Source organism: Peromyscus eremicus, chromosome 12, assembly GCF_949786415.1.
Source record: "Peromyscus eremicus chromosome 12, PerEre_H2_v1, whole genome shotgun sequence".
Taxonomy (NCBI): domain Eukaryota; kingdom Metazoa; phylum Chordata; class Mammalia; order Rodentia; family Cricetidae; genus Peromyscus; species Peromyscus eremicus.
In genome coordinates this window covers 48,983,626-49,264,548 of record NC_081428.1, presented here as the reverse complement: position 1 = coordinate 49,264,548, position 280,923 = coordinate 48,983,626, and the positions used below count along the sequence as shown (strand labels likewise).

The 280,923-nt window shown below is 42.3% G+C and overlaps 5 protein-coding genes and 1 long non-coding RNA gene across 17 annotated transcripts; 1 reads left to right on the top strand and 5 right to left on the bottom strand.

Annotated features, from left to right (window-relative positions):
- Positions 1 to 6,329: 6,329 nt before the first annotated feature.
- C12H3orf52 (chromosome 12 C3orf52 homolog) lies at positions 6,330 to 37,720 on the bottom strand. Its single transcript, XM_059277008.1, has 6 exons — positions 37,586 to 37,720; positions 32,057 to 32,186; positions 19,214 to 19,341; positions 11,948 to 12,018; positions 7,418 to 7,599; positions 6,330 to 6,352 (listed from the first exon to the last, which is right to left on the bottom strand). Exons 1-6 carry the CDS (start codon positions 37,718 to 37,720, stop codon positions 6,330 to 6,332), a joined length of 669 nt encoding a protein of 222 aa, XP_059132991.1.
- Positions 37,721 to 40,095: 2,375 nt separating this feature from the next.
- Tmprss7 (transmembrane serine protease 7) lies at positions 40,096 to 75,099 on the bottom strand. 2 transcript variants are annotated; one of them, XM_059277401.1, is made up of 18 exons: positions 75,052 to 75,099; positions 72,644 to 72,851; positions 68,774 to 68,904; positions 66,662 to 66,729; positions 65,321 to 65,514; positions 63,539 to 63,577; positions 62,455 to 62,683; positions 61,119 to 61,249; positions 59,666 to 59,778; positions 55,365 to 55,471; positions 53,762 to 53,898; positions 52,050 to 52,157; positions 48,581 to 48,691; positions 47,670 to 47,786; positions 46,626 to 46,797; positions 44,588 to 44,856; positions 42,508 to 42,644; positions 40,096 to 40,266 (listed from the first exon to the last, which is right to left on the bottom strand). In XM_059277401.1, the coding sequence occupies exons 1-18, from the start codon at positions 75,097 to 75,099 to the stop codon at positions 40,096 to 40,098; spliced, it is 2,490 nt and encodes an 829-aa protein (XP_059133384.1). The 2 variants fall into 2 exon arrangements, with proteins under 2 accessions (XP_059133384.1, XP_059133385.1); XM_059277402.1 differs by lacking the exons at positions 63,539 to 63,577; positions 72,644 to 72,851; positions 75,052 to 75,099 and having other exon boundaries at positions 65,321 to 65,511; positions 68,774 to 68,866.
- Positions 75,100 to 94,535: 19,436 nt separating this feature from the next.
- Positions 94,536 to 107,741, bottom strand: Tagln3 (transgelin 3). 2 transcript variants are annotated; one of them, XM_059277876.1, is made up of 5 exons: positions 107,229 to 107,724; positions 106,729 to 106,910; positions 105,504 to 105,678; positions 96,169 to 96,271; positions 94,536 to 94,844 (listed from the first exon to the last, which is right to left on the bottom strand). In XM_059277876.1, exons 2-5 carry the CDS (start codon positions 106,906 to 106,908, stop codon positions 94,703 to 94,705), a joined length of 600 nt encoding a protein of 199 aa, XP_059133859.1. In that variant the 5' UTR covers positions 106,909 to 106,910; positions 107,229 to 107,724; the 3' UTR covers positions 94,536 to 94,702. The 2 variants fall into 2 exon arrangements, with proteins under 2 accessions (XP_059133859.1, XP_059133860.1); XM_059277877.1 differs by lacking the exon at positions 94,536 to 94,844 and adding an exon at positions 102,612 to 102,754 and having other exon boundaries at positions 96,164 to 96,271; positions 107,229 to 107,741.
- Positions 107,185 to 125,507, top strand: LOC131922987 (uncharacterized). Of its 2 annotated transcripts, none has more exons than XR_009382451.1 (3): positions 107,185 to 107,329; positions 122,077 to 122,258; positions 125,053 to 125,507. It is a non-coding gene; the product is annotated as an uncharacterized LOC131922987 (long non-coding RNA). The 2 variants fall into 2 exon arrangements; XR_009382452.1 differs by lacking the exon at positions 107,185 to 107,329 and adding an exon at positions 107,708 to 108,075.
- Positions 117,982 to 132,396, bottom strand: Abhd10 (abhydrolase domain containing 10, depalmitoylase). The gene is made up of 5 exons (XM_059277875.1): positions 132,235 to 132,396; positions 129,356 to 129,539; positions 125,923 to 126,034; positions 125,299 to 125,436; positions 117,982 to 118,809 (listed from the first exon to the last, which is right to left on the bottom strand). The coding sequence occupies exons 1-5, from the start codon at positions 132,347 to 132,349 to the stop codon at positions 118,465 to 118,467; spliced, it is 894 nt and encodes a 297-aa protein (XP_059133858.1). The 5' UTR covers positions 132,350 to 132,396; the 3' UTR covers positions 117,982 to 118,464.
- Positions 132,397 to 135,169: 2,773 nt separating this feature from the next.
- Phldb2 (pleckstrin homology like domain family B member 2) lies at positions 135,170 to 237,407 on the bottom strand. Of its 9 annotated transcripts, none has more exons than XM_059277740.1 (20): positions 237,279 to 237,407; positions 217,719 to 219,055; positions 198,501 to 198,884; positions 190,800 to 190,943; positions 189,397 to 189,534; positions 177,049 to 177,177; positions 170,161 to 170,316; positions 169,114 to 169,224; positions 165,382 to 165,471; positions 162,230 to 162,373; positions 159,336 to 159,476; positions 157,989 to 158,088; positions 153,884 to 153,904; positions 151,975 to 152,010; positions 149,727 to 149,931; positions 144,885 to 144,975; positions 143,815 to 143,961; positions 141,473 to 141,692; positions 137,659 to 137,744; positions 135,170 to 136,869 (listed from the first exon to the last, which is right to left on the bottom strand). In XM_059277740.1, the coding sequence occupies exons 2-20, from the start codon at positions 219,039 to 219,041 to the stop codon at positions 136,729 to 136,731; spliced, it is 3,807 nt and encodes a 1,268-aa protein (XP_059133723.1). In that variant the 5' UTR covers positions 219,042 to 219,055; positions 237,279 to 237,407; the 3' UTR covers positions 135,170 to 136,728. The 9 variants fall into 9 exon arrangements, with proteins under 9 accessions (XP_059133723.1, XP_059133727.1, XP_059133725.1 ...); XM_059277744.1 differs by having other exon boundaries at positions 162,230 to 162,304; XM_059277742.1 differs by lacking the exon at positions 151,975 to 152,010.
- Positions 237,408 to 280,923: the final 43,516 nt, after the last annotated feature.

Genomic DNA, 280,923 nt, shown 5'->3' with positions numbered 1-280,923 from the left:
TTTCTGAAAGTTGTCCTCTCACCTACACACACACACACACACACACACACACACACACACACACACACACAAGAACTCACAAATAATAAATGGAATTTCATATTTAAATCTACTATGATGTGTACAATATTATTTATCAAACCACAGATATCAATAAATTAAAAGAAGCAAAACTGAGAAAACATTCTGTGAACTGTGTTGTGGTTGGAATGTGAAATGTCCCCACAGTCCCCATGCTTAACCACTTGGTCTCCTGCTGTGAGAGCTTAGGGAGGATGTAAAACTTTGGAACTATGACCTAGCTAACAGAAGTGGTTCTCTGAGGGGAGGCTGGGAACTCGAAGGTGATACCTGCTCCAGTTCTGGCTGGAACCCTGCGTCCTAATCTGCCAGGGTGTGAATGCCCACGCCACAAGGTCCACCACCACAGACTCAGTGGCTCCAACCACCATGCTGTCCTGCCAGAATGGACTGTGTCCCTTGGAACTCTGAGTCAAAACAAACTTTGTGACACTTGTGGCTTCCTTCAGGTTTTCTGTCACAGTAATGAGAAATATGACTAATGTACTGATAAAATAAGAAATGCCTCCAATTTTACAGCAAGTGATGCTTTGTGTCCAAACATTCCCACTGTGCCCAAACTTGGTCCTCTGGTACAGATGGGGTGGATGAGATTCGGCATCACACTTACTGAGGAGCTGTTGCTAGCGGGTAGTTGCAGGGATGTGATGTCTGGTAGGTTACCCATGCTTCAGTGGATGCCTACACAAGGATAGCTCTAAAGGGACTTACTGAATTATCAAAAAAAAAAAAAAAGGCATAAAGTGGGATGGGGATATGTTGGGAGAAGAGTTGAAGGAGAAAATGGGGGGAAGGGTTTTATCATATGTATGTTTTAAATTCTCAAAAATAAAGAAAAATACTAGTGGCTACCACAGGCTGATGCTGATCCCCCTTTCCACACATTTCAAGATTTCTAATGATATTGTGTAGTCTTGCAGAAAGTACACATCAACACAGATGTATATGTCTGTGCGCGCGCGCACCCACGTGCATAGGTGTGCACCCATGCACACAGTTCCAGAGGTTAGTAATACAGCCCCTTAAAGAATCTCTGTTCTTGAGAAAGAAACTGAGGCTGAGTTTCTAATTTAGTCTTTCAAGTCACAAATATAACGAAAAATGTCCCTCCCCCGCACTGGGCTCCAAACAGTGCACAGAAAATGGAGAGAGAGGTCCACTGTACAAGCCACGGCCGACTCTGCGGTTTCCGCTCACACTCTTAGCATCCATAAATACACTCCTAGCCTGTGAATAAATTCTTATCTAAAGCAGAAGAAAGAAATAGGAAAGGGGTGAAGACAAGGCAGGAAAATGTACCAGTGACAAGTTCAAATGCTAGCAGGATTAGGACAGGCTCTTAAGTATCTCAGGATGGAGGGCATGGGGGTAAGGGACAGGATGGAGGGCGTGGGGGGAACAGGATGGAAGCCATGGGGGTAAGGGACAGGATGGAGGGCATGGAGGGAACAGGATGGAAGCCATGGGGGTAAGGGACAGGATGGAGGGCGTGGGTAGGGGCAGGATGGAAGGCATGGGGGTAAGAGATAGGATGGAGGGTGTGGGTAGGGGCAGGATGGAAGGCATGGGGGTAAGAGATAGGATGGAGGGTGTGGGTAGGGGCAGGATGGAAGCCATGGGGGTAAGAGATAGGATGGAGGGTGTGGGTAGGGGCAGGATGGAAGCCATGGGGGTAAGAGATAGGATGGAGGGTGTGGGTAGGGGCAGGATGGAAGGCATGGGGGTAAGGGACAGGATGGAGGGCGTGGGGGGAACAGGATGGAAGGCATGGGGGTAAGGGACAGGATGGAGGGCATGGGGGGAACAAGATGGAAGGCATGGGGGTAAGGGACAGGATGGAGGGTGTGGGGGGAGGACAGGATGGAAGGGCATAGAGAAGAACAAGATGGAAAGGATTGGGGGATGAGGGCGGACAGGATGGAAGGCTACAAAGGGAACAGTTGCATTTCCAGGTCGTGAGAGGAGCCTAAAGAGGAAAAGAGGTTCTCTTTTGTTACATGTGACTGGCTCTTTCCCAAACCTAGCCTCTGAAGTTCACAAATTTGACTAAATGTGAAGATATATTGGTTCTGCCAACTATTAAACAGATCAATATAAATCTGTCCTGTTTTTCTAGAGTCTTTTTTTTTTCAATGTCTGGAGAAATGCCAGAGAGTCATTTTCCTGACTCTCTCAATTCATCTCTTCCCCTACCACATGTGTTCCTTGCAGATGCTCTGATGCCAATCAAAGCTGAACTGAGTATGCCCTCAGGACACCCACCAGGATGGGTGGCCACTCATGGGTGGTTACCCAGTGGCCTAGGCTTTGTCTCCCACAAACTGTGGGGCTGTAGATGATCTCCCTCCCTCCCCCTCCTCTCTCCTTCCCTCCCCCTCCTCCCTCTCTCTCTCTCTCTCTCTCTCTCTCTCTCTCTCTCTCTCTCTCTCTCTCTCTCTCTCTCTCATCTCTCTCTCCAGGCTCTGGCTCCCAGCTATAAAATGTGAAGCTGCCTTCTGATATTGCGGATCAATAAACACAGAAAAGACATTAAAGACTGCACAGACTAAGGAGAGCGGCAACAGTGGCATGTACTTTATTTAATACTGGGAGAGAAGGGAAGACTGGGATACTGCTCCCAGTCTTTGCGTTAATCACACTCTGGGTTCCTGTCAAGAATCCTCATCTAAAAAGAAACAGAGTTGGAGGTACAGTTCAGCGGTTCATGTATGAGGTCCTAGGTTCAATCCCCAGTATAGCAAAAAACAAACAAAAACAGTGTTAACTTTATCATACGAGACTAATGGGCAAGCCAGGAATGGTTGTGCATACCTTTAATCCCAGCACTTGGGAGGCAGAAGCAGGCAGATCTCTGTGAGTTCGAGGCTAGCCTGGTTGACAGAGTGAGTTCTAGGACTCTTTTTTTTTTTTTTTTTTTTTTTTTTTGGTTTTTCGAGACAGGGTTTCTCTGTGTAGCTTTGCACCTTTTCATGGAACTCACTTGTTAGCCCAGGCTGGCCTCGAACTCACAGAGATCCGCCTGGCTCTGCCTCCCGAGTGCTGGGATTAAAGGCGTGCGCCACCACCGCCCGGCTGAGTTCTAGGACTCTTACACAGAGAACCCTGTCTTGACAAGAAAGAAAGAAAGAAAGAAAGAGAGAGAGAGAGAGAGAGAGAGAGGGAGGGAGGGAGGGAGGGAGGGAGGGAGGGAGGAAGGGAGGGAGGGAGGGAGAGAACAAATGGGCAAGGACAAATCTGCTTGTTCCTATCTCACTAGCCCTTCAGGGTCAGCTCCTACTTCTCACGCAAAGTCTTCAAGTAGACTCCAGTAGACTCCACTGACCATTCTTTTCTCTGACTGCCCCCAACCCTACAGTTTGTCTACAGTGTTTACAGTTAAACCTGGCTATTTTTTCTCTGCTGTTTCCTGTTTCATACGTGCAGATCCTGTTTGTCTAATAACATTAGCAACTTCTTTGACTGTCTTCTTCATGGGCATTGCCTACGCATGCACAAAATCAAACGACTCACATCTACAGGTGGCTAGAGAGATGGCTCAGTGATTAAAAATGCTTGCTGCTTTTGCAGGGGACCTAGGGTCCCGGCACCACTGTGACACTCATAGCTGCCTACAATTCCAGTTCCAGGAGATCTGATGCCCTCTTCTGATCTCCTTGGACTCATACACACACGTGGGGCACATTCATACACTCAAGCACAGACACATGAATAAAACTAAATAAATAAACATTTTTAAAACATAAAAAACGTCTTTAGAAAAAAATTAAATTGCCAAGCTAAAAATTTGGACACATGGCTAGAAATTTTGTTGACAACAGGACAAGTGTTCTATCCATAGCTAAATGACTTCCTGAAAGCAACAGTTTTTTCATCCTAAGTCCTCCAATTATTTCTCAGGTACTTGTTGAACCTTATGATGCGCCAGGCATTATTCCTGTCATTAAGAGGTGTGGTGACCACACAACTTGCCTTCTACAACAAAACAAGTATATGTGCATGGGATTATTTTTACCAAACATCTCAGTACGCTTTAGTTACCCATAATGTATTGCACCCAAAAGTCAAAGCTTGGAAAGTCTTCTCTGTGGTCAAGTGGTCAAAAAATCAAAACTACGGTATTTACATTTTAGTGTCCCCCCCCAAAAAAAAAAAGAAAAAAAAGAAAGAAAGCAAACCTCATCTCCAAACACCAACAGACCCATCCTTCCAGCCCTACCCAATGGGGAAAAGATTTATTTTAGCTCATAGTTTCAGTCCATCGTGACAGGAAAGCGTAATTAACGGCAGCAAGAGCACCTGGAGGAGGATTCCACGTTATGGTGGACGGGGAAGCAGAAAACGGAGCTTGGACAAAGTGGACTGGGCTACAACCTTCAAATGATTGCCTCTAGCAGTCTCCTTTGGCCAGTGAGCCGAGCCTCCTGAAGGTTTTACAGAACCTTTTACAGAACTTCCGGAAACAGTATGGCTTGCTGTGAAACAAGTGTTTGTCACATAAGCCTGTGGGGTCAATGCAGATTGATACTGTAACACTCAGCCTAAGAAGAACTACCGAGAAGCGGGGAGGGGGCAAACTCCTCCCACTCGCCCTGGAAATGAGAGGGCCCAGCCAATCCCAGCCCAAGATGGCCTTCATCTTTTTCGCACAGAAGAGGAAGCTGCCTCGGTGCACACAGTCACTTCTATCCCTGTTTTCTGCAAAATGCCCACCTAACACATGGCCTTAGACACATGGCCTTAGGGACGGAAGACCTGAGAGGCAGATGATAAACCAACACAGTTGCAAAAATAATTTATTGTACATGTTTTAAAATCATTATATATTAAAATTCCCCATTGCTTTCAAAAGAGTACACGCATAGGGAGGTTCACATTTGATGTGTAAAAAATAAAAGGGGAAGAAGAAACATCCACCTGCTTCAGTAGTTTAAGGAACTATACTGAAAATGAAACAATAAATTACAATATAGCAATTATTATTACTATAGTATATAGTAGTTAAATAAGAAAGCAAATTCACATTGTCCAGAAGCTTACACTTGACACAGGCTCACATAGCTGCCTGCCGCACTGACCTGCATCCATGGCTAATCCATCTGAGGTATCAGGCTGGGAGATTTCTTATTATACAACAATGAAAAAACCTCTGTCCCAGAAAATATCCAGGAAGACAATTTCCCCAACAAAACAAATATTCTATTCCCTCATGATAGGCATTCTCTATGTATGGAGGACTGATACAGTCACTAACTTCCTCCTGGCCTTCCAAGGATGGACATGTCTCTTTTGACAGTTTCAAAAGGTCAGCGATCCTCTGCTTAGCGACCATCTGCCATAAGACACACACGCAACAACTCAAGAAACTGTGTCCTACAGGAAGGCTGGTGGCACCAGGCGATGCAAAGCCAGTGTGTGGTATCAGCAGCAGGAAATAAGTAGTCCTAATGATCCTTTGATGACTTTTACAATAATAATAATAAACACTCTTAAAGGACAGCGCATGTTCAAAACTCACAGACTTATGTTAAAAAAAAAGATACTGAGGCATCTCAGGAACAATAAAGAAAAGAGAAACAAGACGCATTGAACATATTTCCAAATGTAACACTCACTGATATGCCTGAGCTCAGCTGTTCATACACCTATACAGGTGGAGGTAGTGGAGGTAGATGAAGAGCTATGCTCCTTAGGTCTTGGAAGTATCTTTCTCTTCCTCCCACCCTTAGCTTAGGGGTCCATCAAATATAATTGGGGGGGGGGGCGGGCTCCAGCTTGAATGACCAACTGACTCGGTTCCGCATCCTTCCCCTGACTACTTGCTCTCGCCTTGCCACATCAGCCCACGCTAACAGAACCTGCCAAAAAAAAAAAAAAAAAAAAAAAAAACCAGCCAGGTACTATCCTTGCTCTACAGGAATAGCATCCATGTGTGAGTAGAGGCAGGCAGTGCTTCAAAGGCAGCAGGAAGCTCATGCTGTGGGATCTTTGATCCATCCCAGACCTCATCTAGCACCTGAACCCCACTGTTACAGCTCTCAGGAACAGCTTTCACGAATTCTGGATATGGAGCCAGACTTCCTATCTGTGCAGAATCAGTGGGAAGACCATCTCCTCCTTCTGGCCACTACTAGATAGGTTTCTGAATTCTCTTCGCTCTGAAACTGCAGAGCGCTGCTTTCCGACACAGACCAACCTCCACCACTTCATTCTAGAAAGAAGACAAAGACAAACCAAAGTTACTGCCAGGCTTAGTTTTCATTGTCCACATGACCTGAAATAGAATCACCGGGGAAAACAGTCTCAATGAGGGTTTGACTTGGTTAGCTTGCCTGTGTGTCTGGGGGTGGGGAGCAGCTGGCAGGGGGGAGATGCTGGATTGATTGCCTTAATCAATGTGAGAGGGCTCAGTCTGAAAGTGGGCAGTGCCATTCCCCAGTCTGGAGCTCTGGATTCTACAAGAGTAGAGAAAATAAGTGTGAATATGTTCATTCCCCTCTGCTCTTGACGGTGGCTCTGATGTGACTAGAAACTGGAAGTTCCTGCTGCCCTGAGCTCCCTGCAGTCATGAACTGGAACCTGAAATCGGGTTTTATCCCAGCCACAGAAGTGAAACTAGGCCAGTCACTAATTTCCAAAAACCAAAATGGCTTTGAACATTTGTGTTTTTGTATATGGTTTTATTGAGTCTGAGTATAAAAATCTTAGGCCAAATTGGGATCGCCGTCAATTCTGAATAGAGAAACTTTACTCTCTGTATGCCTGCACAAATGCACACAGGTATATATGTAGACATGCATGCATGCTAAATACTCTTCAAAAGGCTCACTTACTTGCAAAATAATTCATATTTTATTTGCAAAGTAAATGGATGCTCATTTATTTTGGTACGATCAGTGATAAATATGCTGGAGCCTTTTGGATAGTGAAGGCATTTTGACATTTGGCACTTCTTTGTGATGTAACTGCAACAATACCTAAAATTTGAGCACCTCCAACCACCTTCAGTGTGCCAGGAGAAACTGACAAGGAACGTGGTGTTGGGTGGCTGGCTTAGGTGGTACTCACATCGGCCCTGGTGGACACTACATGGAGAGAGGCTGCTCTTCTGCAGTGGGTTTTTCAGTAACCATGGTTGATTCTTTCCTACGGTGCCTTCTCACTACTCTGTCTGCTTATGAGTTGTAAGTTCCAGAGCAAGAGAGTGGTTTGAGGAAGAGTGAATGGATAAATGATTGGACACAATGCAAGGCACCAACACTGCCAAACCAGGCCAACTGTCCTAGTCTGTTCACTTGCTCATCATTCCAAGTCCCGCTTCTTGGCTTTCTCCACTTACCGTAGAGCAAGAGAGATTCCGGATCAAGCCCGAGACTCTCACAACTGGATATATTCTTATCATGAAGGTTCTGTCTCATAATGCCAAGCACCAGCTCTTCACTCATCATGTACTCCATGAAGCCATCATCTTCAACTGGAACTCCGAACTGCAAGTGATAGGTTACCGTGGCGTTTTCAACACTGGAAGCCAAACCGGTAAAACAGACAGACAGACATTATAATGAATAAATGGAATCACAGTGAGGCTGAGGCTCAGAAACCACTTTTAGCATTAACACTTCATTAGCTCCACATCTTCCCGTAACCAGCTTCCGAGGGTACACTAGCCTAGGAGAATGCTCTGCCTAGAGCCCTCCTCCTCCGGCCATCACACAACCACCACCAACTGCTCACACTTTAGGGGTCCACTGAGAGTGGCCTTTGGAAGGGCAGGACACAGCCCAGCTATCATAAACAAAGACTGAGAGTTGGCATAGCACCCATACAACACCAGCCTTTCATGCTGCAGGGCAAGGAGGGAGGCTGACCTTTCTCCCCTTCCTCTATCCCTATTCCCCTGTTCTCAGTGCTGCCACCATGTGGACACAACAGAGCTAGTCAGTTTAATGAGTTCTTTAATGTTTATTTATTCTTTCGTAAGTTTTCGCACAGACACACACACACACACACACACACACACACACACACACACACACACTTTGATCATATGCTTTCCCAAGTTTAACCAGTTAACCTATAAAAATGATTATGGTCTGACCCAAGGCTCATTACCCTGAGCTAGCTCCAGACCTCTTGATCTCCCAGAAAATGCCCTGTGCACCAGCAGTGAGACATACCTCCTGTGTTTGGGGGGTGGGGTGGGGATGCTTCCCATGTCCACTTCCAGAGTCCTCTAAGTCATGATGACCAAATTTATCTTTTAGTAATGAGGCCTAAGGAATTTTCAACCCTGAGGAGGCCCTAACCCTTTCATCTTTCAGGATACATTTTTTTTTCCAATTTTTTTATAGTGAAAGTAATTATAGTTCTATCCTTAATTAGTAGCTTGAGCTGCCCTTTAGACACTACCTCACAGTTATTCTATTTCTATGGTCAAAGTGACCCAGATTAGGCTCAGCAATAAAAAAAAAATTAACAAGCAGTCACATCAGAGAGATTCTTCCAGGCGGAGTTTTATAGATGCTTCAGTCTCTTAATCAGGCCACTGCCCTTCTAAGGATAGGCAAAGAGCGCCCTCTTGAGGCCAGACATCACATAGGCTAATGACTGTACATTTTATTTTATTTTTTTTTTTAATTTTTATTTTGCAATACAATTCAGTTCTACATATCAGCCACAGATTCCCTTGTTCTCCCCCCTCCCGCCCCCCTCACCTTCCCCCCAGCCCGCCCCCCATTCCAATCTCCTCCAGGGCAAAGCCTTCCCCACAGACTGAGATCAACCTGGTGGACTCAGTCCAGGTAGGTCCAGTCCCCTCCTCCCAGGCTGAGCCAAGCGACCCTGCATAGGCCCCAGGTTTCAAACAGCCGACTCATGCAATGAGCACAGGACCCGGTGCCACTGCCTGGATGCCTCCCAAACAGATCAGGCCAATCAACTGTCTCACCCACTCAGAGGGCCTGATCCAGTTGGTGACCCCTCAGCCATTGGTTCATATTTCATGTGTTTCCGTTTGTTTGGCTATTTGTCTCTGTGCTTTATCCGACCTTGGTCTCAACAATTCTCTCTCATATAAACCCTCCAGGATACTAGATGTGGGACTGTACATTTTAAAATGCAGGGGATGACTCAGTTTGTTAACTTTCCCAAACAGCAAAGAAGTGTGCCAAGCTCTGTGAACCAAATAAATAATGAAGTTTAGACTCTAACAAAGCCCAGGTACCAGTATTCCACTAAAGGTGGGCTTAAAAGCTCATTTTCTGACTCCATTCCAGCTACCTGAGGTTGTGGGTGTCCTTAATTATCCCTGAGCGGTGTGATTTATCACTAAGGAGGATGGCCAGGAGGACAAGAAGCAACCCTTCATGCTCACTGCTAAAGATCTGGGCTAGCTAATGAAAGGGGCCTGAGGTAGACTTTCAGAAGATCAAGTTGGAAGCAAGTAAGAGTATCAAGCTACCCGACCCAGTCTTCGAACTCCATCCCTGTCCTCCTGCCTCCCCAATCCCAACTCCCCAGGTGGATTTACAAAGGGCAGAAATTTGAGAGATGTTTTTCTGTGGGCTTTCCCACAGCTGCCCACCACTGCAGTGGGTCCAGCAACTGATACAGCAAACAGTACTTTCAGGTTTCTCCTGAGCCAATCCTGGTCCAAGGTCAAGAACTCTCTGTAGACACAAATGCATGAGCCAGGGACAAGGGTATCTTTTCCCACATGCAAGGGCAATCTTTTAGATGTGGTGTTCTTTGTTTCTCAGGTCAATATTTTCAAAACGTTAAGTAAGCTTTTAAAATACAACAAAAATGTGGGCTGGGGTATGGCTTGGTTGGTGGATTGTTTGCGTAGCATGTATGAAACCCTTTAAACCCCAGTACTACATAAAACCTGGCGTCATGACACATTCCTGTCATCCCAGCATGCAGAGGCAGGAGACTCTAAAGCTTAAGGTCAACCTTAGTTACATGAGTTTGAGGTCAGCTGGACTACATCAGACCCTTTCTCAAAAAAAAAAAAAAAGGGGAGGGAGGGGTTATACCAGGCAGTGGTAGCACACACTTTTAATCCCAGCACTTGGGAGACAGAGGCAGGTGGATCTCTGGTTTCAAGTTCAATCTGGTCTACAGAGCAAGTTCCAGGACAGCCAAGGCTACACAGAGAGAAACCCTATCTAGAAAAAAATATATATTTATTTATTTATTGTAGAATTTCTTTATCAGAAATACTAAAGTCCTTGGATTTTTCTTTCAAAAAAACTTTTTTTAAGATCTGTGTGTGTGTGTACATGGGTGCATGTGTGCATGCATGTGTGTGTGTGTGTGTGTGTGTGTGTGGTGTGTGTGTGTATGTGTGGTGTGTGTGTGTGTGTGTGTGTGTGTGTGTGTGTGTGTGTGTGTATCCATAGGGATGTTAGATCCCCTGGAACTGGAGTCAGGTGGTTGTGAGCTACCAAACATGGGTGCTGGGAACTGAACTCAGGTTCCCTGGAAGAGCAGAAAGTGCTCTCAACAGCTGAGCCATCTCTTCAGCCCCCAAATAACTTGTAAAAACAAATTCTGTAGGGGTTTGGGGATTTAGCTCAGTAATAGAGTGCTTGCCTAGCAAGCAAGCTTAAGGCCCTGAGTTTAGGCCTCAGCTGGGAGTGGGGGGTGGAGAGTTCTCTAATATTACATCTTGGCCTGATTTCTAGAGCTGTTTTGCTCAGTTTTCTGGTGTGTTTCCACAGTGTCTACTAACCCCAGATCCTTAATATCCATAGTATAAGGACAGCCTCTTAGAAAGACCCAAAGGCTCTGGGGTGGGGGAATTATCCTCCCTCAGAAAGTTGGGTCAATCAAAGCATGTGAAGTCTGGCTGTGCACTTCTTCCTTTCCTACTTCCATTTTTGTGCTGGTGATCTACGATGAAAGGCAGCAGGGTCAGAATTGGGCAGCATGTGCCTACAGAGACTTATGGAGAAGAAGGACAGTGGCCCCAGACTTCAGATCCTTTCTAGTCCTACCCCATCAGGTCAGCATTGGTGTCATGGGCTCCCATCAGTTCTACTGACACTCTGGCTTGAGTAGGGGTGTCTCAACACATAACATGGACTTGGGTGGCTACCTCCCAGTGACACCTGAGGACCAATGGACAATAAGGCTTTGTCACGGAAATCTTGTTTAAAATACTTCCAGTCATGTCTGTGATACAAAATGATAATTAATTAAATGACTACACACACACACACACACACACACACACACACACACTTTGGTCTATATCCTCAAACTATTAAAAAATACATGGAATTAAAAAGAAAAAAGTATGTGTATAGACACATACACTGTATATAGTAAATATGTTCACAGGAAAAAACCAAGGCAAACAGTGAGGGATGTTAATTTTGTAGGGGTGAGAGTAATTAGTCATCAGTGGTAGCACATAAAGGAGGCAGAAGATAGATGTAGCTGACAGGTGTGTCTGTATATTCTTAATATTACGTGAGGAGAATATAGTCCTAAATCACTTTTGTGCCATATAGATCATGTCACTTCCAGTACATCACTCTCTGAGATTTATGTCTATTTCTGCCTTTAATTTATTTGCGTATCTTTTGTTAAACAAGAATGTTTCCCTTGGACAGACTTTTCTTCTCTGTGTGTGGCCTTAGTTGAATCACATAGTTAGTCTGTGATTTCCCTTTTTTCTGCATTGTGAGATACCAACTGAGCCAGGCAGTTTCCAGAAACCATCCCAGCATGACACTGTGATTCTATTATCCGCCCCTTTCCTGCACCAAGGCTCAAGGAAATCATTGTGGGGAAATAATGATGGGTTGGGAAGGTGGGTGGGTATTCTTCTGAGAAAGATAGTAAAGTTCTGTGCTCTTACCTGAAGTCCACGATGTCAGCAGAAGTGAAATAACGGCTCAGAGATGGGGACTCTTTATACGTGTCCGTGAGCTAAACACACAGCAAGAAAAAAAAAAACATACAAGTCACTTGTGACCATCTTACACATCACCTACAAAAGCATACGACTACAGAACAAAGAGGAATTCACTGCTAGGAATTCACTTGTCTGGGAGCTCTGGACTAAGAGGTGTAAGCTGACCACAGATCAAAGCTCAAGTTAACACTCAGTGAGTTCTCAATGTTCTAACTAGTAGAGTCTCATTGAGAGCCAGGCACATGCCTATAATCCCAGCATTTGGAAAGCTGAGGAAGCCAGACTGCCCAGGAGTTCAAGGTAAGCCTGGTCTTCATAGTGAGTTCTAGGTCAGCCAGGGCTACATAATGAGACTGTCAAGAAAAAAAAAAATCAAAATGGTTCATTGCTAAGGTCCAAGTGACTGGCTGGGAGTTCTCAGCATCGTTTATGAGTTGAGCTGGCACCTGGTATCCTTAGTGGTACTATGGTCAACGATCCTTAGCAGAAGCTCACAGAAGCACCACTAAACACTGGGGGCGGTGGGGCCAGGGGAAGGGATCAATTCAGCACAAGCCACCCAGCATCAGGGACATCACTGTTCATGGGCTTCTTTCTCCCTTCTGCAGAACTTCATTGTTAGGTGAAATAGCTATCCTGAGTGTCAGGTCCAATACTTGCCCAGGCAAGGCAACAAAATGATGAAGTTCCAAAGATATGGAGGCTTTGCAGTAAAAGTTACATGCATCCTAAAACGTGACAACACCCATGTTTCCACCACCTACTCTTCATGCCTTCACATTTTGCTATGCAGTAGCTCCATAGTCTGTGACAGAGTTATTTTCTGATAAAACAAATTCAGATTGAAATTATCGAAAGTCAAAAGTATACAAATGAGGGGGCAAGGATAGGTAGAGGCCGCAAAACCAAAGGGCAAATGAGATTGGGCAAATGAATCTTTAAGAGAGAGGGCAGGGAGACTAATAGAACCCATGTGCTATGAAAGAGGAAGAGGGAATTCCTAGGGCAGATGAGTATAGCAAGGATAGGGCCTAGGAGACAGGGGAGAGGAGCCGACAGGAGAAACAGACAAAACTGTGGGTGTATGAAAATACCATAAGGAAACCTGTTACTTGGTATGCAAATTAAAAATGATAGAAATGCATTTAATACATCTAACATACTCAACATTGTGGCTTAGCCTGGTCTACTTTCAACATGCCCCCAAACACTTTCTTTTATTATCCTATAATTGGGCAGACCAATCTAACACAAGCCTGTTTTATAGTAAGGTGCTGTACTCATGCAAATTGTCTAAATATTGTCATTAAAGCCAAAACCAGAAAAGCTGTATATGTGTTCTTTTACACCACCAAAAGTCTTGAAACCGTAAGTTAAGAATTGAGGACATTCTTTCTCCCTTCCAGGGTACTAACCATCATCCTGACATTGGTATCTAGCTTTTCTTCTATGTTTCGGAATCACTACTTCTTTATAGAATCATAACAACATGTGATTTATATTTTTATTCAAATAAAATGTATTCTATACAATCTTCTAAGAGCTGCTTTTTTTGTTTGTGTTTGTTTTTTGTTTTTTTTTCTTTAGATACATTCTCAATATCTTACTCAAGCTGGTCTCAAACTCCTGACTCTGTATCTTCCTGCCTCAGATTCCCAAGTAGCTAAGACCACAGATGTGTATCATTGTGAGCAATTTAAGATTTGCTTTTTTTAACTGAAAATTACATTTGAGATTTATGCCTAAGAAACATCTCAGTGAAGGCCCTTCAGTCCATCTCCCACATAACTGCATTAAGTCATTACCCCAGCTCATCCATTTCCCCACTGATGACCATATGACTTCCTTCTATGTTGTCTCTGTCATAAACTGTGCTGATGCAATCATCCCCAGACATCTCTGTGCACCTCTTTATTCACGTGAGAATCTCCCCGAAGTATACAGCCAGAAATGGAATTATTGGTCCAAAAGCAGTTGCATCTTCAACTCAACTCATTCTTGCTGAATGTCCCCCATTTTCTCTCCTTCTTGCACTCATACCCATTCAGTTCCCCATATTCTTACTAGACTTAAAACCTTTTTCCAATCTGGGGGATGTAGGATCATGTCTCACATTGTGTACTGCCTTTCCTACTAGAGGGGGAGCACCTTTCCATGTGTTCAACTCTTTAGGACCTCTTACCTCTGAATCATCTGTTATTTCATTTTTTTAACTTTTTCCTATCTATTTGGAGTGATTGGTTTTATTTTCAAACAGTAGTTGTTGGTATTATATGACATCATCTTTTTCCGATCTTTAAAAATTATTTTTATTTCTCTGCATTTTGTCTGCATATCTGTACATGTACTGCACATGTACTTGGTGCCTATGGTGGCAGGAGAAGGAATTGGATTCCCTGGAACTAGAATTACAGATTTTGTGTGTAAGCAGAATTTTCTGTCTTGCCAGCAACTTCCAAATACCCAGCAGCTGCTTCCCAAATTACCACACAGAGGCTTCTATTAATTATAAATGCTTGGCCAATAGCTCAGGCTTATTACTAATTAGCTCTTACACTTAAATTAGCCCATAATTCTTATCTATGTTTAGCCATGTGAATACTGGAAACCAAACCTGTGTCCTCTGCAAAAGCAAAAAGTGTTCTTAATAGCTGAGCCATCTCCTAGTCTGATTTTCTAGGCATTGATTAGTCCTTCCATCAAGTTTCAGAGATACAAACACTAACTGCTTTGTAAGGGAACACATGGCTGATGGAATTTACACTATGTTCCTTCCGCATTTACATTGGAAAGTTAAAACCTTTTTTTCCAACACACTAGTTCTAGAGTAAGTCAGGACTGGGATCTGGCACCACTCTCAGCATGGGAAGAGCTCTGGCATTAGTAACAGCTACATCAAAAGCAAGGCTGGATCCACTCCTACCCAGCCAGCAGCCTCCACCCAGACACTGCTCTGGGCCTCTCACTTTACTGGTGGTTACCTTGAGATGAGCTAGCCATTCCCAGGTATACCAGAAAGGCTTGGTGAGCCATGAATTTATAAAATAGTAAGCACTGTTAAATACAACACCTAATAGAACCTTATGACGGTGCACACCTTCCTTCCTACCTAATCTCAAGAAGGCTGCACAACCAAGCACTCCCACCTAACTCTATGGAAACTCAGTGATACCAGAGAAGATCAAGCAATGGTGGGACGTGTCTTCCACTGAATTATCAGGAAAGGAAAAAAACATAATGTAATAAGAGCTTTGTGGCCGGGGGCAAGCAGGGAGAAAGAAATCATCTCAGTTCTTGAACTCTAGTATGAAGAAGATGGATGATGGACAAGAGGGGACATTCAGGTTCTGGAAGGCAACTTTCACTGCTCAGCATGAAGGGAAGGTGGTAGCAGGTGGATAATGCTGCAAAGGATGTTTTCCCAGCACTAAAAACACTGATAATAAATAATAACCATATGCCTCCCTTCTTGTAGATTGTGCCAATCATTCTTTGTAAAAACTTATGTGTGTGTTTAATATATTTGTGTGTGTATATATATATACCTGTTATACCAGAAGTCCTCTTTCCCTGTTGGTCTCCACCACACCTTTTAAGCTAGTCTCCCTCCCTGAATCCAGAGCTCATCAAATAGCTAGACTAGGTGGCCAGCAAGCTCTAGGGACCTTCCAGTCTCCCATTCCCGACTCTCTCAACACCCATAGGATTATAGATTCAGGCATCCACGCCTGACTGCTTCACATGGGTTTTGGGGATCCAAACTCAGGTCTTCATGCTTCCACAGCCATCTCCCCAACACCTACCATTATTCCCAACCTGCTCTTTCCCCACACTCCTTCCTAAGTCCATCCTAGGATCTAGAACTCTGTTTGCACATAGCAGACTCTCAGCAAAATGGTCGAAGCTAAAATTGCAAATTAAAAGATGGAATTCATGGCTGGTGCACAGTTAGTGCACACTCTAAGGGTCTTTTTGTTGTTGGATTTGGGACATATCAGCATTTCCTAAGAGATCTCTCGATAACTTCAGTAACACCCTTGATGGCAATGTTCAAAATCTCACTGATAATCTCGTTCACAGAGATTGCACTCTTGGCTTTAACTGACTCATTCCTCAGAATGACAGAAATGCTGCCTACTAAATAATCAAGGAGGGATCATTGCCCTGGCTGGCACTTCTCATTGCACACATAGCTATACTGGTATTACAAAAATTCAGTTATAAAAATTAACAAAAACACTACTTGGTGAGATAGAGATATCTCATGCTTTGGTCTACTTGATTTTGCATTGGGTTCATAGGACTCCTAGTCACAGAGCATATTCCAAGCTCTAGACACTGTCCACTTGATAGTTCTAATAGCAAAGTTTATGGTGTACAACATCCTCTGAAAATTGTTTTTGTTCCTACAATCCTTCCTCCCCCTCCTCAGCGGGATTCCCGAGTTCTGCCTAATGCTTGAGTATGAGTCTCTGCATCTGCTCCCATCAGTTGCCAGATGATGCTGCTCTGATGACAATTGAGTTGGCACCAATCTATGAGTACAGTAGAAGGGACATCATAAGAACAGGGCTCATATGGGCTCACAGAGGCTGAAGTGACAAACATGGACCCTGTATGGGTCTGATCTAGGTCTTGTGCATACACCTTATAGTCGCATAGCTTAGTGTTCTTGTAGGACTTCCAACAATGGGAGTGGGGGTGTCTCTGACTCTTTAGCCTGTGCTTGGGACCCCTTTTCCTCTTGCTGTGGGTTGCCTCATCCAACCTTGATATGAGGGTTTGTGCCTAGTCTTATTGTATCTTGTTAGGCCATGTTCTGTGGATACCCCTGGGAGGCCTGCTCTTTTTTTTTTTTAAGGGAAACAAGGAAGAGTTGATCTGGGAGAGAGGGGAAGGGTAGCTCTGATGAACTGTGTTTTCATCACACTTTAACCAGAGTGGAAACCCAACTGAAAGATGAGAACTGTTAAATAAAAATTATAGGAGGGTAGCTTGAGAGAGTGGTTAGGGGTATTTCCTGTTCTTGTACAGGACCCAGGTTCCCAGCACCCATATCAGGTGACTCACAACCCATCTGTCTCCAGTTCTGGTGGATCTGAAACCCTCTAGCCTCCATGGACACTGGCCATGGGATGCATACAAACTCACAAAGGCACACATACATACTCATAAATAAACTATTTGAAATCATTTAAAAAATACGGGAAGTCTTTGCTGTTGTTGTTGTTGTTACACTCCTGTACAGACCGAAGCTAAAACATCAAGACAAGGTCACAAAAGCTGGATTTCCATCTTACCAGGCTGAAGCTAAAATGTGTATCCAACTGTCTGGGAAATCAGGATTGCAGTGACAGCCAGATTTCCCAAACAGGCCAGTTTCAACTTGTTTGATAATGAAGTTCCCACAAGGCTTTATCTTTTCTTGTAAAAAAGCCAATAACCTGAATCAATCTATGCTTCACAAACCAGTTATTTTCTTGCCATTCCATCTCCCTGTCTCTACTTTACAAGGAAGCCATTTTGAATGACCTACCCACTCTTGTTTCATTATTCCTTTCTTCAAGCCTTTCTAGTTCTATAAAACCAAACTTCTGTGCTCAGACCACCAGAGGATTTATTCTTTTTATGGAGTAAGGTGTTCCACATGTCTAGGAGCGGAAGAAAGCCAATCAATCACTGCATGGTACATTACTGTAACTCACACTGGTGAGGTTAAAACAGGAGCCTGGAGACTAAGAAGACAGCATGGGCTGCATAGTGAGACCCTGCCTCAGAATATTCCTGGATCTGGCATGAACTCCCATCTTTAATAGCGAAGACTGACCCATGAAATCTGCAATCTGTCTGCAGAGCCTTCATCTTGCAGAAGACTCTCTACATTTCCTATCCCACAGATCATGCACCTAGCCTTCCAACCAGTAAGCTGGAGTTCTACTCTCCTTCTCCGCTTTCCAAACACTAAGTTCCTCTCAGTAAAGATGCCTGTTAAATTGGAGCTCTTCCTTACTGCCCCCAAGGCTGCCCCAATTCAAACGGCCTTCATTTCTCAGATGCACTGCTGCATTACCTCAACACTAGTCTCTTCAAGTACTGTCCAATACCACACAGAAAGAAGAAAATGAAAATCTAACCACATCAGTCTACAACTTAAAATCTTTACATGGTCAACCCAAAAGTGGGGAGATTTCCATGACCTGCTCCCTACTTTCCTATCTAGTTTAACCCCCTGCGTGTCCTCAATACAGCATACTCAAGCTCAGTATACCACTGCACAGACTCCTGAAATGATACATATAGATACATATCGTGTTGTTCCATCTCCCGGTCCCCACTTTACAAGAATATATATATAATGTTTATATATATATATATATATATATATATATATATATATCCTATAACATCCCGACCCTTATTTTATAACTATCCTGAGTACCAGCTCCTTCATCTACTTCCACCCCCAACTCACATAGGTTAGATGTACCTCCTTTATGGATGTATGAGTATGATGGACTGGAGAGATGACTCATTCGGTAAAGCATTTGCAGCATAAGCGTGAGGATTTGAGTCCAATCTCCAGAACTCACATAAAAAGTCAAGCATAGTAGCACCTGCCTGTAATCACAGTGCTGGGCAGGCAGGGACAGCAGAAGCCCTAGGGCACACTGGTCATCCAACCTAGTCAAACTGGATGCTCTCTGGGTCCCAGTGAAAAATGCTATCTCAAAAAAATAATAATGAAGTGGAAAGCAATCGAAGAAAACACCTAATGTCAGCCTCTGTCCTCCACATGTGCACATGTGCATGTACACACATAAATGACATATACACGTTTGCACACAAACACACGCAGAATGCCAACAACATTGTATGTAACTCAGCATTAGGACATAACTGTACTGTTTTTTTAATTTTGATTGCTTCTCCTACTTGGACTTCCTCCTAAGAAAGGACTATGTGGCATTATCAAGTCACCAGTGAGTACAGACCAGGTGAAATACAGGACTAGCATGTGTGAAGGATGCTGTCTTCTGGGATGCACACAGCTGGAGGCCAGGCCAGACTCATTCCAGTTGCCGGCTTTGCCGCCTGAAGACGCATTTATCAGCATCTTCTGCTGTTCCCTCTAGAGCTTTGCTGATTGCTCTAACAGAACTCATAATCCAACGTTCGGAGCTCCGTAAACAATACATAAGGCATAATCACCCTTTTAGTGAGCGAGCGATGCAATTCCTCTTCATTAACACACTCCTCTGGAATCTTGAACACGATGAAGAAGGTTTTGTTTGATGATAATTCAGGTATTTCATTTTCATCTTCATCGATGTAAGTTACTAAAGAGATTCAGGGGGTAAAAATAAAGGTAAGGACATGCATAAAATAGTGAATTTAGTAAAGACAGATGTGGTGTGCACACCTCTAATCTCAAAACACAGAGGCAGGGGAACCACTTCAAGTTCCAGGCCAGCTTGATCTACATAGCTAGCTCCAGGACACCCATGACTTCATGGTGAGACTGGATCTCAAAATACACAAAGCAAAGAGAAAAAAAAAGGCATTCATTCTGTTGGCTTCTCTAACTAAACCTAACCTAACTATCCACACTCCTGGAAGCTAAAGCCTGGACACAGTCAGTAAGTATAAGCAGGAATACTTCCTTTGATCAGCAAAACAGAATAAAAGAGAGACATTTGTTTTCATTGTGATCAACGTTTTGTTGGTTTTAAGGCAAAGGGGTCTCTGACATCACTGAATATAGGTCATGGGAAGTACCAGGAGGAAAGAACTGGAAAACCACAAACTTGTTTGCAACACTGAACCTGAAGGTTGTGTGGGTACTCAGGTGTGGGGACAAGCACCAGAAGACGGCATGGACACCTACAGGGAGTGACCACAAACAGCTTCCGTGAACCAGCTTCCAGTTCAGCGCTGTCAACAACCATGAAGAGAAAGTGATGTCATGGACAAGAATGGAGGTAAGACTAGAAAATGAGGATATGAGTCTATGTCTCCAAGCGTTCCAAGAGACAGAGCATGGCCATGAAGTCGTCACTCCAGCCTGGGTCCCACAGGAGAGGGCTGCGGACGTACTCTATTTGCAGAAGGGAAACCAAACTTCACTTGGAGCCCCAGGGCCTGCAGAGCAACTCAAAGGACAATGAGCTCTGTGTTGCTTGTGTTCTAATGACTAGAGCTAATTGATTTTTAAGCAGTTAGAGCTGGAGGAATGAAGGAACACCACACAAAGCCAGGAGCCAGGAGCCAGAAGCTGGCACCGGCGTGCTTATGACTGCTTTCCTGGCTCAACTCCAGCCTCACAGGCTTGCTCCACACAGGGGGCCACCTCATCTGCCCTGTGAAAAGCGTGGGCTGCTGAGGAACGAGGTGCTCTCAGACTTCCCCCTCAAATTCTATGCATCTTACGTAACCAACTCTGCGTCTTTTACTGGACTTCGAAAGGCCATCCTGGAATGATGTTTCCATCAGTGTTGGTGATAGAAACGCAGATAAAATGCAGGGCTGTACTGTCTCAAAAATCCAGGTGGAGAGCAATTGAAGATGACAGCTGATGTCAACCTGTGACCTCCACATATGCATGCACACACACAAATGAACATGTACAACAGTCTTACCCAGCTGTGACCCCTGTGAACTACAATAACGACCAGTGTAGCAAAATACACCCATGGATGCAATAGACACAAAAATGTTACAGGAATAACCAACTGCTCTCTGATTAGATTAAAGGTCCAGTCCACTAGAGAAAACTCATAAGAAAACTTGTAAAATCTGTCCAGGAGCCCATAATTGGGGATTTCACAGGCCACAGGAATAACCATACTGCTGTTATTCTGCTAAATGGACATAATAACAGCAAACTGCCGCTAAATTCCTACCTCTATATTCATAGATTAGTGATGCTCTCAGACTTCATCAGAGAAGTTTTTTTGTGTGATGGGTAGTGGTGAACACAGAAATTCAAACCTGATCAAAGGGCAGAGACTAGGTCTCGGCGGAGTGTTCAGCCATGGCTGGAACATCTGCATCACTCTGCCCACCACCAAAGCTCAGAGGCAATTGTTGACGAAGGGTCAAAAAGATTGTAAGAACTCGGAGTTAGGAAGACAAGAATGAAACGATGTCTTCTAGACATGAGGGACAGCTGCACTCGTGACCTCATAGCAGCTGTGGTAGTCTGCAGAAGGCCCGCCCGCACGAGATCAGGCTGATCAACATCCTAACATGGAGGAAGGCGGGGCCCACGAGCCTCCACCTCCTAGGAGCTATTGGCAGTTAATGGCTTCTAGGGAAGGGAGAGACAGTTTTTTTTTTAACTTTTTATTGATTCTTTGTGGATTTCACATCACGCACCCCAATCCCATTCATCTCCCCCATCCCCTCATATCTGCCCTCTGCCCTTGCAAGCTGACCACCAAAAAAGAAAAGAAAAAAAAATTTAAAAGAAAAAAAAAACCTCTCGTCTTGGAGGCTGTAGTGTGTCACAGTGAGTCACACAGTTTACCCTTTAGTCCATACATCCTTACTTGCGAGTACTCATTGCAATGAGTCATTGGTTTGGCTCAAGGCCTCTGGCTTCTGCTTCACTATCAGTGCTAGGCCCTCACTTGGACTCCTTTTGAGTATCCTGCTGTTGCCCTGTGTCATGGAGATCCTGCAGCTTTGGACTGCAGGACCAGCCCCTTCACATGCTCCAGTAGGTCATAGATGGGGTGGTCGTTAGGGTGATCCATCTCATAGCCCTGGTTCTGGGCTTAGGTGGTAGCTGGGGTGATCAGTCTGCCAGCACTGCCTTGTCCTCACCAGGAGGCTAAGCTCTCCAGCACTGCCTGGCTAGCTCACCCAATGTTGCAGACAACAAAGGGTGGGGCCAGTTCTCCTGCTCACACTCTCAGAGCCGGCCCACCTGCACCCACACACACCACCAGGGCCAGCTCCATATGCTGCCCAGGTGAGGTGCAGCTCCCACTCTCCTGAGTTCTGCAGCTGGAGAGGGGCAGGACCAGCACAGCTCAGTCATGCTTCAGGAGATGTTCCTACTCCTAGTCTGCACAAATTAGATTGGTAGATTATTAAAACAAAAACAAAAAACAAAAAAACAAGGACATGAAGTTGGGAAGGAGCAAAGAGACAGGGGTGGATCTAGGAGGAGTTAGGGGGAAGAGTAGGGGTGAATATACTCAAAATGTATTGTATAAAATTGATAGAAATATTAAAATTAAAAAAAAACTATCACTAACTCGCGAACTTCTGTTCACTAACCCACCCAAAAAGGGAATGTCTTTTCTGACTTCAGTAATCATAGATTAGTTTTGCGTATTTTGAACTTTAAATAAACAGAACTATCCTAGAAAAGAAAACAAACAAAAAAGCCAAGTATGATGGTATGTACTTCTAATTTCCGTTCTGGGAGGGGACAGGCAGAGCGGCAGGGCTCATTGGGCACCCAGCCTAGCTTACTTGGTGAGTTCAAGGCCAACATGAAATACCATCTGTAAAACAAGACGGATGGCCCCTGAGGAACAGTCAAAGTTATCCTCTGGTTTTCATACATGAACACACACACACACACACACACACACACACACACACACACACACGCGCGCGCACACGCACACACACGCGCACACGCACACACGCAGGCATGCACACGCACAAAGTAAGAATTCTGATACTTGCCAGTTGGCGGTGGCTCACACCTTTAATCCTAGTACTCAGGAGGCAGAAGCTGGTGGATCTCTGTGAGTTCCAGGCCATCCTAGGCTACTCAGAGAAACCCTGTCTTGAAAAACCAGGAGGAGGAGGAGTGGGAGGGGGAGGAAGAATTCTGACACTTATTCCCAAGGAGATAGTACTATGAGGAACTGGGGGCAAAGAATGCACCCTAAAGAGTTAGCAAAGTTGGCCTGAGATTGCCAGCCTTGGAAAGCCGGCTCAGGGTGACCTCTGTCTAGCAACTGGAGCTTGGATTTGAAAAAGATTCCCATCAGCCCCTGACTTACAAGGGTGACCCACTGTGCCTCATCTCCTTGGATAAATAAGATGGTTGGTCAACATTTCCTTTCCTTGTGAGAGTCTGTCAATGTGGTATACTCAAGACAGAGGCTGTGTAACCAACACCCAAGGAAAACCTTGGCACAAAATGTCTAGCAGGCATCCAGAAGAGCTTTTGCACATGTCTAGTCACAACTTACTGCTGTAAAACTTGAATCCTAAGTACCTACGCTGGGAAAGAACTCAAAAACCTGATCCCAAATTCCTGTGGATTCTGTTATAATAATAAATGCCTTTATTTAATGGCTATTCATAATTTTAAATATTCCGTGAGGACTGCGTGCAGTCTTAAAAATTCACGGACTCATTTTAGGGAATCCCATACAGAGGGTTAGCCCTGAATTCTTATTTGCTGTAAATCATTGAATATTTTTTGTCTGACCATAAAAGTATGCCATCTTACCCAAAAATTTGAAAAATACAAAAAATTGTAATCCAACCAAAAAATAGTACTCTTCATAATCATTTGTTATGGTTTAGAACTTAGGTGCCCTCCAAAGGCTCATGTGTTGATAGTTTGTCCCTCAGCGTAAGGTGCCACTGGGAAGCTTTCAGTGGTGAAGAGCAGTGCAAAGAAGTTATGTCACTGAGGACACGCCCTTAAAGGCAATACCCAGGGCCCTACCCCTGCCCCATCCCCGCCCCAGCCCTGCCCGACCACCAGGGAATAAGCAGCTTTGCCCCACCATGCACTCCCCACATGATGCTACACTTTCCCACTCAAAATGACAGAGTCAAGTGGCCCCATGGAGTGGAGTCATAAGTCAAAATCAACCTTCCTTCCTTTTGGGTTGTTTATCACAGATACTTACTTGGTTGTGGCAAAGGAAAACTGACTAATAAGTCCTTTCATTAAATGCTTCTTCCCTCCCCACCGCCTTTATTTTACTTTTCCTTTATCTGTCTATCTATCTATCTATCTATCTATCTATCTATCTATCTATCTATCTAATTTATCTAATCTATCTAATATACATATACATACAATAATATACATATTATACTATATACTATCTATTATATATATATATAATATATATATATATGTATACATTAGTGCTGGAGATTGGAATCAGGTCCTCACATACATCATATGTTGGAAGCCTTATCAAGTAGATTTTTTTTTTCAAGACAGGATTTCTCTGTGCAGTTTTGGTGCCTGTCCTGGATCTCACTCTATAGACCAGGCTGGCCTCGAACTCACAGAGATCTGCCTGGCTCTGCCTCCCGAGTATTGGGATTAAAGGCGTGTACCACAACCACCCGGCTGTATCCCATTTTTTTGATGTTACTGCTGTATGTCTTGATCCTTTCATCATTATTTCAATGTCAAAGTCCTTGCTCATACATGTGAAATTCATTTTTTAAAAAGCCTTCATGTTTATGATTGGGTCATTTCTCAACTCTTAGGCTACAATCAAGTGCATAATGTTCATCAGAGACTCGTCCTCTTTGATCACATGACATTCAGGATTTCAGGATTCTACTTCTGAGAGGGATGCTGCAATAGATGTCTGTGAGCTCCCTACCCACCACATAGTCTTCTCTCAATGACTCAGAAAGGAACAGGGATGCTGCCAGATGTGTTAGAGATTCCAACAACTAAGTATTAATAACTAATAACTAAGTCAATTCCAATAACTCAAGATGTTGCAAAGAGACAGCAAGTTCAAAATGAGGACTCTAGTACCATCTATGATGACGTGTGCTTAACCTGTAACCTAGAAATAATTCAATCTCTACGGAGACATGGCTTTTAAGTGTGTTCATTAAAACAAAAATAATAACAGACTTGGCCAGTCAGAATAGTTTTTATGCAACTAATGACAGTTGATACAAACAATGCTTTCCATGGAGAGGATATGAAATGGCTTTTTTTAAAAAATCACAGACACATTCCCAGTATGTAGGAGGAACATGATAGATCTTCAGCTGGACTGTGAGATCTGAAGCTGGAGAGGGAGCTATTAAACGCTTGATGATGTCAGGAGGTTAATAGAGCACTGCCAAGAGTCTCTCGAGAAGAAGGTAGAGGATGTGTTTGAACTACAACTCACACTTCGGATCAGTTGGAACCAGAAGAGGCTGGAGGCATCAAGGCTCCTGGGTACAATACTGGGAAACTTATTTTCCCTGTCAGTGGAGGAAAGAAGGAAGGAGGGAGGGAAAAGGGGGCAGAGAGCAGAGCTGGTGTCCGGTTAACCAGACTTAGTTTTGACACCAGGCTATCTCCTTATTAGCCATGTGATCTCGAGGAGGTCACCTAAATCTTTGAAGCTAGCCCATCAACAGAAATATTAGCACCAATGTTGCAAGTGAAGGTAAAGATGAAAAGGAATGGAAATAAATTATACAGCACAGAATTGCACAGGGTCGGGGACAGTCACTATTAAGGAATGATTGGAAAGATTTGATTACTACCTAGAGAAAGGAGAGAAGAAATCAAAGTGGTTCTATGGTCTCAAGCCTGTCCAAGAAAAAGAACAGCTCTTCAGTATTCACTACATACAAACAGCCTGCTACCATTTTATAGGTTTTATCTCACATCATTACCATGAGTTCAATGTCATGTTTTCATCTTAAAAAGCTTAAAGAAAATGTTTTTTTTTTCAGGTCAATAAGTTAATATGTATTAGGGTCAAGGTACATTAATAGATTCAGAAATCATTTTTATTTTACCAGTAGGCCAAGAGGACTGAGGTAGAATACAAACGCATTCTAGTTTCACATATGTAATGATGGAAATGGTAATAGTTTGTTCTAAGTGGAGAAATCTTATAAAGACTGTCTCTAAAACTCAGTAGCCTGTGTAGTTGTAAACCAAATTTCTCTCCTACAGGATAGGCTGCTTGCTGCCCAGCGTATCAAGGAGCTTTCCCAAGGGAGGAAAATTAAGACTATGAAAGGTGAGAGAGTTAAAGGAAAGCCTCATGGACCACAGTGCAGACGTTAAAAGCAAGGGTAACAGAAACAGCCCACCTCCAATCAAGTGGCACAGCCTAGAATCTCAGTTTTCAGAAGGCTGAGGCAAAGGACCATGTGTCTGGGCAACTTGATAAGACCCTGTCTCAGAATTAAAAGGTAACAAGCTGGCTGTGGTGGTACACACCTTTAGTCCTAACACTTGGGAGGCAGAGGCAAGCAGATCTCTGAGTTTGAAACCAGCCTGGTCTGCATAGTGAGCTCCAGGCCAGCAAGAGCTACAGATCCTGTGTTAGAGAGAGACAGAGAGACAAAGACAGAGAGAGACAGATAGACAGAGAAACAGAGACAGAAAGACAGACAGAGACAAACAGACAGAGAACTAAGAGGGCTTGGAGATGTAGCTCTCTGGTGGAACATTTACCCAATGTATATGGCTGTACATTCTCTAGTGCATATGTGTGTGTCTGCACATATGTACATTTGGTCATGGAGTTCTGTAGACTCAGGGAGTACAATGTTAACTGACAGAGATGACAGCTACAAATAGGAACAAAGGAGAACAAAGGTCAGACTTCACAATCAAATAACTGCTAGTCACCTTGGTAAGATAAAACTGTGGTCAATAGACGCAAGAGGTTTAGAAGTATTCAGAGAGCAAGATCCAAATGCAGACCCACCTCTTAGTTCTCCAGTAAAAGAAGAGAGAGAAAGCAACCCCTCCATGACATGGCAAGTCCCATGAAGGGGAGATGAGGTTACTATACTTAGAAGAACCTTTGGATGCATATGATGTTTTGTAGGGAACATGAGAACTGAGTCTTGGGAAAGTGGAAAATCACCACAGATTTGGTGGAAAACCTGACAGGCAAAAATGTGAAGTAACTTTAAGAAAGTGGATCTAGGGAATAGCAATTAAGTTCCTGCCCTGAAGTACCTTGGTAGGTTACAGCTGTTCATTGTATCTGCCAAGGATTTCCCCATGAGTCACCCAAACCAGGAAGTATCTCCCTGTGAAAACAGTGTGCCAGGTTCATGTGACATGGAAAGATGAAAGTCCCATCCTCTACTGAAGAACGGAGCCATCCACTTAATGCTGCTTCACTTAGAAAGTCCCTGCTTCAAGCGTGTCCTCACGTTCCTTCCTACAACAGGCACCATGAACTAAGAGGATGCTGGGGGAGGTCATGTGGGGGTCACTCAGAGTGCTCTAACTTTACAGCACGTCCAAGCATTCACCTGTTTGTCACAAGGCACATCTCTCTGTGGTATTACTCTGTTCTAACCAAGGTACCTGAGTGAAAGGAAACCCTTGAAGGTGCCTCATTGGCTCTCCAAATTATCTACAAAGAAAATGACAGGGAGGAAAAAAGGAAGATGCCCTGCCCAAGCAACATGGTGTGGTAGTTTGAATGAGAATGGGCCCCATAGGCTTATATATGTGCATGCTTAGCACCCAGTTGATGAACCATTTGGAAGGAGTAAGAGGTGTGGCCTTTTGGAATGGGTGTGGTCTTGGAGGGGGTGTGCCCGTGGGGGTGGGATTTGAGTTTTCAAAAGCCCCTGTCAGGCACAGTCTCCAGTCTCTCTCCACCTCTGTCTGTCTCTGTCTGTCTCTGTCTCTCTCTCTGTCTCTCTCTCTCTCTCTCTCTCTCTGTCTCTCTCTCTCTCTCTCTCTGCCAGCAGATCAGGATATAGCTTTCAACTACTCCTCCAGCAACATGCCAGCCTGTATGTGCCATGATTCCCAACATGATGATAATGGACTAAACTTTGAAGCTGTAAGCAGCTCCCAATTAAATGTTTTCTCTTGTAAGAGTTGCCTTGGTCATGGTGTCTCTTCACAGCGATAGAACAGTGCTTAAGATACCCCCTTTACCCTTCACACCAAAAATTATATAGTTTTTCAAGAAGGAGGAAATTGTCCATTAATAGAATTCTCTGCAGAGCTGAAACAAAAATCAGTTCTCCAAAGTCAACAAGTTTCACTAGACTCCACCCATAAAATTGTCAATTAAAAAAAAATGTCAATGTCAATTGAATCTTGTGGGGTGATGGCCTCACGTCCTATTGTGTACAAAGTCAGTACACCAAGCGTCAAGGTGAGTCGCGACAGTCACTTCGGTACACAGCAGAGCAGAGGAGGAGGTGAGCCCACCCCAAATGTTAAACAATCACAAATGTTCAGTCTTTAGAGGACTAAGAGCAAAACTAAGACCAACCATCTTGCCTTAAATACCACTACATACAGGCCAGATGAGTCTTAACAATGGCAGTTACAACCTATTCACGGACACCCTGCCGTGGGTCCCTTATTGCTCAGCTTAGTTACCTTTGTTGTGCAGGATGCACTCACTGTCTTGTTCTGCATCTATTTCAAGTGCATAGTTAGTTCCTGCTCAATGCTCAACTTGTCAGGGAACTAAAGAGCCTTAAGATCGGAGGTTCGGAGATTTGAGAAAGGAAAGATGGGAGGGGAATGGGCAATATGGATCCTGAGGAACAGTTTTGTCTCAGTAAATCTTGACCCTGGTTCTCCCAACACCACCTATTTCCCAAACAGTACCTTAAGTTCTGCAAATATGTGATTCATATCAGTGGGCTTGGCAATTGGGCAGGGCTGATGATTGCCATCTGTCATCCCAGAACTACTAGCAGAGCTGCTCTAGGTGTGGCTAGCACGATCACACAGGGTAGCCTGCTGGCTTGCTCTTTTTTAATCTATTGTGGTCTACATTACTCCACTCAGATTCTTCCCTGAATTTTTAGTGATTTAACAAAATGATGTCAAAATGATCGTAAGACCTTCAAGGAAAGCTACTATCTTGAAAATTGGTCTCAAATTATTTTAAAATGCAAATCAGAGAAAGAAAGAAAGAAAGAAAGTATTACAAACTATTAATGATATATGTTACTCTGTTCATTAGGGTTACTACTGCTGTGATGAAATACCATCACCAAAAGTAAAAAAACAAAAAAAGTGTTTTTGGCTTATGCCTTCACATCACTGTTTTTCATTGAAGGAAGTCAAGACAGGAACTCAGGCAGGGCAGGAACCTGGACACAGGAGCAGAGGCCATGGAGGAATGCTGCTTACTGGTTTGCTCCTCATGTCGTGCTTAGCCTGCTTTCTTCTGGGCCCTCTCCCATCAATTTCTAATTAAGAAAATGTGCTGCAAGCTTGCGTACAGCCTAATCTTATGGAGGCATTTTTTTCAAATTGAGGCTCGCTCCTCTCCAGTGACTCTTGCTTGTGTCAAGTTGACATAAAACTAGCTGGTACATTAACTGAACATGTATTATTTCTTTTTTTTTTTTTCTTTTTTTTTTTTCCGAGACAGGGTTTCTCTGTGTAGCTTTGCGCCTTTCCTGGAACTCACTTGGTAGCCCAGGCTGAACATGTATCTCGAACTCACAGAGATCTGCCTGGCTCTGCCTCCCAAGTGCTGGGATTAAAGGCGTGCGCCACCACCGCCCGGCTGAACATGTATTATTTCAAAATTAAAGTCATTTAATTAGTTTCCATTTCTTTAGTCTATCATGATTCTCCCTGCAAGCCCTAGAGCCTGATAGGCAAGATTCCAAATAAAATAATTCCTTCCCAGGGAGGAAAAAAGTTATTTTGTAGATTTCTCTTATAACATTAACATATGTTAAAATGCAAATTTGCAATCATATTAAAGTTATTTTTGGAATTTTACAGTATGGCTTTTCACATCTCCTGAAAAAAACCTTTCAAGGTAACTGAATAACTCTCTGCAGATAGCTTTTTGTGGTTAAAGTCCAGTGATCTCTAGAGATGAGACAGACATCCAGTCTTGTGTTTCAAATCCTGAATATTAAACCACCTGCTTTATGATTAGCTCTTTGGCTGCTACCAGGCAAATCAGTCAGCTTTCAGGATTGCACCAGGGACCTGAGACTGGAGGAGACTCTGTGACTCAACTTTGGTTTCAGCATCCACCTGTGGCAGCTGATGTGAAGACAGTGTCAATGATCATAACAAAGCCATTGTCCTCGGTGTGGTGGAGGAGGTGCAACATACCTCAGAGATGCTCCCTACTTAAAACAAGCTCACAGCCTCAAGGAATTACCCATCCCACCTAAACAACATCAGGTAAGTAGACAGGCTGCTTATCTGAGATTCAAGGCTGTGAAAAGCTCCCAGGGACTATCACACTTGAAGGAAGGAACAGGCAAATTGGCTTTCTGAAAAAGAAGAAGTGCCCAAGAATCCCTCCAGAGAGACTCAGAGTTCCCTGTCCTTGTGACATTCTGTGACTGTTTGCGCCTGAGAACCTAACTCAGACCTCTTGGAGGTCACACCACCTTAGGAGAACCCCACCTCTGGATGAACACCCCTCCCCCCAACCACGGCTGTGCACCAGTAAAACAATAATTTTTTCCTCAATTTTGATGTAAAAACTCTTTATGCATCTTAAAACTTTGAAAAATGCAGAAAATAATTCTTAAAATAGTAGCAACCTAAAAGACTTTTTAAATGCTGTAGAAGACTATATACACTGTAATCATCATATAGAAGACTATATACCATATATATGTGTGTGTGTGTGTGTGTATACATATTTCACAAAATTTTTAATGACCTGGTAAAATTATCTCAATATAACATTAGAATCATGAAGATGGGCTAGAATATAAAAATCTGATCTCAAATTAAAAATTCAAATAAGAAAAAGAGAAGAAGAACATGTGATAAACTATTAATAATATGGAAGGAGATGACTAAAACTGTGTTGCTTCTAATTCAAAACACGCAGCCATAAAGTGAGATAATATATATATATATATATATATATATATATATATAAAGTATATTGTTAGTGTCATGCAAATGCTTGTTTCACAGACATATTCAATACAAATGAAATCGTTATTTCTAAAATAAGTTAAAATAGTGACAGCTTATTCAATAAGTGGTTCTCAACCTTCCTAAAGCTACAACACTTTAACCCAGTTCCTCATGTTGTGATGAGCCTCAACCATAAAATTATTTTGTTTCTACTTCATAACTGTGATTTTGCTACTGTTATGAATCATAATGTAGCTATCTGATATACAGGATATCTGATATGCAACCTCCAAAGGGGCCATAATCCACAGGTTGAAAACCACTGGCTTATTGCCACATACCTCAGTAAAGTTTTTTTTTTAACTCTCTCAAATATATTACTTATTATTTTATCATTTAGTACCAAATGTACTAAATGATTTTCCTTAAACAAATGGTAAGAAAATTCAAAGAGGCAGGTATTAAAATGTAATAAAATGTAGATTAGTGTTCAAGTTCAAATTTGAAGCAGCAGAAAGGTGGCCGAGAGATAGAGTGCTTCAGGTTCTTTCAAGGACACATGTTCAGTTCTCAGCACCCACAAAGGGCAGCTCACAGCTTGTCTCTACAGTTCCAAAGCTCCAGTGCCCTCTTCTGGACTACTGCAGCACCAGCACTCATGTGCACATATGGACATATCACACACACACACACACACACACACACACACACACACATCTAGATACAGAATTTTAAAGTAATAAATATTATATCTTTTTTTAATTTAAGGAACTTCTTTGGAAACCAATGAGAAAATTTTAAAGAAAAATAATAGTCTTCATACTTCTTCCATTTTAAAACAAGCAAGAGAGAGAGAGAGAGAGAGAGAGAGAGAGAGAGAGAGAGAGAGAGAGAGAGATTTGTGTATCTCTCACACTCACACAACATATTCCAAGCCAGTTTTGTTCTATTTGATTTGTTTGTCTGTTTGTTTGTTTGTTTGAGACAAGGTCTCACTTTGTACCCCCTGGTTGGCCTCAAGCTCACAATATAGGCCAAGATGGTCTTTAACTAGAGATGCCTTCTCAGCCTCTCAAGGACTAGGATTACAGGTGTAAATCATCATGACCAGCTGCCCAAGCCATATTTCAATTCATGTTACAAATAGTAAAATAGCAGTGAGTACATGTTCCATTTCAGTGTAAGCCACAAGCATTCAATAAGGTCTTCAAATGTGTCAACATAGTTAATGGAATCCTTACCTCCTACAAGGCATAAACTTATAATGATCACTATAGCGAAACACACAAAAATGGTGACAATGACCATCCACAGTTTACATCTTCCAACCACGATCTTGTTACAGGGACTCCAGGGACTTTCCTTGTCCGTCTAGAAAACAAAGGGAAGTTGTGAGGTAGTCATTGGGTTTTAACAAATAGTCTCAAAGTCCTACTAGAGACTGATGCAGAATTAAGGTCATCAGCTCCTTAACCTCAAGGGGATACAATACACTAAATCAAACTTACAACAGGACAGAATGGAACCTCAAAAGGAAGTTAGCCAAAGGCCCTTTGGGAGTTTTGAAGTGGAGACAGGAGGCAGGATTTTTATTCTTAGAGTTTTAAAAACTTGTATTTCTTTTATTTCATTTTCTTCCTTTTTTATTATTTTATTTTATTTTATTTTATTTTATTTTATTTTATTTTATTTTATTTTATTTTATTTTATTTTGAGACAAGGTTTTTCTGTGTGATAGCCCTGGCTGTCCTGGAACTCAGTTTGTAGACCAGACTGGCCTCAAACTCACAGAACTCCACTTACCTCTGCCTCCCAAAGTGCTGGGATTAAAGGTGTGAATTACCACTGCCTGGCTTGTATTTATTTCTAACTCACGTGAAAACTGTATATATTTATGGAGTTCACTGAGATATTTCCAAACCCATGTGTCAGGTATAACGGTAGACCCATCATCTCCAATGTTTATCATTTCTAGTTGCTTTTAAAGGTACAATTCACTGTCAATCGTCATTTCTCTACTGTGCTACAGAGCATTGTGAGGCGTTCCCCTGTCTGACCGTACCTCTGTACCTATTGGCCACCTGCTGCCCATCCCTCCGTTCCCTATTCCCTTCCCTGGCTGTGATATCGATGCTTCTGCTCTCTGCTTTTGCAAGATCAACATTTTAAACTTCAGCATATAAGTGAGAACTTGATCTTTGTCATTGTACATGGAAGGCAGGGTTTTTGAAGGTATTAAAAAACCAGGAACCAGCATTTGCTAATTCGTAACAGAATTGGCCGACAGCATAATCTAAGGATTGGGATGTAGTGTCATAAAGAGTCACGAAATTGAAACTAGAGAGTGAAAAACTAGAGCCTACTGCAAAGCATGTGTGTGTTAGCTTCCCCTTGCTATAACAAAATACCTGAGAAAACCAACTCAAAGATTTATTTGGACTATGGTGTAACAGGTGGTTTTCATGGTTTGGGTCCATGGTCAGCTAACTCCATGGCAGAACACCACAGCAGTGGGAGTGTGAGACCATTCACCTCATAATCAGAAAGCAAAGAGAAAATGTCGAAGGAGTTGGGCACAAATCAGAGCCTTCCAGGACATACCCCAGAGAATACTCTCTTCAAGTAGGCTCTACCTCCTAAAGTATCCAGTATTTTCCAATCCCGCCATCAAATTATGAATCTAGCAACATAAGTGGAGTCAAAGCCCTCGGGATTCAATTACCTTCGAAAGCCCCATTGTTGTACATTGCGGCATTTGGAAACCAAACCTTCAACACATGAGCCTTGAGTAATTGCTCAGGTCCAACAACTCAGGGTTTTATTGCTGCTAAGGTTAGTTGGATCTAATTTGGTGTGTACCAGCGATCTGTTGAAAGGCCCCAGGCAGGTTCTTTCACAAGGTGCTTGCAAACTCCACCTTGCATTCGATGATTGCATTAGACAGCTGTGGAATTTTCAAGGCTTTTCTCCGAACACTCTAGAAGAGATCCACCACCTCCCCAGTTAAACTACCAAATACATGACATTAATACAGGATTGGGACACGTTGGCATTTGATCAAAACACACCTTTCATCCAAAACACAAAAGAGTCAGTTGATTCCTTTTCAAGACTGAATGACGCACAGCAATAGGGCTAATTTGTTAGCTCAAATAAGCCTTGGTTACCACAGAACACTAAATTTACTCATTTATTGTTAATACAATGATGATGTCATCGCCTAAGATGTCTCTGGGCTGCTGAGTCAGGTCCCTCCAGTCTCACCTTATCACCTACAATTTCTTTTGTAATTTTTTGCCCAAGGGTATTAACCTGTGATAACAGTAGACAAAGTGGAGTTCCATGGCTTATATTCCTTTTCCCCTACATTCCAAATCGAGATTAAGAAAGGGAGAAAAAATTCCTCACATACTCGCCTAGCTCAACTTTTCCAAACAGGAAGACACCTACACTAAAGGGATGCTTATGATCTCAGTACTATTCCCTGCCCATCATCCATTCACCCATCCACCTGAAATTTCCTCAGCAGCTAGATCTGCCACTCTGGTCCTCATGTGTCATTTAAAAACAAATATATTACCTAACTGTATATATTTATTAGTAATACATAATTTGTAGTTGAGGCAACTATAAGTGAAATGGTATAAATCATGTCATATGTATTTATCTATGCATGATAGTATCAATTAGCAGGGGCCAGCAAGATGGTACAGCAGGTAAAGGTCCTTGCAGCCAAGCCTGACACCCTGAATTTGATCCCTGGGTCACACATGGTTGCTGTGGAAAATCCTTTTGTAACTGTGAAGATTCTTCGCTGTGATTGGTTTAGTAAACAAGCTGACTGGCCAATAGCTGAACAGGATAAAGTTAAGCAGGAAAGCCAAACTGAGAATGATGGGATGAAGAAGGGCAGAGTCAGAGGAGATGCCAGCCAGCCACAGAGGAAGAAGGATGTATAAAAAATGAGGTAACAAGCCATGAGCCATGTGGCAAAGCATAGATAAGAAACATGGGTTAATTTAAGTATAAGAGTTACCTAGTAACAAGCCTGAGCTATCAGCCAATTATTTACAAATAATATCAAGCCTCTGTGTGGTAATTTGGGAAGCAGCTGCCGGATATTTGGGAGCAGGTAGTCAGGACAGGAAAACATCTGTCTACACATGTTAGAAGGAAAAAAAATTGACTCAAGAAAGTCATCCTCTGATTCCTTATGTGCACCATGGCACATATACACACACATACACACAGAGGAAATAAATGTAATATTTTCTTAAAACTGATTAACAGCATAGATCTGAGACCCTGCAGCTCTGAGTCCAAATGTTAGGGAGCTCCACTGAGTGAACTTGAGCAGTTTGGTTGCATCTCTGAGCCTAAGTTTCTTCACTCAGCTCTTTCATCTGTGAAACCAGAAAACTAGTACTCTCCCTGCTCTGGTTACATTTCTGTCGCTGTGATTAAAAAAAAAAACACCCTGAGTAAAACAACTTAGGAGAAGACAGAAAGGGCTTGTTTGGTTTACCCTTCCAGGCCACAGGCCATCACTGAGGGAAGCCAGGACAGGAGCTCAAGCAAGAATTTGAAGCAGAATCCATGGAAGAATGCTGTTGGCTGGCTCCCACACTGGCTCATGATTAATCAGTTTTCTTACAGCCCAGGGCTACCTCCCTAGGAATGGTATCCCCCACAGTGACCTGGACCCTCTTGTACCCATTGATAATCAAGACAATCCCTCACAAACATATCACATACCAACCCGATACACATACCAACCCGATACAATTACCCAGTCGAGACTCTCTTGTCAGGTGATTCTAGGCTGTCTCAAGTTGATGGTTTATGCTAAACTAGCACAGCTCCTTCTACGCTGATAATAATTAACTACATTTATGTGTCACCATATTTCACATAAGATAGGCACAAAATGTAGAGCATGGAAAGTATATGGACTTAAACAAGCATCAAAGTCAGAACTAGTATCACACAACTGAAGACATTGACACAAAAACCTTAAGCATCGAAAACCTGTGCTTATGCAAGCCAGTCCTTACTGAACCCCAATAACTGACCTTTCATGTTCTATAGAATCATTTTCACCTGTTCTATAGAATCAGGATGATTAACACACTAGGGGAAGGTTTTGAGGGTTTTTTGTCCATTCTCTCCTAATAAAAATGTCACCATTCAAGTATTTCTAGAAGGCCCTTCGGGTTCTCATGGATCCCTTCACCCTCACTCCATTCCACCAGTCACTGAAACTTTACTATTTAGTGACGTACAAGGCTATATTACCAGGAAGTCTGGCATCTCTGTGTACATCTGACTAACAAAGAAGTCACTAGGACATGAAAGCATAATCTCCACAAGGCAAGTGCTAAGCAATTATAGAATTCTGATACTCAGCATGGATTTGGCATTTTCTCAATTGTTGTCCACAGGTGGTCCAGGGCTCCCAGAAGCCTAAATGGAGCATATGATATTACATCATTTCACAGCCTTGTCTGATCTCACACCTTTTTTTTTTTTTTTTCTAGAGAATACCTGAATCTTTGGGGATGTGGTGGGCCTAACTGACTTGAAGCAATTATTTCTAATTCCCCATGCCCAGCTCCTGCCCTGGAGGATCATACAGAAAGTTCCTAGCTATGGCTACCTGCACTAGCCTTCAGTCATATTTTCCAAATTTAATTCATCTGTGGTCCCATTTCATACAAACCTAAGGTGCCAACTTATTCTCCAAGGTACTTATGAAATAAGGTATTGCCACACCGTTTCCAGGAGTTGCTGCGGACCAAGAGTAATGTTTTCAAGCTTTAGATTTTCTACTAAAATCATCACTTGGGCACAAGAGGGATGGAGGTGGAGTGGGGTAAGGGTGAGAAACACCACGCTAAAACGATGCGTCCAGAGAGTTGAGTGTGCCCAGTAAAACTCAAGCTAACCTCAGGGGTTAATCGGAAGACAGGTGGCTCAGAACTCAAGCTCTCTGATGTTTTACGAGTATTTGATCTGTGGATAAAGTTCAGCCACTGCCATGGCTGAATCAGAAAAGAGTTTGAACCTACACAACCCCAAGGACTTCCTCAGAGATGAAAAGACAGCAAGGCTAGTTCTTAGGTAGACCTTTGATGTTATTTCTCTTCTTCTCTGAGCCGGTGTGTTGACTAGGTCCAACTGTATGTCTGGCCACAGTTCTTTCCTCCTTGTGTTCTCTGCCTATCTCTCTTCCGGAGGAAGTAATGACCAAAGAAGGAGAAACAGAGTGTATTTGAAGATGGGGAAGGGCAGAGGACATAGAACTGGGTAGAGATAGGAGGTAGTGGACTGTATACTCCCAGTGTTGGTGGTGGTGGAGTGCTGAGGGGGAAGAGGAAGAGAGAGCGACTATGATTCAACTCATCGTTCTCTTCTTACTTGAGAAAGAAAAAAAGAAAGAAAGAAAGAAAGAAACAAAGAAACAAAGAAAAGAAAGAAAGAAAGAAAAGAAAGAAAGGAAAACCAAATTAAAAATTATATAACTTTCAAACTCCACCTCTACCTCTTAGGTGTCTGTCTCCATTGAAAGGAGCAGCCACTCCCCTCTCCAGGGCTCCTGAAGTGTCTCTAGGCTAGGTCTCCGTAGTGGAGGGATCCAGCCAAAGGCATTCTTGCCTTCTTTCGCCTGGCACCCTCTTTGCGCGTCCCGGACGCTGAAAGGGAGCCCTAACGCCCTTGAACGGTGTGGGGCCCGTTTCCTGCTGTCACACGCCAGAGCTCCAAGTCCTTACCTGGGCTGGGCTAGAGCTCTCTGCGGAGGAAGGCTGGATCTGGAGGCTGTTGAGAGGCGTCTGCTCTTCCTGCTGCTCTTCCAGGATCGAGAGCTCCAGCTGCTCCCCGGGCGATGGGGTTCTGGCCGCTTCCATGGCAGCGCAGAGAACAGACGCTCTGACGAGAGGCAAGACCCAGGCACCTAAGGGTGCAGAGTCCAGGACAGGGAGAGTCCTCAGCTCACACTCCACCCATCTGGCGCGGCAGGTAGTCCTCGGGCGGCGCCAGATCTACCTGTAGCGGCTGGCCTGAAGGGGAGGGGCGGAAGCCAGCGAGTGGAAGCTCTCTGGCCTTTGATAGCTGACCTTGCTCCGCAAAGGTAGATGCGGGTGGGACCCTGCTGCCTTGGGCTCCACAGTAGAGGAGGGCTGTTTTTCTGGTTTGTTCAGGGTGCTGCCTGCCATGCGTTTCCCTGTGGATGGAGACCCAGACCTGCTCACATGGTGTGTTTGCAAGCTGGACTGTGGCAGGCTTGGCTGGGGAGATGCAGTCCCCAGTGTGCCTTCTCCCCGGACCAGTGTGACGCTGAAGCTTACTCCAGTCCTCACTGTCTAGCGAGGGTGTTCATCTACCGAATCAACAAATAGCTATGAATAATCTTCCGTGTGTCAGGCAGCTTGTTGGGTTATGAGAACATGAAGATGAATGATACCCAGCCGCATAATTCCCCTTCCAAGCTGATTGAGGCATAAGGGCAGTATCAGTATCGCTGATAGTAGTTAGGACAGCCTATTTGGGAAGTCTGCAACGCACGCGTTAGGTCCCCACGCACAGAGTGTTACTCAGAACAGAAGAAAGCAGCCGGCAGAAGCAAGAACTCATAAAACGTTACTGGTTTGCTCATTACTGTTTACCTTTGAGAGAAGGGGCCATAAACACCCCACCTGAGGAAAAAGCACAGTGCTTGTGTCGGTAAGCCCGCGCATGCATGCAATGCCCTCCACACCCTATGCATAGCTTAGAACTGGCTTAGTGAGCCTGGAATTACGTTTGCAAAGCAAAGTGTGGGTTGGGTGTTGGTCCCAAGATCTTGCCTCTCAACCTTCTGCTCAGAGCCACTGCACTTCCCCCTATACACGCAGTTATTAAGACCAACGTGGGGACTCCAGATATCTTGGAAACAAATTTAGAAGTGTATCTTTTCTTTACAGTACTGTGGGCCATCCCAGGTAAATGGTCTATCTCTGGGTTACATCCGCAGCCACCAGAGAGATGCTGTAATTGTGATGTTTGTCCCTATTCCCAAGGAAAGTCTTTTAGAAAATCAAAATATGTTCCATTAACTGGGAATACTCATTATCTCGGGGTAGTGAGAATTTTTCAGTCATTTTTACTAATTCGGAAAATAACACTTTCTGTTCTCTCCTTTCACTTTTCAATTTTCTCTGCAGTTCTATGCAGTATTCTGAGCCCCATTTAATAATAGTATTGTTATTTTTCCTTTGACTTTGTTTCAGGGAAAATAAATAATATTCTTTTTTCTTCCATTCTAGTTGTTTGGTGCCATGGTTAACTCGGGACTCTGACAGTGAAAATGTTATTCTTAGACGTAGTGAGAAACTCTCTAAATTAAGATAAATCAAGAACTGGAATATGTTGAGCGGGCCCTGTAGACTTACAGCTACTCAAAGCATTACAAGGCTTTGAAAATAAAAGAAAATCTTGACAATTTAAATTTTACAAAAAGAACAAAAAGCCAGGAGATAACGTACCTGAAAAGTTTAACTTTCAGAACACTCACCAAAAATGCCTCTGGCCCTTCACTGTGGGCCACCTTTATCAAGATGAGGATCCCACGGGTGTGCTTCAGGCCAACTCTTACATACTGCTTTCCATCACTTCTCTGAAGATTGCAAACCCTTAGTTTGGTGTGGGAGTGGATCCACTCTCAGTTTTGTGTCGAGGTGGATCTGTTTCTCTGTATGCAACATGGCCCCCGTGCATCCATGGTCCAACATGACTCGGGTAGAACAGATCGGATTGAATAACAACACTGACCCTCCCTCCTCGGCTGTTACCAAGTTTTGCTTTATGTCTGTTTGTGAGGGACCGTTGTTTTGTGCGTGGAGTTTTGTGAGAATGATAATGGTCAGGTATGGCTTCCCTGAAATTTCTTAGCTGTGTGGCATGTTTGTCTCAATCCTTGGAAGCATCTCTGCTTGCATTGGAACACAGAGGCAAGTTATCTCTCTCTCTCTCTTAGTTCTCATTTTAGAGGCTTGGTTTGTGAGATTGCATTTGTTTTCTTCCATCCATGAGTCAATAACATTTTGATACCTTGGAATGAATATCATTATATCCTTGGGGAACTTTTATGGAATATATATTAATTTGTCTACTTTGCAATGAATATCAGATGTGCTCAATCTGACATTTCCATTTGAAAAAAGATAAATTTTATTGATCATAATTACATGCTTTTTTCAAGAATCTATCATGTAAGTCACAGTTTAAAATCCAACAGGTACAGTTACAAAAGAGAAGGGACATACTTATGAATCCAGGGAACAAAATTTGACACCCTTGTGTAAACACCAGGAAAATTTGGTCTTCCACATCCATGTCCCCAACTAACAATGCCAGTCAGAATCCATTTTCCATCGCTCTTTCTTCGACAAGACAAAGGCCCACCTGAGTCTCCCTACACAAAAAGATAATGTAAACATGAAGGCATGTGTCTCATGAGCACCAACTCCATCATTTTTGTGTCTAATAGGCTGTGTTCATTCTGACATGGTTTGGCTTGTGTGACCACTATGCAGGAGAAAACAATTCCCACCAATCCCCAGAGAATTAACTGTTAGTAGTCATTGCAGCAGCAAAAGTAGTAGCAATCGGAGGAGCTGATGTCTAATTAGTGTTGGCTATAGGCCGAGCATTGCCTGGGCTCACTTCATCATCATAAAGACATCGCAGGTGTCTTGGAAGACTGACTTCCATTTGTGGACCATTCAGCTTCAGCAGTTGGCTCGCTGACCCAAGGTGAAAGGAGAAAAGACTTAAGTCAGCCAGGTCCACTGAAGCGACCCGAAGAGCTGCTGGCTGCCACCTGCTTTTGTCTGAGAAAGCCTCTGACAGATCAGCTCCACACAGTAGAAGCTGTAAGAATTGAAGGGTTAAACAACCCCTACAGCATGGGTCTTCAAGTGTAATATCTGGCTTTTTCTGTTTCTGTTTTAGAGGTGAAGCGAAGAACGTGCTGCAGATGTCCCCCTGTATCTCAGTTCAGTAATTTCACAACTCGTTAGGTAGATTCTGACTAGTAGGGAAACCGGGTCTTCATTATTGTTGCTGGCTCTATAAGTCTGATGTAATGCCCAAGCCTTTGTGCTTGTGTAGAACACAGCTATGTAGTTGACCAGCCACAATAAGCACCTAAAGTACACTAACATTAGCATTAAGAAATGAAAGGGTTCCCATCCCATCCAGACACTCACAACTACTGGCTGTGTGACTGGGGGGAGGAGGGCTCTATTTACCCTTTCCTATAGAATAAAGATGATAGGGTGATGTGAATGAATTCATATATAGGACCTTGCCTAGTACTTGCTACCAAATAAGATCTCAGAGGATAGAAGTCATCAGTATAATAAGATGAGGTGCTAGCATTGTAACTAAAGTTGGCAAAAATGTGGAAAAGGCCCCCATTGCTCCTTATGATCTGAATCATCTATTTGCTCCTTGTAGATCAGAGAGGGGTCTGCACAGATTGGAATTAAAGGCTCAGGGTAGTGAACTCCAGAACACTAGCTCCCAGGACAACTGTGGAGCCTACATGAGTGTGTTCTGCCTTGGCCTCCTTCCTCTTCCCTTCCCCAGACTATGCATCAGAGTAACAGGTAAATGAACCCTGTAGTTCTGCTGCTAAGGGAACAAATAGCAACCCTGGGGCACTCTGTATGTGTCTATGTGTCAGTGGAAATTTCTTCTGTCTACTCCTTATTTTTTAATAAATTTATTTATTTATTCATTTATTTTACATCTTGGCCATAGTTCGTCTTTCCTTCCCTCCTCCCAGTCCCTCCCAACCCCCTTCTGTCTCCCACCTCATCCACTCCTCCTCTGTTTATGTTTAGGAAAGGGCAGGTGTCCCATAAGTATCAACAAAACATGGCATATCAAGTCTTCCCCGTGTATTAAGGCTGGGCAAGTCAACCTGGTATAAGAAGTAGGGTCCCAAAAGCCAGTTAAAGAGTTGGAGACAGCACCTGTTCCTTCTGTTCAGAGTCCTGCAAGAGGACCAATCTACAGCTCATGCTGGAGAGGATGTGGAGCAAGGGGAACACTCCCCCATTGCTGGTGGGAGTGCATAACTTGTATAACCACTTTGGAAGTCAGAGTGGAGGTTTCTCAGAAAACTGAGAATCAATCTACCACAAGACCCAGCTATACCACTATTAGGCATATATGCAAAGGATGCTCAATCATACCACAAGGACACTTTCTCAACTATGTTCACAGCACCTTTATTTATAATAGCCAGAACCTAGAAACAACCTAGGTGCCCCTCAGCAGAGGAATGGATAAAGAAAATGTGGTACATTTACACAATGGAGTATTACTCAGCTGTTAAAAACAAGGACACCGGGAAATCTGAAGGCAAATGGATGGAACTAGAAAAAAATCATCCTGAGTGAGGTAACCCAGACTCAGAAAGACAAACATGATATGTACTCACTCATAAGTGGATGGTAATTTTTTAAACCCATTCTTTCTCCATGCTTCCCTGGTCTTAGGCAATGGAATCATAATTAGTATCTGGGCAACTCAGATGAAGGAAGGGCAAGGCTTGCCCTAGATAGTGCCAGTATTGTGTAGCTGAAATGTGAATGCATTTATGGAAAGCATGGCATGTTAGGTAAGGGGAAGGAGGAAGACTTACTTTGCAGGCATCGCTCTTTCCAGACATAACCCCTGCACAGAGCATCCGGGAGGTGATGATCCCGTAAGTGGAAACACAGACAGTTTGGTCTATGAGCTCTACCTCCGCTTGCTGCAAAACAGGGGAGCCTTTCTTATCTGCAAGATACATTGGGGATAGATATCATGGTGACGGTAAGGATTACACTTCTTCCAGGTTTCACTTGAGCAATCAGCTCAGATGATCTCCTTTCAGCCTTGGAGCAATTCTATTGAGGTGAATTCTATTAGCCCCATTTTGCTTCCAAAGAAATGAAGCCTTGAAAGATTAAGGCCTTACCCAATGGTACGCAACCAGCAAGGAACAGCAGGACACAGCCAAAGGTTTGGCTTCAGCACCTTATCCACAGAGTCACTGTGTCCTGTGGGCTGTGGACCTGTAACTGTTAGCACCAGTGTTTACAGTTCAGGAGGGATCCTCAAAAGGAGATACATAACTGACTTATGGGAATCTCCAAGGAGCCATTAAAACTGACTTATTTTTCTACAGCTTCTTCGTTTCTAACTTGCCTGGCAATAATGAGTCAAAAAGCATATATTATAATGAATCAAAAAACATACATATACACTCATGCTTATGAAGAAAACATCTCGAGTGAGTTGGGTAGTCTCTTCCTCTAGTGACAGATGATGAAAGTGTTGCTTAGTTTTTTTATAAACTTGACAAAAGCTGGAGTCATCTGAAAAGAGAGAATCTCAATTGAGAAATTGTCCCCATCAGATTGACTCACAGGCAAGCATGTGGGCCATTTTCTTAATTAATGATTGATGGGAGAGGGCTTAGATACTGTGGGCAGTATCATCCCTGGGCAGGTGGTCCCGGGAGGTATAAGAAAGGTAGCTGAACATAAGCCTGAGCAGCAAGCCAGTAAGTCTCATCCCTCCAATGTCTCTGTTTCAGTTTCTGCCTCCAGGTTCCTGCCTTGAGTTCTTGCTCTGACTTCCCTTTATGATGAACTGTAAGCAGTGCAGGGAAATAAAAACCCTTTCCTCCTCAAGTTGCTTTTGATTATAGTGTTTCTCACAACAATAGAAAAGAAAACCAAGACAAAATAATAAAATCACTAAGCATAAGAAGATATAAGCAGAGTGAGAAGTGTTCGAACAGCTGCTGTTCCTCCTTGAGATTATTAGTCTTCAGAAAACTCCATTTTGGTAGTGAATACCATTACTTCTATAAGTTCATAAGGGTGGTGAGAATCTGAGAAACCACCACAGTGGATCTTTATAGTATGACACCAAAGCTGTGGGGTAAACTGAAAAATTACATGTACTGTATCTGCCCTTTCCCCTTGTTTCTGAGATCCCAGGAGCAATATCCATCTGGACGCTAACTCTTGGGGAAACTCTTCCTCACTGTGTATTTATATTCAGCAACAAATCATGAGCCAGGAGACACCTGGGCAAACTGGGTAGAGAAGCTTCCCAAGCATACAATCTGACCTTTACACACCAAAGATTCCTTTTCTGGGTATGTAAAGGAATTGCAAAAAGTAATCCCCAGTGGGTGGATTGATTCTAGGATGCTGTAATGCCTGGGTTAGAATTTTCAGTCTGAGAAGTTAGGTCTTGGATGGATTTCTTTCTCACTCCCATCCCTTGGTCAACAGTCGAGGTGTGAGACACACTTACATAACCTTCCAGACAGTTGTCTGAGTTGGCACAGTAGGGTATGCATATGTGTGCTCTCTCTTTTACAAAAATGAACCACTTCTTTAGATGAAAAGAAAGCCTAAAAATAAAAAGGAATTGCCCTCCTATAGTGGAGTCTCTAGCACCACTCCAGAGTTTGAAAAGGGCCCATAGTGGCCAGTCCTGCCTTGCTCATACAATTCCTCTCTCCCTGTATCAATTGAGTCCTGCTTGTTTCAGGGCAGGTAAAAACACAGATCACAAAACACAGATAATAATACCCCCTTCACTTGGCCTTTCCCTTCACTGACACGGTATAGTCAGATCATCTCTGGGAATGCCAAAGTACTATGTCAGCCCAGATATCTTTCCATTGCAGAGCAGGGGCATGACCATTCACTCATACCCACCTGCTTCATGCCTTCGCCCCCAGCCAGTCACCCAGCATTTCTCCCCACTGCGAACTTTCTGGCCAGCTGGGGGAATACATATTGGCTGAATGAGCTGTTTCAGGGTCTCGGGCCAGGCTGTACTGAGCTGTAGCAAAGCAATATCGTAGTCAAAGGTTTGACTGTTGTAGTATTCGTGGACCACAATCCTTCTCACTGGAGAAACGAACTTGGCATTCCCCTGTACATACATGCCAAGATGAGCAGTCCATGGAGTGGGGTCAGACAGCCTGGTAGAACAGGAATGAAGCACAGAGTTAGTAAATTGTTTGAAAACAAGTAATTACAGAGCCGTGAGGATGCGAAGAGGAAGGCCTTATGGCCAGGCCCTATCTTAACCCCTGACTCTGTTCAGGGACATAGAAAGAACCACAGCCTCCCCTGTCTCCTTGCTAGACACAGCAACGAAGTAAGCTGTAGGGGTAGCAAGTAATAGCTGTATCAGAAAATTCTCTCAACGGTATTTTGAGGAAATACCTCAAAAGTTTCTTGCCCTCTGATGTCTCATGAACCACACACAGATCAAAAATATGGATGGCTACAATTAATTTGTTACTCTTTTTATTTATGCTAATATCATAGACACACAATGACAATAGGTATTGTTTGGGGGCCCTGTTACCACGTTCAAATGAAATGGCTATCAACAGATTAGATATTGAAGTGCTTTAAGCCTCAGAGTATTTTTTTTTTTTTTTGGTTTTTCGAGACAGGGTTTCTCTGTGTAGCTTTGCGCCTCTCCTGGAACTCACTTGGTAGCCCAGGCTGGCCTCGAACTCACAGAGATCCGCCTGGCTCTGCCTCCCGAGTGCTAGGATTAAAGGCGTGCGCCACCACCACCCAGCAAGCCTCAGAGTATTGATGAAATACTTTCTTGCCAGCTATCAGAATTTTTACAGATCAGTATAGTGGTTGCTCAGGCCGTAGCCAGTTCACCAGAGAAGGGCCTGGAGCTCCCTCATAAGGTTTGGTCTCCCACAGAATTGATGTAGCAACCAGGGAGAATATGATGCTTTGGAAGAAAGCTAAGGACACAGAATGCTTACATTAATCTGCTGAGGAGACATCTCATGAGTGCACCAGAGACTCAAAGAATCTAAGGCTAACATATTATTTGGAGCAACTATTTTACTTGTTGATGAAGCTACTTTAGTAATAAGCATGAATCCTGAAAATTCCAGGAAAAACAAAGACTCAAATTCTGTAACTTCACTGTAATACTCTATTTAAATTTTTGGAATAATTGGTGTTTTGTTTAATTTAAGATCCAGCAGATACCAAATAGGTTGAAGGGGTTTGTTTGTTTTTGTTTGTCTTTTGGTTTTGTTTGTTTGTTTGTTTGGTTGGTTGGTTTTTAGATTTACTTATTTTTCTATGCACTGGTGTCTTGCCTGCAATGTATGTCTGTGTGAGGGTGCCAGATGCCCTGGAACTGGAGTTACAGATAGCTGTAAGCCATGCAGATGCTGGGAAATGAACCCTGGTCCTCTAGAAGAACACCCAGTGCTCTTAATTGCTGAGCCATCTCTCCAGCCTAGGTATAAACTTTAAGTGAGACTATTTTTTTTTAAGTTTTGCTTTTATCCTTAGTTAAAAGAGAACCTGTCCCATAATGACCCCGTTGGCAAAGGCAGACAGAGCCTTTCTGATGACAATTCTAGTTTCTGCTATTCCTGCATCTTCCAAAAGGGATCCCTGCTCTCTAACCATCCTCAATACTGCCCTTCTCTACACTCCATACACTTGGGTTTGCCCCTATGGTTTGAAAGCCAGTTTCCACTTCCTCAGCCTAATGAAAACATATCTAGCCTTGACGTTTTCCTTGTGTTCTTTTTCTTTATGTCAATGACACCTAAAAACAAAAATTAGTATACAGCTGGTTGCCCTCACCCAGAGACATAAATGAGCCCAACTAAATCGATCATTTCTAACAGGAAGCTTTTTCCCCAAACCAGAGGTCCAATGTATGGTTTTGAGGGTGAAGATTGAGATGTTCTACCTGTTTCCATGGAAACAATGGGCTGCAGAGAGAAGCCACTCCCTGGAGATGACTGAGGCACCACAGTAGGCTGATCCAACAAAGTGGAGGCTGACCTGCCATGGCCAGGTCCCCTCTTGGGAGTCAGAACCCCCAACGATGCGGTGGAGGGAGGAAGAACTCCTGCTACAGCCTTTAGGAGAGGAAGGGTCATATGACTGAAAGGCAGACAGAAACAAGAACATACACAGATAACCGGAAATTCGATCACATTTATGGCTGGGTTGGGAAGTGACTCATCAAGCCATCAGTTGGAAATCTCCTGCTTATCTAGCAGAGAGGAAACCTATAGGTCTATCCGGAAGCAGCGCCAACACAGCACCACTCCTTTGCTTCTGAGAGCATGCCCTGACTTGGAGTCTACACACGGATGCATGCGGGGGAGGAAGGCCCTGTAGTCACAGCTGACATAAACAGCAGCTCATGGAGTTAGTTTACTGTGTGACAAAGAAACAGTAAGTTCCAAACACAAAAAAACAGAGGATGTCTTTAAAGTTGTTCTGACTAGAGAGAAGTCATTTGGAAAAGAATTTGTAAGTTCAAGACATGGACATCAACTAAAACCTTAGTTATCAGACCATTGCTTTTTGGTGTAAATGGCATTGATAAGGATGTAGCATGAAACTGTTGCCTCATGATTAATGAAATGTCACATGACTAAGGAGGACATATGGCATAAAGAATCTTGGTATTGTTCTTATGGAGAGTCATAACTAAAAGTCATCCACCCGGCTCTACTGCTTTTCACACAAGTGATTTCTTCCTTGACTGAGATTACTAGAAAACACCCTGTGTGTTAGCTCTATTATCAAGAAGGAAGATGGAACAATCCTCACAGGCTTTTGTCTCTTTGGAACCATGTCAGATACAGTTCACCAACAAGTACTGTTATTTCCTAGATCCCGAGCAACCTCTGTTTGAGGAAGGACACTCAGAGGCAATGAAAGTGGACAGTGGATAAAGGAAGAGGGAATACATGAATCAAAAGAAACCGTGTCTACGCACTGCAGCCCTCTTCATCACTTCCGTCGGGACAATCCACTATCCCATCACACTGGGCATTTTGTTTCCGGAAGCAAATGTCATTGCCACATCTAAAGGTCCTGTTGGTGCACGGGATGCCTGAAAATGAGCAAAAAGGAGGAAGAATTTTGTTGTTGTTATTGTTGCTGTTGTAGTTGTTGTTTCTAGTCAGAAACAGATTTGAGGGGATGACGTGGAACCTGCAAAAGGAGTGGTAGTCACAGCATCACTGCCTTCTGCTCTGGAGACCCTGGCAGAGGAAACGGGACCACCCCACAGGGACCTTTTCCTTCACTTAAGCAGATCCATTGGAAGGCAGGCAAGCAGCACGTGAGAATCACGCCAACTGTCTCTCCATATCCATGGAGAACACAAGGTAAAAAAAAAGTTGGCCATATCAATGGCCTTGGGTCATGGTCTCTTAGCTATTGCCTAGTCTTACTCTCCAAGAAGAAAAAGAAGTCATACCATGCCACAAGCAGTCCTTTTAGGTTGTTAGGAGGAAACAATGAAAAGATACTATGAATTACAATGCATTTGTTCACAATCTATAGGGTTCACTTTCTGCGGTGGAATTAGCAGGTGTCCTCACAGTGTCTGGCAGGCTCCTCTATGACAGGCTTTCATTGTCTAGCCTACAGCTAGCATGAAAAACAAGTAAAACCATGAAAACATGCCAATATTTGCCCAGGAGCACATCCAATTCCACCCCACCTACTGTGAGCAAGTATGTCATTGTTTTCTGGAATGGGTAGGATTCCCAGAACAAGAGATATCAGGGCTAAAACTGAGAATGGTTTGGGGAAACTGGGGCAAGATGATCTCTCTGAATGCGGCAGAGCTGTTTGGCTCATTGAGGTCTACAGAAAGAAAAGAGCCCTGTGTGTCCTCACTCCGAGTGCAGTTCTGCTCATCCTGGCCATCCTCGCAGTCCCAGAAGCCATCACAGACCAGAGGGTCACGCTGCCGGAAGATGCTGGCGTTGCAGGCAGGTTTGGCAGTCACTGTTGTGAAAGACAGAAAAGTCATGAACACAGGACATCAGCTGTGCTCTCTGATGACCAACAGTGCCCCTCTAAAGCTGTGACTTAACATCACAAACACAACAGAGTCTGTTTTCTTGAAATGACACATCCCTGGAAGAAAGCAGATGTTTAGTATAACTCCTTACTTTGGTATAATTCCTTGGATAAGGGTTATTTAGATCTTGTTTTTGCTATCATGTAAGTGTGTTTAAATTGGATGGTTTATGTAACTTCAACCCATTACATCATAAAGAAACACATTTTGTTTTACTTTTGAGACAAGATCTCACTGTGTATCCCTAGCTAACCTGGAACTCACTATGCAGACCAGGCTGACCCCTGAACTCAATGAGATCCACCTGCCTCTGTCTCCTGAGTGCTGCAATTAAAGATGTGTTCCACCATGCCTGGCATAAATAACCTTTTTTTAAGAAAAAGAATTCTCATCAACTATTATCTGAGTTGAACTTGCCTACCCTCTTGAAGAAGGTGCAATGGACTGAAATGGGAGATTCTGTCCTATTCATCTCTCTCTTTCTTTTTTTTTTGGGGGGGGGGGTTCGAGACAGGGTTTCTCTGTATAGTTTTGGTGCCTGTCCTGGATCTCACTTTGTAGAACTGGCTAGCCTCAAACTCACAGAGATCCACCTGCCTCTGCCTCTTGAGGATTAAAGGTGTGTGCCACCACCACCCAGCCCTATTCACCTCTTTACCTTAGGTCCCTGACTAAAAATAATAGGTGTTCACAAAAAGCTCGGTGAATGAATTAATGAATGTGAGATCTTAAAGGACATCAGACTTGTGGTCCACATGTGAAACCACTTTAAAGTTGTTTTATTCTGATGGCTCTACATCCTAAACACCACTGTTTCTTCTTTGACGTACATCTTGAATTACCTTCACAGCCATGACAGGCACAGTGTACCAGCAAGCCCCCTTTAGAAGGAATGTTTTCTTAGTGGTTTCTGGATTGTGAAATTTAGCAGTTTTACTGTCTTTGCCTGAATCACCAGAGTGTTTCTTGTCTTAGCCCCTCTGAGGGGTGAGGAAAGTCCACTGCTGGCTTGAAATAGTTGGCTGTCTCCAACAGTGCCTAGCTGATATCCAGAGGACAGCTTCAAAATGGATGCAGTGAAATATAATGACAAAAAACAGTAGTCCTTCTAAAGTAATGGCGTTGACTTTCATCTGGAGCATCAGAGCAAAAACAGTAATAAAAAGAAGAAACCTTCAAGCACTAAAATTGCCAGTATCTATTTTCTTAGGAAATAGAAGCCAGGCTGTGATGGTGCATGCCTTTATACCAGCACTCAGGAGAGGGAGTTGGGCAGATCTCTTGTGAGTTTGAGGCCAGTCTGGAATTCCTGTCCCAAAAAGGAGGAGGAGGAGGAGGAGGAGGAGGAGGAGGAGGAGGAGGAGGAGGAGGAAAGGAAGGAAGGAAGGAAGGAAGGAAGGAAGGAAGGAAGGAAGGAAGGAAGAAAGAAAGAAAAAGAAAGGAAGAAAGAAAAGTAGAAGATCTTATAGATTTAGGCTGCTAATAAGCCATAACTTAAGAAGATTTTGTTTTGTCAGTTTAAAAGTATATAAAGGAGTTAGGGATGTAGTTCAGCATTAGAGTACTTGCCTAGCATATTCAAGGCACTATGCTTGATCTCAATACCACAGTAACACACACACACACACACACACACACACACACACACACACACAAAGTTATAGAGGCAAGGGTTATTTTTAATGAACATAGTTGTAGCATAATAAATGTAATGTCTGTCCAAAGACATGGAAAGATCATATACCATCACTGTTACAAGAGTATTTAAACACTGAAAAAAATGTTGCTAAGAACTTTATATTCTCTTATAAAATATCTTCTAATATCATTCCCTGAAATTATAAATTCAGTAATAGATTGCAAATAACAATGAAAAATTAAGATATAAATTCTCCATCTAGACTAGGAATATCATGTATTCATCCCTTAGCCATTACCAGCATGATATCAATGAATATGTGGAAGAGGAGGAAGAAAGGCTGTAAGAGCCAGAGGGCTCTAAAGAAGCAGTGTCTTCCAGACACAACAGGACTGACGCACATGTGAGCTCACAGAGACTGTGGCAGCATGCACAGGGCCTCCATAGGTTCAAGCCAGACCAGATCCCAGCACTGAGAAGGGGAAGTAGACACGAGCTAACCAAGAAGCTGTCTCCAATTGACATCTGCTTGCAAAGGAAAAATTATTTTTCTCCAGGGCGTTCTCACCGGGTATATTAACTATGCTTATGGGCTGGTCCCACGCCAAATAGTAGATGGCCAACACCAAACAAATTCAGTGGTATTTTTGTAGATTTTTTTTTCTCCTATTGCTCTGTTTGGCATTTTTCTTTTTTTTTTTTTAACCTCACCAGCTTTTTGATTGTATATTATGGTTTCCAATTTTGTATTTTTATGGGTTTTGTTTTTGTGTATGTGTGTCTGTCTATGTGTGTGTATGTGTTTCTTGTGGGGGGAGGGGGTTCCCATTGTTTTTTTTTTTTTTTTAATTCTGTTTTCTTTGCTTGTTTGTTTGTAAAGACACAGAAAGAGGGTAGAATTGGGCAGGTGGAGAGGTGGGGAGGATTTGAGAGGAATTGGGAGAGGGGAAGCCCTAATCAATATATTGCATGAAAAAACTTTTTTAATAAAAAAATAAGTAACTGTAACAGAAATAATAAATACACTAAGTTGAGCTATCCAGTGTGTTCACCATGTCTGTGTTCCATAAGCAACCACATTGAACTTACCTCTTGCAGATTCTGAGCTCAAGGTGAAGGATCTGTGCTTTCACATAGGCTTCTGGTGGATGAGGTTATTAGCCACAACACATTAGTCCCTGTGGTTGGAGTATATCATCCTCGCCACGACCCCAAGGTATGCAAAGTACGTTTCCTTCCCTCTTGACTATGGACTCAGCTGTGTGACTTCTTCTGAGCAATGGAATGTGATATAAGCCTTTCAAGACTGGGCCCTATGGGGAGCCACGTGTTTCTGTTCACTTTTCCTTACTTTTGTTACTACTATTTCCTTGGCTCAATGAAAGAAAGTCCATAAAGAGCAGCCATGATCCCAACCTGGAAGGACTCACCATGGAATGGCCCAGTGCTTGAACCTGAGCTACTCAGCTAGGCTGAGCCTCTCAAGCCACGGATGCATGATCAAGAATAAATGATTGGGTTAATTAAGCCATTGAGTTTGGGGAGATCTAGTGACCTACAGCAACTACAGAAACTGGCATCAGCCAGCAGCAGCAAAGATCCCAAGAAGTTATTTATTCATAACAAAGTCGCATTACACCTACCACAGAAAAGTTCATCACTTTCATCAAAACAGTCATTTACTCCATCACAGCGCTGGGCCTGGGAGACGCACAAACCGGACGAGCATCTAAAAGATCCGGCAGGACAAGCTACAGGCAATTAAAAAAAGAAGAAGAAGAAAGAAAGAGAAAAGAAACAGAACATCTTGACTGGGTTCCTAAAAGTCATCAGACTACCTTAGCATAGAATTACAAAGTATTAGTTGGTTAGAGATTTGGTAGAAAAATAGAAGCAATGATACAATTTCTTCATCCAACTAAGACTATGGGTAATTTTTGATGCATAATTTCAAAAAGCAAAGAATAAAAGAAATTAATGCTACAGAAGTTTAGCATAGTGAGACTAATGTCTGGTCTCAAAGCCCAGAGCTCCTGCCACCCCCCTCACTGCCCCTCGTTTCTTCCAACTTAACCAGGCTACTCATCAGAGATCAAACCATTAAGCCTGAGCTTGTGGATGAGTATTACAGAAATAATAAAACCTTTCTCCTCTCACGTGAAAGAACAGAGGGAAACATGTGTCAGGCCAGCTACTGTCTCAGTGGCAGTGGGAAGAGAGGATGGCCTGCTAGACCATCATCAGGGTGTGTGAAACCATTAGCAATCAAGACGCTCTGCTTCTTCTGTGCCCTCACTGGAAATCCAAACACTCTGAATATCAGAATGCAACACTGAATCCAGAAGCAGGTGTGTTTGGAGTTGGCAGAGTAGAACAAGGCAGAAAGAAGTTTCTTTCGCGTCATACCCTCATGGAATCTCCACTGTGTAGCTTTTGTTTGTTTCCTTTCAAACCGTCTAAAATAGCTCCAAGTCAATATCTACACTCTGCAGCTTCAACAACTTCCCTCAAACGTTGCCTTTCCCAGGACCACTTCCTGTCTGTGTTTTGCGGTTTCTTATACAAATTTCAACTTTCTGAAAGCTTACCTTTGAGCCATCTCAACTAACTAGCTCTCCCCAGTCACTGTCAGCCAAAGAGAATTCCCAATGCCACTCCCAGACCCACTGTATGTTGGTATAAGCACTATGATCAATCACAAGAAGTTATGGCTAGCATAAAAAAATAATCAAGATGAGTATGGTGTCTTATACCTGCAATCCCAATCCTGTGAAAGCTGAGACAAGAGGATTGCCATAAGTTTAACACCAGCCTGGTCTATATAGGCTAAAAGGGCTACATAGTTAGAATTTGTCTCAAAGGAAAAAAATGAAAAAGAAAGAAAGGAATGAAGGAAAGAAGAAAGGAAGAGAAGAAGAGGGTGAGGGAAGGAAACCAAGAAAGGAAGAAAGGAAGGAAGGAAGGAAGGAAGAAAGAAAGAAAGAAAGAAAGAAAGAAAGAAAGAAAGAAAGGAGGAAGGAAGGAAAGAAAGAAAGAAAGAAAGAAAGAAAGAAAGAAAGAAAGAAAGACCAAAATACAGGTTTTTCCTATATTTTAAAAGTCATATGAAAAATTGTATTTCAACTCTAAGTCAGTAATATCAAAAGGTTATTTTTTCTATAATTTGAAATATATCACCAATACATAATTTGATATATATTTTATTATTTTGTGATGTATAAGATAAATATATAATATCAAATAACAAAAAACGAGGCAGCATTAGTTCCTTGAATTCTCAAGGCCTGAAGTAAAGGATTGGCCTTACTTTACTATTAAGGGCTCATTAGATTTTCTAAACTGATTCCAAACTTACGTTGACTGATGTTGTAACTGCCATATTCTACCAAAAGAGGTCTGTCTGACAGTCTGGAACTGCCCTGGAGCTGGATGTGTACCAAGGGGCTGGGCACTCGGAAAATGGTCTCATGATCCATGTAAGAGCCACAGTACCTGAGAAGACAAGAGCCAGGAAGGACATGTGGCTTGAGGTCTCCTAGACTGAGTTCCATTGCCAGTGGACATCACTGATGCTTTAGACATTCAGGCTCCCTGAGGAGAGATGCCTCTGGTAGAGCTAAGAATAACAGCTACTTTGTTTGTGGGACTGTGATGTGGTAAGAGCTCTCTCCTTTGCTAAACAGAGCAAACACAGTACTGTTGACCTGCTGCTTTCTTTACTAACACTGCAAATTAACAGAACAATGGATCAAATTCTCCCAGTTTTCATATTTTTTATTGTCAAAAATAGGTAACAAGAACGGCCTGCTTATATCCAAAAACACCTCTGTAAAGCAGAATAAAATCTCTGAGCTCAGGCTGAAAATATGCAAATAATCCCACCCACAGTTGAGACAAAAGACAACAACATTAATTCAATCTTAATTGAAATCTGATATGTACCTCGGGGCTTGTCCTTGGCAACATTTCAAAGAAGTAACAATTATCCACAGTATTCCCTACCTTGACTTCTTCTCTACTTCCCATCATCATTTCACGTGAGCAAGGTTCCCAGTGTCCTCTTGAGTAAATGTCACTCTGGTTAATAATTCTCACTATGTGAGCATTGTAGTTAATGGAGCATAGAATATTACTTTGCAGCAAGATAAGTTAGTTTACTGTTCTGTGTAGGTGAGGCTGTTCTACTGTGAAACCTGTCAAGTCTCTATGGGAAACAGCTGATATAAGAATTGAGGGGATGATCACTTAGTACCTGTGAATGCCAAGCACTCTAGGCTCCCCAAGGCTTTGGGGAACTGCTTATGTTCTCAAGGCTGGCATTCAGGAGCACTATCTATGACTTTGAAGGCTTGAAGGGGGAAAAAGGCACACATGTCTTATTCAGAAGTCTTTGGCAGTTGGCTGAAATTCAGAAAGTGAGAGGATATAGCTACTTTGCCAAGACAGATCACAGTTGTATTTTTGAATACAGTTTTATAGTTTTAGGAACAAATCAACAACAATAATATCTAAGGAACAAGTTAAGAGACAGGATGATAGGACCTACGTGATGGATTCAGGTATCCCAGGCTCCTATATGCCTGAGATTCTTTCTGGTCAGCCATTTCCCAGTGTTAGGATATAGCCAGGTCATCTAGGCCTCTTCTACAATGCAAAACTGGCTGATAGTCTCACATTCTTGTACCTCCAGAGCAATTCCTTGTTATTTTTTCCAGTGGCTCCAGGATTTGAACACTTCAACAATACCTTTGTGAGATGTAGAATACGCTCATGAATAGCCCAGCAGCATAGAGAAGATGTGAGACTGAGGATCGGAATTCTGCTATAACCACAAGTGCTAACTGGCCATGTGTATGTTTCTGAACTCCTTTATCCTTCACTTCCTTCTCTCATAAACCGAAGACTCCGAGAGGACAAGGGACTTTCCATATAATCCCTCACGTCGGAAATTCACTTACATGTGCTCATTAATTTCCCACCATCCATGCTCACAGCCTTTCATACTCTTCTTAGTTATTGAATAGTTGTAGAATTTCAGGGCTATGCCAAGAGTTGTTAAGGGAGTCTGCATAAAGCAAAAATCAAATCAGAAAAATGCCCCAGTAGAATAACACGTTTCAAGTTAAAATGCCCTTGCCTTGCTCAGTACTCCTTCTTTGGGCTTATTGTTTTAAAGATATTCTCCTCTTTGTGTTATGCAGCCCTTGGTGAGATACACCATGGTGGGAGGGGGAGAAGGGACCCTAGAGAGGGTTTTGTAGGAAACGGGTGCTATGAAGTGGACAGTGGGGAAAATGGGGGTGGGAGAAAGCATAATGCGGCGGGGGGGGGGGGGGATAAGGACATTCGGAAGAGTCATAGGGAAACATTTTATCAGTTCACTCAAAAATACTGATGTGTGTGCACACATGTGTGTGTATGTGTATGTGTGTGTGTGTGTGTGTGTGTGTGTGTGTGTGTGTTTTAATGGAGTTGCATTACATGGGGTGACAGTGCTCCTCCCAAGGGCCATGCACTATATAACAAAAGCTCCAGTGCCAGACATGGAAAATTTCCTTTGTAGTTGCTGGTCAAAGGAATACCAGTCTCCCAAAACAATATGGGCTGTTTCCTTTGGCCTTGGTTCCCTTCCAGAACTTGAAGGTAAGACCCTATTATTGCGGAAGACACATTCACCAGACACAGAGCTTGGAGGGGTTGAGTTGGAACTGACTTGGAAGGCTCCTCCCTGAGAACTGTTGCTCATGGTATTGGAAAGGTCTGGGCATGCTGCCAAGGGAGAGAAACAATCAGTAGTTCTACCCAGGTATAAAGCCTATAAACCATAAGGAATGACTAGCCAAGCAAGTTGTCCTCCTTGGTGTAGCAGGGGCACTTTTATCTTTGAGGTAAACAACAGCTGTCTAATTTGACTGAGGCCTGATGGATAGCAGGGAAATCACGCCTGATACTGTAAACCTAGAAAACTACCCATGATTGGTGAGGCCGGGGGCCCTAGAGGAGAATCTACTGCCATCGTTTTTCTCCATCTGTGTGATTTCTAACTGTGTTCTAAATATTTATCCTTACAGACAAGTATAGCTCTCAGTCCTCATCAAATAAGCTTGTTTTGTAAAGATGAAGACTAGTACATAGGCACAAACTGTTAAAATGCAAACTGTGGGGTGCCCTACTACAACTGATAGGTCTGCAACATGACCCCTATACCTAAGGCTCAGGGAAAACTGCTGAAGGTTGGCAAAAAGGTTTGAAGAGGCAGAGAGAGGCCCAGTAAGTTTGCTACTAGATAATGTCCCCTAAAGTTACACTATGCACCCACAAAATATCAACATATGGCTGCCTGAACAAGACCAGCATAATGACAATACCAGGTGACAGGCTGTTGTGGATAATGGAAATTCCACATGGTCCTGCCCCTACATGAAGAGCTACAAGTAGTCGGTAGCTTCTGAGACAGGGAAGACCAGTTTCTTCCCCTGCATAGACTGTCCAATTCAAAATGATTAGCCCTGACTTAGCCTCATATCTATATATGAGCAGCAGTAAATGAACTCAGTAATTGGATACACACATGAAAACCATAATTTCAGAGAGGATCATGAATCTGGCTGGGGGCAGGAAAACACAAGAGGAATTGATGTGGGGAGGGCGGAATGGAAGTGATGTAGATGAAGAATCTGTGTATGAGGTTGACAAAAAAATGAAATTACTTATAAAAGTTGTGGGAAATATTTTATAATTCATTCCTATCATGTTTTTCTTTAGATTGATTTTATCCATTGACATATATATTGTTCTGACAGATATTTTATTGTGGCTATGTGCTCTAAGTACATGATGTATACACTTGCTTCTTTCTAATGTGAATATAGGTAGTCATCCATGGTTACCCACTTTTGAGAGATTAGATCAGACATTTTACAGTTCTCATTTTAACACCATAATAAACCTGTTAGGTCAATAATATGATTTTCATTTTATAGAAGGAAAAAAAAAAGCACAGCTAACAGAAATGATGAACTTTCTGAGGTTAGGAAATGCAGACCAGAGATTTAACCTCATCTTTTACTGCAGCCATTTTCTGCCCAATGTTTCATATGGTTATTGTAAACCATATGAGGGACTCACATAGAATAGGAAACTATCTCAAATAGGCATTGGAAATTTCTATGGCAAAGATGCCTTCACATTTCCTTCACAGAGGCAGGAAACACATGACTCCCTTCCAAGCCACCCCATCATTTTCCTCCGTGATATGGGGAGGGGACCTCCATGGCTCACAGTAACCCTACTGAAGGCTAGGAGACCCTTGGCTCATGTCCCTTCAATGTCCCTTCCTGTATTCACCACTCCCTTACTAGTATGACATGCCCTTTCCCTTATAAAGATTTTTTTTCTTCAACACTCAACCCTCAACCTCTAGCAAAATAGAAAGTAAGCCAATATTCTTATTTCCAGTCTGACTGAAATAACAACAACAGTGTTTATGGGTAAGTCTCTGGATTATTATAGAATCAACATTTACTTTACATCAAAAGCATTTCAAACACTTGGCAGAATTTTAGGGAAAGGTGTACTCTTTATTCTGGTCATTGAACGAGTTTAAGAAGCTACATCTTTGTTTGGGAGGGTTGGAGAAGGAGAAAATGGTATTTTCCCCTCCTCTTTCCTTAGTCCTTTTATTTATTGTCTCTTACCCTCTTAGCTCCCCAACCCCCTGGTCATCTGAGACACTAAGTCCTGAAAACCTGGCAGAGGACAGGATCTGGCTACTTATTTGTAGATGACCATACTATTGACATCAAATAACTTAACGATACTCGTCACCAGGACATGAAGTCAGTCATCAGATTTGGTTAAAATCGCAAAATCATTTGAAATATTAAATTTGCATGACGATGTACAAATGATCACGTGTGGAATTCCCTCCTGCCACAGGGTCCTCACCAACTGTTCCCTTGACTACCGCACTCTCATTCTAGACATCTGTAAGGTAGGTCCCTCTTTCCTCTCAGCATCTCTGCGAATGTTCCCCTTGGTAATGAGGCTTCTCTGACTTCCTATTTAGCGACCCCTGGACGTGCTTCCCTTCACACTTCCGGCTTCCCTCCCAAGCTGTCACACTTCCCTCCCAAGCTGTCACACCTCCTCAACTTCTTCATTTTCCCCTGTAGCACTGTGTCACATGTGACAAGCTGCACACAGTTGCCCCTCAGTATCTTGGGAGGATTGGTTTATGGGCCCCACTCCCATATCTCCAAATCCATAGGTACTCAAGTCCCTTCCATAAAATGCATAGTATCTGTAGAACCCACACAGATCCTTTCACATACTCTAAATATCCATTTTGTTCATAATAGCAAGTATCATGCAATAATTTTGTAAAATGCAGTTACACTCTGTTGTTTAGGAAATAATATCAATAATATGGTCCATGTATGTTCAATACAGGTACACACTTAATGGAGTCATTAACTGAATCCACAGATGTGAAACGTACAAATAGGGAGGACTCATTGTCTGTGTAGCTTGTTAGCATATCACCTGTCTCCCCCTACTGGAAGGAACATTCCACAAAAGTCGAACTTCCTTTCTTTTTCAATTTCAGATTTTTCTGTCTCTTTTAGTACTTGAGTTCCAGGTCCACAGTTATCATTCAATGGCATATTGATGAATTCAAACTGTATGTATTTGTCATTTACATCCAACCCAATTATGAGGCTATCCACTAATGATTTTATACATATGCACTAAGTGATATTTTCCATTTCCATGTGCTATTATAGTAGGAGAAAGAAAAATAGCTTCAAGACCAAGATTTAAACAGTGAGCAATGCCTTGACAAGCAGCAGAGGGAGATGCGTGCGTTTCATATAAACTTACATTTTGTTTTACTCACATACGGACTATAAATAATCTAATCAAATTTATTTTTTATTAGTCTCCATTCTGAAATAGCACTATCTGTAATAAAATAGTTATATGATCCTGCAACAATACCTTTAGGTTTTAAAAAAAATAAATAAAAACAAAATAAATTGGAGAAATAAGATCAAATCAGCTGAGAGTAGTAGGTAGCGTGACAGCAGAGGATGTAGACAATGGAAAATTTCACTTTCCAGACAATGTATTTCAATAAGGTTTATATCTCCAAACATTAAGTGGTATTATTCTTAGAATTTTAAAAACAAAATGACTTAACCATATTTTGCTAAAATAGAACAATTTTCCCCCGAGATACTGAGAAGATCTAGGCTACCTGAAATTTCCACATGCACTTGCACTTCGGAGGATAGTAGCTTGGGTAATACGGACTTGAAATTTTCCCTTCAAAGCTGTTGATTTCCTTGACCAATATCGTGTTTTCACATTCTGAAAGAAGGTATCCACACACAAGGACCCGGCATGATGAGATGAGAACATGGCTGCATGCTTTCTCTACACACGCATATTTACTCCACTAATGAACTGGCATAGTTTATCTCTTCAAAGAAAGAACACTCCATAGATATTTAGCTAATGTCAGGTCCAAAGGAAACTCCAGCTCCCCAAACTCCAAAAGGTAGTCCAGATATCCAGAAACGGGCTCAGCCTGGACTAGGGGGCGCTTTCTGGAGGTTAGATAAAAGCCAGCATTCCTCAGGAACTTGTAAAGCCAGTTCCCCTCTATCAAAAGAAGTTATGTGCCTTTATCACAGGCCGAGGGGCAAATGGCTACCTGTGGTGCATTCCAAAGCTGGTGCTGGCCTGCAGGCTCCCTTTTTACCGCAAGTACCTGTTACACATTTCAAAGGGATGCTAGCATCCTAGCTCTTCTTACCTTCTACCCTACCCTAAACTGCTCCCAATTCACTGGTTTCCCTTCCCCTAGGTATTCCTTCCCCTCATAACCTTGCTATTTCCCCTCTGTGTCTCCCTTTCACATCCTCTCTCTCTCTCTCTCTCTCTCTCTCTCTCTCTCTCTCTCTCTCTCTCTCTCTCTCTCTCTCTCTCTCCTGCCCTTCCCTCTCCCTCTCTCTATCTCCCTACTCTGGTCCTGTTTCTCTTGTGGCCAGATCCAGACTGCTGGCCATGTTCCATCCACTACTTCCTTTCTCTGCTCTGAACTCTTCCAGATGCCTCTGACTGTTCTCTATCTATCATCTATCTATCTATCTATCTATCTATCTATCTATCTATCTATCTATCTCTATCCTATAATAATAATAAAAAAAACTTCCCTTTAACCATACCATGGGGTGGTCATGCCATCAGTTTATACAGCTAACATATTTTTCTCACATTCTATATTTGTTTTCCAATCCTCCTTTTTGCTACAGACCTGTAGGATGTGGCCGATTTCTTTACAGCATGGTTCTGGATTCAGAGACACACCAGAAGCAGGTAAGTGGTGGCATCTGCTAAGAGGCCAAAGCTTCAGCCACAGACCTCTTCCTCCAAACTCTCAATCACATTAGTTCCCTTCTTCTCTTCGCTCTTCCACGCACACACTTTCAATTCTCCTTTGCCCTTTTGAGTTAACCTAATCAACATCTTTATGCTAACAGTTCTTTACTGAATTTACTATGATGCCTGTCTTCTGAGTCAGGGTTCATGTCCAGTACAACTTCTTTGACTGACACAACTAATATCACAATATAGCCTCAGGATAGAAAGATTACAGCATCTTCACAAGCACTGCAAGTGACTTGTTTAAATTGGAGAAGACTTACTTTGTTCTGGAATGACTTCAAAATACGCCCGGATCCCTGACAGCCTCCGTACATAAGGAGACTTGAGTGTCACCAACATGAGATTATTTGTAGAAACAAATGACATTAGGGTTCTTGTGGGTTCACAGATTCTGCAACCAGATAACAACAAGTGAATAGTGGCTTGTTTCATCCATGGGTCTCCATACTACACCATCTCACACATTTCCAGAGCCATCACTCAGTTCTTCTGAGTTGGTCTCTGCTAGTTAGACCTTCATCGGTGGGTAGTCATAAAGTTCTGCAGCTAGAATGGAGCTGGAAGAGATGCAGAAGCATTCATCTAGAAATGACTACCAAGGATTTTCTCAGATGGCCACCCTTGGGCTCTCCTTGAGGGAAAACAGGATATAAAGATGATGTGCGCTTGGCTCCATGGATCAGCTGGATGAAAGATGCTAGACAGTCAAGCAATTACATTTATGTAAATTCCAGTGTTCTTTCTGTGAAATGGTAAGATTTGTAGGGTAAGATGTTGCCCTATTGCTCTGTAGTAAGGATCAAAATGAGATAATAGCTCCATATATCTGGAAGGACGAGAAGAAGCCAACTATCACTGAAGGGAGACAGGGATGAACTTACTTTTCATTGCACAGTATATATTGTATTTGGACTTCTAATATGTATATTCCTCACCAAAATATAAATGCATATGCACACATATAAAGCATTGTGATAGTGTAAATATTATTAAAAATAAGATAATTCACATACCCTAAGTAAAGCTTGATTGCCATCATTAGCTTATTGAATATTAAGCACCCATGATAGAAATTTACTATTAAATTTTAAAATTATGACACAGGTAAGTCTTGTATATTTAATAAATATATATGAATGAATAGAATAAATATATATGAAAATATAACAGGAAGTTGCTGGAGAATGAAATTGTGAAATAATTGCTATTATTTTTTCTGGCCTCATTGTTCTCTATTAACACCTTTGCAATTAAAGAAATTTTTAATCATTTAATGTGATCTAATCATCATAGGGTATTTATTCTCATGCTTTATTGATACAATAGACTTTACTGTATTCATAACAAAAGTCAAATTACACAAAATATCTGACAAATTCATGTCTCTTTTGCCCAAAGTCTTTGCTATGTAGACTTTATGAGTCTTGTGTACTAAAGTGAACAGCAAACAGAAAACCTGACAGACACTTAAAGTATCAGGGGTGTCAGGGTCAGTATTTGACACAGTGGATACCCTTAGTCTTTTTAAGTAAAGGAACTGTAAATAGAGAACAGGAAAACCTTTTTCTCCAAGCAGCTAGAAAACCTGCATCTTACCTGTACAGGGTGGCACTCCGGATTGGCAAGAGGGAGTCGTAAACAGTCAGGGAGTCAGTGATGCAGCTGTCGGCTTCCAATTGGATGGACTCAATTGAGAGACGAATCAGATAACCCACTATGGCCACTAGCTTGAAGTGACACATTAGCTGTCCTGAGGTTGCAGAAATTTCCAGAGGGTAGCGGAGGGTCAGATGGTCTGCATAGAAGTATTGGGAGCAACCTTTGTCTGTGGAGAAAGAGCTTTCCTTAGTCTGTCCACCCTTCTCTCTCTCTCTCTCTCTCTCTCTCTCTCTCTCTCTCTCTCTCTCTCTCTCTCTCTCTCTTTCTCTCTCTCTCTTTCTCTCTCTCTCTCTTTCTCTCTCTCTCTCTCTCTCTCTCTCTCTCTCTCTCTCTCTCTCTCTCTCTCTCTCTCTCTCAACCCCCTTGCTCTCAAAGCATGACTTCTCTAGAAATCTCTACAAAAGAGTAGCGGGCAAAAACTGTCATCCAGAGGATGACGTTTGTTTTCCTTACCAGTCTAGACTCCATACTCCTCTCTTTTGGTGACCAATTACTTTGAGAAACTGCCCCCACTGAACCCATACTTTAGTTGCGTTTAAATACACTTCTGATTCCATAAGGGGACACATGACCAGACTGGCCAGTCAAAGAAGTTGGTTCAGGAAGGGGCACATCTGCCAATCTGTATAATGGGATTCAGCTCAGAATTCTATGGGAACTTTCATCTGTGTACTGGAGTCTTCCGCTAGACTGAGAAAAATGGTCAAGCCTAAGTTTTGACTTGATACCACAATGGAACCTACGCTTGAGAGCGAAGCCTCAACGTAAGACGGTAGAGATATAGTCTTGCCAGCATTTCATTTTAGAACTTGGTTTCCATCACGCCTAAAGCCACCTTATTCCATATTTGTCTCAACTGTGTAATACGTCAGCCTATCAAGGTTCTTTTGTGCTAAAGTCACTTATATTGCTGTCACTTGCAACTAAAAAAAACATAAATGGATCATATCATTAGGAAGAGCAAGTATAGCCAGTACATATACACTCTAGTGAGGGGTAAAGAAGAAATTCATGAACTTACCAGATCCTATGGTGGAAGAGTAGTCTGACCGGAGCCCAGCTGCATTGAAACGGGATAGAAAGAAGATCATTAGTTCCAGAGATTCGTTTGTTTGGAAAATTGTTCTCAGTCCTTCTTTAAAATAATCAGACACATTGGTTATGGGTTATACGTCCCAATAGTCCAGTGAGGAGCGGAGTTATCTAGGTATTTAAAGATAAACAGTGACAGCCACTGAAGCTAAAGATCCATGAAAAACATTCTATTTTATTTGCTTCCAAGCATTCAGAGTTACAAATTTTAAATAATTTGAGGGTAAGAAAACAACTATATAAATAATAATAATTATTTCAGTCCTAAACATAGTGTGGAATTTTCCACTAGAGATTTTTCATTTGTTCAAACCAAATATCAGCTACCTACTATACATCTAGTATAGGTGTGTTCATATAATTGGTACTTATACGTGCAAAACTTATATCAAAAGACAAAGCTGCAGAAATTTTAAATAGTACCATGTTTTGCTGTCAAGACAAATGGTGCCATTGTGTTTCCATGGAGCTGAGGCACAGCCTGATTGGGAGCATTGGTGTAGGCAAGGTGACAAGGAGTAGACTGGGGGTGGGCAGATTTTAAATACTGGCCTTTCGTGAGATAGTAAGAAACCTCAAGCCAGCTTCTAACTAACCACAGAGATTTAAAAAAAAAGATAATGATGGCAATGCAATGCATTTACATATTTTCCTCCTTAGTTCAATAAGGCAATGAAGATAATAAAGTGTGGTTAGTTATTTTCACGCTATCCAAATACACATCTTAATTCTTAGGCCACATCCGTTTCCTGATACATTACTGCAACATGATCTTCAACAAAGGGCACTAGACCTATATAGGCAAAAGGCAGGCATCTGGCCCATTCACTTGCACATGGCGCAGGTGTACATAAGATGCAACCGTTATGGCTGTATTTCCCACCCTAAATACAGATGTGCAAAAGCCTCAAAAGATGGAGTCTGATTTTCACATATGTGGGCTCATTTTCACACACAAAAGTCTGTGTCACCTCAACCCCACCTTAACCTCAAAAGCCTCAATAAGTGACAACTCAGGAGCCAGCAAAATGACTTAGCACGTAAAGGCTCCTGATGCCAATGCTGGTGACCTGACCTTGATCCTCACAGGATGGAAGGAGAGAATCAGCTTCCACAAGTTGAACTCTGGCATACACACATGTGCCATGGTATGTACAGACACACATACAGTTTAAAATGTAATTTTAATAAAGACTCAGGACAGCCAGTGTTCCTTTTCCCTCCCTGCATGCTCGCCTCACCCTTCCATGCTCTGCCCAGTTTCCCCACATTGATCGCTCACGTGACCTTTCTTCTATTCTCCCCCTTTACTTTGCCTAGGAAAGCTTTCTTTCTAACTTTTGCCACTCATCCAGGCACCAAACTAAGCTTTCCGTTCCCAGCAACAACACTCATAAAATAGGACAAAGGAAAAGATCAGATAAACTTCAGTGATATTCTTCTATTCTAGAACTTCCTTCCTTAGGGACTTAGTCTGAAGGTGCTTAAGAAACATACCTTAATAAATATAATTGTGTTCACAATTCTACTTTTCAATCATACCGTGTATAACATTTAAGAATTTCCCTCACCAACGATAGCTACAACGTTCAGCTTGTCCGCTGCTCCTAGGATTGTGGAAGAGTCTATACTACAATGTTACCTCTCATAATGGTGAATACCAGAAGTGATATTGGAAGGAATGTTTAAAGGAGAATTACCCAACAATCACCATTTAGTACCACAGAGTCCATGTCCACAGCCAGGCCCTGCAAGCTCCCCACAGAGGTGCGGTTTATGATGCTGGTTTGGATGGAGTCCTTCAAGATGGCCGCCACGCACTCCTCACAGAAGATGTGGCCCTTGGCGTGTGGCATGACAAACACAATCCAGAAGTGGACCAAAAGACCACCTTTGTTGTTACTACTACAGTGGGGAGAGAGAGAGAGAGAGAGAGAGAGAGAGAGAGAGAGAGAGAGAGAGAGAGAGAGAGAGGTGTTCAAGTGTGCTTCTTAGAAAGTGAACATTCCCAGGAAGGTAGAAACTGATGGATTCAAGCCCACTGAGAACACCCTTCAAATGAATTAATACCCTTCCGTAGGTTGTCTTTGGTCCTGCTATAAGAATTGGAAAGAGAAATTGTCACTCTGTGTGTTCTGATCACTGTATTGGATGTGTGTTCTAATCACTGTGTTGGATTCGAGTCTGGAAGCATTACTCAATAGCTCCATCTCCACAGAGATCCCTTTAAGGGTATCAACCAGTAGTCACTTCGAATAATGACAATTCAGTTCTGCATCTCAACATGTCTCCACACAGTATGACATCTGCTTTGTCCAATTCACCTGCTACTTTTCCAGTTCTGCAGATGTGAAAACTGGGGACAAATGTAGTTCAAAATCACACAGCGAATCACAGCTAATATGTAGCAAAGCTAGAAGCAGAGTTTGGTTTTCTTTTGAAACTGACCACAGAGTCTGCATTCCTAGTTGTACAAATACAACATGCTTTGATTGTAGAAACGTATGATGGTGCTCTGTACTAGAAAACTGGGAAATGGAAGTTAAGGAAAACAAACAAGTTGATTCCCTCCAAGGCTTCTCCAAACCTTGACTCCGTTCTTGGGGTTATGAGTCTCTGCAACTATATGAAGGGTAACAGAAATGTGATTACAGTATACGGAGCAAAGTTTTTTGAAAAAATTATCATTTTTTTCATGAGAGTCTTTTTTTTTTCTCAGATAATCTCTAGTGGTCAGTTTGTCACTGAACATATTTGGGAAAGTAGTGGTTGTGTCTTGTTCTTTCTCCACCATCCACCCACCGTGGTGACCATGTGTGTGTGACCATTTTCTCCAGATGTGCTGATTCCATCTGGGTGGAGGGAGGCAGACTTGGTAGATAAAAAACAGACCTGGTGTGGCAGCCTGGCAGATGGGTGGGTCATTGGTTTCGCTAATGGGGTGTTTACCAACATCAATAGTCTCTGAATGGGGAATCTCCATCCTTCCAGGGAAGTCTGCAGGGTACATAGCGAGGATGGTAAGAATCCCAGAACGAGGGACATGCGTTACCTGACGTCTGCAACCACAGACTGCTTATAAAATTTGGAGAAAGCAGATGTTGTATAAACCAGGTTTACCTGAAAATAAAAAGATTAAATAATCGTAATTCTTTCAAACTCAGTTTCCTTAGGGCCGCATTCCAACAGCTAGTAGTGGGGAAAGCAGGCCTCAAACCAAAGGCTTCTAACTCCAACCCAGACATTATCTCCTGAACTTAACTTGGTCCTTGTTTCTGAAGCAATTCTTAGAATGCTTTTATTCTGATGTGAAGAATCGTCAGTTACTCTGACCCGTTTATTATGTCTTTAAAGTCTGTCATCAAGTTTCCCTTCCGAGTTCTTCCCATTCCTAATATTAGTTTTTCCCATAGTTAACAAGTGTATTTATCGCCTGTTTCAGACCTGGTTATTCCCAAGGACAAATTCCAGTATTAGCCACAAGGCGGCGCGTGGTGCCCATAGTCAGGCCAGCCAAGTCAGCTGGTCCAAAACTTCTTAATTGGCTCTCAAAACCTTTTTCAACCAATACACCTTCTTGGTCTTTGCTTAGCTTTCCTAATGCTAAATTCATTCTCCTCTCCAACTCTAACAAAAAAAAAAAAAAAAAAAAAAACACCCACCTAAATGTCCAAATCTTAAAAATTCTATAATATTGTGAGAAAGAATATGAATAATATGACGTTTAAAATAACCATTCAGTGGGGCTGGAGAGATGGCTGAGTGAGCAAGAGCACTGGCTGCTCTTCCAGAGGACCTGGCTTCAATTCCCAGCACCCACACATTGGCTCACAACTTCTCTGTAACTCCAGTTCCAGGAGATCAAGCATCCCCACTTGCAGGCAAAACACCAGTGCACAGAAAATAATAATAATAATTTTTTCATTATTAAAAAAAAACATGCAGCACAAAAAATACTGCCTAAACCTACTGAGCTACATTGGTTTGGTTTCACCCTCCCTACCTAGTAGGCATCATTTGAGGCATAATTGGTGCACCTGTATTTGAGGTGAAGGATTTACTGCTGTAGCTATTGGCTGTCAGTATGATGCCATCTGAACACTGCTGTAATTCTCAGAACCCCTCCTCATTTCTCACTGCAGTGAGGTCCCTGGCAACCCTCTACATTGCTGCAGAAATCCAAATTAGCAGAACTCTTCCCATTCTCGCTCTGTGCCAGGAGCCCTGAATGGATTGTTTTCTTCTAGATGCTTTTAGGGAATTGTCTGAGGAAGTAATCAGAAATATGCATAATTCATGGCAGTTTTGATTTTGTATTATGTATAATGTAAAAAAAAACCTGGGGAACAGCTTAAGCATCCATTAAAAAAGGATTTGTTAACTTTGAGACTATTAACACTTGCTTTTAAAAGAATATTTGCTTGCAAAGGAAACATGAGATGCAATGTTAACAGAAAAACATCACACTATAAAGATAACTGCTAATACTCCAATATTGCAATGCCCTCATGTCCTTGCAGGCCAGAATCAGAGCTTTGTCTCTGGAAATGACATTGAAAAACTGATGATCTTTTTTTAAAATATATTTTTCTGAATTTTACTAATTTTTATGGTATTTATTATTTGAATAAAACGGACATATTGGTTTGGTTTTTGAGTTTTGGTTTTTTGTTTTGTCGTGAAGAGATGGCCACTATAAGGCTGGAATAAATGTGTAGAAATCACAAAATCAATCAGTATGTTTGAACTTCAGAACTGGAGGATATTTTAAAGATCACATGATAGTCTCTATTTTATAGAGGAGAAAAACAGAAGTTGAAAGAGCTGTCTCCTTTTAACATTATGATAGAAAGAATGTTACAGTGAACATGGATGAAATGGAGGGTGGAAACGCAACTATATTTTAAAACGCAGATGAACTCAATTCCCTGGTTTCCTCTGACAGCTTTCTTTTATGTGCCCCACCTGCTATTTCCTAAACTCAATGAGCTAGGACACTTAGGAAACCCACCCATACTCCACCCTCTTGCTTCTGCAGGCTCCACCCTCCTGCTCCTGCAGGCTCCACCCCCTGCTCCTGCAGGCTCCACTCCCTTGCTCCTGCAGGCTCCACCCCCCTGCTCCTGCAGGCTCCACCCTCCTGATCCCGCACCCCCAGCCTCACCACTTGCTGTACCGACTTCGCCATGGAGAGAAATTCCCGGGACTCCTTCTGCCGGTACTCAGGAAGAAACTCAATGTTGGTGATGCGGAACATCCCAACAAAATAAAAGGCGTCTTTGCTCTCTGTCTTACCTGCAAAACAGGAGAGAAGGCAATGAGGAGATTGGGGCAGCTAAGCAACTCCTAATGCGTGCTGGCAGGAGTTTCCTAAAATGGTTTCATCTTAGGCACATACATACTTTGGTGCATCATAACCTGTGGAAGTCAAAACAGACTTAGTGACATCTCTTCCATTATTGTGGCTCTTGACACAGTCTACCCTTCCTGTCTGCTACTGGCAAATACTTAAAAGCAAGGTTTAAAGGTAAAAACTAGACTTCTTGGACTTTGCTCTACTGTCTCTAGAGAGTTAAGAGCATACATAGTTTTCATGAGTTCCATGTCTGCAAGCTGTAAGGTGGTAAAACATGTACCATCACAGTCTGGGAAACAGTTAGCATGATGAGGAAAGAAAAAAAAAAAATCCCCTGACTCTTGGGAGCTTCCATTGAGCTGACTTGGGTGCCTAATATTCAGTAGTGAGCCCACGCTTCTGCTCTGTTCAACATATGGAGCACTTATCCTTACCAGCATGACCTTCGACTCAGCATGGTGTCACTCCTACTCAAATCTGCTCTGGGAACTGTAAGACTAGGTTTCTTGGCATGAATTTTGCTGACAGATGGACAGAGACAAGGCTGGCCGCATCTGCATGGACTCAGGATCCATGAGAATGAGGAAATGGCTGGGAGAATTGAAGTTTAGTCCTCTTGCACCCCATTCACAATATTAGGGGTTGAACACGTGCTAGGCAAGCACTATAGCACCAGACCACAGTCACCTCTTCGTTTCCAAGGTCTCTCTCCTCTTTCACAGCTACTCATGGATTATTTTAATATGTATTTATTCATGCATGCCTTTACTGCAATGCTCAAACTCAGGGCCTAGCACATGGAGTCAAAGGATTGCCACTGAGCTGTATTCCCATCTATTGGTCTTTCAAGATAATCTCACAAGAATAGCCCAGACTGTCCTTGAATTCCAAGTCTCCCTGCCTCTGACTCTTAGGTGTTAAAATTACAGTCATGTGCTGCCACTCCAGGCTTCTCACAGGGCTTTGCAACCCCGTTCTCTGTGACGGTCACCCCTGGGCAGCCCTTTCAAGCTCTCGGAGGGAGGGAATGCACAGTAAACCATTGTTTTACCTCAGCCCCCAACATAGTAAGTTCTGAGCTTACCTTTAGACCTCAAGACGTTTGGTGGGGAAGAAAAAGATGGAGGGGCGTGGAAATGAGAAAGAGAATATCCTCGTGCTAGCACAAGGCCCACCATCAGGTGAGTCTGAGCAAAAGACGGTTGGATTTCAAAGATGAAATCCACGGGAGTGACAGAAATCAGCCCTCTTCTAGAGTCTATTTGGGGTCACTTGGGCCAAAGCAAGTGAGTGAGGCTGTGAAAGGATGGGGAACACTGGGTAAAGGCAGGAAGTATGTTTTGGGGGGACACATTTTGGTCTTCTGTTTGTTGGGCTTTGATCATTATTACGTTCCTGACTTTGGCTCTCGCCTCACCCCATGGTGCCTCACCATTATATTTACTTAATACTTTTAGCTCGGACCAGTGCACAAGACCCTTGCCGGTTTCCCTGATTAACTGTCTACCTCAGTTCTCACTGCCACCTTCTATGAACAAATTGGATATGTCAAAAATAACCCGTTTTCTATTGAATAATTCTTACTTATTCAAACAAGTTTTCTTTTGTTTCCTATTGCTATTCTGTCTCCACCAAATGACCCTCTCTTTTTTATAGCAATAAGCTACTTCTATATAGTGTTATTTAATTATAGGGTACTGCAAACATGTCAGTTGGCGTGCCAGGAAACTATGGGTTATATATGCTCTGTGTTCATATGAAGTGTGTTGTCTTCATTGCTCATTGTCTTAACTTGCCCTGTCGGTCTATAATCTCCATGGACTCAGAAATGGTATCTGGCTTACCAGTCTGTCTCATGCCTATCACAGAGGTCAACTCACCTTGGCACTCCCACAATGTATCCAATAAACTTTCAGGAGACCGTTCTGGAGGCCTTCCATCTCTAGACCCATTGGGTGTCCCTCTCCAATAATGACAAAGTAATCCCTTCAGAATGAAAACATAACCCACATCCTTTCTTGAGTACCAACTTGTGGTCTTTTCAAAAGTAGAAAACGCATCAGTAAGCTTCCTGAAGATTGCCTGGGTACTTAGATTATGCCACATTATTGAGGATCAATTTATAAGGATAAGCAAGTGACCTACACTGCTCAAGAACATTCATGAATTCTTTGCCCAGAGTTCTCCTGCCTTACAATCACATTTCAATATCTTTGACAACAGATATAGGCAAACTGATTCTCAACTCAGCATTTCTGACACCAGTTGTGTGGGTTTTGTCTCTGCATCAAGCAACTCTCCAATTCTCTGCAGATCGCAATGGGTATCCAATGACTGTGTAACTTACGCTGACTACACAGTTGCTGCCTCATTCCCATAATAATGTTCTGGCCTTAGATTTCAACTACAAGTAGTATACCCCTAAGCAATCCATGTTACTTCTATGAATCAGGGGTTCCCACAACCCTCTCAGCTGCGATCATTTGTTAAGACATTTTGTTGTTATTTACTCATTATTTATGGCTTATTACATATGATCCTATGAAGAACACAAATGAACCATTAGGTGTGCAGCCTGGGCAAGCCTGAGCCAAGAAGCTCCTCTCCATGCGGGGCTAGAATACAGCGCCTCCCATCAAATTCACCAACTCAGAAATGTTCAGAGACATGGTTTGTAGGTGTTTTTATGTATGTCCTATTTTGAAGGTGTAATTGATTAAATCATTAACCATTGATGATCAAATTTAGTCTCTAACTTCTCTCCCCTTTCCAGTATGGTCTAGAATTGAAAGATACAGCCTGGTAATGACATGTTTCCTTCTGTCTTCCTGGGCACTTTCAGGTACCAGTCATCTCATCAATATTAGAAAAGCAAAATAAAGAAGCAATGTTCTTAGAAGTTCTGTATTTGCAACTAGGAACTAGACCATGATGAGAAACTGTAACAAAAGACACTCCCATCTACTATCACTTAGGAAGTTATAAGAATGTCAGACGCCCTGTATCAGAATCCATGGGCTGAGACTATATATATATATATATATATATATATATATATATATATATATATATTTCACTTATGTGCTATTAAGTGTACTTTATGTCAAATGCATTACACACAATGGGAACACCAATGCAAATCAACCAATGCTGTAGTTACCAGGATGAATTAGTAAGTACTCAGAAAGAAAGAGCCTAGTTGTCACATCTTCCCCCAAAGGATCAATCAGATTGACAAAAGCCTAGTTACAGAGGTAAAAACAGAACTGGGAGACAAAGGTGTTTACATGAAAGGGGGAGCCGGAAATTTAAGGTTGCCTAGTAACAGGCTGTAGGCGGAATGAGGGAATGAAACAGCTTAGTGTTCCATTCATTTTTTTCAAAAGCTACAAATGCATCGCATTTATGAGTGAGCCAGCTCCCCCTGGGCATCCTCCACAGCTCCCTTCCCATCCCTCATCCCTCCTCCTTTCCCCCCCCCCATGGGAAGGAAGTGGTGGTGATGAAGAAGAAATGGCGCACTGCTCTAGCGGCTTTCCCCTTGAAGTCTCAACTCCATTCTTGAGAGCTGTGTGTGTGTGTCTGGGAAAGAGGAAAATTCTACCGGAAGTACCCAGAGACGGAATAAGCCTGCTAAGAACTCACCCTGCCCCCAAAGAAACTTAAATTTTAACTTACTGATATAGAGCCACAGAAGTGTCCAGGCTGTGACTGCCAGGATGAATAAAAACACCGTGAAGAGAATGATCTTGTTTTGAACATTCCAAAGGGGAACCTTCTTCTTGGGTTGCTTGCGAGGCCTGGGTTTGCCAATGGGTTTTCGAGGTAGTCTTCTCCCTGGTAGCTTCCCTGGGACACTGACCACCTGAATGGAGATGTTGGATATCTTTCAAAGAAAAGACGAATTATCGATTAGAGGTCATCTCAAACGTAAGTGGGGCGACTCATGCAGGAGAAATTGGTGCTAAAAGGCCCATCAGTCAAGCTGTGTGAGTGAAGTCAGTGGTTTTCAGGCAGTTACAAAACGGAGCGCAGAAAAGCTGGACATTAGAGCTCAGTGAGTAAAAGTGCTTGCTAGCAAACCTGATTCCTCTACACGAGTGGTTCTCCACCTTCCTAATGCTGTGACCCTTTCATTAAGTCCCTCATGTTGTGGTGACCCCCAAGCATAAAGTTACTTTCGTTGCTACTTCATAACTGTCATTTTGCTACTGTTATGGATCATAATATAAACATCTGTGTTTTCTGATGGTCTGAGGCAACCTTTGTGAAAGGGTCACTGGACCCCAAAGGGGTTGTGACCGACAGGTTGAGAACCACTGCCCTAAACCCACAAAGGCAGAAGGAGAGAACAATTCCTGCAAGTTATTCTCTGACCACACATACACACGCACTCATGCACTTTCTTTTGAAAGAAGAAACTAGACGTTGTACCAACCATAGAGTGTACCTTCCAGATCCTCACCAACCCTATTGAATGAAGCCCTGGAGCTGAGGCCTGACTGTGTAGAGTCCAGCAGACAAAGGGGTCTAAAGGTTGGGAAGAGGGGAAAGGACTGTGGTGTGAGGTGCCTGGGTTGACACTGCCTTCCCTGTGTATTTTTTTAGGGTGTTCGTTTGTTTTTAATTCGAGTTTCAGAAAGGATTGGGTACCGGGGGCATTCATTTTATGAGACAAGATCTTACTAAGTAGCTCTAGCTGCCTGTGAATTCACAATTCTCCTGCCTGTGTCCTAGGTGTTGGGATTCCATGAACGGATTATCATGCTCAAATGTTTTTTACGGTTTTAGATGCTGGTATTATTCCGCTTTTCTCTTGTACTCTTATTATTTCTGTCTGGTGGCGAGATTGGAAATAAGAATACAAGTGAGTTTCTCACAGAAATATATTGATTTTCTCTCTGTTGCTCTCTGAGCGTGGGTTAGGGAGAAAACCTAAAGAGGCGTGGTGATTTGTGCAGGCCTGGAGGATGGGACGACAACACGATTGTTTTGTCCCTGACGGCCGCTGAACTGATTGGTGACTCAGTTTCTCGATCATAAATAAGAGAAGAATTTTAAACTAAAGCAAGAAGGAATGAAGCCGATGACTCATTGGCTGGTCAAATTGCTGGGTTGTGTGCATCCTGTTGCTTGAAAGGGGGAAAACTACATTATTGCACTGTTTCCTCCTCCTCCTCTTTTATTCCCTTCTCTGCCTTCTGTCATCCGATGCTGTGAATTCTTTAATAATGCATCCGAGAGTTTAGCTTCTTAGACAAAGAGATTTATGCATGTCAGGGTAACTAAACGCCAGTGATGAAATAACTTTTAAACACACATTCTTTTAAAGGGAGCAATCCAGGAAAGAAAAAAAAAAAAAGATAATGAAGAAGGAACCTCCCAATAGCTGTGTCATCGTCTTCTCATCTGTCACCCTCTTTCTCTCTCCTTCAGAGTGCCATGTCTTCCAGTCTTTAATCCTGCCAGTTAATGGGCTAATCTGGGGCCAAGTACACTTTGCATTATTCATGATGCCCTCATTCTTTTTTGGCAAACATCCTTGTCAACCCTTGGAATGACATGTTGCCCATATCTCTCACGGTGACCCTGAACTAGACAGACTTCACTTAATGTGGTTTCTTGAAGGGGCCAGTTTGTTCTTCTGGAAAGAAAATAAACCACTGTCAGATGAGTTAAATGTGGTGCCAAGCTACTTTTAAGCATAGCATAACTCCAAAGGAGTAAAAAAAAAAAAAATGAGCAGAAATGCCAACACATGTAGATCACCAAGGCTCAAGCTGGATCTTTAAGAACCAGAACACATTATAGGCAGTCTCAGTTAGCACTACTGATTAAAGTTTAAAGTGGAATTTACGTAGAGATCAGTACAATTTCCTTGGAGTTTTCTAAAAACAGGTACTAATTAATTACCAACTACAGTCTTTCAAAACAAGCTCACATTCAACAAAATCCATTAAGTACTGCAAAAAAAAGTATTTGTTTTTGTCCTCTTTGTTTTTACAGCCACCTGAAGCCATTTCACTAATAGGGTCAACAGTACACAGTGTTCAAGTAAGAGTGAGGACTTCCCACATTGCACTTACTTTCAGGTCTGAGGATTTGCAGGAAGCATCACTGTTTTCTTTGTCCATGTTCAGGCTTCTGTGTGTCCATCCAGTGTTCACTCACTTCCCTACATGCTCGCTTGAAAAGAACTGAGAGACAGTCACTGTGTTCCGCTAGCTTACAGAGGCCTGGAGTCAGCTTACCTCCCCGGGTCCAGTTCAGAAACTGAAGCTGTCTCTCTGCTTCCCTGTAAAGTTAAAGGGACCTAGCACTCAGCGTTTCCCCCACTATGAAAGGTTTCTGAATGTAACTCTGTGATGAACCAAGGGCTCAGTCCCCTACCAGAAACTCAATCCAGCAGTCTAAACACATTGATAATTGTCATTCAGGTTGAGATTAACAAAACACACATTTTCCTATTGTCGTCTGTGTGTCCTCATCTTAAAAGTAATTTCAGAACGGTCATCCTGCTCTTGCTTTTCCTATCTGCCTTCTTCAAAGTCTATAGACCAACCTCATTTGCTCAGACTATCAGAGGGGGGTTATTCTATTGTTGTTAAGATGGTCTTTACTGATTGTCCAACAGAAAAATCAAGCAATTAAGTTGGATGAGGTAACACACTCCTTAATCCTAGAACTTGAGAGATAGAAACTGAAGGACCAAAGTTGGAGGACATCCTCAACTATATATGGAGACCTTGTTCCCCCCAAAAAAGGCAAAAAGTCATTAAGTTTCTGCTTGGTTAGTATGTCTTGCATGCTCCTCAGGGAACCCTCTCCAATCCTGCCCTCAGTGCTTGAGCCCTTAGAAACCTGCTTCCTACCAAGATTTCTTCTCTCTCCTTTTAGTCTTGGAGCCTAAGAAAACCCAGGAACCTTTCTGATGTAAATCCCTTATCCCCATCTCTTCCATAGAAATCTGAATATTATTTATATTATTTATTAATAATATTAATAATAAATAAATAAATTTTCCAAGGATGGAAAGAGTAATCCTGGAAGATAAGGTCAGAATTCTGCTTGTTGCTGAGGAAACACACACAAGTTAAACATCTTTCTCTGAGACATCTGGGCATCAAAAGGATGCTTTAGGCTTTATAATTTAAAGGATCTAGAAGGTTTAAAATTAGGCCTTTTTAATGGTTCACTCTGATGTATTCTACCTTTTTTTTTTTTTTCTAGAACAAAACCATACTCCATTAATATAGGTAAAATATCCATACTACGCAGTGGTCCCTAAGCAGTGGTGCCTAGTGAAGACTCTGTCTTGGACCCAAGTTTAGTCAGGCTCCTCTGAGCTCTCTTTTTAACGAGACTTCGCCCTTGGACCCCGTTATTCACTTGTCTATCCCAGTTGAAAGAGACCTGCTAAGGTGATTCTGAGGAAATCCCCACATGCTTGGTGTATGATGATGCTTTATACTTAGCCACATTCATTCTCTGTGCTTCTGTATGTCTTGGCCTGCCTTGAGCAAGGACCCTCTTAGGCTAGTCATCGAGCATGCCCGCTACTGTTGGTGAACTCTCATACGTATTTGCTATCTTCTTAACTCTCACTCTGCTCATTGGCTCTAACTACTCAACTGTCTTTCCTACGTTTGCAGTTGAACTCAGTTCTCTTCTGGTCCCTTTCCCTTGTTGCAATCCTGCCCAATAAGACCAGTCTTTGTAGCCTGCAATGTGTTTGTGCTTGCAGTGGTGGTTTGAAGGAGAAATGGTCCCCATAGGCTTACGTATTTGGACACTTGGTCCCTGGTTGTGGTACTGTTTGAGGAGGTAGGGAACCTTTAGGAGTTAGAGCCTTACTGGAGGAATTATGTCACTGGCTTTGAGAGTGTACAGCCTTGCCTCGCTTCCACTTGGCTCATTCTGCTTCATGTTTGTCAGGGCAGATGTGGCCTCTTGGTTTCCTGCTCTAGCCACACAGGCTACCATGCCTTTCCTGCCTTTATGGACTCTCTCCCTCTGGAACTGTAAACTAAAATAAACTGGTTTTTTTTTCCCCCCACAAGACACTCGTGGTCTTAGTGTTTTAGCACAGCAATGGGAAAGTACTGGATACACTGCCCTTGCTTTTTGACATGACTAAGAGGGAGAAGTAGCAACCAGATAACAAGATGCTGCACTGTATGAGCCAAATGTAAAAACTATGCAGCCGACCATGGGCTGCTTTTCAGTCATTACTCCAACAATTGTAAGTGATAAAAACGTCCCATCCTGGAAATTTTTTTTTGATTAATTTAAAAGCTAAACAATCACTACTATCACAATTGAGTTTTCATAATTCATATCTAAATATCAAATGGTCACATTAATACTCATGTTTTAATAAGTAATGAGTGAATGGAGAAGTTAATTTGGAGAATGCTCAGTTGTATTTAACAAGAAGTCTGCGACACGTGTTCATTTGAAGAGAAAGTTTTCCTCCGTTCTTCCCTCCTCTCTCCCTCCTTCCCTCCTTCCTTGTGTAGCCTAAACTCTGGAGTACAGGTGTGCACCATCAAGCCCAGACCGAGGATAAGTTCCTCAGCTGCTGAAATCATTTCAGCTCACATGGGGCTGAGTGCTTGTCTCCATCTACTCCTGAAGGACTGCACAGTCCCGCATTTAAGCAGAAGATTCAGAACAATCGTAAATCATTGTGACTGGACAGACAAGAGAATGGAATTTAAATGATTTCATTTCTATCTCCCATGTGACCACTCAGTGTTAATTTGAATTTAAACTTCAATAAAGCTACGTAGAGATTGAGCAGTAAGGTATTATGCTTTTATGTGTAATAGTTTGTAAGCAATATTTATTTTGTTAACTTTATTTTTACTAATATGGTAATACATACAAAGCTGGATAAAATTTTCCCACTTCCCATAGCCATTACTGGTTCATTGTGTTGTGTGATTTTTTTTTCACAAAAGATCATTTCAAAGTATAGAGAAAGAAGTTGTTAAAACACAATCCGCCTGGCGGTGGTGGCGCACGCCTTTAATCCCAGCACTCAGGAGGCAGAGCCAGGCGGATCTCTGTGAGTTCGAGGCCAACCTGGTCTAAAAAGCGAGTTCCAGGAAAGGCGCAAAGCTACACAGAGAAACCCTGTCTCGAAAAACCTAAATAAATAAATAAATAAATAAATAAATAAATAAATAAATAAATCACAATCCAGTCCCAGTGGATACATCTATAAAACACTCCTACCCCTAAGGCTCTGGGATCATTTATTCAGGAACAGGCACCTGAGTAAAGTTGGGAGAGGGAGAGGTGATCCTCCCCAGGAAAGAGCACACTAATTGGTTGTCCAGTGCTAAACAGCCCTGAAAACATACATACATGTAACATTATATGGATTCAACAGGTTATATTTAGTAATATACAAATTCATATATGCATACAATAACAATTGATAAAAAAAAAAAAAAAAAAGAGACCATGAATTTGAAGGAGAGCTGGCGTGGGGAAGAGCGGGGGCTTTGGAAGGAGAAAGGGGAAGAGAGAAATGTTGGAATTAAAATACAATCTCAGCCAGGCAGTGGTGGCGCACGCCTATAATCCTAGCACTCAGGAGGCAGAGCCAGGAAGATCTCTGTGAGTTCCAGACCAGCCTGGTCTACAGAGAGAGTTCTAGCACAGCGGGGGCAACACAGAGCCTGTCTCAAAAAAACAAAATATAAAAATAAAAATAAACAGGTAAAATAAAATGCAATCTCACAAGCAAACAAATGAACAAAATGTAACCCAGTTTGAGTGAACAGATACACAGCAAAACAAGTGTGTCTAAATGTGAAGGGTAAAACTCCAAGTGTGGGGAGGTTCACCGGTGCTGTTAAGTTCTTCCAATGCAAAGTTGGAAATTTTTCTCACTAAGATGTTGCTGAGGAAATGATCGTCTCTGAGAGTGGAATCCACTAGACCGCCACAGAGCTGAAGAGATGTGAAGAAAGCGGGGGTGTGAGGCAGACAAGCTTGGGAGCAGTTTGGAGGGCAAGCAGTCTTTGACCTCCTTATTGTTTTTGCTGAAGTTCTGACAGAGTCCCTTAAATTCCAGAACCTTTCATCAAAGACAACACAAGGACCACATGCAGGCTAGTGTTCCCATTATAAGTAGCTCAACAGACAGTCCTTGTCAGCAGTAAAGGCCCTGTTCAGGGGGAAGCAGTCCCTGTCAGGCAGGCAGGCAGATAGCACACAGTGACCTGGATCCACGGAGAACTATCACTCCATTGGAGTCAGCAGTGGTCATGGAGAACACAAACTTAACCTCGATGTAAATTTAACCTATGAAAACCTTGCAAGCGTTTTGACTTTCTCCACCAAAGCGACTGCATAGTGAGGACTCAGAAACAGCTCTGAGTCATTCATCCAGCCTAAGTAAGGTTCTGAGACCTTGGCGTAGAGGCTCCCAGCAGTGGGAGGTGACTGGCCCATCTTCGCCCGACTGCAGGAGAGGCCAGCTTTTCAGCATCTGAGACGGGCTTATTCACTGCTCAAGCTCCACTTCCCCCTGCTATGACAAATGCACACACAGAGAGCTGCCATCTGATCTCCACTCACTGCTGAGCCCTTGGGGGCGGGGCGGGGGGGGGCCGGGGTGGAAATCTCAAGGTTACTCGGGTCATCCTTCATGCTCTGTAATAAACTGCTGGCTTCCTTTTCCTTCCTACAAGAGAGACAGTGATCTTAATGCGTTGTGTCACATCCCATGGATCTTTTCTAAAAAGCAAAGCATCTTTGATCTGGATTATTCTTGTCTCTTTAGCTGGATCTCCTCCTCCAGGCCCCACCCATGCTGAAACTGACCCATATGCTCAATAGTGAAAAATAAAGCTTCCTAAAATGACTCCAGTGTCACCTCATTCCTTCACAAACAGTAGCCCCTCTTGTCTGTCCCCCTAGCCTGCTATTCGAGATCTTTCTTAGTGTGACACCTAAGCTCCTATCTGACTAACAGACCAGCCAAGTTCTGCATTTTCAGTGCGCTCCTGTGCATTTTCGATGCGCTCCCCCATCCATCTGCTTATACATTTATTGCATGGCATGTGGTGACACGGGTCAAATACTTTTAAATCATAAAATATATCACTGTTCTAAAATAGCTCTCAGTGGAAGGAAAGGCATGTAAGCTGTTGATTCCATCCTGAGGCAATGTGTACAATCCCCAAGACGTGAAGATTAGCCTGGACCACAGAGGAGGCCGACATCAGCAGCCCTCCCTCCTGGCCTTTCCTCTGGCCCGCTCTGCTTTCCTCGTTTTAGCCATGTTCTGCTTTCTGCTTATATCACTCCCGCAAATTTTTACATCCCAACCTACAACCTCTTGTTTTTTTCTGCCTCAAAAGCTCTGCGGTGCATTCTATTGTTTGCGACCTCCATTATAACAATTCATCAAGCGGTACTCTGTGGAATCCCTCACATTGTCTTGTTCACGAATTATCATGTCCTGTGTCTATTCAATCTCCAACCATACTTCTGGTCCCTTCGGGGCAAATCTCTCCCTTGTTATCTCCCATACAATAGCTTGATGGGAAGGCAAGGACAGGGAGCCTTGACAGAATTTTGTTGGGTCTAGGATTTGGTTTCACCCTATTTACAAGCTAATAAGTTAACCTCTTACTGCTGCGTAGGTGCTGCCAGAGACATGGAAGCTGGACTTAGAAAGCAGCATTGGCATCAACTCCTTTGTGTTGCTTCCCTTTGCCCCTTAAGTCTCATGGGAGTGTGTCACAACACGGTCCAGGCAGATGCTGTTTTCACCCTATGTTCACACCGTGACTGAAGGAATCTGAACCTGGGGAATAGATGACTTTTCTGGGAAACAGTGAACATAGGGCTGAAGATGAAGGTAGCATCGAATTCCCTGAGTTTCACAGAAAACATGCCCTGAGACGGGAACGAGATGGAAGTCAAGACATTAAGTGCTTGGCACTCACAGTGCATTGCCGTCTCTAAACTTCCATAACACACCACCACACATTGAGAGATTTAAAAAGCCACAGCAGAACCATACTGTCCCACAGTCCTTGAGGCCAGAAATCTGACATTAAGGTGTTGGCAGGGCCATGCTTCCTCTGAAACCTTGGAATTTCTTTTCCTTGCTTCTGGTGGTTTTCCAGCACTCAGTGATGTTTATTGGATTGCCACTGCACTGTCCCCATGTGGATTTTGCTGCTTCAGGAAAAACCATCCATGGTGAGTCATATTAATCCTTGGAGAAAGGGGAAATAAAAGTGCAGAGAGTAAAAATAAGCTCTGTGTTATAATAAATAAAAGTGCTGGTAGCACTTTCATTCTGGTTTAATTGCCCCACTACAAAGCTCTGTGTTTCTTTTGCACTTGTTTTGGATGAGAAATGCTCAATTCAATCTACACACGTGGTTGGATGAAGGTGCACTGGGCTTTCTCTTATTGACCTTCCAGCTAAGATTAAGTGACAGGCATTGGGGTGGACAGATTCACAGCCACTCTGACTCGGAGGCTTAACCAAACAACTGGAGGTCCAGACTGGTCCATAGGAAGCAACAATCTCCCAGAAAGCCATTGCTCTCATGAGCTACATACAACTCCTGGCTCACAGTAGGAGCTGAGCAGGCTTAATGCTTGGCAGAGGAACATACCTGCTGCATCAGAGAGTATTGATTTTGGAAATCACAAAAAGGCCATAATATTAAAAAAGGAATGGCAGGAAATGACTCTAAGAAAATGCAAAACTGATGGAAGATGGGAATAATTATGGCACAAGGAACGAAATGAAACATGAATGCAATTATGCTGGGCACAGAGAAAGGTCGAGAACATGAGTAAAAATGTTCCCCCAGGACATTGTAGATGTGTGGTCTGTGGCAGATACTAGCCAGGAGAGTAACAACACTATCAGTGAGGAGTCAAGTCCTGCTCAACCTTGCAGTTGGCACTGCCAGCAAGTTCATGTCCATCATGCTGCTCCACACTCCCAGCTTCAGTGTGGTTGTCAGGACAACCATTCCATGGACTGTGTGCAGAAGCTGGAATCTGAACAATGCCTGGTTCAACTGCTTGCTCCTCACCCCAAATTGCACCAGTTAATGACCTCAACAGCCTTGATGCAATTTACAAATAGAAAGTAAGAGAAACATCCCAGTATATGTTCTACTCATTCCTTCCAAAGTCCAGATGCTGGGATTGAAATCCAAATACCAGTGTCAGTGATGTGTGGAACAGAAATCGTACTTATCCTGACCTCTCTTCCCAAGAGATGAACTATTTCAGAATTAAATTAGACCTTTTCACTGGGCGGCGGTGGCGCACACCTTTAATCCCAGCACTTGGGAGGCAGAGCCAGGTGGATCTCTGAGTTCGAGGCCAGCCTGGGCTACAGAGTGAGTTCCAGGACAGATACCAAAAATACATGAAGAAACACTGTCTCCAAAAAAAAGAACAGAACAAAACAAAAAATTAGACCCTTTCTATCATAAACAGCTTTGGCTTTGGCATTCACACACACACACACACACACACACACACACACACACACACACACACACATATTGCCTGCCTTAATTAAGGAGTTACATAGAACTTGGTAGGTTTTTTTGTTTTATCTTTGAAGTCATAGATTCAATGTTGTTCCAGCCAACAGAAACAACATCTCTGTGGGGTTTGCATTATAGCTACTAAATTACTTTTTATTCATCCCTCTAATGGCTCCTTCTAGTCTTGCCTAAACACTAAAATATCCAGATAAGTGTTGACTTACAGAGGGTCTCCTGGTTGTCTCATGTTTGTTGTTGTTAGGAGAATGGTAAAATACAGTTGATTAAGTTCATGGGCCTGCCACCACGAAGAAGCCTCCAACGGCGTCTTGCTGCTTCTTCAGCAGGCTTCTGGCTCTTGGAGGTGTTTGCTGGCATCCTTCTGCTTCCTCTTCCGGCACGAAGGGCATGTGAGTAGATGTCTCTGCTAACTGACCTCTCACTGGGTCAACAAGACCAGAAGGAATTCTGACGTAAGTGATAGTTTTCCACTTTCACAAGTTGAATTTCACTAGAAGGCTCTGGTAGCATCCACCCACAGTCACCCGCAGCTGCCAAGTCCCTTCACTCTGAGCTAAGCCTCCTCAGACTCACTCATCTGCCTTAGTGTTTTAGCAAAACTGCGGAGGAGGGAACCTGTCTACGCAGCTGGTGTCAAACCTTGAGAGTCATTCTCGAAAATCATAAATCATCCAGTCAGGAGGAGAGACTGTACAGCAGGGGGGGTTTTGCTGCCTGACTCTTCCCATGTTAAATCTATACCAGCTAAGGGACTCCGTGTTCCTTATGCTAGCTGAAGGGTAGCACAGAATCGGATGCATACTGGGTGCTTAGAAAATTTTGGTTGCTGTATTAATTATTAATTAATCACTTGGTTATTTTATACAAAGTTGTCAAAGATCTAATTTCATGATCCTTGCTTCTTTTGCTATATAGAGAAGTGTTGCAGACATTTGCTTCTCAGAATTAAATGCTGTACCCAAGGAGAATGTCTCACTTATCTCACCCCAATCTTCCCCTCTGCAAGAGATCCCAAAAGCAAAGATTTATGTCATATCCATGTAGCTTTGTGGGAATAATTCTGATCTAAAACCATATGCTAGAATTTTCTGATGTATTACAAGCTACATTAAATATTGGCTATCTATATTCACACAGTAAAGTACTAAGTACGTCCCTTGAGCTGGGTCCAGAGACATGGACACATCTGTGCTTTACTGGGCTACAGCTGGAAGAATTCTCCACGGTGAGTTTATCCTGGGGAAAGACCATGTGCTGTGTGGGTGCAAAGACCATGTTTTTACCCATGCGCTCCCCAAAACCCAGCCCTGGGTCTAGGATGCAGAAGGCATCATTACATAGTGAAGCTCATAAGGCTTGGGAATCACAGTGTTCGCAATTCAAAATTTTGGGGTTTTTGTCATTGTTGTTTGTTTTTGTCTGTTTGTTTGTCTAAGACAGGGCCTCCTTCCATAGCCTTAGCGGGCCTAAAACTCTCCGACTAGCCTCTAACTCACAGAGATCTATCTACTTCTGCTTCTTAAATGCTGGAATTAAAGATATGTGCCACCATATCTAGCTCTCAAGTTCACATTTATTCTCCTTTTTTAAAAACCAAATTATGTAAGTATGTTGTAAGATTGCCGTAATTATTAAAGGATATAGATTATGTAGAAAAAGGTTGCTATTTAGCACATGCTAAGTAAATATCTTCTACAGTTTGAATGTGTGTGTCACATTTAATACTTACAAGCCTACCACCCGCCACAAAAAAAAAAAATCCCCAAATGACCTTAAGAATGGGGCTTTCACCAACAGGGGAGGTGTTGGACAAGCCCCAGCTCCTACTGAAGAGCCACTGGCAGTTGATGGCTGTTGGGGAGGAAGAATAATTCTTCTTGAGGGTGTTCCCACTGGTAGGTTTTCCGTGCCCCACCCCCATGCACATAAAGGCAATACTAATTTGAATTAATAAGTTACCAAAAAAAATGAAGAGATGAAGTTGGGAGAGCAATGTATGTGGAGGAATACAGGGAAAGCTGAAGAAAGAAAATGGGGGATCAATATAGTTATATTTCATAGTGTACATGCATGAAATTCTCACGAATAAAGAAATCTCACGAATAAAAATCAATGCTGTTCATCAATGCTTATTTTTTCCTGTAATGAAAGTATATAAAAACAGCAAAAATTGGAAATAAAAGAAAAGATGGGACCTCTGAGATCTGGGAGGATGGTGTGGGCTGGTTAAGTTTGCATTTTGGAAATATGGACACGTGAGCTGAATTCCCAGCACCTTCATAGAAATATTATTGTGGCACACATTTGCAATCCTAGCACCAGGAGCACCAGAAAGATCTCTGGAGCGTGCTGGCCACCAAGCTAGCCTAACTGAGCTCCCAGCCAGTGAGATACCCTGTCTCAAATGAGGTGGACAGTATTCCTGAGGATGGCTTTAAGGTTAGCTTTTGGCCTCCACAAACATGGAGAGAGAGAGAGAGAGAGAGAGAGAGAGAGAGAGAGAGAGAGAGAGAGAGAGAAAGAAAGAGAGAGAGGGAGGAGAGAGAGAGAATGGGCCTTCATCAGATCATAAGTGCTCTTCCCCCGTGATGGCATTAATATCTACATAAAAGAGACTTCAAACAGTTCCCCAGTCCCCTCCATCTCTTCCACTATGTAAGGACAAAGGTTTGATCCCCTTCTGGGGGACACAGCAGTAAGGCTCCATCTTTGAAGCTAAGACCAAAGCATGAAAACTTCTAGTACCTTCATTTGGGAGGCCCAACCTCTACACCTGTAAGAAATACGTTTCCATCATTACAGCCTACCTAGGCTAAGGCATTTTGTGAGAACAGGTTAATCAGACCTATTGTATCTTTCAAGTGAAAGTCCCACAGCCTATACCTTCTTAGTTTGTTCTGAAACAGGATCTCTTCACAGACCATTTGTCATTTTTGAATCTGTGTGGTCCAAGACCATTCCATTACAAGACTGATGTAATGCTCTCTCAAAGAAGTATTGATCCAAGAATATGGAGCAGAATGGATCTTTAACTTTATCCTACAGAAGGCCATTCAATATGTGTTTCATTAAAATAAAGGTCAGCAGGACAATATTTGCTCTAGACAAATGTGCACTCTGTGAGATTTATCTTTGCCCTTCAAACTGGCTTTACCTTCATAGCTCAAGGCTATAAAAGTTGTCATATTTATCTTGAGAATATATTACACGCTGGTGGCCACATCAGAGCATTGGATTGTGCTGGGACATGATAAATCAATTAACCACATTTCACTTGGACTCTTTCGCCTGAAGCATTCAAGTGGAATTCTGGAAACAATAATTTCTTTTCTGGTGCCATGCTTTGTGGTTATTCTCACCAATCAGCTTTTTTTTTTTTTTTTTTTTTTTTTTTTTTTTTTTTTTTTTTTTTTTTTTTTTTTTTTTTTAACCAACCCTGTCTTCTTCACGGGGTCCTGATAAGCATGAATTGCTCATGGATTTAATGTACTATGAGGCAGACATAAAAAACACTGGAATTTGCGACAGGGCAGGGAACCTCTGTCAACTCCTTTGCAGTTGCTGTGGACCTTGGATTCCACCAATGCCCTAACATGATGAAATATTCACTAACTTCTAAAGAATGATAGTTCTAATGAGAGTTAGAGGTAGACTTTGTGGGAGACCCTGGAAGTGTGGATGGTAATTTGGTAATATTAGTCAAAAATGGATAAACACAGGTTTCCACAAGAATATTTCTTATGGTTTGATTTTTCAAGAGTGAAATCCAACAATTTGGGGATTAAATAAGAGATGACATATCCATTCAATGGGTTTTCTTTTCTGTTTGTATGTTGTTTTATTTAAATGTACTTTTGGAGACAAGGTCTTACTATCAGCCCAGGTTGGCTTCAAGCTCATGGCATCCTCCTTCTGGGCAGCTATGGGATTACAGATGTGTAACACTATGCCCAGCCTATCCAGTGGGCTTTCAGTAACACATTGTTCAGTAGTTTCCATGTAGAAGTACTCTTCATGAGGAAAGGATCAGCTTCCTCATCTGATCTTGCTGGGACATGGCACAAGTCGCACACACGTTAAGAACATGTCTGTGGTCCTTGTTCTTAAGAAGGCTTCATGCTGGGCAGGTTGCAACTGAAGGACACATACTACCAAGAGATTATGAGGAGAGAGAGAGTCAAGAGATGGTGCACATGTCAGCTTACGGCTATTAAAGTTTGGGAATTTATTTTGAGAATACATTATAGGCTCAGAGCCAAACAGAGCTTTGGTTTTGCTGAGTTATAACCCAGTTAACCATATTTCACATAAGGTCTTTCACTTGAAATATTCAAGCGGGATTATGGAAAACACCATCTACACACATGCAAGCTAGCATAGGTGAATTGCATGTGCAGGTTTTCCCAGAAGTAGAATTAGTCTTCCATCAACCACAAATAACTAGACTGTTTTACAAAGTTCTAAGGCAATGAGCACAAAGTGGCTTCTAGAAGCAGGTATGCTTTTTAAGGACAATTAGTTCAGATTCTCGTCTGTTGCATGCTATATGATAGGTCGTTCTGAGCTGGTCATATGCCAAAGAAAAGATAAACGTTAAAAATATCCACCTCTTTTTCTTTTGTTTGTTGCACGTGCTAGCATGGCCCTGTGTTGTTGTGAAAATTCCTATTTCTACAATTAACAGCCTGTTGACATCACACAGAGAAAAGCTGGGCACTCACCCCTCTTCTAATGTGTGGTTTTAGTGGCCACAGGAGAGGTATTACTGAGGACACTTGAGGTTTGCATAATGGCTCTATAGAATTTACTTTACTATAATCACTACCACTTACAATTAGAAAGGATGCATAGCGTGCCAAATAAGTCTACAATTTAAGAGGGGAGAAAGACTGCTCTTTTAAAACATGGCCTCAAATCTGGATCTGGTAGTACAAGTCTGTATTACAGCTATTCAGAAGCCTAAGGGAAGAGGCCTCCAAGCTCAAGGACTGACGGGGCTTGGAGAAAGTCAAGGATATTCTAGGCAACTGAGTGTGACCCTGTCTCAAAATAAAAAGTAAAAAGAGGGCTTGGGATATAGGTCACAGTAGAGTACTTGCTTAGTGTGCTAGAGGCCTCAGCACTACAAAAACAAAAGGCTTACCAAGCATAGTGCCTATCATAGTCCGTGTTCTATTGCTGTGAAGGGACACCATGCTTAAGGCAACTCTTTATAGAAGAAAATATTTAAATGGGACTGGCTTACTGTTTCAGGGGTTTAGTCCATTATCATCATGGTTGGAAGCATGGCAGCACACACACAGAAATGGTGCTGGAGAAGTAGCTGGGTGCTGTGGGATGGTCTGTATGTCAAATGTGTTGCTGATTGGTCAATAAATAAATCACTGATTGGCCAGTGGCCAGGCAGGAAGTATAGGCGGGACTAACAGAGAGGAGAATTGAGAGAACAGGAAGCTGGGTGAGAGAGACACTGCCAGCCGCCACCATGACAAGCCGCATGTGAAGATGCCGGTAAGCCACAAGCCATGTGGCAAGGTATAGATTAATAGAAATGGATTAATTTAAGCTGTAAGAACAGTTAGCAAGAAGCCTGCCACGGCCATACAGTTTGTAACCAATACAAGTCTCTGTGTTTACTTGGTTGGGTCTGAGTGGCTGAGGGACTGGTGGGTGAGAGAGATTTGTCCTGACTGTGGGCCAGGCAGGAAAACTTTAACTACAGCTGGGAGCTACATCCTGATCTCCTGGCCAAGAGATTCTGGGCTTGGCATGGGCTTTTGAAACCTCAAAGCCCATCCCCAGTGATACACTTCCTCCAACAAGACCACACTGTAGCATGAATCCTAATTGGTCTTATTAATAAAAACTCAGAGTCAGATATTAGGGTGAAAGCTGAAAGATCAGAAAAGCAGAGCAGCCAGCCACTAGCTCTTACCTGCACAAAATCCTCACCTAAAAAGACCTGAGCTCCTGTCTCCTCCCACCTTGTATTCCTTTCTCTGTCCAGCCATATCACTTTCTGTCTCAACTTCTCTAATGCTGGGATTAAAGGCGTGTGTGCCTCCCAAGTACTGGGAGCAAAGGCATGGGATCCCAAGTGCTGGAATTAAAGGTGTGTGCCACCACTGCCTGGCTTTGTTTCTCTTTTAAACTGGCTCAATCTTGTGTAGCCCAGGGTGGCCTTGAACTCACAGAGATCTGTCTGCCTCTATGGCTAACTAGTGGCTGGCTTTGCCCTCTGAACTTCAGGCAAGCTTTATTTGTTAGATCATACATGAAATATCACCTCACAACACCTCCTAATCCTTCAAATACTGACACTCCCTGGTGGCCAAGCATTCAAATCTATGGGCCTATGGGGCCATTCTTATTTAAACCACCACAATGCCATAGACCTATAATCCCAGCACTTGGCAGGTGGGTGGAGGCAGAAAGATCAAGAGTTCAAGTTTGGCCTAGGCTACATGAGAACTTGTCTCAAAAAAGCAAAATCAATCAATCAATCAAAGGATTGAAATATACTTTGAAATCCAGTCAAACAGCTGTTCTTTCAAACTGAAATGAATAAATAGTCTTCCAAGAGCTGGAGTCTGTCATTTGAAGAGCCTCCTAATGCTTGGGCACAGAGAATCTTGGGTGAGGGGTGGTAGTGACCATTGCTTCACTCATTGTTTGCACAATATGAAGGCTCTCCGAAAGAGGACCCAGCATCTACAGCATTTCAGAAGTTGACCTTGGCCCATTTAATAGGAAAATCAGCCTCCAAAATATCCAGAGAAAATAGACATAAAACACACACTAATGATGTGATCATTTCTGGGAAAAAAAATATACAGCCATGCTTCAAACCTTCATTTTCCGCTTTACAGTAACCATAGCAACAAAAGGATCTGAAGTCTGTAGAACTATTCCAGTCTCAAGGACTGAATGAACAGTTTTACCAGTTTGAGGTCATGGAAACTAAATGTATGAACAATAGCCCTGAATAGATTAGGCCACCAAAGCTTTCTGTGGATGGTAACTAAAGTGATGGAATGTAGTGGGCAAGTAGAAAGAAAAACCTTATGAAAAGCGAGCTCTGTATTTTCATTGGCATGAGACAGCTTCAGTGTCACTTGCTGGTAGTTGGGGTGACTTGAAAGAGGAGAACCCTTGTCTAGTTTGTCAGGGTGGTGCTAGATTTTTTTTCCATTTATCCTTCTGTCTGACTTACCAACACAACAAGAAATAGGCCATGCCTTCCCACTACAGTCTCGTGCAGCCCACAGATGACACCAGTTGTAAGCACGTATTTCTGTATCTAGAATCTAAAGGAACTTTGACCATGGCCCCTGGGCTGAGGAGTGACGTATAAAGCTGAGAGTCATAGTGTGGCCTGTGTAAGTCTCTGGTGGATCTACATACACCACAACCAAAAGTCTCACACATTGAATATCTCATGCTGCGCACCAACCGGGCTTCTGGCACAAAGGCTGGTAGCGTTCAGACTCTAAAAATCACTTAATGCGGGCTGGAGATGTAGTGTGGTTGGGAGAATGTTTGCCTAGCATAGAGAAAGTCCCAGGTTAGATTCTCAGCATAATATAAATACAGGTGGTAACACACAGCTATAATCCCAACACCATAGAGGTGGAGTCTGGAGGAAGGGAGATCAGAAATTCCAGGTCTACCTCCTCCACGTCGTGAATTCAAGGCCAGGCTGGGCTACATAAACCCTGTCTCATAAAGCCAAAACCATAAATAAATAGTTACTTAAAAGCAGGTAGCTTTTCTATTTGCTTCAAGATTCTGGCTTTTAATCCTCCCTTTAGGAAGTCTAAGATGAAATGAGACCTAAGCACAGGTGTCACAGGTATTTCACAAATTAACTCCTTGCTCAAGTCCACTTTTCCAATTCTATTACACCTACTTGGTCCAGGCAGATTAGGAAGAATAGTAATGAAGTCATACACCCTAATCAACACAAGATGAAAATCCAACCTGGACTCTCTGTGTGCTAGGCAAACACTACCAACCACGCTATATCTCCAGCCCAGTTGCTTTTTTTGACAGTCCAAATTCTACCAGCATTTGTACCAGAAGCTTGGTTAGAGCACAGCATGATGTGAGAGCACTTCATCATGATTCTCGTAGGTCTACCGTAGAACCATGCCATGACTATCAGCTTTGAACACATCTTAAAAATATATTGTTTGATGCCAGGCAGTGGTGGTGCACACCTTTAATCCCACCATACAGGAGGCAGATGCAGGCGGATCTCTGACTTTGAGGTCAGCCTGGTCTACAGAGTGAGTTCCAGAACAGCCAGGGCTACACAGAGAAACGCTCCAAAAAACAATATGTATATATTGTTGGGATTGGTTAGCTACTATGTAATTTTATCTTTGTCTCTTTTCCATGTATTCACTGATTTGCTGATACTAATACAGATTAATATATTTATTTTATAGTTTAATTTCTAATCTAACATGGTTATTTATTTTGTAGCCCAAATAGTATCAGTTTGGGGGAATGGATACTCTTTTTCTCTCTCTCTTCTTCCAAACAAGATGATTCTCTTAGAACATGTACCTTTCTCTGTATTTCTCCTTCTATGTCACACATGCCACATTAATATTTCTAGAATCTTAGTGTTTTTGCCACCTTTCTCTGCTTATTTGTCAGGACTTTTATATTTAAACAAGAATGGATTTTTCAGATTTATGCATTCACCCACACTTCCCACATTAAAAGGCATATTCCTGGTAATATATTTTTCTTAATGAAATAATTAATTATGTTCTCAAGGTGGGTCTTTATTAACATGTGCTTCATTCTTGAGCTTACAAATTAGTGAGCAGGCCAGGGATTGCTCTGTGGGTAAAAGTGTTTGCCACAAAAGCCCGACAACTTGAGTGCCACCTTCAAAACCCATGGTGGAAGAAGAGAACACATTTCTGAAAGCTGTTCTCCAAACTCCACACAAATGCCTTGGCATGCACAGAGTTCTTTATCTCACAATACTAAACAATATAATTTTTAAGGTGGTTTTCCAGATTTAAAGTATCCAGATCAGTGGTTCTCAATCTCTAGGTTGGAACCCTTCTGGGGGTCAAACAACCCTTTCACGGGGGTCACATATCAGATACTTACATTACAATTCATAACAGTAGCAAAAATACAGTTAGGAAGTAGCAGTGAAAATAATTTTATGGGTGGGAGTCACCACAACATGAGTTACTATATTAAAAGGTTGTAGTATTAGGAAGGTTGAGAACCGCTGGTCTAGATAGAAAATTCTTTGTTGAAACTATTACATTATGTATGCAAGGTTATGTTGAGAACTCTAAAGATGAACATGACTGTCTTTTCTTACATGTGATGGCTTTTACTCTTTAAAAGCTTTAGGCTAGAGAGATAGTTCAGTTGGCCAAACATTTTCTGTGCAAGCATGAGGACTTGAGTTTGATTGCCAGGGGCTGGATTTAAAAAGGTGGATGTGGTGGTGCACATATAATCCCCGTCCTGGGGAGGCCGAGACATGCAGATCCCTGGTGCTTGCTGGCCAAGCAGCCCAGCCAACTTGATGAGTTCAAGGCTGGTGATAAATCCTCTAACAATCCTTCTTGCTCCGCACATGTGTGCACCCATAACATACACACACATAGACACAGACTCACAGACAATCAGACAGACACACAGACACATACACACACACAGAGACAAATAGACATAGACACACACATACAAACACACAGACACATACATACACACACACAAATACACATACACATACACACACACAGACACACACAGACACACTCACAAGCTTTAAGAGTTTTCTACTTTCAGTGGTAAAATATTTTATTACAATGATACCCATTAAGGGTTCTTAATCATGTTTTTTTTCCCCAGCATTTACAAGTTTTTTAAAACAGTTCTTGTCTTGTAAAAAAAATCGCTCTGGTAAAGCCATAATATTATTTATTCAAAAATTTCCCTCTAGCATGCCCGTGGTATGCAGACATTCATGTAGGGAAAACACCTGTACACGAAATAAATGAATTAGTTATATTTCCTTCCCTAATTGACTTTTCTCTTTTCTGAGATTCTAAATCCATGACTATTGTCTGCTATTTTTAATATTTATTTTGTACTTACCATCTATCTGACAATTTTCATGAGGTGCATTTGCTTGGTATTCTAATTTACTAATTTGTTCTTGGCTCCCAGCCTCACAAGCCTCATTTTATTCATTTTATTTTTAGTTTTGTTCTATAATGGAGACTGGAGGTTTTTTTCTTCATAATTGATTACCATTTTATGTTTCCAGGGTTTCCCCTTGTCACTGTCGGTATATTTATTTAGCTTACTCTAAACGATTCTCTCTCAGCACGAAGTAATGCATCTATCCCTCGGGGGTCTCTACTTGCTTCAAGGAGTTGTTCCCTGAGGTCATATATTACCTTGACTGTGAGTGCAAATTAGGAAGAGCAGAAAATTGTCTCTCCACAGATTCCAGGCTTTCTTCCAACTGCCTCTCCCCGATGGAGGGTGTTTCCCAGGCCTCCTATACCCACACCCACACTGGGACCTAACGAACTTTCTCTCAGGAATCGCCCCCCAGGTTTATATCACGTTAGCAGAACTTTCGCTTTCCCTCCTCTCTCATCTGGCAACTCCAAGACAGGGTTTGAGGAAGGATTTGCCCCATTCAGATGGAACCATGGACAATTCAACAGTAGCTATGAAAGGACCACAGGGGTTCCCTGGGTAGTTGAGAAGGAGCTCATAGAAACCTCTGGGAGAGCCTAGAACTGCAAAGGTCTCAGTCTGAAGACCTTTCACCTGAGTATTTAGAGTGGTATAGATAGTCTCATTTCTTTCTTACCTTTTCTTATTAGTTAGTGGTTCATTATATCAGTAAAGATGCCTCGTTTCTCTTACCAACTACATTTCTTTTTGCTTTTTTTTGGGGGGGGGGAACAGGATTTCTCTGGGTAGCTTTGGCTGTCCTGGAACCCGCTCTGTAGACTAGGCTGGCCTCAAACTCACAGAGATCCGCCTGCCTCTGCTTCCCAAGTGCTAGGATTAAAGGCATGTGCCACCACTGCCTGGCTACTGACTACATTTTAAAAAATAGGATGAATTGATAGTCTCCAGACTTATTTTCCCTGTTAATTTTTTCTTCCATGAAAAAAAATCTGAAAATTCATTCATGTTAGACAGATATCAATCTTGAGGAATCTTCAAGAGTTTTAGGGGTTTGGGTCCTATAAACGATGTGTAGAGAGTGATACTACATATTGTGTCATTCCTGGCCACTGGATTGGGGGAAACTGTATAAATGTCAGCTTAGATCTGAGATCCATCCTGTATAAAGAAAATTCATGGAATAGAAGAGAAAAAAAAACCTCTCACCTTAAAAAATAAAATAAAACTGTTGTTTGAGAAAACCATCTATCCATCCATCCATCCATCCATTCATCCATCCATCCATCCATCCATCCATCCATCCATTTATCCATCATATCCTGGGTACCCATACAAGAACTCCTGATGCTTTGTCTTATTTACAAAGTCTAACATTATAAGCACAAAGTAGGCACTTAAAGAAACATGGGTAGGTCAAAGACAGTGCTTGTGAACTCTTAACTTTAAGATCTCTAGTGGGAAAAACTATTTCTAATTTTTTTATTGAAATTACCAAGATAAACACGACGATATTGCAAAAGTTTCCTCATAGTTAATCCATTTTCTGTAGTCTACACTAATTTCATCTTGTCCACTACCTTTTGAGTGAAACAGGAAGGAACCATGCCAGTCGGCAAAGTCCCCGACCGAAAATGAAGTGACGCTCTGGAACCCAGACTAAGTTGTTTATTAGGTACGTTCTGTGAGTCGAGGAGAGACATTTTTGGCAAATAAATAAATAAATACTCAAACAACCGGAGGTCTCGGGGCGCAGGAGGTCAGAAAGAGGGAGCGGAGTCTTTGCATAGTTCTAAATGAACAAGAGGTGGCAGCATTAGGCAGCGTGGATTCTCAGCAGAAAGGCAGCACTTGCAGAAACGGGGGACAGAAGGCTTTGAGGAAGAGGAGAAGGTGAGAAGGTGACTACCTATTTCTTTGTCACAGACTGTGGCGCGGAACATTCGTCCTCTCTACCAGGGGGACAAGATGTGGCCTCTTACATGATCTGCCTGGGCATCCCGTACCCCGTCATGCCCGCCTGGGAGGCACCCTTGTTGCTGCCCATCTGCAGGCCTATGACGTTCTGTCCCTGGCGAAGCTGCTCCTCTGAAAATCCTCTCCGGTTCTGCTGGGCTTTCCTGGATGGAAAGAGTGAGATGGACTTATGTCATGTGATAGTTCCAAATCTTTCTCAAGATATGGTTACACAGCTTCTAGGTGAGGCAATCAAACACACCACCAGACTCTTCCTTGGCCTACAGCTCTACTATGAGCTATGATCCACCTTGAGCTATGGCCTACCCTGAGCTGTGGTCTACTGAGTTGTGACCCACTATGAGTCGTGATTATCCTGAGCTGTGGTCTACTGAGTTGTAGCTCACCATGAGCTATGGCTTATCCTGACCTGCGGCTGACAAGTACATACAAGTTTCCTATCCATTAGGAATCAAGATGATTCTTAGAATTTCTAGCAAAAAAAAAAAAAAAGAAAGGAGAACCCATAGCTGCCCTTCTGGAAAACTCAGTCTCAGCTTCTCTCTTTCCCTTCATCTTCCTCTTTAGGCCACCCCTGTCTTTACCTTCTCACCCTCTCAGGTACCTCCACTCACAAAACTAACTTCTTTTACAAAACATGTCATGAGTCCCATTCCACCCTTCCCACATAGGACCAAAGATTAATCTCTGTTTCGCTGCCCAATCAATCTAGGAGTTTTCAAGGAGCGATTTATATTTCCTGACCAGAGGCTGCCATATTTTGGTAAAGAGCTAGATTGCAAATAAATTTAGATTTGCAGCCATACCGGCCATGGTGGATCATCAATAATTCTGAGACTAAGACCAGGATTTCAATATGTTTCTAGGAGGAGTTTAGGTCAAAGTCATCTAAAGGACATAGGCTAGTTCCTTTTATACTTCTCCAGGAGGAAAAAAAAAGGATTAAGAAAATGAACAAAACGAATTACCAGGTGGCAGCTACAAGCATCTCTTTCATCTGCCAGCAAACTCCTCCGATTGCACAACTCTGTCTCTACTCTCACTGCCAAAAAGATCACTTAAGGAAAAGGTCCTGAAAGGCCCTTTCAGTAGACTGAAATAATCACATAATTTGTCACCCAGATCAGGACACTTTCGAGAGTCAAAGAGGGAGCTATTAGTCAACCTGCTGGGTAACAGTTACACACTGTGATGGTACTTGGCAAAGGGACATATTTAATCTTTATTAGGTGCATCCAAGAGAATTAAAAAGATAAAAGGAGGGAAGGAACAAGGGAGAGGGGCGTGCTAGGAGCTAACAAGAACACCCAAGCACCTCGGCCCTGGTTTGATGTTGGCTAGAATGGCAGCATCAGTCTTCCTTACCCAGTGGGCCCTGTTGTGGGGCCAGAAGTGTTGGCTTCTTAGGAGACAAACAGTGTCGGGCAGCTCTGGGTGTCTCTCTGCGGGAGGCAGGAAGCGACTTACCTGTGAAACCAGGAGGGCTCTCCTCGGTAGCAGCCATCATCCTTGGTGACTGCCACGCTGCCTAGGGCCATCAGAGTCCTCTGCACAGCTGCCATGTCCTTCCCTGGAACCCAACGAAGAAATGAAAGCCAAGTGTGTCAGGGCCAGGGATGTTGGAAGGAGATGATGTCTACACCCGGGAAGAGCTCTAGAGGAGGCTATGGATGACTACGATCTAGGGAGAAGTACTAAATAACACTTCTCAGAGTGGCTCTGACATAAAACCCACTCCAATCCTGTCGACTATTGTATTTACACAAGAAGGCTCTTTCTAATTCATTCAAGTGCATGTATAATAAACACTCCAAACGTTTGCAGCTCACATACAGATCCACCCCTGGCCTTGGGCCTGGCCTTCGTGGCTTCAGTAAGCTATGTGATCTGATCAGGAGGTCCTAGGTGACGGCCTGCAGGAGAGCACTTTCCTCATGAGTGGACAGAGAAGGGAAAACTGCGGATAAATTGGTTGCTTACAGTAATTCTGCTCCAGACCCCAGGGGGCTCCTCTCTTTTACTTTATCTGGGTTAGCAGGGTCTAAAATCATCCACATTCATCAAATTGAGTATGCACTCGGTGCTCTGGTCCACGGGCAAATGGAGAAAGAAATCAACACAAAGAGCACTCAAGACACAAGTGACAGCCCTCTATTATGCGATGCATGAAAGGAACTAATGGAGACAATAAATCACTGGCCCATGTGTGAGAGAGAACAGAGCCGGGGAGGGGGGCAAGGGGTAGTCTCACATAAGGAGTGGGGACGTGGTCTCAGGATTGCCCATAGAGAAGCCAACGGCTTCAAGTCAGCCAGCTCCTTCCTTCCTCCTTTTAGATAACTGGCAAGTCTCTAACTAGAGAAGGTGCTCCCTGTGTAGGTGGGCTGCACCTTGGAAACACAACAAAGGTCTGCACAAAGCAGGAATAAGGGTTGCAGATGTGAAAAGGCGCGGAGTTAAAAGAGAGAGGGGGGCTTGTGGGGGCCTGAGGAAGGGAAGAGCAAATATTCAAAGCTCTTATCTGACCCAGTGAACCATCTGTGATCTCCTTGGTCTGCTTCCTGCTGCTCAGCCACCAGGGAATACAGAGTTACAGGGGAAAGGCAGATGGAGTGAGAGAAGGGAGCGGGAACTGTAATGAAGTCAACAATCATGGCCTTTAGCAAGTCCTGCTCAGGATGTTCCTGTATTTCAAAGAGAGAGGAAAGAGTCTCCTTCCCTTGCATGGTTTCCTCCATCCATAACTCCGACACTCACTACAGGGTAATTGCCTGGAGTCTGAGGCCTGTGAGGATGGCTGATAGGTACAGGGAGGAAATTCTGTCAGTGGAGACTCTCTTAGACTCAACTACTGGGGTGGTGGTGAATGGAGTAATAGTTGGAAGGGGAAGGCTACAAAAAATACTAAGAATTTGGAGAGAAGAAACACTGAGACGGCTATTAGGAAAACTTTTCTCTCTCATAGATGAAATACCTTTCAGAAATTGTCACTGTATAATAGGCTGCTTTAAAAGATACGCCTGTAGACATAACGTTCTGGAAAGAGATTTGGCTGGGTGTACTCATACACAGCAAAGCTATTAAGGAGAGCCTAGAACAAAATGAGTAAGTACAGGAAGTATTAGCTAGAATCTGCCAATCAGCTCAGCTCTTACACAGAGCAGCAGGAACATAGTTCTGAGAGTTGGAAGCACTCCGTCTGACATGTACAGGACCTGGGACAATGTGGAAGGGCACTCAGCAAGTCAGCCATTGACATTAGATGAGCAATAGGTGGAACACAAACTTTGTTCCAGCTTGGTGTGGGCTTCCTTCCCAAGTAGCTGGCTAATGTGCACATATATAAACTCAGAAAGGACTGAGCCACAGGCAAGGGTTAGAGATTTAGGAACCTAGAAACATAAAACCAACACCATCCACCCTCTTCTCAGTACAGGGGTCAAGGAAGTGAGCGTATGCCTGAGCTAGACACATTTAAGGAAAGGAGGCATTATTTCACAAGAACAAACTAGAAATTAAAAAAAAAAAGCATGCAAACCAAGAGATTTAATGTAAATACAGGTTAGCTGTTTTATCACGTGAGATCTTAGCATTATAAAGTGGAGGTTACTCCTCCCCATCTGTAGACAGCAAAACTAATTCAAGGGGATTTGCCACCACCCTCAGAGTCACCCAACAAATAAACCCGAGTCCAGCTCTAGCTCCTGTGGACTGAATTCAAACTCCACAGTAGGTGAATTCCACTTCACTGCTATCCCCCATGCTCCTCCCTTTCGTGAAATGAGTGGGGAAATCATGTTCCTGGGCTGAAACCAGTGATCAGAGATAACCGAAGGGATCAGGCCATTGGTAACACAGGGAATCCAAATCTGGGCTTTGATCCTGGGTACCATAGGATTAAGGACACCAACCCCGAAATGGTCATAAGCTACTGGATATTTTTTGTCTGGAATAATTTTGCTATGAAAAAAAATGGAGCCTATATACTGACTTGTTAGTTACCAAGATTCTAAATAATTCAATGGCTAGAAATCTTCTGTCTTAGTCAGTGCACAGCTAGTCCATTTTATTGTGTTATGTTTTCTAGTAGAGACTTCTGTGACAAATGCCAAAATTCTTGGACTGATGACATGGGAAAGAGAGTTCTTGTCCAAACTGGCCTCTTTCCAGATTAGAAACAGAGATCTAGTGAGTAGTGTGAGATGGAAGGGGCAGGTGGTCCTCATAGAACCCGATTTCTGTCCACAGGGGGTCAAATATGTAAATGTGTCAAGAAACAGCAAGGTCAAGGAAAATCTGTACAGAGTGCTGGGTATAAAAAACAAAAGCTAAACTGCTATTCCAAAGCCACGTGTAATATCTGCCTTCTTAGGAAGTTTTCAGAAGGATGCAAGTGCAAAAAATCGCCATGTCCAGCTTGCTTCAGAGTGCATTCCCATGCTTTGTTATTTATTTAAGGAAGCACAGGAAGGATGTCTCTCCAAATGTAGTGTATGAATTTTGAATACTAAAGCTTTTTTTTTCCATGAGAAGTTGACTTGGAAAGTCCCAAGAATCTACATTAATCTCAGTAAATAATACACAAGTGACTCAAACCATCAGTCCAAGAAACACAGGCTTTAATCTGGTGACTGCAGCACTAGCCTGACCATCAGAATAGCCTAAGCACCTTAAATATGCAGATTCTGGAGCAATCTCCCAAGACAATCCTTACGTGGTCAGATGGACACGTAAGCCTCACTCTAAAATTTTTGGTTTTATTTTTTTTAACATCATAGTATCTGACAAGTACTAAGAATTACATAAAATTTGTTAAACAGTAATGTCTCCCTTCAGAGACATCTTCCACAAAGTCAAAGTAGTAAAACTGATCATTTGAAGTACTTTGATCCAAGCTGGAAGTTTGCCTGCTTAGCATCACTTCAATTCCTGAAAGCCATCCTGGACACCTTGGCAAATGCTTACGACTCTTCCAGTCAGCTTGATTACTTCCACTCAATACCATTCTCCCAAGAAAATAAAGAAATAGAGTCCTAAAAGACAGACTATCCAGATTTGTTAATTTTCCACATGCAAGCACAGCGTGAAGGAGACAGTCCTAGTAATGACGTAAGAATCTGCCACTGGCCACGAGAAGCAAAGTGACCCAGGGAGACAGAAAGCTTGCACCAGTAGGCTGTCGGGGTTCTTCTGTTTCTTTATCATGAGAAGTTAATATCAGACTTGAGGTTTTAAAGGCTCCCAAGTGTCACCATTCCCACTGTGTTCTGTATTATCACAAAATAGTACCTCAAAATAGCCATAAACCCCAAACTACTAATCTATAAGCCTTGGGGAATGAAGCCTGGAGTTCTGCCTTGTAATGGCCCAACTCAATGCTTATAAAGTTTGAGTGTTAGATAAAGATACTCTAATGAATTTATTCTCTTAAATTTACATTCAAGAAATCCTATGCTTGTCTTCCATGGGTCTACAACAGGTCCTGTGTGTATATACATATATAGATACTAGCTTAGTATTTTTATGGGACTTCTGATTATGAGAGCAAGTGGGTCTCTGACTCTTATGCCTGCTCTTGGGACTCTTTTCCTCCTGTTGGGTTGCCATGTCCAACTAAGATATGAAAGTTTTTACTTCATCTTACTATGTTTGGTTGTCTCCTAGATGCCTGTTCGTCTCTAATGAGAGACAGAAAGGGAGTGGACCCAGAGAGGAGGGAAAGTGGGGAAGAACTGAGAAGAAGAGTGGAGGGAGGGGAAACTACAATCGGATATATTGTTCGAGAAAAAAAATCTATTTTCAATAAAAAAAAAGAAGAAGAAAACAAATGAGAAGAAAAGGGGGGGATAAAGGCAATGTGGAAGTCACTTGAGTTGGAAAAGTGAGGTTTGGCACTATTTTCTATTTCTGTCTTTAACACTAAATGTCAGTCTTGTCTGAAACAAACTAAATGTTTCAGAAGTGCTATTTATTAGTCTCTACCAGTCTATCCTTCTGGTAACTCTTAGAAACTGATTTTTAATATATACATCACAGAGAAAACAAGCTGTGAATGAAAAATCATTTACCGTCTCCCTGAGAAAATACTGCTACAGTCCAGGGAGAAATATCAGAAGGTAGGCTGGGTTTTCTCTCTGGATTTTATGGATTTTTGTTGCTTCTATTCTGGCCAGCAGGAAGAGACACTGTAAGGTAGTTGTTCTCAAAGCGGGGCTCCCCAGAGAGCAGAGGCAGACAATTGCCAGCAGCCCTTTCCAGTCAATGCAGCCGAGGATGCTGCACTGGAAAAGGAAGGTGGAGGAGTGGGCGTTTGTGGTATCTCAGGTCACTGTGGGGACCTTGCAGTATCCCCCAAACCATCTCAGGCTAGGTGAAATGTGTCTTCAGCTTCTGCTGTTGAGGAAAAGCACACGTAGTGACACCTCCTGAGACAGTACATGTGAACCTTCCAGGCTCTACATTTCCGTGTAAACAACACCTCCCCAACTCCCATCATCAGGAGAAAAAACAGCCAACACAAAACCATGCATCCATTATCCTCCATCACTGCTGCTGAGAAGAATGATCAAGTTGATTGCTCTTTGGGTATTGTCTGCTCTGACATTTTAGAATTCTTAACATTCGACACTAAGTGGTTATACAAATAGGCCCCAAAGGTCACTGCTGATGAGCTTACAGTAGCAGAAGAAAAGTCAACATGTATTAGGCAAATAAGAATCATATAGCATGCTAGAGACTTAACGTGTTTGTTCCATACGATACCTCTAGGGGATGGGGGTGCTAGACCAATACACAGAAGAGAGCCAAGACTCTTGGCAACTGAACACTTTAAACAGAGTCACACAGCTAGGGTGCATTGGAAGAAGGACTTCAACATATCTACTCTAAAACTCATGCTACTTTCATTTTACCAAGGTCTCCTGGGTCTGAAATTGACAATGCGATACATCATAGGGAAAGATGACAGATTCAATGACTACTAAGTGAAAAAGTCAATAAAGTAACCTGCACAAATGGTCATCCAGGCAATCCTATCAGCTTGTAAGTGTGGTTATTAATCATCTTTTATAAATCCATCTTTTAAAGAGGAATCTATGACTCTCCAGTCCCTGCCCTTCCTATTAGTCCCGGAAAGAGCAGGCCAGTGACAATACTTATACTACAACTTATCAGGCACCCTCTGAGCATTTCTAACACATCCCTTCCTTTGTTCTCTAGATCAATTCCTGTGAAATAGGTTTTATTAGCCCCACTTGGCACAGGAGAAATTCAGGGCTTAGACGTTTGAACTGATCATCAATAGCACACAGGTGTGGTCCAGGCTGTCTAGCTTCTGAACTCCACCCCACCTCACAGGACAGTCCCATTGCGGTTTTTCTGACCAGACCGCAGACCAGCATACTTGCTTTCTCTTGTGTGTTTTTTCTCTCATACACATAGAGACTCGGTGTAGTGTTGCTCCCTTTCTCCGTCTCCCCTTTAGCATTCACAGGAAAGATGCTGCAGACTTGCCCGCACTGTCCTCTCCTCTGAGTCATAGCTGAAACAGCCCCACCCCATCCTTGCCCTTCACAGTCATCTGTGCCAAATCTAAAAGGAACCTGCCAGACCATTTACCTTTTCTCCTCATGGAGGAAAGCTTCCCCAGTACGCTTCTATTCTTTGCCTTTCCCCATCACCAACAATGATGGTCACTCTGGCTCTTCCCCAGGGAAGGCTTTGGTAAGTTTGTCTGTAATATCTCCATGATCAAGCTGTCACCTGGGTTTCTTTTTGAAGACGCTTGTGTCCTTATTAGCCCCAGGTCTCTTCCCAACAATGTACCTAAAGGGGGTTCAAGAATGATGGGCGCTTCTGGTGCCCCACCTACATGAGTAAGTAAAGCTTAAACAAGAAGGTATTTGGCAAGCCTGGGCTCCTGCAGCTTTACTGGTCTGTAACACAGAAGCAGCTTGGAAAGGCACTGGACAACTGTAAGCAAGCAGAGCCATACTTAGGGAACAGGTGCCAAGCAAAGGAAATAGGGTACTGAGAGCAGCCAAGCATAAAGCACCTGCAGAGGAGGAAGAGAAGTGTCTAGGAAAGGCGGGGGGAGTGGACCCACAGCAGCCACAGCCACCACAACTGTGATGCAGGGAATCATTAATTAGCAGGAGTTATTGAAATGTGAGGGCAGGATTGCCATCTCGGTCAGGGAGTAGACTTGTAAATGTGATGAGCTTTGCAAATGGCTAGTCTGATGTCTGATATCTATGAGATAGAGTGTGTACATCCTCACACAGACATGTCACATAAACACACGCCAACCCTGCTCTTTGATTACGGTTTAGTCATCACCCCAATCGTGCATTACAAGCAGCTTCTGCAGAAAGGACCAGAGCCTCACATGCTCGGTCCACGGTCTGTGTCACCAATGCCGTCCCACCCACTTCTCTGTTCAAAGCAACCTGCTTTCTACTCCTACGCTCCTCAGTATGAGAAACAGTTCTGGTCTGAGCTTCAGACAGGAATCCTGGGAAATATCAAGTCTCTTGTCCATGACATCATTTTCAATCTCAGCCTTCCTTGGGGCTTCCAGCAAGTCATCTGGAAACTCCTAAGTATCCTGTTTGCTTGCTGTCAGCTCTCTTGCATATCCCTACCTTTTGGGAAGTTCAGCTAGCCTTTCGGTGAGCTGTCAATCATAGTACCTTTAGAAAGATTCTCCTTCTTTCACTTAAAGTCCTGTCCTTCTGCATGGGGGCAGGAAGGGGTCGGGGCATGGAGAATGATAACTTTCATCATCTGTCTTGCTTTCTTTATCTAGAAGCACTATCATACTCTAGAACTACATCTCGGGTTGCCCCAGTCACACTTACGCCTCCTAGCTTTCTTCTTTCTCCAGGAGTGTCTAACACACAGGCTATGGCAGGTGCGTAGAGCACCACATATTCTGCTCACCCAGAATTACTGCTCCATCTCTCCCCTTTTGTTTTGATTATCCCCTCCCAAGTATAAAGCTCCTCTCCATGGTGTTTGGACAAAGAGAGAAAGGCAGTAAAGCTAGCTCTTGAATAATGTAGATGGGAAGGCTCCCTTTAGACCCTACCCCCCCCCCCAAGTACCTCCAGTGCCCTTCCTCTTACACACTTCCTGCACTTGGGTGCTCACCAGGGTTTCTCTCATTTGCTCTAACACTCTATCTTTTGGTTTCACACAGCTTTGATTCATCCCCCTCCATGCTTCTCTGCCTCCCTGGTATCCATCCACAGCTCATCACTGCAGTGTCTCAGCAGCACACTCATGGTAGAGATGAAGGAAGCTAAGCCCCCTGGCTAAAGAGCGCTGTGGCCTGTTGAGTAAGGTCTTGTGTTTTGGGTCAGAGTCTAGGGCGGAATCTCAGGTCTGCGATCTATGAACTCTCTGATGGACACACATAACCAGGGGCAGGCAGGTGTCGTTATCTGTGCAATGGGGAGGTTGAAAACATTTCCTTCATAGTTCCGTGAGAAGAGCTGTGTGTCAGTGTCCAGAAAAGCTCTTATCTGTGTGCTTCTAGTGAGGAAGGACGAATATCAGTGAGAAGAAACTGTATTAATGGTGGAGAATCACCGAAATTTTGACTTTGGGGTCAGGCCAGTGTCCTCAGTGAGGACAACCGTGGAGAACGGGAGGCAGATGTCCATGAGGTCTGGTGGCCTAGCCAGCACTTCACATATCTGAAGTGATAGAAAATCTAAGTTCAGTCCCCTGGCCTCTTCAGGGTTGAACTACTCACCCATGGAAGAAGCATGAAATGGGAGCTCTGTGTGAGTGGAGGCTTGAGGTCATTGTGAGGATGGAGGAGGCGATTTTTTTTCTTTATGATTTTCTGGGTAGAATGTCCTCTGCTGGGAATCTATTTTAACCTTTAGAATACCCATGACTCTGGATCAAAGTAGCATTATTCTACTCTCACCGTCAGCAGGCCATTCGGGTCACCACCCAGGAGTCCTGTTGGTGGCACTGTGATGACAGCCAGTGACAATGAGTGTGTCAATCAGTCTGGGCAGTTAGGCAGTCTCTCTGTGCCACAGGCAGGCCGAGTTGTGGCTGTGTGGGCTAACATGTACATTTTCACTCAAAGGGACAGGAAGCCATATGGCTATTGGTCCCTCAAATTCTCCAGCCATATCGTCATTCCACATCATTTTCTCCAATAGTGGCGGATTGCTAAATATGTCCATAGCTACGATTCGATCTAGATAGCTTTGTGAGACTTTTATCACCAAGTCAATTCACAAAGGTGAATGAAAAAAAAAATCATCTGGTCATTTCCCCAAGCAGAATACCCACCTAGAAGATGCAGTCACTGTTCTCTGGGTAATTGTTTAACAGAAAGACGGAGCGCTAGTTCTTGCTCAGATTCAATGGCAGAGATGCACAGATGGCTTTGTCTGTAAGCCCCACTGCTGGTGAGTCAGAAGAGCACTCACTCACTCCTGCCTCCCTTCTCTTCCACTAAATGTGATGGTTATGAAAGGCTAACAAGAGGAAAAGACATCCTTGCAACAGCCCACTTCTCCTCTGTGGACACTTCTAGTTTGCTGAGGTCCTTGCCATATCCTCAGCACGTGTAGGACGGGACCCCTATCCATAAAGCGTCACAAACAGGAAGGACAACACTGTTCATGGGGTGACAGCTGAGAATGCACTTCCCCTCCCCCAAGCAGCACAGGGAAGCCCTATGTAAGAGGCTTTTTACAAATAGATGATAGAGAAAAGAGGAGGTATGGGACCGGGAGTCCAGGGGAAACAGACCCAAAGACAGAAGGGTTGTTTACCTTCCCATAGATCCACTGTCTGAAAAATGTCAGTGGTCCTGACACCATAGACCTCGGCCGCTTTCAGGAACTGGGAGATTTGCTCCATCTGCTTAAAAGCCATCTTTGACTCTGAGATCTTGGGGATAGGTTCTTGTCCTGGTGGATATAAACTGTTTATCAGCTTGCACAGGACCTGAAGGGAGCGTGGGGACAGAGAGTCAGTGTTTCCCTTTGCAGTAAATGTCACAAGTCAGAAGTGAATGGTGCATCTACACACACACACACACACACACACACACACACACACACACACACACACACGCTCCCACATTAAACACAGAAGAAGACCCCAGGGAACCCATTCGCAGGCTGCAGCTGACCACAATCCTGCAGCTGCCGGAACTCAATTCCCTCCTTGGGAATGATGCTGGGTGATGAGGACATGATCTCAGATTCTTAATGGAGGATGCATTGGAGGCTCGTGGGGAAATGGGAGGATTCTGACCTGCTCTCTGGGATCTGCTGTCTTCACTAACTCATCCTATATGAGTTTATGATGTGTAAAAGAACGGAGCTGGGTCTTCTCACAGACTCCGAGAAGCCAAGCCTTGGTCTACCCAACACATGGGTGGGAGAGCAGTTATGTAACAGTAAATCACAACATGCCAGGAAAGATGGGCTTGCTCGACTCCGCTGAGCTGTCCTCCTGGAATCCAAACACACAGCATCTGGACAGAACTGCACTTATCAAATAAGGATTCCCTTTCCAATCACAGGAACTCATCCGCTTCAGAGACCCTGAGCATCTCCAAGGGGCTCCGCATCCCTGGAGGATGACAAGTTGGCTATCCTGACTCCTTTCCTTTGTTCCACCGTGTAACCAGCTGGTTCCCCTGGGGGTAAGAAAAGCCCCAGAAAGGCCGATGTACCAAGAAGGCAGAGGAGATCACACGGCAGCACTTAGCTCTATTCTCAATGGAAATATCAGAAGGGCTTCAGTGTTGCTTACAGCTCAGCAGGAAGCTTGATGCTCAGATGGGTGGAGAATCCTTTAAACTAGCTAGGGAATTGTGCAGGGAGCCCTCATCTTACAGCCCTAGAGAAATAAAGACATTCCCATTCCTCTCGGTGAGATCCAGTCCTTGGCAACAGAAGATCTCCTGGGGCCTCCCATAGAAAGAAAGGGCCCCAGGAGGGCTTCCCTGCCCACCACCCCAGCAACCAATATCCCTGCCCCGCTTACCGTCCCGTCCATCAACCATTTCTGAAAATGGGCCCTGCCCGGGGGCGGGTGCTCTATATCTTCAGCACACTGCAGGATGATCCAGTCCACCAGCTTGTTCTCCAGGTCCGCGTCATATTTCTGCTCGATCTTCTCCTGCACCTCTCGGCTTAAGCCATAGCTCGGGCCCCTGTTAGCCATCTCTGGAAGAGAAGAGAGGACACGCGCGGCATCCACACAATAGCAGCCACAGCAGCCCCCGGGCTTCCTGAGAACCCGGCTGGGATGTGGCAGGGAGGCCGAGCCCAGCAGCAGGAAAGCGGGCAGAAAGCCGGGCGTGGTTTAAATCAAGGAGCCAATGAAGCCAATGGGGTTTCACCTACAAATGGGAAAGAACAGCGCAGACACGCGCCATAGACTCTAGAATAAAGCCCCAGCCGGCCCGGGGGGGGGGGGGGGGGGCTGGAACCCCCCTCTCAGTCCTGCCTGTCAAGCAGACGGGATGATGTACGCGGACTCACTCGCCAGCCTGAACCCCCAGGCAGTCGGCGTGGGGGTGGGGGTGGGCGCAGGTTGCTTGCTCCCGGTCTCAGCAGCACTTTGCGTGAGAGTCCCAGAGCAGGTAATTAACAGGCGGGAGAAAGGATGTCTCGACAATCGGCTGTTGATGGTGCGTGGAGCCTGGAAGCAAGGCGCTCCGATTCGATTTTCTCACGGCTGAGGCGGGTCAAACCAGGGCTGTTGCTAAGAGCCCTCCAGAGCCAGCCCTCTCCTTGTCAGGCAAGCCCGCATGCCTCCCGCTGGGAGCCTCTTTCTTCTGCAGCGTGCGTGATCCTTTCTCCTCCTCTGGGGAACCCAGCATTGTATCCAAAGGCCCCACACAGCTGCCCGAGGGGACCTGGGTCTCGGGGAGGGTCCATTCTGTTAAGTGCCCATCTGCCAGGAATAAGCCACTTTAACCGTGCGCTGAAGTGACAGTTGTTACCGGACAGGATGGGGTGGGGGTGGGGGACCCTGGAGGCTGCAACCATTTACTTCTTAAGCTGTCAACCCCGTTTCATCCAGAAACTTCCAACCGGTGGAAAACCTCCGTGGCTTGGTTTGGCTCTACTCAAGGAATAAACCTTTTAAGTGTTACTTTAAACTGAAATATATAGGACAAATTTTGTAATTAAATACAGGTCAGTCAGTGTTCTAAAAGTTTTGGTAGGTTGCAAAGTCTTCATCTATTTTAGTTAAGAACTTCGGAGGTGCCAGGGACATGCATTTAAGAGTCACTTCGCATTGAAATGTTTAAGGTGGCCTGAGAATGTCTCAGGAGCTGAAGAGATTGGCATTTTGTTCCCGTACAGTACAAGTTGTTTGAAGGTAAAGATGACTTCTCACTTTAGCTGTTTCATCTAAGTCTCTGGGGGTACTTCCATTTCAAATGTTTGTTTTTTTGGTTTACACCTTCATTCAACAAATATTTATCAAGTGTTTAAGTTGTGTCAAATGTTGGACCTGAAGAAAATAATTTTTACAATGTGCTGATAAATTGGCTCAAGACAGTAGATTAGTCAGTTCTAATGGGAAGATGATCATTGTCTTTGTGAGGACTGATTAGAGCCAAGCATGAAGTTATTCTCAGACAACACATGTATTGAGAAACATCTCCTGCTAGCTGAGGCCTGGACTAGGGAAATCATCCCTCCTTAGAAGGTAAGTGACTGGTTAGCTTGAGGAGATTTTGGGGTGAGTAGTTAATTGCCCAGAGAGAAAGAACTCAGAGGTGAGAAAGCAGGCCTGCTTTGAGTAGTGGAGGGAGACAAAGCAAGCTAAGGAATGGAGGCTTTGGTGCTTCCTGGACTCTCAGGTGAAGAAGTCCCGAAGACACGGAGCTGTCTCAGAGACTTGGAGCTTGTGAGGAGAAGGCAATGCTTTAAGGTAATACTGCTGGAAGATCACCTGCAGAACTATGGAAGTCACCAGTCTGCATCACGGGTGGCAACAATAACGGTAGTTCCAACCTGGAACTCAGTGGCAGAAGCTCACAGAGAAAGCATGCTTCTTTTCTCCACTGCTAGATGCCATTCCAAAGAGAATAGTCTTTTTCTTCTTCCTCCTCCTTCTCCTCCTCCTGCTCCAACTGCTCCTCCTGCGCCTCTTCCTCCTTTTCTTTTGGAACTTTTGTGCCCCCAAGATTCTTTTATATTATAACCGAATAGTTGGTATGCTTTACATTAAAGGTTGAGCCCATGGTTCTAGAAAGGATCCTATGCAATGAGGAGCCGCAGCAGGATATAAGTGTCCAGAATCCTAGAGGACACCTTCAGAGAAAAAAATGTTTGGTGCCCTGGAAATGACAATGGGAGTTAGTTCAACCTTGCATTTGCTTGATGCCTATTGGCATTATAGTAATTTGCTTCAATAAATTATTTTTTTAAGACAGGTCCTCCCAATTTAGCTCAGGCTAACTTAGACTTTTGATCATCTGCCAGTCCCCTGCACACTGGGATTACAGGTATGAACCACCAGGCTCAGCTTTAACATTTTTTTAAAGGCTTATATGTGTATGTGAGATACAAAAAAAATAAATGAAACTTGCTAAGTTGGTCTAGTACCAAAGTTAACCTTGTCAGCAATAGACGTCAGCCAGATGTCATGCTATGCTTAAGGAAGGGAATAGAGAATTAGGGAAAATGTCTATCAGTAAGATGACTTTGAGCACTGCATGATAAATAGGTATTTGTCAGATGAGTGTATGAGGCAGAAGAGCTGTGGATTGTTGCTGGTAAAGGCAACTTATCTATAAAGGTAGAAAGGGGGTGCTGCAGAGATGGTTCAGTGGTTAAGATCACTGGCTGTTCTTCCAGAGGACCCAGGTTTGATTCCCAGCTCCCACATGACAGTTAACAACTGCCTGTAACTCCAGTTCCCCTGCTGGCCTCTGTAGGCATTGCATGCATGCAGTGCATAGATACACATGTAGCCAAAACACTGCACAGATATACATGCAGGCAAAACACTCATGCACATAAAATATATATTTAAAGTTAATATTTATTTTTTAAATGGGTGAAAAAGTCTTAGCATCAGCAAATCAGGGGGCTAAATGGAATACACAGAAAACTGGGGCTGGAACGTCAGACAGACTCCAGATGATAAAGTGATGTGCTTACAAGGATCCACAGTTAAATTTTCAGGAATTTTGAGGGTCTGTTACTAAACTTTTGCATTATTAGTTATCAGATCACATAAATAAATTATATTACAAAAATGAATTACTCGAGATGAATTGTTCTTACTTTTGCTACATTACCCAATAACCTATGTTCTTGAGGATAATTGTGTTTATGTTTCTATAGGAGGTAAACACTATGCAATTGTGTGTTCCTGGACATTTCTTCTCAGCTTTGCTTTCAAAGATGCCGTAGAGGCAGTTTGAAAATGGTCTTAACGGGAATACATACAAACGCCAGGGATGGTGGCCAGGGCCCACAGTAAAGAACCAGTTGTTAAGCCCTTACTAACCTTACATTGACTTGTCATGCAAGGGAGTTTGAGCTTTTTCAGGAGAAAGAAAACCACCAGATCTCAGTTGGGTAAAAGGAAAGAAACACATCTGTCTGATGTAGCAGAGCAAGTAGTGCTGCTATCTACTGCAAAAGGACACACAGGTAGGGTGCACTACCAAGGAGAGAGAGATGATAAAATTTGGCCCTGCTACTTTGAGAGGCCTATGATCCGTCTGAGTTCATTGGGCAGTTGTTTTATGAGTCTGGCTCTCCAGAGAAACATCTAGATGGTAGAGAGCTGCTTGAGTCATCTGCTTGCAGGTAGTGGTTAAAACCATAAAGCTGGGTGATACTGCTGAAGGAAGTAACATGAAAAGAGCGCCAAGGGCAGAACTAAAGGGAAATCAACATTACAGGCTGGGCAAGGAGCGGGGAGAGGCCCAGGGGAGTTCAGGTGCCTTGTCAGCGATGTTCGAGGATAATGATGCCAAAGTAAGTCCAACCTCAATAGTGCTCTGGAAGAAAGAGGCTGGCATGGCTGCTGAGAATTTCAAGGCAGGAAATCCTATCCCCAAGGCACAGGTGCAGAACTGTCATGACCGAGAACCTAGGAACCAACATCCTAGAACAAGAGGGATGGGGCTGAGTCGAGGGCTTCCTAGAGAAACTGGCTGGCCCTAGAGGTCTCAGACCTTGTGTTGCGGAAGGCAGCTATGAATGAAGACCCAGTGAGCTTCTTTAATTAGTTGAAGAAAGTTAACTATCGGTAATCCCCTGAAAATCCAGTATAACCAAGATAAAATGAGAAATAGTACGTCCCCCTACAATATATATTTAGTTTAAAAATTTGTCTGCCTTTTCCTAGATATAGTCTTTACATTGTATTTTTGTCATAAATCAAGGAACTTTAGTTCCTGAGAATTCAACACCGTCTTCTGGCCTCTTCAGGCAATTGTATGCATGCTTTGCACATCAATTCATGCAGGTACACACACATAAACATGAAAAATACCTTCTTAAGAAAAGAGATCTTTAAAATAGATAGTTGGTCCTCTGTTTCTAAAGATTCTACATTGAAGATCCACTAAAAATATCAAAAACAAACAAACAAAACCCCCCAAAAAAACAAAAAACCCAAAAGATTCAAACCAAACCAAACCAAACCAAACCAAAAACTTGTTGGGAGCTTGGCACAGCAGTGCAGCACATGCCTGTATAATTCCAGGATTAGAAGGTTGAAGCAGAGTTTGAGGCCATCCTAGGTTGAGGCAGGGGAGAGAAAGAAGAAAAAGATAGATATTATATCTTGAAAACATACATTTCCTTATTATCCTTTAAGAAATACAGCACAAGAAACACTTGTCTTTGTATTGTATTATTCTAAGTACTCTAGAAATGATGAAGTGTTCTAGGTGATGCACATGTGTTCTAGGCTCTATGCAAATATTCTGTTCTATCTGAGGGACTTCAGCATTTTGCAATTTTGATAGCCTCAGAGGGTGCTCGAGCTAATCTCTGAAATAGCAAGGGATGGCTGTATTGAACGTTAACTCACTCTTTTTCCTTCTAGAAAATGAGTTTTTGCTCTTTTTTCATTCTTTCTTTTCTTCTTTTCTTTTGAGACAGTGTTTCTCTGTGTAGTCCTGGCTGTCTTAGAACTCGCACTGTAGACCAAGTTAGCCTTGAACTCAGAGATCCACCTGCTTTGGCCTCTCAAGTGCACAACCACACCCAATGTCCTTTTTCAACTCTTCTGAATCTTCCATTTGGCATCCTCACTTCAGGGATTGTCCTGGAATGGTAACGCTCTTCTATCTCTATCACCATGCTTATAAAACTCAACCTTGCTCAGAGCTCTTTCTTCTCCAGACTCTTCATTGGCTGCTTAGAGACTTACATATTGTATAGATTTGTATCAGGAAATGTTTTGAAAGCACAGCAAAGGCAAAGAATATTATACATCTTTGATTAACTGTTCTTGGTGATTTGCCACAACATCCCTTCTTGTTGCACATGTTCAAATTGTTCAGTAGGTGCATGTCACTTTGAAAATCAAATTAAAATTCCAGATGCTAAGGCACGTGGAGCTGCTGTCTGTTCATGTATTTTACATATCATTGAATACACAGCATAGAGCAGTTTCAGAAAAAGATGGCCTGAGTATAAAACACAAACACATACACAGAATCAATAATGGACTACAGCACACTGAACCCTATTAAATTTTTTATTGAAAATATTTTTTTCATACAATATATTCTGATCATAGTTTCTCCTCCCCCATCACCTCTTAGATACACATCCAACTCCATTCTCTCTCTCTCTCTCTCTCTCTCTCTCTCTCTCTCTCTCTCTCTCTCAAACAGGCAAATTAAAAGAAACAAATAAAAAATAAAATAAACAAAGAATAAAAAACCAAAATAAATAGCACAAGAAACACACACATCACACACAGACATACAAAAATAAAACCATAAATTGGAAACCACAATTTAAAGACCAGCAAGATTTAAAAAAAAAATGCCAACCAAAGTAATAGGAAACAACAATAACAACAAAACCCTACAAAAATATCATCGAGCTTGTTTTGTGTTGGACATCCATGCTGGGCATGGGACCTATACTTAAGTGTGGTTCACATACCTAGTGAGATTCCATGGGAGAAAACAGATTTTTTGCCTTTGCAAGCAGTTGTCAATTGGAGACAGTTTCTTGGTTAGGGATGAGAGCTCATGTCCACTCCTCCTCCCATCCACCCAGTGCTGGGACCCTGTACATGCCACCATGGTTTCTGAGTCAATCCTGTTGTGTCTGGAAGACACTGTTTCCTTGGTGTTATCTACCCCCTCTGGCTCTTAAAATCTCTCTACCTCCTCCTCCAAATAATAGCCCGAGGCCTGAAGAGAGGGTCTGATGAAGACACCCATTTATGACTAAGTGTTCCAAAATCTCTTACCCTCTGTACATTGTCTGGGTGTGGGTTTCTGTTATTTTGTCTTTTTTTCTTTTTTTTTTTCCAGAGCTGAGGACCGAACCCAGGGCCTTGCACTTGCTAGGCAAGCACTCTACCACTGAGCTAAATCCCCAGCCCCAGGTCTCTGTCTTAGTTCTTATTTACTGCAAGTGGAAGCTTCTCTGATGATGGCTGAGCACTTACCAGTGGCAATGGCAAAATGTCATTAGGAGTCATTCTGTTGCTAGGAGCCTTTAGCAGAGCAACGGTTCGGTTTCCCCTAGGCACATGGCCTGTCTAGTCTCAGGCTCTTGGCCATTTGAACAGTGTTAGGCATTGGTTCCATCTCTTGGGTTGGGCTTTACATCCAATCAGATAGTGGTTGGTTACTCCCACATTCGTGCCACTATTGTCCCAGTGTATCATGCAAACGGGTCACTGTTGTAGATCACAGGGTTTGTAGCTGGGCTGGAGTACCTTTTTCCTCTGGTAGTGTGAAGAGTGGCTCCCGGTATCACAGACACTAGTCGGTAGAGGTGAAGGCTCTAGTTAGAAACCAGCTCAACTTCTCCATGTTCAATGAGCTACACAGGTGCTGTCTCCAGCAATAGGGCTTTACCATGAGTTGTGGTATAGCATTGGCAATAGCCTGAGTTGTCTCGGGGTTTCCATGAGGCTCCTTTGATCAATAATTCAATTAGCTATGTCCCATTCCTGGCACTGGGCACTGGAAGTTCCCCTTGCTGGTGAAAATATCAAGCTAATCTCATTTGAATTCTGTAATGTCAACTTCTGTTAAACTAAATTTTAAGAGATTTTCCTTCTGTAAAAAAATTTTTGGTGGGGGGGTAGGTCATTGATCATTTGAATAAACATAATAAAAACACCATTCCACTTTAGGAAATCACATTGTCTTTTGGCGTTAGAGGAGCCCTGCTTCCTTGCTTCCTCTTTCCTTCTGTAGCATTATGGGTTGATGTCCATCTGTTCCTCACTGGACCATGTTCCATGCAGAAGACAAAATAAGGAATACGGCACCTCTTGCACATCACTGTTCTAAATGTGTTATGCTTCTTTACTAGTTGTATCTATTACCTAGGTTTATACCATTTTGCAGACGAGGCCACAGAACCACAAAAGGCCAATCTGCTATTAGACTGAGGACGTGTGCTGGGATTCAGCCTGCCTTAGTTTGGGTTTTTATTGCTGTGAAGAGACAGCTTGACCACGGCTTGCGTAGTTTCAAAGGTTCAGTCCATTATCATCACGATGGGGATGCAAGCAGATATGGTGCTGGAGTAGCTGAGAGTACTACATCTTGCAGGCAACAGGAAGTTGACTGAGACACTAGTCAATATCCTGAGCATAGGAAACCTCAAAGCCCTCCCCCCGCAAAGTGATACACTGCCTCCAACAAGGCCATTGTCACTCCAACAAAGCCATACCTCCGGAATAGTGTCACTCCCTGTGAGATTATGGGGGCCAGTTACATTCAGATTACCACACAGGCCCAAGCTCCACTTTGTACCTTAACTTCTTCCATACTGCATAGACACATGCTATGGATCTCTCACCTCAGGGGATGCAGCTCCAAGCTCCAGTTCCTACCTTAACTGCTATACTGCATTGACACATGCTGACTCTTCCACCTCATTACATTTTGTTTAACTCCAGAAAACTCTAATGGGCAGGGACCTTGTCCTCTTCATTTTTCTAATACTCTTCATGCCTAGTGATATCTAGCCAGAGGGGCCCCCAAATAGCCCCATTCTAGCTCAAGGAAACAAGGCTCACAGGATTTATGTTTTGCTTTTGTTTTAAATTTCTGATTTTCTCTAAGTGATAATCATGGGTTAGTTGAATTGTATGTATATTAGAAGTTCCCAAGACCACCCCAGGTGTGCAGACTTGCTAGAATGCCCACAACTCACCATACAGTTCCTCTTGTTACTGATTTATTAGAGGGAAAGGATCCAAAGCAGAGTTACCAAAGGAAAAAGGCCCATGGGCGAAGTCCAGGGAAACTGGGGGAAAGCTTCCAAGAATCCATGCTGGAGTCACAGGCTGAAACTGGGTCTCCAGCAAAGAGCTGTGACAGCTCATGACATGTTGTCCACAAGGAAGCTTGTTAAGAGTCAGTGACAAGGTGTTTTATGGAACAACTCAGAGGTAGTTCCTGCTCTATGTATAGCAATATTCTGGGCACCTGGGAAGAAAGCAGGGTTCAGCACAAACCAGTGTTTGCAGAGAGTTAATGTAAGCAGAGTGAGCTACTGTGATCAGTGCTGGCCATAGTGGGAGCCCCTGAAATCCAAGTTCCTAGACAGCCAAAAGCCAACTCATAAAGTACGTCTCTCAGGACGATCTGTCAACCAGCTGTAACACTTTCCTGCATATGAATTTTATCACAACCTTTTTCTTCGATGGTTATAAACACACCATTTCTTAAACTGTCCTTTGACTCTCGTTTATAAGTCTTTGACACATACTCATTTTATGAGTCATGTTTTCAATTTAATAACTTAGATATAACTCATGAAGACTAAAGTCTAGCCAAATTAAAAACTAAAAAACAAACCACAACTTCATATAAAGGCTAATATGTAGCTAGAGTTTTCCTGCCTGGCCCACAGTCAGGACAAATCTCTAGCTACAAATGGCGTCCAACGTGGTGGCAAGAGTTTCCACCTGAAAACTGAGAAAAAAGATTCTAAAACGGAGCTAAAAACAGCTTCCTAATTGTCTCTCTCAAATGAGCAGCAGCTGCCGGTTTGAGCTACTTGTGGGTTCCTAGCGTGCGCACTCGACCTGCAGTATGGCAGGAATGAGGCCTCTGCAAGTGGCACATTAAGCTGCATGGTAGATTTAGCCTTTGCTAGTACAAAACAAAAAAAAAGAGGTTTCTGGGCTACACACTGCTTGGTTAAAAGCATAGACCCACGATAGCTCCCAGAGCTGGCTGTAAACCACCGCCATGTTGGGAAGCTGAGGTGGGAGGAGCCAGCAGCCACAGCTGCTGCAGTTTAAAGCAACAGATTCACAATAAGACAGATTCAGATGTAATAGTTTAAATGTGTGTAAAATATACATAGGCTTGAAAGAGACAAAAAAGGTGATATATACAGTTATATAAACAAATACATAGTTTTAAAAAATAAAGTCTTTAAAGAGACAGTAAAATTAAAATAAGCCATGTAAAGATGAATATTACACAGAGAATCTGGATTGTGTTGTCTTTGGGATTCTTAACTGCAGAGATATTTGATTGGAAAGGAAGCTGAGTTAAATCAATATGCATATTTTAAAGATATCTTGACTTCAAAATTTGAATGTAAGGATATGTTACTTTGGAAAGGAGACTCTTCTTTTGTTCCCACAGAAAGCCAGAGGCTATGCATTTGTTCAAGATTAAGATACATCAGGTTTGACCAGCCAAGACCCCCTGAAAGGTCTCCGATGATACCATGGCCCAGATGATCCAACATCCAGAACCGTTTGAAGGCAACTGGCTCAGATGATACAGCCTCACGGACTACTCCATGATCCTAAAATTTTCTTTGTGTCCCCATAAGATACAGCGCCCCCCTCCAGCAGGAAGTAAGAGAAGCTACGCCCAAATTCCCAAATTATATGTAATTTTACTTTGTTAAGCTTAAAACCTTCCTTTTTGAAAAAAAAAAAAAAGGGGGAAGTGCTGTGGGATGTTCTGTATGGCAAATGTGTTGCTAATTAGTCAATAAATAAAACACTGATTGGCCATTGGCTAGGCAGGAAGTGTAGGCGGGACAAGGAGGAGAATAAAGCTGGGAAGTGGAAGGCTGAGTCAGAGAGACACTGCCAGCCACCACCATGACAAACAGCATGTGAAGATGCCGGTAAGCCACGAGCCATGTGGCAAGGTATAGATTAATGGAAATGGATTAATTTAAGCTGTAAGAACAGTTAGCAAAAAGCCTGCCACGGCCATACAGTTTGTAACCAATATAAGTCTCTGTGTTTACTTGGTCAGGTCTGAGCGTCTGTGGGACTGGCAGGTGAGAGAGATTTGTCCTAACTGTGGGCCAGGCAGGAAAACTCTAGCTACACTAATATATATTAGTATCCCAGTAGTTATTAAAAAGCATGCTTTATACTAGCATTTCCTATATCCTTACAGACTACACTTCTGCCTAAGGTGGTAATCACCTATTTACACTTAAGGCAGACTAGTAGAAAGTATTCTCGATAGCAGAGCTAATACACAAAGATCATTTTTCTCCTGTCGTACCAATCATTATATATAAAAAAAAAAAGATACATCATTAGATGGAAACCATTTAAATACAAGGCATGTTTGCAAGAAAATGGGTAGACCTGAGAGTCTGTAAAGTGAAATACTTTAGATATGGAAGTGTTTTCTCTCATATGTAGAATGGAGATCTAAATACACATATGATATGGCTGGAGAAAGCAGACTGTGTGCAGAGAAGGGTCTATAGGGGAAGAGGAGCACGAAAGGGTAATGGTGAGAGAGCAAAAGAAGAGTCTCTTACGTTGTCTCTCAGAGACAGGACTTGAAGGCAGAAGGGAGACTGAGGAGAGGAAGGGAGTGGGAAGAGCAGAGAAAGTGGGCCAAGGCAGAGCAGTGGGATGTGTATGAGGTACAATGACATGACAGGTGTTAGAAATTGTAATACCCATTCTTTTATATACAAACTAAAAAAATGTAAAAACCGGAAGACTCCCATAAAAATGACAACTCAAAATTCAGAAATACCTTTTCCATCACTATAAAAGTTAACCTTAAAAAAACTGAATAATTTTATTTTCAAATATAGCAAGGAATCCTCATTTTTTCAACTTTATTATGCTTCAGACATTTTTTTAGAATCATTCAAATTTAGTGCAATAAACATCTTCCTCTATTTTGTGAATTGCACTTTAAAATCAGAATTTTACAAACTTCCAATATAATGGTACCAAACAAAAACCAAAATATTCAAGCTTTATTGTAGACGGGAAGACAATTAAGAGCTGGAACAGCTAAAGTATGCATATGAAAGGTAAATATCTCTTGAATAAAAATATAGGTACTATTTTAATGGAAAAAATATCAAAGATAAAAGAAAGGACAAAATTTTCCAAACAGCAGCTAATACTTTTGTCACAATTTGTGTATTTGTGCAAAGACATCATTAAATAAATACTTATCGGCTATTTACAAAATAAAAGTGAGAGGGAAAACCCTAATGTATCTGGGTCTGTGATTTAATACCATTCTTTCAATCTTCTGGATGCGTTAGAGTGTATACCAATCACAATGGGATTCTAGTGAACCATAGTTGAAAGCTTGTCAATCAAGTCATCAATAGTGCAAGTAAGCAGCTGAATATCTGCTTTTTCCTTCATCCTGTGGTCACTGTGCTTCCGGAGGATGACATCTACATCTAGGCTGACTACTCGGTCAGCAACCAGAAGAGACGTGTGCCAAGGAATTATGTCGTCCTTCATGCCATGGAGCAACCGCACAGGGCAGGTCACAGGAATGGGGCTATGTAACAAGCAGTGGTGTTCCGCTTCTTTAATGAAACTGTATGGAATGCTGTAAAATCCTTCTTTGTTATATTTAGATGGTAAGGACCAATCCCCTTTCACTTCTATCTCCTTCTGCACCTAGTAGGAAGAATAAAAGCACGAACATAAATAACCCCAGTAGCAGACTTGAAGAGTCTGAGAAAGGCAGTCCTCAAGTGAGGACAGAAGCAACACAGGAGCAACAAGAGCGATCACCAAAAACTGGGCCAGGTGGGGTGCATACCTTTAATCCCAGCACCCCCCAGGCAGAGGCAGGAGGATCTGTCACTTTAAGGCCAGCCTGGTCTACACAACCAGTTCAAGTTCCAGGCCAGCCAGAGCAACATAAGGAGAATCCATCAAAAGAAAGCAAAAATTAATTACTACATGCAAGGCACCTTATACATATTATTTCATGCGATCCTGGTAATAATTCTGTAATTACTCTACTTTTACAAAAGAAAGTATCAAGGCTTACAGTTAAATATCATAGTCAAAGTCTAAAGACAGAAACTGTTTCAGCAAGCAATCACTCAGATTTTCTTATCATACAAGTTCTTATAGCATGTTCTGCTTTACCCCAACTAAAGGGGAAGCTAGGAGGAGAGAAAAGTACAGCAATTTCTGGGAACTGGTCCCAAGACAGTGATGTTTATATAAACCACATCTTAGAATTGTTTTTCAAATTTCAAAACAATCACTCACTTATGTAATGTAGGTGGAAAGAAAGTTTTTCAAGTGCATAGATAGCTTCTACCTCTCAGCATTCTAGGGATGAGGATTTGGGTAACATAGAAGCCTTAGAAATGCTTCTGAAAGCTAAACATCTAGATTCTGATGAAATGAAACATTAACATATCCTTCGAGGATCATTTTTTCAGATTTAATTTATTTGTGTTCAATAATTTTTCTAATTACAAATTAGAATTTTCTGGCTGGAAGGATGGCTCAGCAATTAAAAGTTCTTCCAGCTCTTGCACAGGACCCAGCTGGGTTCCCAGAACCTACATTGGGCACCTTATGGTCTGTAACTCCAGCTCCAGAAACCTGACACCCTCTTTAGGCCTTCGTGGGCACCAGACTAACTGCACATACCTGCACACACATGCACTGGCATGCGTGCGCACACAGAGTTAAGAATGTTTTTCAAAAATTCGAATTATCTATGCAAAACATAGAAAATACATAAAAGTACATTAAAAATCACTATAATCCTACCTTACGGCTGTATCATTATTATTCTGATTTATTTTCTTCCCATAGTTTTCCATGTGTTTTGTTTTTAAGTTTATAACAAAACATTATTAATTACATATTTACATAATTTTCTATGCTTTTTACTTATTTTGTACATGTATTTGTTTTTCAAATTTCCATAAAAAGATTTTAAATGCTTATAAATTTCTATTTCCATATTACTGAAAAATCAATGAAACTTTAGAAATCTGAAAAATATATGAATCTGTGTTAGTATCACAAATGCAAAACAAATTTTTAAAGAAAAAATGATAATTATCCTCAAGCAACACTGTACTCCATTACTGTACTCCAGTAATGAAAACTTTGTTCCACCTATGTTAATTACGAACATACTGAGTTATAGCAAGTTTCGTTTTAAGCATCCCTGATCCCCACTTGTCATCTGTTCTCAAACAGAAGGAATACAGTTCATTTGAAAACAAAACTTTTCTAACTAAACTCTAAAAAAGTTTGGCAATAAGAAAGAAAGTATTACCCAGAGAAACTACAGGATACATGCATGAGTCATACTCTAAGAAGAAACTTTACCAAGGCAACATGTTTTAGCTGCTAAAATCCCCTATGCCTATGAACTGTGTCTGCGATCCTCTAAGATACAATGTAGACAATGATCCTGGTTCTTTCTAGATAATAATGAGAAAGGCTGTACACACAGCCCAAAGCGTTGGGAAGTTCAGAGCTTTCCACTGTGGCTAGAGGTTAATGGGAGGCAGTGCTCCCTGTGTCCCTCTGATTTCCTCTGGTGCTCTTTAGTTCCTGACAGCTTGACAAAAGCTAGTTGGGAAGAGGGTCTCTCAACTGAGAAAACGCCTCTCTAATACTGGCCTACGGGCAGGTCTGGGGGCTTTGTATTGATTAACCCTGATGTGGGAAGGCCCAGCTCACTGTGGGTGGTGTCAACCCCTAAGCAGGTGGTCCTGAACTGTGTACTAAAGCAGGGGGAGCAAACCAAGAGCCAACAAGTAAGAAGTGTGTCTCCATGGCTTTTGCTTCAGTTCCTACCTTCAAGTTCCTGTCCTGACTTTTCTCCGTGACAGAGTGTTGTAAGATGCAATAAACCCTTTCTTTCCTCCCTAAGTTGCTTTTGGTCATGGAGTTTTATCACAGCAGTACTAACCCTACCTAAGACACCTTGCATTTCATTTTTCATGTCCACCTAATCTACACACTGAACAATCTAGTTAAATACATGCAAAAAGAATGTGCACAGATCTTATAATTTACAATAAGCCAAGAAGTGTTTAAGGAACTCCTTTTCAAGCTATAATAGCCTTGAGAAAATTTCCTATCATGAAAAGCACTGTATTGGTTGAGTTAAGAGGTGTTGTGGAATAATCTTTTTGTACACTGTGAAGAAATGTCACTTGGATTGGTTTAATAAAAAGCTAAATGGCCAATAGCTAGGCAGGATTTTCAGGGCAGAGACAATGCTGGGAGAAAGGCAGAATCACCAGCAGAAGCAGAGGAAACAGACATGTAAGAAGAGGTAAAAGCCAGAGTCATGTGGCAACACGTAGATGAATAAAAATGGGTTAATTTAAGTTATAAGAGCTAGTTAGAAACAAGCCTAAGCTATCAGCCAAGCTTTCATAATTAATAAGAAGTCTCTATGTTGTTTATTTGGGAGCTGGCTAGTGGGACAGAGAAAGACTAGCAACAAAGGGCAGGAAGCAAAGGGTCAGTTTCAGATTCACAAAGAAGAAATAGGAAAAACCTCAAGCACTGAGGAGCTATGTTTGAGAAAAAAAGAGTGAAAAAAACCCAGATATCAGCGATGAGTACAGGGAATAGCAACTTTGTAATTTTAGCTGTGACAGAAAATAGACTCTCAGGAGATAAATTTGTATGTGAGAGTGCATCTCAGGGGGTATTCCTCAGGAACACTGTCCACTGTTGGTTTACTTTTCAAAAACAAGAACCATTGTGTGTGTTGCTTATGTATGTGCCTATGATACTGAATGCACACTTACTTGAGGGTGTGGGCATCAGTATGCATGCACATGAAGGCCAAGAGGAGAGGGGCAGGGGTGGTCCTCTATCATTTTCTACTCTTAGTCCTTTTGCAGCAAAGGCTCACCTCTGAACTTGATGCTTATGATTTCTCAGGTACACTAGCGGCAAGCCTTAGTGATCCTCCTGTTTCCTCCTTTTGGAACTGGGCCTGAAGATGTCTGTGGGAACACCTGGCTTGTTACATGGGAGCTGGGATCTTAACTCCAGTCCTCATGATAACAGAGAAAATGATCTTAACTGCTGAGCCATTTCTCCAGCCCTCCTATCTTGTTTTTGTAAGTATTTTAAACATTTATTATTTATGTGTGTGTGCATGCCATAACGTGTGTTTAGAGGTCAGGAGTTGATATTCTCATTCTACCATATGGGCTCTGGGGATCACACTCAGGCTATCAGGCTTGGCAACAAGTACCTTCATAGCTCAGCCCTCTTGCCTGTCTCCACCCTGTATTTTGAAGCTGGATCTCTCATTAGCCTGGGATTTACCCAGTAGGCTATAAAGGCTGGTCAGGAAACTCCAGGAATCTACCTGTCTGCCATATCAGTACTGGGATTACAAGGGCACACTACTATACCTAGTATTATTATTATTTTTTTTTAAATTACATTTGTTTTGTGGGGGAGGGTGAGGATGCATGTGTGTGCCACAGTGCATATGTGGAAGTCAGAGGACTACCTGCATGAGCTGGTTTTCTTTCTATCACGTCAGTCCCAGGGACAGAACTCAGTTGTCAGGCTCACTGTCAAGTGTTTTTATCTGTTGTGCCATTTTCCCAGCCTATCAGCTTTAAAAGGCAAAACAAAACAAAAAGCGTGGGTCTGGGGTTACCTCAGATCCTCGTGCTCACATGACAAGCATTTTAACAACTGACCTATCTCCCCAGCTCCAACAATGCTATGTCTTAAGAAGCGAGAAGAACAATAGGAACTAAGGACAAACTCAGATGCTCTATGGCATTGATCGAAAAACCCGAGACCAGTGACACTCACTATTCAATGTTGCACACTTTCTTTCTTTTTTTTCTTTTTGGTTTTTTGAGACAGGGTTTCTCTGTGTAGTTTTGATGCTTGTCCTGGAACTAGCTCTGTAGACCAAGCTGGCCTCGACTGCACTACCACCTCCTGGTTCACACTTTATTTTTATTGTTTACCTCCCTGCTTCTTCCTGAACACTTTCCAAAACTGGTTTTCAGACTCTACTGTGGGGAGGAACTTGCTGAGCACATTTCTGACTCAGGATGAAGTTCAAGGTTGATCACCAGGTCTGGAAACCCATCTTGAAACATTGTTTCCTTTTTAAATTTCTACGTCTTGGGCCTACCAGGAACTTAGTTCCACAGAGAAGGAAACAAAACCAATGTACAAAAAGGCACAGATGTTACTGTTCCACTATCTTTGCAGAGAACTAAACTGCCTGTGTTAGATAGTTTTATTTCAACTTGACACAAGCTAAAGTCATCTGACAGAAGGGAACCTCAATTAAGAAAATGCTTCCATAAGACAGGGCTGTAGAGAAGCCTATAGGACGTTTTCTTGATTATAGTGATTGACGGCGGAAGGGCATCCTGGGCAGGAGGTCCTGGGTTCTATAAGAAAGCAGGCTGAACAAGCCATGAGGAGCAAGTCAGTAAGCAGCATCCCTCAATGGCTTCTGCATCAGCTCCTGCCTCCAGGTTCCTGCCCTGTTTGAGTTCCTGTCCTGTGGAAGTATAAGCCAAATAAACTCTTTTGCCCTCAGCTTACTTTTGATCATGGTATTTCATCACAGTGATAGAAACACTAACTAGGACACTGCCCAAATACATATCCCATCAGAGCTTAAGAAAAGTTATCTTCCCAGTTAGTTCAGAAACTTCCTCTCTACAATGAATCAATCACTGAAGAACACTGATGAAAAGTCCTGTTTCTCTTTGGCTGTAAGACATGAATTAGTAGAAAAGAATGCTGACCAAGCAACTGAGCCAGAAAAAAATAAGCTCTACCTCTTGTGTGCTAACTCTGACTAACTGATAATGGCTGCCTAGAGATATAAGGCTGTTTTCAGGCTAAAAAAAGTAGTTTCACACTTCTTTAGTCCAGTCTTATACAATGTAAGAAGAGGTACTACCCACACACCAGAAACTGAGACCAAGAGGATAAAAAAGGAGACAGTGATATGGAATCCCATTAGGTAAATGAAATAAAGAAAATATAGCTAAAAAAGAAAGGAGGCAGTATGACACTCTTGGGGGCCAAAAGAATATATCATAGACTCAGCTGTGTATTAAAGCTGAACTTTGACTGGCCAGGGGTCTGTCAAAAGGCGAAGCCATTTATTATGAATATTTGGTGTTACCCAGCCTTTAATATTCGTGCTGTTTTCTGCTATGAAATCCTTGTGTGCCCAGACCAATTGGTAAACAATTCAGCTCCGGAGACCTGTTGAATCTACTAAGTTACTAACTGCCCTGCTGAGCTTAGGAGACAAGCTGGCAAAGACACATAGCATAGCTTTGTTTCTTGTGCTAATGAAGCTCAGACTACCCTTACCCTCGCCTTGAGGAAGCCTATTGGTTCTCCAAAGCATTTTGACTGAGAACAAGAGGTTTTTATATATCAAGGTGAGAGATGAAACAACATTCCCAAGGAGGCAGGGAATCATGTGCCCAGGGAAAGAAAGGGCAGGCATTTTCTGTAGAGAAGGACAGAACAGCATGGCGAAGAGAGAAGAGAGGACAACAGAGGTTTCGTAGAGGGTAAGCAGATCTCGGGTAGAGCTTTCTGAGTGCCAGGAGTAGAGAGCAGCAGAGATAGAGAGAGAAAATACAGAGGACGAAGATGAGTCTGAAAGCATAGGAGTTAGTCGTTAGCAGGGCTATGAGCTAGGGAGCTGGACAGAACTGTAGTTATGGAGACAGGATTTCATCCCAGAGAAATAAAGTAGACGGATATAGAGCTTGATATGTCTAGAGTTATTCCTGCCTCGAATGCCTGGTGGAGCTAAAGCTGATTTGATAGAATTTTGTCTTAGAGGAATAAAATTAACAGACATAAGAACATAGTGTATGTAGATTTTTTTTTTTCCCTCAGATCCCACGCCGGACTTAGCTGAGCACCTGGACCCTGGGAACTCCATAACTCCATTGCCGTGGTTCATGTATTTGGCAGGATGTATACAAGCAGCCATGAGAAAAGGAAACCTTAAAACAAGAGACTGCACAAAAAGGCAGCAAAGACAAGATGGGCCACTCTAATCAGTCAGAGGCAGTGGGTGCACAAGGACAGGGAGAATGCTGGGAAGCATTCACTGGGGTTGCCAAATGGAATGTGACTCACCTCAAGAGGAAGTGAATGGAACTGTGTCACCAGGTCATCTGCAGCAGTAGCTATACCAATAAGAGCTACGACCTTTTCAGGCCGTGCAATTGCAGCATGCAGCATGAGCCATCCTCCAAAGCTAGATCCAACCAGTATCTACAAACAAACACGTATGGCTTTAAAGAGGATTCGCATACTTGTCTATAAAGAAAATGCTTTAAGAGAAACGTATGGACTTTGCATTTTTTATATCCATGTGGATCCTAGACTCCTAGACTTTTAACACGTAACACAAAGTCAAATTCAATTATAACTTGTTTTTTTCCCCTCTGTTTCTGGCTGTGCTAGAACTTGCTTTGTAATCCAGGCTAGGCTCGAACTCAGAGATCCACCTGCCTCTGCCTCCCAATACAACTTTCTCAAAGCCATTATGTCTATAATATAGAGCTATGAAAACAAACTTTGTTCAATGAGGAGTGCTTACTGTTTATTAGAAAGTAAAAGTAGAACAATTTAAATCAAAATTGTTCATCAAAATCAAAATGATCAAAATTGACAAAATATCATCAATTGACATACCTAAAGAAATAAATCAAATATTGCTTGAGTCAAAAATCATTCTACTTAACAAAAAACAGTTACCTGTGGTCCTTCCGCTACATCATCAAGTATAGAAAGTACATCCTTCCTCCATTTCCCCACTGTGCATTCTGCTAAGTTACCATCTGAATTTCCAATTCCTGAGTAGTCAAACCTGGAAGAAGGGAAATACATATTTATACCTAAATGCTTGTATGTGGAAATATGTCCATGCTTGCTTCTTTTATTTTCAAAGCAAAGCAGGACATTCTTCATTACTACAATGCCTAACCTATAGTAAAACATCACTGAACATGTATTTTAGTAAATCCTACTGGCTTAACTTCCAAGTACCTCTCATGTCAATCACTTTCTTACATGTTCCACTGCTACCCTTGGTCCAAGTTACCATCTCAACTAGACCAACTCAGGAGTCTTCTAAGTCTCTTGTTATTTCTGTATTTTATCCTCACAGTCTATTCCCAGAGTAGTCAGAATGATCCTTTCAAATGAAATACCATATCATACATGCTTTGTATATTTAATAAAACTCAAAGCCCTTACCATACTTCCCTACCATTCTGACTTCATTTATTAGAGATCTCTTTCCCTCTCCAACTGAATTCTCACTTTCATTCTTGAAGTTAAAGGTACGCACCATCCTTATTCCTGCATCTCCAGATATCCATTAGCTACACCTCACCTCATTCAGTCCTTTAGCTCACACACTGGATCTCATGAAGAGCTGGCTGACCATTCACATGCTAAGACTGTGCTTCTTTCGCAGCTCTGTGCTATTACTGTTTTATTTTCTTCATAGCACTTACGGCTTTTAAGGACTAGAATCAGCTTCATCATGAACTCCTCTTTCTAAATTTTCCTAGAGATCCAAGCTCAAAGTCTGTCTAATCTCTGAATTTTACCTTTTTTTCAAGGTTCCAATTCAATAAATTATGAAGTATCCTATCATATCCACAAATTATCAAAATCCCCGGTCATTCTGAACTACTCCCAATCCTGGCCAACCCCCTTTATAACTATGAGCTTTTGCATGCTATTCCACTGTGTAGAAAATTTCTCATTGAACTTCTAGTCATTCTTTAATCATATCACTTTATTTGGTGAACTTTCTCATTTAGTACTGTGCTGGAAAGGCAGAGACAGGTGGATCCCAAGGGCTCTCTGGTCAGCTAGTCTAGCCTACTTGACAAGCTTTAAACCAATGAGAGAAACCTTGTTTCTCAAAAAGTGGATGACTCCTGAAAACTCACAACCAAGGTTGTCTCCTGGCTTCCACATGCATGCACCCATGCATGCACGGTCATGCTCACACATGATCCTGTACACACACTGAACTGGGAAGGCTGCTACACTCACCACTATTATAACACTACACAAAAAGAACTTGATTAAAGAACCTGTAGTGAAAGGGCTATGTTTATAAAGCATATTTATATAGTACCCAATATGCAGAAAACTACATTATGCTGGAATTGGCTATAGCTCAGTCTCAAATGAAATTCAAGAACTAGTAAAATGGTGATTTCTATTTTTATGTGTGTTTTGCTGCATGTGTGAATGTGTTCCCATGTGAAGGGGTGCATGTATTTATGTGGTACACGGGTACATGTACACATGTTTTTAGGGTCAGAGGCTGACATCCAATCTCTTCCTTGACCACTCTCCACCTTATACACTGAGGCAGGGTCTCCCACTGACCCTGAGGTTCACTGTTGCAGCTGGTCTGGCTAACCAGCTTGCTTAGGCGACTCCCTTTCTCTGCCTCCCGAATGCTGGGATTACAGGTAGGCTGCTACATCCACCCCACTTTTACATGGGCTGGACTCAGATCCCAGCTCTGACCCTCACATACACAGAAAGAGCTTTACTCACTGAGACATCTCCCTAGTCCTAAAATGCTGACTTCTTTATTAGATCATTTTTCAGACAAAAAAGCAATGACTAGCTTTATTTCTGAACTTTATTTTTGACTAGCAATATTTCTGATCTTTATGCATGTTCTCCTCAGTGGTCTCTTTCCATAGGTAGAACTGCCCTTCTACCCACATCTTTATTTTTTTCCAGATTTCCTTTGTAAAGTCTTGTCCATCCATTTCCCTTCTCAGTGTCTCTCACCTTATGTAATTTCTCCTCTTTTGAATCACATTCTGATGAGTACTTCTGCCTAATAATGCCTATATGTATTTTCACCCCTCGCTTAAGGGCAAGTACAATGTTTTATAATTCTTAATATATTATTCAGCTCTAGTCTTCAAAGCAAGTTAAGTCAAGAGATTTTAAATAGTTCTGAAAATGAAAATAAATAGTTTTGCTGGTCTGACAAAAGGAAGACTAAATCCACCTTAATGACATAATTTCTACAAATACACTAAACAGATAATGCCTAAAAGTTTTATATGTAGCTGTATTTTCTAGAACTATTGAATGAGTATTAGTGAAACTATTCTTTTTTTTTTTTTTTTTCTGGTTTTTCGAGACAGGGTTTCTCTGTGTAGCTTTGCGCCTTTCCTGGGACTCACTTGGTAGTCCAGGCTGGCCTCGAACTCACAGAGATCCGCCTGGCTCTGCCTCTCGAGTGCTGGGATTAAAGGCGTGCGCCACCACCGCCCGGCTAGTGAAACTATTCTTAACATTTAGATGAATAGATTTTTCAGGTTGTTAGTGCTAGAAAAGAACTCAGAAATTATCTTTAGTCCAGCCTTCTTTTATTGGATGACAAACCTGTGTCTACTGTGTACTACTGACTTGTTGTATCAGTTACTGAAAGAATTCTGTCTTCAATCCTTAGTTCTTCAATTCTACACCAATATTTTTCCCACTAAACTATATTCCCTTCTTATAATTAAAATACCAAAAAAATTGATAAACCTAACAATTTCTGTTACATGAATACATTTCTATTGAAATATCTGAGTGAAAAGGAACAAATATAAAATTAAGTTTTAACTAAATACTACCTATCCTTGTTTACGCTCACACACATTCATATATAAGTAAAGGAGAAAGAAAACAGAAATGTAAATTATACAGTATCAGTCTTACAATATTATATTACTTTTAAAAATATTTTGTGTGTGAGTTGTGCTAGGGATTGAATCCAGGATTGTGCTAAACACATTATCTACTGATGAGCTATACTCTCAGCCCTAAATACCTATTTTAGAAAGTAATAAAAAGTGACCAAATAAGTCCTATGTCTTCAGTAGAAAACCCATAATCACAAGTGATCACAAGAAACCCACTGAGTTTACACGTTTTTGCCACACAGGCTACTGTAGCTAAAGAACTTAGTTGCTAGTTACCTTTCTTGCCAATCTAGCCAGCATGGTACAAAGACCTTAAAGACCCTAAACCATAAGATCAAAGTCTGTACATCAGTAAAATAAATTCATCTATTCAAATGCTGGCATTTAATTCAGTTGGCTCTACTACAATGCTAAATGCTAATATATTCTCTGAAATGTATTGTTCCTACCTTATATAGCCGTGACCTAGAGATTTGCAAAACTCCTCAATTGCCAGTGCCTTTATACCATTCATATCAGAAAGATAGCCAGGGATGAAGACAATTCCTGGGCTTTTGCCTTTTAGCTTCTTATAAGCCAGACTTGGAAGGTCTGGTCGTTGAAGAAAAGAGAGTGTTACCTTTTGTCTGCAAGCTAAACAAAGCACACAAAGCATGAATTTTAGTTTGAAAATTATTTTTGGAAAATCGCATATATTTTCAAATCTTAACTTTCTTAACTCATTGCATTTGATGGGAAAATCAAAAAAGGCTTCAAGCATGAGATCTTTAGTTTCAAAGTTATATCAAAAAATTTACCTTCTTAGAGCAAGGCCCAATCATACTCTTGAGACGCATCAAAAAATAACTTCATGTTGGCGCCATGTGATTATCCTAAACAGTAGCAATTAACATTTAGATTTAAATACACCACTTAACCTCTCTCCTGAGATTTCTTTCTACTTTGTTTTAACAGTGTTTCAGGAATTTCATGTTTTCTACTTTTGGCCAGATGAGTGGGGAAAAGAAGGGCATGTGTGTTTTGTCTTTCCCTTTCCTCTGCCTTTAGAAAAGTTGTTTCAAAGGGGAACTGGCAAAGTCGCAGACACTTGCAATCCCATGATTTGGGAATCAGAGGTAAAATAATCAGGAGCTGGGAAAGTATTCAAGCAAGGAAGGAATGATGTCGGAAATACTGAGCTCTTTTTGACCAGGTTACCACCAAACAATCCTCCCCAGAAATATCAAGAAACAGGTAAGAAACCACCATAATTTCCTACCAAATGGATCATATATCATTCTTGGAAAAATACTTCTCATACAACTCTGTAAATGTTTACTTCTGTTTGCTGGCTTTTTGTAAGTGGCACACATAGGGTTATTTAAATATAACAGGACAAATTGTAACTCTTACAGGGCTACTCCAGTTCATTGTTTTAATTTTCCCCTATTATAAAAATCAACATTTAAAAAAATCAAAGCCATATAAATATTTTTGTTTTGTTTTGTTTTTCGAGACCACCAAATAGTGACTGTCATGCTCACTGCTGCATTAAAGATACTAGTCCAGGGATGGCCAGTGGGCAGATGTACTGGCAGCACCTGGACCACCACTTTATCAATGGTGTTTCTCATATAAATATTTTTTTAAAAATCACATTTTCTTCCTTCCAAAGACAGGCTTGAATACTTTTGAACAGTCATTTTCTGGACCAATAAATCTTTTATTTTACTCTTAAGGTTTTTTAATTACTTACTGTGTGTATGTACATATTATGCATATATGAGGAACTTAGGACACAGTTCTCTCCCTCCACTTTGTGGGTCTAGGGTGCCAGTCTTGGTGGCAAGTGCCTTTACTGGCTGAGTTATCCTTGCCAGCCTTCATTTAAAAAAAATAAATATCAAATAGTTTGGGGTTGGTGAAAGTTCCTGGGTCTATCCCATGTGTGCTGCTAAAATTTTTCCCATTTTCAGTTTGTCTAGTTTATTAAAAAAAAAAAAAAAAAAGATTAGAGAGTGTAGTGTGATGGTGCACCCCACTCAAGAGTCACAGGCACGAAGGGATCACTACAAGTTCCAGGTCAGTCTCTTCTGTACAGTGAACTGTAGAAGAGCCAGAAATTATGTAGTGAAACCTTGTTTCACAAACACCAGCACATCACACACACACACTCCCAAACACACACGAAGAATTACAAGCTTTAAAAGCGATCGCCTTTACCTGTCAACCAGATTCAAAGTTTCACAGTATGAAAATATATGCCAAGTTTAAAACTTGGTGGAAAAAACAGAGCTCTTGGGGATCAGTTTGTGTTGGCCAATAGACTGTGTCAACACCAAGGTTCATTTCCCATTTCCTTAATTAAACACTCAAATAATCCTTTGATCCCTTTTCCGACACTACCTCCCAACACATGAATTGCATCCTAAGCAGTGACCACTGAATTTATGTTTGTGAGATATAAAACAACAGACTCAACATTCAATCTATAAATCACCTTTATATAATAAGGATTAACTGAAAGTCTGATATACGGTGAATGAACACAGGTAAAGAGGTAAAGGAATATTTTACTCTTGTTAACGAATTGACGTACTATACTTTGCTGAGAGTACATAATACTCACTATTTTTGTGTGCACTGTAAGTTAAACTGATTAGATTCTTCACAAAATTTAACCATGTTAATTTATATAGTGACATTACTATTCCAAGTACTGTGTATGCATCTATCTAACAGCTCTTTGGCAAGGTGCGGAAAAGCACACCAAGGGTATCATTCAAAGATAACTCCATAACCATGTGGTGTGTGTATGGTTACGTGTCACTATATTTACATATATAAATCATATATTCTATGTATGTAGTCTTATTAATCCGAATTCTAGTTTCCATTGTAAAGCAATTATACTTCTTTCAAGAAGGAAAACCAGACATTAGGTCCAAAAGATGGCATCTACATGTACAAAGACCAGGCCTCATATTGCATGTCTCCTTAAGTCAACCACGGGCAGGACTAGGGATTTAACAAAGTTAACGATATGGAAAGCGCTAGAAGCCGCTAATAACCAAATACATGACATGCACATCTGAGTTTGTTTTTTTTTTCTGGTCTTGGCGTTTGAGTCAGAGGACGCAGAAGCTCCTTCACCCGCAGTGTAAACGGCTGCCGAGGACCTCCACGATCGCCCCCGGGCCGCGGCAGAGAGTAGTCTCTCCCAGCCTTCCGGAGCCACAGAGCAGTTTTGAATGCGGCGCCAAGCCGGCTCTCGGCGGGCACCGGACGGACGGACGGACGAACGCCGGGCGTTCGAAGCAGCCCGAGTCCCCGCCCTCCGCTCACTGACCTGGGAGCCACCAAGCCCGCGGGGGCTTCCGAGCCAGCGACGCGCTCGGGCCTCGGTGCCGGCCGAAGGACACAGCCGCCCAGCCCCACCTCCGACAAGGGACCCGCGCCGCCATCTTCCCAGCGGCCCTTGCGCCCGCTACAGCCTTGCGCGGGCCCCGGGGTCCCGAGGTCACGCACGCGCAGTCCGCAGGAAGGCGGGGGGGGGGGGGGGGGTTGCTAAGCTGCGTCACGTGGGATTCGCGCCCTGTCCGGAGGCGCATGCGCAGGGCGGGGTCTGGCGTGCCTTAGGTTGATCTGCCTCCCCGAAGGGCGTTTGGCTTGTGACATTGGGGCGGCCTTGGCCGGCTTTCTGAATTCACAGTAGGCTGCGGGAATCTCGGCGAGGAGCCAGGGTCAAATTGAACGTTCATACAAGGGAAACCATGTTACCATCCGGAGGAGCCGAAGACCCGTGATAAAAATTGCTAGGCTTCTTGCATTACCAGTCCCCAAGGCTCCGTTTCAGCCTCTGCGGGAAAGGTTTCCCAGAGGCGACCTAAATCTTAAATTCACATCACTGGAGTAGCATCAAGCATTCTTTGCTCGCCCCCAAACATTTTCCCACTCACCAGATTGCGAAAAAATTCAAATGAGCAGCCACAAGCAAAGACACTGGAAACACATATGGCTGCTGGGTTAGTGATAATCTAAAGTCTTTTGTCAGGCGATCTGGCCATGTTTATTACAATACGCATAATTTGCAGTACTCTTTGAACTACTGCTCCCCTTTTGACTATCCTAAATGAGAAGAACACAAGTTCATAAGGTCGTGCATTAACTATGACACCACCATGTTTTTTAAAGATGAAAAACAAGTGGGTATTAATCAATGGCAACAGAAAAATAATTGAACCAATTGTGTACTAGGATCTCTGGATTCTGACATCCTTCAAAGTAATTGGGGACGGGGAGGGCTCAAGTATCAGTATATGCCTCATCTTGTGTATCCTGAAATTATTGTACTTAGTGCAACACTTTAAGTAAAATCATGTTACTATTTGTCTTGGTTGGTTTTGTCAGCCTTGAGCATCTGGGAAGAGGGAATCTTAACGGACAAATGCCCACATCCATCAGATTGACCTGTAGGCACGTCTGTCAGGGCATTTTCTTAATTGCTGACTGACGTAAGTGGGCCTAGCCCACTGTGAGCAATACCATCCCCTGGTAGGTGGGTCTGGGCTGTATAAGAAAGGTAGCTGAATATGAGCCTGGAAGCAAGCTAGAAAGCAATATTCTTTGGTGGTCTCTGCTTCATGCCTCTGCTGTGAATTCCTGCCTTGGCATTCCTCAGTGGTGAACATTGACCTGTAAGCTAAATAAACTCTTCTCTCCCTTAAGTTGCCTTTGGTCATGCCACATACCACAACAACAGAAGCAAACTTGGACATTATCCCTTTAGAGATTTGGGAGCAGTTATTGGTATCAGAGTTAAAAGCAAATCCAGGCATGTCTTTGGAGTCTTCAGGACATGACCCATTAGAACACACTGGAGAAGCTTGATAAAGACGAAATAGATATTTTTTAAAAATCATTTTGGTTTTGCTTCACTTCTCTATGTCCCAATTACTTAATTACTAAATTAAGTAATTAAAGTTGTCTTTGCTGGAAAATAGGAGAAAACATGAAGGAAAAGATCATAGCTGTATTTTCCCTTTTCAGGTTGTAGGAACTCCTGGTGACTGTGAGCAATATTGAAACATGAAGTAGCCAGTTACCCACCTGGATTTGCTAAAAGGAGACTCATCACAAATCCCATGGAATCGGAATGAAAGCTCTTCTGTTTCCACCTGCCAGATAGTGTCAATAAAACTTTGTTTTCCCATCACTATCTCTCAAGGCATTGATAGGATCTGTGGCCAGGAGCAAAACTGGAGTTTTCACAGACCCATTTTGCCAGTTCGGATATAGGACCAGGACAGATCTAGATGCCAAAGGACTGAATCCCAAAGGTAATGATGTCCACTGCAGGCTACTTGTATCTTTTTTTTTTTTTAATTTATTTATTTATTATGTATACAGTGTTCTGTCTGCACATATCCCTGCAGGCCAGAAGAGAGCACCAGATCTCATTACAGATGGTTGTGAGCCACCATGTGGTTGCTGGGAATTGAACTCAGGACCTTTGGAAGAACAAGCAGTGCTCTTAACCTCTGAGCCATCTCTCCAGCCCCTCTTGCTTGTATCTTAACAGCAGAAACTTATCCTTGATATTGTCAACCCCCATGCCTTTCTTCCACTTTAGTTTTGAATTTCTCCTTGTACTTTATATGTAGCGGAATTTTTAACATCATGTGACTTATCCTAATGAAGAAAAGTATTGTGTATATACATAGAAAAGGGGGAGCCCATAGATTACTTTCTCAATCAGGAACCTAAGTGGCTTTGTGGCACTGTCAAAATACTTTCCCTGACAGTAACAAGCTTGAAGTAAAACAGTTTGTTTACTCTAAAGGCTTTTTGGGTCACCTTCCTTTCATCAGCATACAAATGTAAAGGGCATTTTTTTTTTAAGGCAGCTTCTCTCAATATCCAGAAGAAAGAGGTCCCCAAGCGAAACTTCAGAGCTTTCCTTCACATTTGCATTAAACCTTTTAGGGAAGTAATAACTACTCAATGCAAAAAGATAATATGTAAGTTTTTTTTTTCAGCGTTTACCACATTTTATCAGTAATAGGAATGTGGCCAGAGATGCTTCCAATTAGTTTATGAATTTCTAATCATAATGCCAGCACATATCAACCTTTATTTGGATTCTACCATTAACTTTTGCTGACTAACTCATCCTCATAATGTCAGCACATATCAACCTTTATGTGGATTCTACCATTAACTTTTGCTGACTAACTCATCCTCTGTTATGTTAAAGATAGGTGATTGCAAAGTGAGAGACAGAGTTTACTTTCAATTGTGAAATCAGGTCGACACTTTAATCCAAACTCAATACATTTAACACACACATATCTAAAAGGTTCAGACATGCAAATTGATTTGAACACCCTTACAATCCTATGGAGAAAGTACAGTACAGACAAGTTGGATCTTTACATTAACCAACCAAATCTTAGCAATTGCATTTTAATGTTTTAGCTCCCTAGAGTTGAAGGGGGAAGGCTGCAAATATCACAGATGAAAAATGCCTCCTACAGTCATGATATTTGTCCCTTATTATTCAAGTAAAACCTTGCATCATCCAGTTGCACAATCTTATTATTGGTAACATGTATACAGGTATAAAAGTACACTGTAAGTTTAAAAACAAATTGTACCCCGTCAGGCCTGACAAAATTTCATGGACATTTCTAATCATTTCACGTATACGAGTAAGTCATGTCATTATTTTCTACTTCTATCCATTTGGCATGTTTTAGGAAAGAGTTCATACTTAAAAACACAAAATACAAAAGCTAAAATAAATGGCACTTGGAAAACAATTATAAAAGAGACTTGCCCGAAGTCATTTCATTCAACAAAAAATTAGCTCTAAAAACAAGGCTATTTGTAAAGATATATGCAAAAAGATATAGCAGGGAGAATGTTAATTTGAATTTTGGCTGTCTTTTTTCAGTGAGACAGAGATGGTTTCATACTTATGCCATGTGAGGGCACAGTTAACAGCTTTGCCCCATAAGCAAGAGGAACTAGGCAGTCTAAAAGAAAATCGGCCACTGGTTGCTTTTATTCTCAGCACCAGGAATGAACAAATCTTCAGTGGAACAGGCTCTTCCCACTAAGTATTCTCCTTAATTAAAACTGCTGGTGTTGCGGGTTTCTGTTGTCTGAGATGGTCTTTTCGCAAAACAAGGAGCTTTTTTTTTTTTTTTTAATTCTTTTAAGAAGTGGTTTAAAATATATCCACAGTAGCTTCTGAGGGGGGGGGGGGGACACTACAGAGTTGGCATCAAAATATCATTTTAAAGAGTATTTAGGGAGTAACACTGATTTAAACAGGAGTCACACCATGTCTTTGGTTTTGGTGCAGTATTTAAAATATAAGGCAAAATGTCTAAAATCTGTTGCCTTCTAACTTATTTGTTTATTTTTATAAAATGCTACTTCCTGCAAAGAAGGCAGTTGATTACCAATGGCAATGATTTGGGTTCTAAAGTAATCTCACATTTCTAAGTACATATTTACAGACATTGTGTAAACTGTTCAGTTTATTTAACCAACATCCACTGATAAAAAGTTTTTGAGAAATGCACATCTAAATGATGCTTTTATCAAAAAATAGTGTTTTGTTTTTTGTCTTTTATTTTTGTCAAAGGAGCTCCAGTTCTTTCACTAAGAGCCCTGTTTTCCTTTTTTATGGAAGGCTCCTCAGTATGAAAAGAGTTCCGAGTGTACACAGCTAAAGGGATGGTCTGCTAGGCCTTTCCATCTGAGACTAGATATGGCTTCATTCTTGCAAGAGACTATTGCAGTCTGCCCCGCAGTGGACCATTGGTGAAGTTCATTACAACAGGAAGTGAGTATATCCTTCCGCACCAGTCACTATAACGTCCATCCAGATCCGCATGGCCTCTGGTGATGGCGCCACCATGTAATAGATTCTGTCGTGTGTCTTCACGCTAAAGGTGAGCAATGGGTTAGGACTCTGGAATTCCAAACAAGAAAAGAATGTCAAAGAAAGACTTGGAAAGTTGAACATTAGCAAAGGCATGTGAAGATTCTTCTGCTTTAAAAGTCGACCTTGACCGAAATTTATAAAGGCATTTTATGCTACACTACAACGTCCCCCTCCACCCCTTCCACCTTCCTCAGGATGGGCCATCTGTCTGGCTTTTCTATAAGAAATCTCATGCAGGGCTCACTGATTCTCTAACTAGTTGGTAAAGCATGGTATCTAGCTGACAGGAGATGTTCAGTGAGTAATAGTGGTTATTCCTGGCCTTTAAAGGTCCTAATAAGTTACAATTCACCTTCCTAACTATATAGTAAGTAGTTCCTTCCAAAAATGCTTGCAGAGTGGCTTGTCCGTATCTCCCAAGTTGTTGCATCCAGAATCTCACCTTATTTCGCCATGATTTTATCCCTAAAAAACAATCATTTACCCCATGTATTTTCAGTTTTAACTTACAGCCGTGTTCTGAACACATCTGCCCAAAGTGTGAGAACACCACCTCTAAAGCACTTAAAATCCTCAAATAACCTAACTTAATTACATATTCAAATGGCAGAAATCCTCCAGGCTTAGTTGCACATGCTTGTAACCCCAGCTAACTCAGGAGGCAGAGGCAGGAGCATTACAAGTTCAAAGCCAGTCCAGGCAACATAGTGAGACCCTGTCTCAAAAACAGAAAAGGGGCTGAAGGTAAAGCAGTTGCCTGGAGTACAAAGGGCCCTAGGGAAAAAAGTTGCAGAAACTGAGGAAATAGATACTTACCTTATTAGCATTCTTGAGGTGATCATAGTACACTTCTTCGATGGCTTGAAAGTATATCACGCCTTTCAATTTAGCCTCGTGTTTGTCTGCAAAGACAGATGAGTGTTACGGACTTCAGTGCCGCCGATGAACAGGAAAAACCCCAAGTCCAGTATTAATTATCCTCATTAAAATGTTTACCTAACATTTAAATTGTCTAAGATTAACCCAGATCACCTAGGTGAGCCCCCCCCCCCCCCCCCAGGCTCCAGTGGACAGCCCCAAACCCCTGGTCACACTGATGGCTCTGGTCACAAAACAGAGAGACATGAGTGTGGGAAAGAGGTTGGGAGAGGACAGATAGGGTGAGTGTGGGAGTGACTGGAACACATCTTACACATGTATGAAACTGTCATAGAACAAGCCTAATGTTTTATTTATTTTTAAAGGCATTTATTTACTAACTTACTTTTTACTCATTTATTTATTTATTTATTTTGAGGCAGGGTCTCTCTACATAGCCCTGGCTGTCCTAGAACTCACTAGACACGGCTATCCTCAAACTCACAGGCCTGCCTCTCCCTGATGAGCCCTGAGATAAAAGAACAAAACAAAATTTCGTCGGGATCACCACCGCTGTGTGCCTACTCAGTGACCAGTTTCTGAGGATGTGTGTGTGTATGCGGAGAAAGGAAGCAACGATCAGGAGCTACAGGTGGAAACGTGGGAGAGACGGCCCCTTTCGAGAGCGACTAGAAAAACAACACAGCTAAGGACTAAGGACGCACAGACCCTCTCCTTCAGTGCCACTGCAAAAGCTTACTGCATGGGATCTAGTCACGAGCCGCAACTGCCCTGGATCTGTGTTGGCTGACACACAGCTGGGGAAGGCTCGCCTGAATCTCAGTAAGAGACTGACTGGGTGACCAGCCAGCCACACAGTGGCATCACTGCTGCTGTAGAAACAAGTGTGGTACCTGCACACATTCACGAGAAAATACCCTACATGATGTGACGTGCGCAGACTGAATAACGCTGGACTCAAACTGTGGAAAAGCAATTAGGAGCATAACTCAGTTTTAGCTTTGCCTGACGATCCAAGGCCATAAGGTTTTAGCTCTAGCACAGTAAAACATCAAACTGTATGTGTACCTGTGTGTGTGTGTGTGTGTGTGTGTGTGTGTTGTGTATGTGTGTACCCAATGTACAGAATGAGACATAAAACAATCTATTTTAGGCTTACCAGTGGGAGGCTAGCACATGTGGCAGCAAAGAGACTTTGTATGTAGACTTCATTGAATTTTAGTATTTTTACTGAGTGAATGCCTCCCTTTTCCCACTAATAATATAGAGCTGGTTTGTAAACACTGGCCCAGAGCACAGACCTCTATCTTAAATTGCATTTAACTTAGTCTTTCCTAACATAACTGACCAGGGGCCATAGTTCTGTGTGTTTCTTTTTGCTCTTCCTTGAATAATATTGCTTTAATTAATATCATGCTCAGCAGATTCCAAACAGAGTCACAGTTGAGAGAGAATGTCAGTATATCTTTTGAACATTTCTTGGAAGAGATCCTGCAGTTAATTCAAGGGAATACAGTAACACCTTGTTTGCTCACAACAGATGTAAGATTAAAATCTGGAGACAAAAGTAAATGTCAGTGTTTCCAGCAGGCAGGGAACTGGGGAATGAAGTTTTGTGTTCAGGCTGTTTCATCTGGGAGAATGCAGCCTGAAAAACATGAACCTCACTACACTGGGAGCTGAGGGATCGGTGATGGATGTGGGTGAGATACTTCACTTCACTATCTCTCTCAGCAGCATTAACCCATCAATTTACAGACCCATTTCTATGGCTGTTTTCTTTAGAAGGGCAAAGTCATGCATAACAGGGGCCTAGTGTTCTTCAAAGCTTTCAGCATTTGTGTTTACAAGTATCCATGCATCAGGTCATTTACCTGGATGATAAGATAAGGGGGTGTGACTTTTGTAGGGTCAAGGCTAGCCTGAGCTGCATCATGGTGAGTGGCTGGGAACTGATCTATGCCTATGCTTGAGAGTGTTTAGAAAAGGGATGGGGGTAGGGCCACAGAGAGCACATATAACTGATGATTGACAGCTGTGAACAGGGCCGAATTGGCAGCATACCCAAGGCCATTCCACTGCTCAGTCACTGCCGATGTGAATGCAAAAGAGCCAGAGGACTCTATTTCTTACTGATATTGGGTACTAGGGTTTTGAATATGCTAAAAACTTGGTATTTAAAATAAAATTGAAAAGTCAGCCACCAAAAGTTTCAGTTTAGAAACAGGCCCAGCATGGGTTAGAGGATGGAAGGGAGGTTTGGAGAAGCTGGTAGGGTCCCTGAACCACACATCTGATTGACAAGACACAAAACTGAAGTCACAGATCAGAGAAACATGGAGTAATGAAGATGCTCTCTCTTCGAAGACCTTCTAATCTTTTCTGTTGGACCATTCTGAGTGAGACTGTCTATAAATACTAGCTTGCTCGACATTCGTGTCTATGTGTTGTGTGGATGGATGCTAGGCTGGATTTCTTATGAACCAGGTGTCTTTCCTATTGCACTGAGGTTGCTACTGTGGACCTTTATGAAACTCCAGATAACAAAGCAGGCCCTTATGAGGGCCAAGCCATTTGCTCTAACCAGCAACTTCAGAGCTGATTGGAGCCCCCCCATTCCCCAAGAGACCATCACTGAAAGGTGTGGGTCTCAGACTGTTTCTCTGCCCCAGGCCTGGGGCTCCTTGGGTAGTATTTCCTTTTATCCATTGGTTCTGGCTTCTCATCCCACCCTCAGTGCAAATGTGATTCTGACCATGCTCTCCTAAGTGCTCTCACAGTGACCCTAAAACATGGGAACTGGGGTGATACCACCCCTTCTTAGCAGCTGAAGAGACTTGGACTATGCTGATGCCTATAATGGGCGTGTTTCACATTTGATGCACATGTAAATAAGACGCTAGCTCATTTCTTTATCTTGTTGTCTGGAGACAGGGTCTCGAGCTACATAGCCCGGTCTAGCCTCAGATTCACCATTTTTCTGTTTTCACCCCTTGAGTGATGAGATTCCTGTCATGTATGACTGTGCCTCACCCCAGTCTTTTTAATAATTGTTCCAGGTACATTGTGTTTTCATAAGACTCAGTAGAGTATGTTCCCACAGTTAAGCATTTAAGACTCCCAAACTGCTTTTAACACTTAATGAATGCTTTCTTACTCGTTAGTTTACTGACGAGCTATACTCTACTCTCCGTGCTTGTAAGGTCAGAGAACCTTACAGACCACATCTCAACAATTGGCAACTGGGGCTGCTTGCCTCTGTGTAATCTAAAAAAGACACATGGCAAAAAATAAATACAGATTCATGGGATGTTCTGGCCTTGTGGTTTAAAGGCCAGTAACTGAATGTAAAAATACATTCCATTTAATATGTATTTGGGCTATAGTTTATTTCAGAAATAGGCTAGATTAATTCATATTTTTAAAGTCATGTGATTTCTATTTGTAAAAATGAAATTCATAACATATTCAACATATAAATATGACTATAAAATAATGTATGCTTATCAAGCTATCAAACTACCATTACCATTAATTATTTTACATATCAACCTCTTTCTTTCTCTGTTACTTTTCTTTTCTTTTTGAGATAGGGTCTCGCCATGTTGCCTAGGTTAGTCTCACACTCATGGGTTCAAATGACCCTACTATCTCACCCTCACACATTTTCTAGGTTCAGATAATGAATTTCAATTTCCTTTTATTTTTAATAGACTCGAATGTATCACTTCAAATTTGTTTTATCACTCACCTGCGTAATAAGAAAATGTCCGCTTATTCCGGTCAAAAACAAACCAACGTTTCTTCCACGTTTTAATTTTTCCACCCATTTTGATGAGGTAGCCCCGGCAGGTCTTCTCTGTGATTGACACATGAAAACAGGTGTCAATATTGTGGCCTGCCGTCTCCACGTGACTCCTCAAATCAAAGTCTTCCTTCCGGACAGGCAGATAGCGAGTCAGAGGACGAGCCTGAAAAGGAGCAAAGCCCATTTCATCTACAGATAACTGTTTCGGTTCAGATGGCATCTGTTAGAGGCAAGAAGACAGTGTAGAGCGGAAGCCTTAAAATGCCAAGCAATTTACAAGAACTCATGATAAGGAAGGCACTTGTCATCTGGAGACTAAAAAACAGACATTTAAGTAGGGTGCTACATAGAGAAGGAAGGAGCAGCTAAAGGCAGGCCTGTTGATTCCACTCCCTGAGAAGGGTAGATGAGAGAATGAAAAGCCCTCACAAATGTAGCATCAAAGAAGTCAGCCTGGAGGCCCTGTAAGGAATGAGATAGGCTGCCATTCAGAGGCTCCTTCTCCCTCCACAAGACAACAACAGTGTTCCCAAGGTAATCTACCCACAGCCTGATGGAACAGACACTGTTTGGTAGGGATAACCCCCAGAAGATCCCCCCCCCCCCCGAGTTAAAACTGTCAGTTGATCTATTTAAAAAAAAAGGTATATGCTCTGAAAAGAGACGATAAAATAACTGAGGGGTAGAATCAATGCTGGACCTGATGTGGGCAGCTGTATAGGAGCAGAGGCCCGAGGGATGTGCAAGGATGTCTTATTTCACTAATGATGAGGGTCAAGGTTCATTCACATCATCCAGGAAGCACACAGGTCACCATGGATGCCGCTTCCAAATACTCACTCTCTCTTTAAAATTCTGCTAAATAATTCCATGCTTTTGCCCTGGGGAAATGATCTAATCATATAGTTGGAGGAAAAGCTTATAATCAAGATTAAAATAGAATTCTGCCCTTTGGTTTGGCTTCAGATGTTAAACAGGCATGGATGACCTTCACTGCCAGTCAGAGTTTAGCAGAGGTCAGAGCATAATCCAATAAAAGGATCTATTTCAGTTTCCATTTTTTTCTCAGTATTTTACCTTTATTTTAAGGCAGCTGCCACAGGCTTACCAAAGCCCCAGCACACACAAGTCTTAAAGATAGTGGCCAGTCACTGAAGGACCAATGGTCAGCAACTAGAGAGGATGAGGGAATGCTGCCTTTGAGTCTGCTAGATGAGTGACCAACTTTAATGAAACTGATGGGAGCTTTAGATGATGTAGTATTGTTAAAATCTTCATCCTCAGAAGATATACATAATGTAGGCAGCTATGGTGAAAAGTACAGGGATTTCAAATCTGTGGGGACCAAGAAAGAAATGTAAACCAAATGGATGTTTTCTCCTAAATTGGTTGAGTTTGTTAATGGAAGGAACAGGTATTATAAATTGGTGTAGGAAAGGGGACATATGTGGTTAGAAAAGGAGAAAAAAAAAAAAAAGGAAAAAATACTACCACCACACCAAGAAACTGGGCTGGTACAATTTACATTTATCCTGTTTTGGAAAGTTTGCTTCTAGAGATTGCCTGATAGAATCTTTCCTCTCCTCCATCAGTTTTTAGTTTGCTTGATATATAAATATATATATAATATATAGTTTGCATATATGTACATATTTTTATGTATACACCCCCACACCCCCCACATATATATATATTCTAAGCTATCACTTATTTACACATGTTTTTTTAACATTTTAATTTGATTTTCTAACTAATTGAGTGTGTATGTGTGTGTGTGCGTGCGTGTGTGTAAATGTGCACTTGAGTACAGTACCAGAAGAGTCCATTGGGCATTGGGCCCAGTGGAGCTGGTGTCAGAGGCATAGGCAGTTTGTGAGCTAACAGACATGAGTACTGGCTGGGAGCAGAACTCCAGTACTCTGGAAGAGAGACAAGTGCTCTTAACCGCTGGGCCAGAGAGATGGGCCCTGTGTGTATTTTTATTGACCACTTCAATGGCACTTTTCAAAGCTAGGCAAGGCGTATTCTCCTTTTAAATGTATCCAGAGAATGAATATAAGGCTCTCTTTCTCTCTCCAGCATGAGTAGAATATGTGACTCACACATGAGTAGAGCAAAGTGTCAGTTGCTTTGTAGTTCCCTAGAAGTTCTAAAATGAACACAGCCTGCACACTAACCCACATCTTAACCATTCTGTCAAGCACTAGGCATTTGGTCAGAAATAATGTCTCCTACAAAATGACCACCAGGGGGCGACCTACACCTATGCGTCCACATTGACCGACCTGTGCCCTTTGCTTCTCTCTGATTTTTACTTCTTTTTCTATTAGCTTCTGCCTCTGGCTGGTTTCTTCTTGCAGTCGTTTTTCCAGGATTTCCCGGCGTCGTTTTTCTTCTTCCAGGGCTCGTTTCTTGGCTTCCATTTCCCGTTCCTAATTACCATCATACATACAGAACAATAAGTATTTGAAAACCATGACATTCACACTTGAAGGGACCAGTTAATAAATACCCGAGCTCCAATTATCATTAGACAAGTCTCATGTTGTATGCTAGTTTCTTCAGTACAGAACCTGGACTAACACAAACCATGATCACCATCTGCATAGCTCCCAAAGTCATCTTATGGCATTAAGTAATCAACCAACAATTAAATATTAGTCTTCACTGAAAATCTGGCTGTGACTATATGCAGGCATTTGGTTCTTCCTTGTAAACTGTCATGTAGTACTAGCCATGAAGCATAGGCTTTTCTCTGGGAGACTCTCCTGGGTGAAGACCACAGGTCCCTCCAATTCTTGTTACTGCTATGTAGCTTCCTGGCTGGAGGTCACGGAGGAAGCTTTGTGGGAACGGAAAAGGAAAGGAGGTAAGGAAAGGAGGTGCCCTCAGGGCAGGATGCAAAGGCGTTGGGGGGGGGGGATTTCTAAGGAAGTTCTTCTGATTCTGGCCTGAAATAAAGTCACAATAACATAGGGTTTGGGATTTCACAACCATGAGGTCAGCATGAGTTGGGAAAGATAGGAGAACACCCAAAGAAATGTCAACTTTCCCTATTCCCTCAAGAAAACATCCACGCGGCCATCAAGGGAAAAATGCAGTGGAAAGTATCCATTATCCATTTCGGTCTGGGTAAAACGCAGGCACATGCCTGAAGTTTCGGGGTGTAAAGGTGCAGTAAAGGGCCCTGGGAGCCACCTCTCTAGGACCCGTTCCTTCGGGGATAGGAAAGGGGGCTGAGTGGCTACCCAAGGTCACAGTGCTCAGGAAGGGCCCCGGAAGGAAGGCTGCTGGTAAGTGCAGGGCTCCTGCCCCATGCCCGTCACAGACTCCCTGCAGGAGCCCTCCGCCTTACCCTGGATTCAAGTAGCCGGGTCTTCTCAGCCTGGGCCTGTTTCAGAAGTCTCTCCATCTCTTCTATTCTGGCAATGTTGGATGTGCTGGCACTGATGAGAATAAAAAACCTTTTCAGAATATTTGCTGAGGAGGAGGAGTTGGGGAGGGGGATAGTGATCAAAATACATCGTTTGCACATGTGGAATTCTCAAAGAATTAGTAAAAATATATTTTAAAAATCCACATTTGTTCATCCCAATAAGTCTCTCTGACACACACACACACACATACACACACACTAAAGTTACATATCACAATCAAATTACACACATACACACACACACACACACACACACACACACACACACACACGAGTCAGGTTACATGTCACAATGAAAACATATACAATTTGAAGGATGTTTATTATGCATGAGTCATTGGTCTTAAGGGTCCAATCAATTCATGTCTGAAAATCAAAGCAGAGACTGACTAATCTCAGTGTAGGAGTCAAAGATGGGCACACAAAACAAGGCCAGTATAAACCAGTCAGAAGCAAAGACGCAAAGCTAAGTCTTAAAAAGTGGGCATCCAAAATGCAGCCTTGAAGTCTAAGAGTGACAGCCACGTGAGCCTCCTTGTCAGTTACCAACTCTCAAATCATCTTACCAACTAGACTGTCATCACGTCCCGTGTGAATGACGCCTAGCGTCTGAAGTCACTTGCTGTGCCTTTGTATGTGGGGGCATTTTACTTTTTAATGGGTACCAGTGTCAAGGTGACTTGCATTGGTGCACTGAGTAAGTTTTGTTCAAAGCCCTCCCTGTCATATTAATGGGGAAAATGCACAAAGGGATTCAAGCGCTTCAAAAGAAATGCATTTTTGGAAACGATATCACCCCAACAAGTGAAGGGAAAAAAATGAAAGAGTGGGAGCTGCAAGAACATCCAGGGGGTGTCCCAATGTTTCATTTATGGAGGGCCCTGCTGTGTCCTGCACGGTGTGCTGTGCTCACTCAAGCACCTATTGTTTCTAGGTCCACTTGAGAATGGACAGGCTGTTTTGTTTGTGTCCCATAGCACAAAGTCCAGCCCAAGAGGCACATTCATAGAAAATGTATAAGAATGCATGCCAAGGGGAACACACAAAGCCCTTCGGGTTATTATGGAGTACATTATATAAAGCATGACTAAATAATATTTGTACATGGACAGTTGTGGGGGGTGGTACATGTGTGCGCACACGTGTGTAGAGGCCAGAGGTGGTATTCTTCACGAGCCCTCTACTTACTTTTGTGAGACAGAATCTCTCACCAACCTGGACCTTCCCAATTAGACTGGCTGGCCGTTTAATCCAAGGAATCTGGCTCTGACTCTCCTTACTGGGATGGCAAGCCTATACCACCATGCCTAACCACCACCTACCACCTATGCCTAACCTACCACCATGTCTGTCTGTCTGCCTGCTTGACTGCCTATCTATCTATCTATCTATCTATCTATCTATCTATCTATCCTGGTTATAAGGATCAAACTCAGATCCTAACATTGTGTAGCAAGTACTTAATGGACTGAGTCATCTACCCAGGCCTGTATGAACTTCTGAGTTAGGGTCTCACCAGGTGGCTCAGGCTGGCCTAGAACTCACTATCTTCCTACCTTGACTTTTAAAAGCTGGGATTTACAGGTGTGTGACATCACATCCAGCCTCAACAATTTTCGGTAAAATCAAACCTAAGATGCCTCCGATCTAAGACTAGGAGAGCTTCTGAAGAGATGAAGGACCTCAGTACCACAGAGCACACAGCTCATCTTCTCAAAACTGCCAGTCCCACTAGGAGCAGACATGGAGTGGGGACTGTCTAAGGGACATTGGAATCTTACAGATCTAAAAACTGGGTGCAGTGTGTGTTGGGGCCACTTTTTATCCATGGGTTTTTCCATGAGAAACAGAATACAATGACTTGTTTCTTTTCTTTCTTTCTCTCTCTTTCTTTTTTCTCCTTCCTTCCTTCTCTTTGTTTCTTTCTTTCTTCCTTTCTTTTTTGCTATTTTTTTCCATTAGCTGTTGGACAAGATGCAAAAGTCTAAGTTACAGATGGAAAGGGAACAAACTTCACTGACCCAGCTGAGAAGGCTGAGGATATTATATGCTGCAGGCCATACAAGAGAATACAAATACATGTGTATCCCATGCTGCTGTCCAGGATCACACTTGTATGGCCGTGTCTCGAATAAACCACAGGTCTTCAAAACCCCCCAATTAAAATAATTAGGACTGGGGCTATAGCTAAATGCTAGAGCACTTGCCTAGGGTACAGGAAGCTGTGGGTTCCATTCTCAGCAACACACACACACACACACACACACACACACACACACATACACACACACATACATACATATGCGCAAACATGCATGCACACAATTAAAGGTTAAAAAAATCAAATTAAAATGTTAAAAACCATGTATATGTATAAATAAGTGATAACTTGGAATATTATATGTATATATAGCTTACACACACACATATACACACATGCACACACCTACACACAAAAGAAACTCACCATAGCTTATCTCACTCATCACATTTTATACAATTTTTATTTATTTAGATTTTATTATTTACTGTTTTTGTTGGTCTTTTGTTTTCAAAAGACAAACAGCTTTATCAAGTATGTGTCCAACTGACACTTGTCCATATTTATGGTGCATAATGTGATGTTGTGATGCATGCATACATTGTAAAATGATTATCAAAATCAATCTCTTTAACATAGCCATCACTTCACATAGTTATCGTGTGTGTGTATGTGTGTGTGTGTGTCTGATGGGACACATCTGTCCCTTAGATCTCTGTATGACAATGTTCCTGCAGAGTTACCATTCCTGGTAAGTCATTGTGCACAGCCCCATTACCATCCATAGCTGCTTTGCCCAGGGCTGGTCCTATTGTGCTGGCAGTTGTAGATAACTAATGCTCATGGTCAGCTATCACTAAGTGCTTACTCAAAATGTCAAAAAATTGAACCTAAAGTAGAAACTACCAACAAAAGCAGAGTGCAAAGTGTAGAGAGAGAAATTAGGAATTCCACTTCAGTACCACTAACTAACTACCTTAAAAAGTGTATGTTATGGGCTGGAGGGATGGCTCACTGGTTAAGAGCATCTTCTGCCCCTCCAGAGGACCTGGATTCCATTGTCAGCACCCCCGTAGCAGCTGTCTGTAACTGTAATTAACTGTGTTAGACCTGTCAGTAACTCCAGGGGATATGACACCCTCTTCTGGCCTCCACAGGAGCCAGGCACATACACACAGTGCAGACATACATGCAGGGGAAAACACTCATATTCATAAAATAAAAATAAATACATCTAAAAAGAAAAGAATTTAAAAAGCATACTCTATTCAGGTAAGCTTTTACTCCCTATTATACTGCAAGACACCTCGATGAACTCCAAGCCAACAAGCAATACAGAGATTATTGGAACATGTGCTGTGGAGCAGGATTGTCTTGAAACTGGTGCACACGGCAACCAAGGACCAAAACAAAAAATTGCTGTGCTGAAGAATTTTTTAAAACTATGCATTAAAATATCCCCAAATTATAAGTCTATTAAAGAAGTAATTCCATACTGAAATCCTAGTGACACAGACTTGGTTTTGTGGTTGATTATGTCACAAAAAAGTCATTTGTAGAGTGATATAATTACTCAAGTTGTGGGCACATTCGCCTTCATTTTCTGTTGAAACATCATTTTCATGAGGACCAGAAAAACGACTGGAGCTGGCGCTGCTTTTGCTCTTTCTTTAGACTGTCAATAAACACAAGGGTCAGAAAAACGGGGCTCGGGGGCTCGGAAGCGGAAGGGGCTCAGAGGTGGTTGGAGGGATAAGAGCGTAATGGTGGTGAATGAGATCAAAATACATTATATATGTGCGTAGGGAGGTCAGAAAATATATTTTAAAACATCTAGTCCATAAATTGGGGGGGGGGGAGTCTTAAGTCTTGGAAAACAAATAATTGAAGGCAAAGTCTACAGAAATTCCATTCCGCTTACATTCCAGAACTAACTTTTAGGAAATTTCCTGGATGCCACCTACAATGGCTCCTATTTTTTACTCTTGCCTTTTTACTGACTTCCTAAACCTTTAACTTTACAGACTTTGTGCTCAGTGTATGAGAGAATGTTAGCATCAATTTTCTCGGTGCATTGGGAGTCCTCATCCTGGAGAGCTAGAAGGGTGTTGGGAGAAGAGACAGGGTGAGTCTGGAATGTTGGATCTGGGTTTCACGTTACCCACTAGATGGCAGGGCATACAGACATGGCCAAGGCTTCAGAAAAAGACAACTACCCCCACTACTTTATAATTTAGATGTGTTTGCTTCTGAGTCCACAGCCCCATTTTGCTTGTCTCAAAGGTGAAGACAAATATGACTGTCTAAATCCTTACACAGACTTTTAATACACAAAATAATTAAAGCTTTCTCTCCACCAAAGCAAAAGGGTCAAAAGACTTTTGAAATTCTGACTCTGGTCCTGGAGATCATTGCTTTATTAATAAAAAGCAAGGGTAAACAGAATCTGGAGTCTACTGACAGAGGGAACGAGTTTTGAAGCACAGTGTAAATCAGAAACCAAGCATAAAAAACTCAAAGTGAGAAAATGGATCATGTAATTGATACATGGCCAGCAAAATACATATAATACAAGGAAAATATTTCCCAGAGTCCCCAGATTCCCAGCCCCCATCTGCATTGTGTATTTTATATCTAAAATTTGAGCTTATAATATACATCATGTCTCAAATTGATGAGTTTAGGTTTGAAACTGGAAGGTGGTTTTCATCCAGCCTTACCTAGAGATATTGTCCGGCGAACAGGCAGAAATGCTGGTCTCCATGCTGTCTGAGCTGTCCAGGCTCAACGTGTCATAGGCCTGGTCCTTGTAGCTGTGATCTGGGTAATGGAAACTATTCAAGTAGACATTGGACTCAGAGGCCGTGCGGTTGTAAAACTCAGGTTTCTGTCTCTGTCCTTCACTCATCTGTTGGTGATTATAACCTAAGGAGAAAGCCATAAATATGTAAATACGTCTCATTTATCAAGCTCAGAATCTCATGAATCTACAGACAGTAATGACAAACATCTGCATGTGACATCTGGACACTGGTCTAATATATTCTGAAGTCAAGAAGATCAAAGAAACAATGTCATGCCCAGTGTGAGCAAGAATTTGAAAGAAGCGATCATGTGAGGGATTTTATTTGTCAGTTCAATCACTTGGCACATCTTAAATCTTAAATCTCATCCCTACAACTCAGCATGGTCGAGAGTAATACATCAGGGTGTTAAAAACACACATGCACACATGCACACGCATGCATACACGCATGCACCATCCCCAGAAACCAGAAGCACAATGAAAGGCTCTGAACCCTCTAGAAATAGCTGTGTTTAAGTGAAGGCACTGTGATGCCCAGTGCAGTGTGGTCATTATTGGGCAGCTATTCCTGCAACTGCATTCAGATTTTAGGAGCATTCACAAAACAGCATGTGGATTTTGCAGGGGTAAGTGTTGAGAAATGTCTGTTTCATAGTGTCTGTCATGTTTTCATCAGTTTCAGATGCAATCGGCATTCCTCTCTTTCATAGTCTGTCTCTGCCTTTTGTTCTCGCTTTCTCCTCCAATTTCTCTTGTCTGCCAATTACTCATTTAAAATATTCAGGGTCAATAATCCTTCCCAGAGCTAGGCTCCTCCTCCTGGCTACGTTGCTAACTTTCCTTTGCCCACTTTAGCAGTCAGCCCTGAGCTAACTGCTGCTATTTGAAAATGTGGGTGTCAATAGGATCAAAAGCACCATAAATGAAAGGAACTTTCTTTCCTCTTGTACTCTGGCAGCGGGCATATGAGGTCAGAGCCTTTCCTGAGGTCATGCTATAGCGACCTCTGGGTGCTAAAAATCACACTGTTCTTTTCAGTTCTCTGTCATACACACACAGGAAGCAGGGATGGAAGTAAAAAATCCCCAAGTCCATCGTAATGTTTTCCCATAGTTTAGAATCTCTTTTTCTGATAAGAGGAAAATCTATTTCCCATTAATCCAGGGAGTTAATAGCAAGCCTATTAAGAGTTTACAAGTAGACCACTTAAATATGACATCTTTTCTTGGGAACTACCTTTTTTTTAAAAAAATTATTTGTTTATTATGTGTACAGTATTCTGCCTGCATGTATACCCGCATGACAGAAGAGGGCACCAGATCTCATTACAGATGGTTGTGAGCTACCATGTGGTTGCTGGGAATTGAACTTAGGACCTCTAGAAGAAGAGCCAGTGTAACCTCTGAGCCAGCTCTCCAGCCCAGGAACTACCTTTCAATGAGGATTTTAATTAAGAAAAAAAAAAGTGGCCTAAAGAAAACCAAAAGGTAAGCCGGGCAGTGGTGGCGCACACCTTTAATCCCAGCACTCTGGAGGCAGAGCCAGGCGGATCTCTGTGAGTTGGAGGCCAGCCTGGTCTACAGAGTGAGATCCAGGACAGGCACCAAAACTACACAGAGAAACCCTGTCTCAAAAAAACCAAAAAAAAAAAAAAAAAAAAAAAAAAAAAAGAAAGAAAACAAAAAGATAAAAACAAAATAACAATACTACCACGACCACCACCAACAAAAACCCATAAAAGAAACCAAACAAAGGAGCTTCCACAGCTGCTGACTTAACATTTGTTTAGAACTAGGAACCTCACCCATGATGCCTTAAAAAAGTATCATCTATCGCAAGGATCTAGAAAATTTATGAGTGACGTGCATATTTTTGTGTCCTTTGTATTTGTGTGGTTCCGGAGGTCTACACGAATATGTGTTATTCAGACTAATGCATCTCTAGGAAAATGAGATTTCCTCACACAGTCTGCTATTCTAAATTACAGATCCATATCAGGGAACTAGGGAAAGATGTGAAGCACAGAGGCACACTGAGAGCAGACAGCATCCTTTACGGCAGTGATCCGTGCACACAGCATCCCACAAAGCCAGGCATCCCAAGTGTGCAGTTTGGGTCACCGTTTAAAAGAAAGGCAATAAAGTCATCACACAGACATTTACCTTTTACACTTGAACTTTTGGAATTATTAATTGTTCCTTTTACATCATTTCCAGATATTCATTAGCAAAGGGAGGGAAAATGACAAGAGAAATTATTTGAAAAGGCTACACTTAATTATTTCCTTATGACTTTTAGACAATGCTGATGCATAGACAGTCTTCACATTGGTATCAACTACTCAGAAGACAGGTCCTCATGCCAATGTGAAAAATAAATCCCTTCACGTCATTTAGAGCATATGAGAATTACAGCCCTGACTGTGATTTCTATCCCAGCCCCTCCCTCTCTCCTTCCCCAGTGAGGAAAAGTCAGTCCCGAGGAGGAATTAACATGTTCTGGAGATAGCAAAAAGAAGGGCTCGCTCTTCTCACACAACCCATGGCCTGCCTCTCCAGTCTTCCAGAGTTCTGGGTTTTGTTTTGCTTTCTTCAGAAATATCACAGACTAAGAATATGAGTGTATACCTTCAGGTAAGAGAGACGGGAAACTAAAAGCTCAGTGTTTTCAGACATGCGCACAAGGAACAGCTACACTACAGTGGAACTGCCCCATGGCTTGTGGACCTCAGGTTCCCAGACCGTCTATAAATTTGCCGAGTTTTGCTCTGCTCAGGGGCTTGCACAGTCATTCCAAAAGCAGAAAAAGGACCTTAAAGCTCTACAGCAGCTTAAACGGCAAAGCCTGCAGTTGATGAGACCATTTCCAATGCAGGGTTTTCATTTCCGGTGTGAACAGGATATTCACCTCACCGAGCTACTCAACACTGCCGACTGGCCATAGTTGTTTGTCACAACTGTCAACCTGAGCTGGCTTTTCTCTGCCAAACAAATTTTAAAACAAGTTCTCCCACCATTATAAATAAGGGTGTGGCCATGGTAGGGTGGGTGTGTACCTGTAATCCTAGCACTCAAGAGGCCGAGGCAGTAGGATTATTGTGAGTTCCAGGTCAACCTGGCATAAATAACAAGAGCTTTTGTTTGGTTATTTTTTTAAATAAAGGAAACAAATAAGTCAATAAATAAGAGCATAGATCTCTCCCTTGTAACCTTAGAATTGCACCTGAGTGGCTGGTTTGGGGATTTGAGCTCAGATCTGACCATCCAAAGCTGTGGGTACTTTCTATAAAGGAAAAAACAGAGCAGAACAGAGCTTGAAGAGCTGGAGAGAGTGAGTGGCAGTTTCAGGAACTGCTGAGTCGAGAGAGGCAGTGGCCTGAGCTTCCACTCAGGGAGGTTCTGTGAGGGCAACAGGGGTATCCTGCTCACAGCAGACCCCCTGCCTACTTACCCTGAAGACACCACAAGAACCACTGAATGAATTCACCTTTCAACTATCTGAGCGGTCAGATAAAGCAGGAATGCATCCACTTTTGGGGGTGAAGTACGGGATCTAACTTAGGAAACTGGAGAGGTTCTCACCCCAGGTCCACTTGGTTTTATGGTTCTTTTTTCAATTATAGATCAAGAACAACATTCAGTGGAATGAAAAGAACTCTTAAAAAAATAAAAATTAAAATAAAGGCTCTTGAAAGTGCTGTGTGAAGGGGTAGTCCTAAGGTCTACAAAGCAAGGCCTCATGTCTAGGCTTGTTCCACAGTACAGAATGCATCAGGAAACAACCACTCAGTCCCCTTCCTTGCCAGGAAAGCCATTAGATTGGAGCACAGAGACCAGTCATTTTTCTTATTTTTAATGCCAATTTCAATGAATTCTGGCCTATTGGTGCCCAAAGTTCTCTTGTGAATTATCCACATGAGATACGGAGTTTTCCCAACATGTATCAAATACATCTGATACATCGTTAATGGCTGTCTGTGTCTTAATGTGGACATTAGGATGATGTCCGATGACAACCAGGGCTCATGATGGAAGAGAGTGCACATCTGCCAATGTACCAGTCACAGCTCACCTGCTGAGGAGTTCATTCTTCCTAATGACCGTCCACAGCCAGAAGAATGGACAAGTCAGGAGGGGAGGGAGAGAGGCAGAGAAAGGGGAAAGACACAGGGTCAGAAAGGCTGGCATGGGGATGGGAACCTTATTCACCCCAACATGCACTCTTTGACATATTAGTAAAAAACAGCAGATGAACATGAATGATAGTCACGTTTTACATTCAAGCTAAGGTTAGAGAGAAAAACTCAAGATTTTTAAAAAGGTTCATGATACATGCATAGTTAGAAAAAAAATTTGCTACAAAAGAAGAAAAATGGTACACATATTCACCAACCAGAAAATAGTTGTGATAATAATAATAATAAACCCCAAGATTATATTTATAAAATCATTTTTTAAGCAGACAGTAGCAAATAGTATTCAAGAACTTAGGGTAAAATTTCCTATTCAAGTGGCTGGAGAGGTGGCTCAGTGGTGAAGAGCACTGGCTGCTCTTCCAGAGGACCTGGGTTCTATTCCTAAAACCCACACAACAGTTCACAACCTTTTGTTAACTCCAGATCCAGGAGATAGGGTGCCCTCTTCTGGACTCCTTGGGCACCAGGCCCATGTGTGGTGCACAAGAAAACAGGCAGGCAAAACACCCACACCCATAAACATAATTAGATCAACCAAAATTTTAGATGCCACTCAATTATCCGATGCACAGCCCACGACACTTTATAACAAGTTCTTTCTTATGCTAGGTATTGCTACCTAACCTCACCAACGGCCATCTTGCTTATCCAGGCCAGGTGTTTACACTTTTCTTCACCCTCCAAAGTCTTCCTTACCAAATGAGCTTAAGTGAAACAAACACACCAGAGTTTCCCAAATTCTTCTACCCTTCCCCTTGTCCACCTGGCCTCTTAGAAGGAGAGGTTTTGCACTGAGCCCGCATACGTTCGATGCCCGCTCTTCTCTCTGAGTGGCCTCTCCAACGAACGCAGGGCTACAGTGAACCTCACAAAGGAACGCTGTCACAGTATCTGTGTCTCCTGCATGGTCGGAACTTGTTATAAAAGCCCAAACAAAAGGAGTCATGCAGCTGCCTTCGAAGGCACAACAGCTGCCGCAAGCGTTGTGTTCCATAAAATGTGCAGCAATTTTTTTTCTTTATTGCATAAAAGGAACCATCAGACTGAAAATCCACCACTGCAGGCTTTAAAATCAGAGCAGGTCATAAAGATTACTTGACAACGACCTTTTGATATTTGCTGGAAACAAAAACACCACACAAGGAGGTTGTCATACCTTTCTTGGGCTTTCCTGCCGTTAACAAGAAAAGAAAAAAAAAGATAAAAAATCTCATTTGTTCTAAAGCTACAAAGAACAGTTGACAAGCTGTATAAAAAAAAAAGCCAACGACCTCTCCAACTTTAGGAGTCCAGGTCCTCAGCTCTCGCCTTTTCACACAGTTCCTTTCAATGTTCCTTGAGTCACATTGTCAGTGCTATGGCAACAGTACTGATGGAAGAAGGCTTATACTTACACCATCATCCTTGATGTATCCATTAGGAACAGCAGCAAAAAAATGGTGCACTTTAGTTAATTGTGTTCATTAAAAAAGTAAATGACGAAGTCTTACTAAATTTGACATAATGAAAACGTAGTAGACAGAAATTTGTCCAGACTGCAGTTTTAATCACATTTGCTATTTTCATGACATCAACAAGTGCTGCTGAAACAATTCTAAACGAATACATGATTCACCCCTCCTGGTCTCTGTGAGACACTCATATGGGCTTTGTGTAAACTCCTGCCAATTTTTACCATCTGCTATGGCTTAAAGAAATACCATCCCTGGCCATTCCTCCTCTGGGTAGAGGAGCAGACTGAATTCACAGAACACTTGGATCAGCCTATGTAAGTTTTGTTTCTTCAGAGCCTTCCCATCAGAGTCCCAGGAAGCTCTAAGCAGGACATTACTTCAGAAGTGCAGCAAAGCCTGAAGCTACAGTCTTCTCAAGTGCACAAAAGTCATGCCAAAGGAGAACAAGAGCACCAAAGATAAACCAGAAAGTAGACTGTGCAGAGTCTACATCCCTAATACGACCTCACAGGGTTGGCTTAGGTTCTCTTTACCAAACTCACTCGAGGTATCCCAATCTTTAAGGGGAATGCAGATTAGGACAGTCGACCAAAGGTTCCCTAGCTTCATCATCTTCTCCCAAGAATCTGGCTGCACGGTACAGTAAGCAACTCTCAGCTTCATGGATCTATGCATTTAGTGCAAAGCCCAGCTTTCCATGCTCTCTAGTTAAAAGACTGTTCTTGGTCTGGGAACAGTCATTTCTGACCCCTCTTCTCTTTCCTCGGTGTTCTACCTTTCCCTAAATCACTGTACTACAGAGAGCCTATGAATATGCAGGATGGAAAGTTCATGAATATGCAGAAAGGTCTCAGTTGCATGGCCAATCCAAGCTTGGATGCCTTCCACCAGAGTGGAATATACATTATAAAGGAAGCCTATTAATATCACAGAAAAACTGGTTCAAGAGAAAACAGAATTGACCTTCAAGTTGACAGAAATAAGTGAGAGCCAAAACAGACTTCTATGCTTATTGTGAATACTAAGAAATATTTTTATCTTCTTAAGAAGTTATAATAAATAAAACAGAAGTCTAATATTTTATTTAAATGTTACAAATATAAACCTCAAATAAACACGATAGCCTGCCTTAACCCTTTTTTTGCTACCTAGCCCAGGCTAGCCTTAAATTCCTGAACCCTCCTGCCTCCTCTTCCCCCCTGCCAAGTAGGGAAATTACAGGCCTATGTCACTTTGCCCAGCTTTATTAACTCCTTCTTTTGAGACAAGGTCTCTCTATACAGATCAGGATGATCTCAAACTTGTGATCCTCCTGTCTCATCCTCCTGAGTGCTAGAAATACAGGTGTTTACTACCTAGAAAAAAATTAATGTTTGCTTCATTAATTCATTAAATCACTTCCAATGCTGATTTGAAACCTCATCCCAGTAGTACATATATCACACACATATTGTCTATATAAACATATATGCACATGTATATGCATATGTAGTATGTGTGTATGTATGTGTACACACACATACACACACACAGACATACACAGTGATTATACCCTAATATCATTAGTGGAGAAGCCCACCAATCAGAATTCAATTTTAATTCACATAAAGGGCAAGATTTCAACCTATTCATTCATGAATGCATTTGATAGTCAAATATCTGCCAGCTTTTCCCTTTACATCTTTGGCAGGCCTCCATCATTGTATTTGACATTTTATTAAAATCATTTTCCATGTGTCTCCATCCTTCCTCTCTAGTCTCCAAGCATTCCAAAGTTAAATAATATGCCATTTATTTGCATTCTTGGTATCTAACACAAATCTGCTAAGAAATTAAAGCCAATGTAAGTTGCTGATGTGAACTACTGTACTAACACAGTAACTTTATTTCAATAAGAGTCTTGCTTCTGGAATGACACTATAGTCTCTTCTTTCAGTCTCCCCTAAGGACTATTTGATAACACTATTAACCATGTAATATGTTGTTTCAAAGAACACATATGAAGAATCAAGGTGGACTTAAAACCTAAATACACAGTAGAAGTCCTCACGTTTACCATCAAAAGGCTCAAGGAAATTCACTTCTGGGCCCATTAACAATGTCAGCTCATTGACTCCAGCTCAGGGGTCATTTAACACAGTGTGTCAGCCACAGACAAGACCAATGATCTTTGCTAAGTGCCCTGGAAATTTCTTGGCATTTCAGTGATTTCCCTTTTCTTTGTATCAATCAAATGGCAAGGTTAGTAATTCTCTCAAGGCTTTTTCAGTATGGAACTTGGACTGAACTTGTAAAGTATAATAGGTGTATTTATGATGTGCTGGCAATACGTGCAAACAGGGAAGCATTACCGTGTCACAAAGATGATGTTGCACACATCTCTCCCCAAAAGTAACATACTAATAGTAAAATTTAGGACGTAGGTTCATCTTCCCTCTAACATCCCCAACTTGGTTCTCATCACCTCTCCCTGGGGAATTCTCATGCTTAAAAGAAGACCCTGACATGTGATTTAAAGGATACATACCTCTGAGCATCCTCCGAGACTCTGCGTCCTTGGTCATGGTTGCCAGCGAGTGGGGGAGCACACTGCCACAGCTGTTGCTCTGCCCCAGAGGCAGGTGAGCCTGAGAGAAGCAGGGGGGAATACTTCAGGCAAGGCCAACTGAATACCAAGTGGTACACCAGGACATGGGCACACTCCTGTTTCCAGAGCTCCTCTCAAGTACAGAGGGCAGAGATGCTTGGTCTTAAGTCCCGCTTCTTGATGCCAAGTGGTAAAGGCTAGTCACCCACTGTCACTCTCAAGAAACTCTACTGAAGTCTCAGTGTCACAGCATTGTCCTCCGGTAGCAACAATTCCAAAAGAGAAGATGGGCGGAGAAAGACACTGTCCACAGTCTTGTGAGAGTGACGGAAAGCTCCCCATGCATAAGGTGCAGAGGGCAGGTGCATGGACAGGGATGCATGCACACCATGCAAAAACACAAGGACAAGCTAGCTGTCCGTGCCCAAATGTTCCAGTTTCTCTCTGCCGCTCGCTATGCTGAAACCCACTAAGAGCCACTGGCTTTAGCTGGCTTCATTTGTTACTCGCTTTTTGAGATAGGGTCTTGCTCTGTAGGCCAGAAAGGCTTCAAACTCATAGTGACCTCCTGCTTCAGCCTCCCGAACACTAGGATTACAGGTATGCACCACCATGCACGGCTCTTATTCTTTTTAAATAGCGAAATCTTTCATGCGAATAAAGTCCATTAAAAAAAAACCAACTTGTAACTGATTACAATATAGTTACTCTAATTATGGATAAGAAAAGGCCTGAAAGTCTACCCCACTTCTACTCCCTCCTCTCTCTCTTTCTCTCTCTCCATTTCTACAATAACCCCCTGAGCATGCCAGCAGAGGGTACAGGTGTCCAGTTAACCAGGGTTCACATTCTGACTCTTTCAGTTTCCAATTGAGGGATTTGAGGTTGTCACTTAGCTTCTTCCTCTTCTTCCTCAGTTTATCCACCACTGGGGTAGTGATGGGTAAGCATTTACACAGTGGTGGCAGGATCACATAAAGGGCTAACTCTGGTACCATGTGGGCAGCCACCACCCAATAACTATTTAGTACTGTTACTCCTGAAGCTCAGAGTCTATGATCTGGGTTACTTCTAAATATGGGGACAGCCAGAGGGCGTCTGTTCTATAAGTACAGAGTACCACCACCTGCAGTGTGGTGGCAGAAAACACATTCTTTAGCCCAGATATCTGTCCGAGAAGCAGATGTCATGGCATAGTATTCAGTTATTTTTGCATTTTAAAGGCTTTGCCTTTGTTGGCGACAAGATGTTATAGAGAGAGAAGGCCTTGGCTCTTCCGAGTCCTACCTTCGGGGTGCTGCTTCTCCCCATTGTGGCACTGCTGAAGTGTGGAGAGATGGAAGGTGTGGTTTTCTTTCGCGGCAAGGTGTCACTCAGATAGAGACCTTCCTTATGCTGTTTTCGTCTTTCTTCCAGACTTCTAAAGTGCTTTAAACGCAAATGCAAAGGAGAACAGCAAAACTTGACTGACTGACGCTCATCACTGACACACCGAAGAAGCAAGGCACTCACAGAGGAGCTTTGGAAGTTGGATTGTGAAAATACCTTTTACACTAACAGCGTAACTTGGTGTTGGCCAGCAGATTAGAGTTAGCACTAGATGTGACTAGACAATGGGTATTATTTATTTCTGCCCTATGACATTTTTCTTTAAGGAAATCCACCTTTCACTTCTACCGTGCTGCTTATGAATAGATACAATGGGCACCACGGCTGTGATGGTCCCACGGGGTGGATGGAGGGACAGCAGATGGACAATGCAGGCCAGCGGTTCTCCACTCTCTGTGTCTATCTAGAGAGTTCCGTGTGGTGGCAGAGACCCCAGTGAGGGGGACAAGAAGTAGGAAATGGAAGAGGATGAAGAGAATAAGCAGTAACAGGAAAGTTTATATAAAATAGTAACCTGGCATGTCATATAATACTCCAAACCAAGGTAAGGTTTTCACAGATGGCTTCCATCTAAATTACTTCCATTTTAAAAGCTCATGGCCAAGGAGATCCCATAGTAATCTCCCATATTTAAATGCTCCAAGAGACTAAATCTCTCTCTCTCTCTCTCTCTCTCTCTCTCTCTCTCTCTCTCTCTCTCTCGTCAATCAGATTTCTAGGGCAAGATTTTTACTGTCTTAAAACATCCAAATTTTGCTTGACCTCTCCTCCCTCCTCAAAATGTCTTGGGTAGGAAAATGACTACATAATAAAGTGTCCTTTGGTTAGATCACTTTAGTGCTAGTCTTGAGCTTTTGAAATATAAACTAATGCATGCCAGTGATGATAAATGTTTGCATTTTAACTTTATAATGGTATATTTCCAGTATCTAGTATTTATTCAGAGCTTCCTATGTGCCAGGTTTGATGATCCATGTTTATGATCTCATTCTGCTCTCGTAACAATCCTGTGAGGCCGGTTTTCTGTCTCTATTTCATAAGCAAGGAATCTGGGGTGCAGAGACATTTAGTAAGCCTGCCTGAGGTCCTGCAGCTCGAAGGTGGCAGAGTTGGAATTCATGGCCAGGGAGTCCACATCCCACAATAAAGCCTCAACGTTTGGATGGTTAGTTGCTGATTTAGGTTGGAAAGCAGCATCAAAACTTTGTTTTCACTGTGACCAAATGGCATAAATTCCTAGGCTTTGATTTTCAGAGTTTGATAAACTCTGAAAATCCATTGAAATTGTCTGTTAATATTGGGCACAAGGCAACAGGTTTGAAAACGGATTGCTTTGCCTCCCAAGGTGTGGTCTGTCCTAAACGAAGGTGCTAGTGAGATTAACATCACGTTAAAAATGAAAGGTGTGGAATGCTTTCATCCTCCAAGTTCATCCGTTATTTGACTCAACTCTTTTCCTCGGTTCCCTTTCACATCAGCACAGGTGGCAGCAGCAGGAGACCCAGGCCTAAAGGTACCTAGTCTAAGATGGACCTAAATCCTCTTCTCTAGGAGCAGTAGAAGGATGGAGGGAGAGCTGTGAAGTGCTTAGCCAATCTGGACACAGCCCTGGAATGACATCTTAGTATTACGGCTTCAAGAATGTACAATAGAAATGCGGTGTTGTCACAATCGTTTTACGCTATGAATTTTATGGAAATACTTGTCAGCCTATCGAGAAAGATGCGAGACAAGCCACACTGTTTTGTTGAATGGGAGCTGAAAAGCACGGTGATATGAAACATATCAAAGCTTTATTAGTCCTGGCACCCTTAGACCACACTAAATATCCTTAAGAAGAAGGTAAGAAAGAAAAATGCTCTGCAACTTGCCTTTCGAAAAAATCAACTTTGGAAAAGATAAAGAACAGCACGTGAGTGATCTTGTTCTCAAGGTCAAATCCCCATGCTCTATCCACCTCTGTCATTACCTGTTGCTCCAGCTGCTGTTGCGGCCTGTGTTTCTTAGCTGGTAGAGGGGAGGCGTGTCATTTAGAGGGAAAGGGTCAACAGATGGAGCCGTGACCTCAGGCCAAGGGGCTGATGCAGGTTGAGTGACAGGATGAGGAGAAAGGGTGGAAGGAAACAGAAATCCAGAACAGACAGCTGATCTCTGCTTTATAGGAGAAAGAAGAGGTGTACACAGACCAGTGTGAGAGGAGAAGACAAATGAGACAGAGACGTGAAATCAATCCATCATCTGATTGTTCCGACTTGCTGTGCATTAATCACAAGATCACAAACGATGGGCACTCTCTTTCCTCTTAGCCCCTTGTTAAGATCCCACACAGCAGGCAATGTGATCAGTAGAAGGTACTGAGACTTCCCTTCACTGGCCACTCCCAAGAATGCTTACCATTAAATGTTATGCTTCAAAAAGCATAACAATGAAAGCATGCTTCAATATTGCCAAGCAAAACAGACAACACAACCCATCTGAGAAAGGCGATTCAAACCAGAAAGTCTGAATCTAAGAAAATTAGGTCTGGTTAGAATGCTAAGACACTGACCTTATTTGTTGGCAGTTATGTCTAGCTGCCCACTGTTACCACACATTTCATGGTTTCTAACATTTCTGGTGTAGAACAATGCCCCACCCCCACCCCCACCCCCCAAATATGGTCTAATTCATTAACTCAGCATCATTCTGGCCCTCCGGAACACACACATTCCTTTGGATTATTTTCAGTGAACTGTGGGTTAATTTCTGACATGAGGAAAAGCAGTGAATGAATGAAACACATGCCCACACACCTCTGAACTCTGGGGCTGGCTCACCGGCACAGCCGAGGCAGGCTCAGTGACAGCAGCGTCAGCGTCAGCAGGGAACTGAGTGGAAGGGGATAGATTCGTGGAACTGTCACATGACTCATTAATCTCATTTACACTGATATAGCCCTAAAAGGAGGAATTCAGAAGTTAAACACAAGGAAAGCAAAAGCTGAGGCATGCGAGAGTATTAATGTCCCCAGGACAATGAGTTAGCTGAGCGCAACACAGCCAGGTACCTGGGCACTACTGAATGTCTCATTAAGTGAATGATCAGCAATGAAAATGCGTTTGCAGTGCTCAATCTTGAAAAATGTCATTCAAAGTATTCAACATCATTTCTGGTGAAATCAAGATGACCATATGATAAATATCCAGAGGTCTCAGCATCATTCTGTCAATGGAATGGCATTATCTCTACAGGTATATTGAACAATCAGATACACAATAGACAACGTAATCACTCACTCTCTGATTCACGAGTCTTTTCCACAAATATGCATGGAAGAAATTCCCTTTTCTGTCTTTTGAAAATGACAGTGTCAGAATAAGTGGGCTGATTGGCCACTGGGTTTTGTATCAAGAAAACATTTATAAAAATAGCAACCTAGTTTTAGTGGAATTTAGTTTCGGATATTTCAGCCCAAAAAGAATGAGGAGACTCTTTACATTCGTGTGTATGTACACACAGAACTCGGGAAGAGTTGCAGTCACATGGTACTGTCTTCAAGGTGACTGCTGCAACTCCAACTCTGTTGCTAGGACAGAGAAGTTCCAGTTTCTGTGAACTCAGTAATCCAGTTCCGTCTGCAGCTTAAAGAAAATGCCCAGGAATCAAAATCTCTGTACCAAAACTCCTAAAAGGATCTTTGTGGAAAAGGCACTTAGAATGATTTTCATGGGAAGTAATTACACAAGTCAGTCAAGATTTTTGCCACACCAATGAAACATGTGAAAAAAGAATAAAGCTTATAAAACAACAGTCTTTTGAAAGTGAAAGTGGGTTCAATTTGACCTTGGGTTCTAGTTTTAGACTATTAATGACGGAAACACTATTACAATTTTCTAAAAGTGATTCCGTGCAGCAAAACCTCTAGCCTGGAAATGAAAGGTTTTCTGGACACCCCATCATTACAGCAAAACAGAGGAAGCTGGAGCTGACTGTTATCAACCAATGTCCTGAAGTCTTACACAGCAGGGGGACACAGAGTCTAGGTGAAGTTTTACATGGTTCAACTGAAGAAAGGAAAGGATGAATTTGGCTGTCCCATTTCATCTCTGGTAATGAATCAGAAAGGAAATTAAAATCTTTGAGTTATTCTTTTGCTTGTTTGATAGGAAGCTTTAAAGTCAGGCTTTGAAAATTCCCTTTTATGAGTCTTAGATCATGTAGTTTAATTGCTTCAAAAGGTTTTTGTCAGATGTGGGTGCTCTGTAAAAAAATCTGGTTATAAATTAGTCATTCTTCAGAAGGAGGCTGGGGGAGAAAAGAGAGAAGAGGAAGGTGAAGGTGAAAAGATTAGAAACCAGAACATCAAAACATCCCACAAGTCAAGTCTTCTTGTGACATGTTGAGAACATGCAGATACTAGACATAAATGGTAGAGACACACAAAAATAGCCCCAAAGTCAACAGACTCTTTGACACCCAGGAGTCTTCAGAAAAAGCAAAGACCAACTCATCTACAGGACAGGAAAGATTTTAGCCTATCTGGGGACAGACAGAAAGGATAAAAGGCCCATGTAATCCATTTGCTACTATGGCCTTCCCTCTTAAGTGTGCTCAGGGTCAACCTCCAAGTTTCCCTATAAACCGCTCCCCTTTTCTTCAGCTACAACCGCAAGAAGCATCAGCCATCAGCCATCAGTCATTCACCTCACCCGGAAACAGGGAACATGCATTGTTCTTGAATGTTCCTTGTCATCTTCCCACAAAAGCCAATGTATCAGCAAGAACTTTCAATTCTGTCTGTCAAATACATACAAACCCAAGCCACTTTCCATCTCACTGACATTGCTGGAATCTGAGTACCTGATCCAGGTTCCAGCCTGCACTACTGGAGCCATTTCTGACCCAGTGTTTTCTGAGTGGCCAGGAGTGATCTTTACGAATGGATATCAACTAACGTTGTCTCTCTACTTAAAATCATTTAGTGGCTTCCCAGAACACATACACAGGCTGTGTTTCATTAACGCAGCTCACAAGGCCTACCTCACACCTCACTCATCTTATCTTCTGCCTGTAAGTTCCATTTACAACCACATTCACCTCACTAACCTTGCCAGTTATGTGTTCCCCAAAAATGAAAACCATGAAGTGGTATGACCTAACAAATCTGTTATAAAAATATTTTTAAAATGCTTCTAAGATACAAACTTGTTGACACTTATTATAGTGATGAACAATTTTATTTCATACACCTGCACATGCATGAATAAGCACGCACCCACACCCGCCTCACACACAGAGTTTTCTAGCTGAGAATTCTTCACTCAGCTTTCTTAGAAGTAAAAGCACTATTTTGGTTAGGTAAATTTTTAGGTAGCAACAACCCCTTTCCTTAGTTTATAAGTCAATACGGAGAAAGTGACTTTATCATGGGCATCATACTCTTCCAAAGCAGAGGCAAAATGTTCTATCAGTGAAGCTCCAAGAGAGAATATTTGGACAAGAGTGATACTGGGGACCACAGGATGATTGTTAAAGAGTATGTACGGCCGATGTAAACAGGGGCTCCCAAGTGAAGAGAAAGTAAGACCAAAGGGGGAAAAAAAAGACCATTTTCTCAAATTCTTGGGGGTATTTTCCTATTCTTTAAGACTCATGACAAAAAGAAGAAAAGAGAAAGAGAGAGAAAGGATGAGGAGAAAGGAGAACGCAAGACTCAAGGTACCTCTCAAAGTCCCTGTCAAGACAAGTAGATGCGTCTTGACACACACAAACATGCATATGCATTACCCACAAAGACAAGCCCTAGGCTCCTTGGAGCATAGATAAGGAATGGCAGGAAACTTATCAAGCGTTACGAGTTTCCCCACGTCATTTAAGCTAAGGTTTTTATTAGTTGACTTACACAAAGCTGAGGCATATCTGATTTCCAAGCTGACATGCGCGGACTTATAAAACTGTGGCTTACCTCTTTCAGAGTATTGGGGTTAATAGGAAATCCTTTTCCCCCTGTGAGGCTGGAGTACTTCTTTTCCAAATGACAAAGATTCTCCTTTTCCTAAAGATATACAAAATCTATTACGCTTGAGACAAACAACAGAACCCCCGACACGCCCGTTTCTAGTTCCTTTCCTCACATTCAGTTAAAGCTTGCTATTCCAGCTGTCTCACCTACTATCAGCTGATAGGATGCATGAGCAACTTTCCAAACATAGTTAGTTAGATAACCCATCATTCAAGAGGAATTTTACAAAGTGACAGCAGTCTTAAGGAAAAGACAGGATGTTCTTCTAACTAAAGCAGAAAATGTCAAGAGGAGCCAGGCTGGGTGGTAGCAGTCTATAAGTGCAGCACTTGGGATGTGAAGGCAGGAGGGTCAGGAGTTCAAGGTCAGCCTCAGCTGTATAGTAAGTTAGATGCCAGCATGGGCTCCATGAGACTAGGAGGGATGCTCATTAGCTCAAGGCCTTCTCAGCCTTCATCTTTTGGGTATTTTCTACACTCAAATTTTTATTCCCCTAAGTAGCACACATCCATGTGACCTCTGGTGATATAATCTCATAATTCATTGGTACATTTCTTCTGGAAACTTCCCAGCATTCATTTTTTTTTTTTTTGTTTAGGCCCACAAACCATCTTGGGTTAACCTCCAGGAAAATATTTATGGGGTATATTATTTACCATGGTATAGTTTACATAACAGTCAAATTCAAAGACCTTAGGTATATAACCGATGATTGTTTATAAATAGAACAGCACTGCAACCAAGATAAAAAACATTTCTCTCAACCTAGAAATGTTCATAGCCCCTTCCATTCAAGCCCAAGCCCCAAAGTCAAGCCCTGCTCTGATTTGCTTGGCCTTTCATGGCTTTCCTTCTTCTCCAACATGATCTAAACGGAGTCATTCAATATGCACGCTCCTGTATTGGCTTTACCCCACAATGCCAGAGCATAGACAGTTAACCCCTACTGCATGCTGAGGAGTACTTTGCTATACGCATGATATTTTGTTAATTCACATTTCTCTTGATGGTTATTTAGCTTGTGTCTAAAAAGGATGTGTGTGGGGGGGGTTATTGTGCAAAAGCTACTTCCAGCAGTTTTGCACACATCTGTTATAAAGACATATTTTCATTTGTCCTGTGTAACTATCTACTAGTATTGCTGGGTCCAAGGTGGACACACATTTAAAGCTACAAAATAAACTTTGGGGGAGTCCTCCGAAGGTGCTGTGCACTTCACACTCACATCACCGCGGTGTGACTACTTTACCTGGTCCATATTCTCCCTGGCATTTAAATTGTTCACTGTTTATAATGATGACGAGTCATTTTAGGTGATGAGAAGTTGAGTCACACTGTTGTTTTCATACTAACCTCAACCTTTTCCTTCCTGTCTCCTTTCTACTTTATTTCATTTATTTTATTGTTGTTCTGCATATGTATGTGGTGGCATGAGCACATGCGCATGCCATGGTGGATAGATAGAGGTCAAAAGGCAGCTGCTTGGGGACCATTCTCTTCTTCCTACCTCTGCATGACTTCCAGGGATGGAACACAGGTCACCAGGCTGGCTTGGCTAGTGCCTGTACCATCTCAGCCATCTCACTGTCCTCCTTTAAAGTTATTTTTGAGGCAAAATATGGCAGTGTAGGTAGGACTCAGAATGCAGCCCAGGCGGACCTTGAATTTACATTTCTCCTGCTTTAGGCTTCCAAATGCTAACATTACAAGTGTACACTACCATGTCTTGTTTGCCAGGAACATTTTCATCTATTTCTCAAATCACAGCTTGGTTTTGTATGTGTTACTGTTTGAAACACCTTAAGTGACACATTCTTGTTTCATTCACATTTGCCTGATAACCAGCAACAGTGTCCAAAAACAAAGCATACAGGACTCACAGATAAACCACAGCCTTCTGCACTTGGGGGTGTGTGGCAATACTTTAGCACCATTCAGCAACTCTTTTAACAGTGCAATCACCCACAAAATACACACACACACACACACACATATACATACATACATACACACACATACATACACACACACACAACCACTAAACAGTACACAACAACACTTGCTGAGCATGAGAGCTGAACTGAGGCAGCAGAATGTCTTTCAAGTTCAGCAGGAGTGTGCATGTTGGGCTTCTTCCATGTTTACTGTTCTGAGTATGTCTGTGGATGACTGTGAAAGTGCTTCATGTGCATTTTAGCAAGAAGGCCAAACCACAAATGTGGAATTCATACTAAGGAAAATCAGCTTTAAATTTTACCAAACTTGTCTCCCATTTCTACAAAAAAATTTTTTGAAAAAAATTCTGTTGGAATGTTGATTGAGATTGAAAGGTACCTATAGATCAGTTATGGGAGAAACAAAACTCTTATCGCATGTGAATCACAATTTTCATAATCAAATTGAATTTTATCTATTTTTAATGAGGAAGAAAGTTATCTGTGACCTCGTTTGCTTATTTGTAAAAAACAAAACAAAAAAAACCCCTATCATTTAGAGATTTTTGTTTTCCCCTTAAAATTTCAACAACTGCTTAAGCATACATGATAGTGTGTAATTTAAGCTGTGACTTTGAATATTTCTTTTTTTTTTTTTTTGTTTTTTGAGACAGGGTTTCTCTGTGTAGCTTTGTGCCTTTCCTGGAACTCACTTGGTAGCCCAGGCTGGCCTCGAACTCACAGAGATCCGCCTGGCTCTGCCTCCCAAGTGCTGGGATTAAAGGCGTGCACCACCACCGCCCGGCTTGAATATTTCATACAAGGGAAAAATGGTTACAGGGGACTGAATGGCAACAGAGTTTGTCCCACAGAGTAGGGCATGGGAGGAGACTACAGCTCCGTTCATGGGTTTCTGGGAGCTGAAAAGAGCAGGAAGAAGCTTCCGGGATGTATGTGGGATGCAGAGGCCCCCACAAGGGGACTAGTAACTCTACAAAAGGGTCCATCTCTTCTTTCATAAGCTAAAGTAGCTGAGAAGGGAATGCACATTTTTCAGTGGGTATCATGGTCCACGTCATTCTTGACTCCATCCACCTCCTGCTCCCTGCTGCGGGTCCATCACATATTTCCACTACCCCAATATCATGTTCCCAGGTTGTGGCTCTGATCTGATACCCCATTAGCTTTGGTGTTTGATGTTTTACTCTTGAAATTATACCATGGGCCATGTCCAAGTTGTAGCTACAGCGTTTCTTATTTTTATATATTTACTTATTTAGTCCATTGTCTTCATCCTAGGAATCCTTTTTTATGAGTTACTTTATTGGGACAGATAAGGACATGGGCCCAATGGAGGCTGCTGGTGCTCTTCTATCCAAGCCACATGGAGTATTTTCAGATTCAGCTAAGTCAAACTAACTTCAATGTGGCATTTACGAGGAAGACCCCACACACAAATAATTGCAGTTGGAAACACTAGAATACTTGAGCCAAAGTATTCAACCAAAGCATAAAGAACATTTTCCCTTAAACCTACCACAAATTATTGTTAGAATATCTTTAACTACTTGATGAAAAGTATGACTCTTTTTAAGGAAAGAAGAAAAAGTACAGATTTGCCATAGAAAGTGAATACAAACGGCTGTCTCAGAGTATAAAGGCACAACACCGGAAGAGGCAGCCCTCCCCCAGCCGGAAGCTGTGCTTTCTCTGTCACCGCTGCTGAGCAGGAAGTACTCACTCTTTGGAGCATCATTATTAGATTGTTCTTTTCTTTCACAAAGTGGTCTTGTTCCCTCTGAGCCTGCTGAACAATGTGACTGGCTTGCTTTTTCAATGCAGAAATTTTTTCCTGGGAGACAAAAGTAATTGTAGAAAGATGCACATGAGAGAATCCAAGGTTTGCCAGTTTGTCCCGGGCAGGGAAGAAAAGGGTCTTCGGAACCTGAATGACACTGCCCACATTTGAGTTGACGGTGGACCACCACGATCACCTAAGGCTAAGAAGCAGTTACTTTGACCGACCAAGCTCAATACTTCTTGACTTATAGCCAAGGCAGTTCACATGATTTGAAAAGTTATTTGGAAAAATCCAGAATTCACTAGGAAATCTTGTTTTAGACCATTAGTTGATTTTTTTTAACATGCTGACAAAAAAAAAATAATTTCTCCATTAAACCAGAAGGCACTTTCTCTGTCCTTCATTCTCTCCATCAACTTTATCCTTCAATTTTACCAAATTAGTACAATGTTCTAGAGTATGATTATAAATTCTAGAATAAACACTAAATTCTGAGCTGGGCATACAGATGCTGGGGGCTGGGTGGAGTCCTTAATAATCAGAATGATTTTCTATGGGTCTGTTGCTAATGGTAACAAGCTCCCAGTTAGCACTAGAGATTATTAATCAACGGAAAGAGAAAATTCCAAAATAGATTTTGCTCACAGAATTATTCTAACTCTAGTTATTTCAGCTGCCAGGGGGAGGGATTTGAAACAAACAGCTGATTGTCTATGACTTGGTTTTTATCTGAGTTTAAAAAAAAAAAGGAGGGGGTGTATTATCCATAAATACCTCTATAACATTATAACAGTGACTGTAAACCATCTCAGTTTATATAGCACAGAGCATCATTTGTCATATATGGTACAGACCAAATGTGATTAACACAAAAGGATACTCATATATAGAGACAGGAGTCCACAACTATACGAATGACCATGATTCCTATAACACAGTTAACAGTCAATTTTCATTCTTCACATCAAGCATCACCTCGCAAATTACCTTCCTTGCGACGATGTTCCGTTGATACTCCGCCACCTCCCTCAGGAGCTGCTGAGTCAAGTTCTCCTTTTCCTCATCCAGACGGCTCTCGTGCTCAAGCTGCTGAAATTCCAAGTCTTCAAAGTGTTTGCTCTCAACATCCAACAGGTCAGCATCCTTTGGAGAAAATGGAATGAAAATGAAGCACACCCGTGTGGCTGCAGCCTTCCCAATATAAAGAAATAACAATCAGAAATGCTCACTCTAGTGCAAATGTCTGGTTACGACACAGTGTGGGGCTAGAACAAGGTGATGGAGGTAAGCCCAGCCATGGCTGTTAGCGGGAATGGTGGGCGTATGGTGCAGAGGGCAGTTTTTTGTTTAGTATTTATTTATTTATTCTGTATACAGCGTTCTGCCTACACGTATACCTGCAGGCCAGAAGAGGGCGCCAGATCTCATTACAGATGGTTGTGAGCCACCATGTGGGTGCTGGGAATTAAACTCAGGGCCTCTGGAAGAGCAGCCAGTGCTCTTAACCTCTGAGCCATCTCTCCAGCCCCGCAGAGGGTAATTTTTACTTCACCAACTGTTTTCGGACTTTCTGTGTATGCAAAGTTTTTTTTTTTAAAGCCAGTAGATGGCTTCAAGTGGACAGTAAAGTGTAAAAAGATTTCCACAAAGTCTCTTAAGAAAGTTATTGTTTTCTATAGTTTACATAGGAATTATAAAATAAATTAATAACAGATTCAAATAGTTCACAAGTTAGTCCAAAAGTAGATCAGAGGATACACATACTCCAAATGTGGTAATATAATAATCCACTGAGGTATAAGGAGAAAACAGTAAGCCTTTTTATGTCTAGTATTTCTTTTTCTTTTCAATTTTGTTTCTCTTCTCTCTTCTCTCTTTTTTTCTTTCTTTCCTTGTTTTGCCCACCCCCCTCTCTCCCTGCATAGGATCTCTCTGTATGGGTCTAGCTCACTTTCTGAGTGCTAGGATTACAGGTATGTGCTATCATACCCAGCTGAGTTTCTTAACAATTGTTTTCTAATGTACACACAAATAAAAAGGTATATATACATAAGTTAAAATATATAAATGTTGAGCAGCCATGCAATAAATGTTTATTATATATCATTATATTATTGACTGTATATTATAGAGGAGGGTTATATCCTCAAGAAATTTGATTGAAGGGAGCAGTCAGCAGCACCTGAACAGGAACTCTGTTGAGAATGCAGTAGTTTGGCAAGGAACATTAATAATGAAGCCTACGCCTGTATGAGGCAGGTACAATGTGGGAAGGCTCTGCTTGTTCTCCTTGGCTTTGCTGTGAGCACACAACTCCCTAGAAACCCACTTGGAGGGCTGGAGTGATGGCTCAGCAGTTAAGAGCACACATTGCCCTTTCAGAGGTCCTGAGTTTGGTTCCCAGCAACTACTCACAACTGCCTCTAACGCCAGCTTCAGGGGGATCGAATAGCCTCTTTTGGCATCTGAGTAAAACTGTACTCACATGCATATACCAACACAGAGATGTGGATAAACATACACATCTTTTTTAAAAAAAATACATCTTAAAAAAAAGGTATTTGGAAAGCAAGATTCTTTCTCTGAGCCTTTATGGGTCCATTACAATTGTGCACAAATCTCCTCGTTGGAAAGAGTAGACTCAAAGCTCTCATCAGGAACAGAGGGAGACTGTACTGTTGGTTTATGTCACTATAACACAAGCTAGAGTCATCAGAGAGGAGGAACCTCAACTGAGAAAACTGCCTTCCTAAGACTGAGTTGGGGGCAGGCGTGTAGGACATCTTCTTAATTAGTGATTCATGGGGGAGGGAACACCCCTGGGCTGGTGGTTCTGGATTCTATAAGAAAGCAGGCTAAGCAGGCCATGAGGTGCAAGCCAGTAAGCAGCATGCCTCCAAGACCTCTACTTCTGCATCAGCTCCTGCCTCCAGGCTCCTGCTCTGTTGGAGTGCCTGCCTTGGCTTCCCTCAGTGGACTGTGACTTGGGACATGTAAACTAAATAAACCCTTTCCTCCCCAAGTTGCTTTGGTCATGGTGTTTCATCAATAGCAACCCTAACTAAGACAGAGATTCAAAAAGTTAGGCACCACTACCCCATGAATAATCTTGAAGGTAGTTAAAGAAGCTCAAAGATGATGAATATGAGTAGACAGTCTTCAACTTCTGAATGTTCTTGAAAACAGGAATGTATTCACTCATTGCCTTTGTGCTGGGGTTGGGATACATGGTTTAAATTATTCTTGAGTCCATTAAAAAATACTGCTTTACTTTTGGAGCCACTAACAGAATTACAAATGTGGTCTGTGTAGCATATTTTTTAATTATACCGTAAAAATATTTGGCCAAAAGGAAGAGGCAGTTGGACAGTGTGGCTAATAGCTCTGCAGAGCTGAGACACTTAGGGGGCATTCCTTGTTGCTATTGTTCAATTAAATCATCAAAGAGAGTTAAAAGTAATGATTTGATAAACACTGTATCACTAACTCATCCTCCTTCTGGGTTTTGCTTGCTGATAAAGTATGATGTTTTTTATTCAAATGGAATCTTTCTATCTCTGCAATAAATTATATTCTAGAGATGAGTCACAGAAAGGCTATTGGTTGCTATGAAATTACAAACAAAACTATACCAACAAGGTTATTATGCTGATGCACACTGGATTTAGGAAGCATAAGAGCAAGAAAAACACAATTTGAAAAACATTTGAAGTTGGGTGTGGTAGCACATGTCTATAATCCTGGCACTCTGGAAGTTGAGGCAGAAGGATCTTGAGTTGTGAGACTCTCTCTTGGCAGGAGGGGTGTGTGTGTGTGTGTGTGTGTGTGTGTGTGTCTGTCTGTCTGTTGGGTGTTAGGGGGAGAAAGACACTAAATTCATCTAGGCCAAAATTTAAAAACTATGAAGATGTTTTAAGAAAATTTGAATACATATACGCACTCGTTGGTTTTCAAGGGTATCTCAATATCTCAATGTCTAGACTTTGACTAACATTTTCAGCTTATCAGAATTGCTTAATTATAGGAATTAATTAGGGGAGCATTAAAATGAATCTTGAACAAAATGTCTGCAGTCTTGAAATAATGTACTAGATGATGTATTTATTCACAAGAGCACATATAATTAAGTTTTCAAGCTCTCCCAATTAAGCTTAATTTCGGGGTTAAAGGTAATTAAGATAAAAAATTTAAAGTCCCCCTGTTGGCTTATGAATCTTCTTTTAAGTGAGCCTATGGCTCACAGCATACTCTATACTAGCCAGCTGCTTACTCCACATGTGGCTACTATACAACACGTGTCATTTTAACCCTGAAAGACAGCAACAGGGGTCACCCATTGATTTGTAGTGAATACTTAAACTACTGAACGAAAATAATAGCACACCAGGCAGAAAAGCGGAAAACTCAGTGAAGCTCAGCACCGAGATCCTGTGCGTGTCACTGTCTCCTCGGGCAACTTAGTGTGCATATGGACGCTGAAAGGAAAGCTATGGGGAGGGCAGTAAAGCCTTTAAAGAGTCTAGATGGCGAGAATGTGGGAATGGAATTTGAGACAGGCAGAGTTTGAGACAGACACAGGCAGCTCTCGGTCAAGCACATGCATTGCTGAATGAAAAAACGGAACAAAGCTTTCACTCAGCGATAGGACAGCACATGACCACGCCCCTCCACTGGCTCGCAGATGGAAGGGCAAAGGAAGACACGTGACAGCTGCATCAAGAAAATGCGGGGCCATTCCGTGTTTGTGAGATAACTTTTTTTTTTGAGAGTTTTTAAAGCAGACATTTACAAGCAGATGTTTAGGTTTCCATTGCCCATCAGAGGGACAGAAAGGGAACAGATGTGGTACAGCTGGATGTGGTTGTGGAAATAATCTCTCGATGGGAGGCAAACTGAGATGCAGCACGGGGCGTGTAAACCTCTCTCTATATCACGCGGTGACGTCAAACAGTCCTCACGCTTTTGCGATATGGAAAGAGGCAAGCGTGTTGACTTCCGCTCTTACACAGAAAGACAGCGAGGTCCACAGAAGCTGAATGACTTTTCTTAGACTATGGGGGAAAAAAATTTAGAGCCAGTGATGGAAAAGGGGACTTCTAGTTATAGGTGTCGCTGCATAGAATTTTTAAAAGTCAAAAAGCCAAAAATCAACAATCTAGACCAATTCTCAACCTTCCTAATGCTGTGACCCTTTAATACAGTTCCTCATGTTGTGGTGACCCCCAATCATAAAATTAGTTCGTTGCTACTCCATAACTGTAATTTTGCTACTGTGATAAATTGTAATCTAAATATCTGATATGCAGGATATCTGATATATAACCGCCCAAAGGGGTCACAACCCACAGATTGAGAACAACTGAGCTAGAGGAATGGTTACTACAAACAGCTTTAGAATACTGCCCCAGCTAGGTGTCTGTCTCATCCACTGTAAGAGCAGAAACTCTCCTGGCAAATAAAAGGCACCTTCAATCTCAGTCCAGGACTGGCAAGCCTCTCCGGACTAAACAGCAACCAGGAGCCACACGTCATCATCTGCACGTTTGTTCTGACCCTGAAACAGTGAGTTGGCGGCAAGATGTCACAAGTGTACGAGCCACTTGGCCACGACAGTTCAGCTCGGGTTTGCAAGGCAGCACACCGCTTAAGAAAATGATTTTACATGTCCTCTTAGTTATTACTTTTTATTTCATGCAGCATGCCATCTAGTGGAACTCGTTCTCAGAAAACAGACTATTGACCTAGTTTTACGGCTCTGGGAAGCTTTTGTAGTCTGAAGAGAAATGTGCTATGACATCCCAGGAGGTTTCAAATACATGAACTTCCTGTGGGGGTGGATAGAAACTTTCTGTTGGCGAAGTCAAGAAACTGGTGAAGAGTTACACAGATACCAACACTAGGCAACAGGATTCCGAGGTCTCTCTGAGGTGAGGAGATGCTACCACAGGTTAAGGAAAGGGCCTATGGTCAGATTTTCCCTCCTGTTTGGAGAGGATGAGGAAGGAGTCTTTGTTTTTAGCTGATGGAAGCACTGTTTATATCATTTCCTTCCTCTGAGTCATGACTTTTAGGGCATAGATAGATTTATGAGTTATCCTAAAGAATCAGATAACACAAACAGTCATTAGTGATATCAACAACCTCCAGTTCCAGATAGAATCTAGAAGCAAAGCTTATGAAGAACACAGATACATAAACAACAAAAGAATAAAATCCACAAGCATGGTACAGACTTAGACAAAAATCATGAACGGAGTGCTAAATCATTAGCAGTAAGTAGAGTTCAAAAAAAAATAATCAAGAAATGAATATAAAATCCAGCATCCCCATCTTTTGTGTGAACTGGCATAAACATAATTACAAACTAAAATACTAGTCTCTTTGAAATTATTTTTATTGCAAAGTTCACAAAGAACTATGATATCAAGGGACAGGCAGTTTTCCTTTCTTGACAGCTGAGTTCAGCTTTACAGAATAAAGTAAGTGAAGGGGAAAGACAGCTTGTCAAAACATTCTTTAAATAGTATTGTAAGAAATAAATGCTGTTTGTTAGGCTGTAGTTCAACTTGTTTGCATTGGATACTTTTTAATATTTGTTAATTTGAGACAAGGCATATGGCGCCACATCTATCTTCTTAAAATTCTTTCAACCTCTGCAATACATGAAACCGTTTTAATTGAGATTTCTCATTGCTTAGCAATGTTCCAAGAAATATCAAGCATTTTTTTGTAATAAAGGTTATAGAATTTTTTTCAAGAGTACTGTTGTACCTGATTTTCAACTTGCTTGTTCTTCCAAGGTACAAGCGGAGCTTGAATGAAAAGGTAGCTTCTTGTCTACTCATTTGAAATCAGAAATTGTTACTCACTTAGGACTAATTACTATTCCTATGATTCCTTGAGGGGCGCAAGGCTGCTAATGCCTACTTCCCAGGGATCACTGTGGATTTGGGCTGCTGGTTCAGAGATGACCCTGTTGTCAAGATACTCTGAAATAGGGGCTGGAGAGATGGCTCAGAGGTTAAGAGCGCTGACTGCTCTTCCAGAGGTCCTGAGTTCAATTCCCAGCAACCACATGGGGTCTCACAACCATCTGGTGCCCTCTTCTGGCCTGCAGTCATACATGCTGTATACCTAATAAATAAATAAATCTTTAAAAAAAAAAAAGATACTCTGAAATAATATGTGGCCGTGCCAGCGCTTGTGAAGTTACCCACTTATGAAGTCTCTTTCCAGAAAGTAACCAGCAGGCACCATTAAACCCTGCCAACATTAGGAATAGGAGAATGAGCTGGTAACATTCAACTAGCAGGTGCATGCTCCAGGGCCCTTTTCAAAGTCAAGATGCCTGTAGGAGATGTCGAAAGCATGTCATACTCTGCTTCTTTGATCCTGGTGACTGACTGCTGTTATCACGCTAATGTCTCCAAACAGCAGCAAAAAAAAAAAGTCAAGAAGCGGGTGTAAACAGCACAGGGTAATGTTTAAATAAGAGCATAAAATCAAGCTATGAAGAAAGACATTCAAGGACAAGCAGTACCTACAACGCAGTAGAAGATGCCAGGCAATTTAAATGCTACACTCTTGGCGACAATTACAAGTCAGGAACCATTTCTCCTTAGTTACCAAGAAGGTCTCCAAAAACACGTTTGCCTTATAAATTAGAGACAGAATTCTAACAGGGAATTTTTCAACTGATTGACATCGTACCATACACACTGTTAGCATGCCCAACTCCACTTTTAAGGATCTAAAAGCAAGAACTTAGGCAAATGTATGCTCTGCAAAGTGGTAAGTCACACATAAGCAGAACTTAATAGCAAAGAAAAAAAAAAAGTGAACCAAACAAGCAATGCATTCCTGTTTGCTACTGACCCTCTTGAGTTGCTGCTGTAACTGCTCCCTCATGGACTCAGGACAATTGTCCAGCTGGGTCTTCTGCTCGGAGTAAAGCTCCTGAAGCCTCTCTAGCTTTTCCCTCTCAGCATCAAGCTTTTCCTTCTCCTGAAGTTCCGAAATCAGAAAACAGAAGAACGGACATTAACCTTCACACCCCAGGCAGGTGCGAGCGAGCGAACATCCCCCACTGGGAACAGACAGGCACACGCATACACTAGGAAGGAACAAACAAAGCTTGTTAGTGGTTAGGGCAAAGAGATAAAAGCAGAGGGGAAGACTCTGCCTCCTTCAGACAGCCTCCTTCACCGGGTACTGACAGTTGCTGGCCATTCTCCTTCCCTCCTTCCTGCTACCACATACAGGGTGGTGGTGCGGCAGTGGGAAGGGTGAATGCTGGTCCCTGGTCCACAAGGAATGAAAGAGATGCCAACCATATCATATGTTATCCTGGCCAAGAGTTTTTTGTCAGAAAATTGGATAAAAGAAAGGGGCCATTTATTTACCTTGAAGTACCGTCATGATCCAAACTGCTAGAGCATTTGCTAGACTGCTTCAGGAAATGACTCCAGCCTGTTCTCGGGTCAGAAGTGCTTTAGGCACACTCCTGGAAGCCTTCTCATCTGAAATGGTTCTAGCAATGGGGAAAAGCTCTGAGATGAAGCAAGAACATCCAGCGACCAGATCTAACTCAGGCACCAAGAGAGGGGAGAAATGATGGCCAGACTGATTCAAGCGGCAATGGAGGAAAATCAGGCAGATTGGACACAAAGCTAAGACACAGGCTTCCTTACAATCACACACACACACACACACACACACACACACACACACACACACACACGGAAATTATGAAGAGACAGACTCCAAGAGCCCGCAGAAAAAAAGAGGAAAGAAACTATTAAATTCCTCCATGTCACACATACCAAAGTGACTCTGTGTTCTAACTGGGAAGTGCTATGTGCAACAGCGGTGTGGCCCCATGGAGCCCCTCTTGAATTAAACACTATTTGAAGGGAAGCTTAGAGCAAGATTCCCATGAGTAACTTTCAGTGTCAACAAATCCACTGTGATTTAATCCTCTTCAGTAAGTTAAATGGTTTACGCCTCTTCTAGAACAAAAGATTCTTTTTAAAAAGATGAAGATTTCAGAGTTCTGTGACATAAATTTGTTTTATTAAAATGGCCATGATTTCCTGCGCAAACACATATCTAGATTCTTCTTGTTTGTTTGTTTGTTTGTTTTCTGTTTTTTTGAGAGAGGGTTTCTCTGTGCAACAGCTGTGGCCATCCTGAAACTCACTCTGTAGACCAGACTGGCCTCGAACTCAGAGATCCACCTGCTTCTGCCTTCCAGTGCTGGGATTAAAGGCGTGCGCTACCATGCCCAGCCCTAGATTCTTGAAAAAGCTGTTATGGTTTAAATCTAAAGCTGTGTAACATTAACATCCATCTAGGTTCAGGTAAGTCTCCACTTCTTTTGAGGTGATTTTAAATCTTCAAAGGTAGTTTACGAATCCTTTATTTTCCTCAAAATAATTGAACCAGGAAGTCATAAACTTGAAAACGCTACCCCATTTATCAATCTAGGATAATTCTACAACCACATGAACGAAGTGCAAGACAATTCCTCCAAGCTTCAGTGGTCCACTTGCTCACTGGCTGGCTAGGAGAAAGCCAGGGCATCGTTAACAGAGAAGCTGTGCACGAAGACCAAACACACTGGTCCCTGCTAGGTTCACTCATGAGTTTCAGAATCAATATCCGTCCCTTAACATAAATAGCAATACCCAACACTTGCTGATTTCTGGCTAAGAAAATGCTGTTTATTTCCTGTGGATCAAAGACAGTCTGATTTAGACAGCAGAAGACGTATATCCAAAAAGAGTTCTATTTCTAAATACTGTGTCATCAGACTTGGCAACAACTCTAGTTCTAGACAGGAAAAAAAAAAAAAAAGACTACGCCTTATAATTAAATATCAAGTGGGCAACGGCCTGCAATATAAAGTTATTCTGGTAGGAAAGAGTGATACGATATTAGGATATTGGGTAAGATAGAAAGAATGCTGTTGCTCTCCAACACAGGTCTCAAATCTGAAGACACTACTAAATCATTGCTCCATGCGCTCAGCGTTTCAAATTGTTAATAATAAACACAAATAAAGAATTTGTGAAGAAAAAAAAGAAAGTACCTCATGTTTGCATAGTGCCTTCTGTCTGAGATGCTGGAAACGTTTCACAATTCCATACACGGGCACAGTTAGAAGAATTATGCAAGCAGGCACCATTAGGACCTTCTGCACCTTCACAGCGTATACCAGGAATGCTCTGACTACTGCTTTGGTCCCAGAGCAAAAGCTCAGTGGGGCCAAAGCCAGGGCAGAGGAAGCCAGGGAGGGGAAGGATGCAAGGAGGATTAGTGGCAGGTGGGCTCACACTGATCACAGAGGTGACATCACTCCCTGGGAGCCCTGGGCAGAACAACTCCGAGCCAGAAAGAAATGAATATTCCTCTGTTCTATTGATAGCGCAGGAAGTTTTCAAAGGAAAATTACCAAAGGCACTTAGAGCTAACACATCACCTTCCACAGGAAGGAAAAAAATAAGTATTCCAGAGTTCAGGGAGTCTTGCTTTTCACAGGTAAATTATTAAAATGGAGGGTTATTCCCTTTACCAGGTTTATGAGAGTAAATACCCCTATTTTAAAGACAATGGACATGGTGGTATTTTCCAAACACCAAAGTAGAAATAAGTATAACGTTTTTTAAAAGGTTTGTTCTTCTTTTAAGATTTAAGTCAAGTTTAAAGAAATAAATGACTAAAATGTAACAAGTTTTGCTTTGTTGAAAAATAAGGCTATGTAAAGACAGGCTATTCTCCAGCAAAAACCCCGTTTACAAGGAGACACTTATAAATGCAAGAGCAGACTTATGTGACCTCAGAGGGTGGCCGCTCCTTTAGGGACCGTTCTCTGTTCTGGGTTGGCCTTGTTTTTTGGCTGTGCATGGGCAAAATTCAGCTGGGTCAATGCCCATGATGAGGTCCTGCCTGGTTTGGACATTTACATTTTCTTCTCATACAAAGTTGATGGTAAGTTATTCACAGATACATTGAAGTAGAAATCAGTGTACACATGTTAGCTTGTGGCGTGGCCCCTCAGTACCTTTACGAGATTGCTTCTGGGACTACCAAGGTTAATGAAGTCCAGGCATGCTCAAACCTTTTATAAAATGGTGTAGCATTTGCATGTAACCCACTCCGCTCCTCGCGCATAGCTTAAATCCCCTCTAGATTACTATGTTTAACACAATGGAAATGATGTGCCAACAGCTGTTGTCCAGAATTGGGCAAGGAACAAGGACAGGAACATCTACATGCGTTTCGTACAGACATTTGTTGTTGTTTTTAATACCACCGACTCTTGATTAGTTGAACCTGTGGCTGTGGAATGTAAGGATGCAGACAGCTGGATGTCTTTGTTTACGCAGATGATTTGTTCATTCACTTACTAAAGATTAAGAGAGAACTGGAGATAGACAAAGGAAGGGTTATTCATTCTCTTTTCACTGCAAAAATGCTTTTAGTCCTCTGGTCCACTGCCCTGGCTACTTACTCACTGGAACATCGCTGCAAGAATTTACAGATACTATTTCCAAACCTTGACTCAGTCACAAACAGATATAAGACAGACTAAGAAACAGTCAAAAAAATTCTCTCTGTTTTCTTCCATGTTGTCAGATTGAGAATATCTGGGACTAGGAGAGGCAAAGGCATTTAGAGTTTCATTTTTCTAATGACAAAAGCCAGTAATTTAAAAATCAACCACATATTGTTCCTATGGGCTGGGGAAATAACTCAAGTTGGAGACTCCAAGTTTGAGTGTCCAGAGCCCATGTGGAGCTGATGTGGCAGCATGTGTCTGTAATGCCAACACTCTTCCAGTGAGCTGGGAGGTAGAGAGAGGAGGCTCTTTGGTATTAAATTAAAGAATTAAAGTCCTCGTTTGTCATTTTCAGATGCTTTAGCTCAGGCCACAGCACACAGTAGGTACTCAGGCCACAGCACACAGTAGGTACTCAGGCCACAGCACACAGTAGGTACTCAGGCCGAATTGATAGGTGGAGCTCTGACTCAGGCTTGGAACTATGCAGCAAGGTGTTAAATCTATGACGCCCAACCCATGCATCAAGGGGAAGGCCTTTCATAGCTTTCCCCAAACACACTGAGCAACCCTTTCCTTCCAGTTCCTAAAACCCGTGTAAGCTTGGGAGGTGAGCATCCCGATAGACTCACCGATCAGCCAACAGATAAGCCAATGTTTCAAACCTGCAATCAATTACTTGCCCTTTATTTACACAGCTAATGAGAAGTCTGTGTATAAAAACAGGGAAATCCGAACAGAGGACTTCTGTAATCAAGAAACACTAGAAAAAAAAAAAAAAAGTTCTATCGGGAATCCAGTTGGTTTAATCCTCAAATCCCACGATCTAATTCCACTTCCTCTAGCCAGGGAGCTGACTTTGAAATGTAAGAAAGAGGCCCTGGAAAGGCCAGCTCCTCCTAACCCTAACTGTGACCTGGCAAATGTGCTACCCTCCTGGTATTAACACCTGCCAGGAATGTGAGCCAGGCTGCTGCCTTCCCCTGGGGCTCTGAAGGAAGGACAGGGAGGAAGTAGCAGGTACTTTGGCAAGATGATAATGAGAAATAAAATGTAGCCACATCACATGCAGTGATATTTGCTTATTGTAGAACAGCTAGGACATCAGAGATTTTCAGTTTTCGTCCTGGATTTATGTCATCGTAATAGTGACCTACACTTCAGCTCACAGTTCAGTGTGTGTAGACGAGGATGGCCACAGTCCCACAATGTAGATACAAATATTTGAAGCAACAAAAGATTCATCTTCAAAGGAAAGAATAGCTAGAGTTTTATGATTACCATCTGGGTAATGGAAAGACTTAACCAAAAGTTAGGAAGTGGGCCTTTCCTTTGAACACTATGTTTGATTTTCAGCCCAAGTGACTATTGTACTTCTTATATGTTAAGATAATTTCAAAAGAGAGGAAGTTGAGAAGCTATTTTTAATATAGTCAAAAATAGAGAAAGATAAAAGAAAAAAACATACAAAAACACTTTCTCCCAAATCAAGCTTTGCTCTTGAAGTAGGGAGGGAATAGAGGGAAAACAGGAGAAATCTCAACCTTTCCAAACCTAGCCTGGGTATAGGAGTCTGGGTGTATGGGAACCTGGGTGCACAGGGGCCTGGGTATAGGAGTCTGGGTGTATGGGAACCTGGGTGCACAGGGGCCTGGGTGCACAGGGGCCTGGGTGTATAGGGCCTGGGTGTACAGAGGCCTGGGTGTACAGGGGCCTGGGTGTACAGGAGCCTGGGTGCACAGGGGCCTGGGTGCACAGGGGCCTGGGTGCACAGGGGCCTGGGTGTACAGGGGCCTGGGTATACAGGAGCCTGGGTATATAGGGCCTGGGTGTACAGGGGCCTGGGTGTACAGGAGCCTGGGTATATAGGGCCTGGGTGTACAGGAGCCTGGGTGTACAGGAGCCTGGGTGTACAGGAGCCTGGGTGTATAGGGGCCTGGGTATACAGGGGCCTGGGTATATAGGGCCTGGGTGTACAGGGGCCTGGGTGTACAGGAGCCTGGGTGTACAGGAGCCTGGGTGTACAGGAGCCTGGGTGTATAGGGGCCTGGGTATACAGGGGCCTGGGTATATAGGGCCTGGGTATACAGGGGCCTGGGTATATAGGGCCTGGGTGTACAGGAGCCTGGGTGTACAGGAGCCTGGGTGTACAGGAGCCTGGGTGTATAGGGGCCTGGGTATACAGGGGCCTGGGTATATAGGGCCTGGGTATACAGGGGCCTGGGTATATAGGGCCTGGGTGTACAGGGGCCTGGGTGTACAGGAGCCTGGGTGTACAGGAGCCTGGGTATACAGGAGCCTGGGTATACAGGGGCCTGGGTGTACAGGGGCCTGGGTGTACAGAAGCCTGGGTGTATAGGGGCCTGGGTATACAGGGGCCTGGGTATACAGGGGCCTGGGTGTACAGGGGCCTGGGTGTACAGGGGCCTGGGTGTACAGGAGCCTGGGTATACAGGAGCCTGGGTATACAGGGGCCTGGGTGTACAGGGGCCTGGGTGTACAGGGGCCTGGGTGTACAGGAGCCTGGGTGTACAGGGGCCTGGGTGTACAGGGGCCTGGGTGTACAGGAGCCTGGGTGTACAGGGGCCTGGGTGTACAGGAGCCTGGGTGTACAGGGGCCTGGGTGTACAGGAGCCTGGGTATACAGGAGCCTGGGTATACAGGGGCCTGGGTGTACATGGGCCTGGGTGTACATGGGCCTGGATGTATGTGGTGTGTAGCCTCCCCACCTTGTCATCAAGGTAAACAACTCCCTCTCCTTTCTTTGCTTAATGTGATGCAAAAAGGGATGATAGTCTCTTTGCTTAGTGCCTTACTAAATCAACATCCCCTCTGAGTTCATGTTGAAGTCAGGAACTCGTATTTATTCAGGGTTTATCCATGTTTACAATGGCTATATGTGTGATATGGTTACTATCCCAGAAGAGCAACGGGCAGAGGAGGGAGCCTTTATCTCAAGAGTCACGTGGAAACAAACCGACCATGGTTCCCCTAAGAGGAGTGAAGAGCTAGACCAGGAACCAAGAGAAAAAATGTTCGGTAATGGACATATATGTATATATGTCTTATCCATATTTTATCGTGTATGTGCAATTACTTCCATTTTATGTGGTAACATATAATTATCATATATAATATGTACAATTTTAAGTAAGTAAAATAAAATAATAGTCCCCAAACCAGGTAAACTAAATAAAATGAAAGACCAGTCTCAAGTGCCAAGGAAACACTGTCAGTAATTTCATATCAAGATCTGAATTCTGTTATGATATTACGCACTTTTCCTGTGCTTCTAGGCCTTCCTCGTCTGCAAGAAACTAGGGCAGGTGGCTGGAAAGATGACTGCAGTTATGAGCACTGGCTTCTGTTCCAGAGGACCAGGGTTCAATACCTAGTGCCCACACAATGGCTCAATACCATCTCTATAAAACTCCAGTTCCAGGGGGATCTGATGCCCTCTTCTGGACTCCTTGGAAACTGCACACACGGGGCACAGACAGACATCCGGGCAGATACGCATACATGTGAAATAAATAAAAATCTCCAAAAAAAAAAAAAAAGTAGAGCAGGATTACAGGATGTTCTGGGAGCATCTGAATCAGAGCTTTCCCACTGGGGATATCTTCAGGTTTTACTTTCCTCATTCCCCGCGCCATGTCTGAGCAAAGCAACAGGTGTGTGGGAAGGGAAACATAATCCCAAAGGGCAAAGGCCATTTCCTCCTGCTGTCTTACACTCTGGCTTGACTGGCAGTGTGATTACAGGCCTCTGGCATGTGCACGCGGGCAGCCCATCCCAGCTGTCCTGACACTTGGCTGCACACAGCTCTTTGGCAGGTGTTTGGCTCCCTTTCCTTTTGTCATGCCCAGCCTGGACCGGCTGTTAGCAGGGGAGTCCAAGGACAATATTCCCCAAGCACACTGGGCAGGGTTTTGGAAGCTACTACAAGCTGGATAAACAGTGGTAACAGTGCTTCCCTTGTCTCATTGGCTAGAGAGGGAAATACATATCTAATCATCCCCCAAAATGCAAATAATAAAGTGCGATGACAAAAGGATTGAAAGAGCAATAGAGAGACGAGCTCCCGACTAGAAAACACTGGGAACCCTTTCTGAAAAACTAATAGTAAAGCTGTGCCCTTGGAGACAGAAACAAGGTGCGGCCTATGACAAGGGAGGTCCAGGTGGGGGAGCAGCCGCTGAGAATGGCCTGGGTGGGGAGGAGGTGAGGCAGGAGGAGGTGAGGCAGAGGAGATCTCAGCACAGTGAGAAAGCCACAGTGAGAGTGGCGTCAGTGTAGGGAGGACAGTGACGGTTGGCAGGAAAATTTAGGTGTGGATAACTTTCCCCATGTTACATCTCAGTGAAACTTGAATTAGATTTAAAAGAATTCTATGATCTAATTTCTGTTTTTTAAAAAAAATAATTAGCATGGCTGATATGAAGGGAATGGACTGAAGATGTGACAGAAATGGACTAAAGAAGCAAAAGCCCAAAAATGAAAAGAAGGGATTTTGATGAATTCAAAGAGAATGCTGTCGGGGAGATGTAGAGACTCTAATAAGTGAAAAACGCTGTGGTCATGGGTTATGTTATGGTGAAGGGTGCGTTAAAATCAGCATCCAGGTTCCTGCTGGAGCCATCAACTGGGTAGAGCTGAACGTTCTTAGATTCAGAAAACTGGAGGATGTGGGGGGGGGGGGGAAGCAGATGTGACCCACAAGGAGTAGGAGATCAAGAGTTCCATTGTGGATATGTTCAGTTGAAAACAGCTATGAAATATCTGTGGGGAGATGTCAGGTGGGCTACGCAAGTTCAGACCAGAGTTGTTGGCTAGACGTGTGCATGCGAGTCACCATCATAGCAGGTTAATAGAAGCCATGGCTTTATAAGAAATACCAAGATAGGGCTGGAGAGATGGCTCAGAGGTTAAGAGCACTGCTTGCTCTTCCAAAAGTCCTGAGTTCAACTCCCAGCAGCCACATGGTGGCTCACAACCATCTGTAATGAGATCTGGCGCCCTCTTCTGGCCTGCAGGGATACTTGTAGACAGACACTGTATACATAATAAATAAATAAATCTTTTTTTTTTTTTTTTTTTTTTTTTTTTGGTTTTTCGAGACAGGGTTTCTCTGTGTAGCTTTGCGCTTTTCCTGGGACTCACTTGGTAGCCCAGGCTGGCCTTGAACTCACAGAGATCCGCCTGGCTCTGCCTCCCGAGTGCTGGGATTAAAGGCCTGTGCCACCACCGCCCAGCAAATAAATCTTAAAAAAAAAGAAATACCAGGATAGAGTTCAGGTCATAGACGAATACTGGAGAGATCAGAGTAAGAGAAAGGGAGCTGAGGAAATATCTCAGTCAATGTAGTGCTTGCCATGAAAACAGAAGGATCCCCTAAACCCACATTAAAAAATATCCATGTGCGGTGGCACACTGGGAAGGCAGGGACAGGTGATCTTTGGGGCTCATTAGCCAGCCTGCTTAGCTTAATTGGTGATTTACAGGCCAATGAGAGACTTTGTCTCAAAAAAAGCAGGGTGGGAACCAGGGTGATGGCTCCGCAGGCCAGGGCACTGGCTGTTAAGTCAGATGACCTGACTTTGATGCCCCTGGGCCACATGGTGGAAGACAAGCACCAACTCCTATAAGTTGTTCTCTGACCTCCACACACACGCCATAGAGCGTGCACAAACAGAATAATTTTTAAAGGACAAGGCAGATGGTCCCTGAAGAACAACACCTGAGGTTTGACCTCTGGCCTCCACATGAGCCTGTACACATGTGCACCACCCCCCCCCACCCCCCCACCCCCCCCAACCCCCCCAACCCCCAACCCCCCCCACCCCCCCACCTCCCCTGCTGACACATACATTGGTGCAAGACAAAGAACACCAGGAGAGGATGACCTACAGAGCAAAGTGGGAGAAGGCAGGAAAAAAAAAAAGCCATGAGAAAAAATTGTCCACTGTATCGAATGCCACTCAGGAGCCTGACCACAAGAGTCTGAAAAGCAGAGTGGGCTGGACGGTGCGGAAGTCCTTAGAAGTCTTAAAAGGAGAAATTTGAGGGAGCAGTAGAGACCAAGCCAACTAGAATGGGAAGGATGCTGAATTGGCAAATGAAGAAGAGACACAGTGTCTGCCGGTCAAATTGTTTGAGAAGTTTAGGATGCAGAGAGAAGGTATCTATTTTAACTGATGATATTCTAAGATAATAATAGTAGTATGCTAACAGCACAGGTACGGTAGGCTGGCAAGGTTGGTGTAGAAATGCTGAAGTCTTGAGAGGTCAGATGGGACGGCCAAACATAGAGGTCAGAAATTCCCGTGTCAGAAAATGCTAGAACAAGTTTCTTTATGATATAGGACAATTCTGCCAAGCAGTCAGTGGTAAGTCACTCTCTCTTTGGCTGTTTAGAATATGTAGTAACACCATCTGGCCCAGTCTTTGTTTCCGATCCCCTGCCCCCCCCCCCCCCAGTCCTCTTTGCGAGCCCCTTACCCAAAGCCTGTTTCTGACATTTTTCACACCATGTGCTGAGAGACAATAACTCCACCTGCCAAGACCCACTAATCCCCTAACAGCTGCAGGATCTGGTCCATACCCTGAACTCTCCTTCTGGAATAGCTGGTCAGGAGGGATGGAGGGACTGAGCTGGCTTCTGGGCTTGTTTCTGCCAATGCTGCAGGATTTTTCTCTCTCTCTTAGGTCTTGAACACAGCACAGCTTTCCCTGGGAAGTCAGACCCAGCATTAGCCCAACTTGCTTCACTTTTGTGAATTTGATGCTAATGACAGGAAGACACTTGATGTGGAGACAGTGCTACAGGCGAGCTATGCAAAGATAAGCAGTTACACTGGCTGGAGTGGCAGAGAGTTCACAGGGAACATAACGCCCTGTTCTTAAGCCCCACGAGATTTCCATCATGGCACAAACTGCAGTATGATCATTATAGCATAATTCCATTTAATTAGTATTTTTGAATGGTAAAATACTAACTATACCAAAACAAGACGTCTGATACCACCAACAAAAGTTTCTGGATATCTCAATGCAAAGTCTTTGAATAAGAAGATAAGCCACGAACTAAGACTGCCTATATTTCAGTGTGTGTGTGTGTGTGTGTGTGTGTTGTGTGTGTTGAGGGGGGGGTATATTCACACACCATCGCACACATGCAGGAGTCAGAGGACATCGGCTGTTAGTCATTTTCTTTTACTTCGAAGCAGGGTCTCTCTTGTTTTGCCACTGTGTTGCATATTCCGGGTTAGCTGGCCCAGGAGCTTCTTAGGGATTCTCCCTTCTCCACTTCCCACCTTGCTGGAGGAATTACAGATACATGCTGGGATTACAGACTCATGCCTCCATGTCTGGTTTTCCATTTGTGTTCAAAAGACCCTAACTCAGGTTGTCAAGCTTCCACAGCAAGGGCTTTTACCTTCTGAGTCATCTAACTCCCAGCCCCATACTTCAGGTTTATTCAGTTAACTCTTGGACTTGACTGTGAGCTAAAGAAAAACATGCCCACTATCCAAATAGGTTCTTGGAAATTTGAGAGGCTGGTTGTAGAAGGAGCTACACAAAATCTGAGATGAAAAGGCTATGCAGTTTAATTTTGACATTTAGAAAATCAAGTGGAATGTGTGCACCAGCTTCCATTTCTCACAAAGTAGTTCCAAGCTCAGCCTTTGGCAATGAGATCCAATGCCCTTATTTACAGGTCTCAACCAGATAGGAGCCTTAAAAGGAAGTCATATGCAGTAGAAATTCCTTCCACACATGAACAGTGGAACTTACTCAAATTGAAACAGTTTTTTTTTTTCCCCCCTTTTTCTTTGCTTAATAGAGAACATGATAGGCAGGAAAGACTGTGTTAAATCTTGTTTGCTTCTTGCTAACCCAATTTGGAATTTTATTTTTAATTTTAGGCTTAGTCCAGCTGTTACTAAATCATAATGGAAGAGGAATGCATACTATTTCCAAGAGGGGGGAAAATTCCTCACTAACCGACTAGCACTTTTCATTCTAAGTTCTGCAAATTACTTTCCATGGTTTCCCTAGTGGCTGTCAGCTAACACTCAAGTTGTGGCCTGAAACACATAAGCAAGACCTGAGCACAGTGTCACCTGTGGCCTGCAAATCACTTGGCAGTGTGTGGGAACCGCCCCTGAAAACAGCAACACCTTTATTCAAGGAGCAGCACACTTGCATTGGTGACAATGGCAAGGCCAGGAACTTGAGATGAATGGGGACCATTCATCTTCTCAATGAACAGGAAAGTAAACAGAAATGAGGCAGCTCCGTTTGACTATGCTCAAGCCAACCTGCAAGGACACTCGTGACAAGCATGCTCAGTACACTAAAAGTAATAAAAAAAAATTCAGACAAACGAACAACAGTAGAGTCAGAAAAGGAGAGAGGCTGATGGGGAAAAGGAACTTACTCATGAAGCCGGACCAGGCTGCCATGAGATATGAAGGTTTCTCAGCATCTACAGTCTGTTACCTGGCAGGACTTTGTTTGTGACAACAGAGGACCTTAGAACTTCTTTCTAAGGCCACATTATTCAGCCCAAATCATGTAATTCCACTTAACATTTCAATTCCAGGAGTTGGGACACCCGCCTTCCCGATAAAAAGCAAATTCTAATGCAGCCCGTTTACCTTGGTCTTTTCGCCTACAATGTTCTTTTCTAGTTCCGTGATTTTCCGGTTTAGATGATCCAGAATCTCCTTCTCCTTCATGAGCTCAGCCGTCTCGGATTTCTGCTCTCCATCCAAAAGAGCGCATTCCATATCCAACTAAGGACATAAAAGAAAGCTCAGAAACATTTCACCTTCAGGAACGACTGCCCATTGCTGAGGTGCAGGCTTAACAAGATTCTCATCAACTGTTACTGACCAGCCAGATTGTGGATTTCAGGCATGAAACCTGGGATGCTTGTCTAAGAAAGCCAGTGGGGAGGGGGAGCCCACTATGTAGTGGCTTAGAAAGCTAATTACCTGACCACTTTTCTATGGCAACTTCTCTTCAGGGCTATTTTGCCTATTTGCTAAGGCTTTAGCTCAAGAATTATCTACCTTGAGTCCAACCAGCTCTTGCTTGTCCCTGGAGTCTGAGGAGTGAACATTATCCCAGTCCCAGAAGAGAGGCCCACATTCCTGGAGGATTCCGGGGGTGGGGGTACAGGACACGACAGGTGAGGAGTCCCCTCACTGTACTCTCAGGACTATTGGCACCATCTGTGGGTGCTGACATGCAGACTCCACCTCCCAGCCCTGGCAGAATTCTGTGTTTTCTGCCACTCCATACGACGGTAAAATTAAAACTGCCACTACCTTCTGCTTCTATTAAACAAGCGAGTCTACCTCCTGTTCTGCAAATCTATAGAAAGCTGGCTTTATGTTTAATTCATATGTGAATCCCCTTATAGTACCTACATGATACCAACGCATAGTAAGAATGCTCAGAAAAGGTTAGATGGAGTTGAATTTGAATACTTCATAAACAGAGATTAATTTAGCAATTGATCCTGCAATCAGAAAGCACATATCGTACTAATCAAAAAAGTTTGGCCAGATATAAAGTACATTAAAGCTGGCTTAATATGTTTATGTCTATGTCATCAGATTACACACACACACACACACACACACACACACACACACACACAGAATGTGAGGCAGGGCACTTCTACAAATGATTCCCACTGAGCAAATGTTTGCTCATGTTGACCTCTATGAATTCACCTCTCAGGGCTGGTCCACAATGAGCAGAAATATCTAAGCTGATGGGGGGGGGGGGAGGGCATAGAGAAAAAAAGCCAGGCGGTGGTGGCGCACGCCTTTAATCCCAGCACTGGGGAGGCAGAGCCAGGCGGATCTCTGAGTTTGAGTCCAGCCTGGGCTACAGAGTGAGTTCCAGGAAAGGCTCCAAAACTGCACAGAAAAACCCTGTCTCAACAACAACGAGAGAGAGAGAGAGAGAGAGAGAGAGAGAGAGAGAGAGAGAGAGAGAGAGAGAGAGAGAAAAGGGAGAGAGTAGACAGTGAGCTCCTAGCTTATACCTCTCTGGAAGATTCATCCATTTGGTCATTTATATCTTTGACTTTCTGTTCAAGCTCCTCAAGGTTGTTCAGAATCACCATCCGGGCATCTTCCATTGCAGCCAACTCCCGAGTCCTCTGTTCCTCACCTATATCCTCCGGGGTCTGGGGTCAAGCAAAACAGATATGAGTTATTCACACTTCAGTTCTAGAATTTTCCTATTAGTCTTCTAAAGCAGCTGCAAGGCGAGTGTTGGTGTCCCTCCATGTCCCTCCATGCCTGGGAGGGCCAGCCTGAGCTACATGAGACCTTTTCTCAACCAAAAACAGTAAATCAATGAAAAAGCATTTTAAAGTTCCATTGAACCATGATGCATTTTCTCATAGAGACTACACTGCTCTACTCAATTACATACCTAGACAAGAGCCAACAAACCAACTTCCATTCGCAAATTCACATCCTTTTTCAGCTCAGAGAAATACGAGGCTATCCAGATGAGGACGTGGCAGGAGGCAGAGATGAAGTGGCTTCTCCAAGTGTTACAAAGTTCAACACACACAGCAGGGAACCAGAAACAAGGCTGGACCTTTGACATCTTCCTGCAGGGGATCTCTCAGCATGTTGCTATGTTGCTAGCTTCCTTACAAGTTCTGTCTGTAGAAACCTTCTAAACCTGTAGCCACGCTGCTAGGTTTTGCTATCAGGGTTGCCTCCGAATGAGTACTTATACTTTCTTATTCGCTTCTAATACAAGGTGGACATCAGTTTTGACATGACCATGCCACACAGCGTCAAACGGCATATTTGATATTGCTAGGGGATGCCTCATGTGTTGTGTTAGCTCACTCCTCACTAACCTTGTCTTACAGACCGTCTTCTTACATGTTTAATATATCAACGGGACTGAAAATACAACCCTGGCCGCCATTCATTTCATGGAAGAACCCAGGTTTCACAGAAAGCGATGAGACTACCCAGCACATGCAGTGATAGTGCATTCTCATAGTCTCACCCATTTATTGGTAAATTTCGGGGGAAGAAAGGAATGTTGTGGATGGTGTACAAAGCCCAACATGCCCATTGCTTAAAAAGAAAACAGACGACATCAAAATTGCCTCTTCTCCCCAGGAGTTTGGATTAGCTATCTTGAGTATCACCAGGGGAAGATAAAAACTTACTATATAAAGAGAGATGCCAGGGTTGCTACATAGCATGATTTAATTTTTACGTCTCTTGGAATAAAGTAATTTTTGGATGAGTAAGTTGGTGACCAGCTATCCCACAACTTAAAAATGAAAACAGCAGCCCCATTAAGTACATTCTTGAGGATTCTTCCTTAATACTTAAAAAGATCATTCACAGGACATGGTGGTAAATACTTACAATCCCAGGATCCAGGAAGCCATGGCAGAAGGACTACCCATAATTCATGACCAGCCTGATCTACATAGCAAGGGTGAGGCCAGTCAGGGCTACATAGGCAGACCAGGTCTCAGAAAACCAACCAACCATCCAAACAAACAAACATCATAGTAATTAGAGTACTCAAACAATCATTGTACCTAAGCGCACCACACTGGGTTTATTTAATTTGTTTTCTAATCCTGTTATAACTTTAAGAAAATTTATACCACGTCATATTCTACATTATTTATTTGTATTCATTTCTTTACCCTATTTAGTAGTTCCAAAAGGAGACTGAACAACTAAAAATTCACAATCTTGGCCCAGTACGGTGGCTCACATCTTTAATCCCAGCACTCCTGAGGCAGAGACAAGCAGATCTCTGTGAGTTTAAGACCAGTCTGGTCTAGTGAGTTCTAAGCCAGTGGGGACTACGAAGAAAAACACTACCTCACTATGGCACACTACAGTTTCCATGACGAGATTTTTTTTCTTTTAAATTTTATTTTTAGGGAGGAGCTTGCAAGGGCAGAGGGCGGATACAAAGGATTGGGTAGATGAATGGGATGGAGTGTAAGATGTGAAATCCACAAAGAAACAATAAGATGCTTTAAAAAATAAAATTGATATCTCAGTAGGTTAGAAGAAAGGTACATAGGCCTTTCAAGCTTTGACATTATTTTATTGTCATCTTAAGTCCAGCATCTAACCAACTAATAAGACAACTGCTGACTTCTCTATCACAAGAGTGGGGTTTATTGTCTCCGTGATCAGGCGCTTGCTTTAGATAGGGAAGAGTGTCTAACTGTGAATGGCACTCAACATCGCTGCCCAGTAACTGCAGCAGAGAAGCCTCGGAAGGCCTTCAGAAAGCCTCGGAAGGCCAGGATCCTGTTGGGTCAGCACTGCATATCAGGTTTCTACTTCCAACAGGGTTTAAATATATGTCACCAGTGGAAGCAAAGCATTTAGAGAAGACAAAACAAACGGACAGTCTGCAGACTGTACACTGTGTCAGTTGGGAGTGAAGATAATTAACAACAGAAATGCTAAGTATTTACATGACCCTGGGTTTTTAGAAACTTTATCACAACGGGCATATTTAACAGACAAGAGGCCACTTACTGTAATAAAGGTACACAAGGATTGTTGGAAGTTGTTGGGATAGATTCATGAGGCATTTTAAAATGCATGCTTTGGTTTGTTTTTGAAGAGTCTTTATTTGTATATTTTGCCTGCATGCATGTCTGTGCCAAAGGGGACCAGAAGAGGGCATCAGATCCCCTAGAACTGGAGTTATAGCACTTGTGAGCCATTTGAGGTGGGTACTGGGAATCGAACCCAGATCCTCTGCAGGAACAGCAAATACTTTTAACCAATGAGACATCTCTTCAGTCACCAAACTGGATGCTTGGTGACAGAACAGAAAGAAAGTTTTATTGTAATCTCATTAATTAGCAGAATAAAGAAAATCGGTGGAGAACTGAACCTGTGACAGGATAGCTTTAATTATGCGGTGAGCAAAAAGTGAAATTTTAAACACATTACCCTCTATTTCAATGGTGGGATGTATTCTTATAGTAATATGGCACTCTTCCAGTAGCCATACCGCACCCATATGCACATCAGCAAATACGTCATCTTTGAGGTAACGTGGTCCACAGAGAGAAAAAGAAGAGAGGATAGGGACAAGACGATTTCTACGCCCGCCACTTTTTGTAGACCTCCACAGCTTGCTGAGGTGCGTGGCTTTTCACTGTTGATGGAACAATTACTGAAAAGCAGGTCAGGAGCTGTCTATGAGTCAGCTGCCTCAGGTGGGCGTAGATAGCATCACAAAGGCCATTCAAACTGTATTTCCAAGGATGTGGACAGCTTTCAGTGTTCAGTAAGCTAAGCTCCTGAGTGGTAAATTTCAGGTTTCCTAAATGTTATAAAAATCTTTTTATTTTAATGATAGGTTTTGAGTGTGGGTTTTTTTTTTTTAACATTCCTCTCTTCTCTACTTTCCCACTGACCAATTTAACTAATAACAATCACTATACTTCATTAAGCAAATAATCCAGAAACACAGTATTAGGAAGAGTATTAGAAACACCCCAAACAGCGGGCCAGGAGGTGTGTCTAAGTTTTCTGTTTCTGTTCTTGAGTTATCACATGCCTACATTTGAAAACTAGGTGAAAACCTATCCTTTGGAACCCATTGTCCTCTCGTTTGCACCCCAATGTGCTTGGTGGCCATCTGTGATGAGTTTGATGTCTTCTGTATCTACCAATACAGTCTGACTCAATGGACCCTGCGCTAATCTCCAGGGCTTCCAATTCCACAAGACCTTATTTGAGCAAATTAAAACCTCTGCCAGGATCTGCATGTTTAGACAAGCTTTCTTGTCAAAGCTTTCTTCCAGAAGAAAGCTTTTAGAGAGAGCACAGAGCTCAACCATTTTAACAAAATCAAGCCACTCTCTCTCTATAAAGGAGAAGAAATGGAAAATAAAAATGATGGAAAGTCGCAAATCTGTAAGGAAGTGGCTGATGGCAACTGTCCAAAGTGTCAAAGGGGGTCACTTACATTTCTTGAGTATCCAATAACTTTTTCAAAAAATATGTTTTCATTTTTATTTTATTTGTATATAGGTGTTTTGTTTGCACGTATGTCTTTGTACCATGTGCTTACAGTGCTCATGGAAGCCAGAAGGGAACATCTGATTCCCCAGAACTGGATCCACAGACTGCTGTTTCCTGCCGTGAATGCAGAAAATTGTACCCAGGTCATCTGGAAGCACAGCTAGTGCTCTTAACCCCTGAGTCATCTCTTTAGCCCCAACACAGTAACTTTTCATCCTCGATCCCCCCTCCATCTTTCCATCCTAATTGCTAAGTTTCATCTTGCCAGCAGGAAAGCCAGATGTGCTATTGAGAATTTCTCTCCTCTGAGAAATGATCTAAGATAAATACAGAATGAGAAGGAAGAAGTGATTGTTGCACAGCACATATTTAATAAGCCACAGCCCTGACGTGTAACAGGAGGTATTCAATAATACATAAGAACTTCTTTTTTTTTAATTAATTTTGTTTATCTTTATTTTATGTGCATTGGTGTTTGTCATGGGTATTGGGTCCCCTAGAACTGGAGTTATAGACAGTTGTGAACTGTCATGTGGGTGCTGGGAATTGAACCCAGGTCCTCTGGAAGAGCAGTCAATGTTCTTAACTGCTGAGTCATCTCTCTCAAGCCCAATATAAGAACTGACCAGGGACAATCAGTATGAAAGTACTGTTATATAGTTAAACTAAAGAGACAAAAAACACACATACAAGCTTCCTTGAATCCATGTGAAAACTAGTGTTAGGACTTAGTACCATGATGTTAAATTCTAATGTCTCTTTTTAAAGTCAATAGTGCTACTGTTAATATTTGCATTTCTGTTCAGGGTTGGTTTTTTGTTTGTGTGTTGTTCTTCATTTTGTGGGTAGTGCTGGGCCCTAAACCCAGGGTTTTGTTCATGCCTTTAACCACTGAATTAAATCCCTGATTTTTTCTTAAAGAATCAATATTTAGGCTGGAGAGATGGCTTAAGGGTTAAAAACACTTCTTGGTCTTGTAAAGGACTCAGGTTCAATTCCCAGCACCCATATGATTGCTCACAGCCATCTGTAACTCCAGTCTCAGGAAACCAGGGCCTTCTTCTGACCTCCACGGGTGCCAGGCATGTACAGGGTGCACAGATTTATCTACTGGTAAAATGTTTATACATATAAAATAATTTTTAAAAGTAAGTTATGTATCTTTCTAACAAAGAAACAAACGAAAACCGCAAATTAAAGAATCTTTTGTTGTTATTATTCTGTGGCCATGAGGGTCAAAAATGTCAAGATGGCATTATATTAAGGCTTACTTTAATTAGTAAACCCTATTTATTTTTAAAGAAATAAACCCACCTCATACTTGCGGTAGTATTTTTCTCCTCTTATTTTGGTATTTTAATTTAGCCAAATGAAATGTATCTTTAATTCTAAGTATTCTCTTTGCAGAAAAGACGGTAGAAAATTTTTAGAAACATTCCTAGAATACAAAAATTCTTAACCTGTGTGGGAAAAAAAAACCACTAAAAAATGTCATTGAACTTCATTTTCAAAATCCTCAAATTTGGAAGGTACTTGTAAACCAATACACAAACAGAAGGCTGGGTAATAATTATGACCACCTGTAAATATTAAGCTCTTACATTTTTAAAATGGGTCATAAATAAAGAACAAAAGACTACTGCTACCAATAAGCATTTTTTATAATTAAGTAAAGCTTGGACAAAGAAGTTTTAAAGAAAGAGGTAAAAATGAAAAGTATTTTAAAATATGAAAATGCGCTTATTTTAGGCATAACTAAAGATAAATTTAAAACACCTATCAGTTTGGAAAATTGAAAAATTATGACAGTACACAGCCGTAACAAGAACATGGGGAATAAAATTGCAGCAGAAGGATAATCTTTTTTTTTAATTTTTTGGAGGTTCTAATATAATTATAGCATTTCTCCCTTCCCTTTCCTCCCTTCAAGCCCTCCCATATGCCATTCCCCACTCTCCTTAGAATTCAGGGCCTCTTTTCTCACTCATTGTTATTACATACATATATCTATCTACATATATACCCTTAAATATAATCTCCTGAGTCAATATAATGTTACTTATATGTGTGTTTTCAAGGCTGACCATTTGATACTGGACATGTGCTCTTCCCTGGGGAAGACCACTTTGCCCACTCCCAGCTTTTCCTGATTGCCCATAGCAATTATATTCTTAAAGGAATATAGCTTGGGTATGTTCATATATAAAATGAATAATGTACAAGCCAGGAATAGTGACTCGTAACCGTAGTCCCAGAATTCAGGACTTAGCCATTCCACTTCCAGTATGTGATCCAACAGTCACAGGTATATAAAAATATGTATTATAGAAAATGATTACATTCAGATTTTATTATCTCAAATTTGGAATGACATGCACGGCCCTTCCACTAGTGAGGATGTGTGGTGGGGTGGGGGAGAAGAGACCCTAACACACTGATAGTGGAAATGTAGTTTAGAACAACCACTACAGAAATCAGTATGGAGATTCCTCAAAATATTAAAGTTAGAACTTCCGTACAATCCAGCAATACCATTCCTGAGTATATACCCTAGGGATTCCACATCAGTATTCCACAGAGATAGCTTCATGTTCATGTGTATTGTCTCACTGTTAATAAATAGATAACTTATGAATCAGACTCAACGCTGATCAACGGATGAAGTATAGAGAAAATATTATGTATGCATATACATATGTACACACACACACACACACACACACACACACACACACATGCCAATATAGCATCATCTCGCCACAAGAAAAAAAGAAAGAAAGAATGCCACCACAGGACAATGGGTGAAACTGGAGACCACCTTGTTAAGTGAAATAACTCAGTCTCACATGTTTTCTTTCATATATGAGATGGGAGGAGCAGGCAAGTAGAAGTTAAATGGGTACTATTCAGAAAGTGGGGTGAGAAAATGGGGAGGGATAGAAAAAAAAGAGTCACAGAGGAGATGAATATGATCCGATTACATCACAGGCATGCATGGAAGTTTCATAATGAAACTCGCCCAACTAATACATCCAATGAATAAAAACTTTCCACCAGACTTTTGAAACACAAAATAGGAGAGTGCAGTATACACAAATGCCCCTTTCATGGTGGGAGGCCATGAAGAATAGTGGGTGTGTGGATGAATCTATGCACAGGCAATATAACAAGACATATAAGCAAGGCACATAGCTTTACTTCACTTCTTAAGTGTACAGCTGAGAAGGGCAGGGAGAAGAGAAACTTCTTTGGTATTACCCCAGAGTGGCCACATCTTCACAGTGCAAATGTTACTTTACAGCAGTGATTCTCAACCTCCCTAATGCTGCCACCCTTCAATACAGTTCCTCATGTTGTGGTGACCCCAGCCATAAAACTATTTCATTGCTACTTCATAAATATAACTTTGCTACTGTTATGAATCATAACGTAAAATTATCTGTGTTTTCCGATGGTCTTAGGGAACCCCTGTGCAAGGGTCGTTTGACCCAAAGAGGGGTCGCAACCCACAGGTTGAGAACCACTGCTTTACAGAGCTCTCCCTAATTTGCTGCACCTTATCATCTAAGTATCTCTTCCATGGAAGCTGTGCTCCAATGTCAAGACAATGCCCGTGATAAAACCTCTCATTTCCCCGTGAAAGCGTGTGTATGACCCCAGCCCCGCCCCGTCTTTCCATCCAACATTACCTTCGGTAGGATACTGAGGTAGGAGGACTCATTGGATGTTTTCAGAAATCCAGATGAGGATGGTGGAGGCGTCCTGGTGAGGTCACCAAGCAGTTCATCATTCCTGCTGCCCCTGGGGGCCAGGAAGTTGGCGCTGTGACTGAGGCTCCCGAAGCCGACAACGTCGACATCCTGAAGAGAACCCTTCCGATGGCACCTGTACCTGGCGTCGGGGCACACCAGAGCCTCCTCGAACACAGACTCCTCATCTGACAGCTGCAGCTTCTCAAGCTCCTTGTTGATTTTCTGTACATCAGCCACCGTGGTGCCAGCGGACAGCCGTCGACCTTCCGGCTTCGTGTACTCAGCACAGAGACTGAGGATGGTCTCCAGCCGCTGCCGCTCCTACAGCACGGAAGGAAGCAAGGTCACTGAGGGTGACAGAACAGAGACAATTCCAGACTGACTGTGGAACTGCAGGGCTCGTTCACATACTGATCCACAGACGACCTTCCTCCTGCTTGTCCTCCCTCCCTCCCTCTCTCCCTCCTCCCTCCTTCCTTCCTTCCTTTTTGAGATAGGATCTCTTGCTGTATATCCTTAAATTTATAATCCTCCTCTCCTGAAGGCTGGGACTAGTCTGGAGGATCCATACCTGGCTTCCAACACCTTCTACGGATGCATTTAAGGCCCAAGATGGAACCGTTTGTGATTCCTGGTTTCTCCCCTAAACCCGGTGCTAGCTGCCTGCCCTTCACCTGTATATACCCGGGCTGACAATCAGAGTCCAATAAGCATCCCCTTGATTTATCAAGTCTCCAACACGTTGGAGATTTTTCTTTAAATCTCCATTTCCTATGCAGTCTTATTTCCTTCCTTCTCCTAACTCATCTTTAACAACAACTAGCTCTTCCGACATCATGCACTTAAAAATGAACACTCTAACTTCACAGAGAAATATTCTTTTACTGTTAGACACACCAAGATAAAAATGGCATTTAAAGTATCTTTCAATGCACAGGCTTTATCTGTAACTTCATTTTTTTCCTTACATCGAAAGTTTCAAACCCTTTAAAATGACTGGTCACCACGTAAGGGTCTTCTTTAGTTCTTCATACGAATAAAACTACCTTTTAAATGTGGGGATGGGGCTAGAGAGATGGCTCCATCAGAAAAGGCATGAACTGACAAGTCGGGTGACCGACTTCAATGCCTAGGACTTCCATGATAAAAAGAGAGAGCCGACTCCTGCAAGTTATCCTCTGACCTCCATATGTGGGCTGTGGCATGTGTGCATACTTGTGTGCTCCTAAACACACACACACACACACACACACACACACACACACACACACTAAATAAATAAATTCAGAATTAAAATGTATAATTGTTGCAATAAAATAAAGAACATTTCACATCAATTCCAGATAGAATGGCATCAGTATAGCTCAAAATCTAAAATTGACCATGTGATCCATGTAGCTGGAAAATAAAATGATAATTTACTTAAAAAAAAAAAAAGGCCACAGACCATCAAGGTCTCAAATAATACCACTCACTAACTGGTCCTTCAGAAGACTCCATATAAAAACACAGACATTTATAATTTAAGCAAATTAATAACCTAGTTATGAACAGCAGGAAATACTTTACCAAGTGGTTCTCATAAGCCTAGACAGCCTTGCCTGGGGTGGGGAGCCTCATATAAATCTAAAGCCACGATGCAAACAGGAACCCAGCCTGAAGACCATCTGTTGTGATTAAAGTCTACCACATTGGAAAGAGACTTCACAAGCCCCCCACAGAAAAACACTTCACACACTGGCAATCAGTAATAAAACAGGAACGTATTCGGCACACACTCTGCTGCTTATTCTCATTCCAATCGCAGCGAATTTGTGGAGGCAAAGTCAGAGTTAGTTCTTAGTTCTTAGTCGCAGTAGTAACAAACCGAGAAGTAACACACCACTGTGGTTCCCTGGTTTTCCATTCAGTGAACTAACTGACGAAAACGAGAACTCACTTGAAGTGTATCTGACATCTGTGAGCCCTCTGAAGTGTCCCCCTCCCTCTAAAAGAATAATAACTCCATCAAAAAGTCCATTGAACTGGTCCCTGTAAACGCCCACCTCCCTGTCACTGCTTGAACTCCTGGGCTCCAGCTGCAGGTCTGTCCTCATGGCCTCTTCCCAGGCAGCCACTCAGAGGTGGACATGCCTGGCTCCTTTCATCCAGGATCCCGGGCCCTTATTTATCTCTGCAGCTGCCACCAGCTGCCAAGCCCTACCCACCTCAGCTCTATGGCGAGGCAGTAGAGGATACAGCATTGACTGACTTATTTTAAACTCCCCCAACAATAAAGAAAAGTCTACACAGGAATACATAAAAAAAACACTCTGTGAGGGTGTAGGTAAGAGGAAGGGACATAGGTTAGTTATTTCTTCCCCTTCCTCTGCAACATCTGTACCAGGGACTGAATCTCCAAAGAAAATCCCCCTTTCTGCATTTTGGGTTTATGCTGAAGCATCTAGACTCAGTCTCTGTCTTCATAGACCACACAGGATGCCTTGCCACTTGGGATTATTTGACATTACTGATTTGCATGTTTTAGGGCCCCAGGAAATGGTATAATCTTCAAATGAAGGAGAGGTACTCTTGCCTAGACTAGGAGACACAGCACCATTCCTCCCACATCTCCTTCCCAAAATAGTTGCCTTTGCTGCCTGAGCTGTTGCTTCATTTCAGAGGGAATAAATGATCCCATCCCTAGGATGGATGCTATTTCAGACAGTGAAATGCAGTATTCAAAGGCTGGTGCACAGGAAGTTTGGTCTACTGGTATGTGTCTCGCTATTCTTATCACCCCATTCACAGCCAGTCTGTCCAGATTGAATCAGACACACACGCAGCCCGGCTGCCCACAAATCTAAGAAATCCATGTGGTGCCGAGACACACTGGCCCCTTGAAAGCTACACCAAAGAGGAATAAGCTGATGCTCGAGAAGTGCGTCAGTGCAGAGCATTTCAGAAAGCACTCTCCAGGAAGCCTTTTAAGGAAAGCCCTGAGCTAAAGTGACCCTCTAGATACTTCTCCCTTCAGCTTGATCCATTCTGGTGTCTGGTTCCACACTAGTCAACACATGGGGAATCCTTCACTTTTCCTGTATGACCTCAAGCCAGGGCACAAACCTCTATCATGAAACTCAATTTTCCTTGAAGCTTTGCATAGCAATGTGCAAGATATTTAGCTGTGATTTTCAATATCCCTTTGAGATCTCCAAATCATCCTACCCAGTATCCCACATTAGTACTCTCCTGTTTAGAAACTGCTGGCTGCTAGTCCAGATGCCAAAATTACTGTGAGGCTAAGCATCTAGAAAGCAAAATGATTGTAAAAACACTTTCTCTCTTCTTTCTAATTCTCCCTTCCCCCATTTACCATTCCCTTGGTATCCCACATATACCAAGGACATTTTGACAGGGTCATAACAGCTCAGAAAAATGCAATGACAATATTACTCTGCAATTCTTTGACCTTAGACATTAGCATTTTTTAAAGGTGTTGAGGGCTGGTAATAAACTTTTATTTCCAAGCTTTCTACTTCAGAAGATTATTTCCGACATTGCTCTATTATCATATCCCCTAAATGGGATAGTAAAACCATCCATTCCCCTGAAGCCAACATCTGGTGGTCTAGCCCACAAGACTGGGAAAATACTGAATAAATAAATTATGTAGAAAACCAGCTACCAATGCATAAACAAAAGTGAAATGCCTGCTAGTGATTTGTTACAATATGCTGAGTCAATTATTTCACAGAACAAAAAGTGTCACCCTGTAGTAATTATATGAGTTAGTCAAAAGAAGCACTTTGCTCTCTTCAAAGGACCTCTTTTGACAAGGGATACTTCTGTCTCTCTGTGTCTGTCTCTCTGTCTCTCTCTTTGTCTCTCTGTCTCTCTCTCTCTGTCTCTCTCTTTCTCTCTCTCTCTCTCTCTCTCTCTCTCTCTCTCTCTCTCTCTCTCTCTCTCTCTCGCTCTCTCTCTCTTTCTCTCTCTTAATGCTAGGGATTCTTGGTCTCCATAATCATGACTTTGGTAAAAGTTTATTAAGTTACTTGCTTCATATTGGTGTTTACAGAATATGTAGGTGAAAAAAAGGGGCCCTTCTTCATTCATATTTTAATAAGAGGTACAAAAAAGTGACCAGCTACAGAAACAGCAATTCACAGAGGTTTACCAAAAACCCTCCGGATTAAGGATGGAAATGTAACTCAATGGCAGAGCATACAGAGATCTGAAAACGACTGGCAGAATGTGAAGAGCTAGAGTTAAGAGCATGTATACAGAATTTCCAGGATGCCAGGAGCATGTGCTAATGTCTCGATTAAGTAGCCTGGCCTGGTGATGGCAATGTATGCCTGTAATTCCAGCATTTAAATACTTACAAGTCTTATGTGTGTGTAATTCTTCCTACATTTAAATCCCTTGAGGTTAGTAACTGGGGTATTAACATTTTCTCTTTTGGGGCACAGTCAAAATGGTTTTTCTCTACCCCATCCCCAAATTACATGGTCCTCAGATTTCTGCTGGCTGATGAAATGCAAGAAGCAATGGATGACATTCCTGTATAACAAGCTGGTAAGACTTATTACATGGCTTCCTTAGCTATGACAGACTGACCTCACCAGCTAGTGCTGGCTCCATCAGTCTTGTTCCCAAGAGAGGAAGTGTGAAGCAAAGGTCTTAACTAATCCACACTGGCCATGAAATATATGGAAGAAATAGATCTATGTCATTTCAAGCCTCTGAAATACATTGTATTCTTTTTTCCTATTATGAATCCATTAGAAATCCATTATGACTGATAACCTGTGCTTCACTTTATCAGGAAACTGGCCCAAAACTTGGAGAGAAGGGACACAAGGATCCTGGTAAGGAATCCTCAGTTATTTACTGAATAAACATCTAGCTTTGTCCAAAGAGAGACCTTCATCTAGGGTAGGGTTAGTAGTATCTAACAAACACAGGATGGAGGTTGGATACTGCAGAAGGACTAATCATGTGACTTTCTATGGAAGCCTTGGGTCAGGGTCTGCCACTCAACAAGAAGATTAAAACTACATGGTCAATCAGTCATCAATGAGACACGCCCACATGACAAAGTCACAATAAAAATTCCATGGACAATAGATTCTCTGGAATCCACATACCCTGTCCAAGGCCAGTAGAAGAGTTCAACCTGACTCCCCTGGAGAGATGACGCAAGTACCACTTCTGTTACCCTCTGGACTCTGCCCTGTGTGCCTCTTCCTTTGGCTGATGTCTATTGATTCCTTTCTCAAATGTCTAGAACTGTAACCATTATTACAGTCTGCAGAGAGTTCTGTTAGAACTTCTAATGAATTATTGACTCTGATGCTAGCTTAGGGAACTCCTGGACCTGCAGGTGGTGTTTGAAATCAAGTGCTGGGTAGAGAAAGCATCATTTCACCTTGTAATTGGCCTTCCCATTTACCCAAACTCACCTTTCTACTGTTCTGATTAGTTTGGGACAGACCATCTGATTAAGAAGCGGTAGATAAAAGTAACTGGTTCTTATTGTTTGGTTTTATGAATTACCTTCATGTGACATTTAACATTGAACTGAGAATATTATAGACTGTGAAGTCTACTTCCAGACTCATAGGCAAGGAAGTACCTCATTCTACCACCTTTGGTTAAATAGTATTGACCCTGTGCCCATTAGCAGAGTTGAGCTGGAATGGGGCACATCAGCAGGACTGAGCTGGAATCTGTGCCCACCAATAGGGCTGAGATGGAACGGGGCACATCTACAAAATGAAAGTTCAGTAGTTTTATGTGGTTGTGTCTACTTGGGAGGCAACTGCAGGTTTTTGCAAGGTGGCAAATATTAACTGATCATAACTTCTGTTATGTGAAAATCTATGAAGATTTTATATGAATGCACATATTCTCCTCATCTGTACTAATAATAGCCATGGGAATAACATATAAACAAATAACCAAGACATTTAGCTCTGATTTTCAATATCCCTTCAAGATACTAACTACACTGAAATAAAGCAACACATCGCCTAAGGAGATGGAGACCATCGTGCTTAAATGTCCTATTCTTCCTCCTCTGTCCCTTCCCATCACTGCGTCACTGCAGCTAAGCTCACAACTCAGGGCCAGCCCCCTGGAGTTTGAATTCTGGTTCTGGATATACCTTTGCAGCTTCCTGCAAGGCAGGTGCCCTGTGTTTTGGTTTAGTGTTTAAAACAGGGTACCTAGAGTGTGACTACTACAGTGCCGTGCTCAGATGAGACACCTCTTTCACTGTTACAGTAACCTGAAGGAAATCTCCCGAATGTCTCCCTGTTATTCGCTCCTCTGTGCCCACCAATACAGACCAACATATAGTCCCCACAGCACCTTAAATCCAATAGAGAAGATTCTAGAAAGAATATTAACAGAATCCATTTTATAATGTACATTTCATCCTTGACATAAAACCTGGAATGCTACTCACATTGCCCTGGGCTCTGCCTTGAAACCTCAGCGGGTCGGCTGAGTAATCCCATCATGCAAACGCCTGAGCAGTTTGTCACTTCCTGCCTTTGCTTGTACTCAGAGATGTTCAGCTCTTGGAGCATCATGTCACCAAGCAGGTCTCCAAACACGCATTTTACCCTTACACACATGAGTGCTACTTCTCCTTTAAACCTATTGCCTCGACTTCTATTTCTAGCTGTGCCTCTATGTTAGAAGGGGCTAGTAATTTAAAAAGATGTAAGTAGAAAAATATTTGAATTATTAAAAATGCATTTAATTATTAATACATGTAAAATATATAAAACTATAGATGTATACTATATATATGCTGGGATAGTGTTTATTTTTATTTTCATGCATATTGAATATGCCTAATAATATAATTTAACTGATTCTAGTAATTTCTTCCCAGCAATGTTTTCAGAGCTAACATTTCCACATAGCAATAATTTGTATTTTGTTAGGCAAACTCAGGTTAACCTTGGCCAGCAGACCCTTTTAACTAGGATTCTCTGTATTGTTATCTTTTTGAAATGTTTTGTCATTTAAAGTCGACTGGCAAGCATGAAATTTTATTTAAAAAAAAACTAAAGCTAAAAGTGAAAGACCTTTGATATTAACATATATTGTTCAAAAATGCTATGAAGACTGTGCAGTGGGGGTGGTGTACGTATATGTGTGTTTCCTTATCGAGGCACTAGCTCAAAAATAAAGAAAATTCGTGACAGAAAAACAACATTTCCATATGGCATCTAAGAAAACCCCCACCTGACTTTACTGTCACATGACCAGTAAAGTAGCAGAGGAGCCTCCACCAAGGACGTGAGCCCTGTTACAGAAGCCAAGTGGGGGCCACACTGGCCCTCCAGAGCACCAACATGGCCGTTACCTGCCTACATTTTCACTTTGGCTTGACCAGACTCCTGTTTCTTCTGAAAGAATACAGTTTACAAAACACAGACGAAAAACTATTTTAGAATTTTACATACTGTTTTATTTTGTTCAGTGAAGATTGGTTTGTGGTGGGCACCAAGATGATTACATCTTTACATTCTAAAACTCTATCCTTGAATCTAGAGAAATGACTCAGCAGTTAAGGGTTGCTCTTATTAGAGGAGCTGGGTTCAGTCCCCAGCACCCACATAGTGGCTCATCACCATCTGAAAATTCAGTTTCTGGGGATCCAGTGCCCTCTCTTTTGGCTTCTACAGGTACCAGGCACGCATGTGGTACACGTACATAAATGCAGGCAGGCACAAGATTCACACACATAAAACAAAAATAAATAACTAAAATAACCTTTATCTACCCTCTTTTAAAATATAGTAATTCTTCATGCATGAAGAAGACAAAGAAAAATGTAGAAAAATGAGATGTAAAAAGAGAAAGTGGACTGTCACCAAAAATATTGTTGTAATGCGGTTAGTTATGAGCCATAAAACATGGAAAATGCTAAGTGTTAAAATTTAAAAACAGCCTACAAAGTCTTATACATAGGAAAGGCATCTTCTGCATTTGGGAATGTTAGGAAAATGATGGCATCTCCCTCTCTCCGAGAGCAACCCGTGAAACTGTAATCTGCTCAGCATGATTTAGACCCCAACTGCATCATCTGCTAAAAGAGCAATAAAAATAAAAATGGTGCTTTTAAGCCAACTCAGCATTTTCTACAGATTCTGTCTTTTTTCGAAATCCAAATGACAATCCCAGAGCAAGGGTATGGTTTTAGCACTGTTGAGTGAGGAACATCAACTTATTTAAAACAAATTATTTCAATAGAACATACCATGCAAAAACGATCCCCCTGAAGCCAAATGGACTTCTGAGCCAAGCCTGTAGCTAGTCTGAGCTTTATAAAGCTAATCTTGCTCTTTTCAGCCCCTGGGAAGATGAAGGAGACACACTCTCCCCTGCTCCTCTTAACTTCTGCGTGTTTTATGTAAGATGAAAAAACTATGAAAAAGAGCACAGAGCTTCGAAGGCAGATTAGCCGGGGATGGAGGGGATGGGGGGAGGGGTGTGCCACAAAAAAACGTAGCCAGGAAGATGACATCTGTCTGACAACCTGGGTTCAACCACATGGTAGAAGAGGAGAATTCGACTCTGGCAAGTTGTTCTCTGACCTCCACTGACATGATGTGGCACAGGGGCAAGGGCACACAGACACACAGACACACAGACACACAGACACACACACATACACACATAGATACAGACACATACACACACAGACATACACACAGACACATAGACACAGACACACACACAGACACACACATAGACACAGACACATACACACACCGACACACACACACACACACACACACACACACATACACATACACACACACCACAGAGTTGTCCACAAAATACACAAATAAAAATGTAATTAAAATTTTTAAAAGAAGTTGTTTCTTTTTTTTTCCTTAAAGACAGAAATGAGCTGGAATGCCTTTAATCCCAGCACTTGGGGGGCATAAGGAGATACATCTCAGTGAGTTTGGGACCAGCCTCATAGGCATACCAATTCCATGCCAGCCAGGGGTATAGAGTAAGACCTTGTCTCACAACCAACACCAAAACCGTAAGTATGAGTCTGGGAGTCTCTTTGCTTCATGCACTCTTTTAGAGCACGGGGGAGAGATAGCATAAACAACCCTGACTCAGTTTCCAGAGAACAGGGCTAAGTGAAAAGAGCCAAGCCTATAGGTTACAGACTCTAGAGTCCTTATAAAAATGACAAAATTGCGGGGCGGTAGTGGTGCACGCCTTTAATCCCAGCACTCAGGAGGCAGAGCCAGGCGGATCTCTGTGAGTTCGAGGACAGCCTGGTCTACAGAGTGAGTTCCAGGAAAGGCGCAAAGCTACACAGAGAAACCCTGTCTCGAAAAAAACCAAAAAAAAAAAAAAAAAAAGACAAAATTATTCAAATAACGAGCAGATCTATGATTACGAGAGGGTGTGAAAGGGGAGATGGGTGTGGCTTTTAAAGGGCCAACATGGCAGCCCCAGCTGCAGCGCCTTGGTTGCCTGAATGTCCTGTCCTCCTATGCCATTGCACTAGACTTTGGAGGAAGTGGAGTAAAAGGTAACGCCGAAGCTAAGATTTCTAAATTTTAATTCTAAAATTTCTAACTTTAGAAATTTTAATATTTGCATGTGAATCGACAATTTCCTGAAAATGGAGTGCTTAATATTTCAAATCAGATCCTTTCTAATGGGTCTGAACCTGCACAATGAGATGACTATTGAAATAAATTCCTGTGTCAGTATTTTGTCAACTTGACCCAAGCTAGCATCATCTGAGAAGAGGGGACCTCAACTGAGAAAATGTCCCCATCAGACAGGACTGTGGAGCGTTTTCTTGGTTGATGATTGACAACGAAGGGTCCAGCCCACTCTGGGCAGTGGCATCCCTGGGCAGATGGTTTTGAGTTGTATAAGAAGGCAGCCTGAGCAAGCTGTAGAGAGTAAGATGGTAAGTAGTATTTCTCCATGGTCTTTACATAGGTTCCTGCCTTCATGTCCCTGCTGGAATTCCAGCCCGGAGTTCTCTCAATAAAGGCCTGTGGTGTGTAAGCATAAGCCAAATAAACCTCTTCCTCTCCAAGTTGCTTTCGGTCATGTTCTTTATCACAACAATAGAAACAAACTAGGAAAATGCTCATGAATGAAGTGACGAATGAATGTGTTTCTTTGGTGATACATGTACATTTCTTTGCTTCTTGAAATACCAATCAAAAACTTTAAAAACATTGTCCATTGAAAATCTTCCCTGCCGGGCGGTGGTGGCGCACGCCTTTAATCCCAGCACTCGGGAGGCAGAGCCAGGCGGATCTCTGTGAGTTCGAGGCCAGCCTGGACTACCAAGTGAGTCCCAGGAAAGGCGCAAAGCTACACAGAGAAACCCTGTCTCGAAAAACAAAAAAAAAAAAAAAAAAGAAAGAAAATCTTCCCATGATCCTTTCTAGAGTGTGGAAATATACCTTATCACATTAACCCGAAGTCACTGAAACCTATTCTCCTAGGGAAATAGGTTTTTAAAGGCAGATCCATTAAAAAGCTTCTAATTTAAATACAGTAAATAATTGGCAATGAATATGAGGGTCATATTACTTACTGAATAGTCAGCAGGCCCCTCTTAACTGCTCAGGTACTGTTGGTATCAATAAAATACATTTTCAATTTTCTTTTAGTTTTTGCACACATGGTCCATAATTTTTTTTTTCCAGGAGCTTTGTTTCTTATTTAAAAACTAGTGTTTCTTCTGTAACTGCCATAATGGCATTCAGAGCTCTTTTCAGTCAAGGCAGGCTTCTATATTATAGCATCCAGCCCGAGAGTGAAAAGCTTTGATGATTCAGAATCCTCAGTGTTCACCTTCCGAGAAGCATTTCTAAATGCATGGCGCCATCAAGAGGTAGTAGCCTGTACTACCACTGTAATAAGAACCTAGAGCTTGCTCTCAACCATACATAGAGAAGCCTGGTTTAACAGCCACTGCCACAGTCTATTGCAATGCAGAATCACACAGGTTTTAGCTCTGCATTGCCCTCATGTGAAATCATTAAACTGATGCTAACTGCTAAGTTTCCCTCCATACTCCTTTCCTGCACGTCTGTCTCCAATAGGAGAGGAAGAAGGGAAAACTTGCCAATTTTTTTTTCTCTCAGTTCACAGAACTGACAGTCCTAGTTTGCTAATGATTGATCCTTCTATATTTAATGAATGCATACGTATATGCCATCAATTTTCCATTTGAAAGATGAAGAGAGAAAGCTCTCACTCTGTTCTCCAATGAACCAAGATGGTCTGAAGATAGACAATATTCTATATATAACCCAGTGGTTATAGATTTATTTATTTAGAGACCCCAAGGAAAGCTGTTTACTTAGGAGCAGCTTATTTGGATATAGACAGAACTTTCAACCTAATTTTGTTCTGCCCGATGCTGTGTACTTAATTTCAACTTCTTTTTAAAAAGCTTTTCTTAAAGTAAGAAAGTTTAGGATGACTGTGGCTCACATGTATGGCTTGCATGCTATTTCTAAGCTGGGTCCAGCAGTGCCCAGAATGGAAGAAAACATGGAATGGTGGGGAACCACTGGCTTCTTCAAATGCAGAAGCTAAGAAAGAAAAGGATCCACAGAAATCACTCAACTTAACTTTCAGTCTGAACCTGAAGAGTTATCAGCTACTGGTTATTCTAATGTAGACTACAAAAAGACAGTCATCATCTCTGGATACTGCTTTAAAAAACTGGAGGCACTGAGTTCATTTGTTTCATAGACTAACCTCTCACACCCTTTGTTTGTATCACACCTCTGGCTAACTTCCCAAAAAGCACAGTCAGGATATAGCAAGCAGAAGGGCCATGTCGGGAAGGGGAACTGTTTCAGGGGGGCTGGGAGGACAAAGCCGTCTTTCATACTTAAGCTTGCTTTCATGTTCCAAAGACTCTCTTGATAAGATAAAAAAGATTAATGCTGCAATAAAACAACAATAACCATTCTCTTAGCATCAAATCCTACCTCTTCTCCTATCCAACCAAGAGATCTCATCAAGCTTAATTCAGCCCAGCTCTGGCACAAAGGAATGGATGCCTTAAGCTGTTTTGCTGGATCTGGGGTGATAAGGAGGCAGGGAGAGCAGGAACGAGAAGAGATGCACAACACATCTACAGGTGAAATGGATTTGGCCTCCCCGTGCTCCTCCTCAGTTTTGGAACTCCTACCCAACTTTGTCTTCATGACAAAACTGAATAATATTAGCCACCAACTCTCTGCTCTTTAAAATAGTGTCTGTGTTTGCATTAAAAGACTGGAAACATGCAAATGGATGGTATAAATACATTTCTTAAATATGTTCAATGACACTCATTTAATTTTGGAAACATCAGATTTATGATCTGATCAGCAGTGCATAAACAAGATTCAGGGACCCCCTGGGAGCCACAGCCTTGGTTCTCATATGGCCCTGGAAAGCACCAATCCTTACTCAAAACAACAAAGAAACAAATGCATGATGGTTTGTCTTGTTTGTCAACTTGATTGAAATGAGAGACACATGTCTGGCAATGTCTCTGTGGGCATTTCCAGAGATGACTGGCCCGTAGGACATCATTCAGAGGGTAAATTTCTCCTATGAATATTGGTGGCACCTTCTAAAAGGATTGGGGCCCCAATGGGACAAAAAGCTAAAGAAGGAAGAAGCCAGTCAGCTGAGCTCTGCTCTTCCTGGGTGAAGGCATCTATTGCTGCTGTCATTACCCATGGATATCAGATCCCAGCTTCTTCAGCCTTTCAACAGGTCTCACACCAGCAACTTCACAGGAGAGCTTCCAGGCCTCACCCTCAAACTGGGGCTCATCATTAGTCCCCTTTGTCCTGAGGCTGCTAGCTCCTTGGACTGAGAAGCTACTAGGTTCTCGGCCTCAGCAGCATGCAGAGGGCCATGATGGGACTATGGAACCTTCAGTCATATGAGCCAATATACTAAATCTGTGTGTGTGTGTGTGTGTGTGTGTGTGTGTGTGTGTGTGTGTGTATGTGTGTGTATCTGTCTATCTCTTTATATATTCTATAATCTTACACACACACACACACACACACACACACACACACACACACACATTCTATTATTCCTGAGTGCAACTAACAGCTACAGAATGCAAAGCTAGACTGGATGTCAAACTGGACAGAAAAAAAATTGATTACTCTTTAAAAAAAATGCATGTGAGACCCTCCCGTTACTCCAGTCATAACACTGTGAGGCCAATCTCCAGTAGTGAACAAGACAAACACTAGCCTAGCCACTTACAAATTAAAATTCTTTCATTGTATAAAGTGGTGTAAGAGACACTACAATCACAAAATACCTTTCAAATATCAAAGAACTGCTGACTCAGACATGTCATATGACTATTATGGAAATACAGATGTGTGGCTTTCAAACAAGCTAACCTTAGCTTCAGGGACTCTCATAGACTATGTTTAAAAAAAAATCCAGAAAACCTCATTTCATGGTGTGCCTCCTGAGAGCTGGCATTCTATTACAATGGGTTTAGGAAGTAAGCATCAACTATGGCCCTATGCAGTTTGAAACCACAACAACCCTGTTTACCAAGCCTTGCAAATGACTACCATCAGCCCAAGGGAAAATATTGCACTGCCACAGTGCAATTTGTGGAATCCACTGGTTCTCCACAATAGAAAGCAGATGCTTTGGGCAATGTTGCCAAATAATGCACTTACTTGAGACAGAATTAAGTTTAAATTTTTAATTTTCTCTTATTTAGAATATCTGGGCCATAAGGGGCAATCACTACATCTGGATGATGGGGAAATATGCAGATATCAAATGGATGAAACCTGATTACTCTATAGTGGTTTCTCTAGCCTGTAGAACATCTTATCAGTCAGTCAGCATCCCAACTCTCTGTGGACCACAACTCAGAATGAGAGAACTGAAATGCCCAAATGGCCATCTCAAGCTCCACAGACTCACACATACACAATAGCACCATCCCAAGACTTCACATGCACACAGGTCAAAACAGCTAAATCAAAGCCCTATACTTGATTTCTAACAAAATCACACAGTGGTGGAGAGGACGTGTAGACCAGGGCAGGAATAATGGCCAGAAATGAATAGGTAGCTAAGATGGAAGAAAAAAAAATGTTAAAATCAAAACTTCTCAAATAACATGGCAGTTGGAGGCTACTTAATATAGATTCAGAGTGATTACATTTCACTACCAGGCCCTTAGAGGTTCATAATTGTGGTTTCATTTTTAATGGTAACGTCAATTATCTTGGGTTTTCAACAAAAATTGAATAAGTTAGGAAAAAAAACACAATTAAGTTAAAATATTAGATATCGTAACTATGACTCCACTTTCTGATGCATGGCTTCCACATTAACGGGTTAAATAACTCTCCAGTGCTCATCTACTCTACATTCATATCAGAAACTGCAATGTTCAAGTGGATTCACTCTTGGAGTTAATTGACTCTTGATGCCCATGGAGCGAGTGCATGGACCAGGCTCATCTTTTCTTGACTTCTGGAATAAATTCAAAATGTCAGTAAAACTGCTCTTCACTGACTGTGAAGTTTCCATTTTCCTGGTTCTCCATTATTGATTTTTTTTTAATTGGTAGGCAATAGGCTAGATCTGCCCACATGGTGGCTGTCCCCATCGGTGGTAGCAGTATTCAGGCTTCTGGTTTTTGCTCTGGCCATTAATTTTCTGTCACTTAAGACTGAAATCCAGCCTGGACAGGCAAGAGATGGCAGAGTATTATTTCTTTGTAGTTATTATTTATAATGTGTTTGTATCCAACCAGGAATACATTTTCGAATCAAATAAAAGAACAGTGGCCTTAAAGGAGAGGCATTTTGTGTTTTGTTGTCTACTTGAGGCTTGTAACTGAGGAAGTCGAATTCATGCTAAATCCTTGAGAAAAAAAGAAATCACCGTGTGTGGGGCAAACATTTTCCTGTCTCTCAAGGACAACAATAAATTAGAATCCAGGAGCCTGCTGTTCGGATTGGTTTATAGAGATTAAAGAGCATTTAAATAAATCTAACATTCCCCAAATTCCAAGAAAACAAAGTCAACTTCTGATACTTTAGTCTTCTGTCTTAAGCAAAAGCCCCTTCCTACCCAAACTAATGATTCACTGGCACTGTTTTTTTATGCGAAAGTGAGTCAGACAGTCAAGGCCAGGCTAGGTAGTGTGTGCCGATAAATCCTACCAGTTGTGAGGTAGAAGCTTTGGATACATAGGGAGTTCAAGACCAGCCTACATTACACAAAACTTTAGTCTGTGTATATTTAGTCTCTATATACTATAATCTCTAGCATATTTCAATTAAATATTTTTGTTTTTTATGACCCGGTTGTTCCAGAATTTGAAAGGAGGTAATTAAGATCAGAAGTCAATAGAAACTGAAAATTGTGTGTTTGAAGTACAAATGTTGGTTCCCTGGTTTTAATACATGAAAATTCTGTCTATAAAAAAGTAATATGAAGCCGGGCGGTGGTGGCGCATGCCTTTAATCCCAGCACTCGGGAGGCAGAGCCAGGCGGATCTCTGTGAGTTCGAGGCCAGCCTGGACTACCAAGTGAGTTCCAGGAAAGGCGCAAAGCTACACAGAGAAACCCTGTCTCAATAAATAAATAAATAAATAAATAAATAAATAAATAAATAAATAAATAAATAAATAAATAAATAAAATAAAATAAAAGTAATACGAGCCGGCAAGATGGCTCAGCAGGTATAAGGACTTGTGGCAAACCTGGGTGACCTTAATTAGACCCCTGAAACCCAAATAAAAATGGAAAGAAAGAACCAACTCTACAATGTTGTCCTCTGATCTACACACACACACACACACACACACACTATGGCACGTGTGCACACATGCATACACACCATACACACAATTATAATAATAATAATAAAGAAAAGTAATACAATGTTAACATTTGGCATAAAGTATACTATTGTGAATGTGGTGTACATGTATATGTATAATGTATGTGTGTGCAGTATGTTTATGTGTGGTATATATATATATATATATATATGCGGAGTATGTGTGTATGGTATAAGTGGTTGCATGCAAGCAAGTATGTGGAAGTCAGGGAAGGATGTTGAGTGTCTTCTTCAATGGTTTTCTGCCTCATTGATGAGATAACATCTCTTATTGAACTGGAAGCTCATCAGTTCAGCTGGGTGGCCAGTGAGTTCTCAGAACCTGTCTCTGTCTCCCAATGCTGGGGTTACAGCATGTGAAGATATGCCCAGCTTTTTACATGGGTGCTAGAGATTTGAACTTACTTTTTCATGTTTACAGAACAGGGGCTCTTACTCACTGAACCATCTTTTCCAACCCAAAGTTGAAATATTTTTATGGTTTACTCATAAAGTGGTTTTTTTTTTCAACATAAAAAATGACAAGCACACTGTTCATATAAAACTCAAATTCAGCTGTTTACACTGGAATGAGACTGATTTTGAAGAATTCCAGCTCATGCTTACAAAAAGCAATAAAAATGTGTTCTATGTAAATGCCTTTGGAGCAAAGATTTAGTACCATAATTTTGAAGCATTTCAGCTCATGCTTACAAAAAGCAATAAAAATGTGTTCTATACAAATGCCTTTGGAGCAAAGATTTAGTACCATAAAAAGTAATTTTCAGGCTTAATGCTAATGGTGATATATCTTTATATATTTAAAAAGACAAAATTCCACCATTTCTGAATTAACTAAACTTTTTTCTTTAGTATATAAAAGAATCAATCTTTTTTTTTAAATTTATTTTTATTTTACAAGCATTGATGTTTTGCCTACATGTATTTGTGAGGGTGTTGGATCCATTGAAACTAGAGTTATAGGCAGTTGTGAGCTGCCATGTGGGTACTGGGAATTGAACCCAGGTCCTCTGGAAGAGCAGCCAATGCTCTTAACCACTGGGCCATCTTTCCAGCCTCCAAAAGAATCAATCTTAAGCATTCCAAAGGTCCATGTGTTTAAAGCTATTGGGATTGGTGGAAATTCAGAGCTAGAATCTAGTGAGAGAACTTCTAGTCGTTGGGAGTGTTTCCTTAAAGAGGACTGTGGGACCCTGGTGTCTTCCTCTTTTCACTGTATCCTGTCCAGGAGATGGACAGCTTTGCTCTGCCCATGTTCCCTGCCATGACGCACCACCCAGAAGCAATGGGACAATTGAATCTTAAACTGCAAGTCAAAATGACCTTATCTCTTTATAAGCTGTCTACCTCAGGTATTTTGTAATAGAAAGAGCATTCAGCCTGGTCATTTGTGATAGATAGGTCTCATTTTGTACAATACAACAAGTCATTATTAAGGAACAATATCATCAAGACCTCCCAAGAAGTTGATCTTGTTTGTGACTTATCGAGTTCCAGCCTTGCAAGCAACAAGTCAAGTCACTACTGGCACTGTCAGGAGCCTTAGGTTTGGAGACTCTGGAGGACCAGAGGAATTCACTAACACTTACATATGCTAAAGATGAAGCTCAAGGCACATGAAGTTCCTGATTGGTTTTCCATCCTTGGGATACAAGAGTCATTATGCAGACTACAGAAAGATCTCTAGAGTGAAAAAATTCACAGAGAAGGCTCTTCCAGATTCCATAGTAAATTATCAAAGTTGATTCTCTGATATCATTAATAATAGTTGCATAGCACAGTACAGGACTTTTTAGTGTCCATGTATAGATATCTACTTGCTAATTGAATGGCTTTCTGAATTATATCAGTGAATCAAGCCTAGACACAATGCTTTTTTGTGATCATGGATTATCTCTAGTGATGATTTATGACAACAAAGACAGTGTCATACTGATACACACAATGGACACTTAGTTATCTAGGGGTATGCATGTGTTTTCATCTACTACTCTTAGTTAGGAAGAGCATAAACTTATCAAAACTTTGACTGACATGTGATTCTTGTTCTGAAATGTCAAACAAATATTGCATAGTGTAGATGGTTTCTGTCCATATAATACAAAGTTTATTGTACTGTAGGCACAAGTCAATTTTTCCATGTGATTGAGAAACCTTATTCTAACATACTTTTTTGAGCAATTAAAATATCTCGGATAATCCTACACTTTTTGTAAACCAGCTCTACCATGTCATAGTTTCTCTCACTAAGGAGGTCATTAATCACCAGCAAAGCAAAACAGTCTCTGACATGTACTCATTCTAAAATAAAAAGCCCCTAAAAGAGAATGGAAAATTAACCCTTGAATGTTCTCCTTTACCAATGGGGCTGTTGAGGAATTTTTCCTTCTGTCATTGTCCGTTTACTTTCAATATTTTTTCACTTTGCAGCATAAACTCATTTTAAATTGAAAAGAGAGTGAACTCAGTGTATTTTGTGTTTGTAGGAGGTGCTGTATGAAGTAAGAGCACAGCTGAAGAGAGTCTGGTGATATGTGAACATTGTGGAAAAACCTGAGCACTGTTGAGATTGAGGCAACTCTTCACCTTTCCAGATGACTTGCTGTACAAATTCTTGTGTTATTATCTCCCTGACTGCTCCTGTCTTAAATACATACCAGTGAATTCAATGACATTAGTACCACTATCACTTCCTCACGGTCTTAGAAAAGCTCATAAGATAGAAGAAATTCAGCAAAATTCACAACTAGACTTTAGCTTTTCTAGTGGTTGTACAAGTCCTTGCGTTCAATCCCTAGCACATAAGAAGAAGGAGGAGAAGAAGGAGGAGGAGGAGGAGGAGGAGGAGGAGGAGGAGGAGGAGGAGGAGAAGAAGAAGAAGAAGAAGAAGAAGAAGAAGAAGAAGAAGAAGAAGAAGAAGAAGAAGAAGAAGAAACAATGGTGAGAGAGAGAAGGGGAGAGGAAAGAAAAGAAAAAGTAACTTCTAGAACTCTGCAGAAACACTGAATAAACATGAGGCTCTGGCTCTCCTAAGTTTTGTAAATTTCAAAATGCCCATAGGTATCCAAAGATAGTAACCAAGGAAGAGATACATGGGACGGAGAGCAAGAAGTGGAATGGACAACAGAGGCTGGCTGGTCCACGGGGAAATTCCATACCCCTACATCTACCCTGGGAGTCTGTCTCCAACCCTGCGGATGCAAGTCAGGGGAAGAGTGAGGTCAGAAGAGGAAGATTACCAGTCGCTCCATCTCCTGCTCCCTGAGTCTCTCCTCCCTCTGCCGTCGGTGATAATCCATCAGATCGTCTCGGCCTGTGATGGAGCTGATGCTACTTTTCCGTTCTCGAAGGACAGGCTGGGGAGTTTCAGAGGACTGTCTTAGGCTTTCCAGATCAGAATCATCAAACTCCATAGACCCACAAGAGAAGTTTCTCCTGGCCACAAGCACTCGGTCTGGTTCTCCAGAAATTAAGGAATGACTCGGGCTGGTCCCTGAGTATGAAGCCCTGTCAAAGTCATCAGAGGAGGTGGAGGCCAGGAGCATCTTCCGAGCCACTCGAGGACTGGCAGGGACACTGAATGTGGAGCTGACGTAAGGATTTCCCTCTGAGAGAGAGATTTTATAGGGCGGAATCCCTGAGCTTAGAGAAGAAAAGTTAAGGTAATTGTCATTATCCACTATGCTATGAGGTAGATCCTTTTCCCCTAACTGACCTCGTTTGGAATTGCCCAGGGAATTTCTTGGAGGCAGGCTGAGAGGCGGCATCTGGTTGTCTGTGGCTTTGTACAACCTAGGAAGCGATCGGCTGTAGGCACCCATATTACTCAGGCTGCTCCCTGAATACTTCCTTGTTCTCACACTGACGTTTTCAGAGGCTGGCTCCTTGTGCCTGCTTAACCTGGGCTGAAGTGCCAAGTTCTCCTGAAGGTTCATTTTCCTAGCTTGCTTGGGGCTTGAAGGCATGCTCGCTGCCCCAGATCTGCTGGCGGGTGCGGAGCCAGCGCCACTCAGGGAACCTCCATTCCACATGGTCAGGAGCGAGCCAGAGGCTTTCCTTCCTTCCAGCCCCCCGAGAAAGTAGACGTTGTCGTGTGATTTATTCCTAGAGCTGTATCTGGAATAGGGAGGCTTCTCTGAGAACCTGGAGGACCTCTCACTCTCCCGACTAGTATAATGATCCAAATCTGCTCTCCCGAGTGGATATCCACTAAGAAAGACGGCAGAGCTGAGGAACGAAGCAGGAGGTTTCATGGAAACATTTTTGTCAGTTCCATCACAAAACGGTTTGCTTCCCTGGATTTTGGCCAAGGAGGGGCTGCTCCTGACACTGGCGCCCTGGGGAGAAGGGCTTCTCTTGGTAGACACGGGTTGTGAGAGGGTTAAATACGAGCCAGAATAGTCTCCGTTGGCTTTAAACTTCAGACTGGACGAATATTTCCGGGGGCTTAGGCTCTCCATCATGTTCTGGGGCTCGATCTCCAGGGAACGGACCACAAATCCTTCCTCTAAGCTACCATTTTGTAATTCCAGCTGCTTCTGTCTGCTGCTACCTTCTGCCATGATATTGCTGGACCCTGTAAAGGGAAAAAAGAGAACATTTTAAATTTATATATATATATATATATATATATATGAAACTCTACTAGGAGCTGAAAAATAAGGACCACTGATCAGGGTTATGTATCTTAGACGCAAAAGAAAAATAACTCAAGATGACAGCAGTATTTGAGGGAAACAAATCCCTTGTGAAATGATGGCTCAGGATTAGGCTGGTATGTAAGGAAGGCAATTTTTTTCCCTCAGTGTTCTAGTCTTTGGAAAATCACCTGCTTCCTGAATACTCTGCCTATGCCTTAAAGAATCATTCAATGGCTTTTCCTTTAGATGTTTCTGCTAGACTCATTACTGGCTCAGTCCTGAAGAAACAAAATCTGTATCTTGACAGAGGAAGACAGTTTATGTTACACACTGATCCAGCATATGGTTCTTTTGGAGGGATGAGTTGGAAGTTCACTTCTTAAGAGGAAAGCTGGAAGCTCCTGTGCTCATCAGAAAAAGGCAAGAGATAGTGGAACAAAGGTGTTCCCAAGATTGATGCCACATGGTCAAAGTGGCCTATTTAAAACTATTCTCTTCTTCAAATCCCTTGGTACCCTAAATGCGTTGTGCTCTCTTGGCAGTGAGCCCTCTTCTCTAACAGAAACACTTTGAGCCTTCTGGTCTACCTATCAAACTCCACCCATCATTCAGGAGACAAAGTAAGATAGTAGCTTCTGTGAGTAAATATTTTTTCAAAAATAAGCATATATTTTGGGTCTTAGTTCAAACATTGACTTAAAGTTTTAATCTATAAAAATATCCTTGAATTAAAACTAGCACTGAAAATGAAAAGGCTTATATTTCTGAGTGATAGAAATTATTTTAGATACTAACAAAGGAAAAACACAATTTAATGTTAATAAGTAATAAATAATGTTAATAAGGGCTAAGACTTTCCTCTAGCCCTCAGGTACCTCAGACACTAATGTTTGATGGAAAAGATTTTGTCTAGAATTTTTATCTTATATTTACCCACTAACTCCCATTGTTCTGTAGGCAAAAACCTCAAAACGTTTTTCAATCAAGCCTGTCCTCATACCATAGAGGGAAGACTTCATTCTTTTTGCTTAGCCTCAGATTCCCTGGGCAAACTCAAACAACTCAGCATGGAACTGCTTTGTACTCACAGGCTGGGGCCTATACAGAGCTAAAGTCTTTCCCTCAAGAAATTCTACACTGGATTCACTATCCTCCAAAGCTCTATGTGGATAAAGGTTAAAATGGTGTATTTTTTAAAAAAAAGATTTATTTATTTATTATGTATACAGTGTTTTGCCTACATGTATTGAGCACCAGAAGAGGGCACCAGATCTCACTACAAATGGTTGTGAGCTACCATGTGGTTGCTGGGAACTGAACTCAGGACCTCTGGAAGAGAAGCCAGTGCTCTTAATCACTGAGCCATCTCTCCAGCTCTAAAATGGTATATTTTCTTCAGCTCTTTTCATATGTGTTTGCTACCTCTTTGCTTTCTCTTGCTTGTACTGAGTACAAAGAGTAGCCAAAACAAAAAACAAAACAAAACAAAACAAAAACAACGAACCATAAAGCATTGAAGTTATACCTAAAATTTGGTTCCCAATGGCCCTGCTGTCTGGCCCTTACCAAGTCCTTCATTGTCTGTGGCCAGTGTCAGTCTTTCCCAAATGCCCTTGTCAGTTACTTCCAATTCCACCCTTGATGGCAATACCAGTCTGGCTTGAGAGATTTCTAGCTGTGCTCCGGAGGAGGAGTGAAAACAAAACAACCCCTAGCCTTGGTCTTTTTCGGTTTGCCAATCTGAAATTTTAGTAAGTGTTGGCCAGTTCTCCCAACTTAAATATTTCGGGACTGAGAAAGTAAGAAAAGAAATGGATCCTGAAGACTTCCAGTGTTATTTATTATTATATAGGAAAAAACAACCTAAATGTGCAGGGATGTTTGGAAAAGCTACAGCTAATCACAGGAGTGAAAATGTGCAATCATTTAACACTACATTTAAAGTATTATTTTATACTATAACGCATAGTCACAAAATATGCATTAAAATACTCAATGAGTATAGTTAGTTTTCATAATTACATCCGTAAACCTTGATTATAAACACAGGTACCTCCTGTGCATATCATGTGCATGGCTAATAGTTTTCTTACAGTACTCAGGTGAAAATTTGGAGAGTCATTATGGTCTCTGTCGTTTCCCCATTGCAGCTGTCAACAAAGCCAATTAGCACTGTTCCTCATGCGTATTCCAAATCTTATACTTCTTGCTGTTGCACGGTTGCTCCTCATTAAAGCAGCACCTTTTTGCCCCCAGTGCCTACCCTCTTCCCACAGCAGGAGCAATGGACGGATAAAACCCACACCAAAAGTTACCACTGATTTTATATTACTAGTGATTCCATATCAACTTACACTGCATGCATTTTGATTTTTTGACAATAATCTGGCATAAAAATATTAGAATACAGTACCACCTTGGTTTTGTTTTGTTTGTTTGTTTGTTTGTTGTTTTTGTTTTTCAAGACAGGGTTTCTCTGTGCAACAGCCTTGGCTGTCCCGGAACTCGCTTTGCAGACCAGGCTGGCCAGAACTCACAGATATCCACCTGCCTCTGCCTCCTGCTGAGATGAAAAGTGTGCACCACCCGCCTGACACCATCTTGTTTTGAACTTGATCAGATTCTGCTGTGTTTGAACATGCATTCACCAGAAGTGGCTCTGTTTGGGATGGTTGTAGAGACTTTAGGAGATAGAGGAAGTAGATCACTGTGGAAAAGATTTGGGGGTGCCCCACTCCTGGTTCACTGCTTCCCAGCCGCAGACAAATGGGACCAGCAGTTTCTCATTCTTATGCCATGCTTTCGTTGCTGTGATGGACTGTATCCCCTCAAACAGCAAGCCAAAACACATCCACCATTCCTTCAGTGGATTCCTGTCCGGTATTCTGTCTTGGGGATGAAAAATAACAAATACATTAATTTCAAAGATGTATCATCAGATACAGATACGGAATTCACTCATTTTCCTTGAAACTGAATTGGTCTGCCTAGCTGAATACATATGTATATTTACCCGAACTTAGTATTTCTTGGACCTGAATACCAACTCAATCCTAAAGGAAATCAGCCCAACAGGTGGTATGTCTAACTCAATGAGGAACAATAGCTGTAGACACCACTCTCTTTTTCTACTTCCAGGGCACTCTTCATGTGAGGTGTGATCCCATGAACAGAGGCCTAGAAATAGGAAATATGTAGGCACTGCAGGCCGGTAATCAGTAATGCGCTTGAAATCAGTAATGCGCTTGAAATGGGGGGCGGGGGGTAGGGTGTGGGCAAGGGCCTTAGAGGCAGGGGTAGAGACCCAAGTGGGAATGTGTTGATTAATTCCCCAAGCCATTGAGGATATGACTGCAGGCACAATGCATCGGAGGCTGCAGTTGGGTTTAAGGAAAGAAGAGGCGGAGCTGGGCCAGTGGGAGAAAAAGACAAAGGAGGCTGCAAGCACACCTCGCCAAAGCAGTACAAGCAAGAGAAAGCAGAGAGGCAGCAAACACGTACAAAAAGAGCTGAAGAAAATCCTGGGTTTACAGCCGTCTTTACGTTCAGTGCTGCTGTGTTTATTTGGGGTTTCCTGAACATTTTATGTGAACAAAGACCAGGTCTCGATGAAACTGTGAGATCCCTGCACTGTGTTATTGGGAAAGCAAAACAGACCCAAAGGATGTGATGGTTCCACGCACTCCTCTATACATAGCCACAGAAGGTCTGTGAGCAGGAAAGAATGCATCTGGTGCCCATCTGAGAGAAAGGACAACTGGGGGAAGTCTAAACAGGAAAGAAGCTAATGTGTGTTGGAACGTTTGCATTTACTTTCCGAGCTATAAATTTAATCCTTCCAGTCCCCTTGTTATTTTTCCACCTAAAACACACATTCATCTTATTGTCAATCAGAAAAAACGCTAGAAAGTCAGGACGCAGTCTTTTGAAAGATGTTACAGAAAAACCACAGCACTTTTTTTCCCTGGAGGAAAAAAATTACTTCAACAAGCATTCTGAAGGAACGTCATTAAACATTTCCTCAGAGGGTCGCTTCTCTGCGGTATGGTTTAAACTGTTTTTAAAAGAGTTCTCTGGTTCCGTTCACACCAGATGGCAGTGAAGCTCATCTCACTCAAACTGTGGCTGTCCAACAGTGAGGTCACAACACGGCCATCACCAGGGCTCTGTGGACTGCTGTTTTCAGCGAAAGAAGGCACACCTCGAAAGCCAAACTTTTTAAAACAAAGTGCTTGCTGCACTGCGTTACAGAAGAGGACTTCACGTCTGGCTGACAGGCGCAGCCATCCATCCAGCGGGTTCTACCCAAGTAAGTGACTTTGGAGGACTCCTACAATATACAGTTGTGACACGTCTTTTCACATGGCTGTGTTTAAACACTCCTGAGGATCACCCAGTACAACGGGAATTAGCCCTAGAAATGCCGCAAAGGTAACTATAAAGAAGCGGAAACCGTGCCATGCTATTGGTGAACAGAAGCAACTTTAGGAAAGCCAACGGTAAAAGTCTGCAAGGTGTAGGCTAAAATGCCCATAATATGATGGCCGGAGTCCACACTGTGTCCTGCTAGAGCTCTGGAGCTGGGGGTGGGGCGGGCAGGGCTGCTCCTCTGTGTTTTGTGGTAGGCAGTGGTGGGTGCCTGGTATTTTGGGCTCTGCAGCACGCTGGTGGTCCACAGGCAGGATTAACTGTCAGCGCCGATGTTTACAATATGGCACTGTTAGGATTAAAGCGTGTACTGATGACATGTAATTGAATTCAGGGCCAGTTAAGAAGTCCCTCAGAAGCAATGCCATTCCTCACAGGAGTTCCCTGGGGTATTTCTGTGGCAACCAATGGCAGTTGATAGGGCCCAGGGGGATACTTGGACAGGACTGAAGGAAAAAGCTGGGCAATCTATTTTAAACACAGGACCTATGCTTTATAAAGGAGAACAAAAGAGAGAGAATCCTCCCTGTCTTTCTCTTGATGACATCAAAACGTGAGGATGAGTGGACTAATTGGAAGCCTCAGGGAACAAACACTGCCTCCCTCCCCTTGTCCCCTTTCAGAATGCAGAACCTGCCTAACATCCCTTGTTCTCTATTAAGCCTCTGGTCTTCTCAGTGCCCCTACTGCAAACAAGCCTTCCTACTTTACAAATAATTACTCTTGGCCCTGAACCCTTCTCAGACTTCTCCATCTCTGAAAACAAGCCTCACCTCTCCACATGTCCCTACAGCCATCTGTAAATGCCCCCCCCCCCCCCATCCCTACCCTCCAGCTCTCTAGCAAACAAGGCCAGGCTCTCTCTCCTGGTAGCTGCCGCTACCTTCCACCACAGGGGAAGCCTGGACCTTTCCATTGTTGTCTCAGTCTCCCTGGGACCTGGCTTTGCTTCTCACTCATTCTGGCTTTCTAGTCTCTATTCCTTCAAACTCCTCCTCTGTAGTGGGTAGCTAGCTGTTCCAGCTTTGACCTGGAAGTACTACCACCATGAGGCTTCGGTAACTGTCACGCCTACAAGAGACAAGAGCCCTTAAGACCCGAGATCCAGATGTGCTGGCTCTCTTGGTTCCTGGATCCTGGTCGCTGGAGGTAGATTGAACAGAGTTTTCCAGAGAACACCGCCAGACTGCGCTACACCTCTCCCGGACCCTGTAACCTATCCCTTTACTTGTAAGTTACCCCACAAAATAAATCTCCCTTTTAACTACGTGGAGTTGCCTTAATACTACAACCAATATCTGGCTCACTTATTCCGGCTTTCTAATCCCTATTCCTTCCAACTCCTCCTCCATTATCATGATTTTATATCCCAGGACAAAGGATAAAGAAAAATATGTGTTAGTAGACAATCTCTTTTTTTTTTTTTTTTTTTTTTTTTTTTGGTTTTGGTTTTGGAGACAGTGTTTCTCTGTGTAGCCCTGGTGTAGTGATATATTGTCTACCCTAATAAACCTGCCTGGGGATCAGAGGACAGAGCCAGTCACTAGATTAGACATAGAGGCCAGACAGTGGTGGCACACACCCTTAATCCTATCACTCAGGAGGCAGAGACCCATCTGGATTCCTATGAATTCAAGGCACACACCTTTAATCCCAGTACTAGGAAGCACACATGCCTTTAATCCCAGGAAGTGATGGCAGGGTGGAGAACAGTATATAAGGGGTGAGGAAACAGGAACTAAAGCAGTTCAGCTGAGACCCTTTCAGATGAGGACTCAGAGGCTTTCAGTCTGAGAATTCATGGAAACAGGCTTGTCTGAGGAGCTGAAGAGGTGAGGTTGGCTGTGGCTTGTTCTGCTTCTCTGATCTTTCAGCTTTCACCCTGGTATCTGGCTCTAGGTTTTTTATTAAAAGACCATCTAAGATTTGAACAACACCCTGGCTGTCCTGGAACTCACTCTGTAAACTCGGCTGGCCTCAAACTCAGAGATTCGCCTGCCTCTGCCTCTGCCTCCTGAGTGCTGGGATTAGAGGCATGCGTCACCACTGTCCTGCCTAGTACTCTTATTGTTCTGTTTTCTTCAACGAATGGATTCCAACCCTTCTCCTTTGTATCACATTCTTTGCTCAAGGATCTAACTGTTTGGGCAAAATAACTGTTAATCACTAGACTCACATAAGTAAGCTGATGATCTCCAAAGAAGAGGCTTCTTTGTCTTACAAAGATCCAAGAAAAGCAGTTCCAAGGGGGGTGGGGTGGGATTGTATTTTTAGTGAGTGAACAAAGATCTTGTTTTACTCTAGAAGACTGTACCTATTACAACAGACAGCTGAAAACCTTAGAGTGTACACACATACATACAAGAACTCATTGTCCACATATCCACAGCAGCTTAAAATACACAAAGCCTTTGTTGTAACATGCAGAGATGATGCTTCTGAAGCCAGACTTGAAGCATCCTTAGGCACAGCCAATGTTTAGAAGAGCTGGGGCCACCAGGGGTTAGAATGCTCAGGTGACGTCTCAGAACACTGACTACGGAGTTTCTTCCTTTTACCTTTTTTTTTTTTTTAACTTTATCATTTTCTAAAGCCATCTAAAAGAAGAATGATCACTAAGGAAAGAGAAAAAGATCCCACCTGACTCTACAAGGAAGAGAAAGGCATGGAAAATAATGGGAGATGATGATAACACTGATTACAGATAGAAGAAACCAGACCCCAAGGGAAGAGGAAAGTTCAGTTCCTTCTAGTCACCAGAAAGGAGCCTAGCCTCAGGCTACCACGCCTTCCAGCTCCCTCTGGGTGCCTAGTTGTACTAAATGTCGCTGTCGTAAACACTGCAGATGGTGTCCTAAGTGTCTACCAGCAGCATCACAGTCAAGAGCAAAATGTCCGCACTTCAAGTAAGGCACTTTCCCGGATCAGAAGCTAGTCTGGATTGTTGTAGTTTATCAATTCCTGGGAACGCTTGAGAGCTTAGAAGACAAAGTCAAAAGGCTGCAATGCCAATTATGGGATTTTTTTTTTTTTTAAGAGTTTTTGTGCTAGTCCCTTCAATAAAATGCTTGTCTGCAGGAACTTCACAACATTCTTTAGACTACCCGAGGAACTTGGCTGCTGTTCCCTGTGATAAGTCTTCGTAGTGGGGGAGGAGGGCAGAAAGCAGATTCAGCCTCAGAAAGGGGGGGGGTCACTGAAGTTCCCGCCCACTGGCAAAATCCCAAGTTTTACCTAAATTGTCAAGACGGAAGTTTCATTAATTAGACTCCCATGTGTGTTTAAACAGTTCTTAAAGAAGTTTTAGCAATATGTGGAAAGACAATATGTATTCAGTGGGAACTGTATAATAAATTCAAGTTCAACACTATTCAAATTAGAAGTATGCTGTCTTTCATTATAGAAATCACAAGGAACAAAGGAATGTTCTTTTTGTTGTTGCTGTTTGTGTGCGTACAAGCAGGATGTGCTGGGGTGGTGCACATTCCACAAGCTGCTACTGCATGGGGAAGTCAGAGGTCAACTTGGTAAAGGCAAACACCTTGCCCTGCTAAACAATCTTGCCCAAAAGAATGCTCTATTAAAAACACTAAAGACCACTTATGGTAGCACACACCTGTAATCCCAGCAAGGAAGGCTGAGGCAGGAGGGTCATAAACTGAAGGCCAGCCGGGTCTACAGAGTGAGATGTCTCCAAAACAATCATAGCAGCAAAATCTCACCACAAAAATGCATTCACTTAATTCTAGAACACTGGAAGGTATAGAGGGAGAAAGGTCCAAAACAAAAATCATGTGTTCAGTCACAATGGGGAAAAGAATCCAGTCATGAAAAGGATCTATTCTAGGTTAAAGGACTCGAGAGACATACCAACGAAACACAATGGATGTGTATGGTTTGCATCCTACGTGCAGCAAACCATCTGCTTAAAAAATGTCTGAGACAACCAGAATTTGAATGCTGACTGAGAATCAGATGCATTGCTATTTTCAAAGCTACAATGACATATATTTTAAAATCAAGATTGCTTAGAGTGATAGTGCAAATTATTTATGGATGCAAAGCTAGGTGTCTGGAACATGGTTTGTAACATTCCACACTCTGAGGGAAAATGGGGTCTCCAAATGAAACCAAATTAACAAAATGTGAACAAACTGGGCTCTAGGTGTCAGGTTCACCATAGTATACTTTTTGTTTTGTTTTTGTTTTTTCAAGACAGAGTTTCTCAGTGCAACACCCCTGGCTGTACAGGAGCTCAACTTTGTAGACCCGGCTGGCCTCAAACTCACAGAGATCTCCTTGCCTCTGCCTCCAGAGTGCTGGGATTAAAGGTGTACACCATCACGCCCGGCTCTCACTATAGTACACTTTCAATACATGGTTTATGTTTTGTGAATATTTAAATTTTCCACAATAAAATATTTTTTTTCCAAAAAGATAAAAATAAAGAGTAAATAAAATAAAATACAAATATACTGGAGCCTGAGTAAATAAAAATGAAATCTGTATACTGACATAAATTATAATGGCTTACTCTATATAAAAGAGGAGTGGGTCTCAGCAACTTGCATGAATACTAGCTTATTATACTAAATCCAACTCTTTCAAAGATGATTTCTTTTTAAAGTACCCAGGAGAAATTTGAAATCAAATGCACTACCAAGATTATAAATAAGTAGGCCATTCTGTTAAAGATACTTGCAAGATGATGCTAGATAGAATACCTAGATTCCAGCAACATCTGTGCCCAAATAAAAACCATTGCCACAAGCAGGAGGTGATGAATCAGAGGCAGGAGGATCCTAAGCTTGTTGTCAGCCTAGGCTCCATAGGGGAGCCTGGACTACATCATGAAAATGAAAACAGACAGGGGCTGGGGAGATGGTTCAGTTGGTATGGTAAAGTGCTCTGACTCTTCAGATCCCAGCATCCACGTGAAAGCTGGTCAGTGGTGCAGTTCTGCATCCCGACTGATAGGGGGAGGGGATGAACACAGTGGGTCCCTGCAGCTCACTGTGCAGAAGACCTGGTTGAACAGATGAGCTCCAGCCGGGTTCAGTGGATCCAAAAGTAGAGAGCAATTTAAGATGATGTAGATCTTTATTTTCCACACACAAGTGCACATACAAACACATATATTTGCCACACATACAATATATCACAAACAGCACACTACACACACAAAATACACATTTTAAAAAAGAACAATAAAATCCATTGCTTCAGATAATTAAAATGTACAAATATCCACAGAAACTGCCAAACCTTCAGTATTCTAAAAAGTTCCAGCCTCAAAAAAAAAAAAAAAAAAAAAGTTAGCCTATTTATGCTAAGAAAGGAGTTGATATGCTTTGTAGATTTCTAAATTCTTTTCCTTGGGCTGACAAGATGGTTCAGTGGGTAATGGCACTCACTGGCGAGTCTAAGAACTAGAAGGAGACCTCCCACATGTATGACGTTACACTTGCATGCTCTCCCCCAACTCCTCACACAGAGAAATAAATAGACATAATAAATCAATGAAATCCTGTTATTCCTTCTCAGAAGATGGGGCTCTTCTTTGGGTAGGAAGCCACAGACCTGTATTTTTAGGGTTTTTCACTGAAACCCCAAACCGTTTTCATCCAAGAGAAGGATTTCTAACATTTATCCAGATGAAATCGAACATCTCCAGAAGTTACTTCTTCCTGCTCATGGGTACAATTCATCCTAGGTTTAGGTGATTTTGGCTGAGTCCCCCAGGAACCCAGACAGATCCTCCTCCATTGTGTGATCACCCTGGGAAGGTGACGCTAGATAGGTGGAGAGCCCTGGGGTGTTAACTGGAGAGAGAGGCCATCACTGTGCATAGGTTGTACTCTTGCCCTTCAGTCAGGAAAGGGCACTCAACTGATCCCTTGCAATCGAAGCTACTTTCAAGAAAGCACATGAACCTCGGATGACATAGACATCCTATGACATACCTTGCCATGTCTGTGGACTTAAACTGAAAGTTGTATCCATGGCGACCTTCCCATTCTGCCTTCGTTGCCCCCAACCCCAATGATTGAAATACATCCCCTTAAGAATAATATTTGATTTTTCCAAATAACATTCTCCAGACTAAAATCTTTGTGATTTACCCAATATTATGATCTGGCAATGGTCAGAGAATAAGTAGATTCTAGGAGAAGGAACAAATGGAAGTCAGTGATGTCTTCCACAGTTGGAATGTTTTTTACGCCACCCTACCCCTGGGCTGAGAGATCAGATCTAAGGTTTTAAGCATGCTCACCAATGCTCTACCACTGAGCTACACTGCCACATGTTTTCCCTGTTAACTCAAGGACTGAGGTAGATGAGCTTTAGAAGGATGGTTGTGTTCTTCTTAACAGTAGAGACACATTTTGAGAAATACACAAATAGTTGACTTCATCTTTGAGAACATCACACATACAGCCAGACCCACATCACAAGGGAATTTAATCTTATTTGACACCAGCATGCAAGAGGTCCGTTGAGCAAAATGTCACGCTGTGGGCCAGTGACAGAGCTCAGTGGGTAAAAGTCCCTGCAGCGAAGTTGAAAAGGAAGAACAGAGAAGAGCTTCAGAGTTATTTCCTGACTTCCGTATGCACACCATGACAAGCAGACACCCATATACCTCACCCTTCCCCAACCTCAACCCCCTTAGTTAATTTTTTCAGAAAAGAAAAATCACTGTGAGGCTCACAACGACACTACAAAGCAAAAAGTTATACTGGTGATGTGATTTCGTCATTACTTTAACTGTTGACTATGCAGAGCAGATGCTGTAAGACATCCATTTTTCTCTTTTACAACCTGCCTTTAGACCCCTCACTGCAAGAAAGGGGGAAACTCTGACCCTACAAAGATCAGTAAACAATTGACTAAGTTCAATTTACTTTTAATCAGTGCTGTTTTCTTCAAAACCTTTTACTTTTATTTTTACGTGTGTGTGTGTGTGTGTGTGTGTGTGTGTGTGTGTGTGTGTGTGTGTGAGAGAGAGAGAGAGAGAGAGAGAGAGAGAGAGAGAGAGAGAGAGAGAGAGAGAGAAAGGGGGTGGGGGGAGAAAGAATATCTAAAACATGTGGTGTGCACATGGTTAAGGAGACCAGAAGAGGGCGTCAGAACCCCTGGAGCTGGAGTTAGGGCAGATGTGAACCAGTTGCTATGGGTACTGGGATATGCGTACTTGGTTGTCCAGAAAGGCGGCAAGTGTTCTTAACTGCTGAGCCATCTCCCCAGGCCCTCAATGCTGTTTTTTTATAACTCTACCCAGAAGACCTAATAAAGGAAATGGTTACTTTCAGATGTTATTTTTATTACAACGGCTAATCCAGTACAAAGAACACTGGACAGCTTGCCAAGGACATGCACGCGAGCTAGGAGGTCAGTCCTCTTTCCGTGTCCACCAACTAAGAGGAATAATATAGGGACTGAGTCGTTCAGCTGTCCCCATCTTGTTGAAGCAGAGGTCTGCCAATGTGCGAAATGCTGAGAGCGAACTAGACATTCCTTGCGCCCCAAGGTTCCGTACTCCCAAAGGTTACTGGTTAAATCCCCCAGGAGTGCCTGTTACGTAATGCAGGAAGTGGAAATGACCACAGAACACAGGCATGTTTTAGTGATAAGATAGCAGCTACCTAAGTGGGCAAAGCTTTCGCCGGCTCTGCTCCCCACGGCATGCCAAGGACATGGGAAATCATCTCGGCACAACACAGTGAGTTCTGGTCAGAACTGTGTTAATGCAGCATAGCATAGAAGCTGATTCGGCATCGTACACGAGGCATATTTTGTCTGCATTCCTATGTCTTGCAATTTCCTTAATAAATCTTAAGTTGTTTTTTAAAACCCACTTCAGCAATGATGCAAGCAGCGTGGCAGCCAGACACCTCTTTCCGACCCTTTTGAATACCTCTTGGCTAGTCACACTGGGTCGGAGTTGGTCAAAAGAATGAAGGAGCTGGTTTCCATCACTTTTATCTGCATGTAACCTCCCCCATTTCGTTACTTGATAGGCTAATTCATCGATCACACTGCCAATCTGGAGAAGTCACCAGCAGTATGCAAACCATCTTTCTAAGATGATAAACACCAGCTTGCACTGACCTGTACAGCGGCAGGTCTTAGAAAACGCTGATCCTGGCTTAAGGTAGCAATACTAAATACTGCTTGTACAGATGAAGGAAACACACTTCATCTAATTAAAATCTACTGCGCACATTTCAGAAATAGTTCTTACATGTATTAAAGCCATCTATATAGTTTGGCCCATTATCTCGTGTTATATTTATCTTTTTCTTCCCATGAAGCTTCTGAAGGCCTTAGCATTCCCACACCTCCATGTGACTTTTTTCTCTTGTGGGGTTTCTCTCTTCCCTGACCACTGATTGCCAGAATGCTTTAAAAATCTTGCCTTTAAAGTTGATACAACACATAGCTGTTTTTCAGTGATGTGTAAGAAGCATCCCTAAATGTCATAGACATATCTATTTTGCAAATTAACCCTGGAAGATTAATTTCCTGAACGAGACAAACACAAAATCTTGCTTAGTAAATTTTATGCTGAAGGGATTTGAAAATGTGAACTACCCTCTTTGGCTTTATTTATTTTCAAAGGACAAGAGACACATTCTTCAAATCCCAGGAAATATTTTCAGCCATTAACTTTCTTTTTTTAATTACTAAAGTCTCCTATCCCTATTGTGGCAGGATATCACTGCTGGGGAAGGAGGTAACAAGAATGACCGGATGGAAGGGGAGAAGGAAAGGGTTGCTACCTCCCTCTAGTGAAGAGCCTGTAGGGGGCAGATCTCCAGAGAGTCTGTCCTTTCGAGTTATTCCTAAATGTTTCCATATGCTTCCCTTTGAGATGCACCTCTTGGCAAGTTGCCAACATAAGACTATGCCTTAAAAGTATGTGGAGCTCTCACCTCCCCCAGGAAAGGCACCCCAAAACCTTTCCTGTATCAACCAAACCTCCCAGATACGAGGATCAGAAGGACCACTTAGCACCCAGGACTTGAATCCATAACCACAGATCTAATGTCTAACCCTAGTAATGTAAACTAGTTAGTGGGTGTTACCATTTGTAACTGAGAAGGCCATACTGGTACAACTTTTCTGATACCCAAAATCTCACTGAAGATAAGTAGGGTGGTTCATGCCTGTGATTTCAGTATCATGGAGAGTTTGAGGTAAGCCTGGGGTACAAAGTAGGTTCCAAGCCAGTCTGAGTTACAGAATGAGCCCTTTCCCAGAAGCAAAGCCAGGATAAGAATAACAACAGATGAAAGAAACTCATTGAGGTCATTCCTTTCTAGAAATGGAGCCACTCGGTAATATCATACCTGTTAAATTCTAACAAGGAATTAACAGCAGCCTTGTATTACTACCAGTTTCTTTATCACTAGGAAAACAGATGGAATAGTAGTAGAAACTATATGGTGCAAGGTATGACGTGAAGCAGAAGTCGGAGAGTTTCTTCTGTTGTGTCACTACCAAATCATGTGTAAGTCTTGGGCAATGGTTTCAGATAAGTGAATTCTGTCTTTTGAGAAAGAGTCTCACCCTGCCTAGCTCTGATCTAGTGCTTGCTATATAACTCCAGTGATGTGAATGCAAATGGCCCCCATAGGCTCATATATATTGGTTCCCAGTTGATGAACTGCTGGGAATGATTAGGAAATGGAGCCTTGGTGAAGGAAGTGTGTGGCTTAGGGTGGGCTTTGAGGTTTCAAAAGCCCATGCCAACCAAGCTCAGTCTCTCTCTCTCTCTCTCTCTCTCTCTCTCTCTCTCTCTCTCTCTCTCTCTCTCTCTCCCTCCCTCCCTTCTGCCTGTAGATCAGGATGCAAAGCTCTCACCTACTGCTCCAGTGCCATGCCTACCAGTTTCCCACCATGATGATGGACTAACCCCCTGAAACTGTAGGCAAGCCCCCTAATTAAATGCTTTCTTTTATAAGAGCAGTTGTGGTCATGGCGTCTCTTCACAATAATGCAACAGTAACTAAGACAATAAGCCAGGCTGGCCTTGAACTCAAAGCAATCCTCCTACCTCAGCCTCTCTAATCCTGAGATTGCAGGTGGGAACCTACCAAGCTGCAAATAAGACCTTAAGTGTTTTGTTTGTTTGTTTGGGACAGGGTCTGATTTGGCCCAGGATAACTTTAAGCTTGCTATGTTCAGGTGTGACCTTGAACTCCTGATCCTCCAACTTCTACCACCTGATATGGTTACAATTATTTACCACCACCCCTGTTTCTATCGAGATTCTGGGAACCAAACCTAGGGCTTCATGCATGCTAGGCAAGGATATTACCAATTGGGCTACATGCCAGCCTGGTAAGATTTCTAAGGTTCCTTTTACTCCCAGAATTATTTTGCCCAACTTGCCCCAAATAGTCAAGCTTGAATCATCTTCAGATTTCTAATCTGAGTTTGATACAATTGAATGCACTGTATATACCCACTCATCAGTTTATGGATCTCCCCCACCTACCCACCCACTCACCAACTACTCCAAAGCAAGCTCATTTCCATTGATGCCAGGCATCTTTTCCCCTCCATGCTCAGGAGGCTTCTCCCTCTCCCTTCTGTCTAAGATAACCCTATCCATTCATGTTCTCTGATCCTAATACATAGAGCAGAGAGCAAAGGAGGGGAACCTCAGATGCTCTGTTTTGTACCTGCATTCAAAGGCAGCATCTGCTACGTCTGTGGGACCATCTGTTGCTCACTTTGACACAGAAAAGATAGTGCAGGCCTCAGAAGTGGTGTCACAGGTCACACACACCCAGGCATATGCTCCACAGTCACCAAGGCTTACATCACTGCCCTCATCCGGGAGTTTATTTTCTTGCGAGGAATGGTATTGCTAAACTCTCACAAAGGGTCAAGTCCAAGTTTTGGGGGTTTTGTTTTGTTTATGTTTTTTTTTAGTTTGTTATTGTTTCTTTATTTTTAAATCTGGCTTGCCTAAATATCAATTATTAAATTCTCTAATCGCAGGTTCTAACTAGAACTGTGTCTTCCCCTACCTCACTTACCAGCCTTTTACATGCATATCACCTATGAAATGAGAACTGAACTTAGTGATCACCCAGGTCCCTTGTGCTCCAACTCAACTTTAAGCCAATTCAAACGCATCAAGAAAACCTAACAAGTTCCTTCATTCCCTACAGGGTATTAAGACTCTTAATGCCGGGGACAGGAGGAGTCACTGCAGGTGTAAAGGCTTCGAGGACACGGTCTGTGTTGAGCAACAAGTGTTAAGTAAATTTTGTGAGGATCCAAATTAAATTAAATCCCTAATCTGCTAACATCTGGCTGACCCGGGGAAATGCTCTAGAATAGGGCTTGGGTCGGATAGTTCTCTGTGTGTTCTAGACATTGCAGGATATTTAATGGCATCTCAGATCTCTATTCATTGCACTGGTTGCATTTGCCTACCCTCTGCTGTGATAACCAAAATACACTATGCCAATATTTCCTTCATACCGGACACCACCTCCTCCTCCTGAGAACTACTGCTACTACTGTAAGACAGAAGACATCACTCAGAAGATGTTTGTGTTTCAAATGGTTGGCATCCCCACATCTAATCATTAAGCACACAGAGATTTAGCAACACATAATAAAGCACAAGTGTTCTTGGAAAATGTATAAAGCTCCTGTCTTTCCCTGTCACCTGTGGGACTACCTCTCTGCCAGTGGCTGAAATGCAGCATCCTGTAAGATCAACCACCATAACCACAACCCTAACCATAATAAAAATTATGCAAAACTAATCAAGACTCCTGACGAGATTTCTTCGTTATATTCCACAACCCATCATGCTTAGAGCCTTCAACGCTGACAGAAGTAGTGAAAAGCAGAGTTTCATCAAATCAACTTTGGCTTTTTCTTCCCTCTCCTGGGAATGCAGCTAGTGGTCAACTTTGGCCAGAGTTGTTGGAGAGATGAGTTCAATCTTCACTCACCTTCTTATCTAGTTTTTCTGGTTTGCCCCAAAAGGAACCAGCAGACATCTCTGCCGTCATTTTTACCCCAAAAGAACAGCAGCTGCCAGCTGCAGGGAATCGGATTGAAGCCTGAAAATTGACTTCCATGATGACTGCTCTTAACCAAACATCTCATTTAGCCGTTTGCAAGAGAGCTAGGATTTGCAAACTTCCCTGCCTCAGGAGTAAAAGCTACATTAGCTAAAAGCAAAAACTCAACTCTCTTCCCTTTTAAAGGCCTTTGTCAAGGTTGGGAGACATTGTACAGTTTCTTAATTATATGTAATGTTTAAATCCCACAATAAATTTACCAGGAAAAAAATAAATAAAAACCTTTTAAACAACTAAGTCAAGACGGGAAAAGAGAACCTCGAAAGTCACAACTGTTACTTTTCAGAGAATCCTAGCTCTTTATTCAAACAAATATTTACACAATTGAAGCCAATGGCACCAGGCATATTCTGTTAAAATAGTGGGCTACTCTAAAGGTTTATTTATCCCAAATCCAACTACTCTGTTGCTATCCTACCAGGAACAAAGAATCCAAGTGCTCCAAGGGCAAAAGTTTAACCCCTATGGAACTGTGAACCATATTTGGAGCCTCCCAGCTAAATTCAGGCGTTTGAAGCCCAGAGGAGGAAAAAAAAAATCTCAAACGTCCAAATTAAGCCCACGTTGGAAGCTTAGTTACAAGATCATAGTTGAAAATTTACATCTGTAACTTACACATGGAGGGAAATGTGGCTGGCAAATATTTATACTAACGGACTCCACATTTTATGTCTCTTCTAGACCCCTCACAGCTGCGACTAGCTATGATTAGGTAGCTGTGCGTCCTAGAACTAACTCTTGAGATATTTCAGAACCACAAAAGGAAGACTTCCAGGGAAGAGGGCTGGGCCGGGCTAAAGAATTTCCAGCCCTAGCCTGTCCACATAAAAGGCTGCAGGAGTCTTCCCCTCTTTTAAGTGAGAAAGGTAAAAGAGGAACCGCTGGAAGGAGGTTGGACTTGTAAAGCTTTTTTTCAAACAGGAAATCCCAATCCGGGAAGGGACAGCCCGTCAGCCTTTTAATTTCCTGGCGGTGGCGGGAGTTGGTCAGGTCCTTGGTGCTTCAAGCGCTGATAGCTAGGGCAAAGTTACTGAGCACACCACCAAGAACAGTTCAGCTGCTCCCTGCGGTGTACGGAGCTAGTGAAACAGAGGGTCGAAATGATTCCAGGACTTGCAGCTGCCATCACTAAAGTCAAAGAGACTACCACACCATCTACGTTTAGGGAAACTATAGCTGGATCGCAATCAAAGGCTCCTGGTGAGAATCTCGGTCCGGAGGCTCACTCTGCCGCCTCACTCTGGAAACAAAGTACAGCTAGAAGCCTAATTCAGAAAGGTCCTCTAGGAGTCCCGTAATCCTCAGGATCCAGCTGTGGACCGTCTCCTTCTCCCGGATCCAGATCTCTGCCTAAGCAATCTAGAGTTTCCGCGAAAGTTGCCTTCGGGACCCTTAATTAAATCCTGCCTTTTCGCCACAACCACTCTGGAGCCGTCACCCTTACTGGGCACCCCTTTCCCACGAGCCCTGGTCCCCACATCGTCATGCACAACGAGGGACAGAGTACCCTAGGGTTGTACGGTTCGGGCTCTGCGGACCCCTGCCCGGGCTTTTGTCCCCACAGTCTGCAAGGGAAGCATAAAAAAAAAAATCTGCACCCAGGGCGCCCACTCACCAGCTCATCTTTCTTTGAAGTCGCAGCTCTCTCCACTGGTCCCGCTGCCCTTGGCCTGGCCCTCGCCCCCTCCTCCGTCCCTGGGGTCCTAGTCCGGGTCCCCGCCGTCGCTGCCGCCGCCGCCGCCACAGCCTTGCAGCCAGCCAGTCCCTGCGGTCGCGGATCGCGCACTCCAGGCGCCCCTCCCGGTGGGGGCGGCCACCGCCTCCTCTCCGCCCCCGACCTCCGCAGCGCGACCGGCGGCGACCAACTGGGCTGCGGGGGAGGCTGGGTCCCCAAGCAGCCGCCAGGGTGCGCCAACGGCAACTCAGCCCGCTCCTCCAGGCCCCCTGTAACCCCCTACTCACCTGGGATGACAAGGCGACCGAGTGCCCGCGGCCACAGAAGGCGGGCGCACGGCTTTGCTCCGCGCCCCACTCAGCAGCGCCCCTCGGGCCGCGATGGTGGGCTCCGCGAAGCTCAGTCCTGGTCCCGACCCCCTTCCGAAGCACAGCAGAGGGTCCTCGGAGTTCCAGCAGGGAAGTCCGGGAGTCTTCCGGCTCCTAGGCAGCTAAGTTGTTGCTGCTTTTGCTGGGACTGGAGTGGCCTGGCTACTTGTCCCATCACCCGGCTCCACTTTCTCAAAGCTGGGCTCGCAGCAATATAGTAGAAACCTTTGTGATCGGCTTATTTATTTATTTATTTATTTATTTATTTATTTATTTACTTTTAAGAAGGTGGAAATGAGGACGGGAGAACACACGTCCTTGGGTGGTGATTTCCTCCCCATGATGAAGTTTCTGCTCTGGGAAACTCCAGGTGACCGCACCTCTGCCTGACACTGTTCTCCCCGGGGCAGGTTTACCTGATGCGTCAGAAAAGCAGCTGTGCCAAAAGAGCAATAGAGCGGCCTGGAGTCAGGGCAGGAGTCGGGAGACTTTACAACTCCGTGATACTGATTTCCTTGGAATGGTGTCTCATAAAATGGTTTTGTGTTTTCCATAGATCTAACATAACCAGTGAAAACTATACTAATGTGGACCTTTTTTCACCATTGCTTCTCCGGGAGGCTACGAAATGGACTTGGGACACCCACAGTCCGTCTTGACATGTGCAAATGTAGCTCTTTGCAAAGTTCTGGCCCAGTGGGGTTACAACGAGGAAAGACGACAACCCTGGGGGAACTCACAGCTTATGGAAAGCCCAAGGACTGACAAGCTCTTTAATTAGTAACTGTGTAGCCCGGGCAAGTTGTTTTAGCTACCAGCAAGGATGTTTCCGAGGCTGTAGCATAGCAACAGAGGTACCGGTGGTGCGGGTGCCGCGAGGCAGTTACTCAGCCTCTGTTCATCTGTGCAAAACGCCTGGAGCTGTGAGGACATTCACTTAACAATATGCTTACTTAAAATGTTTCGTCTGTGTAAGTAAAAGTCTGACTTTTAAAATTAAATATATTTTACTATTTATATGTGTGCGTGTTTTTGTGTATGTATGCGCACGTGAACGCAGGTAACCCAGGGGGCGAGGGGTGGGGCGCAGAAATGGTTGTGAGTCACGTGGGTTTTGACAGCCGGCCTGAAATCCTCTACAAGAGGGGTACAGGTCTTAACTGCTGAAACAACCTCTCCAGCCCCCAAAGTTTGACTTCTAATTTCTTCAGAGAACCTCTCCGATACCAATGCTTTGTGTTTTAGAGTATTCTCCGCCCACCGTCCCAGGTAGGATTTACCCCCACAGTAATAAATTCACATAAGTTACACACTGTCCTTTGCCCTCAGCTCCATCGATTATCACATCTCATTAAAATTAAGACACTCGACGCCGCTTGCTTTCCCGTTCACTTACTGCTTAACTATAACAAAACACCTTTCAAGAATCAAGAAACGCTGTCTCCACTTTCTGCCCTCTCATTTACTCCAGGCAGAAGTTGCCTCTGTTGTCTCCCTGTGAGCTTGAACCACACAACTGAAAGATTGCTCCTTCCCAGGTATGGTGGCACAAGACAATAATCCCAGCACTAGAGAAGCCGATGCAAGGCGATCAAGAGTTCCAGATAAGCTTGGGCATCATAACAAGTTGGGACTGGCCTGAGATGTGTAGTGAAGACCTAACTCAAAACACCAAGGGCTGACTAATGAAATCAATATGGCGGTTTGTCAGAAAATTTGTGAATCCATCTACCGTAAAATCCAGTGATACCATTTTTGGGCATATACTCAAGAGAACGCTCCATCCTACCACAAGGACACTTGCTCAGATATGTTCACTGCAGGTTTATTTATAATAGCCAGAAACTGGAAACAACCTAGACGCCCCTCAACCAATTAATGTATAAAGAAAATGTGGTACATTTACACAATGGAGTATTACTCAGCCATTAAAAAAATGACATCATGAAATTTGCAGGCAAATGGAACTAGAAAAATAATCATCCTGAGTGAAGTGTCTTTGCTGTCTTACAGGAAGGACATTGTCAACACAGACACCAGGGTGATCATTGTAAAGCATTAAGCAACACAATCTACTCCTTTGCTTACAATTCCAGTGTGACTCTATTCAGTGCAAGCAAAAGCCATGTGGTGGCCTAGAAGGACATTGCTGGCCTACCCTTCTCTAACATTACCTCCTGCTTCTCTCCCTCAGTTCTTGACACCATGTCCTTCCTACTCAATATCCCTGAATTAGGTTCCTGGAGACTGTGCATCTGCCTCAGGACCTCTGAGCTAACTGCCTGTCTGTCCCAAGCTCCCCAACCCTTTCAACTCCACAAATCTGTGTAGCTTGGTCCCTCACTTCCTTTGCTCAAATTTAACCATGCTGCTCATGCCTTCCCTGACCACTCTGCCTCAAGTTTAAGGTGAACTTTCCATACCGCTACATTTTCTCTATTTTGTCATTGTAATGTGTGATCTAATTATGTCAGTCATCTTTCCACTATCTGAAATAATAAACTCATAAAGAGAAAAGGTATATTTGGCCCACAGTTTTAGAGCTTTCAGCCTACTTTGGGTCTGTGCCGAGAGAGCACATCCAAGTGGAAGATGAGAACTCTTTATCTCATTCCTAGGAAACAAGAGGGTAGAGCTGGCGGCTGCTGTTACTGGCTCTTCAGTGACTTGTAGCTTCCATTTGCTTTCTTTCTTTTTCTTAAGACATTAAGATATGGTCTCACCATATCTCACTGGCTGGCCTAGGACTCACTGTGTAGAACATGCTGACCTGAACTCAGAGATCTGCCTGCCTCTGCCTCCAGAGTCCTGGGATTAAAGGCGTGTGCCACCACACTGGGCTTGGGGTTTTACTTCTTAAATCTTCCATCTCCTCTCAACAGTATAGTAAGCTGGGGACAAAGCCTCCACCAAAACGGCTTTTGGGTAACACGCTTGATCTCTAGATATAAACTAGAGAAGTCACAAAGTGTACTCCTAAATTACATTGGCACTGGAATGGGAATTCCAGACAGACAGAGATTTTTATCTGTTCCTCCCCTATCACTAACACACCTAGAATGTTTCTGATGTAGAGTTCACATGCTTGAATGAGTGATGCCTTTGACCCAATGCTTATAGATGTTTGCTTGTCTGAAATACGGTAACCAATATATTTGACCTAGATAACTATTCTGCAAGGAATATATGCACTAACACAATATATACAAACAGATTATTTAAATTGCTAATATTTATGACCAAGAAAAACATCACTGATATTTATTAAAAACAACAATTACTGTATGGGTCATTCTTCTAAATACCTGGTGGTCTACAGAAGTTTAACCGTGCTACTGTGTTCACATTTTACAGGCGTTTACAGGCGAAAAGGAGACACAGAGGAGTTACACCCGCCCAAGCATTTGAATTAGTAGGGGCAGGGTTTGAGTGCAGGCAGCAGGATTCCAGAGTGCTCACACCCTTAAATGCTGCTATATACCTCACCTCTTCTCTAGTATGAATACTATCAGAGGAATGTCTGCATAGTGACTAATTTCTAATCAGTAGACAAAAACTAATGTTCACTGTCATGCTGTCTCTGATGGTAACAACATTCCTCAAAGGACAAGGGGTCATTTTATTCGTATTTATGTGACTCACACTAGAGGGCTTGGGAGGTAGAGAAAGGGGCTATCAGAAAGCGCTTATTTGATGTGATTTTTAAAGTCACTAAACGCAGCAGGGCTTCTCTGGATGAGTCAGTGTGGTTTTCCTTCTGTTTTATAGTATCAGGGCACCCTGAAGACAGAAGAGATCCACCCTGGAGGTACAGTGGTAAATGAAATGAAATGAAATGTTAAAATGAGACCTTTAATATCTTAACTCATGTAGTAGGGTCACTCAGTAAATAACTGCCACTCACAGTAGTATCAGATTTATTTTTAGTCATGGTGTTTTAAAAACATCGATTAAACGATAGAAAGGCCTAAGCTCTTGCCTTTTACCTTCTCATTTCCTAGGTCCCGTTTCATTTTATATTTACTTATTTATTTTAAATGACTCAGGCTGGATGTGTCCCTGGGACTGGTCTTAAACCTCTCATCCTCTCCCTCCATCTTCAGAACGCTGGGATTGCAGTGCTCATTGTACCCACTTTATGGAATGCTGGGGATTGAACCCGGGGCCTTTTGTATGCCAGGCAAGCATGTTACCAACTGAGCTACCCCACCTCACCCACTTCTGGGTTCTTTTAAGTAAAATCCCCTCTTTTGTCACCAATCAGAGCTTTGTATCCTAGTCTCTGCCCTTCCTAATCATCCTCTTAGGGTACTCTGCTGGAAACTGTACAACATTCCTTTCTTTATTGTTTACCTCTCTGGGACCAAACTGATTATAAAGCTTGTTCTTATTTGGCTGTGTTCTTCAACTTCTCAAGTGGGAAAAAGTAAAGTTTTTGCCACACACACACACACACACACACACACACACACACACACACACACGTACACATAAACACACACACATAAACACATACACACACATAAACACACACACAACACACGACAGTTAAAATAATTCTAACAATAAAAGAACAGTTGAAGGTATCACCATTCCTGATTTTAAGCTGTTTAGAGAGCTATAGTAACAAAGACAGCATGATATTAGCATAAAAACGGACACACTGATCCATGGAATAGAATTGAAGACCTACACATAAGTCCACACACCTTTGGATACCAGATTTTTAACAAAGATTCCAAAAATATACATTGGAGAAAAGACAGCATCTTCAACATATGGTGCTGGTCAAACCAGATAGCTGCATGTAGAAGAATGCAAATAGATCTAATCTATCATCCCCCACAAAAATCAACTACAAATAGATCAAAGTCCTCAGCATGAGACCTGATAGCACAAATCTGATAGAAAAGAAAATAGGGAATGTGCTTACATTCATTAACACAGAAAAGGACTTTGTGAACAGAACCCAATGGCACAGACATTAAGATCAATAATTAATAAATGGGACCTCATGGAACTGAAACACTTCTGTATGGCAAAGGATACTGTCTTGTTTTTTTGTTTGTTTGTTTGTTTGTTTGTTTTGTTTTTGTTTTTCGAGACAGGGTTTCTCTGTGTAGCTTTGCACCTTTCCTGGAACTCATTGGTAGCCCAGGCTGGCCTCGAACTCACAGAGATCCCCCTGGCTCTCTGGGATTAAAGGTGTGCGCCACCACCGCCCGGCGTTCAAGCAAAGAGGCAGCCTATAGAATAGGAAAAAACCTTTACCAACTATACATCTGACAGAGTGTTAGTATGTAGAATATATAAAGAACTAAACAAACAAACTGAACATCAAGAAAACAAATAACCCAATTTAAAAATGGGCTATGGATGTAAAGAGAGAGCTTTTGAAAAATGAGACACAAATGACCAAGGAAAACTTTAAAAGTGTTCAATATCTTTAGCCATCTGGGAAACAAAAGTTAAAACTACTTGGAGATTTCATCTTATTCCAGTCAGAATGGCCAAGATCAATAAAACAAATAACAGCACATGTTGCTGAGGATGTAAGAAAGGGGAGACATTTATTTGTTGTAGAATATTATTTTAAGGTGTGTTACTTTTGTTTATGTTGCATTTTTTTTAACTCTGTAAAGCTGTGTTACTGTGCCTGTCTAAAACACATGATGGTCTAATAAAGAGCTGAATAGCCAATAGTGAGGCAGGAGAATGAATAGGTGGGGCTGGCAGGCAGAGAGAATATATAGAAGGAGAACTCTGAGAGAAGAAGTAACCAGAGAAGGAGGAGGACATCAGGGGCCAGCCACCCAGCTATGCAACCAGCAACAGAGAAACAAAGAAAGGTTTACAGGAACAGAAAAGGAAAAGCCCAGAGGCAAAAGGTAGATGGGCTAATTTAAGTTAAGAAAAGCTGGCAAGAAACAAGCCAAGCTAATGCTGGGCATTCATAATTAAGAATAAGCTTCCGTGTGTGATTTATTTGGGAGCTGGGTGGCAGGCCTCTCAAAAGAGCAAAAACAAACAACAATGCTTATTCATTCCTTATGGGAGTGCAAACTGGTACATCCACTATGAAAGTCAATGTAGAAGTTCCTCAAAAAGCTGAAAGTTGATTTATCACAAGATCCAGCTATACCATCGTTGGGCATATACCAAAGGACTCTCCATCTTACTGCAGAGAAACTTGCTCATCCATGTTCATTGCTGTTCAATCCATAATAGCTGAAATTGAAAACAGCCTAGGATGTCCACCAGCTAAAGTATGGATAATGAAAATGCAGTACCTTTATACAATAGGATAATTTTGGGGTTAAGAACAATGAACTTATGAAATTTGAGGTAAATGAGTGGAGCTAGAAACAATGATTCTGAGTGAGGTAACACGGGCCCAGAAAGAGAAGTGTTTGTTTTCTCTTCCATGTAGATGTTAGCTTTCATGCTTTAGACATGTGTGTTTTATTTAAAATATCCACAGATATTAGGTAGCTAGTAAGGGACCAGAGTTAGGGAGTGGTCTTCCAAAGAGGGGGAAAAGGAATATGAAGCTACAAAGGGATAGAGGGGGAAATAAAACAGCAGGTTTAAATGGAGTGGGGAATGATAGAGAAAGGTAGAGGAGGGAATATGGGGGAGAATAACTAATACTGAAGCCTTGTTGGAAAGACTCCTATTGTAAAAAAGCTTTCTAAAATACATATATAAAGGGATTTTATGTGGAGTTAATCATATAACAGGGAAGAAAATACCCCAACTAGATATCATACAAATAAATACCCCCAGTTCATTCCTTTTGAGTTCTTGGCCATAGACTCCCCTGCCAAACATTAAAGGCTATTGTCAATACCATTGGTTATCCCCCACAGCCTGATGGCTAGACCCTACTGCTGAAGACACCACATCCTTAGGACATAGAACATGGAGAAATTGGGCTAGTGCTCTCTAAGAGGCTTCACCCCTAGTGACTGTTGTTCACAGAGCTGGAAGGTACTATATGGGCTACTGGTAGATAAAAGTAATCATCAATGTCACCCAGCTACAGACCCTGTGAGCTATAATAGCATCCTGCCTTCAAGAGAAGAAAGAAAAAAAGAAAGCTGTTATCTATTTTCACATGGGAATTGAAATTATTGCTAAGGAGAATTAAGTATGACTATTGTAACAGTGGGCACGTCTTACATAATGTGTACCACATAAGAGTGGTACAAATATTGTGAGGGTAACTAACCATGTTTTTATTGGATTTAAGGTATTCTTCATGAGACAGAAACCATACTTGAGACAGTTAATGAAGCCAAAAATCTGAGGCTAGATATGTTGGTTATGCATCTTAAGGGAAAGCCTACTAATATTATTCTGCTAGATGAACATAGCACTAAAATGACTCCTAATGACATACTGCTATGCCTATAAATCATTGCATCACTCAATTATCCTTAGAGAAGCTTATTCATGCAGTAGATGATAAGTAACACAAAGATCCACAACTGAAAAATGTAAGGAGAGTGATAGACTTTAGAGCACTCAGTCATAAACAGATTGTAAGAGCCAGAGGTGGTGGATGAATCCACTAAACAGGGTCTTCCAGACACAACAGAACTGACATACATATGAGCTCACAGAGACTGAGATAGCTCTCACAAGACCCACATGAATTCAAGCCAGATGAAATCCCATCAGGGAGAAAATGGAGTGGGCACAATGTCCCACCCTTAGCCAAGAAGCTATTTGCAATGGATAGCTGCTGAGAGGGAAAATCCATTTTCTTCAATGGAATAACAACTGGTATAGCAACAACAGTCTAGCAAAGGCCCTATATCCAGGTGTCGGTGGTCAACATAAACCCAACTCCATGTCTTTTGTGTATTTTTTGCTTTTATTGTGGATTTTGTAGAGGAGGATCTAGAAGGATTGAGGAAAGTGAAAGATTATAATCAAAATGGATTATATGAAATTCTCAAAAAAAAAGAATTATATATGGGTTATTCCACTTGGAATTGATATTGTTGTTGTTGTTGACATAATCTCATGTAGTCTAGACTGTCTTCAAATTCATGATCCTCCTGTTTCAGCCTTCCAAAGCTGGTATTACAGACATATAAGTCACTTTGAAATGCTTGGAATAATTTTGCCATTGTTCCTTGTAATTTACAAAGACCATTTGGACCTGATTGGAGTTTTACATATTGAATTAGTTTATTTCTTCCTTTCTCTGCAGTGAGAGCTACCAAATCTTTATAGCTCTTAATTGGCCTCCAACACTTGTAGCAACTATCTGCACATCTGTCTCCTTCAATATTACAATATTACTCTCTACAGAATTGTGAAACTTTTCAGAGTGCTGGAGACAGACAGCTGGTTTGGAGGCAGGCAGACCTAGGTTTAAACCATGACTTGGTACTAGCCATGCAATTTGAATGCATTGTTTTACCCTCAGGGAGAAATAAATGGCTATTGTGAAAAACTCATACTATGAACTAAGATGATAATGCCCAGACTAGTCCCTGAACCCCCACCCCCGACAGAAGATAGATAGCCCAAAGAGAGAAATCAAAAGAAAACGTTGCAGCCACCTTGCCCTTCTGTGGAGCGGTTGCTAATGGCATTGGCCATTATGGTGTACATTATCCTGGGTAAGCTGAGTGCCTTGTCATATATTCCTTTTAGAACTTAGTGCCAGGACAATCGGTCGCTCTCTTAAAAAAATGTATGTACTTTCATTTCTTAGAAAAGGTGCCACTCATTTTCACACAGACTTGCAACCATTGTTAAGGAGAACTACATAAACCAATGGTTCTTTTCATATCCTGGTTTCCAGGAAGCCCACAGATAATCTTCTATCAAATTGTTCTATAATTGTAGCAAAGATTTTTTTTTTTTACCTCTTGTACCTTTTTTGTGTCTTTGATGTATTTTTATTCCAATAACTTTATTGGATGTTTGGATTTTTGACTCTATGTTCTCAAATACATACTTAAATAGATATACTATAAATAACATATTAGTTACTTAGGTTAACACCAGAAAATGAACTAAAATTAAAATAGAGTCAGTTTAACCTCCCAAGGGCACAGAAAAACAAATGCCTTGGTCCTTTTTTGGGGGGTGGGGTGGAAGTGGTTTTATTTTTCAACTCAGGATTTCTTTGAATATAGCCCTGAATGTCCAGGAACTCACTCTGTAGCCCAGGCTGGCCTCAAACTCAGAGATCTACCTGTTTCTGCCTCCTGAGTGCTGGGACTAAAAGCATGCATCACTACTGCGTGGCTAAATGACTTGTTTTGTTTTGTTTTGTTTTTTTAATCTCTTTGGCATATCAGATAATCATGCCAAAGTGATACTTTACGTTTAAGCTATTATAAGATTTGTCTTTTAATTAAAAAGAAAGGTCTAAATCCATTTGCTCATACGAATTTGTGCATCCAAGTGTTTGTGTTTGGTGTGTGTGTGTATGTGTGTGTGTTGATCTCATTTTTTTTCTCATTTGTATGTTGTAGTCAGACAGGAAAAGGATGCACTGTGTGTAGTGTGTGTGTGTGTGTGTGTGTGTGTGTGTGTGTGTGTGTGTGTGCATTGATCTCATTTTTTCTCATTTTTATGTTGTAGACAAACAGGAAAAGGATGTAGTGCATGTGTGTGTGTGTGTGTGTGTGTGTGTGTGTGTTGATCTCATTTCTTCTCATTTTTTATGTTGTAGTCACACAGGAAAAGGACACACTCTCTGTGTCTTACCGATTAATGTATCCCAGATGCGTTTATTCTGGCTCACTTTTCTAATCATAATCACTTTTCATGCATGAAGGGCTTAAAACAAAGAGGTGGGTTTTTCTTTGTTTTCTTCTTATTATAGGAAATAAAAGCCCTGTGTTCCTTGATATCACAGGGAGCACAAGTTCTCCCCTGTCTTACAATCTTTCTTCTTCCCATCTGAATTTCACCATCTGTTGAATTATCTCCTACCATGGTTTCAAGTTCATCTGTAATAACACATGTAACGTACTGGCAACTTCTGATAGCTCAGAAGAGGAGACCAGGGTCCAGAACATGAGAAATGTCAAATCAAAGTCAGCTATACTAAGCACCTCCCTGTTCTATTCAGTGTGATCAGAAGTGCAGATGGTGACGTGTCTCTCCATAGGGATTTTACTGACCAGCATATAACTATAACAGGGTTTAAAACATGACACAAATAAGTATAGATAGCAGAGTTTCTGTGGCCAATGAGTTCTTCAGAGAAGACGGCACATTTAACCTTCATATTACAGGAAAGGAGCTTTCTAGACAGAGAGTATGGTGTGAGCAATACAGGAAGAGAGTGGGTCCCAGAAAGTTATATGGTGAGTAACAGCCTGTAGAGAAGAATGGATGTGAGGAGAGAGAGGGAGGTAAGATCTCAGAAGCTAGGGCCAGACTTTGGAGTGGGGGTTGGGGAGACATAGAATTGAATTTCAGAGTTCATATCTAACACCATTTAAATTATATCATTTCCTTGCTCTAAGTCGTTCCAAGTTTTTCCTTGCCTGACAAACACAGGAAGAAACAGTGGCTGTAGGAAGTAGCCTGATTATACAGGGAGTGGATACAAGAGAAAGATGAGTTCCAGCTACAAAATTTATATTCTAACAAAGCCCTGGAGATGCTATTTCCCAGGTTAAACTAGAGGGGTTTTCCTTGTCAAGGATGCTCAACTGAACATTCTCAGATGCATAGTTTGGATACTGAAATCTCTCCCATTCCTCACAGCCATCTTATTTTTCTCATGTACACTGACTCCACAGTTAGAGATCTTAAAGTTCTTACAGAAATAAGCATGAAACAGGTATGAGTGAGTTGTTAGACCAAGTGTTGGTGTGGTAGTTTGAACGAAAATGGCCCCCATAGGCCCATAGGGAGGGGCACTATTAGGCAGTGTGGCCTTGTTGGAGGAAGTGTGTCACTGTGGGTGGGTTTTGAGATTTCAAAAGTTCAAGCCAGTCCCAGAGTCTCTTCCTGTTGCCTAGGGATCTAGACACAGAACTCTCAGCCACCTCTCCAACACCATGTCTGCCTGAAGGCTTCCATGCTTCCTGCCATGACAGTAATGGACTAAACCTCTGAAACTCTAAGCAAGCCCCAATGAAATGTTTTCCTTTATAAGAGTTGCTGTGGTCATAGTGTCTCTTCACAGCAATAGAAACCCCAACTAAGACAGCTGAGCGGAAATCTAGTGTTATACCCAACTGTGTCCCCAGAGGCTCAGGCCTGCTTGCTTGACATTTTCAAATGTCCCATTTTACAGGGATACTTTCATTGTTTCTCTCAATGGATTCAGAAAGCCAGCCATTCAAACCATCTTTATATGCCCCCTACCTCTGAACAGAGATTAAATTTTAGTGCCCAATGTGTGTCAATAGATTAAAGAACTGATTCTGATACTGATAATGGTGTGTATGACCGCTACCACATTTTTAGACCTACTTGGATTTCTAACTATTCTCAAGAACAGGAATGTCTGTAAGTTACAAGTAATCCCTGAAGATGACTGAAATACATTTATTGTGTTCAAATGAGAACACACACACACACACACACACACACACACACACACACACAAACATAAATGAACAAAAGCCCCTTGTAAGACATTCACTTGTGTTTGATTTCCAGGAATTGATTCCTTAGCTATCAGTAGTATATTTACAAGAGTGACATAATTTCTAGAGAGCCTGGCATGGTGGTGCCAACTGTGATCCCAGCATGCAGGAGACTGAGGAAAGACATCACAAGTTCTGGGTCAACCTGGGTGACATAGTGAGACCCTGTCTCACAAAACCAAACAGCCCACAAAACTAAAAAACCAACCAAAAGACATCTCTAGAACTTTAGCATAATTATAGGAATGGACTATACCTTCACTGTTAATATTAGCATTACCAGAAGCCTCACAACTTAATACATAAGAGAAAAGTTACAGACATTGAAATGAATTTGCTACTCAAGAAGTATATTATGAGTATGTCTAAAGAGTGCATTTTTTTTTTCTACACCAGGATTACGAGAGAGTTTCCTGTGGATCTATTTCCTCTACAAACCAAATCCTAGATAAGGTCTGAGGACCTGCTCTTTTGCCTCCCACCTCCACAGCTGAAGTGCTGGTGGAAAATCACACAGAGGGTCTCACTCTCCAAGTCTGCTGGGTGCTAATGAGCAAACAACAAAAGTTCTTGGTTTAGTGTTTCCTTGCTGAAGAAAGCTGCTTTGGTCCTACATCCAAAGGCTATCAAAGTGACTATCCATGTGGAAAATTTCTTACAAGGCAGTTTTGAGGGGTCCATATACAAAGAGTATAATGTTACCCATGACGAATAATTCACTGACAATTACTTCCCAAAAGAAAGTTGTAGCTTTCATGGGCTGTTAGCATTTCTTGTAAAATGTTCAGTGACTTTTCAAATAGTGAACACTGTGGTCTATTGGAGATGCCAATCCTTGCTTTTCCACTCAAATCCCACAGTCCTCAGTACAAGAGAGAATAATAGCGGGGGGGGGGGGGTGCAGGTGGAGGAGTGGGGGGGGTCATGCACACGTGGAGACATCCACACATTGAGCATAGTGGAACACATGAATGTAGATCATCATCACCCTCCCCAGGCCCACCCGAGTCCTCCTTCTTTATTGTGTTCTGTAATTCATTCATGGAAGGTCAGCCTCATATCTAGTCACCCGACTCCTCAATCTGGAAAAGGTCTTCATTCTCCCTAACCCTCGGTAACAGTTCATTGTTGAATCACATCCCTTCTACCACATATTTGCACTTGGTCACATGTTTGTTTAGCAGTGTTGGGGCCAGAGTCTCCCACATCGTAGGCAAGCATCTATCACCAAGCCACACTTCTCAGTTTTACCTCAGCAGTACTCCTCTGTCCACCTCACTTCCTTCCTTGATCATTTGTTATTTTAAGTCCTGTCCCTTGAGATCGCTAGGACAATCACAAGAAGAGAGGGGTAACGGAGCCTCATCAGGTCTGGAGATGGATGGACAGTGGGTGTTGAGGGCAAGACTCAACAAAGATGTAAGAATCTCAAAGGGAAGCTAAAATCCATAGATCGGGAAGAAGATTGGCTCTATCAAACCTGAGATTCTGTGCCTCTGATCTTAGATGTGGACAAGCGTAGGGGGAATCTCTAAGGAGTTACTCAGGCTTGTTTGCTTGTCCTTAAAACTACATACATTGGAGACAGAGAGATGGCTCAGTGTTAGGAGCCTTTGCTACTCTTTCAGATGACCCAGGTTTGAGTCCCATCACACATGGCAGCTCACAACTCCAGTTCTGGGGGATCTAACATTCTCTTCTAACCTCTGGCACCAGGCATGTGCAAGGTGCACCAACATACATGCAAGCAAAACACTCATATACATAAAATAATATCAATAGACCTTTAAAAATGGCATATATTTGTGTATGTGTGCGCGCACACGCATCCATGTACGTGTGTGCACCGTAGGACATGAACACACATGTGAAAGTATCAAAGTGAGAGGATAAGCTAGAGGAGTTGGTTTTTTCCTTCTTCCATGTGGGTGCTAGGGAGGAAACTCAAGTCCTCAGGCTTATCAGCAGATGCCTTTAGGAACTGAGTCACAGAAAGCCCATTAACTCATTTTTTGAAGCTTGAGTTTATGTTGGATGTCAAGTCTCAGTAGGCAGAGACAGCAAACACTGGAATGATAATTCCCTAAATGAAGCTTCTAATCTCAATACCACTAATTAAGAGACTTGATTATTTTATTAGTTTCCTTCCTTCTCCACCAAATTCCAGCTTTGTGAGGGTAGGGATCTAATTCACCCCGATATGTCCACTCCTATGACTCAGATATGACAGAAACACTGTAACATATCTTTTGAGTGAATGATTATATAAATTGGTCGTCCACAGTGAAAATCTAATTTCATTGCTGCATTGATGGAGCTCTTCAGTGGCCCTTCCAGCCCATTTAGATTTGAGACAAAATAAATCAAGAATCCTCAGTGTAGCGTGGAAGTAAGCCTTCTGGTTACTCCAGGTTATCTCCTCACTAAGAGACTGCCATATTCTCTCTCCCCTTCCTACAAGGAGGAATTCTACCCCCAGAGTAAACTGTTCCCATGCATTCCACTGTTCACATCTTCAGACTCAGTTTACCCAATGTCAGTCATCTGAAAGGCTATCTTCCTCAGAAAGTTTCTCCCCCGCTCTATGTCTGATCTTGGCTGGGTAGCAAAGTATCCAAGTATTCCATACTGATGTGTTGCAGCCTTTCTCTTTTATCTTATGTCTCAAGGTACACATTCCCTACCAATTGCAGACTTGCAAACTCTCACAAAAGAGTAAGAGGATTCCTTCTGTTTATACAGAAATACATCGAGAGAGGGAGGGAGAGAGTGAGGGATGGAAGGGAGGGAGAGAGTGAGGGAGGGAGGGAGAGAGAAAGAGGGTAAATATGAATCTATGCTTGCTTTTATTTTCTTTTTCTGGAGAATCTTAGCATAGAAGCTTTCAATTTTAACTCAATTCTAGAACTATGCAGAATGTCTAAATGAAATACTAAATCTCATTTGAAATCACAGTTTCCTAACACAAAGGGACTCTGAAGTGCAGAGATACCTCAGGAGATACACAAGCTACCTAGTGTATCTCCAAATCCTGTGATTGCTTGATCAGTTGATACAGAGTAAAATTAATGAGGAATATACACATTTTATGAGTCCATTTGTTCCTTTTGAATAATGGGAACTATTTTATGAGGATTTCAGCCAGTACTATAAGCCTTGTGAGCTGGAATGAGTTGAGTACAGTCTGGTCCTTCCTGGGAGGAAACAGCAGGGTTTTTTAGAGCCAATTCCTGGTGCCTTTCTCTGTACAACCCATAACACTCCTCTTTGTGTGCATGTTGATTTTAAAAGACTGATGGATGGCTGGGTATTACCTCTTCACAATAGCTCCTTTGATTTAAACTGATCTTCAACATATTTTTGGTGAGGTAGAGAACTGACCTATAAAATAGCATTTAGCTAAAGCGACAATCTGGGGTTGGCTCCCTCAAGCTATCCTCCATCTTTCTTGGACTTGCTACATTCTTGCATTTATACTTGAGGATGAGGATGCCCTCCATGGGCCCATGTATTTGAACACTTGGTCCCAGTTGGTGGCATCGTTAGGAAGGTTTAGGAAGTGTGGTCTTGTTGGAGGACATATGTTGTAGTGAGGATGGGGGTCCCTTTAGAGTTTGAAGACTTGAACCACTTCTGGCTTGCTTTGTACTTGCAGTTCAAGATGTGAGCTCTCAGCTTCTGCTCCAGCTGTCATGCCTACTGCTTTCTGCCATGCCTCTGGGCCATGATGGACTCTTCCCCCCCCCCCCGGGATCGTATGTGCCAATCAACTCTTTCTCTAGAAGTGCCAATCAACTCTTTCTCTAGAAGTTGCCTTGGTCAGGGTGCTTTGCCACAGCAATAGACAAGAAAGTAACGTACAGTTCAATCCTAATATGTGTTAGTGAGTCAAGAGAAACATTGAAGAATTATGTAGACACTAAGAGAGTTCTCACACAAGTGTTGTAGGTCACCAGCTCCGTCATCCTTGGGTTCCTCTCTTGGTTCTTCTTCCTCCTTCTCCATCAGGATCTTCTGATGATTCTCAGAGGAGACCTTGGGATCCGTGCCAACCTTTCTCACCAAGAAAAAAAAATAGATGCTATGACTGGGGATTTGAAAGCTGAACTGACCTCTGAAAACTGAAAGTCAACAATGCTGCATTTGTGAAACCCAGATGTTGAACATCTGGGAAACACTAACTGCTGTTGGAGTCGAAAAGCAGACATCCTGGGGTCAACATGGTATCTCATCACAGACTCTCCTTTAGAACATCAACACTTAAACATCAGCCTCATCACCATCAACAAAAGCACACTCTTTGGGTAGAGTAGGTATCTTCCTTTTAAAAAGTGGGCACCAGCAAACAAACGAATAGCTCTGTTTTATCCAGTAGGGCTATATTCAAAGAATCCCTGTGGACGCCTGAAACTGTAGATAGCATCGAAACCTATACATGCCACGTGTTCCCCTTTATATACATGTCTGTAATAAAATTTGATTTATAAATTAGGCATAGTGAGAGATTAACAGTAACTAATAATAAAATTATTAGTAATATTAAATATTAAAATAATAAAATAACGATATGCTGTAACAAAAGTTATGTGAATGTTTTTACTCCTGTTCTCTCAAAATAACTTATTGTCGATCTTAGCATCCTTACTATCTGATTTAATTTTTACTTTCTTACTAGGTTAAAAATTTTCACCCACTTACAGGATACAAAAGGTTTTCCTTGGAATAGCATAATTGCCTCATCCCAGTTTGGGATGTTTTTCTCATCACATTCCAGCATTCTTGACACGAACAACTTAAGGAGGAGGGTTTATGTTGACTCAGGGTTCAGGGGATCCTGTTTATCGTGACAGTGAAGAGTCATGGCAGCAGGAACAGTTCATGGCCATGGTAACGAGAGTATATGGTAGCATTCAGAAAGAAAAGAAACTGGGCTGGAAACCCAGCTGAGCTGGGATGCTTGGGCTCTGACCCCACGGCCCACATCCACCAGCTAGGCCCCAAGTCCAAAAGGTTCCTCCTATACATGGCCACCAGCTGGGGACCAGGTGGTAAAGCACATGCACCTATAGGAGATACTTCACACTCAGACCATAACAATCACTAATCTTGTGAGACTATTAGTAAATAAAATGAGAAGTACTACAATACAACAAACATCAGTCTGGTACTAAGACAGCTACTAAGCGATCAGTGGAAGGTAGTATATATGAGGTGGATGCTCTGGACAGAGGTTCATCTCAAAGGCAAGGTGAAATTCGATGGAATGAAATTGAATAATGCTGGTCAGAAGGGAGTGACATTCAAAACATATGAGTTGTTTGTGAGTAGTTTTTCATTTAATATTTTCATGCCACACTTGACTATGAGTTATGAAAACCATGGGAATTGGAAACTGGCATAAAGGGAGACTAATGGAGTGAGCAATAGTTAGGTCTGGTTACCCAGATTAGTTGTTGCTGTACTTTCTATTTTTCTTTCTATGCTAATCATTTAACACCCACCCTCTTAGTATTCTGCTTTATTGTTTCTTTTAGCTTTTGTAGAATCTGATGTCTTGGAGAAGGAAACCAACATCCTTGTTCTAAAGGACTTCCTGAGGAACTCATGACTTTCAGGCAGGATCCCATGTGTCCAGTGTTCTCAGATTTAGGGAGAGGGGGTGATTATATTAGTACATAGTGGATCCTACTTTTTATACACATATTGTACAAAATAATTTCTCATTCCCACAAGGACACTCCAGGCTAAGCATTTTCCACGAAGAGATAGAGACTAAGGAAAACTAACAGAGTTGTCAAAAACCACAGAACCAGAAATGTACAATATTTCATAAAGTACATTGAACCCCTATCTCCAAGTCAAATGCTGAAAAAGTTGCAAGTTCGATTTAAATTGTTCTTGATGTATCAAGGAGGACTAATTTTCATTGGTGGCAGAGCTGGATGTAGAAAACTAAATTTAAAAAACCTACAAATTTCAGAGGCGAGGAGCAAAAATAATGAAACCTGGGTGTTTATTTATGACAACAAGACCCATGGCGATAAAGATCTGGCTCAGTGGTTAGGACTGAGCCGCTCTTACAGAGGACCCGAGTTCGCATCTCAGCACCCATATCATGTGGCTCACAGCCAACTGTCTGTAATCCAGCTTCAGAGGAAGCCAGTAAGTTTGACCTCCATGGGCACCTGGACTTGTGGACTTGTGTATACACACACACACACACACACACACACACACACACACACACACGATTAAAAAATATTTTTTAGAAGAAGCAAGTCATAGACTGAGATATATGGGAACTAAAACTCAGTAAGACAGTATGATGTATGATTTATTGGTACTGGTGGGAGGGCACAAAGCAAAGGTTTTTGTTTTGTTTTGTTTTTTGTCATTTGGCTAAGTGATGGATGAGGGGGCCATTATCTGCGAATAGAAATCCAGGAAATGGAACAGATGTGGAGTGAGAGAGTGAGAGTTCAACTTTGGACCTACTTATCTGTAATATATGTGCAGAATGAAGTGGGGAAGAGAGTGATTAGAAATATACATCTGGAGGGTGTCAGTCTTGAGATGCTTGTTTTTCCTTGAGATGGGAATGAGCAAGCCAAGCTAGTACAGGGGCTGAGGGAAGAGAAAGATTCAGAAGAAAAATCAAAGAAAGAAGAAGATTAAGAAAGATCCTGGGAGAAGAAAGAGAGGGAAAGTATGGTCAAGAACAGAGTTGGTACATTCGTCTTGATCAGAAGCACTTTTCACTTTAAAGGAATGGATAGAAGGAGAGGAAGGTAAACATCAGGTAGACAATGGGTGTGTGTCAGGAAGACTCAACAGTAGAAGATTTTCACTCTCTCTCATCACTTTTGTCAGTGAGATACAAGAACAAGTCTTCCACTGACAGTCCACCAGGCTGAGGACTCCTACAGGAGACAAATGCTGACCTATGAACTTCTACACATGATACTAAAAAGAAATGTGTAAAACCTTTGCCTTGCAAACAGTTCCATCAAGAAAAGGAAAAAGACAGCATGAGAAGAAAATATTGGCAAACCACACATCCAATAGGAGATCTGAAGGTATACTATATCAAGAACTCTTTTTGTTGTCTTTTGAGATAGGGTTTCTCTGTGTAGTCCTGGCTGTCCTTTATTTTGCTCTGTAGACCAGGCTGGCCTTGAACTCAGAAACTCACCTGCCCCTGCCTCCCCAGTGCTGGGATTAAAGGCATGCACCACTATTATCTGACATAAGAACTCTTAAAATTCAAACTCTTTACATGTTCTGACTAGAATATTGTTTAAGGAAAATATATAAATATTGAAGAAGCACAGAAAGAAATGCTAAATATCATGACCTATAAGAGAAATGCACACCAGTATGTAATATATCAAGTGTTGTAGAATATGAGAAAAAAAGTAGAACACTCCCATGTTCTTTGTGTGATGAAAAGTGTGGGTATTTATAATAGATATCAGTTCTTTAAAAAGCTAAGCATAGATGGGATGGAGCAACAGTCTAGTGGCTCCGAGTGCTTCCGGTTCTTCTAGAGGACCCAAGGACAGTTCCCAGCATCCATATCAGGTGGCTCACAACCACCTGTAACTCCAGCTTCAGGGAATTTGATGCCTTCTCCTGGCCTCTGAGGGCAACCACACTCATATCTCACACACACACACACACACACACACACACACACACACACACACACAGAGAGAGAGAGAGAGAGAGAGAGAGAGAGAGAGAGACAGAGACAGAGACAGAGAGACAGAGACAGAGAGACCATGGCAGACAGAGAGAAAGAGAGTTTAAAAGATCTACATTGAATAATTAAACACAAAGCTGCCATGGGGTCCAGAAATTCCATTCCTATGTACACACCCAGAAGAAATGAAACATGCTGTATAACACCTTGGATGCAGATGTTACTCTCATTACTCACAATGGCCAAATAGTGCAGGCAACGCAGATGTCACTGCACAGGAATGAATAAGTCAAATGTCATTTATCTATACAGCAGGACATTGTCAGCCAGAAAGACACAATATCACATCATGGCTGAACCTTGGACACATGATGTTCAGTGAAAGAACATAGTAAAGAATGTGACATATTTTGTGATTCTATTTTTTTTCATTTAATTTTTAAAAACACTTATTTATTTGTGAATTCATGTGGGTACATGTTTGCCAAGGTGTGTATGGAAGCCAGAGGACAACTTGCAGGACTCATTTCTCATTTTCCATCATATGCATCCAGGGATCAAACTTAGGACATTAGACTTGGGTACTGAGTTATCTCCCTGGTCCTGTGTGATTTATTTTAATGAAATGTGCAGCATAAGCAAATCAGCAGCTACAGGAAGTGTGCATTTTACACAACTGAAACCCCTCCAAAATAGTCTTAAAAGAGAAAGTTGAGGTTTGAAGGAAATAAATTGGCAGAGGCAAGAGCTAAACATGTCATTGATCAGATAACCACATCAGTCATCAATTAGATATTCAAGGTCTATGGGACTTAAAGTCAGGCCTCTCCATCTCTACATAATCCTCATTCCCTTGTCTTTTCTTACTAACAAACCCCTTTTCATGGACGTTGTTGACCTAAAAACAATATGGATGAAATGGATGATAACATGTAAATGTATTTACAAGTGATCATTAAACATCACTGCAAATATTACCTAACTACTGATTAACTTTTAGAATGCAGGATCCATTTGTACTAGAAGATCTGCCATGGGGCTAGAAGGATGTCTCTATGCTCAAGAGCACTCACTGCTCTTACACAAGACTGGAGTTTGGTTCCTAGCACCCACATTGGTCCTCTCATAACTACCTCTGACTTGAGCTCAGTGGGTTCTAATACCTTTTTCAGTTTTTTTTTTTTTTTTTGGTTTTTCGAGACAGGATTTCTCTGTGTAATTTTGATGCCTGTCCTGGATCTCGCTCAGTAGTCCAGGCTGGCCTCAAACTCACAGAGATCCACCTGGCTCTGCCTCCCAAGTGCTGGGATTAAAGGTGTGCGCCACCATTGCGCACATGTCTGTGCACTTGTATGTAAGTGTGTACATATGTGTGCTGGTGCCTACAAAGACCAATAAGAGCCTGGCGGCGGCGGTGGCGCACACCTTTAATCCCAGCACTTGGGAGGCAGAGCCAGGTGGATCTCTGTGAGTTCGAGGCCAGCCTGGGCTACAGAGTGAGTTCCAGGACAGGCTCCAAAGCTACACAGAGAAACCCTGTCTCGAAAAACAATAAAAAACAAACAAACAAAAAAACAAAACAACAACAACAAAAAAGCCAAGTGCACAGACACACAAATACAGTAATAAAAGAGAGGGATCACGACAAGATAAGGTTTGCTGTTGATGTGCAAGAATGACTCAATATGATAAAAATCTAGTCATCTAAATATAAGATAGAAAATATATAAGATATATGAATAATCACATGATTATCTCCAGATGTATACAAAACACAACTTTTGATAAACATATGACCCTGTTCCTGATTCAGAAAAAAACACTCCACAGAATAAGGATTGATTTTTTTCCCCCTAAACACATTGCCTTGGTCCAAAAATAAGCATTATGGGGAAATAGCAAAGGAGTTTCCACTCAAGCTAGAAAGGAACAGGGGTGCTCAGTACTTCTGCTACTCCTGGGCATTGCTCAAGAAAACAATAGGAATAGAAAATGGAAACAAAAACAAAACTATATCCCATAGATGATAGAGTTGTTTACATTGAGAACCTGTGAAAGTCAATAATAAACCAGGCAAATTGCAAGGAAAGCATCAAGACTTTTTTTTTCCCTCTTGGAAATGTGTTTGTGCCCATAGTGCCCCAGACCCCTGCAGACTTTAATGGGTAACCCTTCAAAGAACATACTTCAGACAACTACAGCTGAAGGATCCAAAGCAGGAAATGATCCCTGACACACTGACTTATAAAGTTCAAGTTTAATCAATTGTCCCAGTAATCTCCAGTCTAGAAACACATGTTCCATTTGGATGTCATGTCTCTTCAGCCTTTTTGCAGCCTGGAGGAACACAGCCTGTGGCCGCTCATAGACTTCCTCATCCTCCTTCCCTCCACCGCCGAATAAAAACTCAGGGAAAAGGCAAACACAGAGACCACAAACAAAACCCATCTTGCCAGACATATAAAATGGCTAATTAGTTGAGTGTGGAGCAGAAGATGGAAGTGATGTCATGCTTTTATCTTATATGAAGCATAAAAGCTTTGAAGCCGGCAATAAAGATAGGAATACGTTAGTCCGTTCGCTCTTCTCTGAATTCTTTCTAGATCCAAAGCACCATTTGAAAATGGATTTCGGGTTTGACTTGCTTTCAAGTAAGTTTGTCAAAAAGCCTGCCCTTCCAGTAAATGCTAAGCAGGCTTGCTGAGAGCACAGCTGTCCCTTTTGTGTTAGTGTGTGCTCCTCGGAGGTCAGTAACCTTCTGCCTCAGGCTCAGCTGACACTTCCTAAAAACCTGCCAGATTATTACACAGAAAGTAGTAATGCTTGTTTGCATTTCTTTAAATGCAAAGCCTGCAAAATTTTTTTGTAATTAAATTTTTTTGGTAATAAAATCACTAATTTTCATCCATATTGACTCTGAAAGCTGTTTCAAGTGTATTGTTCCATGAATAACCAACTTTCTCAGCCGCTGGGGATACAGGTAAAGGAAACATGGCTTTCCCCTGTTACTCTCAGCAGCCTGAGAAGATTCCCTAGAGCAAAGTTTCTTAACATATGGGTCTCGATCCCTTAGGGTCGAATGACCCTTTCTTAGTGGTCGCCTAAGACCACTGGAAAATACGGATATTTCCATTACGGTTCATAACAGTAGCAAAATTACAGTTAGGAAGCAGCAGTGAAAATAATTTTATGGCTGGGGGTGTCGCCACAACCTGAGGAACTGTTGTAAAGGGTTACAGCACTGGGCAGGTTGAGAACCACTGGGCTAGAGTTTTTGAGACCTCAGCTCAGGCCCAACCAGGGTTCATGGCTTTGACATTAAGAAGAATTTCAGGGAGCTAGCCAGCGTATGAAGCCAAGTTAGAAAGGTTATGAAGGGTATTTTAATATGCGCTTAAGCAGGAGGCCTCAACGAAGAAGGTGCACGAAGTAAGTGGGGCGCGTCCACGCGAGAGCAGGAGAAAGGGTTGAGGTCGGTCCTGCCTCACGTCATACACGTTCAAGCCTTAAGCCTGGCTCACTGCTGTTTTAACACAAAATGTCTGTGTAGGAGTCAGTGTTGACTCTGTGTGGGCAGCCTCCACAGCAAAAGCTGATAACTGGTCTGGAGTTCCGTTTCCCAGATAAGGAGAGGCTCCCGTCAGCCTCTGGGATGGCAGGCCCCTTTTTCTCTCCTGTCCCCCCATAATTTCCCTTTCTAGACTGCCTCATAATCACTATGACTTATTGGAGAGCATTTGTCTTCATTATATCTTCTGAATAATTTCCCCCAAATATGACTGGATATTTCCGCCCAACTCTTCCAACAGTATAATCTATATCACATTGAGAGTTCCTATTTTTCTTTCTACAGTCTATATTTCTTAGTCCTCAGTGCCTATGCTTTGGAACTTAATAATAACCGACATCCTATTTCCCAGAATTTTTTTTCATTAGCAGAACCTGCTCCCCTTTGCTACTGTTATTTTTAAAGTAAGTTAATTTTAAACTATTTTTGTTGGCATGCATTCATTAAACACAGTGACAGGACTCATCGAGACATTCTAGCACAAGCCCGTCATGTACTCGGACCGTATTCTCCATCCCACTTTTCTCCCACTTTCTATAGGTCCTCATTGTCTCCCTGACAGTTTGCTTCTATGTACATATCATATAGACACCATCGATTTTATGTAATCTGGGTAAAATCTAGAATCCTCAAATGAGGGAAAGCATACAGCACTTGTCTTTTGGGGTCTGACTCGTTTCCCTTAAGGTGGTGGTCTCCAGCGGCATCTGCTCTTCTGAAAACGGCATGGTTTCCTTCTTGATAGTGAATTAAAACTCCACTGTGTGTCTGTCCCTCTCTTTTTTAATCCATTCACCTGCTGGAAGACCTAGGCTAATTCCTTAACTGGATGTTGTGCTACAATAGACATATGTATACAAATATTGCTTTGCTCCATTTGCTTTGAGTCTTTCAGGTATATACTCAGGAGTGGGAGAGCTGGGTCTTGTGGTAGATCCATTTTTTGTTTTCTGAGGAACTTTCACACTGATGTCCATAGTGCCTACACCAGATTAAATTCCTAAAAGGAATAGATAGGGGTGTCTCCCTCCCTACATCTTGGGCACTTCTTTTTGTTCGTTTGGTTTAGATTTAATTACTTTATGTATTATGTGTTTGAGTGTTTTGCCTGCATGCATGTATATGCACCCCATGCATGACTGGTGCCTGTGGAGATGAAATGAGAAAGTCTCAGCTCCTGGAAGTGGAGTCACAGATGGCCGTGAGCCACCATGTGGGTGTTAGGAATTGAACATCAGTTCTCTACAGGAGCAACAACACTGCTGTGCGTACGTGCATGCGTTGCCTTCCTCAATCAGGCTTCATCTTATTTTTTTTTTATTTGAGAAAGTTCTCTCACTGAACTTGGAGCTTACTGATACAGCTAGAGTAACTGTAGCCAGCAGCTCCCTGGGATTCTAATCTCTACCTCCCTGGTGCTGGGATTGCAGGCATGCTTGCTTTTTATGATGTGGGTGCTAAGAATCTGAACTCAGGTCTTTACACAAGCACTTTACCGACTGAGCCATCTCCCCACTGGTGTACATACTTTACTTTTAACACAAGTCTGTTGCCATGCAATGCAAAGAGCAAGGACTTTGTGAAAGGCTGATAAGTGAAATACCACTGTCCGTCTCACCCTTCTTTACTGCAGGTAAGCAACTGTTTGATGTTACAACGTTCAGTAATAAGCATAACTGTGGTCATCCATAAGGGCTATTATACAATCAAAGGCCTTCATGTCCAATATTACTCATGGTTTGTCTACTGTTTGTTTATAAGTTTCTTTAAAAAAGTGATAGTAGATGTGATAATTAATATGTATTGCTTGCTATCTGTAGGCCTTGTTCTTAAGCACTTAGCAAGCATTATCACTGGGAGATGTGAGGTGCTAATTATCTTTCTATTGACAAGTCACTGGCATATTTACAGGTACAGGTTATATTCTTAAGACAACACAACAACTACACACTGCTCTTAACATATGACAATGGCAGCCCTCCATCATGAGGTGGAAATCTACATTTGGTCTCCCAGACAGACCTCAAAACACAGTGGAAGTAATGCTATTGGCTTTCCAAGGAGACCAGGTGTTAGGAGACTAGAGCTTCTACCTGGCCCTTGGAGGATGTTTCTCCTTCGGACCTAAGCTGTGAGGAGGAGAAAAGACTTCAGTGAAGTTTCTATATGAGGCATTTCTCCTGAGAGCCTTCTGTAGATCCAGCTGAGAGCCAGCACTAACTAGATGAGTGAGCAAGACCAGATGATTTTTATACTTGCCCTTGAATGACTCCAGTTGATGCCTAGCGGGACATAGACAAGATGTTCCCTCTGAGCAGATCTGTGAGCATTTCAAATGTTGCCGTTGTTTTAATGCTGAGTTTTGGGGTGTCTCAGTAAAACTAAAGAACTAAAACTTTTGTTTTAACCAGCTCTTGTTGGGGATCACTTGGCACAAAGTACTGGTGATGCTGGGGAGAAAGACACTATTCTCAAGTGTCATCTGTGCATCATTCTTTTAAAATTTCAGTCCTTTGTGATGCTAAAGTGCTTTCCATGTGCATGTGTTTTATAAATATTTGTTGGTTTGAACTGAAATAGATTAACAGCATGTACTCACATTCAGATGTGGTACTTTGCTTCTGACTGCCACAGCTGTGTGGTAGAGAATATGTCACCTCCTTGGTCTTCAACTTCCTCTTTTTGGAAATTGATCATAGGATCAAATATTTAAAAGATGCTATAATGCAATGGTTCTCAACCTGCAGGTCTCGGCCCCTTTGGTAAACCTATATCTCCAAAAAATATTTACCTTACGATTCATAACAGTAGCAAAATTACAGTTATGAAGTAGCAACAAAACTAATTTTATGGTTGGGGTCACCACAACGTGAGGAACTGTAGTAAAAGATGGCAGCATTAGGAAGTTGAGAACCAATGCTGCAGTGTCTTAAATGGCGTGATTCATGGGAGGTTCTCTCCGTCTCTCTGTCTCTGTCTCTGTGTCTCTCTCCCTCCCCCCTTCCCTCTATCCATCCTTTCCCCAATCTCCACTCAAATTTTTAAACAAGAGAAACCAGGAGCAAAGAAGGAGTCTGGCTCAATTGTGAAGGATCTTGAGTACACAGCAGAGGTTCATTTTTGGCACTGAGAGCTCACAGAACTTTACAGACACACATAGGTAAGTTTTGAGAGGGTTAATAGTGGGACTGGATATATGAGAGAGTGGATACATGAAAACCAGTCAGGAAGCTAAATTCAGGATATCATGAACCAGATAACACCAAAAAAACAAACAAAAACATAGCTGGGTAGATGTCAGGTCAGGAACAAATGACAGATTGATACCACAAAGGCAAAGAATGTTTTAGAAGGCCTTGGTGAACTGGCTTGGAATGTTTAAAGGATATTTGAGTAAAAGAAAGAAATGTCCAAAATAAAGAAATAATCTCAGGAATTGACATTTATTGAAATTTATTCATATAGGATCCTTTATAACTGAGCCATCTCGGCTACACAATGCTGGATTAGAGAATAACGATAGTAAAAGTATTTTGTGCTAACCAACATAAAAAAATTGATAGTCTTCAATATGACCATGGTGAAATGGAATAATGTGAGAGGGGATTCCACTACTTAATCTCTGCTAAATTGTGAGACTTAAGTGAAAAGAGCCAAGTTGGAGGTCAATACAAGTAATGACATCTTCTTTTTTTTTCTTTTAGTTAACATTTTAGCGGGGTGGATGGGTTTCACCATGGCGTCTTCATCCATGTGTTATTACACTTTGTTCTACCACTGTCCCTGTTTCCGCCCCCCCCCCCCCCCCCCCGCCCCCAGCTGGTACCATTTCCTCCCCCAGTTAGTCCCCTCCTGCTCTTTTATTACGTGACATCCAATACTTGTTAGAAGCAGGAAAAAAAAAAAGCCTAAATGTCATAAAAGAATAACAATAGATAAATGCCATATTCCTCTGGATTCTAAGAATAGTGTGGCATTAAAATACCTACACCAATTAATTTGCATAATTTTACCTCTCTCTCTCTCTCTCTCTCTCTCTCTCTCTCTCTCTCTCTCTCTCTCTCGTGTGTGTGTGTGTGTGTGTGTGTGTGTGTGTGTGTGTGTGTGTGTGTGTGTTTTAATGAAAAGGTGAGAACACATTCCATTCTCAAATATCAAACCATTACAAGCAAACAGAACCATTGACCGAACAGATTGTTGGATTCTGGGTAAAGCTGATGATTAGATGTAGATTAATTGTATTTGGTATAAAGTGGGGGCTGAGCCAAAGCAGTGGAATTGTGGGTAGAGTTGCAATAATTGCTGGCAGCAGCCAAGGATGTGCCCCGCCCAGGCTTTCTAGGTTTTGTTTCTTCATTAAGGACTCAGACAGGAGATGGAGTCAATGTGGAATGAATTTACTACAGCCAGAGCTGTAAGGTAAAAGCAAGGCTCCTGAGTAAGCCCTATAGCACTGTGGGTGCAGAATCTAGATCATTCTTCCTGATGTCTGATCCCAGGATTGGAGGAAATGTTTCTCTAAAGGGAAGCTTATTTCACCATGGGTTCTACCAATACTCAGCTCTCCGTTTTCCACCCCAATATGAGAGCTGATAAGCAATACAGTATCCTGCTTATGATATTAGTCTTTATGATCTCATCTCCCTACTTTGAACTTGCTTATATCTTTAACCTATGGTGTATATGCACTTACCATTGTAACTATATTTATACCATATTCATTTCGACTATGCCTGTTTACATAGAAGGCTATAGATGAATAGCTCTGTCTGTCTATATAGGACACTTGGTATTTATTGAAATTTGTCCTTGAATGGTTGTATACTGGAATATATTAAGTACAGTGCAAGCATATTATAAAAATCGATCCCATATGGAGTATTATAGTGGTATGCTATAAAGCAAGTGTTTTATTACAGAACTACTGATGACTTCTCCAGATGGATTTAAATTGATGCTTGTAAGGAAATGCTTGCAAAGGAGGCCCTATTAGCTCATCGACTCTAGAAATATGCTCCTGAGAAGATGGCTTTTGCTTCATCACTTCAGATTGTTTTGAGGAAAAGAAACACTTGGAGGTTTCACTAAATGAACACTGTCTCCAAAGCCTAATAAGACAGTCTTAAAATCCACAAAGCCTCTTTTTATATCCTGCTCAGCGTTTTATTCATACTGCTTTAGATTATAAGTGATTCCTTATAAATGATAAAATGCATATGCTAATTGTTTTGGAGAGTCTAGAGTCTGTGGTTTTACTATCTACAGCTCCCTTTTAATTCATCCTGCCTTATGCAAAGTTTTAGTAAATATAGGGATTTTTGAAAGTCCTCTCCCCCTCCTTCCAAAACTAAGCATAAAAGCATGATTTTCTATGCTCCCCACGGCCCTTCATACTCACAAGGACGTGGGCTGAGTCTCCCTCCCCATTTCCCTCATTCATGACTTTTAGAAACAAAGGATTTATATAGACTCATGAAACCACGTGTATTCTTTTTAAATCACTGCTCATAAGCCAGATAATTTCACGATAATAGAAAACAGGCTTGGATTTCAGTCTTTTCTAACAAGAAAACCAGTTTCAGTTTCTCTTCCTATCATGCACTATTGGTGGCCAAACAATTATAAGCAGTAAATGGGAAGTCATTTCCTTTACAAATGACTTCATGCTTTCTTTATTGATCTAAATGGAGACCTGGAAGTGAGAGGAGAAGGGTAAACGTTGTCTCTGTCTATCAGAAACAATACAGAGAGTGTAAAGGTCTTCCATGAAATTTAGTAGCTTTATATGCATCATTTAATGTGACTGTGGGGAAGGGACAGAATTATTAATTGACATTTATTCGTGATAGCTTAGCTAAAAAACTGTAGTTGGGCCATGTGGTGGTGGCACACATACGCCTTTAATCCCAGCACTTGGGAGGCAAAGACAGGCAGATATTTGTGAGTTCGAGGCCAGCCTGGTCTACAGAGTGAGTTCTAAAACAGCCAGGGGTACACATAGAGAAACCCTGTCTCAAAAAACTGAAAGAAAAAAAAAAAAGCTGTAGTTGGGAATCACCCTGAATTTGAAAATTTTAGATATTAGAATCATATGCAAGTCCTGTTTCTTTTAATAATTCTTTCAGTTTAGTGATGAGAAAATGTAAAATACTGTGTAATGAAAGCGTAACAATTTATATTTATATTGTGAGTTTAGGATAAATAATATGAGCAGTCTTCTCGAATTCAGATTTTTTTTTAAAGTGGAATTATGAGAAATACAGAAATACAAGGATTAACATTTTATTATTCTTTCAAAGAAGAGAAGATCCAGGAATCTGGGGATGCAGGCTGGGGAAGGAATTGTGATGCCTTCCCTGTAGGGAAGAAGGACAACCCCTCTGCTACCTCGGGGTTTGCTTTTCGGTGTGTCCATAGATTTGGACAATCCTTCCCACCCCTTTGCCCAGTTCCTCTCTCTGCCAATCAGAGGCTTCAGGGCGATGGTGCAAGAGCTGAGAGGTGAAGGTAAACAAATGGCCCTCCCCTGAATCTGTGACCTATGATAGTTAGTGTCTTGGCTCTAATGCTAAGGACACATGTCTTAAACTCCGGGTGAGAAGTCACTTAACTACCAGAAAAACATTTGGAAATTAGAAAGGAAAGAAGCATTGTAAATATTTGTCTGCTCTGCCTTTGATCTGGCAAGCGGTCACGTTCCCCCCTTTTCCATCTGAGAGAAAAAGGATGCTGCATGCTTTGGGAACCAGGGACCCAGGAGTCTTCATTCTCTGGGCGTCTGGGAGGCAATAAATACTTTCTAGGTTTAATTGGGTAGAGGAAAAGGGGAGAGTTAAAGTCCTCTAGAAGCGAAAATCATTTGCAAGTCTCCAGGGCTGCGAGTATGGCTCAGCGGTAGGGAACACTTGCCTAGCATGTAGCAGTCCACAGGCTCTGTTCTCAGAACCAAGGAGGAACATTATCCAAACATCCTGTGCGACCTGCGTTCATGGACCAGCTGAGTAGGGAAAGTTAGAGAAAGGAAATCAAACGATGATCCGTCGACGGACATGATTTAGGGGTTTCTTTGTGATCCAGTTTTCCTGTCGCTTGTGGGAAACAGAGCTGGCGTCTAAATCGGTCTGAGCATGCGCTGTGCGGCTGTCTGGGGGCAGGGCAGAGCAGCGTCCCTTGGCTCTGTTTACAGTATGTGGACTTCGTTACTGTTGGCTTCTCTTCCCCCACTTGACTCACTGTGTCCTTGAGAAGGGTCAATTGTCTCATTATTGTGTTGGAAAATAAACTAATTCTTCATAGCTGGGGGCCAGCTGACCGTAGAGTCATAGTTGCTGGCTCCTTTGAAGTCCTTTACACACGAAAACCCTCGTGGTCAGGGGCAGGTGGCTGTGAGCGCCTCGTTCTGGGGTGCACCTTTCACAGGGCCTCCTTGTCATGTACCTAAGCCGTGCCAAGCTTTGCGAGCGTTTGCGCAATGGAGATGGCGTTTTTATCTCCCTCTGCCAGACTTCCGTGTCTATCTCTTCATTGTTTCCAAGCATGTTTGGGGAAATAATGCTTTTTTGTGTTTTCAGCCCCTTCAAGCCCTGCGAAGGACACTAGGTCCTATTAATCTTAGATGACTATGTTTCTGACCCCAGTCACACTGAAAACACATTGAAGGGCCTTCTATGCTCTTTACCTTATGAGAAAACAAGGCTTTTAAGTTAAAACTCTGTGGTGGTATTGTGTTCCCCCAAATATTGTGTACCTTAATAAACTTACCTGGGGTCAGAGAACAGAAAAGCCACAAGATACTTAGGCTAGAAAATGTTAGCACACGCCTTTAATCCTAGCATTCCAGAGACAGAAATCCCTCTGGATCTCTGTGAGTTCAAGGCCGCATTGGAAACAGCCAGGCATGGTGACTCATGCCTTTAATCCCAGAAAGCAGCCTTTAATCCCAGGGAGTGGTGGTAGAAAGCAGAAAGGTTTATAAGGCGTGAGGACCAGAAACTAGAAGCATTTTGCCTGGTTAAACATTCGGCTGGTTAAGCATTCAGGCTTCGAGCAGCAGTTCAGCTGAGAGCCATTGGGATGAGGACACAGAAGCTTCCAGTCTGAGGAAACAGGACCAGCTGAGGAATTGGCAAGGTGAGGTAGCTGTGGCTTGTTCTGGTACTCTGACCTTCCAGCATTTACCCCAATAACTGGCCTCAGGTTTGATTTTATTAATAAGAACTTTTAAGATTCATGCTACAAAACTCCTCCGAGGGTGTTCAGCTGGAAAGCAGCGAACAGTGGAGAAACTCGGGCCTGTCTGACCAGCTCCTGTTCAGATAGATCTGTGCCTTCTCAAAGGCTTCACACCACTTTACAAAGCATGTCTTTAGACAATGTCCATCAACCGCTTTAACGGGATCCTTAGGTTAGCTTTCGGTTCACTTCCAACAGTGGCTTATTTAAAAATAAAACCATCATCAAAACAGTTTATAATGCCCTTTGAAATCACATAAGACAGCTGGTGCATAGATGACCAAACTAACATCTCCTTGGCCAAATTTTAACCGTATAAATACATACGGTGAGCTTATATAACATTTATTTCAACTTTCAATTTTAGTTCTGAAATGAGAACATTTTCCCCCCAGGTCTATATGGGGTGTGTGTATGTGTGTGTGTGTGTGTGTGTGTGTGTGTGTGTGTGTGCTCATAGGCCAGAGGTCGACATCAGGCATCTTCTGTTGCATTTCACTTTCTTTACTAAGGCAGAGTCTCTTGCTAAACCCTAAGTTCATCGGCTGGAGAATTTAGCCCTGGAAATCCCTGTCCTTACCTCCTGTGCACTTAGATTATAGGAAGACTACCATGATTGCCTGTCTTTTATGTGGGTTCTGGGGATCCGAACTCTGACCTCACACCTAAACAGCAAACAGTTTATCCACTAAGCTACTCCCTGCCAGCTTCATACAGTAAACTTCAATTTTAACTTTAATTGTCCTGAAAAATCTAAAATAATAGCAGAAGAAATTCATTTTTGTTATATTCTTTGCTTCGGATCATTCAACATTAATAAATACTGTCGTGCATCCTTTATGCATGATTGCTTTGAAAAGGATGGGAGGTTAAAATCGATAACTTACTTCAGTTTGCTGACGAGTGCATTGCCCCATCTGTGGTAGCATTCTGAGGGGCCATCGGTGTGCTTGCAGAGTGACTAGGCCAGAAGAAGAAGGAAAAGGAGGGACACCATATAGACTCGAGCATCTTATGTTAACTGCCTTAAATTATTGAGTTTTAGTCCTTGGAAACGTTCAGACCATATTTTTTTTTTTCTGTCTGTGTTAATAAGGTAAGGGGAATTACATTGCTTCATATTCATTTGGAACAAATAAGGAGATATGTATCGACGTAGAAGTGTGTTTCAACACTTGTGTTAGCATTGCTCTTCCCAAACCTTCTTCTAGTCATGAATGGAAACCCCCAAGTGCTATAATAATAAGTTCTCCTTGCCAATGTATGGACTTGAGCTTGTAACAGGTAAAGGGATTAATGATGAAAGGTGATTCCAAACAACCAAGCAGGTCTTGTCTGGATGCCATCCTATAATTAGAAATTACAGATACGCAGTCTGTTTGCTCTCAGAAGTAGACTGCTCCCTGGAATAGACACCAAGCCCTCTGCCAAGAGGGCTCTGATTCAGCTGATTAAATCACTCCCACTCTATCACCACATGACCACACCTCTCCAGGCAGAACTGCCAAAGGAATGTGGAATGGCAGAGTTCTTGCATTCCTACCTTGGCATGGAACATACTTATGACATTTCTACTGGTCTTCAAGGGGTTCCCCTTTGCCCTACTAATGATATTATGCTCTTTTCCCCCTGTGCAGAACTCTCCATATTTGTGGGGAAATGTCGGGGGCAATTTCTTTTTAAGTTGCCCAAATTCCTCAATGTTAAAGCAAAAGAAGAAAATGCATAAGTACTTATGTTTACCTACATGCCTTCTAAAACCAATTTTGAAAAAACGAAGAGTTTCATGAGTGAATTTACCCAACATGTCTTGGGCTTGATCCTCTGGATAACTGAATGACTTCAGCAAAAATCATATTGAAGGAGTTTTATCTGAGTGTAAATTTTTGATGCTCTACTTAAAAGACTTATTTGATCAGACCATCAAATACTTAATATTATGATATATTAATATAAATAATAGTAAACATGCTGAAAAGAAGTGACAGATGAATGAATTTAAAGGTAGCTCAAATCTTACTCCAAATAATTACTTTAAAATTTTAGTCTCCAAATCATGAAGCAGCTGACTGCACTCCAGCCTTCTTTCCCCTTCCTAGCTCTCTTCCAGGGTAATGATTTCAGTGATTCCAGAAGGAGAACGTCAAGAGAAAAACAAGATGTAGCCCTTAGGACTTACTTAAATTAGGAAGTTTAGCCTGTGTATCCCATTGGAGGAGAATGTTGGTCTCTCTATCTCTCTATTCCATGGAGGAGTGATATGCTTTTCAGCTGTATTCATCAACAGGATGAGTTTTAAAAGGGCAGAGTCTTTTGAAAAATATCTTAACCCCCTATATAGCTCTTTCCTTTTCATAGTGTAAGAATCTTCATATTTTAGCAAAGTAGGCATGCATTGGCAGTTAAGAAGCTGGATCTGATTAAGGAGAAAAAAATCAGAACCTTGTACATTTGTCTGATTGTTCTATGGTGATCTGTGTCTATGGGGGAAACCTGAATAATGAAAATTTGTAGGCTTATACAAATCTTTATTTTCTTAGTATTTATGCTCTTTCTCTCTCTGTGTGTGTATGTGTGTAAAATGCATGTGTATGTATATGCGTTCATGTGTGTGGGTATGTGTATGTTCAAGTGCACAGAGGTGTGTGTGTTTGTGTGTGTGTGTGGTATGTGGTGTGTAGGAGGTCTGTGTGTGTGGTATATATGGTGTGTATGTAGGAGGATGTGTGTTTGTGGTGTGGGTGTATGTGGTGTATGTGGTATTTGTGTGTGGGGGGGGGGTGAGGTGCCTTAGGGGTGTGTAAAGCATGTAGGGGGAGGGTGGGTTTTTGTGTGTGAGGAGGCCAGAAATCAACACTGGATGTCTTCTCTAATTTCTCTAACCTTGTTTGCAGAGACAGGGTCTTTCTCACTGGACCTGGAGCTCATCAATTCAGCTAGTCTAGTTGGCCAGAAGCTCCAGGGATCGATCTGTCTTTGCACCCCCAGTACGAGGGAGTTTTTCTCTTTGCTCAACTACAGAATATTAATAATGTTAGAAGCTAAAAACATATCCTTTGGAGTATATTATGGACCAGTCATACTTTGAACTTACAAACTGAATGCTAAGCTCTCAGATTAGAAAAAGCCAATAATATAAAGGCAGAGTCTACAAGAAAGGTCACCAGGAACATCTCCTCCACAGGTTCAAGAACAGCCAGAAACAATAAATCGCTGATATCTCAATAAACAAAAGGCTCTCTCTGACTGTTTTGCCTGCTTTTGGACACTTTTCTTCCTACTGGGTTGTCTCATCCAGTCTTGATGTGATAGTGTGAATCTTATGTGTATGTTCAGATATTCTACTTTGGATAGCAGTCTTATTATAACATGTTTTGCCATGTTTGGTTGATGTCCCTGGGAGATCTACTCTTTTCTCTGGGGAGGCAGAGGTGGGGGTGGACCTGGGGGAGAGAGGAAGGAGAGAGACTGGGGAAAGGGGAGGGGGGAACTGCAGTCAGGATGTAATGTATGAAAAAAGAATAAAAATAAGTAAAAGGCTACATTGCTCAGTGGCATTTCCATATAGGACACATTTTTAAATGTGTAGGTAAAATAAAGTTTGCATATAAAGACACTGGCTTATACTATGGGACACCATAGATTCTCTGGGATTTGGGGTCATTTAGCCCGCAGGTTTTGTCTTTGCTCTCTCTAGAACCCAGCCTTCATCCTCAGCATGGTTCTCATTACTGTATGACAGCTGCCAGCTGCACCACAGGATGACCTGCTTCTACTTTAGCTTCCAGTGGAGCTAAGTCTCCCTTACTGAAGTGTCCCCCAAGGGCAGGAAGCTCTTTACTTGGAAACCCTATTTTGTTTTAGGACCTGCACCAACTCCAGAACCAACTGTGGAAATCATTGTGAGATTACCCTTTAGTAACCAGGTCATTGAGAAATGAGGCCTGAGATGGGAAGGAGAGAGCACCCAGGCAAACTCACACTTGTGTTGACAGGACAATGGGAATAAAGGTCAATGGATGCTGAAGACCGGGAGTAATGACCTCCTATACTCTAAACACAAATTCACTATGTGTCTTAGCATATATACTAAAACTAAGTTATCAAAAAGAATCAGATAATGTATTGGCAAGCAGACAAACTCATGTTGGTTCCATGAGACCAGCACAGCTTACAGTGCATTTGTGAGGAGCTTCTGGCTCAGACTCCAGACAGAAATTGGCAGACAGCCACTGGGGAAGGACCAGAGGGCATAGCAAGAATGCCTTCCTTCTTCAAGGACAAGATGGTTATGTGTGTCTAGAAATAGAGAAGCAACAGAGCAGTGGCCTTCTGACTAACTACCCTGCTCTCCTGTATCATTGATGTTGGAACTTTTCCCTCACCACAGAAAGATACACAAGATAATCCTCTGGTGTACACAAGAATCTCAGTTGTCAAGACAAGTGAATGGCCCAGCTTCTGCTATCCAAAGTAGAATATCCGAATTTGCCACAAAGCATAATTTCAAAACCCAGAAGGTTTGTTTTGTGGGGTTTTCTTTGTTGTTATTTTTTGGGGGGTGGTGGGGGGCAAAATATATTCTAAATTTTTATTTTCTTCATTTTCCTTTTCTTTAACCTACCAACAGATGGGCTTAGTTGTTTAGATCATAGAGTTTTGGAAAACAAGATTTCAGAATCAGATAAGAAAGGATGATGGGAAAGCTTAGCCCTTTGGGTCCTGTTGGATTGCCAGGAGAAGAGAGAGATAATCGCATGACATGCAGGAAGTGGTCTGCAGGCCGGTCTTCAAGGCTGCAAGGTTGGTGCAATATACGGCAATGTTAGGTGGAGAAGAACCCATTGTCTGCCCCACCCCTTGCTTGAAATGGAGGCTTCCTCTTAGGAGATCTTTCTTCTGTCCTGGATAGAATATTTATTTCCCAGAGCTGCTACAACGAAGGTCCACAAGGTGGGTGTCTTAAAACCACAGAGTTTATTGTCTCATGGTTGAAGTAGAAATTCAACATTAAGGTGCTGGCAAGGTCATGCTTTCTGTGAACTCTTGTTTCCTCTGAGCGTCAATACTTGAAGGTCCTTGACTCGGCCACAGCACTTCTGCCTCTCTCCGTCATGGCATGATGCTGTTCCCTTGGTGTCTTTTCTCAGGGTCTCGTCTCTCATCACTGCTGTTGTTTTGAGACAGTCTCATGCAGCCCAAGGTCATGAGCGGATGTTAGCAAACTTAGCTGTAAATTGTTATGCCCAGATGGTGGGGACCCCCAAAAGACCACCACAGAGACCAAATCCTGTATATAAAAGCAGAGAGCCTTTATTTTCAAGCTCTGAGCTTGGACTCTCTGTTGGATGCAGTGGCGAGAGCAGAGAGACCCGAGCCCAGGCAGGGTGGGTTTTTTTTTTTTTTTTTTTTTTTAGCAGAGGTTGGAGTGAGAGGATTTCTGAGGTTCAGGACCTTGATTGGCTGACATTTGTCTAGGAGTATATGGAAGGTTTGGAATGTCAGGTATTTCCTCTTAGATGCAAGCCCTCCCTGGGTGGGGTCAGCTTATGGCTTTTCACAGCCAGAAGCTGTGTCTGGGCTTCTAAGCCTGTCATGGCAGTTGTGTGGTCAAGCTGTTTTGTGCCGCCCCCCCACACACACACATAAATGACCTTGACCTCCTCAGCTTCTTGCCTCCAGCTCCCAAGTGCGGGATTAAATGCTTGCACCACCCACCAAGCTTTCTTCTCTTATTATAAATAAGGACCCATCTTACTCCTATTTGGCTTCATCTTGACTAATGATATTTTTAATGACTATTTCTAAATAAGATCACAATCAAAATATTGAGAACTACAACTCCAGCACAACTTTTTGCGGGGATGCAAATCAAGCCAAATCTGGAGGCTGCCTGGGTGTAAAAGCAGTGGCTAGCAGATTGAGACAACACAGAATTTAGCAATGTCTCCAAGTAGCGTAGACAGATTTCCATTTGCCCCAGGAAGAATGGGACAAGTTCTCTGAGGCTCAGCCTGTCAAGGCAATGTGACCCTGGAGCTGGGAATTCCAAACCTGATCTGTCAACTGGGGAGGGGGGGTGGGGGGGGCGGGGCAAGTCCAACCCCAGGTGGGTTCTGCAGCTTCCATGAGAACTCAGGAAGGACTGAGTCATGGGGGAAATTCCTGGGCCTAAATGAGCTGAGATGAGCACGCTGTAAATTATGAATGCAACCAGCTGCGGCCTGCCTTGAGCAGCAATGCCAGCATAATAATCACCAGAGAGCAGTCCAGATCAGCCACGCCACACCACCGAAGAGAACAGCAAAGACCTGCAGAGCACAGCCAGGGGTCTAGAAATAGGCATTCCCCAGGCTCCATCAAGGCAGTGGTTCTCAACCTGTGGGTCACGGCCTCTTTGGCAACCCTCTGTCTCTAAAAATACTTACGTTACGGTTTGTAACAGTAGCAAAATTACAGTTACGAAGTAGCAACAAAAATATTTTTATGTCTCGGGGGAGGGTCACTACAACATGAGGAACTGCAAAAGGGTCACAGCAGCAGGAAGGTTGCGAACCACGGCACTACGCCCTCTTGGAACTCAGTCTAGAGAAGGAAGGGTTCTGGAAGGCCCAAGGTGAAGCCACGTTACATAGAAACAGATAAGACTTAAGATGAAACTAAATCTCTTCCCCCTGACACCTCTGCTCCTCCCCCACATCCACACAGGGCACAGCTACCCTGAGGCAAGGGGTCTAGTGAGGACAGCAGAACAGTCTTAGACAAATCAAGAAAACACATTTTCTTTCAACTTCTCCATGGTAGGTGACCTCATCATACACATCTACATTATGCAATGACTAGGTCATCCTAACAATTCAAAATATGTTAATGAATGCATACTGGTCATGGTTTTTCCATCTGTCTCCAGTTTGTTTACTGGAGATTTAGCTATCCCTGTGCAGGTGTTAATGCATAAGTCTTTGCTTAGTTTATGAAAGCCTGGCCGAGCATTTGGTCAGGGTAGAAGTGGAAGGGCTAGCCTGAGGACTTCACAGACTACCCCACAGGGTGTCTGGCTTCTCTGAGAGGGCTCTTGAGATCAGAGATTAGGGTGTTATTGGGTTTACATGCTTATTATCCTCAGACACAGGATTTTACATTCAGTATAAATACCTTTCTGTGGGCATTATGATGCGGCACAGCTTCATTTAAAACTTTAAGTCCTTAATGGAAATGCAAAAAATCATCAAGTTTTTAAAAAATGGCAGAACAAGCATACAAAGCCAAGATACAAATGGTGTGTACATTTTAGAATACCCATTCTACCTCCCAGTTTGACCCCATGGGAACTGTTGGAATGACAGATCCTTACAATGACTAACTCTGGTCGCAAGTGGAAGGGCACAGAGGCTACTTTACCACTGCCGTTCAGATCCTGGGTCCCCAGGCTTGCAGCAGCTCTGGAAGAGACCCTGACTGAGCAGCCAGCCTCACGGTCATCCTACCTGCCACTGATGACTGATGTCATTTCTCTGACCATCTGCCACATGACATCAGAGGCTCCTCCCAGGAAAGACAAGCGCTCACTGCTTCAGAGGTCACTTCTCTGCCCATAGGCCACTGTTGTGTAAGTCTAGAACTTAACCAGCTGTATTATAATTAGGAGTACAGCCAGATCCCAATACCTGTGGCTCTGCCATGACTAATTGCAAAATATTTGGGAAAAATTGAACCTATACTGAACATGTTGAGCTCTTTATTCCTGTTTTTGTTGCATCAATGACATCTATGTATAAACTGTGGTGTCGTTTCAGGTATTTTAAGTAATCTAAAGACGACAAAGTACACAGGAGAGTGTATATAGGTTCTGTGTAAATTGAACGGTATTTTGTAAAAGGGATTTGAGCAAGGTCAACCGGTTTGCGAGAACACTGTCCTACATTACATACTCTTGGACCTAAGAATGCATTAGCTGGAAGAGAGCCTGTGGTGGTTACTTTTACACTATCCCATTTTTAGTAAACTTGAAAAGGTTTGGTATTCACAGGGAGGCCTAGCAGGGATACCTAACGATAGTTATTTGTAGTTGTTTTTAATCTAATGCTAAACAGAGTTGTTCAAAGGCAACAATAGCGTCTTTTATATCCTTATTTATAGTACTATATCTGATATAGTATGCAGGAAATAATCTTTTCATGACCTTGGTGTTGACTACAAGGGTAGAATTGCCATCAATGATGGAAAAGTAAAGACAAAAACTCAAACCACCACCTCTAATCCACCTGAAGTCAGGTTCCCCTTCTTCCTTTGCCAGTGCGTCCTAGAACTCAGCAAAGATCCTACACCTCGGCTTTGATCTCTTGCATTGGACTTTGGCTGCAATGGGATACACGTCTATACTTAAAACGATGGTGAGCAAATTCTGGGAACCTGAGTTGGTACGGTGACTGCTGACAACAGTTTTCCATTCAAGGAATCGAGGCCACTCTACAAGGCTAGAGAAGCTTTCCGGGTTTCTTGATATCCCTAGACGTGAGAGGTCCCCAAGTGGCATTCTTTGTAGCACCTCTGCCATTTTCCACAAGGAAATCACCTGCTTGAGTCTTGGCATCTCAGGTTATTTTCTGTGATTCTCTGGTAGGTAATTCAAATGTCTGCAATGTTATGGTAATAAATGGCACCATCTATCATATTTAAATGAAACTGATGTATACATAATCCACCTGTTAGCATTGAATACATGCTATTATTGCCATATTTTGATTTATCACTTCCCAGTATTTAAATTTATTTCTTTCATCTTTTTTTCCATACAGTTTTTGTGAGTTCTAACTTCAGTGTCTATAGAGCTTGGCAAATTTGATTTTAAAACCCTTAATGAACGCCGAGTTAATCCAGATGGCACGCAGACGCATACGGACACATAAGGTATCATGTGTAAATGGAAAGTAACTTTTTAACACACATGGACAGATGCTTTCTTTTCTAATGGAAAGCCTAGAAGAAGCCAGGAAAAGTGCTGTATGAGAAATGAATACGTAACTTTATGCCCCCAAATGTCTGGCCTCAAAAAGTGGTCTGGAAGGATAATCAGTATAATTATAAGTAAGCCGACTTGATTTTATTTATGAGGTTTGGTATATTGCCCCAATTTGCCAAATACAGGGTTTCCTGACAACTGGCATTATACTGTGTCTGTGGAAATGCGGTCATGCCTCGTAAAGCTGCTGCCTCGTGGAGATTATATGTCCTCTCAGCATGGAGCAGTTTGTCTGCCAGCAGCCTGGGACAGAAGTCAAACCTGGAGCTCCTGACCACTAGCCAGCCCGTTGGCCTCTCTGAGGTTACCCATACTTTCCTACCTAGGGTGGAAAGATGACCACATCCAAGCACAACTTTAAAAACGTGATAACACTTGGCAAACATGGTCTGAGTTTTAGTAGAAAACCTGCTATTACTTCCAAGAACACTTTAGCCATGAAGCCCGTGAGTGTTAGCCTCATGAGTCAACTTGAGGAGGACAAGAAACTATTTTGTCAAACACTAGCCTTGATATTGCTGTGAAGGAGCTTTTTAGATGAATTTAGCATTTCAACTTTTAATAATGACTTTTTACAAAGCAGATACATTCACAATGGGAATGATTTGATCCTCATTCAATTTGTTGGAGGCCCTGAGGGGAAAAATAAGGGATTTTTGCCAGCTCTGAGGCTTGAACTGCAACTGAAATTCTTCCATGCATTTTTAGCCTGCTAACTTATCTTGCAGATCTCAGATTTCTAGATTTCATCAATATGGTGAAATCTTCCAATACCTACCATATTCCGTTTTTAGGAGCCCGAGAGATGAACTCTTTCATGGGTCCAAGTCTATGAAGTGAACCTTATATGCCTTTTAAATTGTTTAAATTTTCCTCTCTCCCTCTCCCTCTTTCCTGATTCCTTCTCTTTCTCTTTCCCTTTTTCTCTCTGCCTCTTTCCTGCATCCCTTTCCTTGTCTCTATTCTGTCTCTCATTCTATTGGTTCTGTTTTTCTGGATTGCCTTGGGTAATATATAACCATTCTACACTGTTTCACAAAAGGCATGTAAGGTTCATCAGAGTGATGGGCCCTGCTGTGGGATATCTTTCTGTATGCTGTGAATATGTATTGCTCTGATTGGTTGATAAATAAAGCTGCATTGGCCTATGGCAGGGCAGGGTGGAGCCAGGCAGGGAAATCCAAGAGAGACAGTGAAAGGAGAAAGGAGAGGAAGGGGAGACACCATCCAAGGAGCAGCAGAAGGGTAACACCATAGCCACATGGCAACTTATAGATTAATAGAAATAGGTTAAGTTATAAGAGCTAGCTAGCAAGAAGCTTGAGCCATAGGCCATCCAGTTCATTATTAATATAAGCCTCTGTGTGTTTACTTAGGTCTGAGCAGCTGCAGGACCTGGTAGGACACAGGAAAACTTCAGACTACAGGGCCCCAAGTTTCTTTTGGTCCTGTTGTAATGGGATAGGTGAAACGGACCTTGTGCTCAGATTCATTCGTATTGGCAGCCCAGACTGAGAAGCAGACCTTCCCTGAAGTCAGCAGGGAAGGAAACATTCTGAGGCTCTTGGAAGAAAGCTCTGTTATGGAATTTGCAGTCTCCCAAATAGCACTTTTTGGCGGCAGAGGTCTAAAGGTGGAATTTTGCCTGGCTCTGGAATTTGTTCTACTGATATGTTGCTATTTTAATTATAAAGTGACTTAGCAACCTGACAACTCTTGTTGTTGATAAACTAAAGTGTTACCCTTGTACAATCATCTCCTGTTATCGCTGAGGACCGGTTCCAGACTCCCTGTGATCTGGTCAGAAAAGGCCAACAAAACAATCTGTGTCTCAAACAAAGTTTTAGACTAGGGGACGCCCTCCCACCTCCAACCATGCCCCCTGCCAACTCTAATTATGACTGTGATGGCTACAAAAGGAAGAATATCATTCACAGCCACAACTGTGTGGAGACTCAAGGCCCTTACATAAATTACAAGAGTGTTTCCTTAAAACTTATGAACACACACCTGTGTAATTAAAACATTTCTAGATTATTTATGGTATGGTCTATATACTATATAAATATACATAGCATGTGGTATATAAATAGCTGTTATAAAGCATTGATGAATATTGATAAGAAAATTATATATACAGGGAAGATGTAATTCTTTTCAAGTATTTTTGGTCCATGGTTAGATGGCTCCATGGATATATCACTTGAAGATAAAAAGGGACACCTGGGCTTGAGCCAAAGGACACCTGCCTCAGGTGTCACTTTAAGAACTTTATACTAGCCATGCTCCTCTCATCCTCCTTTTATGATGTCCCTCTTCTTTCTGACCTATCTTTACTACAAGTTGGGGACTTCAAAAGAAAAAATTCACAGTCTTTCTTCCTGTTCAGGACCTGGAAGGATCTGTTTTCCCAAAGGGTATATACAGTTGTAGCTGAGGGATGGTTGTGAGACTACTTGTAGCCAATGTGGGAAAACCTTTAGATGTGAAAGTAGTATGTGCTCAAACCATGCAAGGCACAATGAGATACAAAATGGGTCTAATACTGAACATAGAAAAGTTTCACACTAAGCCAGGCCTGATTTTCCCAACATTAATATATTCTATATAATTCCAAGCAGTCTGAGGATTCTAAATCTGAATCTTGTTTGCAAGGTATTAAAGCTATTTCTAATCAAAGTGGGAAGATACCAAAATGTTTCTTAGGCATTTTTAAATCTCATTTTCAACTTTTAAGAATTTAGATACAGTATATGGGCAACCTTCTGTCTATGGTCTCTAGACCATCTATGTCAATCATCATAACAAGGAATGGATATGGGACTTGAATAAAAGCTGACTGCCAGTTCCCATGACAACCCTGATTCTATATGTGGTAGATAGAGGCAAAAAGATCCTTTCCAGAAAACTCAAGGAAAACAAAGAGAAGCCACCTCAAGCCACTAGAGTAAGGACAGTTTGACATTAGTCTAATTTTCCTTTTGGCTAGACTGTCTACTTGATTACTACTTTTCTCTAAAATCCCATGACCATTAAAGCCTACAAGATATTTCATGC

Bases quoted from the DNA above. Each gene is read 5' to 3' on its own strand.
- C12H3orf52 (XM_059277008.1), bottom strand. From the start codon at position 37,720: ATGGAAGCGGCCAGAACCCCATCGCCCGGGGAGCAGCTGGAGCTCTCG. The intron at 32,187-37,585 runs GTAAGGACTTGG...TTTGTTTTCTAG, and splicing joins AGAGCTCTAGCCCAGCCCAG to ACGGACAAGGAAAGTCCCTG. The intron at 12,019-19,213 runs GTGATTATGCCT...CTGTGTGTTTAG, and splicing joins ATCGCTCGCTCACTAAAAGG to CTCACGGACACGTATAAAGA.
- Tmprss7 (XM_059277401.1), bottom strand. From the start codon at position 75,099: ATGGACAAAGAAAACAGTGATGCTTCCTGCAAATCCTCAGACCTGAAA. The intron at 65,515-66,661 runs GTAACGCATGTC...TCCCCACTGTAG, and splicing joins TCTGTGGTTGCAGACGTCAG to TAGTAACAACAAAGGTGGTC. The intron at 40,267-42,507 runs GTAAGTCTTCCT...CTTTTTGTGTAG, and splicing joins GAAAGAGCGATGCCTGCAAA to GGAGACTCAGGTGGGCCTTT.
- Tagln3 (XM_059277876.1), bottom strand. From the start codon at position 106,908: ATGGCTAACAGGGGCCCGAGCTATGGCTTAAGCCGAGAGGTGCAGGAG. The intron at 96,272-105,503 runs GTAAACAACCCT...GTTGGGTTCCAG, and splicing joins GACAGTGGATCTATGGGAAG to GGAAGGACATGGCAGCTGTG. The intron at 94,845-96,168 runs GTAAGTCGCTTC...CTTTCCATCCAG, and splicing joins GAGCCCTCCTGGTTTCACAG to GAAAGCCCAGCAGAACCGGA.
- Abhd10 (XM_059277875.1), bottom strand. From the start codon at position 132,349: ATGGCGGCGCGGGTCCCTTGTCGGAGGTGGGGCTGGGCGGCTGTGTCC. The intron at 129,540-132,234 runs GTCAGTGAGCGG...TGCTTTGTTTAG, and splicing joins GCGGGCTTGGTGGCTCCCAG to CTTGCAGACAAAAGGTAACA. The intron at 125,437-125,922 runs GTAACTGTTTTT...GTTTGTTTGTAG, and splicing joins ATGTAGCGGAAGGACCACAG to ATACTGGTTGGATCTAGCTT.
- Phldb2 (XM_059277740.1), bottom strand. From the start codon at position 219,041: ATGGCAGAAGGTAGCAGCAGACAGAAGCAGCTGGAATTACAAAATGGT. The intron at 189,535-190,799 runs GTATAAGCTAGG...TTATGTCCTTAG, and splicing joins TGGATGAATCTTCCAGAGAG to TTGGATATGGAATGCGCTCT. The intron at 137,745-141,472 runs GTGAGTGATAAA...CTGTCTTTGCAG, and splicing joins GACATTTTCTTATTACGCAG to ACAAACACGAGGCTAAATTG.